This window comes from Mytilus galloprovincialis, chromosome 4, assembly GCF_965363235.1.
Source record: "Mytilus galloprovincialis chromosome 4, xbMytGall1.hap1.1, whole genome shotgun sequence".
Taxonomy (NCBI): domain Eukaryota; kingdom Metazoa; phylum Mollusca; class Bivalvia; order Mytilida; family Mytilidae; genus Mytilus; species Mytilus galloprovincialis.
In genome coordinates this window covers 37,669,422-37,957,779 of record NC_134841.1, presented here as the reverse complement: position 1 = coordinate 37,957,779, position 288,358 = coordinate 37,669,422, and the positions used below count along the sequence as shown (strand labels likewise).

The following is a 288,358-nucleotide window of genomic DNA, read 5'->3' as shown; positions in this document are numbered from 1 at the left end:
TGTATGTTACAATGTATTCCATTTGGTAGTAAAGTAAATTGTTATTTCTTTGAAAATGTTAATTCAACATATTGTTCTATAACTGTTCAAAACTAAAACTTTTTAACAACAAACGAGATAATGTAAGTATCAATATATGTTTATTTATGAATTATAGAAAACTTTCTTGTAACACTATTATTTACTATTTGAAATCAATGAAAAACTCTATTATAAGGCTGAACATACTAGTACTGTAAATTCAGAAATTATTGCGTGCATTTATTATTGGGAATTTGTCATTTAAGACTAAAATGCGATTTTAACTTTTAAAATTTTGAGAAAAAAATCCAGTTTAATTCATATAAAATATTTCAAAATTGGAGTTTAAATTATTGCGTTTACAACTGTGTCACAATTTTCGCAAAAATAAAAACCTTTCAATAATTTCTGAATTTACAGTAGCTATTTTAGTAAATCTATTTTCTTCACAATATCCCTCCACACAAAACATTAATAGTTTCTTATCATCCAGTATTGTGTGATCGAATATTCCACTTTTTGGTCATTCAGCACAAAACATTGACATTATTGTGGTTTCAATATCAGAACTTCAAATCATTTACTGAGTGATGAAAATAATAGCTGATCCAACTTTTGTCTTGAAATTTATTCTGGTCTTGTTTCTATGTTTTCTCCATTTATTCTAGGTAATGAATTTCATTCCTTCTGAAAAAGAACCAATAAATTCCGAAGTTATGTATTACACAAAATTGTTTGCATACATGTAGCAATAATATGATTTTCAATAAAAATAGCTATGCGGAATGGTTTTTATTGATAGTTAAAGGTTGTCCAGTGTCATCAGTTGCTAACCTCCTACATCCTTTGGTCTCTGATGGAGATTTGTCAAATTAGCAATATACCACATCTTCCTATTCTAATACTATATAACAATCAATTAAGTGGATATAAGCATTGTTATTGATGACCTGTAAGTAATGATAAACCCATATCCTATACATGATATAGTAATCTATAAAAGACAACACTAACAAAATTTGAAACGAAGCATCAATTCAAACTTAAAATATATCAGACTTATTTATAAAAACAAAAAATTATGAAAAACAAACGGACGAGTATGAACCAAAATCAACCACTGAACTATGTACAAGCTCCTGATACTGGACAGGCATAATATGGCTTGGTTGATATAAGAATAAGAAGCAGTCTGATACCCAATGACACTTTTCTCCAATAGAGATCAAATGACATTTAAGGAGGCTCGAGGGTATAAAAATTTCAGAAAAATATTAATTTTTTTATTCATAACTAATTTTATTTATAACTTTATTAGTTGTTACTTTATCATTTGGTACAGATATCATTCTAAACAATCAAATCGTTTTGGCCCCAGATGACTTTTAAAATGTATATATCATTGAAAAAGCTCCAAATTATCTCCCTTTGGTGCATTTTTTGACATTAGAAATGAAATATCTTTTTTAACTCATCGGTGACCTATATTTTTTATTATCATTTTCAACTAGCTGTACTTAAACTAAACTATTGTAAAATTGAAGCGATTTCTGTAATTTAGTTCTTTTTTAATTTCAATATTACCTCTATTTCTCCTATTAGTTCATGAAAAAGTACCTTTACTAAAATGTATATATGCTTCTTTCGAAGGCGGATTGTGAGTGTGAATTAACGGTGAACCCATTTTTTTATTTTTATTTTTCTATTATTACAAGATTGATCGTTTATATAAATATACAGTGTTAATTTCCATTATTTAACGCAAGCGTACATTTTAGATAAATAAATTGAATGAAAACTACGGTTCCTTATTTGTGCATTGTGATTAAAAATTCGTATGTATCATTACTTTCGTTTGTTTAAAACTCTGTGTTGTATTGGTCTGGTCGTACTATTGCAAATATTATCATGACTGTATCATGTGTGTCCATCAGTTTACCATAGAACTATCACATTGTTAGGTTTGAAATTAATGGTAAACCCTAGTTTTTAGTGCTTACCGTTTTAATTTATTGACATAACTGCACGACTCGATTCTCAATTGATAGTGGTAAGATAATCGTTACAAAGAATCCTGTTAAACTTTTGTGAAAGACGGTTTTAATTTTGCAGTGTTGCGAGAGTTTATGTTCTATTTTGAAGGCAATTGTAGTGACCTGCAATACAAGTACCGTTCCATTGAGTTTTGTTATATATCTTGTGTTTCTGCCTCTGACCTAGGTTTTCTGTATTTGGCAGATGCAGTGCATCATCACATAAGACATTGTTACGTGTACCATAATGAACTTTCGTGCATGACTGCTGTGTATATTTTTGACATGGAACTATTGACCAGAATATTACTTTATGACTCTTGACCTATGCACGTTGGGCGTGTCATCGGGATACAGTGTGTATATTACCTTGACCTCAAAATATAATTTTCAATTGACCTTGCTTCTGAATATGTGGCATGTAGATGTATTGTCATAAGTTGGTGAGTCTAGTGGCAATAGAAACTTCATGTGAGCTTGACCCTTGGCCTCAATGTACAACTTGGATATTTTTTTGAATTAAATGAGGAATGTAAGATTGGCAATCATACCACATCTTAGTATATCTATTTTAGATATAAAGATATATTTGTTAGTTTTGTGTAGCACGACTACCCTTTCCTCAAATCTGCTTTGTGTTTTTTTTTATAAGGAACTCTTGACCAGACTATGACTTTTTGACTCTTGATCTCTGCATATTGGGTGTGTTTCTTGGTATGATTGCTTGACGACAAGTCAGGAGTCTCTGGTTTTTTTGTTGATCTTGTATGTTTTTAATTGTAAGTTCAGTTTTATGTTTTGGAGTTTGAACTAGTACACATTTTGTTTAAGGGCCATCTGAAGCCCGCCTCCGGTCGAGGGATTTTCACGCTTTGTTGAAGACCCATTAGGGGCCTTCGACTGCTTTCTGCTCTGTTGTCATGTTACTGTCTCTTTTACACATTCCACATTTTCATTCTCAATTTTCAAGAATGTTAGGTTCAAATGAAAACTAAATCCTTTAATTTCCGTGAAAATTTCGATTGGGTCTCACTGGGGTCTAAGCGTGACGCGGGATTGCTGACATTTTGTAAGCGTTACACGTGAAAGTCAAATTGTTGTGCCGTGAAAACGGGAATTGAAGTCTAGCGGGACACGGGAATTTACACATAAAATGAAAATTGCTTACGTACATATATATATAGTGATACGGGAATCTGACAAAACAGAAAGCGGCATCCGGGATCAGAACCCCAACAAGACCCCCATAAGAGAGAACATTTACTGCTTTAGTACAGTTGTGATAGGTAATGCAAATTTTTTTAATCATTTTACCTTAGATTTCATTTCATTTCATGGACATGCAGATATGGATAGTCTGTTTGTTTTTACATCTTAAAAATTCACACAGAAGGTATACGCATATCAATAAACAGAACTCAATGCAAAGAACCTTTAAAGTACACTTAGACAGAGAGCACAATCTAGTGAAACAATTTGTTATGCTGGTCACATGTAACTTGAAATATCGTTGTATGTTACCGAACTGCACCGAGATCCTGAAAAAATTATACAAGTTAATTTTAGAAGTAGAATTCAATGGAAGTAAATAAGCTGTTTACTTAAATAAATGTAAAATATGTCAATGGGCCACAGATGCCCCTGCTTGTGAAAAAACATCAGTAAACTTCCACATATAGATACAGGATTCACGTTATTTTGACCGTTTTGTGACAATAAGTATTATGTATAAGTTTCAAAATATTTGGTTAAGGCAAACTGAAATTGAAGAACGGTAACAACATATTTAACATTTTCCTATCTTAAGGCTCCGTGTTGACAATTGCATCATTGGTACTCATACCACATCTTCTTACATATAATGACTCATGAACAGTAAAAGTGGCGCCACCCAATATCGAACTTTATAGATCTGTGTTATAGGGTAATAAGTATTGCGTGTAAGGTTAGTAACGTTTGATTGAGTAAAAATTATTTAAGAGAACGGAAACGAAAAGTTCAGCATTTTCTATGTTTTCATAGGGACACGAATTTTCATAAACGGTAAAAGTGACGCTACCGAATTTCAAATTTTATTTTATGTTGTGTGGTAATAAGCATTGTACCAGGTTAGGGGTATGGTGTGGATCCCGCCTTATTCGGGATGTATGTGCCTGTCGCATGTCAGGAACCTGTAATTCAGTGTTTGTCGTTTGTTTATGTGTTACATATTTGTTTTTCGTTCATTTTTTGTTCATAAATTTGTCCGTTTCTATTCTCGTTTGAATTGTTTTACATTGCACCTTTCGGTGCCTTTCATAGGTGACTATGAGGTTTGACCTTTGCTCATTGTTGAAGACCGTATTGTGACCTATAGTTGCTAATTCCTGTGTCATCTGATCTCTTGTGGAGAGTTCTCATTGGCACTCAAGCCATATTAGGTAACGGGTGGGGATCCCGTTAACAAATTTAACCCCGCCTTATTCTGTAGCGATGTGCCTGTCCAAAGTCAGGAGCCTGTAATTCAGTGATTGTCGTTTGTTTATGTGTTACATGTTTGTTTTTTGTACATAAATTAGGCCGTTAGTTCTCTCGTTTGAATTGTTTTACATTGTCATTTCGTAGCCTCTTATAACTGACTATTGTGTATGGACTTTGCTCATTGTTGTTCTGAGTCATTTAATCTCTTGTGGAGAGTTCTCATTGACACTCATGCCACATTTTCTTTTTTATATTGTGTATAAGTTTTGTAGTATTTCCCAATATTAGTTGAGGCAAACTAAAGTTAGGAGAACGGGAATCATTTTTTGGGATGTTCGGGAAGGACGGACTAGGGTAACACCTTATGCCTCTCCACTATGGCACCAACACAGAAGTTCTGACCATTGTGCTGGTAATACTCACCCCACTAGCACTGTCATTAACACACAGACACACACACACACATTTTATTATAAAAATATTTAATCTTAATTTTGATTTCTTTTTTTCGGGGGGCCGAATGATTATATTCATCCCCTTCACAAGGAGTCTCAAATTTGACAAATTTATTGTACATATACATTTTTGTAATATTTTATAGCTTATTTTTCAACTAATTATAAAGCTTACAAACTTAAATTGATCATCTCTTTCTTTGTATATATATGTCTTTTAACATTTTGTTTTGAACAAAACGATTTGTTACATATACTCATATACAACTCCTTGATATACTTCACATGTATTTCCATCAAATCTGGCATTATTACAAAGCCAATTAAATAAAATTCAATCGAACTTGAAAACAAATATACAATCATTCAAACATATATGCAAGTCGTTAACTGGTCAAGTGGCTAGATGCACATATCGTCGGCCAATTGAACGACATGTCGTTTTCAAACTTCTAGAAATATTAACGAAAATAAGGGATGAGTAAAGAAAAATAAATGAAAACAGAACGACTGAATCAAATAAAAGGATGTTCGATATACTGTATATTTTGGTTTATTTTTTAAATCTATACGATCTTTTAATTATTTTTATCTTGTTTCCTAATGAAAATAATTAAAAGAGAAGATAAATACCTTACAGCTTCCTTTACTGCCGGTGCTGAAATGTTTAATGTTATAAAACAATTTTAGCGTCTTTGACCTACTTTATCTTTTTATTCGGATGCTTGCGGTTATCTTCTCCAAGTTCAACGGGAACATTAGAATGATCTAGAATAGAACCCAGATGGAACCAAGAAGTTGGGTTGCTATAACCAAACAACCCGGATGTTGAACCAATTACCACAGTTTCGAACCAAAGAACCAAGGTTCAGAACCAAAAAACCCAGATGGAACCAAGGTTTAGAACCAGAGTGCCCGGATAGAACCTAATTGCATTCAGAATACTTTTGACTTTTTATACCTTCAATGTATTTTCCAAATCATTTATTCATTTAGTATATTTATATATAATATACAGTATAAGATAAAGTTCATTTATAGAAAAATATAGCGAAACCCTATCTTAAGAAAATAAATAGATTTAGACCCGTGAGCCCCCTTAATTTAACAAACTAGTTCACTGTACAGCCTTTGACAATGAGCAAACACTATTCACGACAGTGGTTTTAATAACAGCACAACATTTGAACAAATTGTAAACATTTGTTGCAATGGGCTTAACTCAAAAGACTGCAACAGGGAACCAAACAACAACCGGTAATATGTTAATCATAGACACAAAGCACTAAAATAAGAGTATAAAATAACAATGAATATTCAAATGCAAGATTATCAAAATGTTCATAAATATGATAAAATAGCCATTTTATTGCTGTACGTATATTTCTCTTCACTGATAATTTTTGAGTATGGTGTATTTGTAAGTCAGGCTTCTCGGTTTTCATGGTCATCATTCAACAGATCAATACTGAACAGAAAACTTCAAGTTGATATTTTTCTCCATAGTGCGACTCTTTTTATTAATTTGAAATGGCACATTTTTTTCCTAAATTTAATTATTAAATGTAGGAAAAAATATTCTCCATTTGAAATTAGTAATAGAAAGAGGAAATTTCAACATAATCACTATAAACAAGAAGGAGTCATATCATCACGATCATGGATGCTCAAGAACTTGATCATGTAAATTCAACAATGTAATTATCAGTTGAAAGAAGGAACGAATGAAAAAAATATTAGTATGTTGGTGTTCAAATAAACTTGCTTTGTCTTCTGATTTGAATCGCTCCATCCAATAAAGATGTACGGAGTAAGATCTTTGAAGAACAGATTGAAAAAAATGTTTTGTCTACGAATTGCGGGAATATTCCAGTGGGTGAAACTTCACTCTTATATAGTGGACTGAATAATTGTACATAGCAAGCATCGAAAAAGAAAACTAAAACTTTAACAGAAAAAGTGTTTATATTATAAATTTGCAAATATAAGCATAATATTATGTACACCACAAAGGTATACAAATCAAATTAGTTGCATATTCATGTATTGCAATGAACTATAACAAAGAAACCTTGCTTCATGAAAAGAGTAAACTATTCAGTCAGAATATGAAATATTTTTTTCAGGTCTATTTTTCATTATAAAATAAACAAGACAAAGATTTCAAAACAACATTTTTTATTTATTTAGACATGTCATCATTTTGTTTCAGTGAAAGAACTTTACTCTTTGACCTTAAATTTTATTATACATTAAAAAATCAGAATTATAATCTTTATTGTCATATTAAATAAACTCATCATAGATACCAGGACTAAATTTTGTATATACGCCAGACGCGCGTTTTGTCTACAAAAGACTCTTCAGTGACGCTCGAATCCAAAAAAGTTAAAAAGGCCAAATAAAGTACGAAGTTGAAGAGCATTGATGACCAAAATTCATAAAAGTTTTCCCAAATTCAGCTAAGGTAATCTATGCCTGAGGTAGAAAAGCCTTAGTACATCAAAAAATTCTAAATTTTGTAAACAGTTAATTTATAAATATGACCATATCAATGATAATTCATGTCAGCGCAAAAGGTGCTGACTATTGGGCTTGTGATACCCTCGGGGAAATAAATCTCCACCAGCAGTGGCATCGACCCATTAACAAATAAAAAACATGTTTATGACAAAATGATTTTTTTTTTAGATATATATATATATATATATATATGTATAAAAAATATAAAAAAACTCCTATACATTTACGATAATTATAATCCAATGAGACTTCAATTATCCCATGGGACCAAAAAAATCCCATGGGATAATGGTCAATCCCATGGGATTTTACCTGTTTCATGGGATATTGAAAATCCCATGTTTTTATAAATCAAATATCAAAATAAATATAAAAGTAACAGTAGAAAACTAATGAAATTATTGAATCCCATGTAATTCTGCACGTTTTGGTTATATACATGACACTGTAGCTCTTATTTGAGGCGGCGGCGGATTTGCAAATGAGTGTTTTGTAAATTAAAAGTGTCCAGTGTTTATAATCAAAATTATTTACAGAGAATTTATTTCCTAATCAAATAATAAACAAAGAGCTTAATTTTTTACCAAGCGTCATAATGATGAAATGATTTGAAAAACAAACGAATTAGTGTTTCATGGCAATGGTAAAGCCATGTTATGCTATGTAATGCATTAAATTACAATTACATGTAATGCAATAACTGCTGCAATACACATTACATGCAATTAATCAGCACTTCTGTGCTGACATGAATCATCATTGATAAATTTACTGTTTATAATACTTTTAAATTTTTGAAATACTATGGCTTTTCTACCTCAGGAATAATTTACTTTAGCTGTATTTGGCAAAACTTTTGGGAATTTTGTGTCCTCAATGCTCCTCAACTTTGTACTGCATTTGACCTTTTTAATGTTTTTAGGATTCGAGCATCACTGATGAGTCTTATGTAGACGAAATGCGCGTCTGGTGTTTATATTCATTCCTTGTATCTATGATGAGTTTATTTACAACAACTGGGTCTATGCCACTGCTGGTGGAGTTTTAATTCCCCGAGGGTATCACCAAACCGGTAATTTGCACTTCAGTGCTGACATTAAATATTATTGATATGGTCATAATTGTAAATTAACTGTTAGGGATTTTGGTCCTAAATGCTCTTCAAATTCGTACATTATTTGGCCTTTTATCTTTTTAGGATTCGAGCGTGACTGATGATTCTTATGGACAAAATTTAATCCTGGTATCTATGATGAGTTTATTTAAAAAAAACAATATACCGGTAATACATTACAATGCATAACAATTATAAATTTGCAGTACCCCATGCCTGGCTGAAATCATCTTTTTTTCTACCACATTTCATCAAGCAATGATCAAGGGTTAGTTTTATAATCCAGACCATATGCTTTTTCTATTGAAGGCATAAGCTCGAGTGCCCGTCGACGATCAACTGGCAATCCTGTCGGTCAATTTAGCTAGGAATCGAACGCATCTGCCTATTCTATCAATTATGTCAGTTTTTTTTTTGCTAACACATTGGAGTCGATAAAATGTGACTGTCATACACGTGCGATGTTAAACTAACTGTAAAATCAGGCTTAATCCACCATTTTCTACAAAAAGAAATGTCTGTATCAAGTGAGGAATATGACAGTTGTTTTCCATTCGTTAGATCTGTGTGTTCGGCCTTTTGACTTAGACACACAGAACTTCATGTGCTAGACAATTCTATATTTCATTCCTTAGAACTTTCATAAAACTAAAATTAATCACACTTGCATTGTGTTAGAGCTATTTGCATTGCTATCATTTAATTTTGAATATTATTGAATTGATTTAATCTTGAGTTTATTGGTGTTCATTGTCTTGACATGGTTAAAGAAAGTATACAAATTGTGTGAAGACTGGAAAAAGGAACGGAGGCCAGTTTACCACTGGGGACTTAAACGTTTGGCATGAGTTTTGCGAGTTTAATTTTTGTGTTTTGCTAGTTCATGTTAATAGGCGGCCCCAGTGGCATAGAAGCCTCCACAATTAATGTCGTTCGAACGATTTAAATACCTAACGGAAATTCCAAAATTCTACTTTCGCTTTCAGATATTTGAATATCATAAATTTATACCTGGTAATAATTGGAAAATAAATGATATCACAATTGAAATAGAATAAGAAATAAGACAAAGAAGTGTCGTGCAAAGCAATAAGCTAATTAGATTTAAACGTCTTGACCAAATAAAATGTAAAAACGTAAAAAATGTCATATTCAGTACATGCATGGGAAGTAATCATATAGCTCTTTTTTTTATACATTATACCGGCATGCATATGTAAGCATAATCCTTAAAAATGAAAAGTCTACATTTTTTATTATATAGTTAGGTCTAAGTATTTTGCAGAGTGAACTTTTTCCGGCGAGAGAGGGTTGATGTATTTTGTAAGCGAAGGCTAAATGATTTTTTTTTTGCATTACACTGAGAATATTGCATTTATCCTGGCAAAAATGCATGAGCCAATCCCGCACCAATCTACCAGCTGCCTCCAAGTCCGGCTGTAATTTATATATGCCATCTGATTTCTTAATTTCCCTATATAAATAATGTGTCACCTGCAATTGCATTTGCAAGATCTTGAATAAATGATGTCAATTGAATTTCACATGAACGGGATGATCGAAAACAATGTTGTAAATCATTTTAAAAAAAAAAATAATTTCGAGATGTTTCATGATGTTACTGGCTGCAACATGCTCTAATAGTTTGCAGCAGATTCATATAATTATATCATATAGGGTTGTAGTGAATCAGTATCATTTATGATCGTGTTTGTCGCTTTAATTTATTCCCGTTCAGGGGCGGATCGATGCAGCCATTTTAAAAAGGGGGTCCTAACCCAGGATAAAACGGGGGTGGGGGTCCAACCACATGTCCCCATTCAAATGCATTGATCGTACAATAAAAAGGGGGGTTCCAAGCCCCGGATCCGCCATTGCCTGTTGCTATAATTCAGATCGTAATGCTTTAGTTATTTGGATAATTGCATGAGTGTTGATCGATCTGATGGGTCTATATATTTCATTGTTTCTGTTTAATTTATTGCAATAAATTTTAGACTCATTTTTTATTAAATTAGTTTACTACACATCTCTTTTTGTATAAAATTTGTCAGTTTTTCCATGTCAGCTTCTAATGGTATGAATATTGTGGTTTAAGCGGGATCAACTAAGGGCGACATCAAAAGATCAATGTAGGATAAAAAAAAAAACTTAAATCAAATAGTTTGGGGGAGGGGGGTCATTATTGCTGCAAGTTTTGTTAATCTAAAATCGATTTTACATATATCCCTATTGGTCAATCGATTTTTCCCAAATTAAGTTAAAAGGGGGGTGTCGGGGTCAGTGAAAAAACTATGTGAATTAAGTTTTTTATCCTTCATTGAACTTTCGATGTCGTCCCTAACATATTAATAAGGAGTAATCTTGATTTACCAACATTCCGGAAATTCACATGTACCGTTGTCGATTTTTATATATTGTGGCCTTAAAAACGAAAGTAGAAATGAAAATGAATTTCTGGAAATGAAACCTTGAACATGGAGAAATCAAAAGGGGATTTGCAACTCAGAATCGCTTGCTTATTGCCAGACTTTCTAAAATTTCTAAAACCAACTGATGTTCTTTTTAAAATACAGGGCTTGTCAGGTGACAACATTTTATTTCTTCGAAATGAATTAGTTTGTTTTTTTTCTAAAAAAAAATTCTCACCCCAATTTAACAAAATAGTTAAGGTTTTATAAGGGTTAATTATTTAATCATTTTTTTGTTTTTTTTTTTGTTAATTTTATTATTTATTTATTTATTTTTCTCTGCAGTGCCACATCATAAATACAAATGTACTAATGAGTTTTATACAATATAGCCACATAAAATTACCAGGGTGTTTGAAATTACAGAGAGATTATAGTGTCAAGTTGACACTTCTAAAGACTAAAAGACTAAAGAAAAATTATTATTCTGGTCAAGCGTAGTACCTGTATTTTTTTTTTAAATATAGGATAGTCCTCTTTAGCATTATTACATATGACTTCACATCCTTATTCAATTTTCAACGTTTTATATATACTGATATTTTCATAGAAATGAAAAATACTAAGTGGTGTCATATGTTTTCATATGTCATATGTTTTCGTATCATCCATATTTCATTGGTTTCGATTTCACACGCGCGTAATTTGACGGGTTAACGGTTTCTATATTTGGAACAACAACAACACTACAACTTTGACAACTTTACAGCTTTTACATTAATGCTAGCAAGACAAATCTTTGTTTGGCTTGCTTGCTTTGTGTGTATCAATGTTTGCTCAAGCATGGCAATTAAGATAGGCGGGGCTTCAGCTTGTATACATCATACTTAAATTTTATTGGACGTTACGTTGGAGGTTTAGAACACTTAATTTTAAAACATCACATGACAAATATTCTCACATGTTTCCTCACCTGTAAAAATACAATAATTGGTCATTGAAAGAAAAATATAAACTTAATATTGTTTTTTTTTATAACATATCAATCTATTAGTTCACTTGTTTCCGTGTCTGCCCTTTCATTTATGTAACTCAAGAAAAAATTCCAATAAATGGGTAACAATTGTATCGAAAAGAGAAAATCGAGTGCACCTTTTTTTATGTTAGGGTGTGTTTGAGATGAATATTTTGTCTTGAAAACGTACAAAGGAAGAGTATTTGATACATCATCTCGCTTCAGATTCTATAATTTTTATATAGCAAAGCTACAGGTTGACTTTATAACATAAAAAAATCACAATACTAAAAGATGAAATGTAGGGGTCAAGTGAAATACCTATCCAATGAATCACAAAATCAGAGTAGGTGTGTTCGAATAGCTATTTTACTAAAAGTATTTGACGACAATCTTTAAGTTGGATGATGAAAATGCATATCTTCGAAAAAATTTTGGTTTCCATTTCTACGATTGTGAAAATGAACTGCCGTAATGGGGAGATAATTTTGACGAAGTAGAATCCTGACTGTATTGTATATTTACAGGTAAGGAAACATGTGAGAATTTTTATCATGTGATGTTTTAAAATTTAGTGTCCTTAACCTCAAACATAACGTCCAATAAAATTTAAGTATGATGTATACAAGCTGAAACCCCGCCTATCTTAATTGCCATGCTTGAGCAAACATTGATACAAACAAAGCAAGCAAGCCAAACAAAGATTTGTCTTGCTAGCATTAATGTAAAAGCTGTAACACATATTCAAAATTGCTTTAAAAGACACTAGAACAAATTTAATAAAACTGACCAGATTATAGTCCATTCAAGACGTCATAATTATTTGGACTAACCAGATTATAGCCTTTTTTTTATTTAATGCCAAAAAACATGCCTCACTAGAATGTGGGTCTCATTGGGGTCTAAGCGTGACGCGGGATTGCCGATATTTTGTAAGCTTGACACGTGAAAGTCAAATAATTGTGTCGTGAAAACGGGAAATGAGGTCTAGGGGTGCCCGGGAAATGACAAAAAAATGAGAATTGCTTACATACATAGTGTAAGCAGGATATGGGAATCTGATAAAACAGTAAGCGGGATCCGGGATCGAAACCCCCCAATGAGACCCCCTAGAATAGTTGTTGAGCAATATTCTTAGGGGTTACATGAAGTATATAGCTATATCGTCTGCCTGTCCGACATCGGATTTTCAATACATGTGACTGTCATGTGTTTTTTTTGTCATTTTTTATTAAAAACGAGCGCGTTAAAATTATCATGGTTCTTATATAAAATGGCTGTTCAAAATCCATTTATTCAATATTTTATTGACAATTCTTTTTACATCCTTGATACACGAAGATGAAAACAGTCTTTACTTTTTACATTTAACCCTAAATTTTAAAACACGTTACTGCATTTTGTTTTCAAAAAAATTATGTCCTTTGTTGAAACCCAGTGTCAATCAGAAATAAATAAAAGTGTAACAATTTCAGCACATGAAACACCAACCTAAAACTATTTACTATTGGTTTTTAGTACTGAAAATATTAAATATAAACCTTTATTATGATTCAAGCTATCACCAGAATCACGACTTAAGAAAATACTAATTTCTAGATTTTATAGTCATACTATAGTGTACTGATCTAATCTTTAATTCATACGAAAACATATGACGCTGTTTTTTTTTTACATTTGAAAATTGCAAAGTAATCAGAAAGGGTTAAAAATCAAAGTAAGCCTTGACAAAAAAACTACATACTGAAAAAATTTAGATAGGACATGTTTTTCAAATTTGAGTAAACACCTGAATAAAAACTCAACAGTGAAAACTGTAAGCAGTGAAAATTGTTATAAGTACGAAAACACATCACACGATGATAAATAGTAAATAATAGTTTAAAATTGAAACCTATTTTATCAATGTTTATTGTACAAATCAAATGGATTAGACACAAGTTTCTCAATTTAGTTACGTCTTCTCCATAATAGAAATTATACTCGCACACCACAAGCCCATCAAGTAAAATGGAGTAAAATATGCCACTTGATCCAAGAATTGGCACCTATTACGCTATTGACAGTCATACAAGATCAATCAAGGCTTGGAAATTCATCAAGGGCCAACAATATATCTTGAAAAAGACCCTTTCAGGGCCAACTATATTTCACCATGTTCACAGAATGAGTCTACCTTTGTTGAACATAAAATATAAATAGACATTTATAATAAAGTTTTCTTATGGAAGTGTTTTGACAATCTATTACAATATTTTACTTTTAATTGTTTGGTATATTAAAACAGATATGGCCAACTGAGTTGGTGAATGTATAAAATTGTCAACCAGAGTAAAGATTGACAATCTTGGATACACACCTCCCAAGCAGGCCATAATTGTGAAAATTGGTGTAAAAGTAGAGATAGGGTGTATTTTTAATTACCCCTGACTGAGGAATAACTCCATGTAATAAGATTTTAATTTTTTTTTGATTGAATGTTTATTCATATTGTTTTCACTATGAATATACTTTACATTTACTAACAGCCAGCTTTAAGGATGTATGCTGGTTCACAAATATGTAAATAAGTTTTAAAAACATACATCAAAATTTTTACAAAAAAAGGGGGGGGTTGTGTACTTGCACTCATGGGCACTAAAGGGTATACTTCTACAGGTACCTGGTTTGAGTCACATTTTGTGTTAGAAATAGTTAGTGATTTAAATTAAGTTTTGTAAATTTCAATTGTCCATATTTCCAGTTTTAGCTGATAGACTTTTTGACCGGCAAAATTTGTAGAATGATAAGGCAATGTAGTCATCAAATTGGGGGTCAAAAAGTGACATAAAACCCAATCTGGTTTCATAACAATAACTTCAGTATAAGTGTATGGATTTCAATAGAATTGTAGCACAATGTTCCATGTATTTACCACAATACATGCAATAGGAAGATTATGATTAATATTTTGGGTATTGTCCTGTCTGTTTAGGAAATTAGGGCCAAAGAGGTGCCAAAAAATAAGCATTTTTCTTGTTCCAAGACATTAATTTGTGCATAAGCATGATAAGTGTATGAATCTCTGATTGTTTTACCAAAAAAGTCCATACAGCAAAAGGAAGGTTGTGATTGATTTTGAGGGTCATGGCCCAAACTGTTAGAAATTTGGGCCGATACAGACATCATCATACTAACAAAATTAGAATTAAAACTGCTTCAATTAATAATTGCTTATATTTCTAACATTAGAAATACAATAGTTAATAGTTATCAAAAGTACCAGGATTATAATTTAGTATGCCAGACGTGCGTTTCGTCTACATAAGACTCATCAGTGACGCTCATTTCAAAATAGTTATAAAGCCAAACAAGGTTAAGACATAGATATTCAGTTGTCTTCTTGTCCCCCCAAAAAAAGAATTGAGTTTTCCCATTGCTAGGTAGGTAACGAATCTAAATTTAATTTCAGAGGGGCTCCAGGAAGAAATCCGGGAAAAGGAAAAAAATAGTCGAACAGCAGCTGTTGCAATGCTGATAAATGAAGTAACTGCCAGTGAAGACTTGACGGAAAAATTTGTATGGGCATTATCTGATGGAGGTAAGGTTGAAGATTGAGATATTCTTGGATTTGAGATAAAATATTTGACCTCAAAATACATATTGAAATAAGTTGTTTTACCTAATTCATGTTATATGTTGTTTCAACATTCAAAACAAAATAGTATTAAAAATATCAGCCAGCTGGACATTTTTTGTATCTTTTTTATTTTCTATTACTGGTACAAATAACTTAAAGGACAAGAAACTAAATATATTATGACTAACTGCCTCATTTTATGACTTGAAAACAGGGTAAAATTATCCCTTTTTATTATTTTGATTCAGGTTATCAACGATTTGTTGATCCAATCAATGAAGAATATCCAAACAGGGGAGACAAGTTTTGTCAGGAATACTTTGAATTTTTAATTTGTTATCTGAAGGGTGACCTCATTGAAAGGTTGGAACCAATGCATATCTGTGGGTTTTTATATCAGAATGGATGCATTGAAAAGAGTGATAGAGATAAAATTGCCTCTGAATATAATTCTAATGGAAGATCTCAAGCATGTCAAGAACTGTTTTTCTGTATGCAAAGAAAAAAGAAAAACTGGCCAGTTCTGTTCATGGAAGCTTTAAAAGATTCTGACAGAAGTGATATAAAATGTAAGATGGACCTAGCACCAACACCAGGTATTGTAAATACATTTATGTAGATTATTTGATCATTGAGTTCACTTTACTGTTCTTTATTTTAGTTTAAAATGGCTTTATAGATTTAAGTATATTTTTTATAATGTACTTTGGAATTTAACATTTTTAAGGTTTAAATGTAGATTCGAATATAAAAGCATTTCTCAATATGAATTGGGTGACTTTCAATGTTATCTTTACTATTGAAACTTTTAATTTATTTAAAATTGTTGATACTATATGAGTCTTCAAAATATTTATTAACTGTACATGAATTTCAGAAGAACTTGTGAGGGATGGTGTTGCATTTGGTTCAGACCATAATCAAGGTGTTCCTATTGCAGAAAGTAAGAATTTATTCAAAGCATCACTCCCATTTGTGACTATTTGAATGTTTTATGACACACAATGTCTAAAAAGGGAGAACCCAAACTGCACCATAGAGCAAAAGATCACATCAACCACCATTACACTAAACCATAAAAAAAAATAATATCTTTTTCATGTATATTTATTTCAGGAACTATTTTTTGTTGACAAATTTATTGGTGTATAATTTTAAAGTATATTGTTAAAAATATTTATCATTGGACATTAAGAAGGGTCATAATAAAGTTAAGATATATAATGTTCAACTCATATGAAGGTTATAACAAACAAACTTTCACTACAAAAAGTCACAGATAGCCTAAATACCCATCACAACTTTTCTTTTCTTTTTGAAAGTTGAAATTTTTATCTATGATCTATTTATTTTTCAGTTCAAAATTTCGATGAAGAAACAGTTGTTAAAAGGGTATGTTTGGAAGAAGATGTTAATTTTTAAATTCATAAGTTGTTTTGTTTGTCTTGTGTTTTTTTGTTTTTTGCCATGACCTTGTCAGTTTGTCTTTGACTTTTGAGTGTGAACATCCTGTTGGTATCTTTTGCCTCTCTTTTGAGTATTATAAGCAGTAAGATTGGTGATTACAGAGCCTTGTGTAGATTCTGAAGTAGTTAGTGTTTTTGCATTGTAATGGCAAATCAAATGATTACATGTAGCCATGCTAGTTAAGTTATTTAGTCAGTGTTCATCAGTCAGGGGACTTACTTAAATAAGTGATTTTCTAAATCACTGATTCAAGTAACATTATTTCCATAAAGGTTGGAAGTTAGAGTTGTCTTTCTTTAATAATCACCTATTTAAGTAGTACAAATTAATCACTAGAAGAAGTGATTTAATTTTATTATAGCTTTAAATATAGAATACTAATGATCCAGAAACTAATTATGTTTCTAAACTTATCAGAACCAACATCTGTGTTGTCTAGATGACCAAGTCATTTCAGGTGATGACCTTGTCCTGAATCTAGGATAATGACATAAAAATCACTTGTTTAAGTATCAGACCTCAATTTCCTTCCCAAAAATCACTTCTTTAAGTATCATTCTTTTAATAACCCCCACTAATTTCAACACCCCGAACAGTGAAATTTTTATCGCGAACAATAGAATTTTATTACATAATCTGAAAGATGAAACCTTGAACTTCACAGCAAAAATACTCCCACTGCTGGGAAAAATCTTTTAAGAAAGTATCAGTTCATTATGTAAAGCCATTTTTTATAGCATTTTTTTTTTAATTAAACAGAATTTTCAGCTAAATGATAGCATCAAAGGCATAAACCTTGCTACTTAAAAGAAGCAAAAAGTTCTTTTTTTTTAATTTTACTAATTAAAAGATATTATTTAAACCTATGTGTTTAAAATTTAAAAAAAACTACAAAATCCCAATTTGTGACAAAACCTCAAATTTGCTACTCAAATAAGTGATTTAAAAATCACTTATTTCAGTAAGTCCCCTGACTGTTCATAAGAAAAAGTTAATTAATCCTGCCTACAAATTTTGTGTTCAGTATAATATATTAGTTAATTGATTTTGTTTAATGTAAATAAAGCATGGAGAAATTCAAACAAGTTAAAAAAAAAAAAACCACTCCAATGCCACATATCTACCCAGAAAATCAGGTACACAAATAATGATGAAGTATTAATCAAAGTGCGGGAGTTTGAAATCTTGGCAATGAGGGTGTATACATATGCCAAACTGGACTACAGTACACCCTTATTGTTTTGATTTCAAACTCCTGTGATCAAAGGAGATCTGGGTTAAACATCTGAGAAAGCAACCAATTGGCACATAAATAAAACTAAATACATAAAAAAAATAAAAGAATGTTTGTTAAGGTGTAAATGATTTTGACACAATTCTTTTTATGAAAAATTTGTAAAACAGAAACATGGTTTGATTAAGGAAATTTTTTTTAAATTGAATCATGAAGCATGACATACACATAACTATTAGCTCCTTGAATAAATTAAAAGCTTTTATAATGATGATTACTGTACTTAGTCAATTGAATCAAGGCTAATAAATAAAAATGTATGAAGATAGAAAAAATTCCATGCTCATGTTTTTATCTGTACTTAAAGGTTGTAACACCAGTACAGGACAATAATGATGAAGAGGAGCTATCCGATAGTGTGAGTGCTTTAGGTCTGGTTGAAGATGGAGATAAAGCTGCAATGGATTCAGATTATGAAGAAGAAAAATATATGAAAGAAGGTAACATTCTATCATTGAGATCCAGAATTAATATTTCTAAAGTCCATGACTTTTTTTCAACAATGTACTCATTTTATGTACTGACTTTTCACATCAGAAAGGAGTAGGGGCATTAAGGCCCGGTTTTGGCCCAAGAAAATAAATTGTTGGACAACTATTTCAGATTTGCACATAATGTTTGGAAATGCATAGGGTCAAGAAATATCAATGAAAAAACAAACAAAAATTTATGTGATGATGTCATAATCACGTCACAGTATGTACCGTTTTCTCTAAATAAACTCATCATAGATACCAGGACTAAATTTTGTATATACGGCAATGGCATGTTTCTTCTACAAAAGACTCATCAGTGATGCTCGAATCCAAAAAAGTTAGAAAGGCCAAATAAAGTACGAAGTTGAAGAGCATTGAGGACCAAAAATGATGAAAAATACAGAATTTATGCTGTAAGTTTTTCATCCTTATGTGGAAACATCGTGCCCATCCAAGAAACAACAAAATAATTTGAGAGAAGTTTTATTATGACAATTCCAATAATCTCACCGAATATAAAGTTGTTTCTTGGCTGCACACATACTTTTCCAATCTAAATTATACTTTAAATTTGATGAAAACAAGGGAAATCCAGAAATTATTAAAAATGCATAAATTTTGCCATGGTTTGTTGCCATGGTAACTCAAACAATGTGAAATTTGTTTTTATTTTCTGAATACCTTGTACCTTGGTCTAGTTTTGACTAATTTAAGAATATGTATGATGACTTTTAAATTTCTGGTAATGTTTGGGCCAAATATTGGCCTTATTGCCCCGCCCCTACTCCTTTCTTGAAGTGATCTATTTTGTTTAACTTTAGAATATTACATCTAATTAGAAACAGTTAACTTGCATACTGTGAACTAGTTTTAATTTCTTTATTCCTATAGCTACATTTGTTTATATCTACATTTGTACCAATTTTAGTGGAATTGAGAAAAATTGTAATTTCACGGATAATTGATTTCACAGATAAGCCAAAGTCTGCATATAAGGGACGACATCAAAAGTTCAATGTAGGATAAAAAACTTAATTCACATAGTTTTTTCGCTGACCCCCCTACCCCCCTTCTTAACTTAATTTGGGAAAAATTGATTTACATATATGGATATATGTAAAATCGATTTTATATGAACAAAACTTTCAGCTATGTTGACCCCCCCACCCCCAAACTATTCGATTTAAGTTTTTTATCCTACATCGATCTTTTGATGTCGTCCCTAAGCATTTAGAAAATTTATGCTTCTTTGATAATTTAAATTCATGGTTCACATATATACTCACAAAATCTATAAAAATTAGAATCCAACAAATAAATAATCTTCAGTATTGTGAATAATACTTAGTTATAATGATTCAATAGTCAATAATTTAGGTAACTGGTACATCTTATATACATGGTATTTCAGGTTCTGAAAAGGAGTTTTCTAAGCCAAAGGAGATTAAGTTACGTGAATATCAACTTGAATTGGCAGAAAAAGCTTTGACCGGTAAAAATACTGTGATATGTGCTGACACTGGTTCTGGTAAAACATGGGTGGCTCTACATATAGTGCAGGAACATCTGAACAGTAAAGGTAGTGTAAAATTGGTAGTAAGATCAACTATAATGATTTTTTATCAAGCTGGCAACATTTCTTCACAAAAGCTTGAAATTACAATCCTACATCAGTTGTCATTGATAAGCATCGACATTTAGGTTCAGTCTGTGGCTCAAGATCAAAATTGGGAATATATTTTTTTCAATTTTCCATATTCTACTGTCAGATGAAAAGATAAACTTTTGTTTTGTGCTTAAATTTAGATACAGTTTGATGTTAACCTTTTTTATGCATCAATAGCTTTGTCAAAACTATAGTGAATTCTATGAATCTTTGCCTGAACCCAAATTAAAGAATATATATATGTTTTTTGGTTTTTTTTCATTTTCCCCTATTTTACTGCTAAATGGTGGTGGACTTAGGAGTTTTTGTTATACATTTAGTTACAGTCTGAGATTAAATGTTTTAAACCTCAATAACTTGGTAAAACCTTTATAGAATAAAATGAAACTTAGACAGAAGATTCATCAAGATCATGCATGATTAGTCCAAATAATTATGACGTCTTGGAAGGCTATTTTAAATTTTTGCTTTGACGCCTTCCTGCGATGTCATTATGCTGAAGCCACCATTTTCGGTTGGATTTTGAAAGCATATTATGCTCTCAACTTTGAGACCCAATTTAGCCATAAAATTTTCATTGAAGGCTACAATTTTTTGCATATATAAAAATTCTTACCTTTTATGTGTTTGTTTGTGCAAAATATTTCCAATTAATCCCTACAGTAATAATAAAATAAGTTTCAATTTGAGGGGGAACTGTTCGACTGCTTTTTTTTAAACGTTTATATGATTTCTTTTTAGGAGATTATAAAATAATTTTTGCACCAAACTCTGTAAAATTTGACAAACCCGAATTTCCAGAACCTGTGTTTTATATTATCCCGAAATTCAGGTCCGTCAAATATTACCGAGTTTGGTTCCAAAATATATTTTACACTCCGAAATTGAAGCATTTTGGGGATTAATTAGCTAAACGTTTTAATAAAGCAGTAAATTCCATCTCAAAATCCAACTGAAAATATGAGTTCGGCGTTATGACGTTCATGTAAAGTATCAAAGAAAGGCAAAGAAATGACATCTGAAGGCAAAAGTTCGATTAAAACAAATGTTCCCATAGTTTACTGAAGAATAGTCTTAGTTTTGGGCAATCAAAGTTTTAAAATCCACTCTGACAACAACAACAATAGCAGGCGAGACACAGGGTATTGAAGTACAGTTTTTCACTGTTTCCTCACTAGTTATAGGAGCTAGTTTAAAAGTGTAACACAAAATATAACTGGGTTGTGCAATTAAGGGTTCTCATTAGCTAATATCAGATAGGCACTTTTCACTATTGAGTCCAAATTTTTTGTTCGAAGGGCTATTGAATGTTAGATTTAAGGCTTCTGATTTATAAACTTCAAATATATGGTACTGATTTATATAATGTCTCTTACAGAATCACCAAAAGTTGCATTCATGGCCAGAACCAACCCATTAGTACAACAACAGTACACATTATTTAAAAATTTCCTTGGAGAGAAAAGGGCAAGTTGATAGTATTTTATGTGCAAAAATAAACACAAACATTTGGTAACATTAAACTGACAGTTTTATAGAACTGGTGGAGTTATAAAAAGAGAACATTTCAGGACAAAACATTTACCCATTTTTTTAAAAATGCTTCGAATTATGAAAAAAAACTTGTAATAAACAGAAGTTAAGATACTGTAAACCAACTAATTTTCGCAAGCGATTTATTTTCACGACTTTCGTGAGTAGAAAAATATCGCATAGTTAAATCGTCGTGAATATGTAAAACTTGGATCTTTCCGTATTTAACAACATCAAGTTAATTATAAAATCGCGAAATGGACTCGAAAGGGCTAAACGCGAAAAAAAGTATCCGCGAAAATAAATTGGTTTACAGTATCTGCTTTAAAGAGTGTTTTTAAATTTTTATAAAATTCCATCAAGTATCAAGTATTTAGAAGCATATGATATCTTTAACATCTTATGCTGATTTTAAGATGTACTTATGTATTGTGTATCTTTAAAAAAAAAACCGTTAATGTGAATTGGCCTTTTATTTAAGGAATGACTGTAATATTTTTTCTGTCTATGGAGAAATAACATAAAAAATTTGGTGCACACTGAATAACGCGCGTAGCGGGTTATTTAACAGTGTGCACCACATTTTTTTATGTTATTTCGAATAGACAGAAAAAAATATTACAGTCATTTCTTATAATTTAATTCTAAATTCCATTTTAAACCGTAGAAAACCATGAAAAAACGTTGATGACGTCACGGTCACATGACTAAATTATGTCTATGGGCTCATAACAAAATAACGTCAGCCAATCAGAAGACGTGTTACATCCAAAATTAAATTATGTAAGTTTAAAACTAAATTTTTGATAGTTTGAATCAGTTTCAAGTGCATAATAAAACACTTGATTTCTTTAATTATACAGGTATACATTATAAACAAAGATGAAAAATCAACAGTCCCTCTGAAGAAATTAATGGAACTTTATGATGTATTTTTCTTCACCCCACAAATTCTGATTAACAACATAGAAAAGGGAGACACGCGTATACCAGAGTTCACACTTTTGATCCTAGACGAGTGCCATCACACTGCTAAAGGGGAACCTTACAACAACTTAATGAGAAAATATATAAAAACCAAGCATAATAATCAGGAGATTCCTTTACCACAGGTTAGTATACTATTCTGTAGTCATACCATGTACACTTAATTGATTTTCTGTTTAGCTCATATAGCCTATGGTCGAAGTTAATTCATATTTTTCTACTTGTCAAAGACAAAATACAATTATTTGGCTTAGAATTGAAAATCATTTAGAGGACAAGATTTGTAATAGACCTTAACAGGAACTTGTATCCAGTAATTATCATGTCAAAATTGGCCCACCAGTTTACCTAGCTTTCATATTTGATGAATAAAAGGAGTTAATTAGAAACCAAGTCTATGATATACTGAAACTATCTTTTTTGAACCATATATATGTAAGAGGACTTATTCCAATCAGGCTTTTGGTATACCTCTTTGCCTCCAACCCTGCCTGTACAGGTGATTGTTACAGCCATTCTTTTATAGAACATATGACCCACCATACTTTTTTGGAACTTTGCCAGTTGAATCGTAAAGACAGCATGGTTTTTTCTTGCAAAAAATTTTCAAAGTTTTCTAGGGGTTAAAATAAAAAAAACTGTCAAAATTGGCCAAAACCAGGTTTTTTGGGAGTCATTTGATTTCCATCTATGGTAACTATATCAAATGTTGGTACTACCTTTTATCATAGAATGCATGCAAAGGTTGTTCAGGAACATATTGCCATCAATTATTTTCCAGCAAGACAATCAAGTCAACATAACTTCCAGTACAATGTGTTGGTTGCTGGAACATCAATGTAATTATTGTATGACATAGAAATAGTTTGGTCAATATTTACCTGTCAGTGTCATGTTAAAATTTAAGAATAAACTGATAATGATAATGATCACAGTACATAGTTTTATAGATCGGCATCAGTTGCAGTGTCAAGCATCAATTAATTTGCATATTTTTTTTAAATGCCTGATTTTCCAGAAATCCATGCGTCAAATCAGTTAAGGAATAATCAATAAAACTTATAGTTCTGAAGGTGACTGTTCCCTTTTAGTATGAGTTATTATCACAATCAATGGCACTGAGTTGCTTTAAGTTCTAAGATAATTACTTTACCAGTGTTATGTTGCCTACAAAACTTGAATCTCATTTGAAACTTTACAGATTTAATTCTAAAATCTTATCATTATATCTTATTAAGATTGTTGGACTAACAGCCTCTATAGGAGTTGGAGCAGCTACAGCAGAAGAAGGTGCTATACAACATATGATAAAGATTTTCAGTAACTTAGATGTGCATGAAATCTCCACTGTGGAGAGAAATAAAGAAGAGATGAAGAAATTTGTGGCAATACCTACAGAAGGTATACGTTTAAAAATAATTGATAAGGTACTGTGGATTTATTTATTTTCATGGGTTTCAGTTTTATAAATATTGCATTTTGGTGGATATTAAATTTCATGGTTTTGCCAAAGTCTGCATACAAGCCTATAGATAATTTGTATTTCGGCGAACATTGCAACACCTTAACCAACAAAATCCATGAAAATTGATTTCCCATGAATAATAATGAATCCACAGTATTTGATTTGATAGTCTGGTTGAATGAGTTTTTGTATATTCTAATATTATTACAGTCAAAAGTGACTTCAAATACCTCTTCTTCTATAGAACCAACTCTCTTTCAAACCTGCAATACTTTGCATAGATGTTTTAATGTTTTAGATAAGTTATTATGAGTGAATGGTTTAATATGACTAAAATTTACAGATTTATAATTATCAGTGCCATTTTTACCTCATTCATTGAACTTTTTTTTACAAAGTCAGGTCGAATACAGCAATCACTTTGTCAGTATGTCAGAAACAAATAGTTTCCATTTTTATGTCATCACAACTTGAGTTTCCCTTGCTTAATTTGAATGACAGTTAAATAGATGGAAGATAAAAGGAAAGGGAGGAAGAGGGTTCAAAATATCAAAGATCAAGGTCAATACTCAATGGATTTTTAAAATTCTTGAGTTTCCATTGCTTTTTTTGGATTTCATCTTTTACAAAAAAAATTTTTTGAAGAATGATTTTAGATAATAATTTCAGTTTCTCTCGCTTGATTTGAGTGAAATGTAAACAGATTGAAGATAAAGTGAAGCAATGTAGCCTTTTGATCTTCGGTTCAAAAGTTATAAGGTCAAGTTCACTGTTACTAGAAATAGGAAACAGAAAACAAAAGACTTAGATATATGAAAATAGGAAGATGTTGTATGTTTGCCAATGAGACAATTCTCCTCAAGAGACCAAATGACAGAGAAGTTAACAGCTATAGGTCACTTAACTTAATCACATATCACATAGTCAGCTATAAAAGTCCATGAAGATCAAATGTAAAGCAATTGAAACAAGAAAACTAAAAGAAGATGACTTTTATTTGTTAGATACAAAGGTAATGAATTAACAAAATAATATCATTCTAGTCTTCTTATGGTTTTGGTTTATTTAATATTCCTGGTAACCTCTTCATTGAAATACAAATATATCACTAATTTTAAAATATGTGTAATTTTTTTCAGAGCATGTGAAAATGGAAGTTAGCTATAAGGACCCTTGTAAAGAAACCATTGAGGAAGAAATGAAAAAAGTAGAGAATATATATGAAAATCTAATGAAAAGTAATATATTAAACTTTTAATGAATTGTTATCTTTCCATTGTCAGATAAATTAAAGTAGATAATTAGGTCAGATATTTTTGTCTGAATTTCACATAATAACACATCAGTCACAAGCCCTCATTGTATATGAGGATTAGTGAAAGACACTTTACCAATATCTCACAATTTTCCTAGTAAAGGGACACAGGGATGGGTGCGGGGTGGGGTTCATTTTGTAGGAGTACTTTGCTAATGAATATTCTGGCCTTATTTTAAAGTTGCACTTCTGTAAAAATGTAAATATAGACAATACAATACTGTGTGCCACTAAAACTGTACCACTTTTACTGTGAAGTTCCGTAAAAAAAATGATACGCTAGAATGGAAAGTTGATATGCACTACTTGTTATTTAAAGGTCAAAACAGCACTGTGCAGCATATTCTCAACATTTATATGCCCTGAATTTGTTCATATTGTCAGAGTTAAAACTAAAATTGTGTACCATCCCTACCTTTACCTTTTGGCTACTTCAGAATTTTGGTAACAGTCCCAAATAATGTTTCTATGAGATGAAACATAGAGATCATATCTGGGAACCAGTATGTCAACAAATCAAATTATCTATTAAGTATTAAATATCTCCCCAAAAGAGGCGTGGTTTGAGAAACAGCAATGTGCAATCTATATAGGACATTGGTTGATGTGTTTGATAATGATGAAATATTCATGACATTATAATTTAACATCTAATTTTAATCTTTTCCATTAATATGAAATACTGGTACACTTAATGAAGGTTTGAACCTAACAAGTAAATGGAAGAAGGGATCTGCTTAAATAAAATCTTTGATTGTTTTTTTTATCATAGAAAAAGGAAATTTAAACAGCCGTCAAAACTTGCCAGGGGGAGATCACCTTTCCAAGACTTATTTGGGATCAATCATTAAACTGAAGAATCAGATCATGTGTGATACTACGCTGCCAGAGGACAGTGGACGAGAAATGATATGTTGTCTATCTCACCTTGGTGTAAGTGTATTATTTTGTTTATTTCTCTAAATTCTTGACAAATTTATAGTATTCAATTATTTGGCAGGCCTTCTGTTTCTTTTAAAGGAGTAGGTAAGACCCCTTTTTGGCCCCAAAATATAGCAATTTTACAAAATTGTTAAAATGTAAACTTTTAGTTATTCATTGGAAAGTATAATGCTTCTGCTACATAAATATGGGCTGTTTTTGACAATACAATGCACACATATCGGGTACTAGCATCATTAAGTCATGCTAAATTACTGAAATCTTCATATTTTTAGTATTTGAGTTAAATATTAGAGGGTTTCCGTCTTAAATGAAAGTGGCCACATTTGTGTTCATTCTTTATATTTAAATGTAAGTTGTATTTGATGATAATACATAACATATATAAAGGTTGAGGATGTACAGGGATGTGGCCACATTCATTTTTGACAAAAACAATCTAAAAAGTGACATTTTTTGGCATATTTGATAGATTTTTAATATTTCAGCTTGAATTGGAGTGTTTTTAATGATTTAATCAGTAAACAAATTTCACATTAACTAATTGAATCAACTGAAATAGACACTTAAGTGTTTAAAAAGTGTCCAAAATCTTTCGTCAGATGAACCTGAAATTTGAGGCCCAAATTGGCCCTTAACAGACCTACTCCTTTTACAAATAGAAGTTTTAGTCTTAGACGGGCCAGAATACAAGAATATTAAAATCTTAAGACTTAATTTCTTTAAAATAATCAACTTTTTACTCTTTTTACTTGAAATTTGTACTTGTTTGGCTTTATAACTATTTCACTGAAGAGTCTGATGTAGACAAAACATGTGTCTGGCATACTAAATTATAATTCTGATACCTTTGATACTAATCTACTATAGATTGTATCAAAAATAAGAAATTTTGTGCTCTGGTATTCATGTTTTAATGTTTATATTCAGTTGCATTAATGTTCATAACATATCAGTAATGCTGATGTATATCTCATCTAATCTGGCAATTAATCTTTAAAGGTCTTCACCTATTTCAGCTGTTTGTAATTGGTTGTCTTTAAGATGCTTGTCAAGATTTGGGATTTTTGTCAGATTTACAGAATCCTCTTTATCAGGTTATATCCATTTGAATGCCTTAAAAAAAATTTCCCACTACCTCCAATTTTCTTTTTATAAATCTTTTACATGTATTATTATTAGCCATCTGTCAAAGTCAGGTAAAATTTTTGTTGTTTTTTTATAGTGTTTGAGAACTTTAACTAGTCAAAGAAAAAGCTATAAAAAATCAGGTCAGAACATTTTCCCGCCAAATTTCTATGGCTATCATCTTGAAAACAAGCACATTAACCTATATATTTTTTTCACTCTTTTGGTTGCTCTAATAATCCTCTATCAAATTATACTAGTGTTATGAAAAGCTTGTTATTTTGAAACTGAGTAGCGAACTTCCTTAAGGTGTGCAATTTGATGTTGTTTAGATTTAGAATATTCCACAAGACCTGGGGGAGTAGAAGATGTTTATGCTATGTCCTTTAATAGTTGATACAAAATCTACGATAAAACATTTTGAAAGTGAAAAATAAATCAAGTCCTTTTTTTCAGATACTCCATGAAGCCCTAGATATAAATTACCTGATGAATGTTGAACATGTGATCCAGTTTCTGAACAAAAAATATGTTGAGGAGAACCAACAGCCTGATAGATTGATAGCTATAGAGAGAAGGCTTCTCAATGTGGGAAATGGTACAAATACAAACTTTTACTCATCTTTCAAAAATATTTTCTTCATTTTTTAGGAGCGGGTTCATGCTAAAAATCTAAATAAATTTAACATTTTTGATGTTTTATGGTATACCAATGTTCATTCATCTGTCTGTCAATTCATCCATCTCCTTCCCTACATCCCTCCCTCTGTCAGTCGGTCAACACTTGTACAATACCAAAACTTTGCTTTAACCCATTCTTATGTAATTTAAACTCAATATTAGTTTTAAAGGTATAAAGATCCCTTTTCAATTTTGAACATTTTTATGCCCCACCTACGATAGTAGAGGGAGAGGGGCATTATGTTTTCTGGTCTGTGGCTCCGTTCGTCCGTCCGTCTGTGGTTCCGTTCGTCCGTCAAGGTTAAAGTTTTTGGTCAAGGTAGTTTTTATACGCCCGGGACGGGACGTATTATGGTATACCGTTGTCCGTCCGTCGTCCACACTTCGGACAATAACTCAAAAACACTTTCACCAATTTCCAAGAAACTTTGGTGAATTGTTTATATCTATTGACGTAAGCTCCCTTTCATTTTTTTTTAATTTCAGATTTTAAGTTTTGGATTTATGGGGCTTTATTCATAAAAAAGGGGGGATTTTCAACACTTCGGACAATAACTCAAAAAGGCTTTCACCAATGTCCATGAAACTTTGGTGAATTGTTTATATCTATTGATGTAAGCACCCTTTCAATTTTTATTAATTTCAGATTTTAAGTTTTGGATTTATGGGGCTTTATTCATAAAAAAAGGGGGATTTTTAACACTTCGGACAATAACTCATAAAGGCTTTCACCAATGTCCATGAAACTTTGGTGAATTGTTTATATCTATTGATATAAGCTCCCTTTCAATTTTTATTAATTTCAGATTTTAAGTTTTGGATTTATGGGGCTTTATTCATAAAAAAAGGGGGATTTTTAACACTTCGGACAATAACTCAAATAGGCTTTCACCAATGTCCATGAAACTTTGGTGAATTGTTTATATCTATTGATGTAAGCTCCCTTTCAATTTTTATTAATTTCAGATTTTAAGTTTTGGATTTATGGGGCTTTATTCATAAAAAAAGGGGGATTTTTAACACTTCGGACAATAACTCAAAAAGGCTTTCACCAATGTCCATGAAACTTTGGTGAATTGTTTATATCTATTGATGTAAGCTCCCTTTCAACTTTTATAAATTTCAGATTTTACATTTCCGTGTTATGAATTTTTATGCTTAAAAAAGGGGGGATTTTCCAATTTTGGGACAATACATTTAAAGCATAAAAGACAAGTTAAAAGAGCAACGGGCGTATCATGCGCTAAAGCGCAGCCCTTTATTGATGAAGCTGAAGTCCAATCCACTTGAAACTCAGTACACCTGTTGCTTATGAGATGATCTTTCTAATTTTTAAGCCAAATTAGACTTTTGACCCCAATTTCACGGTCCACTGAACATAGAAAATGAAAGTGGGAGTTTCAGGTTAAAGTTTTTGGTCAAGGTAGTTTTTGATGAAGCTGAAGTCCAGTCAACTTGAAACTTAGTACACTTGTTGCTTATGATATGATCTTTCTAATTTTAATGCCAAATTAGATAATTACCCAATTTCACGGTTCATGGAACATGGAAAAGGATAGTGCGAGTGGGGCATCCGTGTACTTTGGACACATTCTTGTTTGTTGTTATTTTAGAGTTACAGGACTTAAAACTATTTAAATGAAAGTGATTTTTCACATTATAGCAAATATCATTTTAATTTTATTAAACATTCTTTATTTTCAGACCTTATCCAAACATTAAAGAAACAAACAAATATTAGATCAAATCCAAACCTTAGTTTGATTGAGGAGAAACTTCAAGAACTCTATAGTGAATCTGGTAAAGATTCACTTGGTATGATATTTGTACAGACGAGGGCAACTGCAAAGTCCCTAGCAGAATACCTTAATGATAAACTACAGGGAATAGAGATACCTGTTAAGCCATTCATTGGCTCCAAATCTTCTGAAACAAGTGATGGTAAGTTTGGAAACAATCTTAAATTAGTTAACCATAAGATATCCATAAAATCTTTGTTGCAATACATTTTTTGCACTATGTAAGTTATGAAACTTATAACTCTTGTTAAATGCAAAAAAAAATGCTTATTATTGGAACTAGTGATATGCAATTTATAAATGCATGAATAGCTTATATAGCTCTGACAGGATGCAATGTTTCTTTCTTTGAATATTGATATTTACCAATAAAATTGGCATATAAGAAACTTTTCACTTTGTCCAAACTTTTAATTACATTTTGCACTTTCTGTGAATCTTGTCAGACAAACTGGAATGCATCATCACTCTAAAACTGAATTTATGCGACTTTATGTCTAAGAAAACTTAGAAATTGCTTTGACTGAAAATGCATGTTTCTCTAAAAACAAGGATGTTTAAATTGAGTATACCCCACACAGGCAACCTATCAATATACTGGTTAAAACAGATAAATTGTCATTTACTTATCCTCATTGAATCAAGCAATGTCAGGGGCGTAGCTACCGTTAGGCACTTTAGGCACGTGCCTACACATAATTTTTTTGCAAATATTTTTTTTATTAAATAAAACAATAAACAACGTTTTCTGTAGATGAACGCCAGTGAAGTTGTCAAAACTCTTTGATTATCGAATGTCATCTGTACACTAGTCTCTCGTTCTTAGTGAATGGAATATTGGATCATAGAATTGAATGTTTTTATGATTTTATCTTATAAATAAACTATAAACAAGAACTTTGGTTCAGATCATTTCACTTCTATCAACAAAAACTTGATTGAACCTCAACTTAGACACATGAGTTTTTAATTAGTTGTTGTTAGTTTTTAACTAGCTTCCCACTTTGTCTTCAATCGACTTGCCAATGTTGGTCGTCCATTTGGCTGTGCAGGATGTATAAATACGCAGTCACATCTGGTCAGAATGGGGACACTGATTCTGATGCCTAGTAGCAGAGAGAATACCACTCTTTGAGGAGTTCATAGTTGGTCTACTGAAAGACAAAATTTCTGCTCCTATCCAATAATACCTCATTTTCCAACGCACAGCGTTTTCAAATTTCCAGACCTTCGTCCTGCACGACACCAGTTACAGGACCTAGCTCCCTATTGTATTTTTTGTAAAAAAAATTTTGTTCTGATCTTGCATAAATATTTGACACTGGATGTTTAAAAATCAATCAACTAACTAGCTTCTAGTAATTTTGAGTACTTTCAGATCTGCGTGTAATGATCACAATTGTTCAAATTCTTAAGCAGGTAGGGATTTTACAGTAGAGGATATAAAGAAAAACAAATTTCTTGAATTTTGTTATGATAGCATGAACTGAAAAGAATTTTTGCATTAGGCATCAACTATGTGTGTATGTGTTTGCGTGGCTAGGGTGAAGGTTTAAGAATCAAAAGATTGATGGTTTTTGTCTAGCTAAAAGGATAGTTTTATGATATAGTAATATCAGTGTTTACGCGCCTAATCTTTTTTAATGAAGGATCGTCACAATGTAAGGTTAAACGTATACATTGTATATCAATCAGAACGGAATAGATATGAAAATACCAAACAGAGTGTACTGCTTAATTAAAGGGATACGCTGATCTACGCTGGGCAATGAATATTGAAATTTTTTTTTCATATTTCCGATTGTACTGCGTTTATATCTAATTCACCAGTCAGATGTTATGGTAAATTTTTATACGGCCGCAAAAATTGAAAATTTTTTGGTCGTATATTGGTATGATGTTGGCGTCACCGTCGGCGTCGTCATCGTCCGAATACTTTTAATTTTTCGCACTCTAACTTTAGTAAAAGTGAATAGAAATCTATGAGATTTTAACACAAGGTTTATGACCACAAAAGGAAGGTTGGGATTGATTTTGGGAGTTTTTGGTCCCAACATTTTAGGAATAAGGGGCCAAAAAGGGCCCAAATAAGCATTTTCTTGGTTTTCGCACTATAACTTTAGTTTAAGTAAATAGAAATCTATGAAATTTTGACACAAGGTTTATGACCACAAAAGGAAGGTTGGGATTGATTTTGGGAGTGTTGGTTTCAACAGTTTAGGAATTAGGGGCCAAAAAAGGGCCCAAATAAGCATTATTCTTGGTTTTTGCACAATAACTTTAGTATAAGTAAATAGAAACCAATGAAACTGAAACACAAGGTTTATGACCACAAAAGGAAGGTTGAGATTGATTTTAGGAGTTGAGGTCCCAACAGTTTAGGAATTAGGGGCCAAAAAGGGGCCCAAATAAGCATTATTCTTGGTTTTCGCACCATAACTTAAGTATAAGTAAATAGAAATCTATGAAATTTAAACACAAGGTTTATAACCATAAAAAGAAGGTTGGCTTTGATTTTGGGAGTTTTGGTCCCAACAGTTTAGGAATAAGGGGTCCAAAGGGTCCAAAATTGAACTTTGTTTGATTTCATCAAAAATTGAATAATTGGGGTTCTTTGATATGCCAAATCTAACTGTGTATGTAGATTCTTAATTTTTGGTCCCGTTTTCAAATTGGTCTACATTTAAGTCCAAAGGGTCCAATATTAAACTAAGTTTGATTTTAACAAAAATTGAATTCTTGGGCTTTTTTGATATGCTGAATCTAAACATGTTCTTAGATTTTTGATTATGGGCCCAGTTTTCAAGTTGGTTCAAATCAGGATCCAAAATTATTATATAAAGTATTGTGCAATAGCAAGAAATTTTCAATTGCACAGTATTCAGCAATAGCAAGAAATCTTCAATTGCACAGTATTGTGCAATAGCAAGAAATTTTCAATTGCCACTATTGTGCAATAGCAAGAAATCTTCAATTGCACAGTATTGTGCAATAGCAAATATTTTCAATTGCATAGTATTAATGCGCAATAGCATGAAATATCTAATTGCACAATATTGTGCAATAGCAAGAAATTTTCAATTGGAGTTATCTTTCTTTGTCCAGAATAGTAGTTGAATCAACTTAAATCATTGTTTTATACAATATACAATGTATATTCACTTTTACTACCAACTGATAAATTAAAACAATCTTTACCATTCAGTGATAACAAGCACTTTATTTTACATTTTAATATTTTATGATGTATTTAAATGAGTATTTATTGTTTCAAACTCCATTAGAAATTTGAATTGAGATCAGTTTTAGAAAAAGGGAAAGAGGGATGTGAAAAAAAATGGGGGGGGAGGGGGTTAAATTTTTCTTATTTCAGATTTCATAAATAAAAAGAAAATTTCTTCAAACATTTTTTCAACAGCATAGTGAATTGCTCAAAGGCAAAAAAAATATTTTAAGTTCATTAGACCACATTCATTCTGTGTCAGAAACCTATGCTGTGTCAACTATTTTATCACAATCCAAATTTAGATCTAAATCCAGCTTGAATGTTGTGTCCATACTTGCCCCAACCATTCAGGGTTCAACCTCTGCAGTCGTATAAAGCTGCGCCCTGTGGAGCATCTGGTTCATAATTCTTTGAACTTTTCATCATGTATGTTATAATTATCATGATTAAATAATCAGCAAATTTAATGTTTTTATTCATAAAATTTTGCAGCTAAAATGATGAAAACCGTTTCCCGTATTGGCTTCGCCCCCTGAACCCCCTACCAGGGCTCTACCCTGGACCTACTGGGGGCTTAAAGCGGCCCCAGACCCCATGCCAATTGGTGCCTACAGTTGACTGAATACCTAGCTGAATGTTGATGTTTACAAATAAACATATATATGTTTGAAGTTTACAGGATGTGTTTTTTTTTTTATATTATTATTGATGACTGTTAAATTTTAGGCCTGTCTGAAACTGAAAAGAAGGAGCTATTGGAAGACTTTAGAAGTCACAAGATAAAGCTATTGGTTGCCACTTCAGTTGGAAGTGAGGGTATTGATGTACCGGAGTGTAATATTGTTATGAAGTATAATTACTCAGGAAATGAAATCAACATTATTCAAATGAGAGGTCAGTCAATACATAGTTTTATTTAAAGTACAATATTGTTTAACTATACTATACAGAAATAGAAAAAAATAGTTTATAATTGTTTTTTGATGGTGTTGTCAGTTTTTTCCCTGACTTATCAGTTTAAATTGTCTCCATGGTTTCTTGGTATTATTTCGGATAGATTTTTGAAGCTTAATTTTTGTTAACGAAATTTATCTTATTATCTACTTTCAGAAATATCACTTGTACAATATTCTACAGTTAAAAAAGGGAAAAAAGTTATCTTATTGTCTGATATTATTATTATTTACTGATTATTCGTAGTGTACAATTTTATTTTGAAATTTACTGAATGAAATATTAAATAGATTCTTGATTTCATTTGTACAAGGACAGTTGTATACTTTATTGAAAGTAAACACTGTAACAGACATATTCGTAAAATGAACTTGATAGTAAAAACAGTCTTCTTTTGAATTACTTTAATTTGTATATGAAATGTTTATTGCAATAATAATATTGAATGTTTAAAATGAGGACACTTATATTATTTTAGGTCGTACGAGGAAAGCAGGAGGTCAGGCTATCTACATAAGTGATCAATCTGTTCTTAGACGGGATCTTGTCAGTATGGAAAAAGCTGCTGTAATGCATAGAGCACTTGATGAATTGAAACAGAAAGGAAAAGAAGAAATAAGGATATTGATAAAATTAGAACAACAGAATGACTTAAAACACCAAGAAGAGCAAGAAAAGAAACTGAGAGAATTACAAAATCAGAAAAAGAGAGGCTTCTTCAAGCTTGTGTGTGCAACATGCAAAGAGACTGAGATTAACGGAGACAACATAAAACTTTATAAACAAAATCACCATGTGGCCGCTGAGAGAGCATTTTTAGATAGAGTCAAAAAGGAGGATATTAAAGAAGAAAAAATAAATCAGATGATTAGAAAATCCATTATTTATTGTAAAAAATGCCCACAAAAGCTGGGGAAAATATTTTTAATACATGATTTAGAAGTGCCTCTTTTGAAAATTGATGCATTTTTATGTAAGGAAGGTGATAAACTAAGAAAATACAAAAACTGGAAATTTGTTCCATATATTATTGATGAGATCAATCACAAAGATTTGGAAATAATTTTCCCAAAGTTGACAACACCAGAAGTGTCATAGCTTTTCATCATTTAATTATTTGTGCATGTTTACATTGGTATGATGTTCCTAGCAAAAATATATCATCATGTAGCTATCAGCCCTCATGGTCTTGGTAGAAGCCACCCAGTATAGGTTTTAAAAAAATATAGAATCCAGCCCTGTTAGTGTTATTGATTGCTTTGAATAAAATAAAAGATTCAAAGGAAATAAAAAAATAGTGATAAAGTACAAATTAGATTTGATTTTTAGCACCCCTAATTCTTGAAATGAAGTTTTCATTTTTTTATCATAACATCATTTTTGTAAAAATAATCATTCCAAAGATTCCATTGTTACGTGCTCATTAGCCTTATTCTATGCATATTTTCATCTTTAGCAGCAATTAAGAATTATATCAATATCATGAATCATTAATTATAAGATTGATGTTGTAATGTAGAAGAATATTTTTGTTATGTCACAAAGTGATTTGTTAAGAAAAAGAAATAAATTATATAATAGTAAAATAGTTTTTACATTTTTTCTTACCACAATATAGCTTATTGCAATTCTGCCTATAAGGCTAAAGTTGTATGTATAAACCTTAAATAACAATACAGTATTATATGCCCTTAAAATAATAAAAGATAGTTTTTTAGGCAGTTAAGCTGCCTTATGCGAGCGCCCTGGATTTGTGTGCTACCCAATAAATGCTGAAATACGTGCCATTGTTATCATCTAGCTGGCTACTATATTATTTATAACTTATTGGACAGTTTTTTCATACTTTTCATTCTGGATTACAAAAAATATGACCAGAAAAACCTTAAATGATCGTCGATTTTCCCAAAAGTTTTGAAGTTGCACATAGGAAGTAGAGCACATTAGGAATCCTTATGTAGTTTATTATCCCCTGAGCTTTTGGCTAAGATGTCAAAGAACAAATGTATGAAATATTTAATCGCCGAAAATCTCTAAAGACAAGTAGTTAAGATTTCCCAAATTACAAAAGTCGTAGGAATATTGTTTGTCGTCAATACGTAGTCAACTACGTATATATACGTCAGTAGTCTATTAATATAAGTTCAACTGATCACCCTGTTGGCGGCAATTTTGAAATAGAAGACGAAATTTTCGTATCTTTTCAATTTCAATTTGGACGCAAGGGTTCAAATAAGCGGTGGTCCAAGGTCTGCGACCTTCCACTTTTGCAGTCGGACTTTCTACTTGGTTACTAGCTACGCCCGACGGACCTTGAAAGAAAATAAAAAAAAATAACTTTGCAAACATTTTTACCGAAGTTTCCTAATAAACGATCTCAAACTTATTTTCATCATTACCATTCATGACAGCGATGTTCAATTTGTTCAACCGCTAGCTTTATACAGAAAATCGCCGATAAATAATGTGTAAATCCGAGTAAAATCGTATCTCACTATCTGTCAAAAACAACATTGAAAACAAAATGGCTGCCGCGAGATTACAATATCGGATCCGATTCCGGAAGCGGATAAGGGTAATCCCGGGTTTTGGCTATCAACTACAAAAATCCAGACAGGTGACAAAATACATATATGCCTGGTAAATAAATATAAACACTAGAATTTAAAACCAAAAGATATATGATAACTTAAAAGTGATTACTTTAAATTAAAAAAAAGTCCCTGACTTATATATGTAAAAGAAAGAAAAAGCAGAAAATATTTTGTACACCAATTTTAATGTCAAAATCCAATACAATGTGACAGCTGGGAACATTTTATCTAACAATATATATGTTCCTGGTAACAGTATAATTTTTTTTTATCAGTTATAAATGTTGGTAATGAATGTTAAATGCTTTTCAAGTTAAACATATTACTGCAATTTCAAGGGGTTCTTCTCAATTTTGATAGGTCAGTTAAAATAGCTGGAAGTTTCTTATATAAAAAAAAAGATGTGGTATGATTGCCAATGAGACAACTATCCACAAGAGACCAACATGACCAAAACTTGGTAATGATCAAGATCCCCACCCCTAAACCATATATATTCATGTATGGGACAATATAACAAATCATATGAAATATAGGTGGAGTTCGTTGGGCCACTCTGACTACCCCTTTCTGTTTGAGAATTTATAACGGTCGAGATCCACAATCTTAAACAATATATATTTATGTATGGGACAATATTACAAATCAAATGAATTATAAGGGGGTCCCTATGGTCACTGTACACCCTCCTGTTTGAGAACTTGGAAAAATTCGAGAGCATCACCCCTTAACCATATAAATGATATATACTCGTGTATAAGACTATATAACAAATCAAATGAAATATAGGGGAAGTCCCTGTGGTCACCCTACCCTCATGTTTAAGAACTTTGAAACAGTTGGGATCCCCAACTCTAAATTAAATGAAATATAGGGGGAGTCCCTGCAGTCACCTGATTGAGAAATTGGAAACAGTCGAGATCCCCACCTTTAAATTAAACCATATATATTCATGTATGAGAACTGATCAAATGAAATATAGGGAGAGTCCTTAGGGTCACCCTACCCACTCCTGTTTGATAACTTAGAAACAGATGAGATCCCCACCCCTCAACCATACATATTCATGTATTGGACAATATAACAAATCAAATGAAATATAGGGGAAGTCACTGGGGTCCCCCACCCCCTCCTGTTTGAAAATTTGATAACGGTCGAGATCCCCACCCATAAACCATATATATTCATGTATGGGACAATATAAAAAATCAAATGAAAAATAGGGGTAGTCCCTAGGGTCACCCCACACCCTCTTGTGTGTGTTTTGAGAACTTGTAAAAGATTGAGATACCTAAACCATATTCATTCCTGTTTGTCATTTCAAAAAAGATTGAATGACATACAAGGTCAATCTCATAGGCGACACATATGCATATCACTTTCCTAGACCCTAACACATGTCATTTTATTCCAAACTGAGACATCATGGACTTGGGGTGAAGGTGGGAGTCATTTACATTTACTATGGACAGGTCAGTCAGACCTCACCATTGACCCCTGTAGTAGTAAACATTTGTCTGATTTGTGTCTCATAACTTTTGTACTGTACAACACAAACTCAGTTTTCTTTCCAGGGAAGCAAGTCCATTCATACTTTTACAAGCTCGTACTAAAGTCAACTTGAACGACTAACAATCAACTAATACGAACAATTACGATCAACTAGAAGAACTGCAATCATTGCAAATTTGTACCACTGCTGACTCATGAAAGACTCATAACCATTCGTGGTCATGTGCGTTGCTATTGAAAACCTTGATAAAATATGAATTATTTGCCTTAATGATTAATTCATTAAATGAACATAAATGTACAATTATATATGAATGTTTAATGTTTGATCTTTTAAATCTTTAAAAAAAAAATTGAATCAACATTGCCACAGTTTTCATAATTAACCGGATTTTTGTGACAAAAATGTCGGTTATTGATTTGGGGATGTACGGCGGGCGTTCGGGCGGCACCAAATGTTGTCCGTGCATTTTCTCATGAACCGTGCATCCAAAGCTTTTAAAATTTTAATATGTTGTTACTGATGACAAAATGGAGGTCAAGTTCAAGAAAGACGATTTTGACTTTTACCGTTAAGGAGTTATGGTTCTTGAAAGATTGAAAAATGGCGTTTCCAGTCGGGTCCGTGCATTTACGCATGAACTGTTTAACCAAAGCTTCCCAAATTTTAATATGTTGTTACTGATAAAAAAATGGAGGTCAAGTTCAAGAATGACGATTTTGACTTTTACCGTTCAGGAGTTATGGTTCTTGAAAGATTGAAAAATGGCGTTTCCAGTCGTGTCCGTGCATTTACGCATGAACTGTTCAATCAAAGCTTCTCAAATTTTAATATGTTGTTACTGATGACAAAATGGAGGTCAAGTTCAAGAATGACGATTTTGACTTTTACCGTTCAGGAGTTATGGTTCTTGAAAGATTGAAAAATGGCGTTTCCAGTCGTGTCCCTGCATTTACTCATGATATATTCGAACTGTTCAACCAAAGCTTTTCAAATTTTAATATGTTGTTACTGATGACAAAATGGAGGTCAAGTTCAATAATGTTGATTTTGACTTTTACCGTTCAGGAGTTATGGTTCTTGAAAGATAAAAAAAAATGGCATTTCTATTCATGTTGCCGGTTGCATTTACTCATGAATCATTCAACCTAAGCTCTTTCAAATTTTAATATGTTGATACTGATGATAAAATGCAGGTCAAATTTGATATTGATGATTTTCACTTTCACCGTTCATCAGTTATGGTTCTTGTGATATTGCCAGGAGACAAATAAATGCTAATAAATCCGGTTTGCTGTCGTTGTGACAGCCTCTTGTTATGTTTGCCTTGGTTTTTGGTTAACTGCCTACAGTGCTTACAGCGCTTTGATTTATTAATCTGATTTGATCTTCTTATGCTGATGGTTTTAGAACACTTGATTTCATTTAAGATTTGTGATTTGGGTTTTTGTTGATTTTTGTATCTAGTTTTACAGACGATGTTGTTATTTCTATGCTATTCTCCCTTTGATGAAATTCCAAAAGTGACGGCTAGGCGTTCTGATTCGAAAGTTGCAAGGTCAACAATGTACTGGTCTGTCATTAGGGCAGTATTAATTCTGGTTTATATTCTTACTTTATATAGAAATAAGAAGATATGCTATAAGTTCCAATGAGGCAACTCTCCATAAAAGTCAATATGTAAAAAGTAAATAATTATAGTAAAAGCACAGCCTTTAACACGGTGCCTTGGCTTACACCGAATAGCAAGCTATAACATGATTAATGTGTACCAGTTCAAACAGGAAAACTTGTGTTTACTTCACATCTTAACTATCATCTAGAACGTCACACAAAGGGTCATTTGGAGCAAATAAACTTTACAACAAAAGAGATGATTTTTGTTTCCACCTTTCCATTTCTATGTAGTGCATTCTCGCTGCACCTGCATAATGAGTATACATAACAGTTGATTCGATTTTCCAAAGCTTGCCCTTTCTATGAATTCTTTGTTGTTTACTAGATACCTATTATAACAAGAGTTCCAGGTTGTAAAGTTGATGTTATCCTTTTGAAATTTTAACCGATTCCATCTCAAGTTGGATAACCATTAGGAACATATTTGTTTCACAGATACACGGATATATTCCAATCGTCCCAACCACAATTATGTCTTTTTTGGCTCGAATTTGACACAATATTTGTGTCTTACATCAGCAACACGAGAAACAGTATCTACTCAACCTTCTTTAGCACCTGAGATCCCCACCTCTGTGACTTTGTCAGTTCGTCTTCGACTTATGGAAGCACTATTGGTAGCTTTAGTATATAGCATTTTAATGGAGATCATTTGTCCTGGTCCCCTCACAGTATGTTGACTATGAAACAGTTGGTTAGCCTGTTAAGGTTGATTCGGTCAGCTTATGCCAAGATGAAACTTTAATGGTAATTATAAGTCTATGATGTTTGGCATGCAGTTGTATTAACATTTGCAGATCTCATATCTTAGGAGGTTATTGGCCTTGTCCCCTTTTCTATGTTTTACAGTTCATGCGCTTATGTTTTAGGGCAGTTTTACATTTGCATTTTCCAATAATTGCATTATATCATCAAATTGTATACATGCAAGGACATATATCTATGGCAATAATTACCTCTTGTCATGTTTTTCGTCTTTACACCAAACCTGAGTCCTTTAATTTTATGTTGGTACATAGGATGTAAACTGATCAGCTCTTGACACTTAATTGTTCTCTTCATCAAACTCATGCATCATTATCGACTCCTAGGAGTCGATATTAAGAATTGAACGATGGACAGTCAGTGCGTGAATTTTTCTTGCTCCCTGATTGGAAGATATTGAGAAACGTGAATAATCAAAGATTATTGATTGTTTAGGACAATCCAAACCTAGCAAATGTCCTTCAATCCCGTAGAGTATCGGATTTGTCCTCTCTATTTTAGCAATTAGATTTTGCCTGGTCATTAATCATGCATATTCATGATATTGGTACACAGGTAACTTTTATTTATAAATAGTCGAATCTTCTGGAGTTTCGTAAACAACAACGTTAAACGACTTCATAACTTGTGACCTCACGTGTGTGGTAAAATTTGTTGATTGCACGTGGCTATTCTAGTAAATGAATAAATTTCATCAGCTAAGAGTCGACTAGCCCTTTTTGAAAGGCTAATGCTTGTATTATGATAACATTTACAATAATCATCCAGGCAAAAATGTTTTCTATATCTGTAGTTTTTTTATGTTTTTGGTATATAATTGTCTCGTTGGCATGGTCATATTTATAAATTAACTGTTTACAAAACTTTTGAATTTTTGAAATATTTAGACCTCAGGAATAGATTACCTTAGCTTTATTTGGCAATAACATTTAGGAATTTTGGTCCACAATGCTCTCCAACTTCCTACTTTATTTGGCTTTTAAAAAAAAAAAAAATCTTTTTGAGTCTTGTACACGAAACTCGTGTCGGGTGTAAATACAAAATTTAATCCTGTTATCTATGAAGAGTTTAGTGGCAATCATTATAAGTTAACACATCTCTTCTTTTTGAATCATTCTGTCATCTTATTTCTCCCATGCGACATATCAGAAAACGGGAGCGATGAGAGATTGGTTTTTAATTAGATTGCTAATGGTGCATTTGCCATCATAAATATAGCATTTGGACTAATAAGTATAGCATTTGCACTAATAGTTATAGCATTTTCACTATTTAATATACCATTTGCACTAATTCAGTTACCATTTGCATTTGTAAATTTGCAATTGTTCAAATTATTTAAATTGTCAAGATTTATGGAAACGCCTTGTTATTTATTTTTACTTGAGTCTCCACCCATTTCTAAAATTATCTCAAACTCTTTTAATTACATGCTAGACATGGCAGAATAAGAACTATTCTGATATTATTCCTGTAAACTTCTACAACATGCATGTGTAGCGTTTTTCTTTCTTTTTTTAAACTGTTTTCAATATAGCGTATACAAATAATTTGCACGGATTTCTGAGTGTATTTCAAAACATTGTAAATGACACATTACATGCTTTAAAAAAATGAAGATGCTTCCTTTGATTCTGTGGATGTTGCATTGAACCGGTGTCATATGGTATTTTGAACCCCCTAAAAAGTGAACCCGGGGTCAAAATACTATGGGGTTCAAAATACCATATGACATCGGCTGAACGCATTGTAATTAAAATTTTCAAAACATCTTTTCGAGCAAATAAACTACATGCAAACTACTCATTGGAGTATAATAACTATGAAAAGGAGTAATAACAACTAGAAAGTTTAACTTTAAAGGTCTATGGTAGGGGGTTTAATATACCATGGCAAAAGGGAGGGGGTCAAAATACCATGGCTACATAAAATTTTCAAAACATCTTTTCCAGCAAGTAAAATACATACAAACTACTTATTGGAGTATAATTCTATGTAAAGGAGTTTATAGCAGCTAGATTTTTTTTAATTTAAAGGTCTATAGTAGGGGTAAAGACTTCAGAGCATTTATACCAAGCAAATATATTTGTTTCAACCAATTATGAAAAATTGACGTCCTATCCTTGTATGAACGGTTTTTAATCTGTGATAAGCTTTAGAATAATGTATAATGTTCTTATATAATCATTTAGAATGGGAAAAAAACAGGGGGGTTCAATTTACATATGGGGGACCAATTTTCTATACAGGGGTGGGTGTCAATTTACAATAGCGGTATTTTGACACGGGGTTAATTTACCATGGGTTCAAAATACCATGTGACACCGGTAGTACATTACAAAGCATGTGCTATTTTTTGGTAGTTATTTTTTTTATCAGTTTTATTTAGATATATAAATGAAGAAGAAAAATACAGTATCTGAAGAAGATTTGATAAGTTCATTTAATTGATCTTTGTAATATGAAGATCCTATCAGTGAATCAAACAGGTCAATTTGGACATCAAATTAACTTTTCAGAATGTAATGCATGTGATTAAATTTGACGTAAGTAATATGCATAGGGAATCCAAACAATGACGTCATATTTAATAAATTGCGTCACGTCCGAATGACCGTTCATTTATGACCCATTTTGAGGAAAAAATTCTGAAGAAGTTTGCATAAATTAAAAAGGAGTTAATGTAAAAAAAACATTTTTTTTTTTTAAATAAGTGGGGGTGTGATAAAGGGTTTGATAAAGGATGCGCATCAAAGTTGCGCGATATGGATTAAACAGCAGGCTATTTATAATGGTATACAAAGCAGGCAGCATGCTCATTTTTAGATTTATAACTGAAATGGTTTTGTATAGCAAGGAGTTTATAGTAAAGGAGTAGGTCCGGTATGGGCGGATTATGGCCTCAAATTTCAAGTTCATCTGACGAAAGATTTTGGACACTTTTTAAACACTTTCGTCTATTCCAGTTGATTCAATTAGTTTATGTGAAAAAGATTTACTGATTTAGTCATTAAAAACGCTCTGATTCAAGCTTAAATATGAAAAATCCTTGCAGCTCACAAAAAAACATGTAATAATAATTTACAATAATCATATTAACAAAATTTAATTAAGTACTATCATAATGTTATTAATTTTGTACTGTTTTAGTATGAATTTTTTTAAAGTCTTTGCTTATATTTGTATAGTAATCTATTCATATAGAGGAATGGTAGAATTTAAAAATAGATTCATTTGATAAATAAAATGTCCGTCCGTAAGTACTTGACGTTTATGTTTATTTATACTACATGTATACATATTCAAAGTTTTTGGGGAAAAAATACTAACAGGAATGTATGTTTATTATAAAATTTCAATTCTGTTTTTGTTTGTTTGTTTTAATAGTTTAACCTTGCGACATCTACATATTTCTACTATGGTACGGTTTTGAAAATTGTATTCATTGTGTTGCCCAGCTATCCTACACGTCTTTATTCATTCACAATATAGATCACATTTCAAATGCACACTATCGGTTTGCGATCTAAAAATATCCCTATAATACAAATTTCACTCGTGAATGTGCATTTTTGTTTTTCTAATCGTGCTAAATTTGGACATGGCTGTAAGAGATTGCTATTTGACTTTCATGCACGGTCATCATTACTTACGGTATCCTGACCTCTAGCTGTTTCCCTTTTGTTTCTTATTTGAGTCGCTGTCCTATAATAAACTTTGACCTTTTCGAAAAGCTAAGGATTGTCTACATAAGGAATTATAGATTCCTTAACTTTAATTATAATTTATTTGGCCTTTTAACTTTTTTTCATTCAAGTGTCACTTATGGTTTTTTGTATATATTGACGTCTGGTGAACATTTAATTCTGGTATCTTTTTATATCTATATAACCTTTTCATATAAATTTGTTATTTTGAGGGTATATATATATACAGGTATAGTCATAAAATTTCTGAATTAAGATATTCTTCGGCAAAACCAAGTTTTCCTGTGAAATATTTGAATTGATTTTTAAAAGTAAAATCAGGAAATCCTTAAAATTTAAGACCGAAAAAAGTTTCTTTATAAGATGTCCCAATCAGTTGCAGAGGTCAAGTACATTGCACATGGAAAATTGACTTTATATTTATCTAAACATTTAAATCTACCATTAGTACAGACAGCTTCAATATCGAGTTGAAGGTCCATGCAGGAAACAAAATATAAAAATATTTTAGATTAAATAAATGCATGCAGAATTCCAGATTATAAAGCAAACTGAGTGCTTAAACTTATATTGCGATTGGTTTGTTCAGTTTGCATAAGTCATCCGGTAGGGAGAACTTGGAATTTGCAAAAGGGTTATCATTGGGAAAATTAATGTACATTCCAAAGTACCGTAAATAAAATAGTCTAGCTTTAAAATGTAAGAGTATTTAAAGAGTATATGTACATTTATTGTCGAAATCCGGATCTGGTGTACAAAAAAATATTAACACCTTATGTGTGTGGCATAACATCGTGGCCACAAGTTAATTGTTTTCTGTTTAGTGTTAAATTTATATTAAGATCCATTTTGTAGCATCTTGTGATCAATTTTATTTGGCAATCGCCAATGGCAGTCAGCAGGGTTAAAGAACATCAGTTGTTTGACCTGTTAGTCAAATGCGCTTTGTTTAAATATACTTCTTCACTTTTTTTGGTCTTTTGGAAAACGTTGTTTGTGCTGCATTTAGACCCTTCTACAACGAAATTTGTTTTATATGCACACGTATAAAAATTGCGGTTTTTATCCAACGCAATCATAGGTTTGAACGTAGTTTTTAATTTAGACTCGTTTATAATATATATATATATATATATACAGTTTCAACTGACTTCTTCTAAACACAGTCAATTATTTCAATTCAAAAGCAAACACAAATTCAGCAACAATCTTTTGGTGAACCAGCAGTCAGCAGTCTTAGGTTCATGTATTGCTTTTCTTTTATTTTCAGAAAGCAACTTGTTTCTAAAGAAGATTTTCAGATAACTTCACGACTGATTTATATGAAATAAATACCATAAGATGTATGTTTTAAGTTTAATTGACCTGACGAGTTAAAATGCAAACATAACGTACACATGTGACAAGAAACATAAAAACATGTACTTCTTAATTATATTATACTAGATTATGGATTGTGTGTCCGAGCGAGAACTTCTTTATTTTCATTACTTTAGGAACATTAATCAAAAAGTTGTATTTTAATATTTAGCCCCATTCATCTATTTAGTCAGACGTCAGTCGCTACCTTGATATACCATATCTTTTGTTAAATTTGTCGGGTAATTTATGACAAAAAGCGTTTGACGTCTTTAGCCGAACCGTTTTCTCATTTTTACATTATTCAATTTACTGTGTGCTGGTTCATATTCTGGACGCCAGTCTTTGCTCCTTTCTAATAAAATCATTTTGAAAATAGCCGACATTTTAAATTTCAAAGAAAGATAAAAATAAAATCTTGCTAAGTACACCAAATCATTCATATTATGTTGAATTTTGTACTTCAAGCATCAAAACCACTGTGTTTTGTGCAATACTGGAAAATATTTCAGAATGTATGGCGGCCATCTTGAAATAAGCCGCCATATTGAATTTTGAGGGTGGGTCCATTGCTAATATTGCTCAGTACAACAAAATGTACCATGATGCAAAATTTGGTGCTTTCCTCATGATTTGAGCAATTTTTTCACCGATCAGCCGGACTACAAAAAGAATATCCGTTTTGTCACAACGTTCGCAAAACGTAATTGATGTTTTCAATTTTATATGATAATTGTTTGTTTCCAGTTTAATTCGAATGAATTAGAAATATAAGTTTAAATTCAAATGTTGACTAAATGAGATTGATATAAAAAAAAATATCGGGATCTTAGTTATTTTAAGCATATTTGTTTTATTTAAGGCACGTTGTCTATATCTGCAAAGTTTAAATCATCAAAAGCAACGTGTATTTTTTTGGTTAATAAATAAAATAGAGAAAAAACATTGCTGGCAACTATAACAGACAAAGGATATGCATAATACCACAAAAATACGAAAATGAGAATTTTTACGACCACTTTGAGTTAAATATTATTTGTAAAACCATGTATTTTCAGACAAACCGAAATCGGTTACCAAATTCACAACAGTATAAATAGAACTCATCTATTAAAAGCATGAACGATGAACGTTTGAAACCTTTTTCGAAATTGTAGATATCGCCTTATTATGAGGAACATCGTGTAACGCTACAGTGGTACCAACATCGTGTGTAACGTCTTACCCGGGTGCGGGGGAGGGGTGGTTGCTTCCTATATTTTCAGTGGTATGCGTGTGCCGCAAAACAGGATCCCTTTTTCATGTCCTGCTGGTTTGAACAGGGTCTTTTTTCAAACAAAGTATCATTATCTAGTACAGGATTGCTTATTTAACTGTTTAAGATACAGTCTAGAACCCGGATCTAGAACAGTATACATTTTATACGTGGTCTAGTAGAACAAGGTATACGTTTTATGAGGGTGTCTAGAACAGGGTATGTTTTTCAATATTTCTGTTTAGAACAGCTAGGATATGTTTTTCAATGTTTTATGGTTAGAACAGGGTATGATTTGGCAAGTGCTGTCGGTACAGTAATACCCGAAAGGATAGTCAGTAACCCCCCGGGAGTCGGACGTCTAAGCAATCGATAGATGCGCGCGTTACTTACTGAATTTGAAGTACGTCAGAGGTTTACGCTTGGTCAAAGCTATAACTCCAGGAAATTGTTATGCAACATTAAAATTCTCACCTAGGTCTAGCGTTTGTTAGGCATATATCTGTTCACTACACGCACGTACTACATACGTTATAAGCGCGTAGGAAAACGGCCCAGATACGGTTTGAGACACTTTAAGGGCAAATTTTATACGCCTCAAGCCCGCCGGTTGGACTTTTTCTTGGACTTGTTCTTATAACGTATGCATATATAGCCGTGTTTTTAACATACGCCTGGCGTAGTTTCAGTGCTGTGTGAACGTATATATAAAACGCATCCGTGGTGTATCAAAAACATATTTTGACAAGAAACAACAAGAAGAAACAAATTAGTGGCAGGAATTTAGTCTTATTGAGTTAAACAGTTTAAATATCAATAAAATTGACAAAGGCTACCATAATATAAGGTCATTATAAAATTTGGGGTTTAGTTTGACGTCCATTATCATTTTCCATTCTTAAGTTTTGTTAAGTGATAATGCTTAACAAAAATGCGGCGGGGTGAAACATGTTTTTGACTCTCAATCCTCCCCCTGTATATACATCTATATCTAAATAAAAGTAGAAAAAACAAACACACAGCAATACGCACAGTAAGTCTGCCTTTATTGAAACATACATTAAATTGTCTTTTTTTAATATGCGAGAAACTGAGATGGATAAAATTGAAGAGAACAACCTTCTGTTTTTTTTTTCTATTCCTTTATAAAAAAAAAAATCCGTCAAAAGGTAGGGGAAGACTGGGTATATACGGGGTTTTTTTTAATAATAGGCCTAATTGCTTTTTTTTCTCCATTTTGTATGGATCCTTTAATAGCAAATAAACTTTCTTGTCGCTAATATTTTTTTTCTTGTGGTTTCTTGTCATTTTTTGTCGCTATGTAAAATTCATGCTTGTCTTGTCACTAAGGAAGCAGGACAAATCGCCCGACTGGCAAAACGCCCCACACCAAATCGCCCCACTGTTTCACCAACTCGTCCCACTATTAAAAAAAATTAAAAAATCGCCCCAACCTGGTTAACCAACTCGCCCCACTTTTAAAAAAATCGCCTCACTTGTGAAAAGGGTTAAATCCAGTTAATTTTCCCCTGTCAACTCGCCCCACTTATTGAAAAAAGGGAAAAATCTACTTCTATATATGTAATTTTCAGGTCTACCACTGAACTAGCCGCACTTAAATGAAAACTTATTTTGATTTTTGTAATCTACACAGAATACAAAAAAAAAACCGAAATTTATTAAACTTTTTTAACATTCTTAAAATATAATTGCAATTACATTTTTGTATCATTATTGGAGAATAACTTTATACTTGTAAGCTTAGTTATTTGTATAACAATTGAAAAGAAACCTGTTAAGGTGGTATGGGTGTCTTCCTCCATCTTGGATTGTAAAAAATAGAGAATCAAAGGTCCAGATTTTCCATCAAGTTAGCAAAATTTGATGCAGGAATGCAGATGTTTAATGTACATTTTCATTTAAAAGTACCAATTTATAAGAATATAACTTCTAAATATTGATATTTTTGCAAATGTTAATTATTTTTGGTTGTTTTTATTTTTTTTTTTAAATTGGCATTTTAAGGGGAGGTAACTCTAAAAAAGTGCATTTTCTGCAGGATTCTGTATGGAATTTTCCTATTTTGTATTTTAGCCGGAAAAAACGTACGGTGACCCTATCTTTTCTTTTGATATTCTCAAAGCAGTGTCTGAAAGCTATCTTTTCCTGAAGTTTTTAACAATTCTATCATTTTGTTTAGTTTCTAATCATATAATGGTGTTTTTTCCTGTATAATCCATACAAAATGTGTCATTTTGTCCCGTCCTGTAGCTTGAGAAAATGCACGGTGACCTATCATTTTTATTATATTTTTCAACATGTATCAATAGATACAACGTTTTGGCAAAGTATGAACAAATTCTATCATTTTTATTTTAGACTCCCATACCACCTTAATTGTATCATAATCATACTATTGATGCGTAATTAACATTTAAATATAACTTTATTGCAAAAACATAGTTTTTAACAGCGATTTGATTTTATAGCACTTCACTTTGGTGTTCAAAGGTACTGACGTGGGCAGGGACAAAGATATACAACGGGATTGCATCTTTTTTATAACTTGAGTGGTTTATCTATTTGTCATGAATGGGGCCAGTTGACAGACCGTATTTCAGTGGGATTTAAACCCTTTGCATAAGGGGAGCATGTTATCATAACTATTTGCAATGGGAGTTTACCCTTTTCATAAGTGGGGCGAGTTGGTAAACAAGTGTGGGACGGTTTTTTAGAAAGTGGGGCGAGCTTGTGAAAAAGTGGGGCGATTAGGTGTGGGGCGATTTGCCAGTGGGGCGTATTGTCATGGATTCTGTCAATAATAATTTGTGAGACCGTATTATTCAACCGGAAATGACGTATGTCACATGATTAATAAGTTGGAATAGAAAATGGCACTTCATCACAGACGAGGCGGCCGTGGTCACAACACTTTTCACCGCGGTGGAGGATATCATGGCCATCAACAGTATTAATTTTCTTAACACGCATATTTTCATTATTCTTCCAACATGCTTTAAGTTGTATCTATAAACAACATTTTCTGTCAGGAAGTGCAGTGAGAAACATTTTTTTTTGCAATGAAAAAAATGGCGTCTTTTTCTCTACAGGTGCCCGTGTCCAAACCCATGATATAGAGCTATACTTAACTATCCTTAACCTTTAACCTTATCGTTACCTAAACCTAAACCTTAATTCTAAAGTAGAGGGACATTGAAAACAAAAGTAGGTCAAAATATTGCAGAATTTGCTGGGGACGTCAGAGTCAAAAAGTTGATATTTGCCCACCCAAAATAGATGCGCTGCTTTGTTGCTTCTGGTGCCGATTGAGGGCCTTGGAATTATATTAATCAGGCATCAATCTGTTCATTATTCATTTATCTCTTCATTTATGTAATAAAATTAACAGTACCAATTTTCTTGGACCAGATGCGCATTTCGACAATACATCTCTCTTCAGTGATGCTCGTTGCCAAAATATTTGAAATCCAAAGCTCATATAAAAGATGAAGAGCTATAATCCAAAAGGTCCAAAAAGTACAGTCAAATCCGTGAAAGGAATCAGAGCTTTGCATGAGGGAGATACATTCCTTAATTTATAATAATTTCCATCGTTTTGTAACAGCAAATTTTAGTAACACAAAAATCTATTTTCATGCCAGTACCAAAGTACTGGCTACTGGGCTGGTGATACCCTCGGGGACTAATTATAGTCCACCTGCAGAGGCATCTACCAAGTGGTAGTAATAAAATTAACGGTACCAATTTTCTTGCACCAGATGTGCATTTCGACAATACATGTCTCTTCAGTGATGCTCGTTGCCAAAATATTTGAAATCCAAAGCTTATTTTAAAGATGAAGAGCTATAATCCAAAAGGTCCAAAAAGTATAGTCAAATCCGTGAAGTTTCACCTACCTGCCAATTTTTGTTTTTCCATATTTTAAGTTTTCACAGAGACCCATCGATTTCACAATTTGTGTATGTATTTTTTGGGCAATGATGCACAAATAATGCATTTTGCAAGTTTATTATTTATTGTACAAAGATAGTTTTGGAAACAAATTATAGGACAAATATATAATTGTTCTAAAACACAAGTAAAAGTATTACCATAATACAACAGGGTAAACGTAATACTTGCTGTTATACATGTCTGACTCTAAAGTGCAATTGTACTCTAAAAGTGTGATGGTCACGCTATTCATTACTTTTTAGTTAAATTATTCTTAAGATCTGTATACTTTTTTTTCGTGATGAAGTATAGAAAACATCTTCCATTTCTGCACGTCGGACCTATTAAAAATATGCCTTTTTCATTAAGAGAAAAAAGAAGACGATTTTTTTCAACTGCAGTTTAAGTCAATTTGAGCCGCATGACCCTATATATTTTTTTAGTTGTAATGCAACACTGGCATTTCTAGTAACAGGAACTGCTACCCGTTTTTCCCTAATCTGAGTAGTCTTCAAGAAAAAAAATACGGAACACTAGTGGTACCCTATGGAAAATGCATTGCGAATAATTGCGCTCTTGCATTGTAACCAACAGAATATAAAGTACTAAATGGTGGCCCCATTGCCGGCAATGCTATTTTTAGCAATTATCTCCTTAAAAGGCGTTTTTAATAAACTATTTATGAAAAAACTGCTGTTGTCTAATTGAAGCTCGGTATCTAATTGTGATTTTACCGCACTCAAATATATATGGTCCCATGGCTTTTCTTGGTGAATTTTGGAGGTTTTCACGATACCTTACGATTTCGCAGAAAATTTTCCCTCATTTTGATCAACATAAAAAAAATATTTCCGGCCCTTCATCATATACATTTAAGGACAAAGGAGTATGTTCAGTAAGACCCCTTTTTGGCCCCAAAAAATACCAGTTTTAGAAAATTGTGAAATTGTAATCTGTAAGCTATATTTTGAAAAGTAAAATGCTTCTGCTACATAAATATGAGCTGTTTTTAACAATACAATGCACACATATCGCATTCTAACATCATAAAGTCATGCTAAATTACTGAAATCTTCAAAATTTTAGCATTTCGGTTAATTTTTAGACGGTTTCCGTCTAAAATGAAGTTGGCCGCATTCGTGTTCATTCATAATATTGAAATGTAAGTTGTATTTGATGATAATACAAAACATATATAAAGGTTGAGGATGAACACGGATGCCACTTTCATTTTTGACAAAAACCATCTGAACAGTGACGTTTTTTGGCATATTTGATAGATTTTTCATATTTAAGCGTAAATCAGAGCGTTATTAATGACTAAATCAGTTAAAATCTTTCACATAAACTAATCGAATCAATTAAAATAGACACTTAAGTGTTTAAAAAGTGTCCAAAAACTTTCGTTAGATGAACCTGATATTTGAGGCCAAAATCGGCCCTTACCGGACCTACTCCTTTGTGCTTGCATGAAACTTCATTCATAATGCTTTCCAGAATAAAAATATATAAATGATATAACAACCAATCACACAGAGCCATCTATTTTTATCTCTATGTCATGTTCCCTTCATAAAATGGCTGCGCCCATGTAATTTCATTTGGTACATTGTAACCTATAGTTTCAACCTAAAAGGTACTTTTCGGAGAGGAGAAAGAAACCAAAACAATGATGGTACTTAATTCATTGGAAAAAAAATGTGTTACAAACACCATGATGATTCTCATGATTCTGATCAGAAAACTGGTCTCAAAAGTGCTTTCTAATATCAAAATAATAACATGAAAACCGTATTTACAAACATTACTACCAATGCCATCACTGTTTTTGGAAAATGTTAAACTTTTTGGGAAGAATTTTAAGACATTTTTTTTTGTAATTGGGAATTTTTTCTAGGGGAAAAGGCTGAATTTCGGCTGTAATTTGAGGCAAACAATATCACTGGTAATCAATATATTTAGGTGTGTTATTTGGTATTTCAATGTGTTTCATGGTGAATAGACCTACCATTACACATGTTTATGATTTCAGTGGTGGCAGATCGACTCGATGGAGTGACAAAGAAGATAGGAGCAGTCGATGGGCTGATAGAGATGACAGGAGTAGTCTGGAGGCAGCCGCTGATGCAGCTGCTAAAGTTAATGCTATGTTGATAGCTAAAGGTGCTCTCAAGCCTTCACAGTTGTCTCAGCAACAACCAAACAAACAAAAGGTAAGCATTGTTTTATTTAATTCCTTTCAGGATTTTGATTCAGTAGCCATTGTCTGATTTTTCCACCTCAGAATCCCTTATCAAACTTTGTTCTGTCACCATAAAAAGGTAAGAATTAAAATTTAATGACCTTCCAGAATCTGTGAAAAAAAATGTAAATTATAAAATACCTTATCTGAAACAATAGTTGAAGATCAATTTAAATGTTGTAAGTCCATAGACAGTCATATTGTTTTGTCTTTGACCTGTGACATTTTTCTTATTTAAAATGAAAACTGTATGAAGGATAAATCCTATTTGCCAGGAAATGCACCCTTGTGTGTAATGTGGTTGAAGGTGAGGGAGTTGGCAAAATATTTCCTCTAAAAGACTTTTATAGGAATTTATAAGTGATTCTAAGGCCACAAAATCATAAGATAGCTCTGTGGCAGAGCAAAATCATGTAGTCAAATTGAAGTGTACATGTTTTAAAAATGCTCATAAATTCCTTTGGATAAAACATCTCTACTGAAACACAAAAAAAGAGGGATTATACACACAAAACTTTTTATTCAACTTCCAAGGACAGTATGACTGAATTAAATTTGAGAAATTACCAGTATATCTGTACACCATAAAATTATTTTAAAAAATCCAAATCAAAGAAAACAGAGAAATGTGAATGTCGGCTGTATATTGTAATGTGTTATTTTTAGGCAACAAGTACTACAACAGGCAACATGGCAGTAGCAGAGGTAGAAATAAATGATGTACCTATTGGCTGTAGAAACATGTTGACAAGAGGATCGACACAAGAAGAGGTATTACATTTGAAATTGTTGAAACATAATCTGCATTTCAGCTTACACAATTAAGGAATCAGTGAACATGTGTATTTATTGCAAAAAATTGAGAACATTTTCATAAACTTTTATTTACATAAATTTAAGTTCTACACTGTAACTCTGTCACAATTTCCTTTCCTTAGATTTTCAGTACTTGATATGAATTGCTTTAGTGGCAAATTATTGGGAAAGAAAGAAAAAAAACAAGTCCAACTTCATTATACATTGTACTTTAGATTAAATGACTGTCCCATGTCAAGTATCATCAGCATATTCAAGAAAGAATCAGTTATGCAAGCAACGGTTTATCAAAAAATGTTTCAAAAATAAATAAACTGGAAAGTTACCTTTTAATATTCATGATATTAGTTTGAACTGTTTTTATCCCCAAAATGATATAGTGGATTTTAATTGTAGATATCTAAAGTCAGTGGCGCAGGAGTTTCCACCAGAGGTAGATATCTTAGTCCACATGAGAGAGGAGCTGGGTAAGTTTGATTTGTAAGTTAGTAAGACTTCCTATGCTATTTCTAAGAGGGGTAATCGGCTACTAAATACAAATTATGTAACAGCCTGGTTTATAGATAGCAAGAAATGTTAGAATTGAAAACCAGGTTACGTTTGTCTGCATGTAAAATAAAGGTTGAGAGAATTTTTAAAATTTGGTAAAATAGATCATGAAGATCTTCAGTAAACCTACATAATTATATAGTATGGATTTATTTTTATTTTCAGAGACAGACCCCTGTATTTGTGTGTACAAGGTCCAACGAAAGAATCTGTAGACAGTAAGTGTTATTTGTTTAACCTATTTTCTCTATCTGTAACTTGTTTGAATCATGACCATCAATCATGCATCAATAACAAAGAACCAGTTTCATTAACCTCATATAGACCCAAGTCAGAACATTCAATTATTGACAGTCACTTAGCTTGTTTTTAATGCTTATGATTTTATTGGACATGATGGAGCCACATAAACTTAAATTTAACCATCATAAACTTAGTTATATTATTACTAAGATACAACATGTATAAAAGAAAAGATAATGCAAAAATCAGAACTTTTTCTGTCTTAAATACAATTCTTGCCATTCAAATTCTTCAGAATTTTTCATATATATTTGAATGCATGATTAAAGCTATGGCAATAGTGATTTTTTTTTTTTCTTTTTTTTATAAGTTTAACATATTGCGAAAGTACATGAAAACTAAGCATCATTGTTTTATTTTTGTAGTTGCTGTTCACAGAATCAATGAAATAATCACAAACTATAAGAACAAAGGGACCAGATTTTCTCCTGCTAATGCTCCTCAGCAAAGACCCCAATTATTAGGGCCTAATCCAGTAGAACTTATGCCAAGGCTTGGCCCACCTCCAGGGTTTATTACACAGCCTCCAGTTTTACCTCAACAACAGACTGTAAGTTACTGTCAAGTCATGGTTATCAGTCAGTCATAAGAATAGCAGTTCAAGATAATACTTAAATTGGAGTTAAACAGATATATCTTCCACTTGACTTAATCAATTATAGACAAGGGATGATATCTCTTGATTTGAAATTTTAGTTTCAACAGCAAAATCAATATGATCTTGATCCTTCAATAGATATAAAAAGATGTGGTATGAATACCAATGAAACAAGTCTGCATCTAAGTCATAGTTTGTAAAAGTAAACCATTATAGGTCAAAGTAGGGTCTTCAACACGGAGCCTTGGCTCACACCGAACAGCAAGCTATAACGGGCCTGACTAAAAAATGACTATAGTGTTAAACCATTCAAACAGGAAAACCAATGGTCTTATCAATATAAAAAATGAGAAACATTTATGAACCACATCAACGAAATGCTCATAAACACTTTGATATATATCAGCTGTAGGATAAATAGGAATCAATGTTCTATGCCGTCTATGGATGAATGCTTGACTATATTGATGTTTTATAGAGACAAATCATAATCCACTGTTTGTTTTTAACCATGTCTTCTTTTATTAATTTATAGATTACAATACTTCAAGAAAAACTCTTTATTGGTTTAGAACATGCTCCACCTCATTTTGGAGTAAAAGAAAAGATACATGGACCTGAGGTGAGATATTGATTATTGTCATGATTATACATGTACAACTGTATTGATTTATACTGAAATCAATCTTGGTGCATTTTAACATCATTTATTTAATATTACATCATTAAATTTAGATATGTTTAATCGCACCTCAGATAAGAGTGATGTTGTGATAGGATTATCATTGCACATAGTGACCCCTACATGTATGTATCCATATGGTGATAGTAAAGTTCATATGGGGTTCTTGACGCCACATCTACTATTTATGGTGACGTCATCTATTGATGTGATTATATTTCATTGTTTATTTTTATACAAAACTTGGCAGAAAGAGTCCCATGTGCATTAAATTCGTTATACTGTTCACACATAACCCCAACATGTAGCACGGATCCGTAGAGGGTTAGTAAAATCCATAGGGGATGAGCCCAAACTTATAATAAGTATCTTCATTGAACAAATATTAACCTTTTAATTTTAGGGATCTTATCTTCAGCATGTAGAGGTAGAAACTGGTGCAAAAGTTACATTGAGAGGGAAAGGATCAGGATTTCTGGATATGAACTCTCCTGGCAGAGATTCCATTGAACCCATGCATGTTTTCTTAGAGTAAGTTAACTTGCACAGACATATATTAATGATATTATGAAGACAGAAATGAGTATATAGTTATATTTGTGTGTAATTTGATCTGATTAGATTTTTTTAAGATCATAAATAATTGATACAGATTCCATGGAAATTTCATATTTTTATACTTTTTTGCATGTTACATTTTTTACAGAGATAAAAAATAGGAATAAGGATGGCAGACCTCAAAGATGACTAATTTATTTTTATTTTAGGCATCCTAGCCCAATTGGACTCGGACAAGCCAAACAACTTGCTGAGAACCTTATACAAACAGTAAGTAAATCACTAAACTTTTAAATGTCTCAGAACTAATCTATGTAATTTAATTTTTGCCCACTTTCTGTTTTTCATTTCTTAGAGCAAGGTATATTTTCTATGGTATTCTGCCACTACAGACCATAGAATTTGATTTATTAGTTTTACAGGAAGGCCAGTGTGTTGACTGCTGTGGTGGTTGTTTTTTCTTGTCTCATCAGTTGATGAACTTGTATTCTTTTTTGACAAAATAACTCATTGTTCGTGACAGAAATATTTTCTACTAAATATTAGAGACTTCTGAAGCAGGTTTCTAGATGACTGATGTTTTAGAATAATTTCTTTCCAAGATAGTTGCAGATATTATGAGAAGATTAGTTTTCAGGATACAGTGTCGAAGACTGAGGCCAGCAAACATCACTCGACTATTATCAGAATTCGTGAAAACCGTCGGTCTTGTCGATTCTAACTGCCAAAATGAGGTTCCGACCAGTATTTTAAAGGCTGGTGGCAGTCAGAATGACCAATGTTAAAAGTGACATTGTGGTGTCTATGTCGGCACATTTTTTCATCGTTAATAAGATGTACTGCCAACTATTTCAACACGTTTTTTACACAACATTCATCAGATGTACCAATGGCTTATTTTCAGTGCTGGTTTCTGAAATTTATTATAAGCAAACTGAAGAGGTGAGCTTCACCTGGCCTGTAAAATATGTTCATTAAGCCATCCCTGGCAAACAATTAGCAGTTGAACCTTTTTATGAAACCAACAATTACTGTCACAACTGAAAAATAATTCAGATGATGAAATGGACAGTGAAGTTCACTTTGAATTAGAACAATCAGAAGACTAGAACTGGCCCGTAATTAATAATTTGGCAAAATAAAGTTATTTTCAATAAAATATGTTATTAGTTTTATTTCTGGATAAAATTGACACATTTTGTAGGACCAGCAACAGTTTTGTAGGACTGACATATAATCATGCTTTGTCAGTCCCATGACTAATGGGTCAATTTTTTTTTTCGCAAACTCTATTATTAAAGTGTACATACATGTAGTTATATTGTTTTGTAATCTTCAAGCAAAACATACACCCACTTACTACTTATGTATTAAAGGATTCAATTTTTTTATAAATGGTGGTTTAGATGAAATGTTCTTAAAATTACGCAATTTCAATTAACATAAGAAAAAGATCTCCTCTGAAATTACAATGGATTGAAACCAACGTTCTTTAGGATTTGTGATTCTTGTCTAGGTTGATCAACCAACATGGCCACTTTGACTAAAAATAGAACACAGGAATACTAGTTTTGGCTAATATCTCAAATAGGTCACATTACTGATAGCAAAATTGAGCATAATAGATTTAATGAATAGGGAATGGTTATCACAGGGAATTTGTCAAAGAGACAACCCGACCAACATCAGAAAACAGAAAAATATGCTTCCAAGTACATCTAGATAATTTGTGAGGACCTCTTTATAGATTTGCAGAAGTTGATGAGGTGAATTGATGCTTAAATATTCTTATTGGCAATTATATATATTCTCAGAAAAGTACAACGTGATAGTATGGATATGTCTAAATATGTAATGTTTGTTTTCATGATGTGGTGCCCAACTATGAAATTGTTGTGTAAAATATTTTGTTAAATTGATACAGATGATTTTGTACTCCTTATAGAATACATGCAATAAAAGATTTTTACATTTTCAAACATATAGCAGATGTTTAAAGCTTGGGCATGAAATTACTTTGAAAATTTATTTCAGTGATATATCATGTCAGAGAATTTTTCAGGATTGTTCCTTCAAGGTCCTATATATATAACACAGCTTTGTAGTCTTTTAGCATTTACAATTAGTTGCCTTGTGCTTTTTCTTGACAAATGCTTGATGGTTAGAATATGTGTTCTACCTTTGTATATGAACTACGGGGGGAAAGTTCAAATATTATACATGTAGCAGGGATATACAATAATGGCTATTATACAATAAAGGCTACTGGCTAGTAGTATAAATTTACTGAGTAAGCCGACAACGGATGACGGATAAATCTCGTCAACTAGAATACAATTCAGTATAGGTACCCTCTAAAGATGACCAAGTCCTTGAATAAGAACTGTTTTGGAAACAACGGATACAAGATGTTGGGAGAGGCCAACGGATACAAGATGTTGGGAGAGGCCAAAAACCAAAAACAAAGTTCCCATGAGACTTAGAACAAAATAAGGTTCAGTTTATCTGATACATGTATATCATGTTATGTAAATAATATTTAGAATGCAGGAATATGATAATGCAGCTGTTATTAGTACCATATGCTGAAAAATAATAACTTTGAATTAATCAACAATATTGAAATTGAGAATGGAAACAGGGAATGTGTCAAACAGACAAAAACCCTATCAAAGAGCAGAAAACAGCCCAGGCTGCCAATGGGTCTTCAATACAGTTAGAAAATCGGCTGGTCCCTGACCAAAATTGTGTACCAGTTTAATGAAAATGGACGCCACACTGAATTCTGAAATAACCTGTTTATAGCAGCTAATATTTGATACACAGATGGGATCTTCAAGAATGCCCAGAAGATTGATGATGCTTCAGCAATTCAGAGTCAATTTTCTTGGATTCAAGATGATAAAGAACACCTTTTCTGCATTTTCAGTCAGAGCTATAATTGTGCAAGAAGTTTATTAAAGAATGGTGATTTGAAAGACTGTTCTGTTAGTCTCAAATATTGTTGTTTGAATGCAATTCAGATTTCAGCAAGATTTCTGTTGTATTACAAACCTGTTTTATATCAGTATAACAAAATATGTATTAATCACTTCAATTTGTAAATAGATGCAATGGTTTATAATGAGATACAAAGAAAGATATACAAGAGAAAAGAAACCTTCACTTTAACATTTTTTTTCTGTCCTATTTATATTATCATTAGCACATATTTTCTGTCAAATTTGATATTAAGGTCACTTTCTGGTGTTTGTTAAATGTTGCTGCAAGGAACCCTGAAAATACACTACACAAATTTATTGAATGTAAACAATGTTTAACCATGAGAAAATTTGCTCTGATTGTAGGTTCAGCAAGATTATGCCCAATTTCAGCAAGCATTGGCAGCTATACCAGCTGGACACACAACAATTATAACTGGTCTGTCACAGCAGAGTAAGTCCTTATGTAAAACAGAAAAACAGAGGCGTTCCAAAGGGTTAAAACATTTCTTTTGGAGATATTTTATTTCAGGAAATGGTTTTAAAAGAAGACATTTAAAGATTTGTAACTATAAATGATACATTTTAATGCAAATTGAAAAATAAATATAATTCATGTAGTTTAAACAATTATTTACACAAACTTTTTAGTTTCACAGGGTAGGTAACCTGTTATTTGTCACACTGGAGTACCAAGAAGTGATAGCAGTTATGAATAGTTTTTTCAACGAACTTGTGAAAAAATTAGAGCTATTCAAGGAAAAGTTTAAGGAGGTTAAGAATGTCAAATTAGAACTTTCACTGAGAGAATTTCATTTAGTTCCCATTAATATTGTTGTTTGGGGGACAAGTCTAAAATGAAAACCTCCCATGTTTTTTTTCCTTGAAAAGCTTTAGTTAAGAAATGAAAGTTTCTATTATTTCAGATTTTTTTTGACTGATAAAGGACATAAAAGATGGATATAATATTAATTGCGAAATGTTTCAGGAAAAGATTTGTTATCAGTGTTATGTTAGGTTGATTAAATCTGATAAATAACTGCAGACTTTTGCATTACAGCTGTGTGTCGATAGAGAATTATGCTTATGAATAAAAAGATCAATCATTTACAAAGGCTTTAGCAGGGATTTCATATTCTCATATTTTGTAAATAAAACTTTCAGAGGAAGAAGTGTCTGACATCAAGTCAAATTTCATTAATATATTAGTCATTTTAGGTACATGTTATCACAAACGCACAAAACAAAGGAAACAAAAGATCTTTTTATTAATATCTCCCTTTTCTTAACTTTATTTCAATTGAAGATGGAAATTTTCACTAGATGAGCTGGAAATGTACATGTATTAGATGTATTATACATCTTACACTCAGACACATTTTTTAATTCCTACTTTATTTTTCAGTTCCTTAAAAATTCCACTTTTTTACAGCTGATTTTATATTGTTCAGCAGTAATTTCATGGTTAACATTTTATGCCTCTTAAATTTTGTTTATGCTAGGTAATCTATTTTGAAGCAGGCAATACAAAAAAAAGTGGCTGCTTCCTGGAAACCCAAGATGAATTGCTGTGAACATGCTGAATAGACATTGTTTAATCAAATTCATAACAAAAAAAATGTTTTAGGTATTTATTACATGTTCATTTAAGGAGAGGAAGAAAGTAATTTTACGTAAGACTGTAAATTTACCGATACAACTCTCCAAGAGTAAAACAGTTGTTAGAACAGTTTCTGTGGTTTTCAAGTTCACCAACGAAGCTACATAACTACTGACAAAAAAGAAAAAAACTTTTATTTGCTAAGCGTTTATTTGGTTTAAAAGTCATGTTTTAAACACTAAAATAATTATATGCTGGAAGCAAGCTTTAGTTTATACAATCTTACTCACAACATTTAATTTATATGTGACTAATACTGTGGATTAATTAATTTTTCTGGATACCAATTTTCAGTGTGAGAGTGAGGGGTAAAAAAAAATATGGATTTTTATTTCATGGTTTTGCCAAATTCTATATATACAATTCTTTATATTATTAGGAGATTTTTATTTTGTTGAATATTTAATTTTGTACCTATACCCCAAAAAAAAAAAAAAAATGGCATCCCAGGAATAATAATTAATCCACTGTATCCTCTAACTTTAAAGCTAGCTCTAATTTTGTATAATATTACCATACTTAAAATATTATTAGCACTTCAGTTTATTTAGAATAGTCTACATTCAATGTTTTATTATGATTTGATTATGAATTCTAACTTATTTATTGGTTGGAAAATATGTAATATATATATGTGTGATACAGGCAATCTGAAAAATAACTACAAGCTTTGCATTTCAGTTTTGTTGTTATTAAGAAGTTTTGCCAATGCATTTAGAGCATCAATCATTTACAGAGATTTTAGCAGGAATTTTTAGTTTCACATTTTATAAATCAGAAATGAAGACGACCCATACTAATGCTTTAATATGATATTTCTTCTATTTTACAGGAATACCAAGTCATTAATATATATTTTAAGTTTGAAACTTACATTTTTTTTTTATTACAGGATATTTTGATAGTATACTATAGCTATAATGTAGAAGTTTATGATTAAATAAAAAAAAATCTTTATGTTTAAATTTATCATGAAAGTGCCTCAAAAAATCATTTATTTTAGGCAACTTGAATTGTCAGTCTTAGATTGAAAGTTAAAAGTGATGAAATATAAGGTATTGCTGTCGTAATAAAATTTCTTAAAAGTTTAAAGAATAGATCAGCTAATTATCTACAAGTGTTGAAAAAATTTGGTTCAAAATTTGTTATTCTAAAAAAAAAAATAAAAAAAAAAATCTAGGTTTTCCAGTTGCTAGATTTATGTATTTTTTAGGCATTTCATGGTAAAAAGTTTGTCAGTTTACAAGAAAAAAATGAAAATATAACAGGCTATTATTTGAACTTGGAATTATTTTTAATTATGGAATTTGCATAATTTCAATAAATTCCATGTTTATTCTGTACTCAAATGTTTTGTGCTGCGCACAACACTTTATATTACAAAGAAGATAGAACCGTTTCAATAGAATGTACTGTGCCGTGCACAACACTATCTATACAAAATACATTGTTGGGAAAGTGTTATGAACTGCTCAAAATATTATAATACCAAATAAGCATGGAATTTATTAAAAATTTCAAGCACAAGAATTTATACAAATTCCATTATTAAAAATAATTCAAAGTTCAAATTATAGACTGTTATATGTAGAATTTTTTTTAATATAGTGGTATTCAAGAACACTTCAATTGCAACAATTTGTATTTTAAATTAACCAACACAAATTCTTATTTTATGAATTTTAAACATTTTTCTTTTTGATTTCCCCTCAGCAGCAAGCATACCTGGTACATTGATCAACACAATACCAACAATGGCTCCTCCTCCAATTCCACAGCAGTTACCTAGCCCAGGTAGTGTGTTTATGAGTGAAAGAAGAATTGGTAAGAAGAATATAATATCAAAACTTCCCATTTCCCACAACAAAATCTAATATTATCATTGACATGATTGAGCAAATAATTTCTTATCTTTGAAATATTTTTCAATCTCTAGTGTAATATGTATCCCAATGCATGGAAATGTTAGTATGCACCAATGAGACCATCTAAGTTAAAGGAATAACAAAAAGACATCTAAATATAAGTTAATAATTTGCAAAAATAGAAAGATCTAGATACTGTATAGCGGGTAATTTACGTGGGGGAAACTTTCTGCCAAAACGGCACATGCAAAAGGTATTGATAAAAGTTTTGAATCTGCCAAAATAATAACCGACAAAATATTTCGTATACCTTATACAATGAAAATCGCGAAAATTAAACAGCTATACGGTACAACATGTCAAGCTCCAAATTGTCACTAGTCGAAACAAGTAAAACATATATTAGCTAATTATTCAGTCTGCTTTCTTGATAAATGGATTATTTTTTTTTGGTCTTCATGCAATAAATAAAGAATTCCACTTGAAGTTTTTTTTTTTTTAATTTATAAGTTGTTGAAATAAAAAGTGAATCTGAATTCAGGTAATGAATATGATTTAATTTCTGATTTTTATGTCCCATTTATGGGCATTATGTATTCTTGTCTGTGAGTTTGTCCGTCCGTCTGTTCATTTGTCCGTCCGTCTGCCCCGCTTCAGTTTAAAGTTTTTGGTCGAGGTAGTTTTTGGAAAGATTAGAACTTGTTCTAAATCTTTACTAAGGCCAAAAAAAAATATATGTCTGTTTCCTGTTTCCCGACCGACCCTGACTCAAAGCCCCCGACCCTAGATCTTTTTATTCAATTCCGGAAAAAAATCGTGTCTGATCCAGATCCGTATTTTACTATACCCAAACAATCAAAATGGCTGCTCCCAGCAGAAATGTGCTACAATTAAGGTTTAAAAAATGTCGGCACTGGGAGGATTATTCAATTAAAGCTTCTTAAAGAGATTAAATGATTTTAGGGTACAGGACTCTAACCAAACATGACATTTAACCATCTGCAAATCTGACAGGGAGTGCAAAAATAATTTAAAAAAAAAAAAAAAAAAAATCCCGACCTACCGACCCTGATTTTTTTGCCTTGGCAGCAGGAAACAGACATATATTTTTTTTTGGCCTTAGGCACTGGCCTCCCTTACAACACGACAGGTTAGCTACTGTTACTAAATGTATTCACACTGAAATATATTTCCCTATAGTTCTCATATATGTGCACATAATACACATATGAACTGTAAAATAGGTAAATTGTTGGAGCAGTTCATCCAAGAATGTATCTAACTAAGGTTTGTTGATGTGCAGGCTTTTTTTATAACATTTTGATCAGGTAATTGGGTAGTGATACAATACTATAATGATTGACAACTGTCATTATCACCAAACAATCAGAGACAAGGTGGACCTTTAATTACAATGCCCAACCTCCTTAACTGTCAATCAAATTGACCACATTACTTATCAACCCCTGTCATACATAATTAGAACCTTCAATATACAAATATCTGACCTCATAATTGAATATACAAATGTACATATTAGATGTTTGATATATATGGATGATAGATTTATTTATTGCCTATTACTTTTCATCTACAATACATAAAGTGATTCTGTAAATTATGTCTGAATGATTAATGATCAATGGATTAAAAAGATCTTTTAAAAAAATGAAATATGAATATAAATATGAATATATAAAAGGTATTCAAGTAAGGCCTATAATTTTCTTCATAAATTTCCAATACTATCATCTGTAATTAATCAACAATTTAGAATAAAATAAGTTTTTTTTTTAATTTGTTTACGTTGAAAAGGTACATTTTAAATGCCCTGTTTTGAGAAATACTTTAAAAATTGATCAAAAGGCAGGCTACAACTTTTTAATCTTCAATGTCATATAACCTCTTTTTCAACTTACAAAATGCCCCAAAACAACATATTTAGATTATTTTTGTTGACACTTTAAAGTTATTAGCTGTTGGTCTAGATTTTATGTCTTACAATTATAGTTGGAAGCATTTACTAGAAGAATTTTTGATTGGCAATTGTTTTGGTTTTTTTAAACATGTTCAAAACAGGCAATATTATATTGATAAGATATTAACTGCAGTTTAAATAAAATTGCGCACATTAAGAGACCCATATTATTAAATTAAATGAGCTCATTTTAATCTCATACTGGAAAAGCACTTTTCCTTCTAAGGACCTGATGTTAATGCAATTTTCAGCAATAGTGCTTTATTAATGATCATTTCCCCCACCATACCTTAATATGAAAAATTTCAAACTACTCTTCTAATATTTCCATGAGTGATTTCCATCACTTTGATTGATGAAGTTGAAGTCCAATCAACTTGAAACTTAGTAAACTTGTTCCCTATGATATGATCTTTCTAATTTTGATGCCAAACTAGAGATTTTATCCCATTTTCACGATCCAATGAAAATAAAAAATGATAGTGCGGATGAGGCATCTGTGTACTTGGGACACATTCTTGTTCTAACTGTATTGTGTACCAATTAAACAGATGTTATATTACCTGGTATATTGAAATTTGTTATAAAAGCCATATACACATATACTTCATTGTGCTATCTTCTTCACATTTTAGGAACAACCAGATTTATGATACCAACATCAATTTCTTCAGCTGTTTACTCACTGCCAACATCAATGGGTATGACCCTTCCTTCAGGTAAGAACATGTGACAGATATAGATTGGATTATTATTCATGTATTGAATTTAACTGCAAGTTTATTTTTGTGAACACACAAATTAATCAGACTTGTATTTAACTTGAAGTTCTATGAGAAAATATGATTTGTGCACTATGTGGAAATGATTTTCATGCTCTTTTGTACTGTTTTAATTATATGGATATTAAGAGAACTCAAAATTCTCATCTATAGTGGTTAAAATATTAACAAAGAATTTGAATACATCAGTGGCATTTATCCTCTAATATTTGTGGTAGATTGCTGTGCAATCATCCAATGAAAGACAGGTTAACTTGGGAGAAAGATGGGATTATATGTTTATTATAAACTTGTACCTTTGAAACGAGCATGTTTAAAATCTTTGTGTATTTAGTACATTATACAAAAATTTCACAAAAAAATATAAAAAATAACGAACAATTTTTTTTAGTCTTGACAGCACAGCCTCCTCCTCTGCTGGTACAGACACAAAATGGTCCCCCACCACAGATGCTTGGACCTCCACATATGGCACCAGATGTCACACAGTTGGTTACTACAATGCCACCAGAAGTACAAGTTGTTACCCAGTCTACACTTATACCTACTGGTTCACCTTGGAATACTTCACCAAATATGCCTAGCAGTTTAGCAGGACAGGTATGGGCCGATTTTCTATTTCTGTAATTTGATACTGCATCCATATTGTAATTGCTCTCATTCTACCTGTTTCGAAGTCTTTTAAAAATAAATTTAACATATCAAGACAAATGTATAGATATTTTATTTGTATTATTGCTTTTGAGAAAGCTGTTTAATGAATTTTAGTATGTAGTCGTTAATTGGTAAAGATTCAGTAAGGGTTGTTTTCTGGTTGATCCATATTTAGAGAATTATGCCTCTTTTTCACATCTTTTTGTATATTGCCAGAGGCATTGGGAACATATCAGCATATCTTTGTTTCATCATCATATTTTAAAACTTATTTTAAATGTTACTCTTACTGCTCCTGTTTCTCAATAATAAAACTAATTTCATTTCCTTGTCAGATGCTGGGCAGTGGTGGGCCTCCACCAATATCAACACACACTCCATTGTCGTCTGCTCCAATTGTTACAACTACCTACACTTATCACACTTCATCCAGGGAGGAACCAAAACGTAGGTTCACTGAGGAAAAGTTGGAGGAAAAAGTTCCAGAAAATCTCTTAGGTTATGAGGTAGGAATTAATATAATATAACGATATTACTGTAATTCTGACTTTCATTTAAGATGTTTTGTGTTATATAAAGTTCTTTTGTATACAGATAAAATAAAATTTAGTCAAGTTGATAAAATCAATCAAATTATGCAAACAATAATGTTTCAATGAATAATGCTTGTAATTAAATCCCAAGAGGTAAATGTAGATTTTATATTCTTAATAAGTAATCATATTCAGCAAAATTACAATTAGTTGTTCAAGCTGAGGAGCTTTAAAATTAGGTTGAATAAGAATTTGATATTGCCACGGCTATTTACAGATCATTTTTAGTTTGAAAAGAATATATATGTTTAATACTTCAAATCAAATCATTTTAGCATTTATGATATAAATTTCAGCACGGTCCTCCACATTTAGCCAACTTGGTTGTACAGGGTCCACCTCAAGAGACACAGTCCCAGGTTTCTCAACATCCACCATACCAACCACAAGTTTCTGAGATGTACAGTGTATCACAATCTACACCACAGCTAGTGTATACAACATCAGCACCATTATCCTCACCTGATGACAGGTAACTGTTAAATTTATGTATTTGCCGGTTAGGGATAAATGAGTTGCCTGTATGTTTATAAAGTTCATTTCTTACAGGACCAGGGGGACAAAGTTTTTTGTAGTGTTCAATACATGTGCATCTATTAATTCCACCAAACATGCATTCATTGTTAAGCCATCTGACATTTAAGACAACTGAGAATAAATATCAACTATCAACTAGACTTTTACAGCACAGATTAAACCCCCTTGAAAGAAGTGGATAGGAACCTAATTTAGATACAACTTTCTCATTGTTCATCTAAATGGTCAGATTTAAATTAAAAAGAAATAAAATTTTAGAAATGTTTTCAATGATTTTGATTATAAACATAAAATGTATGGAGTTTTAAATTGTATTGTAGGAGTTCCCAATTCACCAATTTTACAATGACTCAGCCAGGAGGGTATCCTGGGGATAATGCAGACAAACAGCTGATGCCACCACCACCCATACCAGGTATATATATATATGTGTCCGATAAAGATGTTTGCAAAAATACTGTCTCTATTTAATAGCAATTTTAAAAATACTTTATAGAGATATATTGGCCAATAATTCTGAATTTTGCATGAATCTTTGATTATCTTTTAGAAAAAATAATAGCATATAATCTTTGTAATTTGTATGCTCACATTTAGATTTATTCTTGGCAGTCCATATGTCCTAAAATTGGCTTATGACCACTTACTCAGATCTAGGTCAAAATGGGAACACTCACTTTAATGGAGTTGTGTTCCTTAATGAATTTAAAAAAAATACTGAATTTGCTATACAAGTGGAGGCATTTTTGTACCATGGACATATTCTATTACACAATTATTTATTATTCCAAAAATGTTATAGGAATTTTTTTTGATTTACATTTAATCTTATTTTTTTATTCACGGTATCTAGTTTGTATCTTTTGTTGAAGTTTATATTTCCTTTGTTATCAAAATTTAAAGCTTGATTTTTCGTTCTTTTAGCATCATTGAAAAGAGCCTCACTTGAAAGACAAGGTGGAAGTGATAGAAAGAAGGACAGAATGTCTCCAACTGGTAGGTTTGACATAGATACATTAGGCCATGGTTTTTTAATTTGTTGGTTTACGGATTTTTCATCTGAAAAGGTCGGGTCGGTCGGTCGGAAAAAAAAAAAAAAAAAAGTCCCAAAAATTACTGATTTTTAAGGTAAATGACTAAATTGTTTATAGTACCCATTTGATATAATTATTAAATGATTTCTGTATACCACTATCATGGGATACCCCCAAAAAAAATCAAACAATGTTTCAAAACAATATTTTAATATTGTCAAATGTAAATGTCTTTTTAATGCAATGTCAACATCTTTATTAATGCAATGTCAATGTTTTTACACTTCTTGTGTATTTTAAAAGACTGTTTTTGAAATAAAATTGTTTGTTTATCTCTTTTTCTTGTTTGTGTTTAGTGCATTCCTCACTGCTGGTCTCTTTCCACCCTGGAAGCATGTGTCGCATATAGGTCGAACGATTCCATATTCTTGTTTAAGGTTCTGTATTTCTTGGTTTGTGATCACCTCAGTATCACCACAGAAGAAACAAACTGGTGTATTCAATCCACTTACATCTGAATAATAGGTAGTTTCCATTTCACTGTTACACGATTGACCTTCTCTGACATAAACAGTCTCTTTCATGACTCCATCTGGAAATAATGGGGCCCCACAAGTAAATATGAACTCTTCTTGTACCCGCTCTATTAATCTCATCTGGTCTATTGTTAGACGCTTGTCAGAGTACACTACTCTCCTCTTCCCACATTCTCTGCAAATAATAAATGATCTTGCTCTTGCTGCTACAAAACCTCCTTTGTGACCAAGATCTGCTGATGTAGGGACGTTTTTGCTGACTAAGCTGGGTCTTCCAGAATCATCTGTTTCTTCTCCATAGACATCATCAAAAGACTTGTATTCATCACTATCTTTCTGAACTGGGACAGGATCTGGCAGCCAGTGTAGATTATCAAACAACTCTTGGGATAGACGAGGGGGATTTATTGTGCAAAAGGCACAGTTTCCACACTTCTTTATTTGGTATGTGTATTGTCTTTCTCTGGTGTGCAAATCTATAAAATTCTTCAGACATCTAAACTTTTCTATATCCTTTTTCGTCTTCAGTTTTTCAATTGAGAGGCCTTCATCCAGGTGGTCAAGAATACTCAGCAAATGACCAATGTCTTCTATATCATCAATATTTGCACTTTCGTGCATGTTTACATTCCTGTCCTTCCACTTCAGTCTACTGAATCTATCATCAAGTTTTGATATAACATGTTTTGTTGACTGTAATAGTGCAGTTTTGAAATCTGGTTCTTTCTCGCCTATGTTCCTAACTTTGGTCATTGAGCCGTTTCTCTTCATCTTTCTTTCATAGTCTTCTATCATGTCTGGTCTCTCCAGGGCTACATTTTGCAAAGCGAGATTCAGCAAACTCATTATTCTCTCTGCTGGATTGGCATAGCTAGCCATTGGTGCTGTTCGTGCTGTGACCAGCATGTCCAAGTCTAAAGAAATAAATATCAATATACAGGCTAATTGCACTGACCAAAATGTAGACCTGTGATCTGGACCGCCATCTGTGTACATAAAGAGTAATGGTACATCAAGATTAAGGTCCCCTGTCAGAGTACGAAGTATGTCAACTGATTCAACAGCATGACGTATAGCTGTTGAAGGCTGAAAGATTTTATCTTTTAAAGTTACAAATACTTGCCCCTCGTAGAAACTGTCCCGTCTGTTATCAGGAATATCAACAGAAAAAAGCACAGATGGAACAATTCCACACACATGAAAATCATGATCGAGTGCAACTAATGATCCACCCCCAAGTGTCAAAGATCTGTTGTGAGGTCTCACTCCAGTAGATAATGGCTGAGAAGGTTCTCCAACTGGGACAATGGCCTTATCATCTAAGGAAATAAATCTTGCATGTGTTTTCCATCTAACAACCATTTCTTTAAATAAACTGTACTGATGTGCTGCAAAGCGTTTGTCTTCATGTTGGCCATGCAAAAGTCTTTGTTGTACTGCAAATTTGACTTTAAACCTCCCAGTATAATTTGCTGCATTGTTGTGAGTTGGACTTGGTGGCCAAAAATTGTACCTTATTGTAGACAAACTTGGAATGCGGGCTTCGTTTGTCAAGTGTGATGCTATCTGGTTACGTAAATCAGATAGTGATATAGCACAAGGCATGTACTCATGGTCAGCTCCGCGTCTTTCATGTACAACTGTCTTTTCATTCAGAAAGGATTCCAGCTCTTTCCAAAACGGCTCCAAATCTTCACATTTTGGATTACCATTATTTTTTCTTAGATCATATAGAAGGTCTGGATCGTCAGCATCCATTATACTTTCTATGACTCTGATGTCGACATTCTCTTGTAAGGAAGATTCTGGGGCTGTATCATCATTTGTCAAGAATCTGTACATCTCCCGTAAAACAGCTGGTTTAAGTCCTGTTCTGGTGTACCTGTCAATAAATGTTTTCCTTACCTGTCTTGAAGAATAAATAGGAATTTCTTTTCTGAGTTTTTCAACTGCAGATAACTGTTTCATATCATTTCTAATATTTTCATCTTCGGGTATCCGCCAAAGAAAATTCAGATTACCCATATAGTTTCCATGTTGATAGGTGTAAATTGAAACAGGAAAGGTCAACTTCATGTCTGTTAGCCACTTCCTTCTATCATACCTGTCTTCTGGCTCTAAATCAAACATACTAACTGGTTCATAGACTTCTATCTCTTTCAGTTTTTCTTCCACTTTCTTATACTGATCTTTTGACTGATAATTAGGACTGCTGTATATAGTACGGATGGCACTTTTATCTGTAAGGGATCTGACTGTGGTCTCTGATTGATGATGTGAAGCTGTTCTTTGCTTCTGATCCTCTAAAAATCTGTAGTACTTCATCAAAGATTCTATCATTTCTGTCCAGCTCTTTTTTAACTCAGACATCTGACTGTTTAGAAACCATGGATACATAAGAACATCTGACATTATATCAATGTGTTCTTTAAGACATGCGGACGTCATAACAGGTGTCTTCTTCTTCTGTGATCTCCAATCATAGTATCCTTTCAGATCACTGAATATTTTTGGGATGTGTATGCCTCTACCTAACAGTTTGTCATGGAAGGGATCAATATACCATAGGGTATCAGTGAGTGTAGAAACAACTCTTTTTCCAACTGTTTCTACTTGTACAGGTGTAAATCCATACTTCTTCTCAAACATCAACTTTAGAACATCATTGTAAAGTCTGTCCTTTGCATTGACTGGCTTCCTGTAAGAAGAAAATGTCGACCTACCTGTACTTTGTGTGTTTATTTAAAATAATATATAAATCCTTGATGCTCCACAGAGTCTGGAAGTTGTAACTGAAATAAATTTTATATACAGGAAGACATGCAGAATGGGGTGTTAATATCCAAAAATGAAACAAACAGATGACCTCTATAAATTAATAGCTTAATAAATCACTTAAATACAAGTGGACAATGGCAATATAAAAATTACAAAATGTGGGTGTAGCAATGGTACTATTGCTCAAAGAACAAAGGAATATATGTCACAGTACATTCTTCAACAATGGTTAAAATTTATAACACATTGAAAATATCGAGGCTAAAACAGATCAAATATAGCAACTTGTGAAACAATTTAAAGCTTATTTCCTAATGCATGTAGAATGAAACTTTGGTTAGCTTGCTTGCTTTATTTGTATATTGAAAATCATTGGGATAACACCCAATTAAATTCAAATATGATATATATACAGGTTTAACTATGCCTATATATATATTGTTTAAAGATGTGAATCTTATTTACAAAGCTTGTATAAACAATTATACAAACAGAGCAAGCAAGCCAACCAAAGTTTTGCTTTACATGCAGTAGGAAATTAGCTGTAAGAAAAACATATGTTTGACAGACAGAAACATTTAACAAACAAAAAAATCAAGTGAGTACGAAAATCAACCACTGAGCTTGGACCAGGCACTTACTTATTCCTTGATAAATTCTTAATTTTCATAGACTAGCTAAAAGATCTGAGCTTGATATAATAAAAATAATCAAACACTTGCTTTCATTAATTCATAATTGGCCAACTTTAAATTGTATAATTTTTGTTGTTGGGTTGCTGTTTATTGACGTATACCCCCATTTTCCATCATACATAATATTATAATTTGTTGATGGTTGGTTTATATGTCCAGCCTTCTAAATATCAATTATTCCTATAATCAGACTACATTTTATTTCATGCAGGTCTACATTTGAACATGTAAATCTTTTATCAATGACCGTAAAAAATAACACAGTTTCAATATTTATTTCCAAACATATAACATGTACATTTCATGTACGACCTTTTACCTTTCTTCTGGAAATTTGTCATATCTCCTGCGGGCAGTCATCATAATTTGAAAAGCATTTGTTTTTTCTGGACATGATGTTGACTTTTGGGTATTTGTGTCTTTCATCACATGCAAATAATTGCATTTAAATAAATCAACTATAACTGTCATTGGGGTATTGGAATCGGTAACATCGGTTCCATCTTTTTTGGCCGGTAGTCCTTCTTTCGATATCCAAATGGATGAGCATTTTTCATTTATCAAATTTGAAAGGAAGTCTCCGATAGTCTGGTCGTCTTCCGTTACCTTAACTAGTTGTTTTTCTCGTTTAGAAGGATCCGTTTCGTCTATGACGATGACATACATTGTAAACAACTGCGTAATGAAATGTGTAAAACTATATATCTTACGGAATGATGACAAAAAAATTAAAACGATCTTACTGTAACAGACAATTAACATAAGTTTCGTTTCGTAAAACTATTTTCGAAAAATACATCTCATCTCAACGGCGATTGGCTAGATTTAGATTGTATCTATTTAGAACAAAACAAAACGATCGGTGTTGAAAATAGCACAGTTCCAAGGTAAAATTTAATAAAGCCGATATTTTTTTTTATTTTTATTTCATGGCTACCGCATTTTATAGGGTCGGCGGAAATAAAAACACGAAACTGCGATTTTATTTTTTTTACCAAAATCGGAAAAATCGGGTCGGCGGATCCGTAAACCAACAAAATAAAAAATCCTGGCCTTAGCCAAAGGAAACACATACAAACTTCATTAAATAAGAATACAAATTAATAGATTCAACATCAGTTTCTAATTTTCAAATATTTTACATCTATATAAAAAAAAGAAAATGTGGTATGATGATATCAATTAAGACATTTCTCCACCAGAGACTAAATGACCTAAAGTTAACAACTTTCACTTCACCATACGACCTTCAACAATGAGAAAGCAAATATAAAACAATTTCAAAAGAGAAAACTAATGGCCTGATTTATGAACAAAACAATAAATGACCACCACTGAATTACAGGCACTTGATATGGAACAGGCCAATACAGAATGTCACTAGTTTAATCATGTTTGCTACCCTAAACCTTCCCCCGATTATAACAAGGGACCAGTGGTATAACAATTACAATAAATTATGTCCCTCCATAAATGATAAAATTCCTGAATTTTCTGGTTATTTAAAGCTAGTATAAAGCCTCATTTCAATTATTGATTTAGCCAGACTGAAACATTAATTATTACACCACCGAATGATCAAGTGGAAAAAACCTTAAGAAAAACATGTCCTATTGAAATGTTTTTCATAAGTATTGACAGGGTACAAGACCACAAGAGTTATCTGGATAACTATTGGTTAGGTAAAAAACCAAATTGGACAATATTCAAATGTCTTACTATATTTTGCATTGATGTCCTTTATTAATAACTTTGATTCAAATTGCAATAATTTTTTATTGAACAAATTTATAATTTATGATCTCTTTAAACAATATCAAGGTAAAAAAGGATGGAAAGACATCAGCTTCATTCTCTAACAATTCTATATATTCAGATATTTAAGTAAGAGGTTCACATTAAAATTATCTCATCCATTTTTTATAGGCCATTCTTGTTTTAAAGTTAAACCTATAAATTATGATTTTCTTCAGGATTTAGAGATGAAGAAGATAAACAAGCAGGAAGAGGGAAGTACCAGTACAACCAGTATTCTAATGCACCACAGTTATATACACAGGGAGAATCTGATGGTTTTACAGACCAGAGACCAGACAATGACCCAGGCTTCCAGTATCAACCCCCACAACAAATCACAGAACAGTTCCAGTATCAACCTAGCCAACCTCCAGGATCTGTCATGTTACAACCACCCCCTTCTCCAGGACCTCCAATGGTCCATGTATCTTCTCTCCCATCACATTACTACCAACAACAGCCGATGTACTCAGTTTCCCCTTCACAGAGTCCACCACACCCTGTATACACTCAGCATGATGTCTTGACCTCAACAGGACAACCGTTTGCCGTACCACACACAATCACAATTTCAGGTCCATTGCCTCCTCAAGCCCAAGAACAAATGTTGCAGCCACCCCCTGAAACAAGACTACAACCTGAAGAATTGCCACCACAGATGGAACAGTTACAACAGCCACCACCAAGTTATACAAATATGCCACCACCAATATCAAGTGGTCAGTACATGACTACACAATCTATGCCACTTATGGCACCACCAACACAGCCACCAGTGTCATATGCTCCACAACAGGTACAGCCACCTATTCCTATGTCTGCACCACAGCAACACAGCTATCCTCCTCCTCCTGGAATGCCTTATTATATCACCAGCTGAGTAATGAGACCCAATGCTATTTTAGTTTTTTTAAAAGCTGAAATATCCAAGTAAAATCCGGAGATTTTAAGAATTCTAAAGGATCAGGCACAAACCAAATGTGTGTAACTTTATAACTTCATCCTGAATTAGTATTGGATTGTATATGCACTTCTTATGTGTGATAAAATCCAGTGAAACTGTAATGTAAATAAGTTGAGGACAACTTTCAAAATAATGTAAATAAAGTGATGAATAATGGTACATGACTGCTATATGAATGTTTTATGCAGTTTTAAGTGCTCTGTGGGATATTATTTTGAACAAGTATGATCATGATTATAAATGCAGTACATATTTGTTTGTTAATTATAAATGTATGTGTGCTTACAGAATAGGACAATGCATCTACAAGGCTGTAAATAACTGTTTGTTTAAACATGTCTGTTTACAGAATATTATTTATACATTGTTATTGAATTGTTAAGGTCTAAATGTAGTAGTATAAATGTATTTGTGAAAATTTGCTGTTAGTTTTTATGAAATGTGCTTTAGATGTTATGAAAATAAAATAAAATTTCAATGCATTGTTTTTTAGAGTAATTTTCAATTCCATTGTATTTATTTGTATTAATAAAAAATTGAAGATGTGGTATGCTTGCAAATGAGACAACTCCCCATCAGAGACCAAATAATTATAGGTTAACAACTATTGGCCCAGTAAAGACTTCAAGAATGATCAAGCTATTAAAGGACATGAAATGATAAATGTGAAACAATTCAAACAATAAAACAAACGTCCTGATTTATGAACAAAAAAAATAAACAAAAAACTGATATTATATACAGCAGCAAACTACAACCATTAAATTACAGGCTTTGACTTGGACAAACACATACAGAATGTGGCGAGGGGTTGACTCGACAGATCAATAGAAAGAGAGAAACAAAAACATTACAAATACACAGTACTCCCAGTTACTGACTTGGGACAAACGCATATAGGATGTGGTGAGGGGTTGACTACAGATCAATACAAAGAGAGAAACAAAAACATTACAAATACACAGTACTCCCAGTTACTGACTTGGGACAAACGCATATAGGATGTGGTGAGGGGTTGACTACAGATCAATACAAAGAGAGAAACAAAAACATTACAAATACACAGTACTCCCAGTTACTGACTTGGGACAAACACATACAGAATGTGGCGAGGGATTGACTCGACAGATCAATAGAAAGAGAGAAACTTAAACATTACAAATACACAGTACTCCCAGTTACTGACTTGGGACAAACACGTACAGAATGTGGCGAGGGGTTGACTACAGATCAATACAAAGAGAGAAACAAAAACATTACAAATACACAGTACTCCCAGTTACTGACTTGGGACAAACACATACAGAATGTGGCGAGGGGTTGACTCGACAGATCAATACAAAGAGAGAAACAAAAACATTACAAATACACAGTACTCCCAGTTACTGACTTGGGACAAACGCATATAGGATGTGGTGAGGGGTTGACTACAGATCAATACAAAGAGAGAAACAAAAACATTACAAATACACACTACTCCCAGTTACTGACTTGGGACAAACGCATATAGGATGTGGTGAGGGGTTGACTCTACTGATCAATAGAAAGAGAGAAACTTAAACATTACAAATACACAGTACTCCCAGTTACTGACTTAAGACAAACACGTACAGAATGTGGCGAGGGGTTGACTACAGATCAATACAAAGAGAGAAACTTAAACATTACAAATACACAGTACTCCCAGTTACTGACTTAAGACAAACACATACAGAAAGTGGCGAGGGGTTGACTCGACAGATCAATAGAAAGAGGGAAACTTAAACATTACAAATACACAGTACTCCCAGTTACTGACTTGGGACAAACACATACAGAAAGTGGCGAGGGGTTGACTACAGATCAATAGAAAAAGAGAAACATAAACATTACAAATACACAGTACTCCCAGTTACTGACTTGGGACAAACACATACAGAATGTGGCGAGGGGTTGACTCGACAGATCAATAGAAAGAGAGAAACGTAAACATTACAAATACACAGTACTCCCAGTTACTGACTTGGGACAAACACATACAGAATGTGCCGAGGGGTTGACTCGACAGATCAATAGAAAGAGAGAAACTTAAACATTACAAATACACAGTACTCCCAGTTACTGACTTGGGACAAACGCATATAGGATGTGGCGAGGGGTTGACTCGACAGATCAATAGAAAGAGAGAAACTTAAACATTACAAATACACAGTACTCCCAGTTACTGACTTGGAACAAACGCATATAGGATGTGGCGAGGGGTTGACTCGACAGATCAATAGAAAGAGAGAAACTTAAACATTACAAATACACAGTACTCCCAGTTACTGACTTGGGACAAACACATACAGAATGTGGCGAGGGGTTGACTCGACAGATCAATAGAAAGAGAGAAACTTAAACATTACAAATACACAGTACTCCCAGTTACTGACTTGGGACAAACGCATATAGGATGTGGCGAGGTGTTGACTCGACAGATCAATAGAAAGAGAGAAACTTAAACATTACAAATACACAGTACTCCCAGTTGCTGACTTGGGACAAACACATACAGAATGTGGCGAGGGGTTGACTCGACAGATCAATAGAAAGAGGGAAACTTAAACATTACAAATACACAGTACTCCCAGTTACTGACTTGGGACAAACACATACAGAATGTGGCGAGGGGTTGACTCGACAGATCGATAGAAAGAGAGAAACTTAAACATTACAAATACACAGTACTCCCAGTTACTGACTTGGGACAAACACGTACAGAATGTGGCGAGGGGTTGACTACAGATCAATACAAAGAGAGAAACAAAAACATTACAAATACACAGTACTCCCAGTTACTGACTTGGGACAAACACATACAGAATGTGGCGAGGGGTTGACTCGACAGATCAATACAAAGAGAGAAACAAAAACATTACAAATACACACTACTCCCAGTTACTGACTTGGGACAAACGCATATAGGATGTGGTGAGGGGTTGACTACAGATCAATACAAAGAGAGAAACAAAAACATTACAAATACACACTACTCCCAGTTACTGACTTGGGACAAACGCATATAGGATGTGGTGAGGGGTTGACTCTACTGATCAATAGAAAGAGAGAAACGTAAACATTAAAAATACACAGTACTCCCAGTTACTGACTTAAGACAAACACGTACAGAAAGTGGCGAGGGGTTGACTCGACAGATCAATACAAAGAGAGAAACAAACATTACAAATACACACTACTCCCAGTTACTGACTTGGGACAAACACATACAGAATGTGGCGAGGGGTTGACTCGACAGATCAATAGAAAGAGAGAAACTTAAACATTACAAATACACAGTACTCCCAGTTACTGACTTGGGACAAACACATACAGAATGTGGCGAGGGGTTGACTCGACAGATCAATAGAAAGAGAGAAACTTAAACATTACAAATACACAGTACTCCCAGTTACTGACTTGGGACAAACACGTACAGAATGTGGCGAGGGGTTGACTACAGATCAATACAAAGAGAGAAACAAAAACATTACAAATACACAGTACTCCCAGTTACTGACTTGGGACAAACACATACAGAATGTGGCGAGGGGTTGACTCGACAGATCATTACAAAGAGAGAAACAAAAACATTACAAATACACACTACTCCCAGTTACTGACTTGGGACAAACGCATATAGGATGTGGTGAGGGGTTGACTACAGATCAATACAAAGAGAGAAACCAAAACATTACAAATACACACTACTCCCAGTTACTGACTTGGGACAAACGCATATAGGATGTGGTGAGGGGTTGACTGTACTGATCAATAGAAAGAGAGAAACGTAAACATTACAAATACACAGTACTCCCAGTTACTGACTTAAGACAAACACATACAGAAAGTGGCGAGGGGTTGACTCGACAGATCAATACAAAGAGAGAAACAAACATTACAAATACACACTACTCCCAGTTACTGACTTGGGACAAACACATACAGAAAGTGGCGAGGGGTTGACTACAGATCAATAGAAAAAGAGAAACTTAAACATTACAAATACACAGTACTCCCAGTTACTGACTTGGGACAAACACATACAGAATGTGGCGAGGGGTTGACTACAGATCAATAGAAAGAGAGAAACGTAAACATTACAAATACACAGTACTCCCAGTTACTGAGAGAGAGGCAAACAATACTATACTGAGAGAGAGGCAAACAATACTAACGGGACATTTAAACTCGCAAAGTCTAAAATAAACTGACAACACCTTGGCTAAAAAAGAAGACCAAAAACAGACAAACAATAGTACATTAAACACAACATAGAAAAATAAAGACTTAGCAACACAAACCCCTCCAATAACTTGAGTGATCTCATGTGCTCTAGAAGGGCAAAAAGATTCTGCTCTACGTGTGGCAAACAGCCTGTTGTTCATATTTAATAGTGGGAACACGGAAATTAGTCTATTTGGGTTTGTCATATTCGGGGGAAATGGAATGGATTGTATTTACGACAAACACGAAAGCTACTTCATGGCCACTAACAGAATAAAAAACTTGTGTATCTAAGACTTAAATCTTGTGCATTACCAAAACAGGTTTCAACATGTTGTAGTACCATGAATAACAATGGACATGTGTACAAATAATATTTAATGGAGTTTTAATTTAATATTTGTAACAAAATCAATATTTATATCTGAAAAGACAAAACATCTTCTTTAGTCAGAATGTAGTATTTCTCATTAGTTCATTTCTAGATGAGAACTTTGACACACTAACTAGATTGTTTATGAATTTGAAAAGTAGGGATGTACATGTGTATAATGTGTTAAAACAGCCGATACGGTCTTCAAAATAACAACTTTTTTTTGCTCATCTTAATAAGTTATACAATATCTCTAATCATGAAAATGAGACATCATACTCTCCTGCAAGATCAGGTTACCTGATCTACTGAAATATAACAAGCATACAGAAGTAACTCAGTCTTAGCGACATGTATTTTGAGATGAACGTGAATTGGTTATTTGATTTGAAGCAAGACTAAAATGATCTTAAATAATCCATATATTTTAATGAATTGGAAGCTCTGCACAAGTGGGCATTTCACAAAATACTTTTTACTTTGAACAATACTGCATTTACTTACACCGGGTTGGGTACTACTGGTAGTGGACTGTTGGTCCTTTAAAGTATCGTCAGTTCAAAAGTCAGTGCCTCGGTACAAACATGATTAACATTTATTTATTTTAAATTTAAGGTTCTAATTCCTTCAGTCAAAGTTGAACTTTGACGATATTTGGCTATTCTTTTCCTGTTTTCTTTGATCATGTATTTGTCGTATTTTTACAACCTTGGTTTAATACAATGTTTAGTATTGTTTTTTTTAAGAAGATTAACCCGCAAGTAAGCCTGTTTTTGAGATAGGTTAAGGATTTGCTTTTGAAATTCCAACTGATTTGATACTAGCTCCACTGATGAGTCTCTGGTGTAATAATTGTAAAGCTTTTGTTTTCACAATATAGTCGTTTAACTACAACAGAAGAACAAGATGCTTATGTAAATAAAATATAGTGTCATCATAAAGCTCCCAAGACCTTGACTAAATGTCCTATTTATGATTAACTGTTAGTTTCAAGGTTGACGACCTGGATACTTCTACTTAAACGATGAAACTTATAATCCTGGTACCTTTGATAACTATTAGAAACATAAACTCAATAATAAAAATATGAAAAAAACCTGTTCATGATCGATCACTACCAAACTTCTTTTTAATTAGATATATTTGTGATTGTCTTTAATAATCATTATTGCTACTGAATGACACTATTTAATTTGGCTTACATTGTTCAATTTAAACAAATATAATATTACAGACTTGATTAACAAATGAATGTCCTGTTAAGTGTCAATTGCCTCAGTTGCCATCAAATTTTGGCTTCATTATCAACTTACTAATTATACCCTTCAAATGTTCATAAGACATTTATATTTTTAATTTGGTCATGCCTATCAAATAAGGACTACACTTTTCCTGCATTTATTTCAAAGTAGCCATAACTATCAAAAAGTCAGTTTTTTTTTGATCTTTTAGAGTTTAGGTTTTTAACTTTTTAGTGCATTGAACTTCGTATTTCATTTACCATTCCAACTGATTTGATACTAGCTACAATAATGAGTCCTGCGTAGACGAAACGAGCGTCTGGTGTATTACGTTATAAGGTTTTATTTTCACAATATAGTCATTAAACTGCAAAAGAAATACAATATGCTTAAATAATATATAACGTCATCGAAAAGCTCCAAGACCTTGACCAAACTACCATTTATGATGTACTGTTAGCATCAAGTTTGATGAATCGGATACTGCTATTAAAAACGGTGAAAATTAGAAACTAAAATCAATAGCAGTATGAAAAAAAACTGTGAACGGTCGATCACTACCGAACTTTGGTTTAATTATGATTGCCTTTAATAATAATTGTTGATGGCTTACACTGTTCAATGGGAAAATAAAATCAAACCTTAGTTAACTAGCTTTGATTGCACAGAAACACACACTTTTTTTTACAATGACTTGTTATAAAAAGTAGTATCTGTAATATATTTATAAGTATATGGAAAAATTCTTATTGAAAGGAAGCTATAGATATGTGTCTCTTGGTATTTTTTTTTTCAATATAGAAAATACCTTCAAAACACTATTGTATTACTAACAATTAGTCAAATCATATCAGCACAAAGCATACTAAACCAGACTTATTGTTTAGTACGTAAAAATTGCCAGCTATGGCGCTTAATTAAAACTTAAACAGTCAAAAGGCCCAATTAAAAAAAAAGATGTGAAGAGCATTATAAACCAAAAAGTTTTAAAGATTGCACACGCAATCTATGCCCGTGGTTAGAAATACCTAAGTGTCTCGAAAACAGTTGACTGACAATTGTTATCCATTCAATAAATGTGTTTGAGCTTTTGGTTTTGCCATTTGACTAGGGACTTTCCGGTTTGAGATCAGTATTTTTGTGATTTGTATGTGAGTATAGTGGAATGCACTGAATTAAATGTTCCATGGGCCCTAGCTATCATAAGACTTTGTGAAAAAAAAGTATCCCTTCAACAGATAAGAGAATGTATGTTTTTAGTTTTTTCGTCCTAACATTCCTAATATGTTATGTGAACGATATGGCAAAGAGCAATGTAAACTAAGCCAACAGTAGTTTCCCGATATCATAATCTCATAGATTCACGAAGACGACACACCAAGGTAACGAAAAAAAACTGAGAGGACGTTACATTGAAAATATTTTCAGTGTTCTTAAATATAGATTCTGACATTGATATCAGTGGATTATCGGTTTTATCCAATCGAGATAAATAAATTATCCATTTTGAAGTTCGAGCCTCGCCGCAGACTTTACAAATTGATAATTTAATTATCAAGATTGGATAAATCCGATAATCCACAAGTAACTATGTAAGAATCTTTTCATTTTATGTTATACGAAAATCCCCATTGAGTGCCTATTACATTCCCCAATTTCGTTAACTTCTGTAAACACATTTAGATTCGTCCAGTGAGCTGACAAAGGTTATGACCTTAAAATCATCCATTCATCTGCTGAAATTACCAGCAACCACACGTTGATTAAATTTGTTGATACAATGGGTTCAGCAAGTGTTAAATTACCAGAGGATTAGAGAAAGGTTTTTAACCAAGATAGCAGTATGGAGTTTTTTGTTTATTCATCCGTCCGACCCTCCCATGAAACTTTGATCGCATTTTTCTATGGAACTACACATCAGATCTTTATCAAAATTAATATCATGCTACATGATAGTACCGAAAGATGTGTTTTTACTAGTGTTGTCAACGGTTAACCGGTTAACCGGTTAATCGGTCGAACTACCGAATACCGAATACCAAAAATGCTAACCGGTTAACCGGACTTTTTTCAATTTCGATAGATTTGATATAAATTTGTGTTGAAAATCAAATCATTAAATAGTTATGTTTTATTTAAAAATTGTCGTCGTGGTAATTAGTTTGACAGATCAATTGTCCAGTATATTGATTGCTGTTGTTAATCCCCTAGAGTTCGGGGCAGGATCTTTAAGAAACATAATTAGTAAACATGTTTTTTTAACAGTAACTTTAAATCAGTAAGGAGATTTAATTTTACTAATTACTTCATTTTTTCGTTTTCGATCTAATATTGTGTAAACCTACATTTAAATGTGCAACCTCCGTAGTGCAAGAGTTAGTCTTACTTTAAATTCAAAAATTGTGAAATGCAAACAAATGTGAATGTACTCAATGTATACGTGAAAGTACGAATAACATGCTTAAAGAAAAAAGGAAACACAGTGAGGAAACAGGTCGTACAGCATATACAATGACCTATTGTTGTTAATTTCTGTGTCATTTTGGTCTCTTGTGTGAAGAATTGTCTCATTGGTAATCATACCACATCTTCTTTTTTATAATTAATCATTTCAAATTGAAACTAACCCCATTATTTTCGGAGACAACAAGAGAAAAGGAAAGAATAATCGGTTTCAGACATATGACAAATTCAATTTCAATTCTAGAAGATTAATATTTTTTTTTAATTTTTTTAATCTGAAGTTGGTACACATGCTATAGTTGATACGGTGTATTTGATTATTAAAAGTCAAACTTCGCCAGGAATCCTCACAGACAAAGCCTTATAATGCTTTAAGAAAAACTTCAATTCTAAAAGCGTATTTATGACTTTGATGAAAGGTTGTCAAATTGACACTCATACGACATCTTATATCTATGTGCAGGGTTCTATTGATAAGGCTTTCAAACACCAAACACCAAACACCAACTTAAATTACCGGTTAACCGGTAAATCGGTCGAACGATTATCCGAGTAACCGGTTAGGCAAAAGTGTACGATTTGACAACACTAGTTTTTACATAAATCACTCATCAAACGCCATGCTTAGTGAAAACTTATAAATGTATTCTTGACCATGTATGAAATTTTCTTCACATAGTTCTCAAGAACTAAGAATCAAGCTTCCGGATATCTGGTATCCATTATCATAGGATAATGCTTTAGGTAGAACCACTTATTCGGGCCCGGTCGGAAAGAACATACGAAAGTAGTACATATTTTAAACAAAATAGTTCCTTCGCATAGCTGTATCTTTGTCAATAGCGGGTATATTTGGGTAATTTGGTATCAAATGAAAGCTTTGGGACTTTGGATCACTGTAGAACCCTTGTGGAAAAATTTAATAGAATAATAAATAAGTATATGAAACTTTGATAAACATTTGGCCTGTTGTTCAGATGAGAAGGTCCTGTTTTTTGGGAACCAGTACGCTCTAATATGCAATTAAAGGTATGTTGAATTTTTTCAGCACAAGTCAGGATAAGGTAGTTTTAACACGAAGTTACTGCCACTTATTTGACATGTTTGAACTTAAGACAAAGTAGCCATTAATGCTTGAAATTGCAGAATTTAACATAGAAAGCAAAGGGGCTATGAATTAGTGGTTTTATACCATTACTGTGTGATACGGTCACACATTACTTCGCCCATCAATCCTGTCTACATGATACTTATGAGATGTACATTTGTATTTGTGAGCAACAGTTTACTGTACATGCTGTATATCTTGATACATCAGTATCTTTTTCGTCCCCATTCTTTTGATAATCATTTAAAGACTTACACAAAAGAGTTATTATTAAATATAATTTATTGCGCAAGTCGAGCGTTTCGTCTTCATAAGAATAAGAAAAGTCCAAATGTATGGTAAATACGACTTCCACTATCTCAGACTATGGAAACAAAACCTTAGTGTTGCGATTTATTCATCAAGACTATTAAACAACATATTGACATCAATGCTATTTCATGTGTAAACAGAGTGCTTACTATTTGTGCTGGTGACAACCGCTGTGACGATACACCCACAATTAAACAGTGCATCGACCTTGTGGTTATAAAATTCTACAATTAAGGATACCATGCTTAGGATTCGTTATGCCGGAAATGCAAATGATTCGATTTTTTTATTTTAATCAAAGCGATGAATTTACCCGGAGGCCAGTTTAGCATCGTTATATACAATTTTGAATAACTAACGGTCAGCGTAAATATTTACCAATGTTTCCATTTTGTTGCTCCTCTTTCTGTCTACTTACAAAAATGCCTGCTTTCATTTGGAAAGAAGTACACAATTTCTTGACATATCCAATAAAGGCATTACTTTATAAATTATCCCCCTCACAAAAATTGCCACTCGGATCATCTTTTCCCATCTAATTTCATTTTGTATTTTTGTGGTGTCTAGGGAACATAGTATATTGTTCATCACTATCAAGTTTGAAAAGAAAATCGTTCAATGATAGCTCTTTCGCATCTTCTCAAAGTTTAATTTGCTATCATTCATAATTTCTCATTTATATTGTGTGCAATACAATATACCCGATATAAAAGATTTTAAAATACGTCTGAATATCCTTCAATCCATGTGTCTGTCCGTCCAATACACTTTTCCCTAAATTTAGTATTGAGCTTCGTGTAAGCATTGCATACTGTGTGATTAATTTTTAATCAATATTCTGTTTACCAATTACTTATAGTGGATTTTGTTCACTATTGATCACTATTTAACTTTTGAAGTCTTAAATATAGCTAAACAATTTTCAAAAAATTACAAATCCACAAGAAATATTTATGTTTGTATTATTTAACAAACATGAATAAAACCACGAGACAAAAACCAATCTTGCATTATTTTGGTACATGAAACAACTTTCGCTTTATACGCCGGGATGCAGGATGCAGAGAGTCACAAAATAAAAAACAGAAGAAAAAAAACTACATACTGAAAATTATTCTATTAAATTACTGCTAATATCAATATTTTTCTTTCCCATTTTGCAACTTGAAATGACAAATGTTGCTGTTGAAAGTGCTGACTCAATTAAGCAGCGTGATATAGACGATAAATGCATATTACGAAAAAACGTTACGATACAAGTAGAGGTATTTCTTCAGAAGAATACATAACATAATGGAAACAACAATGACCATGATTTCTTTAAAGCTATCAAGCTTTTGATTTCATATTGATTCAAATTAATTCTTATATTTTGATATCTTATATATGACTCACATATATGGAATCGTTTTGTGAAACTAATTAGTCTGAAACCCTTCAACATAGAAAATTAGTCATTTTTAATTAAAACTCCAATTGAACTAGAAATACAAGTCCAAGTGATCTATGGGTCATGGTGTTTTATCGATTGGCCTAGAATCTATTGTAAAATGAATATGCACATTTCATATTGCATGAATTTGTGGCAAGAAAATGGAAATAGAAATCTCTTTATTTTTGCCTTAAATCATGTATAAATAAATGAAACAAAGTTATGCAAATAGCTCTTCATCAATATCAACAGTATCGATGGAGGTAACTATTGACGAGACACCGAACATTCACAAGCCTGTTGTTACTAGTTTATTTTTCTACTGATGATTGCATGATAACGGACTCTTTTAATAAAGCTTAAAATCAGAAAAAAAACCAAATGCATTGCGCAAAATCCCCTCTAAAAGTATTTATAGTTTTTTTTAGAGAGACAAAGTATTTGTTTCTAAATTGATGGACTTTTGTGCATTGTATTTAAAATTTGGCGGGAGACGTTCAGATCAATAAAATAATGTTCCATCAAACAAATCAAAAAGAATTGACACAAAATATGATAATTGGTACCAAAACACGAATTTATTCTCAATTTTAATTTTAAAAAAATGAACAGATCGGGTACATCCATCAAATACGTTGATGTACTGGTGACCAAGTGAAATGTCCGACCCTCCAACCCATTTTTAAAAGGGGAACACATTATCATGATAATTATTCATAGAATTCAAATACAATGTATTGCCAAGAAAATATTTAAAACCAGTAATTGTCATAAATGAAAAAAAATGAACCACTTTTGTTTAATTTTGCTTAAGATATCTACAAATAAAGGAGATTACAGTTGTTCAATTTTCATAATTCGATTAAGCAAAATCAAATCCGGTTAACAAACTGAAACCGAATGAAACACATCAACTGTGAGAGGAAAACACCCGAACAAAGGGAACACCGAACTACAGCAAAGGCAAACGCCAACATACATAAAAATGGAATGTAAATAACAACTGTCATATTCCTAACTTGGTACACGACATTTTAAGGAAAAAAAACGTATGGGTTGTAACCGGTTTTATGGCACCAAACCTCTCACTTATATGACAATATAAATAAAAAATACAACTAAATGACAACACTACGTGATATGAATACAGTACAAACAAACACAAGAACACCCAGCACAGAAGAATACATATATTTATGATATGATAATAGCTATTTAGTTTTACCTCTTCCCAGTGGTATCAGAAAATAAGAAATAGAACTTTATATGTATGCAAATTTGAAAATTAATCGTAAAAATGCAACATCTAAAAAATATCAGATTTTATTGTAACAGTACTTTAAAGTGAGAAGCACTTTCCTTTAATTGCTGCGTAATGACCTACTATGTAAAAATACTTGACCTTTCTAGAAGTGAAAATATCTGTTTCAATATATAATCAAGCCGTTTTTGTACGTCATTTGCGACATGAAGAGATGCAATTATAATCTAACTTGAGAAAAATATATTTTGCAGGCGTTACCGGAGCTAACAAGACTTTAACTTGTCATTCAATATATTTTTATGGATTGGTAGATTTGTTTACGAAGGTTTAAATTATTGTTCATTCATTGCGTCTAGAATCTTTTTTATTAGATTATAGATAAAAAATAAATCTTCCTTATTCTTACAAAATGATCAAAAAATAAAATAAAATAAATGAGTACGTTAAACAACTGCTTTAATTTCATATTTCCCCCGATTAATCCTTACTGCGTTTCTAAACAATAGAAGTAGGTCAAATTGCATGGTCCCTTTTCAGTTGCTCCTAACTGCATTTCTAAACAATGAAAGTAAACCAAAATAGTCCTTTTTTGGTTAATCCTCACTGTATTCCTTAACTATGATAGTAGGTCAAATTGATTGTATATTATTTGTGTGGTGCACTCATTTAACTGATTAAATAAATTTCTTTGAATTCATTCAATATCTATATTTCGTCGATGAAATAAAACAGTGTAATTTGTAGAGACTTCATTGTAACACTAACTGGCAATAATCTTGACTTTAAACTCCTCGTAAAATCTCGTTCAAAAGTATTGAATATGAATAAGAATAACCAACCGTTTAATGACGACAATCCGGGAGATGATTTCGATGGTGTCTTAAAATGTTTATTTCAAAATTATTTTTGACATTCGAAAAGCTGATATGAGCATCTGGTGTTTTAAATTAGGACTGTAATTTCTGTTATTATTGCAGATAAAAAAAAATGATTGGACAAAAATGAATAAGTTCTGTCTTTACTTAAACAAGAATACAACAAAACATTTGATTAATTATGCACGGTTAAGCACATTTAGCAATAACAATAATTTGCATGAGCATAATTGGTAAATGTTAAAAGTTGAAAATTGCGGTCTGTAATAATTACCAAATAAAAAAAAGTTTGAAAGTAAAGAAACTTCATTTGCGTCAATATCAGAAAATAGAGTAGGCTCTTGGTTTGTGTACAAGTAATATACCAGGAAACAGTGTAAAAAGTAAAATAACAAAAATACCGAATTACAAGGAAAATTCAAACCAAAAAGTCCCTTTTAAGTGTAAATAGACTCATCATAGATACCACACTAAATTTTGTATTTACGCCAGACGCGCGTTTCGTCTACAAAAGACTCATCAGTGACGCTTGAATCCAAAAATGTTAAAAAGGCCAAATAAAGTACGAATTGGAAGAGCATTGAGGACCAAAATTCCTAAAAGTTTTGCCAAATCCAGCTTAGGTAATATATGCCTGAGGTAGAAAAGTCTTAGTATTTCAAAAGTTCTAAATTTTGTAAACAGTTAATTTATAAATATAACCATATCAATGATAATTCATGTCAGCACAAAAAGTTCTGACTACTGGGCTAATTGATCAATATCTAAATTTTTGATGATTCTAAAATGGTTTCTTATAAGTTTTGCTTTAAATCTAGTGTAATGGAAATACGTGCAGTGCATTAAACGCATAATATACTGAATGTAACATATACTGTAACCCTATTTGACAATTTTACCTATTATGTCTGTTTTTTTTTGGTGTAAATATAATTGAATTTGATACGACTGTCATACAAGTGAGAGGTTTTCCTTTTAGTTTAGCATTTTACTTTATAATATGATTACTAGATTAGCGTTAAGCATAGTACATTTTTATTTATTTATTACAGTTAAATATGATTAATAAATTATTTCATTCCTTATTTACAAAGACTGGATTTATATCATGAAAGGAACCATTATTCTGTTCACCAAAAGATGACTGTCTGAACATGTACAACATATTTAAATCCAATTCACATCTGCATGGTCAGAGGTTCATAAGGAATCAAGTTCAGGGCTTAATAAATGTGTTTTCATAAAACAAAAGAAAGAAAAAGAAAAAGACAATTCATCAAAGGTACCAAGCCTATAATTTAGCTTTAAAAAAATCAGATGCCAGCTGTGTCTGTAAAACTGCTCGAAGTTTAAATTAATTGCGAAATTAGAGCATCGAAAACTTAAAAATATCAGAAAGTTCCAGATACGAGTCCAATTTATCCAAAATATAATGTATTTGATTCCAAAATGGCGTTCTATTTGAATTTTATCTTTTTTTATTTATTTGATTTTGGCTTTACAATGGAAAAAAAGATCCTTTAGCATATGATTTAGTTTAATTTAGAAGAAACATCGTCATAGCTAAATAATACAATTAAATATCTAATTACTACCACAATTTTATATTAATAAGTATTGTAATTTCATAGTTATTAATAAAAGAGGGACGAAAGATACCAAAGGCACAGTCAAACGCATAATTCTAAAACAAACTAATAAATGTTATATCAGTATTACAAACATAATCTTGAATTATCCTAATATCCTAATTCTATCCTATTTTTTATAAATTCAAATCTGAAGTTACCTTGTGCGTTGATTTCTTTGGCTAACTCGGCTGTAACTTTTTATATGCTGGTTTAAATTGTATTATGTATTCGTTTTTATTCTGTAGTTAGTCACCACTTCGGTGTTATCATATATATCTATTATATAGTCATTTTATAAATTTACTGTTTGTATGAATTATTCTAAATAATAAGGATGTTCTTATTCCAGGCAGAAAACCATAGCCGTATAAGGCACAACTTTTTGGAACTTTTGGTCCTTAATGCTCTTCAACTTTGTTCTTGTTTTGGCTTCAGGGATGGGGTAATCGTAATCTGTAATCGTAATCGATTGTAATTGATTACAATTTTTCAAGTAATCGACAGTAATCTGTAATCGAAGACATTTTCGATTACATGTAATCGTAATTTAATTGATTACAGTAAATATTTGGATGTAATCATCGATTACTTTTCGATTACATTTCGATTACTTTAGTAAAATAGTTTGATGAAAAATAATCTATTTCAGAGAAAAATATGTATGTTATCACTTTGTAGTACAGATAAAATATTATGCATCAACAATACTTGAGAGTTAAGCAACTGCCTTATTTCTATCTATTGTCTGAAGCTGCATTATGAGCAACCAGATCCCTACCTAAATTTACTTTATATCTAGCTTTTGAAACAAATGGATGTATGTGCTTGTCAATAATTCAAGAACTTTAATATTAAAACAAGAAAATAGATTTGAAATAATAAAATAGATCTTAAATAAGAAATGTGTCTGGCTTTCTTTAAGTTCTGTACTACATTTTTTAAAAGTAGTAAGCTTATTTGTATTAAATTTCCTGAAAACATCATTTTTAATCAGAGTTGAAATTAAAGCTTAGAATAGATAAACAGTTGATTTCTTAAATGTTATGATATATATGTATTTATACAATCATACTTTTCTAGTATCAGTGACTTGAAAAACGACTAACCAAAGACAAATTACGACAACCCAAATGTTAAATCTATATGACTGTATATAAGCACACATGTTCTCTAAATGACAATCAGTAAAAGCTATTGTCTATAGTTATTCCGATCCCTTCTTAACCTCGCATTATATCTAAAGACGACAAAACAACAAACATCATAATATAGCATAGTGGTATATATATTTATTATCTAGACTAATAAAAACAAGCTATACTACTTCCATTATATAATTGCTAAAACTACATGACAACATGTAAAAAATGTAACAATATAATCAATAAATGTATCTATGTTTTGGCTTTCTCGGGGGCTACTCACTTTATAAAAAATCTACTTAATCTAAACAATAATTTGAAACATTATTCTAAAAATAAACTATTAACTATAGGATGCGGTGGATACCTGCAACATTGTTTCGGCTGCGGTGGATACCAGCAGCGGGTTTTTCGGCTGCGGTGGATACCAGCAGCGGGGTTTCGGCTGCGGTGGATACCAGCAGCGGGGTATCGGCTGCGGTGGATACCAGCAGCACGATATGCAAAATAATCCCATGCTTACTTATACAATAATAATTGGAACTGATAATTAAGAATATATACTATACTGATGTATAATTGACTTGGGGGTAAAAAATAATTTCCCCGAAATTAACATGGCCAATAGTAAGTAGCCCCAATATATAATTAATACATATATATGTGAATACACTTTTAAAGAGGTAAAGGTGAGGGCGGGTGGGAAACAAAATTAAAATATGCTACGATGAACTGGCAGCTTAAAACGAGCTTATTAATACTTTACTTATATCTCCTATCTGATTGGCTAACCAATCTTCTAAAATTATCTCAGTTCTCTCAGTAATTTCTAAAAATATCTCGGTTCTCTCATTAATTTCTAAAAATATCTCTCTCTGGTTTCTCAATTTGTATTCTATTAATATCCCACCTGACATAGGCAGGAATTATTTATCGTATAAACTACAATTTAAATCTTTAAATTACCATTTATACAATCATACTTTTCTAGTATCAGTGACTTGAAAAACGACTAACCAAAGACAAATTACGACAACCCAAATGTTAAATCTATATGACTGTATATAAGCACACATGTTCTCTAAATGACAATCAGTAAAAGCTATTGTCTATAGTTATTCCGATCCCTTCTTAACCTCGCATTATATCTAAAGACGACAAAACAACAAACATCATAATATAGCATAGTGGTATATATATTTATTATCTAGACTAATAAAAACAAGCTATACTACTTCCATTATATAATTGCTAAAACTACATGACAACATGTAAAAAATGTAACAATATAATCAATAAATGTATCTATGTTTTGGCTTTCTCGGGGGCTACTCACTTTATAAAAAATCTACTTAATCTAAACAATAATTTGAAACATTATTCTAAAAATAAACTATTAACTATAGGATGCGGTGGATACCTGCAACATTGTTTCGGCTGCGGTGGATACCAGCAGCGGGTTTTTCGGCTGCGGTGGATACCAGCAGCGGGGTTTCGGCTGCGGTGGATACCAGCAGCGGGGTATCGGCTGCGGTGGATACCAGCAGCACGATATGCAAAATAATCCCATGCTTACTTATACAATAATAATTGGAACTGATAATTAAGAATATATACTATACTGATGTATAATTGACTTGGGGGTAAAAAATAATTTCCCCGAAATTAACATGGCCAAATTAAGCGAATTTAATACCATTAAATGAGTGAAAGCCCCCAAGATAGATACATCATTTATTGCGATTTAATATTATTTTTTTTAATTTTTTTTATTTAGTTATGTAATCTAACCTAAATTTATTAAAATATGGAATTAAAATGGTCTCCATGTTTTTGGTTTTTTTTTTTTTTTTTTTTTTTTTTTGGTTTTTTTTTTTTTACCACTCAAATGTCACATAATGTTACAAAAAACAAAAACAAAAATTACATGTGTGTAAAACTACAAAAAAAGAAACAATAATAATCTCTCTGAAGCTTTAAACTACAACAAATGAACTAGTTATGAAAACACATATCATGCTGAGCTCTTTTCAATACTTTGGCATCAGTTCGTATGTATCGTATGTAACAGTCTGATGACCACCTGCCTAATGTTTGAATTATATGATCCTCGACACCACATGCTGCTGCGGATGTAGCTGCTCCTATACGAAAGGAGTGACCACAAAACTTAACAGTATTATAGCCAAGTATGTCTAATAGTTGTCTCAATGAAGAAATAAATGTTTCCCTGCTTAACGGCGATGATTGAAATTCATCCTCGACAAAAAGTGGAGATTTTGGTAAAGCGCCATTGTTATATCTTATAGACAGATACTTATTCATTGTATCCACTGGTTTAAATGTGTCATTTTCATAAATAGTAATATTCACGCCTTGACGAAAGGGATCACGCTTAGATGATCGCAGGCGAAAAATGAAAAACTGTTTCGTCGGATCCACAGTGATATCTTGCAAAAGTACTGTACATGAATTATCATTATAAGACCGACAGGTAAATTCTCCACACCTAAGAAAACCGAAAAATGCCATTTTAAAAGCACACTGAAACATGAGGTCTAGCACTGGTGAAAATATTCCTTTCGATAATAAAGCACAAAGCTTATTCAAAATTGATGATGTAATTGGCAATCTTTCTTGAACAACATTGTTCTGAGATTTTTTAATACCCCGAAGAATAACTGGTAATCTGATAGCATTCGCCATAGGATCATATCCTAAAAATCTTATATAATAATGACGTACTCCGGCAAGATAGAGTTTCATAGTCTGGTGTTTCAGATTAAGTGCTTTTTGACAATAAGTTACGAAATAGACTAGAAGATCTTCTTTTACATAAGGAAGATTAACTTCGGAGCACGGTTGACCATTCATGACCAGGAAAGTTCTGAAACATTTAAAAGCGGATTTATATGTCAATCTAGTGCTTTCGCTCAAAGACGCATCCCATAATTCGTCTATCTTTAAATTCAAACCATCATCAGCTCTGAGGGATGCAGACAAGGAGTTGGTATCGCGTTTGCATGTGGTGCCAAGGCTCTGAACTTCATCATCTGGTAACGAGAAAGAGAATCAGCTATACAGTTTTTTATACCAGGAATGTGTTTGGCATGCACTACAAAATTATTAATTGCTGAATGATAAGTGAGCTTTCTCATTAACTTCATCAAGCTTTGAATCTTAGATCTACCCTTTTTAATAATATCAACAGTAGCTAAATTGTCACAATTGAATAATATACGTTTCCTTTTCCATCTATCTCCCCACAGTACGCATGCCATTACAATGGGATACAATTCAAAAAACGCCATAGATGTTTGCTCACAAGACAATAGTTCATAAGGAAAGTCACCTTGAAACCATTCATTTTGATAAAAACCTCCAAATGAGGAAGGTGTAGCATCAGTAAACAAGTGAATGTCCGCAGCATTCGTTATATTATCATTTAAAAAGAAGGAAACACCATTCCAATCTTTTAAAAATTTTGACCACATAACAAGATCAGGTTTACAACTTTTTAAGTGCACATGGTGATGCAACTTTTTAACAGTAGTAGACAGTTTAATTAAGTGTGAAACAAATGATCTACCTGGCACTATAACTCTGCACGCAAAATTTAAATGCCCTAGTAAACTTAATAACTCTCTTTTAGTGCACGAATTGCGCTTACTGAAATATTCTATAATTTCTTGAATTCGTAAAACCTTTTCTAAAGGGAGATAAGCCTCCATATTAATAGTATCTAAAAATATCCCTAAATATTCTAACTTATGACATGGTCCTTCAGTTTTCTTAAATGAAAGTGGCACACCTAATGACTTAAAAATATCTAAAAAAGTATTCATAGTTTGTTGAGCATTGTCTTGTTCTGGTACAATAACTAGAAAATCATCTAACAAGTGTAAAATGTGCTCTATATTGTAATTGTTCTGAGCAATCCAACAAATTGCTTGTGAAAGAGTGTCAAAGATTTTTGGGCTAGACCTGCACCCAAACACCAATTTATTAAAAAAGTAATATCTGTCATCCCATTTGATTCCATGAAACGGCCATAACATTGGCGACAGGGGCATAACCTTGAAGGCGTCGGCTATATCGGTTTTTAAAAGCCAAGATTTAAAACCTAGGCTTTTGATAGTTCTGATAGCATCATCAATTGAAACATATTGCAAAGAAAATTCATCTTTATCGATAAGTTCGTTTAAACTAGGATTTTTTGGATCCTCATGAGGCGCTGACAAGTCTACGATCAAACGCTTCTTTTTATTGTATTTACCTTCTGCCACACCGATAGGGTTAATGCGGTAATGTGTAAATGGAATGAAATCAAATGGTCCTTCTAAATAGCCCTTTTCTACCTCCGTTTCTATTAATTTTAAAACGTGTGTTGGTTGAGATAACGCTGATCTTAAGTTTTTGCACTCAATAGACTTAGATGGTAATGTTGTAATACCTGTGGAAAAACCTTGACTTAACCCAGAAACTAGGTAATTCTTAAATTCCTTATTTGGATGATTTTCTAATTCATGAACTAAATTACTAATCACAATGGGTGTTGATACTCCTAAACTTAGGGAAACTTGATCGTTTACATTCTTCTCTGCATATTGGACCCGATTTTGTTGGGTCCTAGTGCCTCGTTTTTTGAACTCGTACAGACTGTTTTAGGGTGCTCTCCATTACAACTTAGACAAATATGTAAATTTCTACAATGAGGTCTAAAACAACCTGTTTTCCCGTTGAAATTATTACAGATTTCCTTTCCTCTATGGTAAGAACGCTCCCTGCCGTGTATGTCTTGATCTGACCTGTATGACCCTGTCGTATTCCTGTTGCTATTGTTTGACTGATTACAATAACTACTTGAGTGAAAAGTGCTACCGCAAATGCTACATGTGTTAGGTTTAATGTTCGCAAAAATATTGCAAAATAAAGTGTTATTTCTTATAGACCAGTCAACAGGAATATTGTTATGTCTTAAATGAGCTGCCGCATCAGCAGAAAACCGTTTATGGTACTCGTAAAATCCCTTACCCGGATACCTGGTGGCCATATCAACCAAATCACGTTCATAAAGATCCAGCTCACTCCTACGATGAGGAAATGTTGTACACATAATGTTCTTATAAATACCAAAAGCCTGAATAAATTCGCCCAGAGACAATGATCTTGAACTCCTAGGGTCAGATTTATTGTTTTTGTCTTCACTCAAGCTTAACTCGTGTGTTCCTGAACCAGAATAGTATGGAATCAGTAAAGATGTTAGATTAATGTCCATACCTGATATAATATTCTTTCGTAACTGGGGTGAAATTGTTTCCACAAACGGTAGAGTTTCTGCAGAATAGCCGTGTGCTGTTCTCACCATGTTGCCTGAATTTCCCATATTTAAAAGCTGTTCCTCGCTTCCTGCGGCTGCGTTCGGTGCAGTTGGTGTATTTTGTAATGCATTGTATGCGGACTGTAAATTGAAATTTGACCAAGATTGACCTGAATTTGTAGAAGTATGATTGATGATATTGGATGCACTATCCACCGGAGCGGAGACATTTGCATTTGGTGTTTCTGCGATTCTACTAATACTGGTAGTTTCATTTCTGGCTTGAAGTAATAAATTAACTTTTCCTGTTAAGCCGGAAACATTCTGTTGTAGGGATTGTACAGTCGATGATAATTTTGATACAATTCCAATCAAAACACGATTGTCGTTACTGGGCGTGTTTTCATTATTGTTAGTGTTTGGTGCATCCTGGGATCGCGGATCCCCATCTACACGTGCGTTTTGTTGTGGCAATGCATGATGGTATACCGCACTACCATTTAAGGGTTCCTCACCACGTGTGTGACTGTCTTCGCCTCGTGCTTCCTCTCCACGTGCGTTTGTTGTGTTTGATGTGATACTATCGGAATTTTCGTATCGTTTCAAAATTCGTACCAATGTCAAACGTTTTGCATTTATAGGAAAAGCGATATTCTTTCTTTCTAACTCTGCTTTTAGTCTAGCAATTGTCCAATTTTCAAGTAATGTAGGATTATAGACTGCGTTATTGTTTTTCTTTTTCCTAATCGGACCCATTGCGTCCGTGCATGTGTATATATAAATGTAATGTCAAATGCAATATAGGTGAATAAATAAATAAACAGACCTCAGATCTATGAATAATAAAACTCCAAAACAAATATAAAATAGAGCATATATCGTATGAATGAAGACTTCTCGCCGTACAAACACGTGGATTGTTCAAAGTTTATTCCATGCTCCTTTTCCTGATATATTTTATCACACGGGATAACTTATTTGAGTTCATATAAAGTCTGAATAATCCAACACTTAAAGTTTATGCACAGCAGTTTAAATACTGAAACAACTATTTTGTAATAATAACTTTTTGTAAAAACATGAGGAACAAACAAAATTAAAATATGCTACGATGAACTGGCAGCTTAAAACGAGCTTATTAATACTTTACTTATATCTCCTATCTGATTGGCTAACCAATCTTCTAAAATTATCTCAGTTCTCTCAGTAATTTCTAAAAATATCTCGGTTCTCTCATTAATTTCTAAAAATATCTCTCTCTGGTTTCTCAATTTGTATTCTATTAATATCCCACCTGACATAGGCAGGAATTATTTATCGTATAAACTACAATTTAAATCTTTAAATTACCATATAAATTAAATTAAAAAAAAGCACAAAATCCTTTTAACAATGAACCAATGGCAATGCATAGCAATTCCTTTTAGAAATAGATGTATCCCTTTGACACTATAAATATATTTTGTATATAATTTGATTGAAGAAGTTAACAAATCTTAACAACATTCTTGCCTTTACTAATGAGATGATCAAAGTCTTCTAGTCAATAACAATCATACTTTGTTTTTATTTCAATTATCTTAGTATGTCTAATTAAGAAGGAAATTTACAATATTTAGCCCCAGGTTATAAATTGTACTCCAGTGGCAGTTAAATAATCTGTAATTAGGGTGGTTATCCAAACAAAAGGTTTAAATCATGCATGTCATTATAAAACTAAATTTTGATCTTAAAAATTAGCTGAACTAATTGATTATTCTACTTTTTTTATATATTTCCTTAAACATTATTATTAACTATGCTAAAATATTTTATTTTAAAGGGTAAAAACAAAAAAGCTAACCTAAGTCAGTAAGAAAGCTAAAATTTTGAAAAATAATTAGTTATGAATAAGTGAGTATTGCAATGCATCTTTCATTTATGTTGAAAATCAAAATTTCAAGATTTTTTTAAATATTTCTAATCTTCATCAAGAGATTTGATCTAAAAAAACAACAGCTATTAACTTATAATTTAGAAACAATGCTTTGAATGATGCATTTGGTAAAGATCTTAATTTCCACTATACAAATGTTGAGCAATATAATTGTGTTTAACTCCTGTTATTTTTGTTGAAATGTTGAAGTATGTAATTGACAGTAATCGAAAAGTAATGTAATTACTTTTGATAAAGTAATCGATTGTAATCGATTGTAATCGATTACATACTAAAATTTGTGTAATCGATTATTCGATTGCACAAAAATCCTTCATGTAATCGATTATTAATCGATTACATTTGTCAGTAATCGTGCCCATCCTTGTTTGGCTTTCGAACTTTTTTTTATCAGAGTGTCTCTGGTTAGTTCTGTGTGGACAAAACGGAGTTTTTTTTTTCTCTCAATCGATTTATGAATTTCAAACAGCGGTATACTACTGTTGTCTTATATAATCAGCTGGTTATTATATATGTACAACTTTATTCAATTATAACACATTAATCTGTGATTTAACACTCATTTCAGAAAAATCTATTAGCTTAAACTCGATTTAACCTTTGATTTGGTATCCGTTTTTTTCTTTGTGTTCCTTGGCGTGATTACGGTTATGAATATATAATTGAATAATATCAATATACAATTAAATCTTATATCTTTTATTACGGAAGTCACGTTTGTTCGCAATCTACAAGTCTAATAGATGTTAGAAATTAACGTTGTATCCATCGATTTCATCAAATGAAATAAAACACAACTGTTATACGTCATGAAATGTAATACAGCTCAAACATCGAATTATAGAAATCCGAAGTGTTGACCAGGTATACGAAGATAGTCATTAAGTAAAAAATATAAGCCGAGAAGACGTTTTGTTTTGAAGTGAAGGGTATACATATATAAATGCGCAACAGCGTCTCGTCGCATTTGGAACTATAAAACAAATCCTCATGTGAGATATCGTGAAAGCTACTCTCACTGTATGGTCCATTTAATAGAATCAATCTATTAAATCATTACTATAGTTTTAAAGCTTTGATATTTTTTATTCAGGATTTGACAGTTCCAATACGTGAACCTCCAGAATCACTGAAGTGACTGATTGTCGAAATGTGCAAATGATGCTATATAATTTGGTACTGTCAATGTTATTTAAGCAACAACAACAAAAAAAAAAACAACCAATATGTTATAACAAATCTTGAATCCTCAAAACCCATCAACCGCCCTCCCTTTAAAAAAAAGACTTATTCATGGAAAGGAGTAGGTCCGGTAAAGCCTGGTTTCGGCCTAAATTTTCAAGTTCATCTAACGAAAAATTTTAGACGCTTTTTAAACACTTAAGTGTCTATTTCAATTGATTCAATCAGTTTATGGGAAAGATTTTAACTGATTACGTCATTAAAAACGCTCCGATTAAAGCTTAACTATGAAAAATCTATCAAATATGCCAAAAATCGTCACTTTTCAGATGGTTTTTGTCAAAAATGAAAGTGGCCGCATCCGTGTTCATCCTCAACCTTTATATATATTATGTATTATCATAAAATACAACTTACATTTCAATATTATGGATGAACACGAATGCGGCCACTTTCATTTCAGACGGAAACCGTCTAAAATTTAACTAAAATGATCAAATTGTGCAGATTTCAGTAACTTAGCACGACTTAATGATTCTAGTACTCGATATATGTGCATTGTATTGTCAAAGACAGACCATACTATGTAGCAGAAGCATTCTACTTTTCAATAAATATCTTAACGATTACATATTCACAATTTTCTAAAACTGCTATATTTTGGGGCCAAAAATGGGTCTTACTGAACCTTCTCCTTTTTCAATTCCCTTATGGCTTTTCCCCCCGTAAATTTTGAAATGAAAGGATTGATAGAAATTACAATAAATAAGACTGCGACATCAAATCAATCAAGTATAATTGATTGGTTATAAACGCCACTGTTTTCAGCACTATTGTGCTATTTCGTGGCGGTCAATTTTTTATTGGTAGAGGCAGCCGAGGAAACCGGAATGCCGGAAGTAAACCACCGACCTTCGGTAGTCAAATGAGATTGATGTCGATTGCACCTGTCATGTGCTGGTCATATAGGATAAAGTCTATCAATGATAACATGAAATATTGGTGAGTTCTTATCATAAGAGTACGGAATAAATACTACCAAAGAGAGCACGAAACAACTCTAAGAATTTGAAAGAAATGTGAAATCAGTCATATAAAAGAGAATTTAAAATAAAATATACCACCAACAGTACGGAATCAAGCCTGTAAGTAAAAAAAAATGATAAATCATTTTGATAAGCGTGTGAAATAAATCCTGTAAATGAGGGTATGTTGGAAAAACTCACCAAAGATACCAGGATAAAAAATGTGTATGATAGACGGGCGTTTCATCTACAAAAGATTCACCAGTGATGCTCGAATAAAAAAAGTTACAAAAGCCAAACAAAGTATGAAGTTGAAGAGCATTGACGACCCAAACTTCCGAAAGGTTTTGTCAGAATACAGCTACTGTAATCGGGCTGTAATCTATATGTACTGTATTAATAAGGACATTTTCTATCAATAACAGAAAAGAATACACCGTCTATAAAAATAAGAATAACAACATGAAATAAATCTTATCTGCATTTTATTGTAGTAAACATTGAATGTAAGAAAAAAAAACACTTGGTCATAATTTTTAGGACTATAGATAAACTTGCGATTTCAAAAATTTAGCAAAAATGTGTAGTAAAGCTACCTCGATAAACTGAAAATCGATTTCGAACCCTTGATTCGAGCGTCACTGATGAGTATTTTGTAGACAAAACGCGCGTCTGGCGCAAATATACAATTGCAATCTTGATATCCATGATGTGTTCATTTATACTGTTAATGACATTGACTACCCATGTTACCTGGGATAGCACAAATTAAGCAAAACATCAGATAAGGGGAATATGAACAGTTGGTTGACTTTGATTGAGGGTAGTTAGTTCGGACTGGCAATTTGAATCAAATTGACAAATTGTTTATTCCTTAAACTCAAACTCAGAAATAAATTATCAATTATACTCTCTACTCTTAAATATGTCACAAGACTGACAATAATTAAGCAAACATAAAATAGTTCGAGACTATCATTATTAAGACAGCCGACTGGAAAACTTGTCTTTAAAAACACACTTAAATTTTTATAAGATCTCGTTAAAGGCTCTTCATGGCAATTACTTAGTTTGCGTAAGGCATTGCTTCTGGACAACTTGAAGCTGCTGAGGATTAATTTCTCCCTCCAGTAACCATACTATCCAGACGAATATCGTAGTAGAAGGATGTCTTGAGAAGCTACCACGAATAGATGTCTGTCTGGCTTGTCGTTACAACTTGACATAAAGTGGCGTTTCTTCTTGACGAATTCTAATCAAAAACGAAAATGAAGTGATTTGAAATAAACGAAATTGTTTAAATCTTTCAAAAGATTTTATGAATAGGGGTAGAAAAACTAGTATTTTAAATAATTTAGCATTTTAAGTATTAAGTTTCAAAAATAATAACCCTATCCAATGCGTTTCATGTCAACACACAAGTGCTGACTGCTGGAATTTGGAAGATTTTGCATATACGAAGTTGACCAACTTTGTAAAACCAGAAATTCCCAAAAAACAACCTTTGTCTTTGGGTGAAGAATAATACTTATTCGTTCATAGTGTGTTAATTTACGTTTTTTGATTGAGTTAAGCGTTCCAATTGTATCGTGTGTTTTTCTATGTTGTGATGTTATACTATTGTTTCAGAAAAAGGGAGAAGGTTTGGTACCATTAAAACGTTTAATCCCGCTGCAAATGTTTGCACCTGTCCTAAGTCAGGAATCTGATGTACAGTAGTTGTCGTTTGTTTATGTTATTTATACGTGTTTCTCGTTTCTCGTTTTTATATATAGATTAGACCGTTGGTTTTCCCGTTTGAATTGTTTTACACTAGTAATTTTGGGACCCTTTATAGCTTATTGTTCGGTGTGAGCCAAGGCTCTGTGTTGAAGGCCGTCCATTGACCTATAATGTAAAAAAGAAGATGTGGTATGATTGCCAATGAGACAACTATCCACAAAAGACCAAAATGACACAGACATTAACAACTATAGGTCACCATACGGCCTTCAACAATGAGCAAAGCCCATACTGCATAGTGAGCTATAAAAGACCCCGATAAGACAATGTAAAATAATTCAAACGAGAAAACTAACGGTCTTATTTATGTAAAAAAAATGAACGAAAAACTAATATGTAACACATAAACAAACGACAACCACTGAATTAAATGGTTTACTTTTATAAATTGTTTTTTTTTGGATAGAGAGTTGTCTCATTGGCACTCACACCACATCTTCCTATATCTATGTAAGACTCAGATCGAGTTCCGTTCTCTAATCGACTTCCGTTCCCCAAATCGATGTTCAAATTTGTCAGAAATATAAAGATTTGTTACAAAACCAAATATTTTAAGCTTTTATTTCAAAGCCGATATAGGTAATATACGGTTAGGGTAGGAAAAGGTTAAATGATTGCATAATTAAACATTTGTCCGTAACAAATTTACTTTTTCAATTTATACGATATTCAATGTGAACACAAGCGTGATGTAAAACAATTAACAAGGTTCACATGATGGGTATTAAAAGTGAGATTATCAGCAATTACAAAGATCATAGGAAAATGTTCAGTAAACTTAACAGGAGCTTTCAAACATCGAGGCTTAAACCAACTTGACAACATATTAGGATATATAAGAAAAAATAACCACAGACCAGGTCTTGAATTTGGAAGCAAGGACACATGAGCTGCTACAGTGTGTTCTTTTGGTATTGTTAAACGCCTTTTTGATATCGTTCAGTTGTGTAAAAGATGCACATAAGAGAATGTACAATACAAATCAGTTAATCGTTTATGCTGACCTCTCTGACAACTGTATAATAGACTTCAAAACCACAAATAGAAGAATGACCATGATAAACAATACCGTATAAAAGTACTGGCATGTACATTCTGCACGCTATAACTTACGAGCAATCAACAGGGATGCAGAAGATACTAATAGGACAATGAAACTCATAAGTCAATGACGACAACCGACAAAAAGACTAACAACAGTATTAAAACTCAATATGGTTAACTGAAAAATGAGAAACACGTACGTTCACGTTTATAAACCCAAGCTGCTTTGTTCAGTTTCTTTTCTGTTGTCAAACGCTGTCAATAAATTTAATCCTCCCTATGTAAACTATGAGGTTAACATCATTCAGTGGTTTTCGTTTGTTGCTGTGTTAGATTTTGTTTTGTTTTGTTTATTTTTTTCGGTACATTTATTAGACCTTTAGTTGTCCCGTTCTAACTGTTTTACATTTGTCATGTCCGGGCCTTTTATAGCTGACTATGTGGTATGGGCTTTGTTCATTGTTGAAGCCGTACGGTGACCTATAGACGTTTATTTCTGCGTGATTTGGGTCTCTTGTGAAGAGCTGTTTCATGGTGAATCATACCACACCATTTTTTATATCTAGTACTTAGTTTTACGACACATAATTGACGGATTTTCGAATGTGTAAGACGAATATGTTCATTACAAGATGACAATTTTCAATTTCATTAACACTAATAATTTCGAATTGCAGACGCTGAATTCGTCAACAAAAAGAATTGAAAGATACAAGTGAGATTCAAACTTATAGTACATTATAACACACTGTTGACTACTGTATTTTTCTGTTTGTTTGTTTTGTTCACGCATCGTTGTCATTATATTAGGCATGTTAGATAAATAACTATTTTTGACAATTGAGAGTCGAGAGTCTATAGTTGAGACATTTAAATTAGGGACCATCTCAAAAAAATAAAATAATTATTATTGATTTACACGTTACTATAACAATTATATGTTGACAAGGTTCTTTAACGTGATGCTGACTTTGGAACTTCTTAAAATAAGACCCCCTCCCGATCATCTTATTGATTTAAGACAACAGAAGAAGACGTCTGAAATGGCAGATATTTTGCGCTTTTTTCTTCACATCGATACGATTTCTACCGAGTCACTGGTGAAACACATGAAACAATGATTCAGATGCTGAATTTACTTTGAAATAGAATACTGAATGTTGGGACTCAAAGAGTCTGGACGTCCACATAAATTGTCTCTCAAAATCGACTTTTGATGGTTATCTTGTGGCTAAGAACATATCCGTGTTATTCGATTTTGTCTTTGTTATTTGATATTTCTTCATTTACTGTGTCACTTACAATTGCTGGTATAGTACCGTTGTTATGGGAGATATTTTCTCCATTGGATTGCAAGGCGGATGGCCAGGACTGCCATGGTACATCTCATGCAATTTATCGCCCTCAAACCGAGCCACAGGAACAGTTTTATTCCGGACACAAACGTATGCACTGTATACACACCAAGGTTGTGATTGAAAACCAAAATCACATACGACTAGTACGCAGCGGTTTCTTTGGCCACCAAAATTATGCACAACAATTCAAAATAAAATATATGCTAACCTCTATCCATTAATGACGCCTTACACAATATACCAATTGCGACATTAAACAAGAAGAGACTGTGCTAAATGCAAGAAACTAAATCGTCGCATCGGAGAATGCAGAGTTAATGTCGAACATGCCATTCGCAGACTCAAATGTTAAAGTACTTGGTACAATGTGGCGTCATCCGCGCTGGAGAATAACTCAGATTGTTGAACTTTGCGCTGGTTTGGTAGAAAGAGGGCACAATTTAATTGACTGAAAATAATAAAATCCTTACTTTAAAATGTTTCTTTTTCGGTTAACGTAATGAATTATAATAAATTATGTTATCAATAGAAAAAAATCATTTCTTCTTTTGAGACGACCCCTTTAAAATGTTTATTGTCTCTCGAGTCTCGTTTGTTGTTTGTCAAAAGTATTCATTTATCTAACACGTCTAATATAATTTGATGCGACTGTCATACAAGTGAGCAATTTAGCTAGCTATAAAACCGGGTTCAATCCACCATTTTCTACATTAGAAAATGTCTGTACCAAGTCAGGAATATGACAGTTGTTATCCATTCGTGTAATGTGTTTGAGCTTTTGTTTTGAATTTTTCCTCGGAGTTCAGTATTTTTGTTTTTGTGATTTTACTTTATATAAAAGCTTATTTGTGATGCTAGAATCAAACGAGTTAAATGCCTACGTAAAGTACGAAGTTGAAACCATGCAGAACCTAAATTTCAGAACAGTTTTGTCGAAAACACCTAAGGTAATATACTCTTGGGGAAAATTTCTCCTTAATATTTCGACAATAGAAAGATTCAGCGTGCAGTATATGTGTCGAAAATATTTTTAAGTATATGATTTTGAATCTTAAATACCCAAGTTCGAGCAATGTTTTACTCCGATTTTAACCTTGTGACTTCAACACTTCAGGGAAATTATTTCATGTATAAAAAAATATCTGTTAACAAATTCAGATTAGATAAATTCTTAACTACAGTAATCAAAATTTCGCTAAGTAGGGATTTGTCATTTTGTTTTTTCTGACCAAATCTTAGCAAAATGTAACCTTTGCACAAAAAAAGCTAATAACACTTCCTTCTGCTCATTACACATACGGTTTTTTTTTTTTTAATTCAACAAAGAAATCTACTGAAAAACAGATAGAAACTTAAATTCTTAATCAAATGTATAAGTAAGGCGCTTTGTATTGAATCAATAAATGAAAAGAGCTTAAGCTTTCTTATTTACTTTTTACTACTGAAAATAAAATCAAGACATTTAAAGATAATACATATTGATTGTCGAAATCACCATTATACAAAATACATAGTAAACAAATAATAAATATGATACCAAAAAAAAAGGATTTATTGTGGAATAATTGACAATTTAAAAAAAAAAACAGATATCGGTTAAAATCACTCAAAAGACATATTATTCCTGAGAAATATACAAAAGTCTTTCCTCTTTGATGCCCTTATGCACATGGTATACTATGCATCTTAAATTAGTTCTAAGTATTAATTTATTATATTTAGGTTTATCTTTTTTTCTATACTAAACTGTAATCAATTCTATGTAAATTATAATTTTGATATAAAAATAAAAAAATCCTTATTGGATCTGTGTGAAATTGAAGAATTATATTAGCCTTAATATATGAATGGTTCAATTACATTTTTTTTTATCTACAGATAAAGTATTTGAAATACAATCAGTTGAAGGAACTGATGCAAGTATTTTCACCTACGGCATGTTTTTTTTTGTAACGTATTGGTAATGTGTAGAAAGAAATACAGAGCTTGAGTCAAACAATACGTGGTTAATTACTGATATTTTTTGTCCAAATGCCAAAGTTTCAAAAAAATCGCCCTATCAAAAAAACTTTTCTTCATATGGTATGTCTTTATACCAAATATTTATCAAATAAGTGAAAGAAGAGAATGATGTACGGATAGATGGAGGGAAAACCTATAAGCCCCTTCGACTTTAACAGTGAAGGTCTAACAAACATTTGTGTATCAATATCTGTCATGATATTCAATTTTCATAAGTGGAAAATGAACTGATTGTGTTATACGGTTAAATACAACTAAAATGAAATAAGCAGCATATAAGCACTTGTTAGTTTGTTTCCCAATAATAATTATTTTTATCATTTAAAACGATCAAAAGATTAAACAATAATTTCAAAAATATACTTTACATACAAATATTTCTTCTCAAAATAAACATGAAATTTAAAAGACTGCTTGATAGGGATTAATGCCACTGTTCGTAAAGATTCATTGTGAATCAGATTTAAAGGGGGGAATGATAAAAAATACAATACGGTGTTTCAAAAATGCAAAAGTTATAACTATTAATGCCCAGAGTATAAATGAAATCCCATGATACAAAATATAATACGGTGTTCCATTAAGGTAAATGCAATAACTACTAATGCCCTGTACTGTAAACAAAAGGTAAAGTATTGATCGTTATAACAAAAAATAAAATAGATGGATTTCATGTTTCTGACTGGTGAATTATATCAAAGCATACTGATGTTTTGTTTGTAATATATATACATAAATAAAGATTAACAAGAACTAGCAGACACATGACGATTGTCAGTATTTTTATAAGAAAAGAAACAGTACAAGTAAAGAAGAAAAACGTTTAAAATAATAAACCGATATAATGAAGGAACGGTGCGTTTGTTGCTGTTTTTTGTCATAAAATCTTTGCTTTTTTTAAAAATTATTTATCTTTTTCTAACTATTATTTATTTAGTGTAAATTGTATAAACTGGTTTGTCATTAGGTAGCATCAGTATGTTTTCGTCAAGAAAAAAATATATAAAAATATTGATTACATCTATTATATCTATCACATGATTTATAATCACAGATTATCTACATTGTTGTTGGCATGTTTAACTTGGAAATAGTTTAATAATAACGATTTCTTAGAAGAAAACATGAAATCAGAAAGTAACATCGCAAATCATGTTGCTCATATAATCAGCAACCTTAGAAAACTAATTAAATATATGTTTGCTACAGTCAACGAATATCGTTGATACATTTATACAGCTGCCATTGTATAAAAACCATAATCATGTAAAACATTGATGTCATAGTATACCTCTTTCCACGTCAATGTATGTTCTTGGAATAAACGTGACAGTAATACAAATATCAAATAAGATTGTATATAATTAAGATTTCATTTCAAACGTTAGCAAGAGCCTGTTCCATCAAGTATCATTTAAACGATTTTGTGTGATTAGTTATTCCCATTTTAAAGCTGTTTATGTCATAGCTCTGAAATGAGGTATATGAAAGTTGGATAGAATATATGCTATGCATTTGCCCCAATGCTAATCTTGTGCTTACATATAAATTTCAATGATAAAAGCTCAAACTATTACATATTTTCAAAGACACACTAAACTTCATATAAAGTAATAAGTCCTATATCTTATGCATTTGGTCCAAATAATGCCCTTCTCAAGGAGACAAAGGAATTGAAAACAATCATTACTCGAAAATAAGCTGTATTAACTCAGACTAACATTGCTGTATTTAAAGCCATTCAAATGAAATAAGGTATACTGGTTTGTGCATGTGTTGTTGCTCTAGATAAGATTAAACGTCATTTACATAAAAATATTATACAGAATGATTAATAATCATAAATCAAATCAAATCCAATTGTACTAAACAGACATTTTTTTTATCTTATCAGAGTCCACATTCTAGATTTAACTGAAATGTTGAATATAAATGAACTTAACTAAACACATTTTTATTTCAGGAGGAACATAATGTTATAATTAGGGCAGGCTTAGTTGACACATATTTGAAAAGAAATTTGGTTTCGTCCCTCCCCAACAATTGTTTCTACGACAAACAACTGTTTTTTAGTGTTTTTAATTTGAACTTTTGTAGATCAACTTCTGTCTAATGAATAAGAAAATAAAGACAAAAACTATATGCTGTTAAAAATATCGCTATTTTCGTATTTCAATGTTATTGGACGTCTATATTTATTTCCTTTAAAAGCTTCGTGATGATTTAAGCTTACTCATTAAATAGTGAAATAATTAAGTTTGAGAGATATGAATGCCTCTTTTTCGTGAAGTAAACTCTTTTTAAAATTTGTTATTTTTTTCATCTGTGACTAATAGATTCAAATCGAAACAGTGCGGATTTTGTTGGATGTTAAACGCTCTCATTGCTAAGACTTTTCGATTCGTGAGTGAAATCCGGATCTTCGATATTTTCATTTGACTCAGAAGCATTTGCTGGAAGAAATTCACGATTAATATCAACCATTTGTTCACTAATTGCCTTTGACATCTCTGAGCTGGTTTCCGGTGGAATAAAACTAAAATAAGTTTCCATCATTTCTTTCATGTCAGAATGACTGCGTGGTAGACTATATGAGTCAACTAAAGGAAAAGCTTCTTCATTACTTTCTCTGCTAGTTCCATTATTGTCAGTCTCGTTTGGTAAAGCATGATCAGTCTCAGATACTTCATCAATACTAACACGTTCATTGTTTAAATTAGTTTGAGGATGGCTCGTTTCTGAAGATATACATTGTGATACGTCTAAAATATAAAAAATGGAATCATTGTTAATGAATGAACCGTTGGTTTTTAAAACAGATCATTATTTAGAAACAGTGCAGTGTTGATTTTTAACAATACTTTTATAAATTGAATAGAGATTGATAGTGAAATCAGGAACAGTTTAGATCTATTTTTTGAATATCAACTTGCCGTACTTTGACTTATGATGGTTTACTTTTACAAATTAATTGGGACTTGGATGGAGAGTTGTCTCAAAGGCACTCATACCACATCTTATTATATATATTTCACTCACTATGTACAATTATTTCATTTTCTTTTGAAATTTTCTGAATTTCCTGCCTTTATGGATGTGGTATTTTTGAATTTATTACTAATCTTATACCCCGTTCACACTATGTCTTTTTAAACCGGGTTCGACCCAAATTAGTGAATCCGGGTTACACTTAGGTAGTGTGAACGCCTTATCCCGGGGCGAACCCAGATTAAAATTACCCCTCATTTGTGGTGGAGTTAATGTAGGGCGAACTCGGATTAACTACCTCACTTCTAAGTGTGAACGCAGAGTGAAGCTAATGTGAGGTTGTTGCTATAGTGACATATATGACGTTTGCTTAAAAAGTCATCAATGTGATTAACTATTACGTGACGTCATACATTGAATGACGTCATATTTTGACAGTCGTCTAGTTACCGTATAGACTGGGTCATGAATTATATAATCATAAAAGAATAACGACAAAAAGAGGGATAAAGTTTTATGTTGAAAACCTGGATAATGACAAACGATGAAACCTATGTCGCTTTTTGGGTCGAAAAATGGGTGCAATTTGGATAAAGTTGCGTTATTTGGAGGGAAAAACATCGGATTTGCGGTTGATTGTGATTGAACACCTCAAAAGCGACCATGTGGGTAAAATATTTAAGACTTTAAAATAGAGCATCTGTGATAAAAAAAAAAATATTTACAGTGGACATGCGAAAGAGGGTTACAATTTTGGCGCCCTACGTTTTTATTTTTGTTGAGAGGGAAAATCCCAAACCGGGTTGATTTTTATCAAGTGTGAACTGGGGTAATTAATTCGTGTTAGTTAACCCGGGTTCGCCCCCGGTGCAGATTTAATATTGTGAACACGGTATTAAATGGTTAAATATGCAAAAATGTGATGTACCCCGAAACAAGAAAACATGTCACATATACTGAGAAAAACATGAAGTAAACTTGTTAAAGAATTTGGGCAGTTTTAAACAAAAAATTAGGTAGCGCCTATTTAAATACATTGTAAAATCAATACATTGTATTAATACTTCATTAATGCAGTAAAACAATATAATGACAATTATTTAATATAGTTTACCTGAACACGAGCCATATTGCTTTCTGAAAACTATGAAGGCACAAACAGAAGCAAGCATTAATAAACCCCCAACACATAACCAAGCAATAAGATCTGTCTTTCCGTTTGTCAACGAATTCCAATCTTTCGTCGAATCATTGTGATGTAGAGCTTCAATTATCTCTGTTAAAAAATTAAAAAATCTGTCAATAAGATACCAAACAAGTTGAGAAAGATACATATTTAGATATAATAGTAACTGTTTTACATTCGACTTCATGACAGTTGATGTCTTATATATATTTTGAACAAATCATATTCACATATACTAGTACGTAGTATCTCCTTATTGTGACCGTTTCAGTTTTATGTTGCTTAATTTCGGTAGTCCTAATCTGCATATGCAGTTTTTATCGTACTCCGTGTCACTTAGTAACGATTTGATTAGTGCTGGTCTGGATTCGTTAGAGGTCAAAACATTTCCTAGAGGACATCATGGCGTCACGTTTTCTGTATTGATTACCGGGTTTCATTTTTGTTTCACTTGGCAGGAAAAAATTCCCCTGTGCGAATAATTCTTTATATCGCTCTCCACGGACACCCTACGGATCCATAGAGGGTCAATTCTTGTTATTTGATTTTGCCATGTGATTATGGACTTTCCGAATTGATTTTCCTCTGAGTTCAGTATTTTTGTGATTTTACTTTTTTCTAACCATTTTACTTTCATTACGTCTAGTTGAGACATTTACTCATACTCTTCCTATATATCCTGACTTCAAATGTGTTTCACCCATCTCTCTTGACTTCGTATTTGCCTTATGACTGTATGCAGTTTATCCACGAATTTAGTTGACATTTGATAGGTCTGACTTAAATTTTATTTTAGTTCCCATTTGGTCAAATAGTTCGTCAAGTATTTAAACATCCAGGTTTGTTTTAGTTTTTTTTTTAAATTGTAGTGTTCACGATGAAGATAAATTTAGAAAACCGATTCGGAAGCACAAAACTTCTTTACATTAATTTAGATTTTTATGAACGAGCATGATGAAGTGTCAATTGGGAAGGAGGAACTTCTTTATCTGAGCACAACACCTTTAGTTTTTAGTGTATCGTTTCGTGTTATTATTGCAATCAGTTACTATCTTGCCATTTACGGTTCTTGAAAAAAGACATGTTCTCATGTCAATCATATATTTGATTATGCATTAATAGTTTGAGAATTTATATTTACCTAATGTTTATAAATTGGTAAGTCTTTGGGCAGAACTTAGGAATTGAATGATGCAAGTACATATTTTTAGTACAGAAATAGTACCTATGCAAAAGTAGCTGTGTAGTCAGCCTTTCCTGAGGCCAAATACTAAAATTAACATGCATTACCTTTACCGACTGAGCATTTCGTGGTTGCTGTTCTACACGGCACACAATGTCGGTCTCTGAGATGACATAAACATTTGGACGGAGAATAACTAAAAATGTCAACTGGTGTTACCTGAAATAAAAAAAAGACAAATAAAATTTTTTAAATGATATTGGCTACGTATTAATGCGCACTAAAAATATAAATTGTATGTGGTCCTACAATTTAGAAACTTTAAGTGTTTAATTGTTAGTTCCGAATATTACAATTAAAGCAATTATGACTATTTATAAATTTGTCAGAAATTAAGTTGCATCTATCTTATACTACGGTACTGGCATGAAAATACGGATTTTTTGTGTTATTAAAAATAGTTGTTTCAAAATGATAGAAATTATTATAAATTAAGGAATGAATCTCCCTCATGCAAAGCTCTGATTCCTTTCACGGTTTGGCTATACTTTTTGGACCTTTTGGATTATAGCACTTCATCTTTTATATAAGCTTTGGATTTCAAATATTTTGGCCACGAGCATCACTGAAGAGACATTTATTGTCGAAATGCGCATCTGGTGCATGAAAATTGGTACCGTTTATTTTATTATAATTTATTGCAAAATAATTTTTTTATCAAGTTTCCAAAAACAAATCAAAATGAACTTTAAAAGCAAAGAATTTACCGTTCATAAACTATTTTCTTCTCGTATGGATTTTAGTGGAAAGGATAAGACAGTGGATTTCCGTGCGTAAAACACGAGCTTTTAGAATAAAGTTCAAATAATTGGAAAACCACTATATCAAAAACGTGCCAAACATGTAATTTCGGACAGAGTGGTTTAAATTGTAATAAGACAATCATTATAGAAATGATTTGAATTGGTATTATAAAAACACACTAATAATGACATCAATTTATCTAAATTGTTTAATGAAACTTTAGCTTTGCTGATTGACTTTATGTGAGGACAGCATTTTTGGAATTATACTTACTTACATCTTCTCCTTTTGGAACAAAATTACACCAGAATAAAGGTTAAAAATTCCAACAATAATCTTGCAAGAAATCATATACCAAAAAAAATATATACAAGAACAGGACAAAAGCACGACGACACCGTGCAAATCCAATTGAGGTCAATGTGAATTATTTCACCAATTTTTATTGTTATGCAGCAGAAAAGTGTCGGTATAGATCTTTGATGAAATGTGAAAATTCATTTGAATTATTTTCACCTTAAGCCCAAGTCCCACTAGACCACGATCGCACCACGCACACCGCGATCTATAATAAATTCAGATCGTGGTGAGGTCGCAGTATAAGCTGCATGAAAATGTAAATTTTCGTTGCTTTCTCGATGCTACTACGATATCATTACGTTTCTACAACCACCCCGCTACGTTTATACGTTTTTACCGGGGTAACACGAATGACCGAATAGCACTGTTATTATCCGAATAACACTTGTAATGACTGAATAACACTTGAAATTTTAATATTAGCACATTTTGGTGACTTTTAAAAATTGATTATTGAAAAATAATAAATTATCGATGTATTTAATAACTTAAAAATGATTTACAGAAAGCAGATAAGTTCATAAAGATCATTTTAAATTTAGTGTGTACATCGAACTTGGCGGCCATTGTGATTTCCGTGGTCACCATATTGGATCTACATACTAAATTTTTAAAGTTTTTTATGAACTTATCTGCTTTCTCTAAATCATTTTAAGTTACAAAATACACCGATAATATACTAATAATTAATAATCAATGTTTTAAAGTCACCAAATTGTGCTAATATTAAAATTTCAAGTGTTATTCGGTCATTACAAGTGTTATTCGGATAATAACAGTGTTATTCGGTCATTCGAGGTACCGTTTTTACCGCGATTATTCTGCGAACTCACTACGCTTATCAAGATCTTTTTACACTCATTACGTTCTCACTACGACAATACCACGAGTTATCCGATCGCAACACGATCTTACCACTTTCTACTGCGATTATGGCACGTTCTTAACACGATTACACAACGTTCATATCGCGACCTCACTACGTTCTTAGCCATTACGTCAACATCGTGTTCCATACCAATATAGTTTCATTCCTTGTATTTCTGATTAATACGTAGATTTCTCGAAAACAATACAGTCTTGCCACCAAAATCTTCTAGAACACGTGGTTGTGGTTATCGGGGTTGATGTAGAGGCAGAGGGAGCTCTGATAATAACGAATCCTTATCAAGTAGAGATGTTGAACCGACCAATCCAATCCAACCTAGGGTAGCACTCCACAGTTAGGTGTGTAGTTTCGCATTTTGGCCCCTGTGGATTTTTCAAAGATGAGAGCTAGTGTTGAATAAAATTCATTTTTGGATAGCTGAGGATTAAAATAGCCATCCTATTGGGTTCATATGACTATTTAGATTATTGAATGTATGATCTATATAGGCTGTTTTCTGTATGACAGTCCGTATTTGCTTATCCATACCATATATTGGTCCGGCAATTATTGTAATGTTTTTTCCAACTTTTTGTCGCACGAACTTTGTGATTAAATTTTACGAAAAAATGAGGCGAAAGACACCCATTTTTTTTATCATTAGGAAGATTAATGTCAACAGATACTAAAAAGGTATCACACAATGGGCATTGAAAATCTAGTTTGATCCAAATTGTGGGAAGATATGTGACAGTTTCACCCCCCCTTTTTTGCAATATTTTATGGTAAATAAATGCAGATTGTTGCCATGGATACACATTAAAGGAATTATATTTCACCCTTTTAACTTTTGAAAATTAAATCTATGGAAGAAACTGATTACATTCATATGCACATGTACATCACAAACAGTTAGGTTAATGTATTAGAAATCCAGGAATAGGAGATGATAAAACATTTTGTGGTTCATTTTTAATATTATTTTCTAACTATGGAGTGCTACCTAAATTACAACCTATTGCTGTTCCATAAAGCTCAAATGACGATATTTTAGTGAACGATAGCAGAGATGACACAGATGTGTCATAGATATAGGAAGATGTGATATGTGTTCTAATGAGACAACTCTCAATCCCAGTAACAATTTATTAAAGTAAACTATAATAGGCCAAGGTACGGCCTTCAACACGGAACCTTGGCTCACACCGATTAAAGGGCCCAAAAATTATAAGTGTAAAACCATTCAAACGGGAAAACCAACGGTCTAATCTTTATAAAAACGAGAAGCATGTTTGAGCCATTAGAGAAAATGGAAGAAGTCCCAATTACATACAAACAAACAAAACCTGGAGAGATTTAATATATTCTATGTGAAAATGACAATGAGAATGATGGTCGTAGTATGAACGTAGTCAGGTCGTAAGAAGAGCGTGATGAGGATGGCAAGGTCGTGCTATAATCGTACTATGGTCGTGAACAGCGTGGCATATACGTAGTGGAAGCGTAGTTGGGTCGGTGAGAACGTGATGGTCGTCGTCAGGTCGTAATAACGTCGCTGTGAGATCGTAGCGCAGTCTCTCCAAATAGAATCACGCTTTCGCTACGCTCTTGCTACGATGGTACAGCGACCATTGCGATCTTACTACGATCTTAGTGCGCTCTCATTACGCTTCTACTACGACCTGATTTCGCCACGACCGCACCACGATTGATTTGAACATGTTCAAAGTTGGCCACGCTCATCACGATCTTGAAGACCTCACCATGACCATGATACGACCTTACTGCGATATACACGATCCTACTAAGATCATAAAAATTTGCATTTTTTCGTAGTGCGATCTGTGAAAAAAAAAATGAAAATTTTGAAGATCGTAGTGCGATCGTGCAGATCGCAGTAAGGTCGCAGTAAGGTCGTAGTACGGTCCATCGTAGCGAGAGCGTGATTCTATTTGGAGAGAATGCGCTACAATTTCACAGCGACGTTAATACGACCTTACAACGACCATCACGTTCTCACCGCGATCCAACTACGCTTCAATTACGACTATACCACGTTTACACCACGCTGTTCAAAACCATAGTACGATTCTAGCACGACCATGCCGCCCTCATCACGCGCTTCCTACCACCTGACTACGTTCATACTACGACTTTCATTCTTATTGTCATTTTTACATAAAATATATTAAATATTTCCAGGTTTTGATTGTCTGTATGTAATAAGGACTTCTTGTCCATTTCCATTAACTGCTCAACCATGCCACATTATGATCCATTATGTATGCAAGTGCCTATCCCAAGTCAGGAGCCTGTAAATCAGTGATTGTCGTTTGTTAATGTGTTACATATATGTTTTTCATTCTTTTTTTTTGACATAAATAAGACCGTTAGTTTTTTTGAATTGTTTTACACTGTCATTTCGAGGCCTATGCGGAATGGGCTTCGCTCATTGTTAAAGGCCGTACGGTGACCTATAGTTGTTAATGTCTGTGTCATTCTGGTCTCTTGTGGAGAGTTGTCGTATTGTAAATCATACCACATCTTATATTTTTTTTTATATATTCACACATCTGTGTCATCTCTACTATCGTTCACTAAAATTTCGTCATTTGAGCTTTATGGACCGTGAATAGGTAGTAATTCAGGTTGTATTGGTCGTTCTGACATCTTTGCTGGATCAGGATTCGTAACTATCAGATCTCTCTCTGCCTCTGAATCAACACCTACCACCACGCCCAAGTGTTCTACTAGATTTTGGTGGCATGACTGTAATGTTTCCGAGAAATCTACGTATTATTCGAATTTAGAAGGAATGGAACTGTATTGATATGGAACACGATTTTGTTACTATTGCTGAGAACGTGATAAGATCGGTATGAACGTAGTATAATCGCAGTCGAAGCGTGATGCGATCGTGTTGCAATCGGATAACTCGTGGTATGGTCTTAGTGAAAACGTAATGAGCGTAGAAAGATCTTGATAAGCGTAGTGAGGTCGCAGAATAAGCGCGGTGAGAACGTGGTATAATCGTAGCGGGATCGTTGTAGAAGCGTAATGAGGACGTAGTATCATCGTGAAAGCAACGAAAATTTACATTTTCATGCCGCTCATACCACGACCTCACCACGATCTGATTTTATTTTAGATCGCGGTGAGCGTGGTGCGATCGTGGTCTGGTGGGACGGTGGGACTAGGGCTTAATGAAGTACAATTATGTGTATAATCTTATGTTTGCCAAAACCTTTTTTTTAAATCAGAAAATGTAATTTGTATTTGGAATGTGAAGTAAATTTACTTAGTTTGATAATACGCAAGGAAATGAGCCCTGTGTCCCTAATTTTTCTTCTTTTCTGTTGTTTTCAAAATAGCTTCAAGGTTGGGAAAAAAACCAGGTATATTGCCATTTTCAGAAGTTGTTTCTTAGTTTAAGATATCAAATGAAATCGTAATTGCGTTTTTTTTAATCATTAAACTGATACATTATCACTGCGTTTGTATGACAATAAGAATCGCTATTTTCGTTTTTTTTAATCATTAAACTGATACATTATCACTGCGTTTGTATGACAATAAGAATCGCTATTTTCGTTTTTTTTAATCATTAAACTGATACATTATCACTGCGTTTGTATGACAATAAGAATCGCTATTTTCCTAGTTTAATGGTCAAAACCGGCACTTTTTGCTGATAAATGATAATACTATGCAAATAAGGAAGTATTGTATTAATACTGATTCTACAGGGCACGTTGTGGGAGACAATCACTCTATTTCTGTACCTGACCTCTATCTGACTTATGGTAGATGTAATACGTGCATGAAGACTTAGATCTGTTTAACTGAGTTAATATCTTGAATTATATGAAAAATGATTTGTCGCAATCATTAAAAACTGTTTAAATCCTTAATGAAATTCGATGACAATGTACGTTAATATTTAGATAATCTGAATATATTTAATCTATAAACCAAATGGGTGTTCAAGTCCGAGATATAAAAACCGTATAACATAAATATTTAATATGGCTTAAATATATCATTGAAGACATTGACCAAAAGACGATCATAAAGTGTTTTGCCTGGCATCAATGCTATCCAGTAATGAACTAGCCTATCATATATATACAAAACATAGAAAAACATTATAAGTTTAGTTAATTCCATTTATTCGTTTAAATAACAGTGTGTTCCGTTGTTTTCCTCTCATAGTTTATGTATTACCCTCGGTTTAAGATTGTCATTCGGATTTGTTTTGGCTTAATCGAGTTATGACTATTGAACAGCGGTTTACTACGGTTGCCTCGACTTATTTAACAATTTCACTTACTATTGGTGCCACTGATATTGTTGTATAATTTCATCTCTACTATAAATAATGTAATCACTTACCCATACTTCGATAAATTCTACTGATTTTGTAATACTGAAATTCTGTAATGTAAAATAGCAATCCAGATAGGTTAAATTCGAAGTGTACGGCTAGAAATTGATGTAAATCTTTTGTTTTGTTGAAAACATGGTACCATACGATATGTATATATATATATATAAATGTGTATGTGGTTTCAAAATATTTGCTTGAAAAATTGTCAGTCGATAAATGTTGAAAATTTAATTAAAACTAATGTTTAGGCACAATTGACCCAACTGTGGACATTGTTGCTTGTACATTATTGTCTCTTTTGAAGTTTTGGTATTTTTTTAATATCTAGGGGGGGGGGGGGGGGGTTATGCCATAAATTCATTTGTATATCTCTGACCACAAGATGAAATCTCAACATGGAAATAGTCCTTGTTTACAGGTGATTAAATATATATTTTTGGCCTCGAAAAGATTTTTCTGTATTTCACCACTTTACGAACTTACCGTAGAAATGTAACCGTTGGTGAAAAGATGAAGTTGATCCTGATGAACACTGTACATGCTTGAATTAATGTTAATGTTGGCTATATCTAATTGAAAATCATCAAATATGCTAACATCAAATAACGTCATCTTAAAATCATTTGGAGGTATTTCAATGAGAATCTGTATTGCATTAGTCTCTTTGATAAATAAACATTCAACATACTGGTCCCAGTTTCCAGAAAACAGTCGAAAATGATCTAAAATAAAGATATGCCAAATGGTAATAACAAAATTGACTATCATTAAAAGAAGGAGAAAACATAGCATTGTATTCAATCACTGTGCAAATATCATTAAGATAACAAAAATAATCTTTAGTTCTAAATCATAGTGCGAATTATGAAGATATTCTAGATTTCTGTGACCATAAAATGAAAACGTATACGTGGTTTCGCTTGGGAAGTGTCTTTTCAATTTTAAATCATCTAGTGATGAACCCACCCTTTTAAAAAAATCAATCAAATTAAAACACAGATTAACTTAAGGTACAATTAAAAGAACGACTGCTGTAAGTATCTAATTTTGGGAAATATGCTGCGATGAAGGTCAATATACGATCAATCACCTAGAGACAAACCTTTGTATCTATTAAAATAATTAATAAAGGTTTTCAGTACTAGCAACTTTCAGCTAAGGTCAACTTATTCAACATAATTCAAACATTACGGAAAATTATATATGAGCTGCAGAAATGGTGTTGCCTCCTGTAATAAGATTTTCTGACGAACCATTTAATTCGATAAGAAAAAAAAAAAATCCGTTTTGTTAGAAAGTCTTGTTATGTAGTATAGAAAATCGAATATATATAACTGACAATCGAATAAAAAGCTCTGGATTTTTCTCAAACATCCATAAAGGTTTTACACTGAAATAGTTATTCAAGATCTGTTTACTTATTGACAAATCTAATAATATGTTCTATCTAAGCAGTCAGGGAAATGGTTGAAAGGACAGAAAGCAAAAAATGTGTAACACTTCTAGAAGCCAGTATATAACAATATTTGACGGGCTTTGTTTGATCATGCCTTGATATATTTTCAGTTGACAATAAACTGGTAGGCTTACGAACAAAAACTTATAAACAATTTAAAATTGGTCGTGTTAATAGGAATAAGAAGATGTGGTATGAGGTCAAAGTACAGCCTTCAACACGGAGTGTTTGCTTGCTTACAATGTACAACAAGCTATATAGGACCATAAACTGACTAGTGATAAAAACAATTTAAACAGTGAAACGGTCTACTCAGTATATCTATAATACTAAAATTACGAGGTCCAATTTGTCAGCCGTCATCACGTAAAAACGACGAATCAAAGAATTCAACTTTATATACAACTAATATAGTACAAAGGTGTAGATTAAAAATTACACCACTCCAGGCCCTTTTGTTTTCCACGTAATTAATATTGCCAATAATTGGGAAGTTCCGGGTCGAGTCCGATACCGATACCAATAGTATAATCACCTGTTACCTATTACCTTATCTGTACGTTCCGCATCTGACAGGTGCACCACCAAACAGTGTATTCAGGATTAATATGCTATATACACGGGTCATAATCACAGGGTTGACACTACTAAATTGTCAAGTTGTTACCTATTGTAGTATTTTAATCCGTAAGACTTTCTAAGATAACTATACGAATACTAAAAATCTGGACTAAAAACAAGTTTCAATTTGTTAGCGGGAATGACGTAAAACAGCGAATCAAAGAATGCAACTTTATTTATAACTAATATAGGACAATGCTGTTGATTAAAAAATACTAAATTCCAGGACCTTTTGTTTTCCAAATAATTAATATTACCAATAATTGAAACTTTATTTATAACTAATATAGGACAATGCTGTTGATTAAAAAATACTCCATTCCAGGACCTTTTGTTTTCCAAATAATTAATATTACCAATAATTGATAAGTTCCAGTTCGACGGGTTCAAACTGATTTGAAAGCATTTGAAAGCAGAGAAAATTGTGTATCTTATAATCGGCATGACTTTATCAGATGACAGTACTAATACTAAGATAAGGCTTGCGCATAGTTATATACTTTAATTCAGTCACGGACCCGAGATATCACGGGTGTGTTCTAGTGGTAAAGTATTTTTCAGAACAACAAATTACGGAGAGAGTCTCTGAGTTAAAATCCTAATTTAAGCACTACCCAATTGTCAGCGTTGCATCCTACGACCTTATTGAACTACAAGGAATTGTAATGATACCAATTGTGGTTATTGGTTTACAAAATAAAGAGCACCAAGATAAATAGCAAAAAAAAAGGCGAATCAATAATAATTAAAAACCCTCACTCTGTCTAAATGATGCGTCCACGGCATGGATCCTTTTACATGTCCACTAATTGATAAAAAATCAATACACGAGGACACTGTTTCCTTTGGTGTGTTGTTACAATGCTAAGTTAATATGGAAATGATAATTGATGACTAAAAGACAATGTTGATGCATTGTAAAGAACAAATATCAAGAAATCTTAAATGATTAGATCAATTATTGCCAGTTGAACATAAGAACATGAGAATAACCAAATGTGATTTGCTATTTTTTATGGCTATATAAATGATAGAATGATGATAAGGCAATGTTTTCGGTAAAATGAAATCCGTGTTTTATTAACTGAAGGTACTTAGTTTCAATATGTGCTTGTACAAATTAAGGACATATTAAAGTATCTTTTACCTTACTGCATACTACCTACTCAAAACCCATAATTCAACCATATTTTGTCTTGCTCCAATTCATGGGAACCACTTATACTGTAAATTTTGAAAGTATTATAAACGATTGTCGAACAATACCAAACAGACATTCGAAGGTAAATAACAAAAACACTATGCTAAGGTAAATGGCCAAATAAAGTACAAAGTTGAACAGCATTAAGGACCAAATTCCTAAAAGTTTTGCCATATACAGCTAAGGTAATCTATTCCTGCGGTAGAAAAGCCTTAGTATTTCAAAAATTAACAGTTAACACATAAAACAATAAAAATAACAACTGGACATTATATTCCTGACTTGTACAGGCATTATCAGATGTAGAAAATGGTGGATTGAATCTGATTTAATATCTAGCTAAAACTTTCACCTGTATGACACTGATAAACTCATAAGTCGAGAATAAACTGGCATATGTCTATATATCAATTTTCAAGAAATGTTTTAAATCAGGCAGTGGTACGTGACGATTAGTAGCCACTTACTACCAAATATTAGTCTGGTTTTCTGATTTTTTTATTATTCGTACTATATAGGATTCTTGACAGAAACTCGTAATGAAAATTCGTGAACAAGTAAATTTTGATTTAAAATGGTTTAATATATTTCTCATTTAGCAAATATTAAATAGTTAAATGTATTTAATAGTTTAATTTCTTTTTAAAAACCTGTAACAAAATGTGTTATCACAGGGCTATCTCTACAATTTTCTAAATATTTATTATTTGTACTATTTCTGTGAAACGTCTATGGTTCCAAATAATGATATTGTCTGGAAACGTGCTATGGAGGGACATTTGTCTAATCATCAGGTTCATTTTATAAAGAAAAAAATGTATTGATTTTTCCTGCAATCATGCCAATTGACTTCTAATTTGCCAAAAAAGAACATTTTAATACTGCTTTGTAGCTTTGATGAGATCTTTTTTAACCTTCGAACAATTTAACGAGGGATAAATGCTTTTGTCCTTCAGGTATTCAACAGTGATTATTTCCTGTGACTGAATTAGTTTTGATAAATCGGTAAGAAACTCTTTCCGTGTAATGTTACATTAGAAATAACGTTTTTTGTAGTTTTTTTTTATAGCTAATTTTGTTCGTATAACTACAGCAAAAACGCAGATAAAAAGGCAGATGATACCGAAGGGACATTTAAACATCATAAGTCGATGAAAAAACAAAAATACCACGGCAAAATAAACCACAAAAACAACATAAAGTCTTTAGTTTTTCTTTGTTCTATTAGTTTTCTTTAGTGATATGACATCATGTTTATTACAGAAAGTAAAGTAAAGGGTACTGTATTTTTCTGAATTATTCTTCGCAAAGAGCTCTTGGTTAAAGCCTGTCTGATACAATTAAAAGAACAGGTTTGCGAGGAGAGAAATGCGGTTTGTTTGTTGAAATATATGTAAACGTAAATTATATGTTGTCAATAAAAACATTAAGCATCTTGATGATATCAGTTTCAAATAATTTTTGCTTGAATCATCACTTCAATAAATATATATTTGTAACTTTTTGTTATTCCTTTGGTGGCACAGCTAGTGTAAAGTGACAGAGAAGTCAAATTTGTGTTATACCATTGGCGAGACTATTGAACGAGGATAGAGACTAAGATTGTATACACCACAAGCGTTTTGATTGTTTGAATGGGATGTCGCAAATATTGAAATAGTTACATTGTAACAATATTTAACTACTTAATTAAGTTTAATATTTGTAAACATACATTAATTAAAGGGGGAACATGATGTATTTTTCTCATACTTTAAGGTTTTAGGACGAAAGGCCAGTAGGGTAATTAAACTGTATTATATACCCACTTTAAGCATATACAGCACTGTAATGCATGTGTATTGAAATATAACAGTTAATTATCTGAAAACAAAAAGATCCCTTTGCGAATACTTATAACATACTAATTTTAAAATGCTTTGTGTTTGGTTAGGAAGCAGGTGGCTTAGCTATTAGACAGTAAAATCGCGTTTAATTTCTATTTTTCTTTATAATAATGAAATAGTGTTCTGTATTGCTAAACGTCAGTTCCTTGTAATTTAGAGACAGCAGTTGTTTACCAAAGTTCCAACTTCTGTTTAGAAGATACAACTCAAGATAAGAAACATTTTTTTAGATCCCTTAAACTCTTACAGGAACCAGACCGGGTGCGTTGACAGAGTCAAAATCCTGTTATGCTTGTATCACACACCGTGCAAATAATCACTACTAGGAATTATTTCGTTTTAACGATCAGAATTGTCTTTTATCTAACTATCTATTAAAGACAGCAACATACATGTCGATAGTGAGATGAGAAACAGACACATCGAGGCAGTCAACCAGTCAATTTCTGATTGTAAACCTTAATATGTTGTATCTATTTCAGACGTTCTTTCATATAAATTAAGTTTAAATACTTTTCCAAGCACGTATTAGGTGTAAAATATAATTGTATTCATATTTAAGCTTAAACTATAGATGAATTAAGATTAATTATATCTCTTAAATTTAAGCGGGGTTTAATTATACATTTCCCATTGTATTATTTAAGGAATGACTGTAATATTTTTTCTGTCTATGAAGAAATAACATAAAAAATTTGGTACACACTGAATAACGCGCGTAGAGGGTTATTAACAGTGTGCACCACATTTTTTATGTTATTTCGAATAGACAGAAAAAATATTACAGTCATTTCTTATAATTTAATTCTAAATTCCATTTTAAACAGTAGAAAACGATGAAAAAACGTTGATGACGTCACGGTCACATGACTAAATTATGTCTATGGGCTCATAACAAAATAACGTCAGCCAATCAGAAGACGCGTTACATCCAAAACTAAATTATTAAGCTATGGTACATTTTTGAATTATTATCTTTCATTTTTCTAATATGTTTTGCCTTTATGCATCTTTGTGCTTCTTAGTTTCTTCTTTGTTTGGTTTTTTAGTGGTTAAGATTAGAACATAATGTTGACTGCAATACCACTATTGTTGACATTTTTACCTATAATGTATGTTTGTTTTGTTCACACATCGTTGTCAATATAATAGAATTTGATGCGACTGTCATACAAGTGAGAGATTCAGTTAACTTTAAAACCAGATTTAATCCATCGTTCTCTACATAAGAAAATGCCTATACCAAGTTGTTGTCCATTCGTTTGGTCTGTTTGAGCTCTTGATTTTGCTATTTGATCAGAGACTTTTTCTCGGAGTTCACTATTTTTTGTGATTTTAATTTTTACCTGTTCTTTAATGAGAAACTAGTACTAGCAAATAAAACAAGATATATCATCTATATTTCCTTTCATATTATATAATTATGATTACCCCAGACTTTTTCATGATCTGTTTATATCTGTATGTGTTTCTGTGTATATTTCTTTATTCTAGGATTAAAACAGGTATTGTGGTAAAATATCAGTTTAACACCTAATCATATTTATTTGATGGTCTCATGTTAAAGACAGTGGTTTTCTTTAGTTACATCTTAATGTTTGTGTCCTGTTGATTATTAATTGTTTTCTCTTTTTCTAATCCGATTCGATTTTTATCTAGTCATATTGTAAAGGCAATTGGATTGTCTACAGTTTAAGCATGTAGTTTAACTTTACATATATTTTCTGTTTGTCATTATACTGATTGATTTTTAATGATGGTACCAAACCACTACCAATTGGAAAAATAATGCTTGAGGGGACATTCCAAATTCCAAATATAACTTTACAGACCTAACGGTAGTAATTTAAAACGTATGACCTTATGTTCATGTAAGCAATGATTGAATTTAACGATTTTTATACATTTTGAATGGGTAAAAATCCACGCATTCCCGTTCCTTAGCTAAGGGACAGAGTTATTTAGAATTCTGTAATTAAGGTAAGTGAATTATTAACAAAATGTCTCAATTTCACTGCAATTCTTCATTTGTCAATTATATTTCCTTCTACTGATTTGACATGGTTTAATTGTTCAGTTTGCTTGGGGAACTTTCCCGTTTATATATTAGGCAAGTTGCTCTAGAATATATCTTGATAATCAATATATATCTAGCATCTAACTTGGGAACTTTATAGTGAACGGTGCAGAATTTGATATACTATTATTGAAATTAAACTGTCGATGATTGAAGTTCGGCTGAATATTGTTACTTTATTAAAGAGGAGAAAAATGCCATTTAAAAGCTGACTCATGATTATATTGACTCGATCCTTTTCGAGTTTAAAAGTTTGACCAAAGCCTGAATCATATCACCAGTCAAGAATAACTGAAATCGAATCAAAGGTACCAGAAAAGAGAGAAAACATAATAAAATACGTCTGCCAAAAATTATAAACTATGCCTTGTTTTCTTACTGAAGCAAAACCACAAAAACGAAACCTGAAGTAAATGTATCTTACTAAGAGACACTCTTTAGTTTTTTGGATAGATCAAACTTGTCAATTAGTGTTTTTTTGTAAATCTCATGTTCAGTAATACAGACTGATAAAATAATCAAACATAGATGATGATGCCGACCATGCGCATGTATCAAGATGTTGTAAGATTAGCTTTTTTCTAAGAGTTCATCAAGAAATTTCAGAGAGGACTTTTAAAAGTTAACAGATGATTTACGACAGACGACAATTGGTGGTCTGATTGGTTGGTCTTAATCGCCACTTTAAACATTACTGCACCATTTCGTGGCGGTCAGTTTTTATAGGTAAAAGAAGCCGGAATGCCTGAAGAGAACCACCTACCTTCGGTTGGAAAAACTGCCAATCTAGTCAATAAAGAATGGAATACAGTGTAACTGCCCTGTGCTGAATTCAAACTCAGTGAGTTCGACTTCTTAGACCACTCGACTACCGAGTCCCTTTGATAGACGACGAATGGTACACATATAGTGATTAGAATACATCGCACCTACCCTTATGGCCTAGTAAGCTAAATCATTAGGCTTTATATTTTCCCCATGTTTTTCATGACAACGTACACTATAATTGAACCGTTATTCTGCCATGCCCAGTATAAACTTTTTTATATTGAATATTATACAAACCGGAATATCCAGTTGTGTCAACATCTGTTTCCAATCTGTGTGTGTGTTGTTGAAACGGGTTGAAGCGAGGTAAGTTGTATAGTAGGAAGCCATAGGTAGACATTGGCTGAACACCATCTATCATGAGGTAAAATGTTTCCTATAAGTAAAAAGTTCACCTAGACTAAATTTGTAGTATGAAAATTGCTAATAATAAAGAAATTAGTACAATAGTATTAAACAGAGTTTTAATAAAAGTAATGATTACTACTATTTGATAACATACAATACAAAAAATGTAGTCCGTATTTAAAAAAAAAGATAGCCAGGGATCACAAATGAACAAAAACGGTCATTATATATTAATGAAAAGTATGCTAAGAATAAAAAATTTCGTTAGGAGCATTAAGGCCTGATTTTGGCCCAAGGAAATGAATTTTTGATAACTATTTCAAACTGGCACATAATGTTTAGAAATGCATAGGGCCAAAAAAATATTAATGAAAAAACATAAAGATTTTTATCTGATGACGTCACAATTACGTCATAATATGTACTGTTTTCACAAAAACGAAGAAAAATACAGAATTTATGCAGTTTTCTATCTGTATTTCCATTGAGGAAACATCGTGCACAGCAAAGAAACAACAACATATTTTAACAGAAGTTTTATTATAGCTATTGACATAAGCTTACCAAACATAAAGTTGTTTCTTGGGTGCGCACATAATTTTTCAATCTAAAATATGCTAAAAATTTTACAAAAAAAAAGGAAAATCATGAAAGTCTACAAAATATGCAAATTAAGTCATGTTTTGCTGCCATGGTAACTTGTTCCATGTCAAATTTATTTAAGTTTTTCTGAATACCTTGTACCTTATTCAAGTTTTCAGTTATTTAAGAACATGATAACTTTTAAATTTGCAGTATTTTTTTGGCCAAAGAAGGGCTTTATTGCCACTACTCCTTTGTAAAAAAGGTAAAAAAAGATATTTAGTGTAAGTTGTATAGTCCCAAACAATAAAAATACAGCCCAGTCAAAAAATTCATGAAATGTGTACACATACTTGGTAATAAATATACAATATATGTATATTTTCCAACAATGTATATATATATATATTGTGTTTATCCTAAAATTACTCAAAACTCTTGAAAATTTAGTTAATAAAATCAAATTCATTGTCTTTAATTTCTCAAAGAAATCGACATAGTTGAAACGTGGACCGCGAAGAGGACCCCAAAATGAACTGGTTAAGAAACAGAAATATTCATTTACCGCTTGCTCAACATGGAAGTGGGGTAACAGGAGACTTTATTTTTACAAGAACAAATAAAGCAAAAATTATTATATACCTGTTATTTGAACAGTAGTTGTCAAATTGCATGATCAATTAAATTATCAACTATTCATTTTTTGATTATATCTTTGAATTAAACTCAATATACTTCAATGTTCAATTGCTCAAAAAATTCGAAACATGAAAATCCAACGAATTGACGATGTGTTTAAAAAGAAACGAAAAGCTAAATACATTTTTAATTATATCTTTGAATTAAACTCAAGATACTTCAATGTTCATTTGCCCCAAAAATTCGAAATATAAAAATCCAACGCAAATCTTAATCGTTGATATAATTACTATTCCCCCAAAAAATATACAAGTTTAAATCGACATCGCATCACTTTATTGTTTCAATATTTGTGGCGCCTGTATAGCAACATTTAACATAAAATTTCATAAAAAAAAACGTTCTGTATGAATTTTCTAAGATCTTAAAAACTATAATTATATCTAGTCTACTCTGAAAACCAGTCCAAACAAACATGACAAGATTGAGTTATCTTTTTCCAGTCGTTATAATATTTTCTAAGTTCGAAAGGTATGACTTACAAATGAATCCAGAACTATATTTGTTTTGTTTTGAAGCTGTAATATTAAACATCTACCACTTCCAAAATCGATGCCATCTTTTCCTTCCATGACGATTTGATATCCCTGGATTACTGGGTTATAACCTGCAACCAACGACAGTATATTGGTAAGTGACAAACATTTTAATATTCATAGCACATACATATTTTAACAATCTTTTTTAGACAACCGGATAAGTGTTATAGAGAGGCAAAATATATCGAAGAGATATACTAACTCATAATTCGAAATTAAACTGACAAGGCCATGGCAAAAAAAAAAAAACTGATCATAAACACACAAAAAAACAGTACACAACCCACATCATAGAAAAAAAAACGTGGATGATCTAAGGTACTCGGGGAGGGTAGTCAGATCCTGCTACACATATAGCACCTGTAACACTAAATTTTATGAACATCAGAAAACAATATTGAAACTTCCTTTACGAATGCATAAACAAATGATCAGAGTAACAATTAAATGAAAATAACAACTGCACCGAACTCATAACGGAACGTTCCTAATCATATCGCACAATCAAAAGATCAAACACATCAAAGGAATTGATAACGTCTGTCATAGTTCTGACCTGGTACAGTCATTTTCTTATGATGAAGAAGAGGCAATTGTAATTTCGTAACCATTTGCAATAAATGCAGAAATTTGAAAGCCTCACACCAGAATGTGACAAAGTAATGAAGTCATGTCTTAATATTTGGAAAAGTAATATTAACAGATCATTTGATTAAAATGATGTGCTTAGTATCCAATAACTGCAACCGTCTGATGAGAAAATTCTAAAAAGCAACTTTTACAAAAGGGTGCAATAAGGCTTTTATGTTGCCCAAATATTAGTGCAAGTTAAAAAGTTTTCCATACAAAAATTGTCCTAACTATACGAAGGTACAAGGCGTTCAAAAAATAAAAACTTAGTTTCACATTTAACAAGTTTCCCTTATAACAAAGCATAACAGAATGTGTATATAACGTTATTTTTTGGAGTTTTTCCTAGTTTAACACTTTAAATGATCGGGAAAGTATGTACGCACCCAAGAAACAACTTTATACTTGCAAATAGTTATAACTAAGCTTCTCTTAACTTATCTTCTTGTTTCGCGACTGTGTATGATGTTTCCACAACGAGAAAAAAATGCAGTGTTCTTCGATCATTGTTATGAAAATAGTGCACATCATGACGAGAAACGTATACGAGCAAAATGCCGAACTCTTAGGAAAATTCAAAACGGAAAGTCCTTTATCAAAGGGCAAAATCAAATGCTCAAACAAATCAAACGAATGAAAAACAATCGTCATATTCATGATTTGGTACAGGCATTTCCTCGAGTAGAAAATGGTGGATATAATGTAATTGTGACGCCATTACATCACAAATCTTAATCAATTCATTTATATTTCTTGATTTTATGCATTTCAAAAGATTATGTACATATTCAAAAAGTTCTCAAATCTTTATTTTGTAGGGCCAAGACTAGTCATTAATGCCTCGTAATTTGTATCATATTACTATCTAAATATATCCGTTTAAACTGTAAATTCAATGACGCACTTGCACCGGTCTTTATCATATAAACTGCAATTTAAATAGATAAAGGAAGATGTGGTATGAGTGCCAATGAGACAACTCTCCATCCAAGTAACAATGTATAAAAGTAAATCATTAGGTCAAGGTACGGCCTTCAACACGGAGCTTTGTCTCACACCAAACAGCAACCTATAAAACGGGAAAACCACCGGTTTAATCTATATAAAAACGAGAGACACTTATGAACCACATAAACAGACGACAACCACTGAACATCAGATTCTAGACTTAGGACAGTTGCAAACAATTGCATCGGGATTAAACGTTTTAATGGTACCAAACTTCTCCCTTTTCTGAAACAATAGTATATAACATCACAACATAGAAAGACACACTTTAAAAAATCAATTTGAATGACTTAACTCAATCAAAAAACGTAGTAACACAAATTTACACACAATGAACAAATAAATATGATATGTGATACAATGTAAGTTCATAGTAAAAATAATGAACGATTAAATTAAAAGTATAAACAATTTTAGAAACTATGAAAAGAAAATACGTCATATTATAAACAGGTAAATAAAAAGAAGTATATGTCTATATAATCTTCCGTTTAATAAAGTGTGTTTTGTCTTTCTGGTACCTTTACTTCGCGAAGGTGAATAAATCAAAGTTTCAATCGTAGATCCAAATACTTAAACGTTAATTAGTTTCCGGTGATATCTCTACTATTCAAAACTACCACTTGCAGTTATCGAGCTTATAAATCACCCTTCCTTTAAATCGAAGTACTATTGACTGAGTCGCCAAATAAAAGGAGGGTCAAGATTATAAGGATTATTTCAGACCGCAAAGTGACCAAATTAAAGAAAGGAGAAACGCCATGTCTGAATTGTTTAAGGTAATCTTAATAAAAATTAGTTCGTAACAATATTATCGTTCACAAAACAAATATCTTTTATAAACTTAGTTCTTAAGAAAATTGAACAAATGTTAACAAGAATAAAACTACAAATAAGACGATTATTTAAATATATGAGAAAATAAATAGTCCAAATGAAAACAATAATTATTCATTTCACTTGATTATCAGACTGATACGATTTGTCATGACAAAAAGTTGACATACTAAATTTAAAAGCGCAATTTATATCGAGCTTTTTTAACCGCTGCCTTTTTAAGAAAAGCCTTGTTATATCAAAACGTTAATAATTATACAAAACAGGATTTTCTACTCCCGTACATAGACTTGGCTAAAATGTTTTAAACATTTTGGTTTCCAATATTCCAATGTTCCCAAAAAATGTTTTCATTTACGGATTTTTTTCTGCTTTGTAATTTAATTATCTGAAATGTTAGAAATCTCCATCTTATCGTATTTGGTCGTTGTTGCTGTGATTAACTTGATTCTTAAATGTATCTATACTGACCCCTCAAGTTCAAGAGTCTCAAAAAGAGTCATACGCATGAAAATTCTTATAAAACTGTTTGTAAGTAGTGGTTTCTTTACCGGAGATTATTTATCAGACACCAAAGGTTTCACCAGGTGTTGACAACGGTAAATGTCCAGTTCATAAATGATATGATTCTTATGTTGTACTGTTAAACCACTGTCCCAGGTTAGGGGAGGGTTGGGATCCAGCTTACATGTTTAACCCCGCCACATTATGGTTGTATGTGCCTGTCCCAAGTCAGGAGCCTGTAATTCAGTGTTTGTTGTTTGTTTATGTGTTACATATTTGTTTTTCGTTCATTTTTTGTACATAAATAAGGCCGTTAGTTTTCTCGTTTCAATTGTTTTACATTGTCGTTTCGGGGCCTTTTATAGCTGACTATGCGATATGGGCTTTGCTCATTGTTGAAGGCCGTATGATGACCTATAGTTGTTAATTTCTGTGTCATTTTGGTCTCTTGTGGAGAGTTGTCTCATGGGCAATCCTACCACATCTCCATTTTTATAATAAAACTAAGGTCGTTTATTCATCAGGCAAGTTGACTTTTTGATTATTCTGGTAGCTCTGTTTTCTATCTTTTACTGTGATTTGTTTCAATTTATAGGTGAAATTTGAAAATCGGTTTACTACTGTGGTCGAAAAGACCCTTTTCACTTCTTGTCCTCAAATGTTGTTTTTATTGTTGTCGAACCTTTAAATGTCAAGCAAACAAGACTAGCGTTGTGAAAACGAAAATCATTATCTAACCTTTTTATCAACCGATTAAATATGATGTGCTTTGTTTTACATGGTTTTTTTTTGTTTTTTTTTATCTGAAGTTAAAATGGACCAGAAATTGATGAACTAGTCGGTCTGCGCTACATGTGTTTTAATTTTAAGTTTAATGTGCTTAATTGTATGTTGAAAACATAATCCAAATTATGCGCAAATCTCCATTTAAAAACTATATATCTCTTAGGTTACGCTGTTCAAAGAAAGTACTCTCCATTCTAATTTTTCAAAATTCAAAAAGATTACAAAATTGCTCAACACATTTATTCATCATTCTTCAATATTAACAAATTCTGTAAAAATGAAACGTCCTTAATTAGAAAATCCCTGTGAAATTAGTTACATATGCCTTTGTATAAAAAGTTATTATGAAAAATATACAACTACTAAGCTTTATCCGCGTGATATAGGATGAGAGAAGAGGGAAACCAATGTTTCAAGTTACTTCACATTCTACAGATGTCGGAGAGACCGGGGCTGTTGGATAATTCGAGATGTCGGACATTTCACTCGGCGAATATGCAATCTAATTTTAAAGCCAGTTAATCAAATTATATTAAAGATACCATTTTTATAAATATGTCTAATAATACCAAGTATATATAAGAAACAAATTAAATATCAGAGTTGACAGGATGTTTATAAATTTTTCTGATAACAGCTTCACGTTTAAAATAATTCGGTTTACAACAGTCAGTGGCAATATCCGTTAAATACATTTAATTGTCTTTAAGCAACATAATATAGTATGCCATTTGTATATTACCAGCATTAAAGTGGATAGAGTAAATAAATAACGATTTAAAACAATCCATAAACAAACACAACAAAAACTTGTTACAAGATTCTATGTTTCAACGTGTCGCATTTAATCACGCAGGCTTTCATAGACTTATGAGGTTACGCTTATACCAACATTTTTTGTTAACTAAATCTTGTGACGTCTTTGATGTACAACAGTCACGGTCAACTATCGATGAGATGAATAAATGACGAAATTGCGTATAGAAAGGCTCTTTGAACGCACCAACTTTACAAAGTGCGTCAGTCTCATCTCTGTAAAGTTTACAGTAAACAATTACATATAGTGTGTGTAATAACGATATAAATAGAGAGCCATTCAATACAGAATTTTAAGACTATATAATCACATCTTTACAAGACATCGTTTGTTACAAAACTTAAATAATCATTATTTACGGTAAAATAAATCTGCGCCTACTGAAAATTAAAGTTCAGGATTTATCATATAGTAAATGAAATAGCATGTCATTAGTTTCGTGCTTTTTTCTGGATTTTCCATCATCAGGAACTCTCAAACCCAAACATTCTTAGGTCAATTATGTATAAGAACAAAACACGCGAAGAGCAAAATGAACAAAAGGAACCAAACAAGAGACAAGTCATCAACAACGCCAAATCTGTGAGTTGTAGCATATTTACTATTCAATCTTATCGATCTGAAATACGAAACATATTCAAATATATCAATCTTTAGATTACCTTAGCCGTTTTTGGCACATATATTGGAATTTTAGATCCTAGATGCTCTTCAACTTTGTACTTGTTTGGCTTTATAAATATTTTGATATGAGCGTCACTGATGAGTCTTATGTAGACGAAACGCGCGTCTGGCGTACTAAATTATAATCCTGGTACCTTTGATAATTATTTGAACGAACCAAAAAAGCTTAAAAATAAAGGCAACAGTAGTATACCGGTGTGTAAATGTCGTAAATCGATTGCGATGAAAAAAAAAAAACAAAAAAAAACAACATTCGGGTTACAAACCAAAACCGAGGGAAACACATCAATGAAAGAGGAACAACAAAGAAACAACAAGTACACCAAAGTGAAACAAAGTGAAACAAAAAACAAACGCCAACACACATAGAATCTGTTTGATAAAAACTGCCCATATTACTCACTTAGTACATGACATTTTAAGAAAAACTGGTTGGTTGAACCTGGTTTAATGGCTAGCCAAACCTACCGCTTTATGACAATATTAAAAAATATCGCTTAAACACTCTATGGCAGAAATACAGCACAATCACACACAAGCACATTCATAACAGAAAAATGCACAAGAAATATATATATATAACAGTCAAGACAATATGCAAACCGCAGAAAAAACACTGAAAATATTCCATCAATAACAGACACAATTTAATGTGGCAGCTCATATTCTTGGATGGCATTTTTCATCTTTTCTCCATAAAGTATTTCTGCAAGCTCTAGATACCACAGAGCAGTCCAAAATATTAAACACCCCTATACTACAAAAAAAGTGTAATCATTTCTGGGATAAGATCGATTAAGAAATTAATATACCATACAGAGGAGCATAGAACCACAAAACTCTTTGAAGGATGTTACAGCACCATGGTACTTTTACATATCTTCCGATTCAATGCCTTATGTACTGGTATGTATAGAACTACAAATTGTGTGTTGTATCAGTACATAAAATGAAACAACACTAAATATATGTCATGCGTCCACAGCACTATTCTGAATTTGCAATCTTCAGGAACTTTCAATGCCGAATATTTAAAAGAAAATGATGTTATACAACCAAAACAGTTGAATAGCTATATGACAAAAATTACCTTAAAATAGTAGCCAAATACATTTAATGTCACTTTGTCATAAAAGTTAAAATTTTGTTCGTTAATATATTCTATATCAATTTTTTAAAATTTCCATAGGTCTGTATGTTACTTTGATGAGTCTGTTGCCACATGTGGAGCAGGATCTGCATACCCTTCCAGAGCACCTGAGATTACCCCCAATTTTTGGTGGGGATTGTGTTGCTTAGTCTTTAGTTTTCTATGTCGTGTCATCTGCACTATTATTTGTCTGTTTGTCTTTTTATTTTTTGCCATGGTGTCGTCAGTTTATTTTCTATCTATGAGTTTGACTCAACTCTGGTATCTTTCGACCCTCTTTTGCAGATGAAACTCGTCTGACTTTTAAGTCTGGTATCTAGGATGAGTTTATTTAGTGTACTTGTGTGATTTAGTGTTGCTTTTCCATTTGTACTGGTATTATTGTGGCTTGATGATATAATCGGGAAGTATAATTTCAATCTCTTCATGTTGTAGTAAACTTGATAGTTATCTTTCATCAATAAAGCTTTATCTATTTCTATTCACACAATCAAACTACTTCCAACTGACCAATATCATAGAATCCGGATTCTCACGGAAATTGCTTACGTATTTTCCTATAATTATCCAGTCTGTCATTCAAATTAAGAACAACACATTAGGGATAGTAACTCATTTGAATTCAGAAAAAAAGATATATTCGACTGGGTTTCTTCCCTTTATTCTCACAATCAAGATATTCTCAATTGACCAATATCACAGTTTTCGGATTCTCACGAAAATTGCTAAGGTAGTTTTCTATAATTCAAATTGGTTAATCAGATGATGCACAACAAATTATAGATAGTAACCTATTTGCATTCGATATTTCAGGTGGGGAAAAGGGGGTCTAATACATTAGACTGGGTTTCTTCCATCTATCCAGATATTGTCAATTGACCTAGATTAAACATTCCCTATTACCAAGGAACTAACTTTTTCTGTAAATACCAAGCCGCACAATCAAATGACACACAAAACATTAGTGAAAGTAAAATTTTTGCATTTAACAATTCAGAAGAACCTTTCCTGAAGAGTCGATCTTTTCAAGTATAAACGGTAATGGTTGATTTACTCTCTCTTTTTGACAAAAAAGAGTTTTCAAAAGGTTGAACTATTAAACAGGGATAAAAAGACTAAATTGAATTACACTTAAAATTGCGAAAAACTTGATACAAATATGAAAATGACCAATTTCTGTAAATAATGGAAAAGTTTTACAAATTACACCCCTCAAATTATAAAATAATTTTTAAATAAAGACTTTTGTTTACTTTAAATTCCAAAAATCATGCATTTTATTTTCAATAAATAATATCAAAATTTTGATTTGTTTTTTATTTTATATTATCATGTTAGAAAATTTATATTGTGAATCTGTTTCTTTTGAAATAAATTGATATTTATATTTAATCATGGCAACCAAGCAATATATATTTCAATTCAAACAATTAAAATATTCCTAATTGACCAATATTAAACATTCCATATTCACAAGGAACTTGCTTCCTTATTTTCCTATTATAATCAAGCCGGCCAATCAAATAACGCATCTGCATTCAATAACTCAGAGAAAAAGATTGAATTATAATTCATTCGACCCAGTTTCTTTCATCTTAATGTAAAACATGTCCTACGTGGGGTGGCGAAAATGAAAACAAAACTTTAAAAAAATGCATGCCTTCGAAGCATTTTCTTGATTTACATTTATTACTATGAGGAATACCCAGAGCAAAATATTTGAAAGCTAAGAATGTTTCAAAAACCATAACAGCGGGAAAGCTGTTTAACTATGTTAGTTGGTTGCACTCACTTTTTGACAATGTTTCTGTTGAAAGGATGTTGTAAATTGTCATACATTAGAGAACAAACGGGTGTAATCGACAATTCAACAGAAATAATCTGATATATGGACAATTAAATATCCTCTCCTATATCTAATCAGTGAAACAGTTTCTTTATCAAATATCACAGTACAAATTGTACATGCTTATTCAAGATCATATCACTTTAAATAAAATCAAATGGTAAAAAATAAGAAGGTACCGAGGGAGAACTTTAAATGCAATTACTAGTCAAAGTTGGACAGACAATACAACATGAACGACATTATGATATCCACTAATCGTTAATAGTTAATCGTTATCAGTTGTGATGAAATAGGGGAAAATAACTACTCAGAATTGTTATATTCCCCTGGTAGTCACGTTTTTGTTCTAGTGAAACGAAACACGCATAAATATTAGTTCTTAAATCGGATTTTAAAATTGAATACTTCCGAGAAATGTATCTATTTTCCAACTTCAATTACAGAATTGTATACACTTTTGAGACTTCATGTAATTGCAAAGGAAACATTATAAATTATAAATAATAAGGTCACTTGTTTGTGCAACAAACTATAAAATCAAATCCGTTCAGATGTTTATAAGACATAAGTCGGTCAGATATGACTCTTGGTGTTGTTTACTGTTGTTTTATTAATTTTCTTTAGGGCTTCATGCTTCTTGCAATTAAAGATCTTCAGGAACATTCCAACTTCAAAATCCGGTCTTTAAATATTTAGTTATGACTCGTACCCTTACAAAAAGATATTTTGTCAAAACATATTATATATAAATAGGATACAATATATCTTTGGAAAATGACTTTTAAAATGTTGCAATAAGCTATATGATTAGATCAACTTCAAAATTTTCATAGTTACAATACACACGCCAAATTGACTAATTTATAAAATTCTATTAAAATTAACAAATCTGAATATGGATTGAAGAATGTTATCATTTTGCAATATTTGGTTTTCTTTTTCAGCGATATTTTAGCTCCTGTTATTGAAACAGCACCAGTAAAAACATTGTGTCTAGCGTTCTAAAACCCTGACAATAAAGAGGTTACAGATGGTATGCTTGTTCAGTCCACCTTTTGGTATTTCAATATATATTCTTAGGAGCGATCCGCAAAAAAGTAAAACATAAATAATATCGAACTGCAAGAAAATGCCTCTCATTAAATGGCAAAATCAAAAGCTCAAACACATCAAACGAACGAAAAACAACTGGCATATTCCTGACTTGGTAGCTTTCCTCAAATATAATCGGTCTTCAAATTATTACCAATCGGGTTCAAATTCCTATTGCATGAGGTGAACGTCAATAACAGAAACCAAACTAGACAAAATCGAAAAACACATAAAAATTCAAAATCTCTAAATCACTTCGATCCTAGAAAAGCTCTGAATAAAGTTAAAACTATCAAAAATCTTTCATAAGCTTAACATACAAGTACAACAATTAATCTGACAAAAAAACAGCCACTGAAACGGTTTCTGCAATTATATGTGACTGGCTTAAATATTTCTTTTCAAATCTCGACCCTTCACTCTTTCATCGCGATCAGTGAAATAACCAAATGCAGACACAAAAAAACATATTGTTATACTCGTCATGTCCCTAAAACACAAATTGGTTCATTTCCTCTTCAATGAGTACCACCAATACTACGATTGATGATGAGACAACAAACAAGGCAAACACTGATATACAATAATGATGTAAACAGTCGCAGTCTGACAGCTACGATACTATGTTATTTGTAAAATTATTAAAATTGTGGTCAAGTTCGTTTTTCTAAAGGCTATGTTTTATTTGCCATTAAGTAGTTTCCACTAATGATGCATTGCTGTATGTATATGTTTTTACGTTTATTGATTAACCATTAATTGTATTAACATTTTTTAGACGCGATTCGAGATGAGATTCCAATAGATGACTGATACATATTGCTATGAAACATCTTCGACTGGGAATATCTGTCCTTGATCATCACAAGCCATTATATTGATTGATTGGTTCTTAGTGTTTTACTGCATTAATAGCAAAAAATGGTTATATTAGAAGTGATGAATATGAATTAGAAAAGAGAATTTAATGGGATTCAATAGCGGAACTAATCTTGAATATCAAAAGAAATGTATCGAGAGCTGGGAAGGGCCGGATCAACAACGGTCCTATTAAAGTCAGATTACTTGTGAGAAATATTTTGGAGGGGTCTTTATTTCCAGTTAAGGTGTGTGGAATTCTTCTTACACCAGTCAACCATGTCCTTATCAAATGACAAGATATGAACCATCTCCCCTAGTGGAGTTACTATAAGCATTCGTGTATCCAAATAAAAGTCCAAATTTACATTTTTTGGATTTTACTTATTTCACAACGGTGTTTCTCTTATAAAATGGCAAAATCAAAAGCACAAACACATCAAACGGATTAAACAAATTGTTTACAAACCCGTTCAAATTCCGATTGTATGAGGTGAGCGTCAATTACACAGCATTTAAAATACACAAAAATTGAAAAACACATACACATTCATAAGCTCTAAATCGCGCCAATCATAAAAAAGCTCTGAATAAAATTAAATATAGACTATCAAAGATCTGTCATAAGATTAACATACAAGTACAACAATCAATCTGACAAAAACAGCCACTGAAACGGTTTCTGCAATCATATGTGACTGGGTTAATTTTTTCGTTGCAAATCTCGACCCTTCACTCTTTCATCGCGATCAGTTAAATAACAAAATGCAGACAAAAAAAAAACATATTGTTATACTCGTCATGTCCCTACAACACTAATTGGTTTATTTTTTTGTTCAATGAGTACCACCAATACTACGAATGATGATGAGACAGCAAACAAGGCAAACGCTGATATACAACAGTGAGGTAAACAATCGCAGTCTGACAGCTCTCTGTTATTTGTACATGTAAAATCATTAAAATTCTGGTCAAGTTCGTTTTTCTAAAGGCTATATCTTATTTGTCATTAAGACGTTTCCACTAATGATGCACTGCTTTATATGTTTTTACGTTTATTAATCAGCCATTAATTGTATTAACGTCTTTAAGGCGAAATATGAGATTTGAATAGATGACAAGGTGTAACGACACATATTGCTATGAAACATCTTCGACGGTCAATAGAATTATATATTTTCCGCTAGGAATATTTGTCCTTGATCATCACAAGCCATTAGTTTGATTGATATATTATTAGTGTTTTACCGCATTAATAGCAAAAAGTGTTACATTGGGGTGATAAAAATGAACTGGAAAAGGAAGTTTGATGTGATTCAATAGAGGAACCAAATTTGAACATCAAAAGAAATGTATGGAAAGCTGAGAGGGGATGGATAAACAACGGCCCTAAATCAGCTTACTCGTGAGAAATGTTGTTGGAGGGGTCTTTATTTCCAGTTATGGAGTGTGGAACTCTACTTACACCAGTCAATTATTTTCCTTATCAAATTACAAGTTGTTCATGCTATTTCGTCTCGGGGACCTGTAGAGTGTGTTTTACTCACTGAAGGGGCCATGATTTGACCTGTAGTGACTTGCATACACGTCAGTTAAACTATATTTGAATATCTTCTTATTTGTATAGTGTATAGAAGAACTGGCTGTAGTCACATTTTCTGAAACCATGCAAATTCAAAGCGCGTAAGCCAAAGAACGGACATTTGAGTCTTGGAAATCTAAGATTTACATCGGCAATTAACTTAATATATTGCAATTATTCCTAATCTTTCACAATGCGTAAATCGATATTAAATAAGAAGATGTGGTGTGATTGCAAATAAACAACCATCCAACAGAGTTCAAATGAAGTGGATTTAAGTAACTGTAGGTCATAAGCATTTGAAAGAATATTTCGATAAACAAAATCGTGCAGACTATTTCATCTCAAGTAATTTGAAATTACTGGTCGTATATATACTTTATCTAAATAATGACACTAAAATATCACCATTGAACTAAAAAAAAAAAAAAGAAAAAGAGCAGTAGCTTTAATCATTTCTTTGTATAAATTATTGTATTTCTAAATGTTTACGACTAAAATCGAAGTTGTAACGAATACAGCAGGTATATAGTTACAAGCACATTCATCAAATGGGGTAAATGCAGCAAGCTAATGTGTCTACAGTTTATTTTTTAGAAAAATTCAATACATGCAATTAATAATTGAAGAGATTTACACAAAATAACTTCCATGTGGGCATGATATCTTTAAAATGATATAGTGTTACTTACTTCTGAAATACTGCTGCCATATGAGCATGATACCGACTGTACCATCTTTGGAAATAACCTTTGACCTAAAGTTCAAAGGAAAATCAGCTGGTGCTTCTGAATTTGCTCCTCCAAATAATAATGGATATTCTGAAGACATATACTGTGGATCACACTCTACAAAATATGAATAATCCATAATTATAGTATTAATGAATGGGTGTTTTTTTATAATGGCCCTGTTATATGTCCAAGGTCTGTAATAATGGTCGAGGAAGTCTGTAATGGCCCGAGGAAACGCTGAGGGCCATTACAGAAATACGAGGCCATTATTACTGACCGAGGACCAGGGCTGTTTTAATCGTTATATTTTTATGAAATAATCAAGACTATAAAATATGAATAATCCATAACCAAGTCTGTCATAACTAAGTCTAAAATAAATGAATAATCCATAACTAAGTCTATAAAATATCATGATGAATGATTCATAAGTAAGTCTACAAAATATGAATAATTCATAACTAAGACTATAAAATATCATGATGAATGACTCATAAGTAAGTCTACAAAATATGAATAATTCATAACTAAGACTATAAAATATCATGATGAATGACTCATAAGTAAGTCTACAAAATACGAATAATTCATAACTAAGTCTGTAAAATAATAATAATTCATAACCAAATACATTAATCATTTTCAAGGCTCATTTATCCGAAATTGTGTCTATGATCATCCATTGAATATAAAAAATGGGTTTTGAATCATTTTAAGCTCTTCAATTAAGCTTCTGAATAATATTATCGTTAAAGAAATATTTAAACATATCATTATACTTCCAAATATAGCTATATAGAATACAAATCTTATGAAATAACATTTAAATAATTTGATGTCCGGTTCATTGAGCTTTTGACATCCCCATTTCTATGTAAATCATGCATATCGTTATGATATTTTAAATGGTATTACCCAAACATTTCAATACTTTAAAATATATATATATATAATATAATAATTACCCAAACATATCATGAATCATATTGTAATTTTTGGTCTATTTTTTATAGACTTAAGGACGACATACCCACGCAGAAGCAAAAAAACAAACACCTTAGCATTGGTATAAATATTTTTGTATTACAATAGGAAGATGTGGCATGAGTGCCAATGAGACAACTCTTCATCCAAGTCACAATTTGTAAAACATAAACTGATATGCGTCAAAGTACGATCTTCAACATATGGAGCCTTGGCTCACACCGCACAGCAAGCTTTGAAGGGCCCCAAAAATGACTAGTGTAAAACCATTCAAACGGGAAAACCAACAGTGATATATATATATATATATATAATAAACGAGAAACGAGAAACACTTATGAACCACATCAACAACTGACAACTACTGAACATCAGGTTCAAGTGCAAGCATGTTCTCACTGGTGCCTACACTCAGTCTTCACGTAAGTATACACAGAGTTCATTGCCCTAGTAACGGACTACTTGTATATAATTTACTACATGATAACATGTGTTAAGCTTGCCTATGTAACAGCTATACACCAAAAGAAAAAAAATACAAGTGCAAAGTTATCAACATGCAACTAAATGTCACTCACTGTACGGCTTTTTAAAATGAGTAAGATGAAATAATACTCTTTTGTATTGATGTTAATCTCAAAATAGAGATACAAGGGGCGTAAGTGGGTTGCGTGAATCACTACACAATCGAGCATCCACAGAAAACATCACTTCACAACTTCACGGACTAAAAGAACGCAAATTGACCGTTATGGAATGTATGTGTCTCTGATGAAAATGGTTGTAATGCAGTTGTTGTAGTCACGATCCCATCCTCGGTAGAAATGTACTACACGACGTTTGCAAATAGTGGACAAGGACCTGCTTACCCTTCTGAAGCACCTGCGAACACCCTGGTTAATGAATTTCGTATTTTTATTATAAAGTTTTGTAAACTTGTTTGTCGTTTTTTATTTTTTCTATCGTGTTTTTCTTTGAAATTGTTTTAAATGTACCTTTGGCATCGTTTGTCTCATTTTCGAAGTAAAGGAAAAGGATACACAACTGATAAATGAAGATGGCATATCTTTGGAAATAAAACTATACGATACGAACCACTGTGTGTGTGAACAAATCTGAAATACTATCTTACCTGGTTCATACGTATGTAATGAGCACGATAATCGATTCTGAAAGTAAAGAAAATAATCATTTAAAACATGTATATGTTTTGCTGATAATAAATCATCAAATCTTTGAAAACGTGCAGTGAAAACCTTTAAGTTCATTTTCTCGAGTCTTTTTGTAATTTCGTTTTTTTTTCGTATAAAACAATACTGTCGATTCCAGGAAAGTCTGTTCATATAAACAGTAAATTCCCATTCAGTAAAATAGCGAGGTTTACATGTGGTAAGTTCCAACCTTAAAGATTGTTTGATTGATTGTTTAACGCCACTTTCAGCACTATTGGATAATTGTAGCGGCCAGATGTTACTGGTGATGGAAATCAGACTAACATTAATGTTCAACTAACTTATACACAAGATATAGACACTGACCTAGTTTATATTGCCTTGATTGTACTTAGTATCTGCTATATATATGCAAAACAAATCTATTCCTATATCATTATGAACTATTGATTGTTAAGAGTGTGTTCCTCATGTTGTAATGCTCACCACTGTCCCAGGGTAGGTGATGGTTTGGTGCCAGCGAACTTGTTTAACCCCGGTAAATTCTGAATGTGTCTATCCAAAGTCAAGGGTCTTTGATTCAGTGGATGTCGTTTGTTGCTGTATATTTTCGTTTTTGGTTTTGTACATACATCAGACCGTTACTTTTCTCGTTAGAATTGTTTTACATTCGTCATTGCAGGGCCTTTTATAGCTGACTATGTGGAATGGGTTTTGCTCACTGTTGATTGTCGTATGGGCATCTACAATTATTAGCGTCTATGTCATTTGGTCTCTGGCGGAGAATTGCAGTGGCGGATGCAGGAATTTTCGAAAGGGGGGGTGCTAGCCCAGGGCAAAGGGGGGGTGCAGGGGGGGGTGCAAACATATGTCCCGATTCAAATGCATTGATCGGCCAAAATAAAGGGGGGGTGCGGACCCCCGGAACCCCCCCTCTGGATCCGCCACTGAATTGTCTCATTAACAATCACATAACATCTTCTGAGTAATTTATTTCTACTCAGTGATGTCGTCTCTCATTCCAACAAACAATTTCAAAATGATTTACGCCGTAAACTACTCTTGTTTTTTGGATCGAACGAGGACTTGATTATTCAATATATATCTGATAAGGCTTATAATATGTAAATATTTAATGTTGTTAAACGAACGAACCGCATCTTTTCAAAGCTTCATACCTATTGAAATATGTCAAATATGATCAAGTTATATGATAAATACAAAAAATATCTGATCTTGTGAGACTGATATGGCAAATACATATATCATACTATTATATAAACATCTTTTTTTTAAATTAAAAACATATTATAAGGTGTGGGCACCTGGTACAACTACTCATCCATGCTATTAATAGATCCGAGCTACCCCTTTTTCATTCCTTTTGGACTCCTTTAGAGTTAGATTGGGACATCACGTTGTTCGTAGCAAATAGCAAGAAAAAGCGAACAAAATGAGTTGGTGTAGTCTAGGCAATACTTATTAAGTACAAACAGAAAATGACACAATTGAAAAGAGTCGTGATTTTAGTTAAAAATCAACAATTCTAGAGGAAACAGTATAGATATAGAAACACTTGAAAGTAAAAAATGAAAAATATTTGTAAACTTAAGGAAACATGTGTTGTTTGTGCGGATGTCATATAGTATGTTTTTAAAATTATCAGTTGTTGTTTTTTTTTAACCAAACGAACTGGAAACCAACACTTAAAATATGCAAGTATAAAAACCAGTTTTGTAAAATTTGTTTTTTACTTCATCAAGATAACGACTCTGTTATAAACGTTAAATATAGATATTCAATTTGGTATGCTTTTTCAATTTAAAGTTTAGTAATAAAGAAATGATGAAGTAGTATATATATATATGGTTTATCAATTCAGGACACAAAATATAGGTACTTGAACAAATAAAAAGCACATAACTTCAATTTAAAGACACACTCCAGTAAGACTTGAGTAAAATGCTTTGTCGATCATGCTACATGTTACCTTTGAAGAACACTTTTGCGAGGTATAACAACTGAATAAGAACACAATTTCGAAGTAACATTAACAGATTTGCACCAAATAACATAATTGAGAGGTAAAATCAACAAATTTGCATTGAAGAACAGAATTATGCGGAAATATCAACAAATTAACATTGAAGAACATAATTGCGAGGTAATATCAACAAAGCATTGAGATTACACACTTCAATTAACATCTATATTCTTTTCAATATATGACTTGGGGGAATTTTTAGTTTAGAAACACACATTATTTCAACCATAAACTGTTGTCGAGTTATTAGGTATAGTTTACGATATATTATTTTTTATATCATAAATTAAAATATGTTAAATAAATTACTTTTTTATTTGATCTATTCTATAAAAAATGTCAAATATTTCCAACTATGATGTATTTATAATAATGACATTGTATATATCTTACATGTATTATATTATATGTACATACATGTCATGTATATGTTTTAATTGTTGGAAAAATATAAAATAAAAATAAAAAAAAAAATGTTTTGAAAACATTATGACACTGTAAATAGCATTTATATTCTACCAAAATAAGGTGTGTGGAGAAAGACTTGTGGTATAAAAGGCCACTAAAATGACATGTGTAAAACCATTCAAACAGGAAAACCATTGGTCTAATCTATAAAAAAAACAAAAAAAAACAAAAAAAAACCGACAAACGAGGAACACTTATGAACCAATGCAACAAATGACAACCACTGGACTTGTATATCTGTCGTTGCATAACTCGATTCTTTCGGTTTGTTTTGTTGAGTAAATACATCACACAAGAATAAGAATAAACAAAAAAGATTTATTTTATTCACACACGTTTGAGTTAGTGGCGATGAAAAAAGCCTACGTATCAGGGAATGTTAATGAAACGTAAAGATTGCATTTAATTAATTAAATTGTTTGAGCTATAAATATATTTAACGCCAAAAAGTGTACAAAACAACACCAATATCAAGATGTCCAACTAGGAAAGATTAAATGTAACAATCTATAAATATTTCGGATAACAGATATCATTCGATCATCAGTATAATTATGGTGTAAAATGAATCATTCCAATATCTTCTTATTTAACTATATTTATACAATTAAAAACTTAGACAAAACCGTTTTTACAATTTTACCATTTCAAAAATGACGTAGGTTAAGAAATTTAACGTTGCTGCGTAATTAAACATCCCAAATGAATAAAACCACGCGATTTAAACTGATGTTATTCAATATTGGCAAATGTAAGGGAATAGCAACAGAGATTGTGTTGTAATAATGTTTGAGTGCTAGCCATACTAAATCAAATGGTTTTCACTTTCACTAATACTCAATTTACAACAAACAAATCAATACAAAATGTTTCCATTTTTCAAACAAAAAGTTTAATATTGTATTCTTCAACAGTTGTTGACTGAATCCAATATTCGAGTTTATTTGGTTTATTTGTAATGATTCGTTATTTCGTGTTTTCTTAAAATGTAAAAAGACGGATGACCATGCAACGAAATTGCGAATGGAAACAGGAAATGTGTGAAAGAGACAAAAACCCGATCAATGGGCAGAAATCAGCCGAAGGCCACCAAGTTTGACATATAAAAAACGGTATGACTTTGACTTGAATCTAACCTTCATGTAAATCTATAAAAACTGTTATGGCTTATACACATATCCGACCATACCATAAAAAGACAATAGTTCCTGGAATCATATATATACAGAATTGGACACAAGAGATGACATAGCTCCTTAGTCTTGTCAAGTTGATTAGGTTTATCATTTTTGTATAAACTCCTGGGGCGTAGCTGGGTCCCTGTGAAGTGCACGCCAACCAGGAGGGCTTTGGGGGGATTCCCCCCCCCCCCGATTTGTTTTTTGGCTAGACGCAAAATGGTGCGTTCTGAGGGCCTAAAATTGGTTTGATTAGCAAATTATTAAGACTGTATTTGATCATTTTTTTTTATTGAGAAACATCCTGAATATTTTTTCCAAAAATCTGCCCTTCGTATTTTTAGCTGCAACAAAAACGTCCATGGCCTTGTCTAAATTGACCTCAAAATCACGGTGGAACCCAAAGCCGATAATCTGTCATTTCTCATTGTGGAACGGATGTATACATGTACGTTTTCAAACGTTTCAGTACGCTAAACGACCTTTCAGCTGTAGCACTAAACAAAGGGCACACAGTATTGGTCAATTGGTCATTAGTTATTTGTTCGACCACGGAAGAAGACATTGTGCATGAAAACGGTTTTCTGAATTCAGAAGTCGAGAATCAAGTTCCGTGATCATATGACCCAGAAACGGATACATTTTCAGTAGAGAGAAATTCGCCAGTAATCCTTAGGGGTTTCGGCTGGATGGTTAGCACTCGAGGTTTGTCTTCCACACCACCTAGGAACATTTTCATCTATACCAAAAAGCTCTGCTATATCTAGAGTGGTTTGGTATAGCTCGTTCCAAACATTATCATTTTGCTCGGAACGCAACATTTCAGTTACGGACTAGTACTGCAGAACTTGATGAAGTCTTGAAAGGCTATTTTATTTTATTTTTAATGCATTGACGCCTTAATATTTCGACAGGAAGGTGTCAAAACAGAACAATATGAAGTAGCCTTTCAAAACAATAATTTAAAGAGGGAATTCAGATTTGTATTTACCGTTATCGTAATTTACATATAAAAGAGGGGCGAAAGATACCAAAGGGACAGTCAAACTCATTGAAAATGTTTACTGTAATTCATTAAATTGTTCAGTGTCGGATCCAAAGTTAAGAGATAAAAATGGAACAAAAGTCAATTGGTCATTTTTTTGTCAAAATAATGTACGAAATTTACAACCCTTATCTAAACAAAAACGTGGGTACAACCCCTGCAGCCCTGTTAGTTCAACGACGCGCATTATATATTTTTTTAATTGAAATGGAGTTAATATACCTTGTCGGAAATTTGAAGGTGTGGACATCTTTCCATTTGTCGGTCAAAAGTTGTAACTTTATATCTTTTCCTAAGGATTTCGAATCTTTCAACAAAGAAATATCTGGATAAGATGGTCCCAGATTTTTTTGTACTGGCTTTGACATGACACTGATGTAGCAGCTAAGTTCAATCAATCATCGTCAATTTTTGACGTTTCAGGGGTCTAAATTGTCCTGATTTGTTGCTGGTTGTGTTTCTGTATGACTATCACTGTTGGTAGGCGTTTTTGTGAGAAAAAAAAATGTCTAACGTTTGCCCTTTAGGGTTGTCACGCTTTGAACTGTTCATGTTTTATATGCTACTGTTTACGTCGAGTACCAGAAGAAAATTATAGCAAATAAATTAAAAACGATTTCGGTCAGGGTTGATTTTACAGACGGAAATATTATTGTGACGTTATTAAAATAGTTATACTGTATCGTTTTCTACTTTGATTGGTTAAGTTAAATTTAATATTTTTTAGTCGTTTGTATTTTTATTTTATTTTTCGGCGTAAATTATTTTTTTAGACCCCGCGATGTGCACGCCATGGCGTGACAGCGTATATGGAGCTACGCCCCAGAACTCGGATCGATCAATCAAAATGAAACTAACTTTCCCTCGGATTAGCCCTTATCGTTTCAACTGTTTCTCTCACGTAATTCGTGGCGACAATCCAACTGCTGTGTTTTATATAAAAAAAATCAGGTCAACGGATGTGATGATACAGTCATATGTATGCTTAAATATAAGCAATGTGTCATATAGATGAAGAGCCGTTGACTTTTGATATAGAATATTGATATTATGTTTCGATGAACCTGAAGGCCTATGATAATCTATATAGTATTTTTTTTATTTTTTTTTATAAAATACTCAGTTTAATCGCCGCGCAGAATAATAAATCGACATTTTTAGCAGCATTTATCATTTGTTTTTAAATGTTGATATGTATCTCAATTCTTCAGAGATTTTTTCTTTTAAAACAGGTATTATTGATCTGCCAAGGATTTGTATAGTCTTACTTTACAGATACTTGCTTCTGCCAATGCCAGAATTACATGAAACGATTATCCTATAGCACCGGTGCCGATATGTCTGGAGTAAAACAATGACTTTTTCTCAGAACCATTAAGCCTAATTTACGCTTGAAAGGATATCTTGTAACGATTGCTATCAAACCTTTGAAAATGATTTAAGTTAAAAAAAATCCATTATAATACAGTACAACCATCGAAAATTTTGAACGCAAGCAAGGTAAATATTTACTTTTAATGTCAGCATGATGTTGCTGTTTTTATGCTTATTGTTTATTCGAGATGCCATGGACCTTACATACAACCAACATTCATTAATCAATAATTTAATTTTGGATGTAACGCGTTTTCTGATTGGCTGACGTTATTTTGTTATCAGCCCATAAACATAATTAAGTCATGTGACCGTGACGTCATCAACGTTTTTTCATGTTTTTTTACGGTTTAAAATGGAATTTAGAATTAAATTATAAGAAATGACTGTAATATTTTTTCTGTCTATTCGAAATAACATAAAAAATGTGGTGCACACTGTTAAATAACAAAAAATTTTTAATGTTATTTCTTCATAGACAGAAAAAATATAACAGTTATTCCTTAAATAGATAAAAACAAACTGATATTTAAACTGCAATAAAAGCGCTGTTCCTTTGCTGTGTTTGTACTTGTTTTTTTTTTGTGTGGCATGAATGGATAGCCGATATCCTTTATTTTTCTAACAGTTAAGAAATTCCTTTTATAATTCATTCATTTCTTTGTGCCAATTTCTAACGGTGATCTATAGCTGTTAACTTCTGTGTCATTTGTAACCATACCACATATTCTTATTTTTGCATATAAAAGCTAATTTTTAGCATGCACTGCATTTTTTTTTTTATTGTTGTGTTCAAAAGAATTTGTGTGCGTCAAAATCTTGTATTGGTGATAAATTTCTCTTTAATAACCAAGTTTCTGGATACCCATAATATTTTGAAAGATAAAAATAAGATAAAGATTAAAAATAATAAAAAAAAAAAAAAGTAGGTAAACGTTGTGATCGATAATTTCATTCAGATTAACCTATTTAAAAATTTTGTATCAGATTTGCTATTCAAGCTTCAGGCTACTATTTCAGTATTAAAAAGTGTTCAGGATATTTGGTAAAGACGTCAAAAATAATCGTATAAGGACATTGACGCCTATAATGAGTCCATTGGCGATTGCAGTCACTTTCATCTTATCTGAAAATCTAACAGATAACATCCTTTACAACTTACTGTTTACAACTTTTCTCTAGCTGTAATTGCTATTGCGACTGTATAAAAAAAATCAAGAGCAGTAACTCCTATCTCAGAAGACACAGATAACATAGGGTATGTGCGCATATATCCGCGATCGGATCATGCACTGTGTAACATACAGACTGGATACAGAGAGAAGGATATAATATCTTATTTGTAGATCCTGACTGGCTGACATTACTATTCAGAGCATCGCTCTATTTGTTAGCTGAAACGTAAAGTCATTATTAGGTTAGGTAAACTACCCCCTTTAAGAGTAGACTAGTCCGACAGATAACCAATCTATCTGTCTGTAAGATTAGACTTCTTCTTACCTTACCTAATAATGACTTCAATGTTCAGCTAAAAAGAAAGCTAACCAAGGATTCTACCTCTCCCTACACACTCAATGCAATCGGCTGTAATATCGATTTATGAATAGTAAATTTCAAAGACTACATTACATCCGATTTGTGTTTTACAGTTAACATATATTTGTCGATCGTTTATATAAAATATTAATTCAATGTTTATAATAAATTAGTCGCATCACATTTCTTTTACGACTGAACGCAATTACAACAACTGAGTTTTCTAAATAAATAATAAATATACTGAAAGCTTTAATCAAACCATTAGTTTTCTATTTAAATTGTTTTACATTATTTTCCCAACTTCTATACAGTATGGGTTTTTGGTATTTTGTTTGTTAATGACGTATGCTGACTTTATTATTACACCATTTTTCTTTAGTTTTTGGTTGATAGTTGTCTCGAAAGCACATATCTCCTTATTTTGATGTTATAGCAAATAGCACTCTTGTCGAAAATACCAAGCATCGAAGAGTTTCACTTGCACGGGCGACGAATTTTTGTCACCAGTTTCATAACAGTTACTATAATCTTCGAAAATGTCAGTCAGCAGATCAGTAATTCAAGAGTACATACAGACGGAAAAATTTAGGTCTTGATAACAATTCTAGATTACATAGTTTCGTCATATTCCTTCAATATAAAAGCAAGGATTTGTTTACTATACAAATCCTTGATAATAAGACATCTCATCTAGCATACTTATATACAAAAGAAATTCAAAATTTCACACCAAAAAATAATATAACTCAAAGCGGATTTTTTACATAATTAAATTCTATCCTTGTGAATATATATCTAGGGGTAATTTTATTAAAAAAAAAAAAAACACAGATGCTTTCAATCATTAACTTTACATGAGTTTTTAGACATAAAAAATAGTTTTGTTGTATCAAATGGGGACAAAAATCGTTTCAGTAATGATTTTTTTTTTAGAAATTCTGTTTTATTTTTGAGACTTCCGTCAATGTGAAAAATAAAAATTTGAGCCCATTACAGCCGATTTCAATGAATGTGTAGGCAATGGTAATATCTTTTGGTTAGCTTGCTTGCTAGCTGAACCGTGAAGTCATTGTTAGGTCAGGAAAACTACCCTCCTTTACAGGGGCGGATGCAGGAATTTTCGAAAGGGGGGGTGCTAACCCAGGGCAAAGGGGGGGGGGGTGCAGGGGGGGGGGTGCAAAACATATGTCCCGATACAAATGCATTGATCGGCAAAAATAAAGGGGGGGTGCGCACCCCCGGAACCCCCCCCCCCCTGGATCCGCCACTGCTTTAAGAGTAGACTAGTCCAACAGATATCTAATTTATATGTCTGTAGGACTAGGCTACTTCGACAAGAGGTTAGTATACCTTACCTAACAATGACTTAACGGTTCAGCTCATTGAAATCGCTGTACATAATGTTCTACAAAAATAAAGTGTTTGATGAAATCGGCTCTACCTGGTTAAGATAATTGTAGCAAAGAAAATGCCCTCTAAAAAGTGGTAACTATCTAACTTAAACATGTTTCATATTTTTGCGTTTAAGTTGATAACTAAACTACACACTAAAACTGATCATTGAGCTTGGATTTCCGTTTCTCATTTTAATTATGGAATTGTTAGAGCCATATATATTATATAGATATAGGAAAATGTGGTATGCGTGTCAATGAGACAACTCTCCATCCAAATAACAATATATAAAAGTAAACCATTATAGGTCAAGGTACGGCCTTCAACACGGAGCCTTGGCTCAAATCGAACAGCAAGCTATAAAGGGCCCCAAAAATTACTAATGTAAAACCATTCGAACGGGAAAACAAACGGTCTAATCTATATAAAAACGAGAAACGAGAAACAGGTATGAACTATATAAACAGACTACAACAACTGTATATTTATATTAATACAAGTATATTTTGAAAATGAAGTGAACTAATAATGAGTAGGTGCATGTGAAAGCTTCGTTTAAGTCTTACAGTAAAAAAAGGAAAGAAAGATGCCATGCACAAAGTGAGCTGTTGTGCTGTTTTGTTATGAACAAACCAAGTAATAAAGCAAAACTTTTTGATTTATATTATTATTATATCCCGATATAGTTGTATCTATTAAAAAGCGATTTTTCAGTTTCTTGGATTTTATGCAATAACCTCCTTCAGTGTTGTTTAATCATACAAGTACCAATTTTACTTGAAGTAGCTTTTTTTTTAAGCAAGTAATAGTTGAAACATGATTCTGTTACCAAGTCTTCAAAACAAAATGTCTTTACACCACCAAAATCACATCATTTGAAATCAATTTGTTTCACATAAAAGCTTTGGTTAAAATGTGGCCCCGATTTATTTTTGTTGTGTACCTTGCTTCAAAATACGTAGGTCTGAGAGTCTTTCAGGAAACTTTCAAAATGGGAATCACATCCTTTTGAAATTCGTGTTTCAGGTCAATGTTTAGGTCATAACTAATTCCAAATTAAGATATTGATGGGGGCTGTTTTAAATCTAAATTGTTCTGAGAGAATTGAGGATTTAATCATTTGGAATCACATCCTTTCGAATTGCATTACTCCTTTTCAAATCTTGTAACAATAAAAAAAAATATCGTTGCTAGATGCTTTTCTTTAACATAACTGTGCATGCAGAGAGATTATCAGGAAACTTGAATTTTTAAATTAAAAAAGAAAAAAATATAATCTTTTATGTAAGCCGAGCTCTCCAATACATCCTCCCCCATACCCCCAACAAAATATAACACCATTACCAAAATTTACACAAATAAATAATAATATAAGGAACCAAATTGAATATTTGCTGAATAAATAAATGAAAATGCAAAATCATTAACATGCTTTATAGCATAATAAATATAATATCAAGACACTTTTAATATACAACAGAGAACAATTTGAAACCACGTGTCCGTAATATTTCTTTGTGCTAGACAAACAAAATCAACTGAAAATCACATAGACTAATTTTACAACACATACGAATTCCCGCCTCAATTTTATGATTACGACTTTTAAATGGGACACTAGGGCTGAATTTAATAACAAAGATCAATACAAAATGTTTTCATTGTACTACAAACAAAAAGTTTGATATCATGTTCCTCACTTCGTTCCTGTATTGATGCTATTTGCGAGTTTTTAAAGAATTCAATGTTTTTTTGCAACTTTTAATAATTTATGTTTTCTTCATTCTTGACATGTACAAATTTAGACGATCATCTTTGGACAATTTTTCCTCATAATTGCAAATTTGAAGAGAGAAAAAAAAGGGTTTAATATGGTCCAAGACATACCAGACAACAAGACAATATCATAAAAAGACAACTGTTATTAATGAATCCTGGGACGGATGATTTGTGAATAAGCTCCCTGTCCAAGAAAATTCATACTTGAGCCACTATCATTCTAGATGATCGTTTCTGAATTAAATGGTTTCTATTCTGTTTATTTACTTTAGGTTAGGGGGAAAAGGGGGGTAAAGAGGTAATAAACCTTCCATCGTTGAGGTGTTAATAATTTTCAAATTATATACAAAAAATATAAAAATATGGTATTTACTATTATACAGTATTATATAAGTTAATGTAGATGTTAAGTTACTGAGAATATATATATGCAAAGACCACTTGATGCTATATTATTTTGGTCATATATATACGAAAGCCCTATTTTCTACTGATCAAATACAATTTAAAATACCATCACTTTTTGGTTAATATAAACATTTTATTTGATAATGATCTACTAACCAAATACATTAACAAAATAAAGTAGCAATAGTTGATGGATAGAAATCGAACAGTAAATGTTAAAATAAGTAAGTTGTCAAAACAAACAATAAGTTTACTGAATAACAAGTATATCTTACTTATAACTAAATAATTTATAATAACAAGTAAAGTACTAAGAGTTCAGTTGACAAATCAATACAAAATGTATACAAAATACCGGCCAAGATAATTTGATGCACATTAAGTGCATTTTGTAATTTATGAGTTAATATTTATTTACGCAAACATGACTATCTAAATCGGTCAAAAAAGGAATGGGATATTTCCTCCACCTTGACTTATTTAAACTTTAAAAATTTAAACTTCAATGTCACGGATATCAGTTATTTACAATAGAAGATAAAATAAGGTTATGTAGTTAAATATGGTAGTCTATGACGAGGAATGCCGTTCTCTTTCATGCCCCCTCCCCCCCAAAACAAATCCCTCCTAAAAAGTATCTTGTAAAAAAAAAAATCACAAATTATTGTTAAAACGTACAGTACTTTTGAAGATAAAAAGAAAATAAACATATTATATACATCTATATGAAAGTTATTAAAAAAGACGAATATTCACGGAGTCCTTTAAAAAAAAAACAATAACAAACGTACCTTAGAACTGCATGTTACCATATTATTTTTTTCTCCTGCGAGACTTGAGAAAAATATAATCCAAAGAAAATATCTCGGAAAGCACATATTTCATATTGTCCTCTTTTTGTGACTTCCAGTAAAGAATTAAAATTGCAACACTAAAATCAGAAAGTCTTTCCCGTAAATTGATTTTGAGATAATTTGTAAATCATTATCAACAGCGACATCTCAGCAATAACTGTGTATTGATGTGACAAATAACTAGGTGTTATCTTAACAAGGTCATAATCCAGTACGCAACAGAAATCAAGTCACAGGTGTTTAGATAGTTATTACTGAAAGGTATAAGACGATATTGTCGTATCTGATCAAATCAATATTTACCATATTTGTTTTCAATAGTAAAAGTTTATAATAAACGATGTTGATATGTTTCCTGTTCAACAAAATGACACACGTGTTGTTATAAAACCTATGTTACTAATTTTTTTTAAATTTTAGTCGGAGACGGATGTGTTCATTTGATATGATTGAGGCACTACGTGTCAGGGCTGCGTGTATTAATACAGGAGAAGGAAACATTGATCTAGGTGGAGCACTGACCAGTGGTGGATCCTGAAATTTTCATAAAAAGGGGTTGGGGGAAGGGGACGGTGGCAAAGTCATGCCTTTTGTTAAAGCTTTGTATTCTTGATTTAACTGTTCCCGCGTCTCAACTTTTATTGTAACAGAAAAGTCACTGTGGTAGCTGGCTATACCATGATTGTTTTTGAAAACAACATGCCTGCTTATTCTGTTACTACTGAAATCCCTTTAATTTTGACCTATCATGTATTATTGTTATATATACATATTCACATTCATGGCTCTACAATATGATCCAATATATCGATACCTGTATCTGGGCTTGGCGTTGCACAAGGTCATGTTTTTTTCTGGGAGTGTTTATGGCGTCTTTACACTAAATCCATTGGATGTTGGATGTGTACTGATTGATAATTTATCTTAAATTATGATTTTTTTTTATTAGTTGTTATTTAAAACACTACTTTAAACTAGATATCAGTAACTTTGAGTACTATCATATATGTGTACTTAGTGTCTTTTTGTTGTGGTGATATACACGTAGCCTACCTAGCCACGTCCACTCTGTGTTTTTGTTATATCATGCATTCTGCTTTGTATCCATCTGATGGGTTATACATTGTAAGCCCTTTTTAATCTTTTTTCGAAGTTTAATGTTTTTATTGTACTGTTACACTACTATCCTAGGTTAGTGGAAGGTTTGCGCGCCTTCATACTAGTTTAACCCCTCGACATTCTGTGCGTGCCTTTCCTAAGTCAGGGACATGTAATTAAGTGGATGTCGTTTCTTACTGTACCGTTATATGAGGGTGGTAAAGGGGGGTGCTTGCACGAAAAAAACGTGAAATAAGACATAATTTCACATTGAACGTGAAATAATTTCTGTAATGAACGTTGCACGAAAAATAAATACTTTAATTTGAACCTTTTGTGACTGAGTCACTGCCATCTTGTATATATTAACTATTTGTTTTACTTGATATTCCCAATTTAGTATACACATTTATGATATAATTGGTTTACGGCTTTTAAAAAAGTATTTCTTGACGATCCCTGCCTACTAGTGTTTGAATTTTATTTGAAAAATACCGAGCACGCAAAATAAGACTTTGAAAATCACGATGCACGTAAAATTAAATAAGCAGAACACGTTGAACGAGGCACCCGTCTTGCACGACTGAACGTCAAATAAAAAAGTAAAAACACGTTGAACGTGAAATAAAAAACGGCGATCACGTTGCACGAAAATAACCCTTTACCACCCTCTTATATCATATATGTTTTTCGTTCTTTATTTTGTACATAAATCTGACCGTTAGTTTTCTCGTTTGATTTTTTTTTAAATTTTGCATTTAGGGTAATTTTATAGCTGACTATGCGATATGGGTTTTACTCATTGTGGAAGTCCGTACGGTGACCTATATTTGATAATTTCTGTGTCAATTGTCTCTTGTCAAGAATTGGCTCATTGCGTCAGTCAAAATCCTGTATAATTAGGCATTATGAAATAGAAGATTTGTTATTATTTCTTGTCTAGCTGTAGCTAAGGCACTACTAAATGCATAAACAACAAATAAAGTAAACGGTAATGCACATATGAAAATAGAGCAAAACAACATGATCGCCTTTTAAGGGCGTTTTTCAATAAAAGCATAACTTTCAGACCTACAAATATGGAAAATCTACTTGTCTAAAATTTAATTTCAAGAGTTGTTTTGAATACCTCTATTATAGACCTGTTTGTAAACAAAATGTGCAATCTTAAATACTCTTTAAAGTGATATTATTTTCATAATTTGTGTACTGTTTCGTAAAAGTCCCCTACGAAACTGCTTCTATACACACTTATTTTTTTGCAATTTTAAATGATTCCTATAGACATTCCAGTTTGTTTACTAAATATACTAGAAAAATCTCATTTTTTTCTGAATTGGAGAACCATTTTTATCGATAAAGATTAGACAGTACTTCACGCATGAAGGTACAACTCATGTTACGTAGTGGACATTTTGATGCGTTTCGTAGTTGACAAAACCGTTTCGTAGTGGACAAAAAGTTTCGTAGTTGACATCAACCCTATTCTATGTTAATAAAAACAAAATAAAAATTACATGAAACTAACCCTTGTTATTTGTTTTGCACGAATATAATTGAAAAAAAGAGTAAAAAAGACTATAAAATTGAGAATGGAAATGGGGAATGTGCCAAAGAGACAACAACCCGACCATAGAAAAAAACAACAGCAGAAGGTCACCAACAGGTCTTCAATGTAGCGAGAAATTCCCGCACCCGGAGGCGTCCTTCAACTGGCCCCTAAACAAATATATACTAGTTCAGTGATAATGAACGCCATACTAATTTCCAAATTGTACACAAGAAACTAAAATTAAAATAATACAAGACTAACAAAGGCATGTTTTATTTTTTTTCCCACAATCCCTATATTGCAATAGTAACAAGACTGATTGTATTCATCAAAGCATGTAATAAGCTGTACACTGATATTTTTTTTTCATAATTTTAAAACCAATACTGACAATGACTGAAGGAGATTTGATCCGTGTCGTAGTGGACGTTAACAAAAAATACGGTATCACTTGGTCCATTTGATGTGCTCAATTTTTCTTACCAACAATTTAATTGCCGTTATAAAAAACATCACTTATTTTGTAAGACCTTTTAATATTTATATCTCTTGCAAACAAAATTTACATTGATTTTATAAAACTGTTTATTAACAAATTTTAATGACTTCGTTTCGTAGTGGACATTTTGCCAGAGACACACCTTTTGAAATTAAAAATCCTATGTTAAAATCTGTTTATTAAAATATGTTGGCTCTAAACATACTTTTGAATTATTAATTAACTTATATTAAGTAAAAAAAACATTTATTTCTACATTTTTTTACGATATTTTAGAGTATGAATGTTGAATCAATATCTTATCAATCCCTCTAAAAAATAAACCGTGTCATGGTTAAAAAAGTTAAATCTAATTCAATGTACTGACTGCACAAAAAAATTACTTGCAAAGATCAAGCACATTTTTTAAAAAGTGGCTGGGACAAGAAAGTACACGTGTTTTTATTGAAAAACGCCCTTTGAACAAATATAGTCCGGATTAACTCTGTTGTAAAGGTTAAGGATGCACTTGGGTGAGGTTTTGGAAATTGGTGTCAAATGTTCGGATTCCTTGTTTTTTCCTACGGCACAGGGTAAAATATTTTGCCCCATAATACCCATGTTTCTTTTCATAAAAGACTTATTTTCCAAAATTGAAGCAGATTCTTGATTTTTGGTCTTTCGATTTAAGACCCAAATAATACCAATGCAAATGTAAGGTAAAAGTCCGAGTCAGCCTTTTCCCGCCATTTTTTAAAATTCAAATATCTCGAAAAGGAGCTGCATGACCTATCAATATTTTTAGCTTATTTTTTCTTCATAACTGGTGCTCTTTCGACTTGTAGTATCAATTTTAATTTCTTGATTTTTTTTTATTAAATTTCACCTAAGTACATCCTTAAGATGACTTCGGCTCAAAAAGACATGATCTTTGAAAGAAAGAAAAAACAGAGCTCGATCAGTCTAGATCCGTAGTAAAATATACACATTACCATCTTACTCAAGCAAATAATGTGTTTTAATATCTTATCATAATTTAATTTTTGATGTAAAGCATCTTCTGATTGGCTGACGTTATTTTGTTATCAGACAATAGACATAATTTAGTCATGTGACCGTGACGTCATCAACGTTTTTTCAAGGTTTTCTACGGTTTAAAATTGAATTTAGAATTAAATTATAAGAAATGACTGTAATATTTTTTTCTGTCTATTCGAAATAACATAAAAAATGTGGTGCACACTGTTAAATAACCCGCTACGCGCGTTATTCAGTGTGCACCACATTTTTTATGTTATTTCTTCATAGACAGAAAAAATATTACAGTCATTCCTTAAATAACAACTGATATTAGAAATACAGAACATGTATTTATTTGCTAGATAAGGGAGGTAATTCAAATAACTTTCCTTTTTATATACAGGTATTAGCCCAACTTGAATATGAATCAAATATCTCCATGGATTTGTTTGTGCTAATGCAACAGCATACCAAATATATATGACCTACATAAGTAATCCCAAACAAAAGTAATCCCAAACAAAAGTAATCCCTACAAAAGTAATCCCAAACTAATGAACTGTTGACCGCGCTGCCGCTGGAAACCCGACTTAGCTTACGTTTTGAATAAGCTGGGTTTTTTTTTTCATGCATTAGATAACATTAATTTTAAACGTTGGATACATTTTTATCATTCATGTTTATATTGGTTACTTCAAATGAGAAACATGAAATACTGATAAACATGATACACGCGTTCAGGATTTTTAGTGTTGTAGGTTACACTATTGTTTCCCCATTTTTATTCTTAAATTGTCTTACTGACTATTCAAAGAAAAGCTTATCATAAATATCTCCATCTGTTCTATTGTTAATAGGCGATTCTCGTAATAAATTCAGACTATTAACGATGAAGCTGTAGTTTAAAGAACTGTTGTGATTAACCAATAAATCACGACAAAACAGACAATTCCGAGCTCTTCCTGGTATTGAAAAATACGTGACAGGAAAATTTTATTTAGGGTTTCACTGATTCAATAAAACACAATTTGTAAAAAAAATCCAATGCTGGCGCCTTTTGATCGACAAAATTTCTTTGATATTTAAAGGCCGACAATTGTTTGAATTGATATTTCTTCATCAGGCAGACAGAATTCGAAAAAGCTTTGATGATATATGCACTCCTGCATGCAAGCCGACTTTTTCATTACTCGTGGAAGCGTATTAGCCTATGTGTGTGCGCGAGTGTATTTCCCTGGCGTTGTCTATACTTTTGTATTTCCTTTAATATTTTCATTCTTTAAAGATCACTTTGGACTGCCTGAAGGCGTACGTGAACTATTGTCGTCACTTGGTGTCCGTCAATGTTAGTCGTCATGGCCGTTTAAAAGAAAAGTAGGAAATTATTTGATGTGCTTGCTGAATTATATCTTATTACTACAGATAAAGAAAACCGGTCACCTCAAAACGATTAGAACGTCATGATTTGCTTATATTTCAACTTCAAAATGGTCAAGTTGAATTGACTCTCAGTGTCCTTGAAAAAAACATGACAATGAAAACCCATGCAATATTTGCAATGCGTATATTTCTAGAAGGCAAGAATAAAGAAATTTGTAGCAAAAGTAAGAAAGTGATAATATTTTTTTCTCAATGAATATCAATATATCACTCACATACTTGTATAAATGAACTTGATTTTAGTGAGGGGCGTAAAGTGGGTATCTGCACGGAAGAACGCGAAATAAAATTGCCATTTCACGATCAACGAACAACTAAAAATAGCTTGCACGTTGATCTTTTTACCGATTTCACGAACCACGGTGAATAACGAAAATAACTATTTACCACCCTCGTTAGTGATACAAAAAGAAAGCATGTTTTCCTTACACCTAGAACTGTTTCTAGAAATAAACTACTAAGCTGATGGACAACTCAAAACTTGTTTCTATGATAAACTTAATTAGTACAGATTAGATATTAATACCAGTTTGCCATCACTATTTTTGAAAAAAAATAATCTCACTATATTGATTTCAAGGAGATTCAATATGAAAGAGCATCATGTTCATTTGTAATATAGCAAATTCAGTAATAGAGGTATGATCTTTACTTACTATACATTATATATTTATATATATAAAAAAAGAGAATCACTTGTCTTCCAAGTAATAATTGATCCGGCCTTACGGTGTCGCAGTTTCTCGGCTCTGGTATATATATATACATATAGCACACGGATCTACTTCTATTTTCAGCAATATGATACATTGTACATGTATACCACGACGATTTATTTTTTCACGATACATGTGTGCAAAATTATCAGATCATTTTATGTATGAGTTATACATGGAAAACCAATTTTGTACAAATAATAAGAGAGTTTGTTTTTAAATACGATAGGAAAGCTTTAATAGTTTGTTTTCATGAAATATCAGAAAAAAAGTATGGTCATCGAACATGTCATTTTTTTACTATACAAAACAAAATCATGTATTATTTTCGGGATGTTATTCCTTTATCTGAGCTAGCTCCCCTTATACATGTTACATGTGTGACAAACCATGGCAAAAGCAAAAACAAAAAAAAACGGAAAAAATCAAAAAAAGAATCAGCAGTATACAAATCACAACATAGAAACAAAAGACTGACCAACACGAACACCATCAAAAACTTAGGGATGGGGTCTCGGTGCTCTGTAAGAGTAAACAATACAAATTATGCTCCACGTGTGGTACCAGTCGTGTTGCTGATGTAAGTACAGCCCTAGTGATAAGTCTAATTAGGCGGAAAAAGGAGACTGGATTGTGTTACATCTCCGGCGTCCATATTAGCAACTGTGAAAAATATATATATATACTCGTGATGTCGACCGTAAATTTTTTATACAGGATGCTTTCAACTTCGTCACTTGGAACTCTTGGTCCAGTGGCTTCTTTGTAACCAGTGACAATCTTGAAGCTAGGAAATGATGAAAGGATTGCAGGCTCTGGAAATTCTTATCAATGGAGAGGTATATTAACTCCATATCCTGGTACTTGTTGAATGTTACTACATAGAAAAGAATTATGAGTTCACAATGGGAAGCTGCATGATGCAGTCATCGCTATTGTCGTAAAGTTTCGTTCTTAACCGATCAAGTATTAGATAATGATGAGTTTTTATTGACAGATACTGGTATCTCTTTGGCAATAACCGGAGTGAACATCCGAGGTGGGAGGCCGGGGAGGGGGGAGGGTCTTCTTCCACTGATAGTATATCTATGTAAATCCTAAAACTGCTATTACAGTTTAAACCCCCCCCCCCCCCAAAAAAAAAAAAAAAAAAAAACATCCTGAAATAAAAGAAAATAAAATAAGAAATAGAAAAAATAAAGGATATTTTAAAATTTTTATTTTTCTTGATGTTATAAAAACAATCATAAAACATTGTGAAAAATCATATCATAAGATCAAATAAAAATAACAATGAAATGTTCAATGTCACCTAATGAATGAAACAAAAATAATAATAGAAAATATTGGGAACTAGTTGGTAGAAGTACGAGTTGGTAAAAATATGGTACGAGTTGGCGAAGGTAATTTTACATGTATCGGGACCGCACATACATAATTTATCAACATATTTAGTTTGACTGGTTTTCTGTTTTCTGATTGTCATTCCTATCGTTTGAACTAAGAACTAGTACCAGTTTACTCAAAGCGGGATTTGTAAACATAAAAATGTCAAACGAGTCTGGATTGTCAGATTCTTTTTCTTCCTCACAAGATGATTCCGATGGAAAACATTTGGAAATTTTAAGATATGCACTATCAGTTGCAGTAAAGAAGATAGGAATTGGATCTGATTCAATGTAATTACAACCAATCAGTCATTTAATGATTTATCATTTAATTTTCTGAAGTTTAGCTACGACTACTGATCACTACTGTTAGTGGTAGTAGTAGTGTCTTTGTTTATTCCACAGGCGTTTGTTTCTGTCAATTGGGGTTTACTATCTACACTCGTAAGATTTTTCCTACGAGTATGGATAGTAAACCCAGGGATTGTTTGTAAATACCCCCTGAGGGCCTCTTCTCCTCTGAACTCTGAAACTACTGCCTCGTACTGGTACAAATTTAACCATACTTGTCCCTATTCATCATTGAGGTATCTAGTTTAATAAATGTGTGCGGTGACCCTGCCAACCAACCAAGATGGCCACCATGGCTAAAAATAGAACATAGGGGTAAAATGTAGATTTTGGCTTATAACTCTGAAACCAAAGCATTAAGAGACATTCAGACATGGGGTTTAAATTGTTTTGCAAGTCCTGAAATTTTCAGATTTAATCCGACAACTGGATATTCGGTTGCTGCCCCTGAATTGGAAATTTTTAAGGAAATTTTGCTGTTTTAGGTTACTATTTTAAATATTATTATAGATAGAGATAAACTGTAAACAGCAATAATGTTCAGCAAAGTAAGATTCACAAATAAGTCAACATGACCAAAAAGGTCAGTTGACTCCTTAAGGAGTTATTGCCCGTTTATAGTCAATTTTTAATAATTTTGTAAATTTTGTAAATTTTTGTAAATTTTAACAAAATATTTTCCTCTGTAACTAATGGGCCAAGTTCATTATAAATTAAGATAATTGTAAGAGGCAAGAATTTTCAGTAAAGTAAGATCTACAAGGCCTAAATTAAAATATTGTTTGTTTGCCCTTACCGACCGACCCTATAAATTCGTTCCGACTGAAAATCTTTTATTTGTATTTCCCAGCAATAATTTATTTTATTTTTTTTCTTCGTTCCTACCGAAAATCTTATATTTGTATTTACCGCTCAAAACTTTTTTTAGCGGAATCCTTATCCTTTGTCTTCCCCGTACAGTGTTTAGTCTGTTTGGTATCACTAGAGCGTTTGACACGAACGCGTGCATTTAGAGATTCAAAGCATAGGTTTGAAATCGATGTCGAAAGTTTTGAAATCATGACTGACGAACATTGCCCTGTGTGTCTTTATACTTGAAGAGCAGGGTTCATTAAAAATAAGTTTGTCCAAAACAAAATTGTCAACGTGTGTACAAAATATTTTGTAAATGGACGTTGTATCTTTATATGTAGGGAGGACTTTGCTGATCAGGAGATCAGGATGATAATGATGCCTTTGACCAGCTTTGACATATTATTTACATCTGACATGAACCAAAAGGCCTGTAAAGGGGAGAATAATTGGCAGTAAAATCGCCAAGTTTTTCCTTATAGACCATTTATAAAGGCAATGTAAAATACGTGACAAGTGAGTTTCAAGTCTTGAAGCATTTTTATAGGAAACACCGGCCCACAGGAAAATTTAAACACTCGAGGGTTGAAAGTAAAATAAGACAAATGCTTAGTTTTAGCTCTTCTAACTGGTTGCAAAACGATGATGGCGAGAAATGGACTACCGGGCAGTGGCTTTATATTCTAATCAAATTTTCTTTTTATTTCACAGATATGGCTCTGGTATTCTAAGTCAGGGACTTTCCATAAGTACAGCGGTGAATCGAAGTTGAAAAGATTGCTCTTGGAATCAAGTGTAACTTTTTTTGTAATTAAATATTTAGTAGTTAGAAATAACATGGATCGATTAGAAATTCATTTACAATTCAAATGATGTGATTCCTACAGTAAAATTCAATCCAGGGCATTTGTAACATCATTTTTTGTCCCCCTAGAGCCCCCTCATATTTTCACTTGACTGCAGACATTTTTATGTAAACAATATATTTTGGGTAAACTTGCTTGTCCCTTCATGTATATTCCGGTTTGGGTGTTTCATATGTCACTGATGAGCCGTGGTACTGCAGTGTTTGTGTACAGTCTGAGGAATGATGAACTATGAACATTTTTTACGGAAAAACATAGTTTTCCAAACAATACACATTTTGATAAATTTTAGAATCTCTAAAATTTCTGTGAAATATTACCATTTCAGTAAAATTTATATGCCAAATTATCAGTAAAATGTTCATTTTATCAAATAGTCATCATAGTTCTTATTTTTTAGCTCACCTGGCCCACAGGGCCAAGTGAGCTTTTCTCATCACTTGGCGTCCGGCGTCCGTCGTCGTCCTGCGTTAACTTTTACAAAAATCTTCTCCTCTGAAACTACTGGGCCAAATTTAACCAAACTTGGCCACAATCATCATTGGGGTATGTAGTTTAAAAAATGTGTCCGGTGACCCGGCCAACCAACCAAGATGGCCGCCATGGCTAAAAATAGAACATAGGGGTAAAATGCAGTTTTTGGCTTATAACTCAAAAACCAAAGCATTTAGAGCAAATCTGACATGGGGTAATATTGTTCAACAGGTCAAGATCTATCTGCTCTGAAATTTTCAGTTGAATCGGACATTTCGTTGTTGGGTTGCTGCCCCTGAAATGGTAATTTTAAGGAAATTTTGCTGTTTTTGGTTATTATCTTGAATATTATTATAGATAGAGATAAACTGTAAACAGCAATAATGTTCAGCAAAGTAAGATCTACAAATAAGTCAACATGACCAAAATGGTCAGTTGACCACTTTAGGAGTTATTGCCCTTTATAGTCAATTTTTAACCATTTTTCGTAAATCTTAGTAATCTTTTAGAAAAATCTTCTCCTCTGAAACTACTGGGCTAAATTTAACCAAACTTGGCCATAATCATCATTGGGGTATCTAGTTTAAAAAATGTGTCCGGTGTCCCGCTCAACCAACCAAGATGGCCGCCATGGCTAAAAATAGAACATAGGGGTAAAATGCAGTTTTTGGCTTATAACTCAAAAACCAAAGCATTTAGAGCAAATCTGACACGAGGTAAAATTGTTCATCAGGTCAAGATCTAGCTGCCCTGAAATTTTCAGATGAATCGGACATTCTGTTGTTGGGTTGCTGCCCCTGAAATGGTAATTTTAAGGAAATTTTGCTGTTTCTGGTTATTATCTTGAATATTATTATAGATAGAGATAAACTGTACACAGCAATAATGTTCAGCAAAGTAAGATCTACAAATAAGTTAACATGACCAAAATGGTCAGTTGACCACTTTAGGAGTTATTGCCCTTTATAGTCAATTTTTAACCATTTTTCGTAAATCTTAGTAATCTTTTAGAAAAATCTTCTCCTCTGAAACTACAGGGCCAAATTTAACCAAACTTGGCCATAGTCATCATTGGGGTATCTAGTTTAAAAAATGTGTCCGGTGACCCGGCCAACCAACCAAGATGGCCGCCATGGCTAAAAATAGAACATAGGGGTAAAATGCAGTTTTTGGCTTATAACTCAAAAACCAAAGCATTTAGAGCAAATCTGACAGGGGTAAAATTGTTCATCAGGTCAAGATCTATCTGCCCTGAAATTTTCAGATGAATCAGACATTCCGTTGTTGGGTTGCTGCCCCTGAAATGGTAATTTTAAGGAAATTTTGCTGTTTTTGGTTATTATCTTGAATATTATTATAGATAGAGATAAACTGTAAACAGCAATAATGTTCAGCAAAGTAAGATCTACAAATAAGTCATCATGACCAAAATGGTCAGTTGACCCCTTTAGGAGTTATTGCCCTTTATAGTCAATTTTTAACCATTTTTCGTAAATCTTAGTAATCTTTTAGAAAAATCTTCTCCTCTGAAACTACTGGGCCAAATTTAACCAAACTTAGCTATAATCATCATTGGGGTATCTAGTTAAAAAAATGTGTCCGGTAACTCGGCCAACAAACCAAGATGGCCGCCATGGCTAAAAATAGAACATGGGGTTAAAATGCAGTTTTTGGCTTATAACTCAAAAACCAAAGCATTAAGAGCAAATCTGACAGGAAGTAAAATTGTTGATCAGGTCACGATCTATCTGCCCTGGAATTTTCAGATGAATCAGATAATCGCTTGTTAGGTTGCTGCCCCTGAATTGGTAATTTTGAGGAAATTTTGCTGTTTTTTTGTTATCTTGAATATTATTATAGATAGAGATAAACTGTAAACAGCAATAATGTACAGCAAAGTAAGAACTAAAAATAATTCACTATGACCAAAATAGTCAATTAACCCCCTAAGGAGTTATTGCCCTTCATAGTCAATTTTTAACAATTTTCTTAAAATTTGAAGATTTTCAATAACATTTTCCACAGAAAGTACTGTTATAGATAGAGATAATTGTAAGCAGCAAGAATGTTTAGTAAAGTAAGATCTACAAACACATCACCATCACCAAAACACAATTTTGTCATGAATCCATCTGTGTCCATTGTTTAATATTCACATAGACCAAGGTGAGCGACACAGGCTCTTTAGAGCCTCTAGTTTTTATTCTGAGGTTTTTATAACATTATTGAGAACTGGTCAAATTGTAATCAAATTTGGCATATTTTTAGCATGTGAATCATGCATGCCCTGCACCCAAGGTGATGTCATAAAAGGAAGTATACCACCAATCAGGTCCTTTTATTTCAAATACATGTAAGGTCAACTTTGATCAAACAAAAGGTCATGAATTACTTTGCACGATTATGTTGGTAAACAGTCAAAAACAGTGTGAAATTATCAAGCACTGGTCAGGAGAGTCTAACCAATTGTCAAATATTAGAGTACAACAAACATGACCATGATGACAAAACATGAAAAACTCTGGATTTTTTTATAATTTCCATATACATGTACTTGCATGACTTAGACAGGAACATATATATTGGTGGGACTTGACACTGCCTAATTTGTAGCCGATTTTATCGTCCAGACATAGTTTATTCAATTCAATTCAATTCAATATTTTATTTGAAAGAGTATGTGCAATAGAGGCGTGATCCAAATACAGACAATAAATATTTAAACAATATATAAATAAAATATACATTGTAGATGCATGTAACAACAAGTCATAAGTAAATTCTATGGATACCATAACATTCTAAGTATATTCTATAATTACCATTACAATCTAAACTCATATTGATACCATACACATACATGACATATACAGCACAATTAGTTTATAAAGATACAATACGGAAACAGTCATGTGTTAAAAACGTACTTGCTTTTATTCTTATAATTTCTGATTATATCTATAAAATGTCATTCAGACTAGTTGTATAGTGATGCCAGTGTACCAACTTGTATTCAGTCACTTTAAACTTGTTAAAATCACATTCATTTCATCACAGAATGGTACAGAAATCAAACAGTGTAATAAAGAATGGTGCTGATTGCATTCTCAAATTTACAAACCATTATAAAACACTTCACATCAAATAAATCCAACTTATTTTATATGGCAAAATACATGTATATCTACTTTATGATAAAACTTGTACATTTTGTATTTATTTACAATAAGAACTATGCAGTAAATTTATTGAGCAATTCCAATACATTTTTGTCAGTCAGACGCCAAAATCCATAAATCTCGCAAAGTCTCAGGGAGTCTGAGATTTTATCAATTTTATACTGAAAAGCCTATCTGACAGATTTCATGTGATATCCAAGGATTTACATTAAGGTTTATTATTCAAACATTGCTCAAAACTGTACAAATCCTCAACTTGATTTTTTTCTATCTTGAAGACATAAAATTAACTTGAGGACTTGATTTTTTTCTATCTTGAAGACATAAAATTAACTTGAGGACAGTATATTTTAATTGTTTTAATAAGGAGTACTGTTTTATAAAATTTTATTCTTAGTTGAAATTGAAAACCGTCTGTCATGTCTGTTTGGTCATTTATTGACACTTTTGTTGTTTAAAAATGAAGACTACTGTACATGTTAATATACAAATGTACATGTATTCTGATTTATATACACATATGTACATGCATGTTGACAGTTCAAAATCCAGGGGAAGATTTCCTATACATGTGATGTTTTGTACTTTTTAGGTATGCTAGATTTCAGCACCATTTCCATCCAATTTATAAGAAGAATCCTGATGCATTCAGAACTATGTACTTAGAGTTGACACGACAAGTTGAATCAAATTTTAATGTGAGTTGATAATTTATGTTAAATGATGAAATTTGTTGACTGAACAGATCATGTTAACTATTAAGTTTGACTTATTTTTAGGCAGTTAACTGCCTTATGCGAGCACCCTAGATTTGTGTTCTACCCAATAAATGCAGAAATATGTGCCATTGTTATTATCTAGCTGGATGTTATGTTATTTATAACTAATTGGACAGTTTTTTCATACTTTTAATTCTTGATTACAAAAAGTATGACCAGAAAAACCTTAAATGATCGTCGATTTATCCAAAAGTTTTGAAGTTGCACATAGGAAGTAGGGCACATTAGGAATCTTTATGTAGTTTATTATCCCCTGAGATTTTGGTTAAACTGTCAAAGAACAAATGTATGAAATGTTTAATCGCCGAAAATCTCGAAAGACAAGTAGTTTAGATTTCCCAAATGGCAAAAGTCGAAGAATATTGTTTGTCGTCAATACGTAGTCAACTACGTCAGTAGTCTTAAAATAAGTTCCACTGTTCATGCTGTTGGCGGCAATTTTAAATTATAAGACGAAATTTTTGTATCTTTTCAATTTGGAGGCAGGGGTTCAAATTAAAGGTTGTCCGAGGTTTGCGACCTTCCACTTTTGCAGTCAGACTTTTGACTTGGTTACTAGATACGCTCGACATGCCCGACTTGAGAGGCCTGAAATAAAAAAATAACTTTCCGAATCTTTTTACCAAAGTCTCCTAATAAACAATCTCAAAACTTGTTTTTAGCATTATTATTCATGACAGTGATGTTCATTTTGTTCAACCGCTAGCTTTATACAGAAAATTGCCGACAAATAATGTGTTAATTCGAGTAAAATCGTAACTGACAAAAACAACATTGAAAACAAAATGGCTGACATGAGAAGAAAATTACAATATCGGATCCGATTCCAGAAGCGGATATGGGTAACTCCGGGTTTTGGCGATCAACTTTTAAAAAAATCAGACAGATGACAAAATACATCTTTGCATGGTAAATAAATATAAACACTAGAATTGAAAACTAAAAGATATATGTAAAAGAATGAAAAAACAGAAAATATTTTGTACTTTTTGACAAATTCTAATGTCAAAATCCAATACATTGTGAGTCTTTTTGACAGCTGGGAACAGTATATCTAACAATATATATGGTCCTGGTGACAGTATAAATTTTCTTAATCAGTAATAAATATTGGTAAAGCAAGTTAGATGCTTTTAAAGTGTAAACATTTTACTGCAATTTCAATGGGTATATTTTTTTCTCAATTTTGATGGGTCAGTTAAAATAGCTGGAAGTTTCTTATTTTACACATATAGTGCAACTAGATTATATGATACCTGAATGTAAGCAAATCATATGATATGTATTTGGAGTCCTTTGGGACACTCTACCCCCTCCTGTTTGATAACTTTGAAACGGATGAGATCCCCACTTCTCAACCATATATACATTCATGTATGGGACTATATAACTAATCAAATGAAATATAGGTGAAGTCCCTAGGGTCACCTACCACCTCCTGCTTTAGAACTTGGAAACAGTCGAGATCCCCACCCCTCAACCATATTTATTCACGTATGGGACAATATAACCAATCAAATGAAATACAGGAGGAGTCCCTGTGGTCACCCCACCCCTCCTGTTTGGGAACTTTGAAACAGTCCAGATACCCACCCCTAAACCATATATATTAATGTATGGGACAATATAATAAATCGAATAAAATATAGGGGGAGTCCCTGTGGGTCATCCCTACCCTCCTGTTTGAGAACTTGGAAACGGTCGAGATCCCCACCCCTAAACCATATATATTCATGTATGGGTCAATATAACAAATCAAATGAATCATAGGGGGAGTCCTTAGGGTCACTGCACCCTCCTGTTTGAGAACTTGGAAACAGTCGAGATCCTCACCCCTTCACCATATACACTCATGTATGGGACTAAATAACAAATCAAATAAATTATAGGGGGAGTCCCTGCGGTCACCCCACCCCTCCTGTTGTTTGAGAACTTGGAAACAGTCGAGATCCCCACCTTTAAATTAAACCGAATATTTTCATGTACGGGACAAAAGAACTAATCAAATGAAATATAGGGAGAGTCCTAAGGGTCACCCTACCCAATCCTGTTTGATAACTTGGAAACAAATGAGATCCCCACCCCTCAACCATATATATTCATGTATTGGACAATATAACAAATAATGAATTATAGGGGAAGTCACTGGGGTCCCCCACCTCCTCCTGTTTGAAAACTTGATAATGGCCGAGATCCCCACCCCTAAACCATATACATGTATATTCATGTATGGGACAATATAAAAAATCAATTGAAAAATAGGAGTAGTCCCTAGGGTCACCCCACACCCTCTTGTGTGTGTTTTGAGAACTTGTAAAAGATTGAGATACTAACTCCTAAACCATATTCATTCCTGTTTGTCAATTCAAAAAGATTGAATGACATACAAGGTCAATCTCATATGTGTCACATATGCATATCACTTTGCTAGACCTAAACCCTGTCATTTTATTCCAAACTTAGACATCATGGACTTGGGGTGAAGGTGGGAGTCATTTACATTTACTATTAATATGGACAGGTCAGTCAGACCTCACCATTGATTCCTGTAGTAGTAAACATTTGTCTGATTTGTGTCTCATAACTTTTGTACTGTAGAACACAAGCTCAGTTTTCTTTCCAGGGGAGCAAGTCCATTCATACTTTTACAAGCTCGTACTAAAGTCAACTTGAACTACTAACAGTCAACTAATACGAACAATTACGATCAACTAGAAGAACTGCAATCATTGCGAATTTGTACCACTGCTGACTCAAGACTCATGACCACGAAAAAAAATATACTTGATATATACATGATATACGTTGCTATTGAAGACCTTGATAAATTATGAATTATTTGCCTTTATGATTAATTCATTAAATGAACATAAATGTACAATTATATATGGGCTATTTCAAAAAAAATGATGCCAAAGTGTGACAAACATGGTAAAAAATTAAGTCATTGCTAATCTTTTTTCTATCATTTTTCTTTAATCCAGAGACATTCAAGTTTACAAAACTACCAAGGGTAAATGCAAAATAATAAAAACAAAAATTTTAACAACATTTTACTCATAAGAATTCATCCACTTTTCAAAGGAAACAACATAATAATAATATCAACTGACAAACATAAATAAGAATATAAATATCAATGTAATTTTTTTGTTTGTTGCAATAAGGTACTAAATGATTTTCCTGCAATTTTTTTTTAATTATAAACAGTTTTTTTTTTTAAATATGTAAATTTCACCAATTTTTAGTGTATTCTTTAATATCTTATTTCAAAAGTTTTTATATCTCTTTGCAAAAGCTTTAATTTTATATAAAAAGTATAAGGAAGCAAACATATATGATCTAATTACATCCTCTGAAAATTTCACAACAATTGCTTCAGTCAATTCTAAGTTTTCTTCATTTAAAAAATACAAACATGTGTTTTTTATCCTTTTGTTACACTCCTGACATATTTTTTCAGTAACTGTAAGACTGTTTTTTAATGGAATGTTTAGAAAATCAGTAATGATATCTATTTTAAATTTACAATCTCACAAATAAATAAATTTATTAGATATTTGATTACATATTTTTTTAATTTCTGAGCAAAGAGCAAACTTTTAATATGTTTAATGAGAATTACACTTTAATTTTTAAGAATCTTTGGTGAATAGTGTGCAGAAAAATCACTTTTACAAGACAGATCAGCTTTCTCATAACATTGTAAAGATGTTACAATTATTTTAATAAAGAATCATGTTGAATTTTGTTATAGATAAGCTACATCAGAAACTTGTCAGGAGTGTAACAAATGTTACACTCCTGACCATAATTTATTGCTACCATATTTTAACCTGAAACAGACCTGAAATCATGTAGAGTCTTTATATTTCACATATTATTTTAGTGCAAATTAAGAACAGGTTAAAAAAAATTATATACTTCTTACATATTTACAAATTTTGCTAATTGTCTATTTAAAAAAAAAGATGGCTTTCCTTTAAACCTTGTTCAGTCTCTTGTTTGATACTATATATATGCTGTTTTTATGTCAGATAATGTATTATGATAAGTTTGTTCGTTCTACCAAAGATGGTAGCAGTATGTGCTCTGTATATTAAAAATTGTCCAAAAATGTACCCAAAAATGTCAGGAGTGTAACGCTTTAAAATGTTTAAGTGTAACATTCATGTTATTTTTTATAGAAACAATGTTGTTATTATTGGTTTTCCTTTCTGGAATTTGAGTGTGAACACCATCTGTTGCATATTTTCAGTAACAAACATGCCATTATTATGGCCTTTATTGCTTGTTTATGCTCAATACTTGTATGTCAGGACTGTAACACATTTAAACAAGCTAGTTCAATTGCAATTTTAGTTCAAAAATTTCAAAAGTAATGATGTAGACTTGTATTCTGTGTTAAGCTGAGGTGTAGTAATGTCATTTTATAATAATTGTCAGCTTGTTTTTCTTCCAATAACTTACCTTTGCTAATAAGATTGAAATAAGGCATTTTTTTGTGTTACACTCCTGACATTGAAGTATTGAGCATACAAAAGCAATGAAGGCCATAATAATGGCATGTTTGTTACTGATAAACTGTAACAGGTAATGTTCACTGAAATTCAAGAAAAAACAACAACTATAACAACATTGTTTCTAAAAAAAATACATCTTAACCCAGTTGTTACACTCCTGACAGACCTGGGTAGTCCTCTTATTGTAACCATAATATTCCAGTAGTAGAACTTCAGGGTCAACTGGATGCACCTGTGCCAAGCTATGATACTTACCTAAAAGAATAAACCGTGCAAGATGTACAGAAACATGTTATTTCACCTACAAAGACATTTTCTGGCAGCATATTGACTTTTACTAACATTTTTTTTTTAACACAAACTTATTTGACTTACCTTATGAGGCTCATAAAAATGTAGATATATGGAAGAATTAAACAAGAAATCATAGTCAAGATATAATAGTTGGATGAAAGATATTGTTTGGTATTGTATCTGCCCTTATTTATTCTATATCATCAATGAATGCACATGCTTTCTTCTAAATGTCACACTAAAAGCGTTACACTCCTGACATTTTGAGGTACAATTTTGGACAATATTTTTTAAACAGAGCACATACTGCTATTATCTTTGGTAGTTAGGACCAACTAATCATAATACATTATCTGACCTAAAAACATTACAGATATAGTATCATACAAGAGACTGACAAAGGTTTAAAGGAAAGGCATCATTTTTTTTGAAATAGCCCATATGAATGTGTAATGATTGTTCTTTTAAATCTTTAAACAAAAATTGAAGCAACATTGCCACAGCTTTCATAATTATGTTTGCCTTGGTTTTTGGTTAACTGCCTACAGTGCTTACAGCACTTTGATTTTAGAATTACAGTTTTTATTGTTGATAGAACATGCCATACATTGTACTTAAAATGAATCCATCTTGGGTTAAGCAAAGCTGGTCCAAAAAAGTTTCTGCATTGTTGTGCATCATACATCTTTTGATTCCCCTTTCAATGTACTGCAGGAATCTCTTGACTTTATTCACAAACATACCTCTGTTGTCCTTTTACTCTTGGCCTACATTCAAGTCCAAGTACATGTGAACCAAAGTATAAGCAAATGAAAACATGAAAGATTCAATATTAAAATCCTAGGGTAATAGTATGTAATATTAGATTAAGAACACTCTAAGTATGAGCAAATGAAAACATGAAAGATTCAATATTAAAATCCTAGGGTAATAGTATGTAATATTAGATTAAGAACACTCTAAGTATGAGCAAATGAAAACATGAAAGATTCAATATTAAAAACCTAGGACAATAGTATGTAATATTAGATTACGAACACTCCAACGAAGTATGAGCAAATGGAATCATGAAAGATTCAATATTAAAAACCTAGGGTAATAGTATATAATATACAGTCAGAGCTCAGTCATAAACAAGTCGATTTCTGTTTTTGACTTAAAGAAGTCAAAACATGTATTTATTGTAAAAATGTGTTTTCAATTTTAGACTTATCTAAGGCCAAAAAAAAATATATGTCTGTTTCCTGCTTCCAAGGCAAATAAATCAGGGTCGGTAGGTCGGGATTTTTTTTTTTTTTTTTTTTTTTTTTTTTTATTTTTGCACTCCCTGTCAGATTTGCAGTCGGTTACATGTCATGTTTGGTTAGGGTCCTGCACCCCAAAATGATTTAATCCCTTTAAAGAAGCTTTAATTGAATAATCCTCCCAGTGCTGACATTTTTTAAACCTTAATTGTAGCACATTTGTGCTGGGAGCAGCCATTTTGATTGTTTGGGCATAGTAAAATACGGATCTGGATCGGGCCGGAAATGAATTTTTCCGGACCTGAAAAGATTTTTTTCCGGATTTGAATAAAAAGATCTAGGGTCGGGGGGTTTGAGTCAGGGTCGGTCGGGAAACAGGAAACAGACATATATTTTTTTTTGGCCTAAGTCACAAAATGACAGACTTGTTTAGGTCTATTTATGTTGATGAAAAAACTGAACTTGACTTGGTGGCCAAAGTACACCACCTATGACAGCAAAAACCTGTCTGACTGTTCACAAGGACTTGAGCTATCTATATTTAATTATCTAATTGAACTTCCTTACTAAACACAGATGTTTTACCTCATTAAGTGTCAATCCAGGTGGTTGCATTGTAAGGTTAATTAACATGATTCCTCCATTTTTTAGCCTCTCATTCATATTTTTCTTTAGAAGACAAAGCATTGGCTTTCAATGTTGTCATTATTGATTTAGATGCATGACCTTTTTCTAAATATGCATGGGTCTTGAAGTTAACCACTTATCGACTTGTAGGAGTCAATATTTGCAACTTTTTGATTCTGGTCAATTATTTCTTGCTTAACAATATTTGACTTATTAAAGTCATATTTTGTCTTGCATTAAAGGGAGACAAATCCTAAAACTTACAAATTTAGACCTCTATGAGTCAAAAGCAGATTCAGACTTATTAATGTCTGAGCTCTGACTATATAATATTAGATTAAGAACACTCTAAGTATGAGCAAATGAAAAGATGAAAGATTCAATATTAAAAACCTAGGACAATAGTATGTAATATTAGATTAAGAACACTCTAAGTATGAGCAAATGAAAACATGAAAGATTCAATATGAAAAAAACCAGGGCAATATTATGTAATATAGAAATAAAAAAACATCTTCAGCTTTATTGAGCAGCTATAAATATATACAGTGTTATATAATCATGCTATTTAATTACAATGTACGAGGAATGAACTAGTCTTATAACATTTAAACAGACCATATTAACAATTTTCTTTGTATTGCCAGTGGCTGCACCAAGTGCACTGAGATAATGAATGTAATTGTATACCTATCAATAGGTTTATTTGCCTCAGTAGCTATCAAGTGCTATATTCATTTAGAAACGTTAAAATTTACCAGAACATTTTGAAAACAGCCCTTTCACGCTACTAAGTTTTAGTACTTTTATGTTAAAGGTAAAAGGTCATATGTTTAATTATTTGATTACAGATGTTTTCTTCTCTGTTTCAGTTCTAAATAAGAAGCTATCTAAAGACCAATTATAAATTTATTACATATATAATAGGGATGTCAAAAGATCTGAAATTTAATACTCGGATACTCGGTCATGATACTCGAGTACTCGTGAGTACTCGGATGAATCTTAAACGTCTATTGAAAAGTTGAGATTTAAAGTGGGATGCAGTGTTTTTGTTATATATAAAACTAACGTACTACAAACATTGCTCCTCTGTTTTTGTTTTAATTAAGCAATGAATTACCGACTGCCGTTTTCTACAAATAACCTATCATAATAGCAATTATTGTTTGTGTACGTGTTCATGAACCAAATTACAATAAAAAAAACCAAAAATATTTGCATATAAAGTCCGACAAAGTAGCCAATATATGTATCATCTGTTCATGAGGAGTTGGTATCTTTTATGATAGGATTTGTCCATTAATTTGGCAACAATAATATTGGACTTCAAATTACTTTTTTGTGTTGCTCAGTCTTCCCTTGCACCATCTTTGTCTGATTTTCTTTTTTTTAAAGCCATGACGTTGTCAGTTTATTTTCGACTTTTGTTTTTTTTTTAAATTAAACAATTATAGTTAAGTTTAAAATACAGAGTGATTAAATTAATTTAAATGTACATCTCATACCAATCACGTTTACATAGAAGTCTTGATTAACAAACAAAGGTGAGTTTTATGGCTTGTGATGAGTTAATTATTAATCCATGAAAGTGTTGATCCGTATACAAACACCATTAAAAATGTCCCTCATCTGTTGCGGTTCACCGCCGGTCACTTTGATTTTGTTCTTATTTAGAAATATGATCTTGTCAACAATTTCAGACGAAAGACTGTTTGACTTTCTATTTTTTGTTACAAGTAGTGCACATGAAAACATTCCCTCGGAAGGAAAGGACGTTGCTGATACTACTTTAACAAATAGTAGCCTCAGGATAAACATATTTATAATCTTAATTGATTTTATTTAATATTACAAAAGGGGATATTTCAACGGAACTAAAGTGAGTGGAAATGTGAAGAGAAAATATCTCAAAATGTATAACAGGCAAACGAGTATCTGAGTACTAAAACTGTACTCGAGTACTCTGCCTTCTGAGCGAGTACCCGAGTACTCAAGTACTCGTTGCCATCCCTAATATATAATAAACATGATATATATTATATATACATGTTTAATGGAACTAAAAAACAGAACAAAATCCAAGGTCCATGCATGTGTACATGTTTTTGAGATAAGAGCAATTGAAAAAAAATCTTTATTTTTCATCAGTTGGCACCTATTTTCATTCAAAATCCCTGAAAAAATAATAAGGATTTTCAAAATAGCTGTTCAATATATATGTAATAAAATTATGAAAAGAAAAAGGAAAGGTTTAGCCAGCATATTTTTATAATTACACCACATGGTCAAAACCAGATGTTCCAAATATCTGACAAAAATATCATTTTAGTGGATTGAGGATACATTTAATTTTTAGGGAAACTTGATTTCATGGTTTTGCCAAATTTTGTGTACACACCTATAGGAAATTTGCATTTTATTGAATATAACAATTTTGTGGTTCAACTATCACTATAAAGAACATAAAAAAAAATGGTACTCCACAAATAATAATGATCGATCCAATATATGTGATATTTATAGAATGAGGGTAATGGTTTAGTAGGAAATGAGGTATAAAAGTACTAAATATGAATTTATTCTATTGTCACAGGAGGAAGTCAAGCAGATTTTTGATGAAGAAAAAATCCCAGTATTAATGAATGAGTTAGATAAATTGATTGATAAAGCTTGTGATGACATCAATTCTTCAGCATGGTAAGAAACTGCAAAAGAACTTTTCAATATATCAAGTGCTAAAGATTTGTGTTGTTATGCACATTGCTTTGGTCATGTACATGTTGAGTGTATACAATATCATGCATTTGTAATTTGATATAGGTTAACAATATTAGGCTTGTGTAAATATTTTTTAATGTCAATCTGATACTGTCACAATTTTAGACCTTTCTTTCATTTTTAGCTCGTCTGGGCCTGAGCTTATGCCATCACTTGGCGTCCGTCGTCGTCTTCGTCTGTAAACTATTTCAAGAGTCTTCTCCTCTGAAACTACTTGGCCAAATACCTTCAAACTTAAACTTAATGTTCCTTAGGGTATCTAGTTTATAAATTTTATCCAAAGTTTTGCTCCATCGACAAACATGGCCACCATGGCTAAAATAGAACATAGAGGTCAAATGCAGTTTTTGTCTTATATCTCAAAAACTAAAGCTTTTAGAACAAATCTAAAATGGGTCACATTGTTCAATTGGTCAAAATATATATCAGCCCTGAAATTTTCAGACGAATCGAACAACCCATTGTTGGGTTGCTGCCACTAAATTGGTAGTTTTAATAAGGAAATTTTGCAGTTTTTTGTTATTATCTTGAATATTATTATAGATAGATGTAAACTGTAAACAGCAATAATGTTCAGCAAAGTAAGATCTACAAAAAAAGTTATATGACCAAAATTGTCAATTGAACCCTTAAGGAGTTATTGCCCTTTAAAGACAATTTGTTCATCAAGTTTGTGAACATTTAAAAATCTTCTCCTCTGAAATGCAGGTGAGCAATTTAGGCTCCTGAGAGCCTCTTGTTTATGATCCATTGTGAGGTTAAGTTTTCATGACATAGGTTGATCATTGTAAATGTAGAATTTGGAATACCATACCATGATTACTACTACTAGTTATTTAATTTTCGTCTGAATCAGATCCATATTTTTGGTATTACTTACCACCATTTGGTATGTGGAATATTTGTAAGATGTATATGTCCATTAGACTATTTAATTTGTTCTATATTCTTCTTCTCCTTCTTTTTCTTCTTCTTTATCTTACCTTGTCATGCTTGTATTAAACGTCAGGTTTTTGGAATTTTTATGACCCCCCAACGAAGTTGTCTGTGCCATATAGTTTTACCCTTGTCCGTCTTTCCGTCATTCCGCAACAAACCATTATACAGAGGTTTTTTTCTAGATAAAGATATTGGGCTGATTTTTGATATATGTGAGTAAACCATGATGAGTTATAGATCAAGATTAACTTTCAATCCGCTCCGCTAATTTATTACCAAAACTACGGGCTTCAGACTTTGATAAATTGTTGAAAAGCAGTTATACAGACTTTTTTCATAAACACTTTCAGATATTGGGATGGTTTTTGGCATGTGAGTTAACCAAGATGAGTTACAGATTTAAGTTTTGTTCTGCTCGGCTAATTTTTGCTGAAATTACGGGCTATGGACTTTGATAAATTGTTGAAAATCACAGTTATATGGACTTTTTTTTCTAAACTCTTTCAGATATTGGGCTGATTTTTGGTTTGTGAGTTACCCATGATGAGTTACTGGCCAAGTTTAGCTTGGCTAATTTTTGCTGTAATTTTGGGCTTTGGACTTTGATAAATTTTAGAAAATTTTCAGTTATTCAGACTTTTTTTCTAAATGCTTTGGGATATTGGACTGATTTTTGGTATGTGAGCTAACCATGATGAGTTATAGATCAAGTTTAAGTTTTGTTTAGCTCCAATAATTTTTGCTAAAATTGAAAAATGAAAGTTGTTGAAAATTATTATTACATAGCTTTTATATAGCGCCTACCAGTATCTAATAAACATAATACTCTAAGCGCTTAACATATAAAATTGAAGGAAAATATATATCACAATGCATACAATAATAGCAATTATATATATATATATATGAACATAAGAATGAAACAGAAATTAAATAGAATAATGATGTAAATTAAAAGCTTTGAAAGGGGAAATATATATCACAATGAATACCATAAAAACATATTAGAATATAACAGTCAACCAAAAATTAAATAAAATAATGATGAAAATTATAAGTATTTACATTCCCTGCGGTATATACACAAGTGAAATCTATAAAAATTTGCATTAAAGGATTTATTCACTTAACTATGAGAAAATATAAGTTAGAAATTTAACCAGTAAAACACAGAGAAAAAATAAATAAAACTGTCTCTTAAATAAAATCTTTAAAACTAAAAATTTAAATAAAATAAAAATAAAAGGCCCTATCACTTAAACTTTTAGAATAATAAATAAATATCACAGGTCTTACAGGGCGTATTGCATTTCCGATAATTTTTCAAAGTCCCAATACTACGTTTCCGCAAATTCAAAGTATACGTTTCCGCAATTTGTATATATTACTTTTCCGGAAAATTACCTGGTAAATTATAAATATTTGAATATATATTAGATAAATTAGGCATCACCTCTTGACCCCAAGAAAAGAGAACAACGAATAGTGCCTAGTCTTTCATGCCCACCTAAACGAGCGAGCAGTTTTACGCTAGCCATCCTAATATTTTTGTCTTTGTTGATGTGTTATTGAAATTGCAAACAACATCTTACATAAAGTTGAGTATTCTAACCGTTAAAGCAACCCTTCGGAAATATGGAAAGAAGAAGATGGACTAAGTCTTCCCTTTTAAACAAAATACAAAACTTGTAAACGGTGAATGTACTACTGTGGACTTTGTACGACGTATTGGCTACACATATTCTGCCAGAACTGGCTTATGAACTCATATATATCAAGATATATCTGATTAGTGCTAACTTTTGAATATACGTTTTGATACGTTTTATGACGAGTTTTGCTTGCATGTAATGATGACCTTTAACTTAATAAATATTTATTTTGTGATTATAACTTCACTTTCGATCGACAGGTATTCCTTAATTATTAGCGGAAAAGTAACAATTTGTTTTTTCCAGAATAGTTACTTTTTTTCCAGAAAAGTAAGATATTTATTTGCTGAAACGTAAACTTTTTTTGGTGGAAACGTCATATTTTTTTTCGGGAAAAGTAATGCCAATTTGCGGAAACGTAAAACGCCGGTCTTACACATCACAGTACGCCAGTCTAAAAATTTGTGTCTTTAAACCTTTTAAAAAAAAATCACAGTAATACAGACTTTATTTCTATATGCCTCCAGATTTTAAGCTGATTTTTGATACATGTGAGACTTATTAATACCATCATGTTTGTGTCCACACGTGTAATTGAAATTGCAGATTTTTCAACTTCTTGAGACAGGGCCATTTGTGTTGCTTTGACACATCTAGTTTATATGATATTTAAAGAGGATAATAAACTTTAAGTCATTTTTGTTCATAACATCTGTGGCAGATTTCTAATATCAGAAATAATTCTGTGAAAAATGTTAACAAGAAAAAGCACATCTGACATAAGCATATTTTTAGTTTTAAGGAATAGCTTTGAAATATTAAACTATAAATGAATATGATATGGGTAATTGTTTTATTGGTTATTTTTTTCTTTGTTGTAGTAATAAAACTTGTTATGCACAATTTAAACATTGCCGCTATTTTAAAAATTGTATTTCAATTTATTTTTACATATCATTTTCAATATGATTTGGAAAGAATTTCCTTTCTTTAATAGTAGAATTAGATATTTACAACACAGTTTAGTAGAATATAAGAAGACTTACTATTTCAGTATCTGCATCACTCAGCATCAGTACTATCATGACTGTTTACCTATATTTAGAAAATTGTTACAATTGTGATTTTATTTTTGAATACAAAAGATATAAAAACTCATGTCTTACCAATTGTATTTACTTTATGGCACAATAAATGCAATTATCCCTATTTTGTGCATTTTTCCTTTCATATTTTTTCGTGATAATTTTTCATATGATGCGACTCGTTTGAGATGGAAAATTATAGCTTGAAACTAAGGAGGCACGTGGTGTTGCTAATGAAATTGACAACGTCTTTATAGGTAAAATAGCGGTAAACAGATTATCATTGGTCATCTCAACTGGATCTCTAGTCTTAGAATTTTGTTTACTAGCATTTTCATGCATTTAGATTGGTTGCAGGGAAGGATCTAGCTATTTTTAAAATGGGGTTCTAAATAAGTTCTTTTTGAAAACCATTTGATCCTCCATAAAAAGGGGGGTTCCAACAACCCCCCTCCTCATGGATTTGCCACTGAGTTGAAACTATGAGTTGATGCAAACGCCAATGTTTTTAGCTCTAAAGGCTGTTCTTCAAACAGAACCCTACAACGATTGTCCAAACACAATATTAGTGTTGTTTAATTAGTAATCAATATATACATGATACATGTTTTGTAGGCGACCTTCGGGTGATCCAGTGAAGGATAGTGTTGCCCATACTATGCCTATTAAACTTAAACATAAAATGAAACTTGAGAAGATGGTCACAGAACTTGAATCTGTTAACAAAATGTTAAAAGATGCACACGAGAAGAAACAGAAAAAGTTGATAAAAACAAAACAGAAAATAGATAAAATATCAGATAAATGGTCAAAGGTTGGTACAAATAACAGTATAAAACAAGAAAGACAAAGCATAAAAAATATTTAGAAAAATTATTGGTCCATTCCAAAAGTACCTGTTGTATAGATACAAAAGTTTGAATGCATAATTTTCAAGTTATCTGAAGATCACGAAGGAAAACTTTAGGTGTTTTTATTAAATTGGATTTTATTATTGTCTACTAGTGACACTGTATAAATATTCATCTTATGTGTGTCAAATGTAAGAAAAATACAAATTATGAAAGTGATACTAACATGACTGAAGCATGTGAAGCAATAACAAGTTGCCAATGAAAACAACTGGTCCCATACCTGGTTGAAAAAGAGAACTAAAGCCATTTAAAAAAAATATGGATTTATTAGGGCAATCTGAATGCTTTATGAAATTATGTTTTAGTGCAAATGATTCTAGGTTTTCATAAAAACTAGTGGCACAAATGAGTTGTAGTGCAAAAGGACACATTTTTGGCACAAACAGATTTTCCCTTCCTAGTCTACTTTGAAATTCTGTTTCTGAATTGTATAAACACTAAGGTAGCAATACACAGTTAGGAAAAAAACTTAAAGTTGACACTCAAAATTTTTAAACACCCTCTTTCCCTTCCTTTCTAACAAATAAGGCTTAATATTTGAGTTATGCATGTGTATATCTATAGAAAGAGAATCTTCCATAGATTTGAATTCTAATGGTTATAATAATGAAATGTTATCTCTTTTTGATGTAACCATGGCAACAATCTGCATTTATTTGATACAAAATATTGCAAAAAGGGGGGTGAACATGTCACAAAAGTATAAAAAATTTGGTCAAAAGGAAAATTTCAATCAATTACAGTGATACCTTTGATACAGTGATACTGAAATCTTTGTTGATAAACACTATAATAATTCATGGACCTATGGGCGGTAGGGATAGGAAAATATGTACTGTAAAACATTTAAAAGGCCTATAAAAAAACATGCTAAAAACAATATTAATGTTCAAATAAACCCACTAAGAAGACTATATTATTTTTCAATTATCTAAAAATCAATTTTATTGTACAAAAACTTTCATATTTAAAAAAATCACCATGGCCTTAATGCAAAACTAAACTTCTAACTGTGTATTGCTACCTAAAACAACTTTAGAGGCCAAAGTAATAGATACCCAAATCTCAAAGAATCCAAGAATCCTGAAATAAATGGTTTAGATATAGGATTACAATTTATATATATCATGTAAATCATTCATTGTGCTATGATAATAGGGATAACCATTCTCTGTAAACAGTTGTTTTATTTATACAAATATACATATTGTATTATAATTCATGTAATTATTGGGAAATCCATTGACAGTCAACAATTATTTGATTTATACAAATAGATATTTTCATTGTCTCATGTTTCTCTCTTTCAGTTAAGTTTTAAAATCTATCAAAAATCTTATTATTTATGTTTATTTATGGTTTTACTAATTGCAAACTTTCATCTCTTTTGTTAGCAATTTTTATATCAATAAGTTGGTGTTTCTGGTCTGTTTTATGATTTGTTTCTTTCACAATTGAAATACAAATAGTGACCTGTCATCTCCTTTAAAAAATTGTTTATAACGATTATTGTCTGACAAGTCATTGTAAACATCTTTTGAACTAATTATGTGTTGATGCATTTATTGTTTAAAAGTCATTATAAAGAACATCAACCTCCATCATCACTAATGGAAATCACAGAAAAAAAGACATAGTGATAGTACAGAACAGGTTGATCATAATTATACTGGAAGGAATAAACCCTTACTTGAAAGACTGCTTCTCTTTTCCCAAAAATATGTCACAAGAAAAATACTCATAAATTTTAAATATTTCAGTAATGATTATTATTTTGTAAGATTTTTTGTCAAAAGATTGTACCGGGTAAATCCTAACTACACCTCTATTTCTATAGAAGAGAAAATGAACAGTGTAATGAAATTCAAATTAAAATTATGACAAATTCAGGAAAATAGTAGGCAAGACTCCTTTTGAAATTGAATGTAGACTAGAGTAAACTACAAAAAAAAACATGAATAAAAGTGTTCCACCTAAGCAATACTCCATGAGACGAAGAGCTACTTAGTTAATCATTTATCTATATATGTTACTGGTGTATTTTTAACATGCTGCTATTAAATTTTATGCAAAACTATTAAGAATACAAAATGTCTTAGATTTAGACAGGCAGAAAAACTGACTATACATGTATATCTATTTACAGGCTGTTGAAGATATTCAGAATGCAGATATGAAAGACATTGATTTGTATTTAGACAACCACCAAGATGATTTATGAATGTTTACCATTGATTATCAACCATCTAAACCTGAACAAGCTTGTGCTATCCATGTCTTTATGTTAACGTTAAAATATAACTATATAAATGTTGACATTTAAATTGACATGAATTATATATTGATAGAAGTAGCAGGCACTATAAAAGTAACATTAAATTGACATGAGATGATATTGGCAAAAACTTTATGAAGAATTATAGTGTTCATTGGACATTAAATGTATTTGTGTTAAACAATAATGTGCTGTAACTATGGAAAAAAATATATTATACAATAAATGTATATAGTATGAAATGTCAATAACAATTGTTAAATAATTGAAAACAACAACATGAAAAAAAATCATCTCGGTTCAATTAAGCCAAGGACTCTGAAATTATTTATACTAAATTTAGCGGGGAGGGGAGTTGAAGGCACTTTTCTTTAATGGACATCACCAATACAATTTCATTTTACTTTATGTACAAAACCTCACAAATTGAACTTTGTTACTCCACTCATACTAAAATAATTTCAGTACCTTTCAACCACCTTTTCTATTTTTTCTGAAATAGCCCTCGATTATATTAAATATAGAGATTAAATATGTTGGAGTAAAGAGTGTTAATTTTTTTTTTGTGTTAGAAAACTGCAGAAGACGAGCCTTTTTCTGATGTACATTTGTTTTCAGAAACTGGAATATTATGTAAATAAATATATTTAATAAGATTATATTTTTCCTTGAATCACCCTTTTACTGAATATGATAGCGATTTTGATTTTGCCATAAAGTCGGTCAGCGGGCGAGATTTAGTGATTTTCAAAATTTCTTAAAAATGTGTACTACTTCAGTCAAAATGGAAGTCATACTAAACTCCAATGCATTGCATATGATATTAAAGAAGGTATGGTATGATTGTCAATGAGACAACTCTCTACAAGAGACCAAATGACACAGAAATTAACAGCTATAATTCAATGTATTGACTTCAACAATGTGCAATGCCCATACTACATATTCAGCTATAAAATGCCCCAAAATCACAAATGTAAAACAATTCAAACGAGAAACCAACTTCCTAATTAATGTAAAAAAAAAAAAACGTTTTTGATAATAGGTTAAACTACAAATGTTCAACCATGAACAAAGGGAGATAACTCCTCTACAATCATAAACAAGGTTGATAACTCATGTACAATCATAAGCAAGGAAGATATCTCTAATTCAAATTTATTATTTTCTTGGCTTATTATAATTCTGTGTTTGTTTTAAATTAAGAAAATTGAAAAAAATGAAAGCAATCTTTTCCCCCTCAGTGCTCACAAGAACTTTAATTAGCTTTTGGCTATTATTCAGAAAATTATGATAGATTTTAGATGCAAAAATGTAACAAGCAATATGATCAGAAAGATGTGATTTATTTTAAGCTTATATATTTATATCAAGAATTTCTCAAGATTTTGGTATACAGGCTCCTGGCAAGGTCTTGTCTGTCAAACTGTTTTCACCTGACCTTGACCTTTTTCATGGTTCCTTTGTCAACATTTGTGACTCTGGTTAGTACATTCAGTTACTATAAGCAAAAGGAGCACCAAAGTTGCATATGGAAGAATTTAATGGAGTATATACCGGTCATGTTGGGTTTTTCTGGCCTTGACCTTTCCCTCTTTTTCATGGCATTGGTCAGTGTCAAGACTCGCTAGGCAATATAAAAAAGAAGATGTGGTATGATTGCCAATGAGACAACTATCCACAAAAGACCAAAATGACACAGACATTAACAACTATTATTCATATACTATATGCAATAGATGAATTATATTTGATGTATTGAATTATTGAAAGGTGTACATATAAAAATAAAAAGATGTGGTATGATTACCAATAAGACAATTCTCCATTGGAGACCAAATGACATTGAAGTTATCAAATACATACCGTACAGCCCTCAACAATGAGCAAAATGCATACCCCATAGTAAGCTATAAGTGACCCCAAAATGAAAATATAAAATAATTTAATTTAAACTAGAAAACTAATCATCTGTTTTATGTATAAAACCAATAATCTAAAAAACAAAGATGTCACTTAAGATTGTTCATTGGTGAAAACTTTTGTGGTTAGGTCTGTTTCTCAGATTTATGTAGTATAAACAAAAGGTCAACCATTATTGGTGTATTCAAAGTTTACATGTCTGGAAGGGTTTGTCTGACCTTGATGTCATTTACGTTAATAATCAATAAAGAAATCATTAATAGACTGTTGGATCTGTTGAAATAGTTTTCTTCTTGGATATTTCTTTGAAAATTAATATAAAACAGAAATTTAGATGAGATCCATAAGTATTCAACTTGACTGAAATGTCTTTGTACTTTTTTCACCTTCATGAATTGCCATTTTTATCTATGTTTAGCTAACAAGGCCATATGTTATCAATTGGAGTGATGTAGTTGCCCTTTGTAAACTTTGGGGGGAAAAAATCTGTAAATCAAGAAACTGTTGACACAGATATGTGTCTTGTTTATATGCACGTTTGATATAATACAAAAGTTTCAAAATCAATTGACCATGCCTGATGAGGCTGGGCCTAAATATCTCCATAGAAATAAGCCAACGCTATAACTACTGCACACAAAATATCATGGGCATCTCCAAAACTCATCTTCCCTAGCCAAGGCTACAATCCAGTCCCCTCTTTGCCACTCTTTGTAGATTAATGTAGAATTATCTACGAGATAATAATTTTCTTTGGTGACAGTTGTAACTGGCTGCATCCAACAAAAAGAACCTTTAAGATGATGTATATCTGTAGAACATGTTATTAACATGATTAAACGATTGCCATGTGTTGATAGTGCAACCATTTTTTACCTCCAAAACCCAAGAAGGTATTTAGTGACAATTTTATTATTCAATATCAACTAATTGAAGTTACTGGGTATGTTTCTCAAGCAAAAGTCAGAATGACAACATGTATTTTCAGTTCCTGCTTTACAAAATTTGTAAACACTAGACACAACCATTTTACATCTAATAAAGAGAGTTCAAGTGGTGCTATTGGTCAAGACTGATGTAGTTGGAATGGGTGTGACTTTTTGACCTACTGATGCTGCAGCATTATAAACTGCCAAGCCTGGAGAATATGGTACTGGAGTGTTACCCTTGTTCTTTTATAAGTGTGTTCTTAACTGTTTGATAATATAAAAAAAATAATTTCATGTGCTAGTCCCAAGTAACGAACATCATCTTCAGTTATTTTTCTGTCATATCTCATTGTTTATTGTTATTTTGAGAATTGGTGTTAAAGGCAGATCTTTCTGTTCAATTTATTCATAACTTGTGTGGACTCATGATGGTTCAGAGTTTGATGTTGTTTGGACACTGGCATAGGCGGATCCAGTGGGGGGCCCGACCCCCCTTTCGTGGAAAAAATTTGGTTGATTATATAGGGATATACTGAAGGATGACTGGAGCGGGCCCCCTTAGGTCAGTCAGCGCCCCCCCCCCCTTTTTAGGAAAAGTTCTGGATCCGCCACTGACTGGTCAGTTATTAAAGACTGTATGTTGCCCTCTTGATGTATTTTCAGCTTATTTTATTTGTTGGATTGCTGTCTCATTGATGTCTACCCTAAACTCCTTTTATTCCAATTCAAAAGTAAACAAACAATCACGAAATATCTCATTTTATTTGATTCCTAAATATCACATTTATATAATGGCCATCACAAAATGTTATCTTGTTCATTATGTAAAATGAAATTAATTTTATGTCGTAATGTATGAATGATCTGTGTAAAGTTTAATTTATAAAACTGCAAAAATACAGGAATGTACTCTTACTACTATATATACCATGTAACTACTAAGATTGACTAATAATCAACGAAAAGAAATATTTGCTTCTTGTAAAATACTTTTTTGGTTTAATTGCTTGTTTATAATTTTAAATCTATAAAATTACAAGTATCTTTGTCTCATTATTGAAAGAAACATTGATTTAAGATCTATGACAAACTTTTTTATAATAAGCAAAAAGGTTTCAAAAATAACATGTATTTCATTATTTCCATTAAATCAGTACAGTAATAGTTCGAAATGTACAAAGACTTGCATGTTAAAAATTTGTAATACACACAATTTGAAAAATATTGAATGAAAACTTATGTGTCAAAACGACTCGCAAGCCAAATATGTTGGTTCACCAATATGATAATCAGAAAAATAAAAATAATTCAGCATGAGAATTTAAATTCTTTAAAAAAATCACAGCACCATGATTAATATGAAAAACAATTTCAATTATGACATTTGATTTTGGCAAAACATTTCTGCAGTGAGCTCTATATATTAGTCAATCCAAATATGGATATCTTGGTCAAACAATAAATAAACAAAACTTATATAAAATAACCAGGAATGAAACTGAAACATTATCATCAGATTTATTCAACTCAAATGTAATTCACTCTGTTCAGATCGCTTTCAAAAATTATTAAACCAGATCAGTACCTTTTTTTAATTTCAATCCCCAGTATTAAGTCTAAACTTTTCAGAAGCAGTTTGATAAAGATATACATGAGTTAAATCTAATCAAAATCAATTCTTGCAAAAGCATGTAGCTAAAGCTAGATAGCATAGAGATTGAGCCAAAATTATTAGGAACAGAAAGTTGGTTGCAGTTCTCTGAAGGACCATGTTGAAGATAGAAAAGATAAGTGGTCACACTATATTTTCCATGGGCATATGCACTTGGGCATCATGATGACCTTTACAGATAATCTTTATTTTTAATTGTGAAATTAGCAATTCATGTTTTTTCTTAAGAATTCACTGCAATAAAGTTTTGCAAAGAGTTACCTCCCCTCTTGTATTTGATGAATGCTGTTTTAAGGTCATTCAGATCACTCGTGCATCTATTCTTTCATGGATGTCTTTGAGTTATCTTTTATATTGTCAATAACTTTGAGTAATCTTATATTGTCAATAACTTTGAATTCTATATATATAATTTTACACTTTGCATACTTCCCTTCTACATATAAATTTGATTAATCTTTCCCCCCCACAAAAAGTTATATAAACAAGGGAAATCATTGATGTTTATTGTTGACAGTACTTCACATGTGATTATTTTTGTCATGAGTTTGTTTGTGAGAAGTCCTTCAAGCATATTTATAACCTAAAGAATTAGGCTATAATTTTAAAACATCATTTACTAAAATAAATTATGGTAAATATATCAGACAATATTCTAATATAAAAATCTCATACAAATAAAGACACATGAATGACAAATACATAAATTGCATTGAATTGTATTAAAGAAAGGACTAGCTTAAGGGGGTTCACAGGTCTAAATCATTTATATAGGATTTCTCTATATTTTTTCTATAAATGAACTTTATTTTATAGTAAATAGAAAAATAAAATTAAAAAAAATGGGGTCACCGCTCATTTGCGCTCACAATCTGCCTTCGAAAGAAGCATACATGTTTGTAAAGGTGTTTTTTTTTCTGTTGAACTAATAGAAGAAATAAAGGTAATATCGAAATAAAAAAAAGAAATTTATTACAGAAATCGCTCAAATTTTACAATAATTTAGTTTAAGTACAGCATATATGGAAATTATATTAAAAAATATAGGTCACCGATGAGTTAAAAAAGATATTTCAATTTTAAAGCCAAAAAATGGCATTTTTCTACCAAAGGGAGATAATTTGGAACTTTTTCAATGATGTATACATTTTGAAAGTCATCTGGGGCCAACGCGAATTAATTGTTTTGAATAATTTTTGTACCATATGATAAAGAAACAACTACAAAAGGTAATAAATAAAATTTGTAATGAAAAACAAATGTTTAATTTTTTTCTGAAATTTTTATACCCTCGAGCCTCCTTAAGGTGGTACCTAACACTACAGGGAGATAACTCTGTAAAATCAGCTAAACGTTTTAATAACGTTGTGTTGGTAAGGGAATATTAAGCTTCTCAATGATCAAAATAAGTGTTTGTCAAATTGCTATGTAACCAGTGTAATTTTTCTGATAAATTGGTTGGTTCAAATTTATTGAAATTTTTATTTTTTTGTCAAAGGGTCAAAGTAAATACTACGTCAAAATTTTATGAAAATTAAATGAGCCAAATTAGTTTTAGTGAAAGTGTTCGGTACCACCTTAAATTGGGAATGTGTCAAAGAGACAACAACCAGAAGATCAGAAGAGCAGAAAACAGCCTCATGTGTTTTTGTTTTTTTTTTTATTGTTTAAGTTACCTGTTGTAGCCAGAAGTTATTTTTCAAAGTTGATAATGCTGATATATTGATAGATATTGGCACAATACATAACACAAACTATACTGAACATACATAGTGAAATTTCAATAAGAAAAAAATGGCATATTTATAACAGAAGTTCATGCATGACATAATGATAAACTGCTTCTAAAAAAAACACTTTGTACTTTAAAATGAAAAAAAAAACCCTCTTGTTCTTTATATGAAAAAAAATATTTAAGAGATTCAAATGAAATACAAAGTTATAATATCTGTGATTTATATACCAAGGAAAAACAAAGGGACTGACTATGTAATGCAACTTTAGCATGAATGAAAAAATGAATATAAAACTTTAGGTCTAAGTAAGAAATATATCAATTTTTTTACTTTAAATAGTTTGAGGCTTGTCAAGGTTTACTGAGCCTTTCAACTGTTGTATGACAAATACAATAAAGTTGATATTCTTCAGACATTGAACTATTATAATGTTTAAATACTGCAGCATAAAATAGCTACAATTATTGTGATGAAAATGTTAATATAAAAATAAATTAGATTTTTTTTCCTTAAAGGAACCCAAAATTACTTCATACTCATAGCAAAACACTATATTATGCCTTGTTCACACGTATATTAAATTCAAATGGGAATCGAATTGGCTATTCGCGTTCACACACTCTTCTTTTTTAAACGAACAAAAAAATGTTTCGAATGCGAATTAAATTAATTCGAATTACGTGTGAACTCAACATTAAACAGATCTTCTACTTCTACATTTGATTTTTCAACTTCTTTTTTGACAAACATGGACAGTAACATTTATATTGACTAAACAATAACAAATAAAAAATTAGCTAAGGCAAGTATATAGCTTCAATATGAGCAATTGCATAGCTCCATTTGAGCATTATGGAAATATAGGCTTGAAAGACAAATTAGAAAAAATATAATATAATACTGAAGTCTATTTATCCCTGTTATGAACAAGTGCTTCCCTTTTATCCATAGTGGTCAAATATCTATGAATAAACACCCTGAATCTGTACAGAAAAAATACAAAGCTGTGTATTAAAGGACAAACTATAAAACATATTGCCATTACATATATAAATGCTTTTTTCGGTGACTGACCATAATTAAGAACAGTGTAAATATATGGTTGTCCAAACTGGTTCAATCCTCCAAAGGACCAGTAAATTATGGTAAAAATAACGTAAGTGAAGCCTAACAATGAACTCTGGTAAACATGGAGTAGTCTCACAGGCATTCTGGTTATAAATGTATCTAACAGGATAAATGCAGCATTGATGCCATGTGTGTTTACGTTGATGAAATTATATCCTGTTCCTGAAAGAACAGAAAATTATCATGAAATTTGAAGTTCATTACTCATACAATCATGGCAATGATTACTACTTTTGTTTTTAGGAACTTAATTTGGTTGATTTTGTAGGGGTATTTTTGAGGATGTCCATGTACTTTTTGTAAGTTTAATATTTAAATAAACAAAGATTTAAACTACATTTGACAAAGTATTTCTTTTTATGCCCCATTTATGGACATTATATTTTTCAGTCTGTGTTTGTTCGTTCACTGTCGGTGCGTCTGTCCCACTTCAGGTTAAAGTTTTTGCTCAAGGTAGTTTTTGATGAAGCTGAAGTGCAATCAACTTGAAACTTGGTACACACGTTCGATTAAAACGGTCTTTCTAATTTTAATACCAAATTAAGAGTTTTGACCATAATTTTACGGTCCACTGAACATAGAAAACGATAGTGCGAGTGGAGCGGAGCACACTATGGACACATTCTTGTTTTATAATTTATTAACTGTAGAAACATTATTTTTCGTCACGTGTGGTTAAAATTTCGTGGTTTTGTCACTTTATAAGATTTCTTTGGGATTTAATTTCGTGGTTTTCATTAAATGGAAGTGATATTATATGAAGGGTAAATTTTTGTGGGGTTTTAATTACGTGGATATATTCTTTCCATAAAATTTAATCCTCCACGAAAGTTTCTGCTTTTACAGTATCTTTATAATCGCCAACAACCTTTAAACAATTCTTCCATAGGCTACTATTTTGTGCAAGGATTAGCAAAGAACAAATAAAAAAAAAAATCTGAGCTAAATGACATCAATGCAGCTGCATATTTAGCCTAAGTATGTTTTTTTTTTACAAAAAATCATTTTGTAATTATCAATTATCACAAATACTTTAAATCATACTTTTTTTTTAATCAATGAAAAGGCCTTAAGTATTCAACTCACCATCATAAGCTATAACCCAGTATAATATAGCTACTATTGGTGCAGAACCTACTGAGATGTTATACAAAGTCCACTGCCATTTCAATCTTTTAATCATCTGTAAATCTGTAAATAAACATGAAAATATTAATAAATTATACATCAATCATTGTCAATGAGACAACAATCTAGCAGGATAAGAGCCATCTTTTTTTTTTTTTTTATTATTTTGTAATGTATTTCTTCATATTTTTCAGTTTATTTTAAGAACTGACCTTGACCTTAACCAGAGTGACCTCAAAATCAACATTTAATGTGAATATTGTTTGAAGTTACAATCACACATATAACAATTGATTTAGATGTTAGACACCACTTTCCTGCACAAAATTCTTTTGGTTTATTTATGTAACTATGACCTTTACTCCAGCTCTTGTGACCTCAAAACCAAAGTCAAAACAATGAAGCATCTTCCTTTTCTTATATTAGCCCATACATCAATGTAAGGTTGGAATCTGATAAAGTATTTGATATTCTCCGGAAAACAAGATGACAGTTAGATGGGTCGAAAGCATTATACCCTAGCTAGTGTTGGGTATAGATGAAAGAAAATAATGATGAAATATATGAAATGTACCAGCAATGCAAAATTAAAAAAAAAAATGATAACAGAATGGGATTAATGTGTAATCCCAATAAACAATGACACTAGAATGCATTAGAATAAATACATTTGCACCTAAATTTAGGCATAAAATTATTTTTCAAACAGTTCAGGTTATTAATTTGTATACAAAATCACACAAAGAAATATCCCCCTGAAGAACATAATGTGTGATGTTGAATTGAGTGACATTATGCATCAAATTTAAATTATCAAGACTTTCAGACTATCAAATTGCAATTACTAAGTAAACATGGTAAACATTCTATTTAATTTCTTTTTCTAACCTTGAAATTTGAAATTTGGTGATTTCATTTCTTGAACAAATTGGTACCACAAATCAAATTGAAGTCAGGATTTTATTTACCTTGATATACAATAATACATGTAATTAAGGATTATTTTGGGAGTGTGAAAATGTGTCCGTTCGAGCAGAATGTAATACTCAGGTGTTAGATAAGGCAAGTTACACTGTACTTTGATCATGTAGATATAAAGAACAATTTTAAAGCTCTTCTCAACCTTAGACTTCCTTTAATTACAATGTAAATTTCTTTGTAATATTTAGTCTACAGTGAGTGAGTTCAGTTATATTTATTATTCATGTGATACCAGCTTTCCTGAATTATATGGTTAAAGGTGTCAGAACCATAAATTTAAATGTATTTTCATGAATATTTGATTTCTTGATTTTCTCAAGGCCTGCATATAAGTAAATTTTTTCTATAGGCTTGTATGCAGGATGTGCCAAAATCATGAAATCAAATATTCATGAAAATACTTCAAGATAATTGATATCCATAAAATTAATGAATACATAGTTTTATATTAGTAGCCATATCAATACCTTTTTTCTGCCTTTTTAAAGAGATGTAATGCCACACATTATATGCCCTCAGGACCTGACATGCTGTTAAGGTATATAGAGACCAGTAGGTTAACATTATAAACATTTTCATCTTCAGCGTTCCTACAATTGCTGAGTACATCACGACAAACAGGAAGTACAAGGCCACTAAGGTTCTGTAGATTGCATAGTTGACGGAGTCATTTTGATTTTTGCACCACTATAAATAAAACAAAATCTTTAAAAAAATATTCTCAAAATGTTTCAGGCTCAATTTAAAATATTTAATCATTGTGTTGAATCATTTTTTCCCCTGGAATTTGTGGGTTTAAGTAAATCCTAGATTTAAATGTTCAACAAGGTACACATTTTCTATCAATATGAATCTTTAATGGATACTTTGGTAAAACCAAGAAATAAAGTTTAAAAGAATATGCAATAGTTCCTCAATCCACCAAAATTGATATCCACCAAAGAAATTGGTGCTTGAATCTTGTCTTTTTTTGTGTTACGGTCTCATTATTTACTTCAAATTTTCTTTATATTTACATAATACAATGTAATAAGCAAATTGAATACAGTTTATTGGTGTTAATTAACAATGCATGTGTATGGCACCAAAACTGTCAGGTGAAGCCAATCAATTAATGGGTTACTTAATTTTCAGTTTAACAGATATTTCTTTTAGTCAGAAAAATGCCGAGATTTTTGCGATAAAAAAAGTGATACTTATTAGGTGTTTTTTTTTAAGTAAACTGATGCAACATCAAATCATTTGCTTATCTACTTAAAGATATATGACAATTTTGACAGCACTGGCTGTATATCTGCAGACCACAGCTAAATTTGATGGTGGTTAATTATTTAATACACTGAAAATACAACAAGTTCCTGTCTATTTTACCTGGGATTTAACAAAGTCTTCTGGTCTGTCATATTCCAAACTGTACCTAGGCTGGTATGGTTTCTTTGACATAGACCCATCTTGTGTTCCTTTCCGATCATTCAATGAATAGTATGCATATCTTGTGTAGGTCTGCATTCCTCTCTGTAGGGTCCGCACACCCCCATGGGTTGCCTGAACAAACTTTGCTGTTATCTTGAACATATTGTTATTTCACCTAAAATGAAGGAGTAAGAAATCATAACAATATGTATGTACTATTGAACTTCCTTCTTTCCTAACAAATAGCTTGTCCTGGGTCTAAATTTACACTCAAAGACACCCTGTACTAACACAGAAAACTTAGCTAAGTATTCAATAATAGTTACAAAATGTAGGTCACTGTATATATATCATGTATAGAAACATATATATATATGTGTCTTCAAGCCACAAGATTTAGTTCAAACACAATTATGTAACTTATTTTGATGAAACATGTTTTGATCCAATAGCTAGGTATAATTTGCTACTATAAGAATCTTAAACATTTTTGGATAATTTGAAGAAAAAAAACCTGAAAATGTAGTTATTTGGATATTTAATTCTACCTTTCCCTCCATTTCAGTATTTTTAGTCAAAAAAATATACCCACCTACAAGCTTAAAGCAAATTTCAAATTAAGGTTCAAATTAGTTTAATTATTTCATAAGTTCAGATATTTATTGACTGAGTCATAATTACAAATATAAATTAAACCAATCAAAACGAAACTTCACATCAATTCTCTGAAAGTTATCTTCTATCTTTAAAATCGTACTAAAATCTTCCTTAATGTGTAGGCCAACATTTAAAATATAAGCTGCACAATATCAGTCTAAAAAATGTTGATCTTGATAATATATATTGTTTCCTTCAAGCTTCCTAATCATGTTTGTGTAATTTCAATTTGAATTCATTATTCCCTTTATAGCTTGCTTAAACCTATAATGGTTTGCTTTTATAAATTGTTACTTGGATGGAGAGTTGTCGCATTGGCACTCATACCACATCTTCCTATAATATATATGTTTATCTTAAAATTAATATAACAAGTTTCAAAGGTTAAATCTGCAATAAAGTGTTTTTAATCATTTTAGGCTCAGGATTTAAACATGAAATTGGTAGAGCAATGTATATATCATAAGTGATATTTAATTGATGGTTAATAAATTTATAACTACTAGAACACACCCGTGATATCGCGGGTCCGTGACTGAATTAAAGTATATAACTATGCGCAAGCCTTATCTTAGTATTAGTACTGTCATCTGATAAAGTCATGCCGATTATAAGATACACAATTTTCTCTGCTTTCAAATCTTTCTGTTTGAACCCATCGAACTGGAACTTATCAATTATTGGTAATATTAAATATTTGGAAAACAAAAGGTCCTGGAATGGAGTATTTTTTAATCAACAGCATTGTCCTATATTAGTTATAAATAAAGTTGAATTCTTTGATTCGCTGTTTTACGTCATGCCCTCTAACAAATTGAAACTTATTTTTAGTCCAGATTTTTAGTATTCGTATTGTTATCTTAGAAAGTCTTACGGATTAAAATACTACAATAGGTAACAATTTGACAATTTAGTAGTGTCAACCCAGTGATTATGACCCGTTTATATAGAATATTAATCCTGAATACACCGTTTGGTGGTGCGCCTGTCAGATGCGGAACGTACAGATAAGGTAATAGGGAACAGGTGATTATACTATTGGTATCGGTATCGGACTCGACCCGGAACTTCCTAATTATTGGCGATATTAATTACGTGGAAAACAAAAGGGCCTGGAGTGGTGTAATTTTTAATCTACACCTTTGTACTATATTAGTTGTATATAAAGTTGAATTCTTTGATTCGTCGTTTTTACGTGATGACGGCTGACAAATTGGACCTCGTAATTTTAGTATTATAGATATATGATAATGTAAGTTATAACTTACCATGCTTACAGTTAAGATGATTGACAAAATCATAAAGTTAGAAGACTTTTAAGACAGCTATTTGCTTTTTATTGAAACATTACTTTTATATCATGTATATCTAATTAAGATTGCTTGATGGATGATTACTTTCACCAGGCAACATATTCAAGTTGAGCAACAAAACTTTAAACATCTACATCATACTAAAACATGTTCAAAATGTATATTAAATCTTGAATAACTAAATGTTATGTCCCTTAGAACATGCAGAAGCACAACATATTTTTTTGTTTATACTGCATATAAACATTCAGTTAAATTATAGTATACACATTTTCATATTATACACATACCTTTATACTTTCAAATCTTTCTTCAAATATTATAGATATATGGTATCGATCTACTAATATATTGAATCAAGATAAATCTAGTTCCTCTTTAATTCATTTAATCAGACACAAGTACGTGTATTTTTCACATTTTCACATTACACGTAATTCCAGATCTGACTACATTTATGTGGCAATACCATTAATACAACATTGTGCCAACTAAACAACTTTTAAATAACCTTATTACTTATATACAACAATGACTAGGATAGGTAAATATTTTGAAGTTAATGTACTGAAGCATATAACCTAATTTCAAATAACAGTCTAACTGTAGGTAATTACTATTTCATATGGTATGAAATGCTAGCAGTTTAAGGAAAGATAAATTTAAAAATAATATTGATATAATTTAATAGGTAATTTAAATACAAATGCAAACTTATAAGATATTAAATTTAATCATCTAATTATCATTTTATTTAACTAATATTTATTAAATATTAGAGAATTATGAGGTTGTTATTGAAATATATATTTAAAGGTTTTTCATGTTTATGAATTTTTGCAAATACATTTACAACCAGGTGCTCTGCAGGGCGCAGCTTTATACGACCCCAGTGGTTGAACCCTGAACAGTTGGGGCAAATTTGGTCACAATATTCAAGCTTGATTCTGTCTGAATTTGGATTGTGATCAAATTTTTGACATAATATAGGTTTTTGTCACAAAATTAATGTGGTCAAAGATCTAACAAAACTATTGCACAATACTTGCAATACTGTGCAATTGGAGATTTCTTGAATCTTTTCAAAATTCGAAATCGGAAAAATTTTGAAAAAAAAGGAATTAAGCCCTTCAAAAAATGGTAAACAAAAAATCCCCCCACCCAACTTTTTAAAACCCCCTTGGAGCAATAACCCTTAAACTCAATCCCATGCTTTCCTTTGTAGTATGGAACCTTGTTGTACAATTTCAGAGAGATCCATACACTTAAACACAAGTTATTGTCATGATTGTTTGGAAACTAGAAACATGCTTCTTTTTGGCCCTTTTTTAGCCTGTAATTCCTACATATTTTGGGCAATTAACCCAAAACTTAATCCCAGCCTCCCCTTTGTTATAATGGTAAATTGTGATACAATTTCAGAGAGATCCATACAATTACACACAAGTTATTGTTTTGAAACTAGAAAAATGCTTGTTTTGAATAACCCCTTGTTGGCCCTATAATTCCTAAACTATGGTCCCATAACCCCTAAAATGAATCTAAACCTTCTGCTTAAGGAATAACAGTACTGTAGTTGAAGAGTTGCCACCGTCAATTGTAGATTTGATGGTCGCAAATGCAGTTTTACTGGCGACGCGTAGCGGAGAAAGTAAAACGGAGATTTGCGACCGTCAAATCAAAATTGATGGTGGCAACTCTTCTACTACAGTACTGTTATTCCGATTCTAATGCATTACAAAAAGAAATTATACGATAAAACTTGGAAAAATGTCTAAATTTGACAAATAAAAAAAAAATCTGCGAAACTTCATGAAAGATTTTGGCGCAAAGACGTCATAGGTAAACGTGACTTCATACAAAGGAAAACTTACAAACTGGGGGTTATTACGTAAAATGGACGCTTCAAATTCGGATAAATTTACATTAAAACGGCAAATTCGAGGTAGGTGTTGTTTTATTTTCGATTAATGTAGTAGTAATCAAACATTTATTGATTCAATCATTTCAAAATGGTTGTCCCTCCTTAGTTTCGCCTAGTCAACTGTGGATTAAACGGCAACTTTTAGCCAATGAAAAAAATTGTTACATACAAATTTCATTAGAATTGTGGTTTTAAACATTGCGGTTTAATTTCAGAGCAATTGAAATACTTCTACACAAGTTATTATCCTGAAACTAGAAAAATGCTTGTTTTGGGCCCCTTTTGGGCCCCTAATTCCTAATCCGTTGAGACTTTCGTCCCCAAAATCAATCCAAACCTTCCTTTTGTGGTATTGAACCTTCTGTAAAAATTTCATGAAGATCTATTCACTTAAACTAAAGTTATTATCCGGAAACCAATGTGTCTTCGGACGAGGACGACGCAATCATACCAATATACGATTCCAAAATTTTTTTGGGGTCGTATAAAAATGTAACTAAAAGTTTAAGGTAATAGTACATGTTGATATACAATGTTATAAGCATTATGATAGATGATGATGAGTGATCGGAGTTCATATTTGGACAGATCACAAGTTTACTTATGATCATCCATACATCATGTACATTATATATATATACTTAATAACAAGTCATTACAAAATAGTATAATGTTTATATCACAACAAACAGGTGCTCAACATAGCAGAAAATATATATCTTTACATCTAGTGCTTTAGGGTCAATGAAAATTATTTTGATTTTGATTGGAATGTAAAATAATATAACTGTATATATATGGTAATAAATGTACATTTTGTTTAATTTTGTTTGATTTAAAGGGTAGTAATTTAAAAGGGTTAATCAACTATAGATAACACGTTTGTCTTTTCTGCTAGAAATCACAATATATTATAAATTCAATCTGGACAGATGAATATCAGTATGACATGTACCATATTTTTTCAACATTTAAAATAGAATAGACTGGATTCATTATCATTCCTTGGATACCATTTTCAAGGGTAATGGTGATCCATAAATTCAGATGTTGAAAGAAGTACAATTTGAGTTAACTATCATGACTATAGGCTTGTTTGTAGACCATGGTAAAACCAGATGCTCCACCATGTCCACAGGGCGCAGCTTTATACGACCACAGAGGTCGAACCCTGAACAGTTGGGGCAAGTATGGACATAACATTCAAGCTGTCAAGCTCTGAATTTGGATTGTGATTAACTTATAGTTGACTCAGCATAGGTTTCTGACACAGAATGAATGTGGTCTAATGAACTTTAAATTTACTTTTTTTGCTTTTGAGCAATATACTATGCTGTTGAATATTAATCCCCTCAAAAAAAATATTTGAAGAAATTTCTGAAATCTGAAATGAGAAAAATTATACTCCCCTAATTACGAGAGAAGCATCATTTCTTAAAACAAAATTTCAAGCAGTGTAAAAGAGGTAATCAAACAAATATATAACAGTATTCTTTAAATGGAATTGGATTACCTCCCTTACACTGCTTTTAAATTGTCTAAATTGTCCTTTAACAAGAAAAAAACATTGTTTTCCCCCTTTTTTGCCCCAAATTGCTAAATGATTTGAGCCATAACCCCCCCATAACCATCCTTTTGTAGAATGGAAATTTGTAGTTTAATTTCAGAGAGATTTATACATTTAACACAAGTTATTGACTGAAAACTACAAAAATGCTTATTTGGGCCCCTAATTCCTAAACCTTTGGGAGCATAATCCCAAAAAACAATCCCAACCCTATTCCTTCAGTGGTATTGAACCTTCTGGTAAAAATTTACAGAGATCCATTCACTAAAACTAAAGTTATTGTCTGGACTAAATGTGTCTTCGGACGACGACGCAAACGACATGATATCATTATACGACACAATTTTTTTTTTACGGTTGTATAACAACAAAATCAAATATCAATGAAAATGAATGAATCCATAATATAGAGTCACTTCATAATGAGATAGATAGATGGAACAATGTATACTCTATAAAACCATTATTTGATGTAGTTTTTTTTTAATGAATTTAAACCAAAATTTGTTTTTCTCTCATCTGCCAGTGATTTATACAAAATTACAAAATATATCTCAAATGAATAACATTGGTGGATCCAGGAAGAAGGTCCCAGGGGTTGGAACCCCCCCCCCTTTTTTGGACGATCAATGTATTTGAATGGGGACATAAAGTTGGAACCCCCCTTTTTCAAATGGCTGGATCCGCCCCTGAATAAGATATATTTATTTATCTATATCTAAAACTAAAAGTGAGGCACAGAAACAAGTAACTAATACAGATGCAACCTAAATATTATTTTCATAGATAATTTTTTAATGATCTGCATGTTCTTTACAAATTATAAACATAATAAAGATTTGGTAAAATTTGACCACAAAATATTTTGAACATTTCATCATGTTCATAGCGGGTAACCTATAAATGAAGTAAATAATTCAGGAGTTAGTTTCACAAAATAAACAAACTTACAACTAAGATTAGTCGTAAGTAATGAACAATTCAGTGTACTTACAATCAATCTTGATCTTTATCCTTGCAATTTAGCATACGCAGTATGCAATACTGGTTATTGGTAAACAGGATAGAAAATACAAGTTACAGGATAGAACATTTTAGAGTGGTAAATTACATCATTAACATACTTTCCTGTTACCAACAACATATTGACAAAAGAAAAGCAATACATTGTATGTGAGGGAAGTATTTGATGTAGAATTCATTTGAAAGAGTAAAAAATACTGTATATATATTAATACAAAAATTTTGGTGTTTTGGACTTACCATGTTGGTGGTAATTCTTACAAAATTTTCGTGAAAAGTTTAAGAGGTTTTTTTTCAATATACCATTAGCACAGGCACTTGTCTCAGAATTTTTTTGTTCATATATACCTTGTTATATTAAGGTATATATACGAAAAAAAATTCTGAGACAAGTGCCTGTGACCATTAGCATGATTAGAAAAAATTGATGTATCATGTACATGCATTGAATTTATTTCTCTCTTGAAAGCCACTTTATTTTTCATGAAAAAACAAGCTTAAAATTTTATTTATGCATTAAACAAATAAAGTGAAAAAAAATCCTCTCTGACACAGGTAAATCATGTATATGGTACATGATAGGTATATCAGTTACATATATTCAAACATGTGAATGATACATACATTACATTATAGGCAAATACATGTATAAATGCATCACCTATCAAACAAATTTTCAATTTTGTGTTTGAGAACATGTCATAAACATAATTTAGATTGAATTTTTTTATATGCTGTTCAAAATAATTGCAGTTGTTGATAAATATTGGGGCTGAAAAAGGGGGGGGGGGGGGTTCTGGCCTGGGGGTTCATTGGGTTGGAACCCCATTTAATAAAACACCAATGCTTTAAAACTGAAACATATGCACTCATACCACATCTTCTTATATCTATATATGATGGTTGGGAGTCCACCCCTTTTTTTTTTTTAAATATCTGGATTTAATAGGCCTTGTTTTGTAGGTTTTGATCTGCTCATGAATAATGCTGTCCAAATAATTATGACATCTAGTCATAATTATTCGATGTACACAAATATAAAATGAATATAGAATGTAGATATTAAGATATTAAGAGTTCTATTTTAGGAGAAAGTCCATGTGTGTAATGGTTTATTTCTTCCTCTGTGATATTTTATCCTGGGGATAATTTGTCACAGTAATTTTTTCCAGACATGGTATTTCACAGGTAGTTTTTTTCCAGAGGAGTGAAAATCTATCTGTGTTATGCGGATAGTATGTACCGGATAGTATGTACCAGTATATATTTGCTGTACCATATTTGTCCCATTAACTACTATGTAAGTTACTTCCAATCAATAAATACCTGACTTAATTATAAAATGTTTCACAAAGGTAGAACAAATTTGCATAATTTATCAAAGGGCGGTAATTGTAAGCAATTTATATTTTAAAGAATTTATAATATAATATACATGTATTTATATACTGAATCTATTTAATAGTGAAATTTTTTCTTGAATCTTATTTTTTATATATTCATTTATATAAAAAGATGACTAAAAATACAAGATGTTTTAAGAAGACAGATTATAACATTTCACAGATAAATACTATCCAGCTGTTAAAATTGCTTTTATTTCAATATATTGTTATATTATGATTTATCTGATTTCCATATAATCAACAACTACATCTTTGTCCCCAGACAAAACGATTTATATAGTTAACAAGAGTGCACATGCTGAAATGTCTCGCCTTCTATACTAATCATTGATATTATGTTGATAGTCCTAAGTATAAAGCTAAGCTTTATAACAACTGTACCATAAACTTAACATTAACCAAGATAACTAAACAAAGACCAATGAACCTTGAAAATGAGGTCAAGGTCAGATGAACCATGCCAGGCAGACATGTACAGCTAACAATGCTTCTATACAACATATATAGTTGACCTATTACTTATTGTTTAAGAAAAATAGACCAAAACACAAAAACTTAACACTGTGCAATGAACCGTGAAAATGAGGTCACGGTCAAATAAAACCTGTGCGACTGACATAAAGATCATAAAATATTTCCATACACCAAATATAGTTGACCTATGGCATATAGTATTAGATAAAAAGACCAAAACTCAAAAACTTAACTTTGACCACTGAACCATGAAAATGAGGTCAAGGTCACATGACATCTGCCCGCTAGACATGTACACGTTACAGTCCTTCCATACACCGAATATATTAGCCCTATTGCTTATAGTATCTGAGATATGGACTTGACCACCAAAACTTAACCTTGTTCACTGATCCATGAAATGAGGTCGAGGTCAAGTGAAAACTGTCTGACAGACATGAGGACCTTGCAAGGTACACACATATCAAATATAGTTATCCTATTACTTATAATAAGAGAGAATTCAACATTACAAAAAATTTGAACTTTTTTTTTTCAAGTGGTCACTGAACCATGAAAATGAGGTCAAGGACATTGGACATGTGACTGACGGAAACTTCGTAACATGAGGCATCTATATACAAAGTATGAAGCATCCAGTTCTTCCACCTTCTAAAATATAAAGCTTTTAAGAAGTTAGCTAACACCGCCGCCGTAGCCGCCGTAGCCGCCGCCGCCGCCGGATCACTATCCCTATGTCGAGCTTTCTGCAACAAAAGTTGCAGGCTCGACAAAAATATCATCATAATCAAATTCTTCCATTACTGTTAACAGTAGTATTGCAACTATATTTCTACCTTTACTTTTTAATTTATATTTGTACTGAGATACTTTTACATGTATTTCACTTACCTTATTAATCATGATATTATTTCACAATTACGATCTTTGAAATTACATCTGGTTTTTCTTTGAAATCCTTATGTTTCATGATAAAGATAATTTTCTTTTTAAAAGAATATTTACTTGAATATTTCAGGAAATTTTTTCAATGATAATTTGTGAAATTTAATATATCCCATTAAAATACATCTTTTTTTTTTTTAACAATTTAGCCTTAAATCAAATACACTATTATGATTTCGTAGTATTTGTAAAGGATAAGTTTTTTCTAATAAGTATTCAATAGTTAAACTACCCAGATAGAATTTCACGGCAAAGGAAAAAATATCCCAGGGAAATATTTTCCTCCAGATAAAAAAATAACAACAACTACTGTGACATTTTTTCCTCCGGATCAAAGGAGAAGGTTCAGTAAAACCCTTTTTTGGCCCCAAAATATAGCAGTTTTACAAAATTGTGAAAATGTAATCTTTAAATTATTTATTGGAAAGTAGAATGTTTCTGCTACACAAATATGGGCTGTTTTTGACCATGCAATGCACATATTTCGGGTACTTACATCATTTAGTCATGCTAAATTACTGAAATCTTCACAATTTTAGCATTTTAGTAAAATTTTTGACGGTTTCCGTCTTAAATGAAAGTGGGGCGGGCCGCATTCGTGTTCATTCATAACATTGAAATGTAAGTTGTATTTGATGATAAACATAACATATATAAAGGTTGAGGATGAACACGGATGCGGCCACTTCCATTTTTGACAAAAACTATCTGAAAAGTGACGATTTTTTGCATATTTGATAGATTTTTCATATTTAAAAAGCTTGAATCGGAACGTTTTTAATGACTTAATCAGTTCAAATCTTTCACATAAACTGATTGAAGGAATTGAAATAGACACTTAAGTGTTTAAAAAGTGTCCAAAATATTTCGTTAATAGATGAACCTGAATTGTGAGGCCAATATCGGCCCTTAGGGAGCTACCATTTGATTTTTATGGGGGGGCTAGGATGAAATTTGAAAAAAATAGGCAAGACAGGAATTTTGAGTTAAAAAAAAAAGGCAGGATGAGACACTTGCAAAAATAAAGTCAGGATGACAATTAAGGTATAAGGCAGCAACCATTTGATTTTCTGGGGGGGGCTATGGTTTTTTTTGGAAAAAAAAGTTTGTTTCCAGTTTTTGGAGAAAAAAATAATTTGTTTTTGATTCTGAGAAAAAAAAATTGTTTGTTTCACCCTCAGCTGCCACTATGTGTAATGCTAATATTGAAATAAAAAAATTGTTTTCGACTTGTCACGAAAAAAATAGATTGTTTTTCGCCGCAGGCGAAAAAAAAAGTTTGCACAGAAAAAAAAACCATAGCCCCCCCCAGAAAATCAAATGGTTGCTGCCTAAGAAAAAAGTCAGGATAAACTCCAAAAAAAAATGCAGGACCGAATAGAGTGAAAAATAAAAAGGCAGGACAGAGATTACAACTAAAAAAAAAATGCAGGACAAAATTTTTCATCCTAGCCCCCCCATAAAAATCAAATGGTAGCTCCCTTACCGGACCAGTACTCCTTTCACTCCGGATATAATTTTGCTTTACATGTGCACTTGTTTAAAAGTAAAACTTCAGCATTCAAGTACATCAAACATATCTAACTCTTTTTTTTTAATTTGATTGACAGTGTTCCACATACTTTAATATAAAAATACTGAAACTTTTTGGGTTTTATTCGTTTTTCAAATTTCCCGCCATAAAATACTATCACGAGACGTCACATGATAGAAAATGGTGGCGACAATGTCAATTCATATGTTTTTAAAGTGTATTATGAATCTATTTGGAGCGATGCTGATTATTTCTATCGTAACAAAACCTACGAACTGTGACACTTGTCCAAATGATACGTTTTCCAATTTTAAAGTTGGGAATCTATCAAAATGGTAGGCGAACAATCACAGCAAATCTAAAGTTTTATATGGTTTCGATTTCCTTGTTAACATTTTTTATAAACGTACCTGAATATGAAGCATATTACCTTTTTTCTTGAGCAAAGTATACGACTTCACGTGTCTACACTCCCGTTCCTCTGTTCCTCTGTTTACAAATACGATGTCTCCATTATCATGATTATGACCTCATTTGGAAATCACATGACTACACATTGAGGATAACGTTATCTCCCTTTGATGTAACAGTTTTAAAAAAGGGGGAGGGTATTTTTTTTTATTTAGGAATTGTTCTCCTATGTACACTTATCCTTTTCACTACTCTGTTTTTAAACAGTGACTTTGTACAGGGACTTTCTATACTAAAGCAGAGACATATAATACATGTATTATATGTCTCTGACTAAAGTTAGTATTATATAAGAAAGTCCCTGTTTGAAGCTAGATATTCAAGGAAATTTTTTCTTTAGCAAAACATGAAATGAATATAAACCTGAGCTTATAAATCAATTAAAAAAAATTAAAAAGAAAGTTATATTTTTTAGCTAGGAAAAGGATACCTATAAATTATTATGAGGTCTAGAAATTCCAATTTATTTTCTTGTTTTGACGCCTTGATCGAATCAACCAGTGACTTGTATATATGAGGGTAGTAATGCCCTTAAACGTCAGACAACAAACAGTCATTTTTGGTTAAGGTTAGCATCAAATTGGTTAAAATTCTACTGTGGTTTCTCAAAATATCCTTATTGTGATTCGTCAAAATATCCTTATCGTGATTTGTCAGAGGTGTCAAATAATTATCGTTACCATCATTTTTGGGGAAAAAAATAACGTGATCTGTCAAAATCAGTCCATATGTTTTTATAGTCTAAGAAAGTGTACATTTTATTGTCATACAGCAAGAATAACTTAACGTCATTTGGCAAGAATTTTTAACGTTATTTGTCATAAAGGTACCCCCATTATGCCCCTCATATATATGCCCCCGTAAGGCATCAAAGCAAAAATATAAAATAGCTTTTAATAATTAGACTTCATTATTATTTGGACTAGTTATATTATGATTCATTTTATCTTTTACAAAGTTGATGAAAGATATCGATCAGTCAGTCCAAAAAGATGATATCTTGAATGGCTTTTAAAAATATTTGGCTGTACATGCATCCATAAAAGAGGGGTGAAAGAATACCAGAGGAATAGTCAAACTCATAATACAAAATAAACTGAAAACACCATGACTATAAAAATGAAAAAGATAAACAGACAAATAAGGGACAACATCAAAAGTTCAATGTAGGATAAAAAACTTAATTCACATAGTTTTTTCACTGAACCCCCAAACCCCCCCCTCTTAACTTAATTTGGGAAAAATTGATTTACCAATAGGGATATATGTAAAAATCGATTTTAGATATACAAAACTTGCAGAATTTCATCCCCCCCACCCCCAAACTATTTGATTTAAGTTTTTTTTATCCTACATCGATCTTTTGATGTCGTCCCTAATAGTACACAAGAAACAACATAGAAAACTAAAGACTGATCCCTCTGGTCCCCATTCTAAATCCACCTCTGATTATATAATAAATTAACTGACTAAATTATCTAATACTGTTTTTATACATGAGTAATTTTTGAAGGCCTTGCTGCAAATACTTACATCTTTGTGCAATCAGTTTCTTTTTTGAATTATAAATGAGATGAAACATTGAACTATTATAAAAAAAAATCTGAGCTAACCTGGGAAAAATCATTAAAGGCATATGTTTTTACATGTCAAAACTTGAGAATTTTTGTGGAATTGTAAAAAAGAAATCCCTTATACAAGTGAATTTGTGAGAAAATTGAGGGGAGATTATTCAAACATTATAATTAACTCGTTTAAGTATATTTATTTTTACTTCTTCAAGTAAATAAAGATTACTTGTACATTCAAGTAGTACCCCTGACTGCATGTTTTTATTTGATTTTAAACTGTAGTATTAGTTCATGTACATGTACATTTGTACAAGTACATATTGTACTCTTTATTACATGCACTAGTTACTGGATAATTCTATCGTCTGTGGTAAATTCAAACTAGACAAATACAGTTATCACTTTTCAGTAAACCTCAAAGTCTGCATGCTACAGTTCTGAAATTTGTGTATATGTTTTAGTTACTGGTTATTTACATCACAGAAAGAAGGAATTGGTTGGAATCGATATAGAAACTCTACTGTAATAATGGGATTCTGTCATGGACTGCAAACAAGTATGGGATGTGGAAGTACTTCTAGTATATGTGTGCAGACTTACAATGGAACTGGAGCAAATGAAACGAAAAATTACAGTGTAGGAAAATTAATACCCAACAAAAATCCATATTCAGCAATAAAAGGCAATACAGGTAACTTATTGTATAAATTGGTGACATATTTATTTATTGTTAAAAATAATTAAAGCGATATCATCTGTACTCTTTTAAAAATAAAGTAGGAAAAAAAAAGAATATAAATTAGATATATGCATTCACTGCCTATATTCCAAGATAATAACTCAGCTATTAGTATTATCTATAACTCTCGGTTTTCCAGTGACAATCCAAAATAAATACTTTATTATACATGTATTTCTATTTATAGTCTTAGCTTGTCAGAAAACAGATTGATTGATTGATTTTTGTTGTTTTAAAGCCACTTTTGGGTTATTTCGTGTGGCCAGTTTTTAATGGCAGAGGAAACCAGAGTGCCCAGAGAAAACCACCAACCTTCAAATGGTAAACTGACAATCAATAGAAATTGATACACAATTATAATTTTACTGCTTCTATTCAGCAGAATGTATTGATTCTTGATATTTTAGCTGTTTTTAGAGTATAACAAACAACTATAAAGGTGTTTTCATATCTTTTATCAAGCTACAACCTAGATTTCGTAAATGATTAGTTGACCATTTGTTAAATTTTTCAACATGGGAAGGAAAAGAATCTTAAACTTAATAAAGATAATTAAGCATAAAAATCCTTCTTTTTGTGGTTTAAAGTTTCTTTAAACAAGGTAGATGCTGAACAAATATGATTTAAAAACAAAATTTCACATTATTTTTTCAATATGGTCACAAAACCATAAACTTGCAATTTCTTTAATGAAAAATGTGTGATTTAAAAAAAACCAAAAGCATAACACCTGGATTTTGTACATTTCATGAGCAGGAGATGGTATGATATAGTCAAATACAAATGTACAACCTCACCAAAGTATCATGCTTTACATAATTTTAAGAAAATCAACCAAAAACTGACAAAAAAGACTCAAATTTGCAGAGTTATCATCCCTTTCCATTGTTTATTTCCATATATGATTATGAAATTGAAATGCTAATTTTGAGTTTTCCTCACATTAAATTTTATGGGGACTTTTTTCTGTGTATATCTTGGGCTTAATCCTATAGATTAGAACTAAAACATGTTCTGACGCAATAAGTTTGAGGTTAAACCTTATTTGACTGAACTATAATGACAATTTTCAATTAACAGTAAATTTCAATGTCATTTGTCATGTTTGTTTTGAATTTGATTGATTTTTAGGTACTGATTTTAAAGCAAATTTCAACAGTGGGGCAAAGTACACCAAGAAAGATAAGACTGTGTGTGTGCTAAAGTCAGAGGTATATTTCCAATGCAACAGAAATATGAAATGGAAACCAGTAGATGCTGGTAAAACAGCATTCCTGCCTGCTAACTATATAACTAATGTTACTTTTGATGAAAGTAATTGCAAGGTATGCTATTGAGTATAAAATTAATATATGATATACATGTAGTACAAACACTTAACATTCAAACATATACAGCTACAGTACATATAAATTTCAAGTAAGAAGATGTTGTATGTTTGCCAACTAGACAACTCTCGCGACCAAATGACACAGAAACTAACTATAAGTATCTTCACAGACTTCAACAATGAGAAAAATCCAATCTGGAATGTTAGCCATAAAAGGACCCAAAATGACAAATGTGAAACGATTTAAACAAAATTTGTTTACCTTTTACTGCATGATATTTTCAATCTTGTATTCAAAGACCAAGTATAGAGAGATGGACTGAAAATCAATATTTTTAGCTCACCTGGCCCGAAGGGCCAAGTGAGCTTTTCCCATCACTTTGCGTCCGGCGTCGTCCGTCGTCCGTCGTCCGTCGTCCGTCGTCGTTAACTTTTACAAAAATCTTCTCCTCTGAAACTACTGGGCCAAATTGAACCAAACTTGGCCACAATCATCATTGGGGTATCTAGTTTAAAAAATGTGTGGCGTGACCCGGTCAACCAACCAAGATGGCCGCCACGGCTAAAAATAGAACATAGGGGTAAAATGCAGTTTTTGGCTTATAACTCAAAAACCAAAGCATTTAGAGGAAATCTGACATGGGGTAAATATGTTTATCAGGTCAAGATCTATCTGCCCTGAAATTTTCAGATGAATCGGTCAACCCGTTGTTGGGTTGCTGCCCCTGAATTGGTCATTTTGAGGAAATTTTGCTGTTTTTGGTTATTATCTTGAATATTATTATAGATAGAGATAAACTGTAAACAGCAATAATGTTCGGCAAAGTTAGATTTACAAATAAGTCAACATGACCGAAATGGTCAGTTGACCCCTTTAGGAGTTATTGCCCTTTATAGTCAATTTTTAACCATTTTTCATAAATATAAGTAATCTTTTACAAAAATCTTCTCCTCTGAAACTACTGGGCCAAATTAATCCAAACTTGGCCACAATTATCTTTGGGGTATCTAGTTTAAAAAATGTGTGGCGTGACCCGGTCAACCAATCAAGATGGCCGCCACGGCTAAAAATAGAACATAGGGGTAAAATGCAGTTTTTGGCTTATAACTCAAAAACCAAAGCATTTAGAGGAAATCTGATGTGGGGTAAAAATGTTTATCAGGTCAAGATCTATCTGCCCTGAAATTTTCAGATGAATCGGTCAACCTGTTGTTGGGTTGCTGCCCCTGAATTGGTAATTTTGAGGAAATTTTTGCCGTTTTTGGTTATTATCTTGAATATTATTATAGATAGAGATAAACTGTAAACAGGAATAATGTTCAGCAAAGTTAGATTTACAAATAAGTCAACATGACCAAAATGGTCAGTTGACCCCTTAAGGAGTTATTGCCCTTTATAGTCAATTTTTAACCATTTTTCATAAATCTAAGTAATCTTTTACAAAAATCTTCTCCTCTGAAACTAATGGGCCAAATTAATCCAAAGTTGGCCACAATTATCTTTGGGGTATCTAGTTTAAAAAATGTGTGGCGTGACCTGGTCAACCAACCAAGATGGCCGCCACGGCTAAAAATAGAACATAGGGGTAAAATGCAGTTTATGGCTTATAACTCAAAAACCAAAACATTTAGAGGAACTCTGACATGGAGTAAAAATGTTTGTCAGGTCAAGATCTATCTGCCCTGAAATTTTCAGATGAATCGGTCAACCTGTTGTTGGGTTGCTGCCCCTGAATTGGTAATTTTGAGGAAATTTTGCTGTTTTTGGTTATTATCTTGAATATTATTATAGATAGAGATCAACTGTAAACAGCAATAATGTTCATCAAAGTAAGATTTACAAATAAGTCAACATGACCGAAATGGTCAGTTGACCCCTTTAGGAGTTATTGCCCTTTATAGTCAATTTTTAACCATTTTTCGTAAATCTTAGTTATCTTTTACAAAAATCTTCTCCTCTGAAACTACTGGGCCAAATTAATTCAAACCTGGCCACAGTCATCTTTGAGGTACCTTGTTTGAAAAATGTGTCCGATGACCTGGCCATCCAACCAAGATGGCCACCACGGCTAAAAATAGAACAGGGGTAAAATGTAGTTTTTTGCCTATAACTCTGAAACCCAAATCATTTAGAGGAAAACTGACAAGGAGTTAAATTGTTAATCAAGTCAATATATATCTGCCCTGAAATATTCAAATGAATAGGACAACCGGTTATTGGGTTGCTGCCCTCCAATTGGTAATTTTTAAAGAAATTTTGCTGTTTTTGGTTATTATCTTGAATACTATTATAGATAGCGATAAACTGTAAACAGCGATAATGTTCATCAAAGTAGGATCTACAAATAAGTCCACATGACCTAAATGGTCAATTGACCCCTTAAGGAGTTATTGCCCTTTATAGTCAATTTTTAACAATTTTCATTAATTTGGTAAATTTATGTAAATTTTTTCCAAATATTTTTCTCTGTTACTAATGGGCAAAGTTCATTATAGATATAATTGTAAGAAGCAAGAATGTTCAGTAAAGTAAGAACTTCAAACACATCACCATCACCAAAATACAATTTTGTCATGAATCCATTTGTGTTCTTTGTTTAATATGCACATAGACCAAGGTGAGCGACACAGGCTCTTTAGAGCCTCTAGTTACTTCTAGCGTTTGGCTTTAGATTTTAGCTGATACTACTATAACACATAGTCTCAGATTTTAGTGAGGTCGGAAGGGTTAATCTTATGAAATGATATTGATTATCTGATATCATTTGGATAATGGAAGGAGCTATACTATAAAAACACAAAAAATTATTACCAATACACTCGATATCAAATTTTGTTAATTTTGCTGATTCACTTAAATTTTTTTCACTTATTTTTTTCTCTTTTGATTTGAGCGTGCTTGTTTTTATATGACAGTTTTTTTCAGTTCTCTTATCTCATTAGACGAAGGCAAACTTGCACAGAATATTCTGCATTTGTGTAGTCCGAAGTTTATTAATAGAGGTTCTTATTCCACATGTAAAATAAATGAACTATTATAAAAAAAATAAAACACGGCTTTAGTTTTGAAATATAGCACTGTTTTCTGAAGTCATATATATGGGGGTATAAACGGGACGAACTGATTAAAAAATAACAGGACCAAAAATTGTATATAAAACGGAAAAATAGGTGCTGAAATATAAATAAAAGTAAAATTGAAATAAGATAACATGGGAATTTGGTCTATACATACCTATTCTTATAATCACTTTTAAATTTTGTTAAATTCTGTACACAGGCACGGACAGTTTTAAATTGGTATGGTATAATTGATCAATTTTACCTGTGCACACCTGGTTCACTCGCGATCACGCACGTGATTCATTGACCTTGTTCATTGTGTATTAAATTAAACAAGCCTGCCAGGAAGTCGACCGTTAGAATACCCGAATATGTCACTTTTACAATACCCCGGTTATTACCGGTATTAAGCCATATTCTGATTACAAGAAGACAAGTTTTTGAACGTTGGTCAAGTTAGGTAAAAACCCAAAATAAACTAAAAATATGCGTTTGAAAAAAGCATTTAAAAAAACTTTTTCAAAAGAGATAAATCTCAGTTTATAATTCCTCCACAATAAGTATCTCCAAACTTTTTTAATTTTATTGAGACTACTATAACATTATTATAGCATAATTCCAATACAATACTAGCTTGATACTGTATCTCGGTGCCAAAAATGTAAATTTAATGACGAGCTAAAACCAATGTACGGTCTTATGTCATGTATAGCTTTTTAATCTGTCTTCAGCATTGTACACTGAATATTTAATCCTCTAAAAAATTTAAGATGTCTTGTAAAGTATTTTTTGAAATATCAAGGCCGTCGGAAGGGGAGGTGTGTCGGGTGCAATCGCACCCCCTCTTTCACAAAAAAAAATATAATAAGAATTATCAGGCACGGAGGAGCACTTGTCCTCCACGCTGACGGGTTACCGTGATCTTTCTGTAATAAATAATAATAAATAAGCTTTATTTAGAGTCGGCAAGGTATACAAACAGAGACAAACATAAGCTCTAATGAGTTTTTAACCGTCACAGAATAGAACACCTATGATGCAGTTTGAGAGATCATCTTAAGTATGACGTCCATTATCACTGAACTAGCATATATATTTGTCATGGGGCCGGTTGAAGGACACTTCCGGATGCAGGAATTTCTCACTGCATTGCAGACCTTCTGCTGTTTTCTGTTATATGGTCGGGTTGTTGTCTCTTGGACACATTCCCCATTTCCATTCTCAATTTAATATTTCAGCTATTTGAGGAAAAAAAAGATGTTTTAAAAAATTGACAGGAAATTTAAGGATCTTCTTGGAATGGAATCGAAAAAGTACGAATATATATTCTTACAAGCGTGAAAAACGTCAACCAAATTAATTCATAATCGGGAACGTCCTTATTAAAATAGTCTTTGTCTCACAACGTATAATACTTTAACTAATTGACCAATGATGTTTAAAAAAAAAAAGACAACGAATTTAATGTCATATTCTCCTTTTTTGAATGTAATTATAAGTCTGGCAAGAATGCCCGTAAAGCGAACAAGCAGTTTATTCTTTAAATTGCCGTCATTGAATATCAAGAAAGAAAATAAATCCCGAAATTGATTTGTAACTTTAATATTCAATAGTTTTCCTAGAAAATATTCACATCCCTTGGGGATTATTAGTGTACGTCCAGTTGCATATATATTACATGAATGTCGGAACAATTGTGATGATGACGAATTTCTTCCTTTATTCGAGAACAATCAAATGTCGATGAACCAAAGGAAGTTATATATCGACCTGTATTTAAATCAAATTGGTTCTCTTCTTCTTTTGGTATATGATAGTCTATCGAGTTCGATGACTACATACTGTTGGCATACGTGGACTAGTCTATTTACAAAACTTTTACCCCAATTTACACAAAATGTATGTTTCTTTCTTATGTTCAATGTATACATGTATATATTTTAAATTGCGCTATAGTTCCGTAACTTTCTATCCAGGCGTATAAACGAATCGTCGACAAGTACGTACATTTTTATGCCCCACCTACGATAGTAGAGGGGCATTATGTTTTCTGGTCTGTGGCTCCGTTCGTTCGTACGTGCGTCCGTCTGTGCGTGCGTCCGTCCGTTCAGGTTAAAGTTTTTGGTCAAGGTAGTTTTTGATGAAGCTGAAGTCCAATCAACTTGAAACTTAGTACACTTGTTGCTTATGATATGATCTTTCTAATTTTAAAGCCAAATAAGACTTTTGACTCCAATTTCACGGTCCACTGAACATAGAAAATGAAAGTTGGAATTTCAGGTTAAAGTTTTTGGTCAAGGTAGTTTTTGATAAAATTGAAGTCCAATCAACTTGAAACTTAGTACATATGTTCCCTATAGTATAATCTTTCTTATTTTAATGCCAAATTAGATTATTACCCAATTTCACGGTCCATGGAACATGGAAAAGGATAGTGCGAGTGGGGCATCCGTGTACTTTTGGACACATTCTTGTTTTAAATCCATATTTCTGATATGTTCCAATTTGCCCTTTACTATTGACAACGAGTATATATTACATTTTCCCAAATTAACCCTAGGAAAAAATATATGTAAATAGATTTTTATTTCATCAAATCTTTTTTTTGGGGGTATTATTTATACAAATGTATAATATTTTTTACACCAGAAATGTTATTTATAAACAAGCGTATGAGTTTAGTAATGACTAGTATATTATTTCACTTTCGGACACGCAAGATAGAGATGTATATTATACACCTGATACTTCAAAATGGAAAGTTATTAGTTATCGGTCGTGTACACTGATCAATACCTACAGAAGTGAAACGATGCATGAACTTGCAAGCCCGACAGGAAATCGCTTGAATACCTGGACGTGTCATCTCACACCCCTCACAATACCTTTGGGAGTAATACCTTTAGCCATGCTGGTGATCAGATGAGGGAAGGTCCGAATTTATTTGAATAACGTTTATTACTTTAAAGAATTATGAACGAATTAGATTTTCGAAAACAATTTTCACGGAACACTTATTTATGAATTGAACTTTGACTTTTTAACTAATTCCAATATTAACAGTTTAAAAATAACAGACTATAGTTATTTAAAAAAAATAAGAACATTTTCCGTATGAAGTTAGTTAGTCAGATAAAACAACCGTACGATTGACAAGATATCTATCGACACGCAATTACGACTACATCGGTTACTGTAGTTTTGGTCCTTTGTGGTTTATAGACATATCGTGATTTTTAATCGGAGGAGATGACAAAATGGCGGAACGGAGAGAATGGATACTCTAAATTTAAAATCGATGGTGATCTCTTATCTGGCGGAATAAAACTTTAATATCTATAAATTTGAGCATTTTTATACAGAATGGACATAATATCAATTTTTGATTTTTTTGCGAAGTTTCCCTTTAATGAAATTAATGTTTCAATTATTAAAATTTAATCTCTAGATTTAAAGAAAAAAATCAAATAATTTAACATGTAAAATGAACACATGTCCAACACACTGGTCAGAAACCCAAAGATTTTAGTTGTAAGTCTTCACTGTTAACATTTAAAAATTAAAAAAAATTCTAAAAAACTTTTTTTAAGAAAATATGCATTTTACCATGTTTGAAAATGTATTTTATAATTATTATGGGAAATAAAAAAAATGAATAAAGAGCAGAATAAGTATCTACAGGACACCATCCTTGCTTACATGTTTAAATTTTATGTTTAGTGAACCTTGATAAAAATGGGTAAATGTTTGCTAGTTAGAAATAGTCTCACATATTTAGATACAATTAAAGCTAAAAAGAGTAGAAAAAACCTGATAAATGGTTCACACAATAGGTAATAACTCCTTAGCCTTAAGATTTAAAGCGATTCCCTAAAATCTAGAAATACCTGTATTTTAATTTGAAATTAAAAAGGGGAGATAATTTATAATATATTTCAGCAATATTCCTTACTTTTTTAGTTTCAGTTTATGATGTGTATCATCTTTGATCTCAGAGACTCCAATATGATCTACTGCCATCCCATTAGGTAGGAATGATAGGAGGTACTCAGCTAAGTCTGGCTGGTCAGTCAACAATAGCTCTATATATCTTGTAGTCTGTAAATAAAATCTTGTTAGTTTTTTTTCCTTTTTATATATTGTTTTGAGAAAAAGTTACCAACAAGACCAGATCTACAAGTTAAACATGGGAAAAAACTGCAGGTGTCTTGAAATAGCAGTTATTGTTTTGAAATGATGATTCTTTGGAAGGTTTATAATACTTTTTGATTTTGGTATTATAATTGTCCTGTCCATAAGTACTTATGAAAATTATGTGTAATCTTAAAACAGTCCTAAACAGAAGTCTTGTCTTTGACTTAAAAGTCTGCCTGTTGACGGAAATAATATATGGACAACTGTACTTTTGTTTTCCTTCCAAAATAACCCAAACTGAATGATCATACACAAGGATGACAAATGCATACTACCTATAGAACAAAGGCATGATGATTAATTCAGTGTGGAAGTAAGAGAAGCTATACAGAAATTGATGTCTTCTCAATTAATGGTATAGATGTATATTATTATTATTATTCTTTAGTAATCTAATATACACCTATCTTTAATTATTTTTAACATATTGACAATAATGGTATATATTTTCATTAAATCCATTAGTAGAACTATATATCTCTAGTAGAGGTTGAATAATTCAATACATAAATTGAATAGTGTGTCCTGCACTACTGCAGCTTTTGAAAAAGGTAATATAGCTTTTTTACTCTGAGGGTTCTCTTTCATGAATTCAGTTCTGACCCTTTTAATTAAGGGCACCATTAATATGGGCATTGAAAATAATATTTGGTTTATTTTCATTTATAGTTAAATACATGTATGTAGTTTTAACATTTGAAATTATCAGTTGGTATTATTAGAATCTTTGTGTTTTACCCTCTTTTTGTTTTCTTCATCAATAGGGTCATAATCTCCAAGAATTCCTAGTATTCCCTGGTAAACTTCTTTCTTTTCCAGGTAGTTAAACTTGATCATGTTCATCAAGGCTGTAAAAGGTACCAACTCATGTCTGCTTATAGTTTCCATTCTGTGTAAAATCCCTGAAATAAAAAAATAAAAATATTAATTCAAATAAAGGCTGTCTGTCAGAAATTTGCAAAAAAAAAGATTTTGAAAGGAACAGGTAAACCCATTGTTTTTTTTCTTCATTTATACAACATGTATTAACAACAGTTTCTCACACAAAGATATATAGAAAAAAAGATGCGATATGATTGCAAATGAAACAATATCCATTTTAAGACCAAAGAATCATGCCTATCAACAAAACATACAATATAAAACAAACTATTAAAATCAGTTTGGGATTGCTTGCAATTGATTTCTAAGCACACAAAAAAAAAAAAAAAAGGAGATATGGTATGATTGCAAATGTAAGAACTATACGTTGTGTAAGACCCCATACCAAAAGATAGGGTGGGTCCAGGATTCGTATGATCCCCCCTTGAAAACAAATTAGCACTGTTAATAAAGTCAACATTCTGTTTGAATTGAGACTGTTAAAGTTGTGTTCGCAAGTCCAAATACCCCCCTCCCCCCTTTAAAATTTCTTGCTATGGGCCTGGACAAGAGTGGCACATCTCTCTCAGGAGCACAGAACCAATAGCTATAAACTATTAACTGTAAAAAAGCATACACCACAAGCACAGGGGACACTTTTTACTGCATACACTGTAACGCATCTTAACTTTGAGAGACGATCCTGCAATTATTTATCAAAATAAGGAGATGTGGTCTAATGTACATTTAGACTTAGTCTACTATTATATTAAATGAATAGATCATGTTTTTTGAAGACCAAAATATTTTCAGTACACTTCGAAAGGATAAGGCCAAAAAAATACATGAGTATCTATCAATCATATATGTTCCTACATGAACAAAGGATTTATACTGTTTATACAGTAACACACATGTAGAGAAATCCTTGAAGAATCTTGAAGAAACTTATTTTTTAGCTCACCTGGCCCATAGGGCCAAGTGAGCTTTTCTCATCACTTGGCGTCGTCGTCGTCGTCCGTCGTTAACTTTTACAAAAATCTTCTCCTCTGAAACTACTGGGCCAAATTTAACCAAACTTGGCCACAATCATCATTGGGGTATCTAGTTTAAAAAATGTGTCCGGTGACCCCGTTTACCAACCAAGATGACCACCATGGCTAAAAATAGAACATAGGGGTAAAATGCAGTTTTTGGCTTATAACTCAAAAACCAAAGCATTTAGAGCAAATCTGACATGGGGTAAAATTGTGTATCAGGTCAAGATCTATCTGCCCTGAAATTTTCAGATGAATCGGACAACCCATTGTTGGGTTGCTGCCCCTAAATTGGTAATTTTAAGGAAATTTTACTGTTTTTGGTTATTATCTTGAATATTATTATAGAGATAAACTGTAAACAGCAATAATGTACAGCAAAGTAAGACCTAAAAATAAGTCAACATGACTAAAATGGTCAATTGACCCCCTAAGGAGTTATTTTCCTTTATAGTCAATTTTTAACAATTTTCATAAAATTTGTTAATTTTAACTAACATTTTCCACTGAAACTACTGGGCCAAGTTCATTATAGATAGAAATAATTGTAAGCAGCAAGAATGTTCAGTAAAGTAAGATGTACAAACACATCACCATCACCAAAACACAATTTTGTTATGAATCCATCTGTGTCCTTTGTTTCATATTTACATAGACCAAGGTGAGCGTCACAGGCTCTTTAGAGCCTCTAGTTTTTTTAAATGTTGTATTGAACATACTTCATGCATTTATAATGTCTGTCAAAACTGTATGGAAAGAGTTTCCATTACTAATGTAAGAAATTATTAGTTGAATGTAGATTTATACTTATACATACCTTCAAAGATTTTTTACTTTTGAAATTAGGAAAAATTGTCAGAACTATTTTATTTTTGGAGAGGATATTTTCAATATTACTGTTAAAGTACTTTAATTCTTGGGTATCAATTTTCGTGTTTTGAGCAACATTTACATGTGCCATTTGTGGGTTTTTAAATTCCTGGATTTTAGTTTAAAAAAAAAAAAATTTGAAAAAATGAAGCCATTAGAAACAAAGGTTACAATGAATTTGTCTGTATTGAAGGAAATTACAAAGTAAACATGACCAGTGTAAATTGTATTGACCACACTAATTAACCCGAAATAAAGTGATCAACAGATTAAAGACCATCACAGGTGTTGATTAGGCTATAAACATGTCACCTAAAGAAAACAGTAACATACACAAATGCTATAAACGTATCTTGAATTGTAAAATAATTCTTATCAAAATCAAGCCCAGCATGAAATTATTAGTTCCCATGTGCATGAGAACTATGAGGATATAGAACGAACACTTTATCATACTAGCATTTCAATACTGGAAATCTGACTTTCATCGATCAAAAATATTTTTCATGAGAATTAAAAGATCAAAAGTTGTACAGTTTAGGTTATGAAAGATTAAATGAGTTTAATCGTGCATGCAGTTATAGTTCATAGTGCGTTGGCACTGTCACTACTATTATAGTATTCTCAGATTTGGCGATATTCAATTTATTCTCTAGATCATGTCAGAAGTCAAACCTACAGTGGGGATCTTTCCGTGTTTTGATTTGGACAATGGTTGTTTTATTTCGTTGGAAACTTAAATTTGTGGATAAAATCATCCAAGAAAACCATGAAAATTGGTACCCCACAATTAATAGTACTTTCACAGTATATGATTTTACGAAATATGTATACAAGGTATAGCACCTTTATTTCTTATCAGAAAACTTTAAACTTTAAGTGAATATTTTTCTTATGAAAGCCTTGTATTTCAATCACACTAATATTAGACAAAATTGGATAGATGATTGTAGATTTTATCTTGTGAATGAACAACCAAAGAAACAAAAAACCATTTGCAATACACTTCTATTTCAGTTTACTGTATACGTTCAATATGAAGGAGCCTGTACAGCCATAGCACCACCACAACCAATACCAGAAGATAACAGTCTAAGTCTAGGGTCTATCTTAATAATCATGTAAGTCTAGGGTCCATCTTAATAATCATGTAAGTCTACTGTACAGCCATAGCACCACCACAACCAATACCAGAAGATAACAGTCTTAAGTCTAGGGTATATCTTAATAATCATGTAAGTCTACTGTACAGCCATAGCACCACCACAACCAATACCAGAAGATAACAATCTTAAGTCTAGGGTCTATCTTAATAATCATGTAAGTCTACTGTACAGCCATAGCACCACCACAACCAATACCAGAAGATAACAGTCTAAGTCTAGGGTCTATCTTAATAATCATGTAAGTCTACTGTACAGCCATAGCACCACCACAACCAATACCAGAAGATAACAGTCTACCGGTAAGTCTAGGGTCTATCTTAATAATCATGTAAGTCTACTGTACAACCATAGCACCACCACAACCAATACCAGAAGATAACAGTCTAAGTCTAGGCTCTATCTTAATAATCATGTAAGTCTACTGTACAGCCATAGCACCACCACAACCAATACCAGAAGATAACAGTCTTAAGTCTAGGGTCTATCTTAATAATCATGCAAGTCTACTGTACAGACATAGCACCACCACAACCAATACCAGAAGATAACAGTCTAAGTCTAGGGTCTATCTTAATAATCATGTAAGTCTTCTGTACAGCCATAGCACCACCACAACCAATACCAGAAGATAACAGTCTTAAGTCTAGGGTCTATCTTAATAATCATGTAAGTCTACTGTACAGCCATAGCACCACCACAACCAATACCAGAAGATAACAGTCTAAGTCTAGGGTCTATCTTAATAATCATGTAAGTCTTCTGTACAGCCATAGCACCACCACAACCAATACCAGAAGATAACAGTCTAAGTCTAGGGTCTATCTTAATAATCATGTAAGTCTACAGTACAGCCATAGCACCACCACAACCAATACCAGAAGATAACAGTCTAAGTCTAGGGTCTATCTTAATAATCATGTAAGTCTACTGTACAGCCATAGCACCACCACAACCAATACCAGAAGATAACAGTCTTAAGACTAGGGTCTATCTTAATAATCATGTAAGTCTACTGTACAGCCATAGCACCACCACAACCAATACCAGAAGATAACAGTCTAAGTCTAGGGTCTATCTTAATAATCATGTAAGTCTACTGTACAGCCATAGCACCATGACAACCAATACCAGAAGATAACAGTCTAAGTCTAGGGTCTATCTTAATAATCATGTAAGTCTACTGTACAGCCATAGCACCACCAAAACCAATACCAGAAGATAACAGTCTTAAGACTAGGGTCTATCTTAATAATCATGTAAGTCTACTGTACAGCCATAGCACCACCACAACCAATACCAGAAGATAACAGTCTTAAGTCTAGGGTCTATCTTAATAATCATGTAAGTCTACTGTACAGCCATAGCACCACCACAACCAATACCAGAAGATAACAGTCTAAGTCTAGGGTCTATCTTAATAATCATGTAAGTCTTCTGTACAGCCATAGCACCACCACAACCAATACCAGAAGATAACAGTCTAAGTCTAGGGTCTATCTTAATAATCATGTAAGTCTACAGTACAGCCATAGCACCACCACAACCAATACCAGAAGATAACAGTCTAAGTCTAGGGTCTATCTTAATAATCATGTAAGTCTACTGTACAGCCATAGCACCACCACAACCAATACCAGAAGATAACAGTCTTAAGACTAGGGTCTATCTTAATAATCATGTAAGTCTACTGTACAGCCATAGCACCACCACAACCAATACCAGAAGATAACAGTCTAAGTCTAGGGTCTATCTTAATAATCATGTAAGTCTACTGTACAGCCATAGCACCATGACAACCAATACCAGAAGATAACAGTCTAAGTCTAGGGTCTATCTTAATAATCATGTAAGTCTACTGTACAGCCATAGCACCACCAAAACCAATACCAGAAGATAACAGTCTTAAGACTAGGGTCTATCTTAATAATCATGTAAGTCTACTGTACAGCCATAGCACCACCACAACCAATACCAGAAGATAACAGTCTTAAGACTAGGGTCTATCTTAATAATCATGTAAGTCTACTGTACAGCCATAGCACCACCACAACCAATACCAGAAGATAACAGTCTTAAGTCTAGGGTCTATCTTAATAATCATGTAAGTCTACTGTACAGCCATAGCACCACCACAACCAATACCAGAAGATAACAGTCTAAGTCTAGGGTCTATCTTAATAATCATGTAAGTCTACTGTACAGCCATAGCACCACCACAACCAATACCAGAAGATAACAGTCTAAGTCTAGGGTCTATCTTAATAATCATGTAAGTCTACTGTACAGCCATAGCACCACCACAACCAATACCAGAAGATAACAGTCTAAGTCTAGGGTCTATCTTAATAATCATGTAAGTCTACTGTACAGCCATAGCACCACCACAACCAATACCAGAAGATAACAGTCTAAGTCTAGGGTCTATCTTAATTATCATGTAAGTCTACTGTACAACCATAGCACCACCACAACCAATACCAGAAGATAACAGTCTAAGTCTAGGGTCTATCTTAATAATCATGTAAGTCTACTGTACAACCATAGCACCACCACAACCAATACCAGAAGATAACAGTCTTAAGACTAGGGTCTATCTTAATAATCATGTAAGTCTACTGTACAGCCATAGCACCACCACAACCAATACCAGAAGATAACAGTCTAAGTCTAGGGTCTATCTTAATAATCATGTAAGTCTACTGTACAGCCATAGCACCATGACAACCAATACCAGAAGATAACAGTCTAAGTCTAGGGTCTATCTTAATAATCATGTAAGTCTACTGTACAGCCATAGCACCACCAAAACCAATACCAGAAGATAACAGTCTTAAGACTAGGGTCTATCTTAATAATCATGTAAGTCTACTGTACAGCCATAGCACCACCACAACCAATACCAGAAGATAACAGTCTTAAGACTAGGGTCTATCTTAATAATCATGTAAGTCTACTGTACAGCCATAGCACCACCACAACCAATACCAGAAGATAACAGTCTTAAGTCTAGGGTCTATCTTAATAATCATGTAAGTCTACTGTACAGCCATAGCACCACCACAACCAATACCAGAAGATAACAGTCTAAGTCTAGGGTCTATCTTAATAATCATGTAAGTCTACTGTACAGCCATAGCACCACCACAACCAATACCAGAAGATAACAGTCTAAGTCTAGGGTCTATCTTAATAATCATGTAAGTCTACTGTACAGCCATAGCACCACCACAACCAATACCAGAAGATAACAGTCTAAGTCTAGGGTCTATCTTAATTATCATGTAAGTCTACTGTACAACCATAGCACCACCACAACCAATACCAGAAGATAACAGTCTAAGTCTAGGGTCTATCTTAATAATCATGTAAGTCTACTGTACAGCCATAGCACCACCACAACCAATACCAGAAGATAACAGTCTAAGTCTAGGGTCTATCTTAATAATCATGTAAGTCTACTGTACAACCATAGCACCACCCCAACCAATACCAGAAGATAACAATCTAAGTCTAGGGTCTATCTTAATAATCATGTAAGTCTACTGTACAGCCATAGCACCACCACAACCAATACCAGAAGATAACAGTCTAAGTCTAGGGTCTATCTTAATTATAATGTAAGTCTACTGTACAACCATAGCACCACCCCAACCAATACAAGAAGATAACAGTCTAAGTCTAGGGTCTATCTTAATTATAATGTAAGTCTACTGTACAACCATAGCACCACCACAACCAATACCAGAAGATAACAGTCTAAGTCTAGGGTCTATCTTAATTATAATGTAAGTCTACTGTACAACCATAGCACCACCCCAACCAATACCAGAAGATAACAGTCTAAGTCTAGGGTCTATCTTAATTATAATGTAAGTCTACTGTACAACCATAGCACCACCACAACCAATACCAGAAGATAACAGTCTTAAGTCTAAGCTGATGCAACACATAGAGATGACCTGTGATATAACACCTGTTATATTTATTGTGTAGCCTGCCACCAAAGCTGTGATGTTGCATTTGCCACTTTTTGATATATTTTGTAATCGACAATGTCAAATTTGTTAAAAAATGCAAAAACTAATTTTTAGAATTCACATCAAAAAAAGCAGTTTGTTCTATCATGGTCAGGACATTGAGTTTTGACCCTGATGTTAACTTTGACGAAAGTGGCTTTAGGAGTTTCGCTTACAAAAACATGGACTGAGCAGGATTCCACTTAATTTTTTTAACAATTTTCTACTTCCAAAAATTTGGTTGGGAGACCATGATGATTTCCTGAAATTCATATTTGTATGAGATTTCAACATTGATGATATATTATAATAATCTCGGTTTTATTTTATTGTGTCTCACAGTCTTAAATAAAGCATTAAAAAAGTTTGGTCTCATCTGATTGGTCGATTTAAATGTGCATTAAGAAAGTTCTTAATCATACTCTTAATTAGCAAACATTATTGAATTGGCAATTTTTAGAAAAGGAAAATCCTGGGTCTACAAAAAAAAGGTGAAAAAAATGACATTATCAATTCTCAGTGAAATAAACAATGATTTAATGATAAAAAAATAATAACTTAAGGCTAGATTTGATTTTTGTTATGTTTTTGACCTATATTTTTTTATTTTTTGCCTTCACTTGTCACATCCAATACGATAGTACAATTAATATTTGTTTCTTTTTTTTTCAGATTTGTAGTTGTTGTGTCAACATACTTTTTATTTGGTTGTACATTTAAATTTTGTTACGGATTCAGAGGGCCAGAAGTACTGCCACATTCAGAATTTTGGATAGATTTACCAGTTTTGATAACAGTTAGTATTTTATATTTCTTTGCATGCAAAGAAAAATTCTATGTTTTTTCTATTTCGTCAACATTTAGTCCAAATAAAATAGTATGTGCGTTTCTTAGGGAATGTAGTTGAGGATTTTTTTTTATTTTACAATTTTTTTTACATTGAATCTATGGAAGAGGAATTCTGAATAAACCTTGCTTATTGAAAAATGACCAAAAAAAAACTTTAAGGTACCGGTAGGCTATTTCTAAGCTTAAAATATAGGGTAGGTAGGGAAATAGAAAACACAAATTTTTATTTATTTGGTCTTAGGTTCAGTCTTTGGTTTTTGGTCAGTTGCAACGAAATTTGCTGAAACAAGACATCCTACTTGCTGTCATCTTTAACAGCATCAACATTTAGGTTCATTCTGTGGTTAAAAATTTAAAGACATCATTAAATTTGTCAACCCTTAATGGAATTGTTTGAAAATCTTGGACAGATGTTCCTTAATAATCAAAAGACAGGTGGTTAGTCATACTCTACAAAATCATCAATGCATAACGACGTGGCCAAATTATAATTTGAACAAAACAAGAAATGAATACATCTTAATTATTTTGAAATGATAACATCTGTGTAAATTTTCATATGTTTTTTATAGGACGGTATTGCCTTTACCCTTAAATGTGGAAAGACTGATATGGCCAGGAATTACGATGGTATATGATAAATGACAGACTAGTGGATTTAGAAATTCAATGATACAATACCTAGATATATATACAGATCATTTGATTTGAATGAATAGAAAAAAGACCATCAACAAACCATCTTCTGTTTAAAACTATAACCAGAGGCAAATTTTGTGGGCTAACCCCATTAAATTCATGTGGCTTATTTTATGATGCATTCCTTAATTCTATTCAAATAATCTTTTAAAATATTTTTCCTCAAACAAGTTACAAACGGGAGATAATATTGTGGACATATGAAAGAAAATTTCGTCCAGGTGGACCAGTTACTTGAGAGTGGATACTGACTTTTGGAAACTTGTTTTGAATTTTAAATAAGATAAATTCCCCAACAACTAATGACAAAAGTACATGAACTAGCCTTAGTTTTGTGATTTGTTCTTGGTAATATGTGTTATCTCCCTTATAATTGAGAAAAAATGTTTTAGAAGAAAGTAAAATCACAAAAATACTGAACTTCAAGGAAAATTCAAAATGGAAAGTCCCAAATCAAATGGCAAAATCAAAAGTTCAAACACATTAAGCGAATGGATAACAACTGTCATATTCCTGACTTGGTACAGGCATTTTCTTATGTAAAAAATGGTGGATTGAACCTGGTTTTATAGCTAGCTAAACCTAGAAAGGACAATATATATGTATATCTATTTTGTTATTGCTGCAAGATGTTGGTATATTTATCTATAAGATTTTCTATAGTGATGCCCTTATGTTAACTTCAAAGTGATTATTATGTTCTCTGCTGTTTTATAAAACTATATATTATTATATTATTATAAATCTAAAGATGCTTACTAATGATAATGTTGTAATTCTAATATGCTATAGTCATAACTGTGGTTTATCTTATCTTGTCATTTAGTGGTCATTTTATTGCCATTTCATGTATGTAATATTTATGAATTCCTTTTGTTTTTAAGAGATCTTGATAAAGATCTTAAACCAAATTGAAATAACACCGTTGTCTGCAATTTTTTTATTATTTTATTTGAAATCAAAAAAACACATAAGGGCTATTCCAGAAAAAAATGTATGGGGGGTTGGAAGGCAGTTTTTGTCAGCACCCGACACCCAGACAATTGTAATTGAGAATTAAAGTGCATATAGTGTGAAAAGTTGCTCTGATACCCATCACCCATGTATTATTAATATAATGTGCCTTCCAAACCCCCCATACATTTTTTTCTGGAATAACCCTAACTGAAAGTTATAAGTATGAATCTAACAATCTATTAGTATTTCATTTATTTGTAAAAAGAAGATTATAGCAACAATCATATTATAACAAAAAAACAGTAAACCAATTGCAATTGCGTAATATTTATACATTTAAGCTTATTTTATTTTCAATTTATAAAAAAAAGGATTTTTGTACCACAATCAATGATATGCATTGCAGGAAAAATTGCAAGCTCATTCCAATTTAAAAAAAAACAGTTGGCTGATGATAAATATTCTTTTATGATTTATTGACTTAGAAAAGTACAGTACCACATCTTCTTATTGCTTTTTAAAATGGTACTGGCATCAATAAATTGGTAAATAGATTTTGAGAAAGCAAAGAATGAATCTCTTGCTATGGAAATATTTTACTTTGAATTCTGATTATTAAACATTCCAATTTCATAAAATCAAATAAGCAAATGTAATTGATTTTTTTTTCATTTGCTAATATCTCATTTCTACATTTTTTTTTGTAAAGTGTTTATTTTACTCACACATTTATATATATATATGTTGCTAGTTGCTATAAGCAGAGACATACATGTATATACACATATGTGTATATACATCTATGTCTCTGCTATAAGTATTTGATAGTAAAAAAATAAGAATTATTCAAAACTGTTTGCCATGGGTAAAAAACAACTAACACACTAACCATTATTGGTTAAATTCGCTTTCATAATTTTGAAAAAAATTGCTAAATAACAGTTGTCACTGTAAAGCATTAAACGATGATGGTGGGAGCTTTTAACGACCTTGACTGCATGGTATGATATAGCAGCCCTCACATGGTCTGATACAATGAAAACACCAATTGTGTGGTACATTGTTAGCCAATCACAGACTTTATGTACAATCTTGAAATTTTTACCCTGAAAAAGTGAAGATCACGAAACAGCGAACTGCTACTTATGAAATGTCACTGTCTTGTTTGCTGTTATACTGATAATATATTTTTATTTGTTATGATAGGGCTGTTATAGATCTTGAAATATGCAAGGATTGAGTTGAGACTGTTCTCTATTGTTTTGTTATTATTAATTTTTTCCCATATAAATGTGTTGTATTTTAGTCTTATCTATTAAGCAAATAAATGAAAAAGGTACCTTGATATTTTTGTTAAGAAATTTGAAATGGATTGAGGACACAGGCATTTAATTTTGAAATTTAAAATTTTTGTAATTTTTTCTGATTTAATAAAATTTGGGTTCATATTTGAAGCCTTTATGAAAAGATACTCAAGGTTAAAAATAATACATTGTGAGATATAAGATACAACAAGTCAATACTAATCAGTATTTTATTTTATTGTATATATGTCTATCTATAAGTAGAATTAAAATCAAAAGTAAACTTATCAGAAACAGTTTCAGCTCTCCTAAAGTGCATAGCAATGTATATTGATATATATGTTTTTTTTCTGTTTTTATTTATACACTATATATACAAACAAAATTTTATTTTGAATATAAAATAAATTAATGCTAATAGTTACTTGAGTTTCAGTTGATTTCTTATTCCAGGTTCATAAGTAAATGAAGTATACATTATATTTATAAAAAAAAATCATGAAACAAATATAAATAACTGTAAAAAGATGGAGCATCTAATGGTTTTATACCACCAAATAGTAGAATTTCACATCTGGTTGCATACGAAAAAGTGTTGAAAAAAAATATTCACTTGAATTTGATAGTTGTTGGAAATTAAACCCTACATTTTATTGAAGATAAAAACTTCTGTGCATAAGCATATTTCTTGGGTGTTTCATAAAACCATTCTGTTTTTATTTGGTGCTTCTAAGAAATATTTTGGAAACTTGAGGTTACATGGTTACTATTGCTTGTACACATCGAAAAATGGGTGAACTTGAACTTCAAGTTATGGTTATTTTCTTTTATGCAATGATATGTTATGTGAAATTTTCTCTGCAGTATTGGACAGGGTCAAACTTTACTTGTGCCAAGTATTTCTTTATTTGAAACAAATATAAATTCTTTAAGAAATGCTTTTCCTAGCAGCAATCCATGAGTTTCAAACACACACATGCATTGCAAGTGGTCACTGGAAATCTCTATTTACTTCAAGACATTACTCCATGCGCACACTGCAACAAAACAGAAGTATCCTTGGAAAAACAGCAATACACATTTCGAAAACTTCTATAGATCCATTCTGTGTCTCTAATTTTTTATTTAGAAGAAATACTTGTCAGAAATCATCAAATTAGATAGCAGTTATTGGCTATAGAAGTCAGAGAGAAACAATAATTTACAAATAAGGCAAAACTGCAAAATTGTCAATGCTATGATGATAGATTGCTGTAAAAAAGAGATTTTTTTTCGTCATTTATAATTTATAATTTTTTTTTTATCTCAAAACTGTAATAGATAGTGGGGAATGTTATAAACTCTAAACAGTAAAAATGATCGTCATTAGAAGACATACTAATTGCAACTTTACAAGATCTACATATAAGCAGACATAACTGATTGGAAGACAGAAAATAAAATTAATAATATGAAAATGTCATTTTTTACAAGGTATACTGGAAAGTCATGACCGGCTCTTGTTTAAATATGTTTTAGACTTAGGAAAATGGTTTATTAAGTTTATTATTCAGAGATTTCACCACTGGATGCATAACCTGTTCTATACCCAACATTATACCCTTAAAAAAATCTGTGGTTAATTTTTTTCTTATTTTTTGCACGTTGATAAACTAAGTCTAGCTGAACATCTTAATAAAATTACAAAAGATTTGGACCATAGGTTTAAAAAAATTGGCAACTCAAATATGGCATCATTTACATTCAAAAATCGGTCAAACTTCAAAATTTCAGAAAATATGGGTATAAGGGTATATATATATATATATATATGATAATATTTTAAAAAATTTATCCTAAATTGACAATAGCATAGTATATAGTGATAACTGAGACGAATTTTAGATCACAGATATTCTTCACTTGTCAGGTTTTTATTCTGGATTTAAATTTGAGTCCAAACTAAAAAAGGGGGTCTCAAGTTCAGCCTCCAAAAGTGAATATGATGGGTCTAGTACTTGAAGAAGAATGTGTTGTCATTCATATAAAAAAAAAACCAATATATTTGAAAAGCTATATCAGTCTGTTTTTCTGGCAAAATTTTTTAAAAATTTGACCACCAGTTTTTTCCCATAAAAATTTAAAATATGCCCCACTCTCAACAAATGATAGCAAGAGCCATTCTTATAGATAGTACATAATGGCCGTAACTTTTTATGCCCCATCTAAGATAGTAGAGGGGCATTATGTTTTCTGGTCTGTGCGTTGGTCAGTTCTTTCGCCTGTTTGTTCGTCCCTGCGTTTCTCCGATCGTCCCGCTTCAGGTTAAAGTTTTTGGACAAGGGTAGTTTTTGATGAAGTTGAAGTCAAATCAACTTGAAAGTAAGTACAATTTTTCCCTATGAGATGATCTTTCTAAATTAAATGCTAAACTAGAGTTTTGACCCCAATTTCACAGTCCATTGAACACAGAAATCGATAGTGCAAGTTTCAGGTTAAAGTTTTTGGTGAAGGTAGTTTTTGATGAAGTTGAAGTCTAATCAACTTGAAACTTAGTATACATGTTCCCTATGATATGATCTTTCTAATTTCAATGCCAAATTAGAGTTTTTATCCCAAATTCACGGTCCACTAAACATAGAAAACGATAGTGCGAGGGGGGTATCCGTGTACTATGGACACATTCTTGTTATTCTTTTGATCTAGGACTTAGATATGTATCATGTTGATGTATCATCATGAGGTCAAGTGTCTTGTTTCATGATGACCTTCATGAGACCTTCAAATTTAACCTCAAGGTCAACTTATTTTTTATCTCCAAATAAACACGACCTGGCCATGACTTCTTTGTCTTCTGACCTAGGTCTAAAATCTTTGGTATGTGGATATATTAACTATCATGTAATGGTGTATCCCTGTACAATTATGACCTTCATGGGACCTTGAACCTTGACCTCTAGGATGATAACTGTATTTTTGGCATGATTTACCCTTGAGCAGGCCATGACTTGTTGTCTTTTGACTTTTAAGGGCCTGAGATATTGGCTTGTTAAAAATTCAATTGAATTCAAAGTCAACAAGTAAACAAATTTGGATGGAGAGTTGTCTCATTCACTCCGAGCATTCACACCACATCTTCCTATATCTAAATACATATTACACAAGTATTAATCAGCTATTCTAATCGACTATTCACCAATATAGACACATTATGACATCAACAAATTACATGCATACGAAATACATAAAGTATCTGTTACTCAGACAAAAAATACATGTACAGGTATAACATAAAAATTTTAAAATTTTAAAAAATCTCCACAAAAATATTTTTTCAATTTTACAAAAGGATTTTGCTTTTAAAACTTTAGTGCACAAGATATTAAAATAAAAAAGGGAGAAAGCCTTTTTGTTTTTGTGTCAAGATGAACTTGAAATTAACAGCATGAGATGCCAAAAATACAGAGGATACATAGGGAAAATTTAAAATCAATAGATACTTTTTAATTATCAATTAAGATTTCCTATTATGTTGGTTGATCTTGGTTCACAGATTAAAAAAATATATACTATTAAAAAATGAACGCGGTATCTCCATTAGTGCAAAGAACCTCAGCTCTTGAAAAAAATGATAGATTCTGTGTTTCATTATACTAATTAAATATTTTGTTGTTTTTTTGTTTGTTGTTGTTGTTGTTGTTGTAATTTTAAATATTTTATTGTTGTTGTTATTGTTGTTGATTTTTTTTGGTTTTTTTTTCAATATGTTGAATTTTTAAAAAGAAGGTTTTGTTTGTTTTTTGTTTTTTTGCTAAAATTGTTTTTGTTTTCCGCAAATCTGTCAAAATTAAATTCCGTCACAGGTTCAAAATTTAGAACCTCCTAACCGGAAGTTTACTTTCAACATGGCGACTTTTGGTCGAATTTCCAGCACGTGTGTTACGAAACAGGCAAAACTGCGACTTTGCATGACAATATCTAGACATTTGAGTGCTGGAGTTCATAGAGCAGTTATTCTACAACCTGTAGTATCGTCATGCTTATGTAAAAACTCAATTCATACAAAACCTGATTGCATAAACGAGGTCAAAGGACAGTTGCATCATACTTGTCTGCCTTTGCCAAACTCACAAGTTGCAATTAACAGAAACTACGCTTCCTTTTATTCTCTTGGCAATAGATTTAATAGAAGTGCCTTTACTAGAAATGAACCTTTCTCAACATTTAATATTTCTAAAAGATTTTGTAGCAGTAACAGCAGCAGTAGTGATGGTGATGATGGAGTCAGTAGCAGTGGAGGGGAGCAAGAGGATGTATCAGCTGAGACTGCAACGGAAGAGAAAACAACATCTGCAACTAATTCATTATTGGCTCCTATTACAGTCCCAGATTATTTTCCAAACCTTCCTGTCTTGACGATTAACCGTAACATTGTTTTCCCTGGATTTAGAAAATTGATAACTGTTAGTATTCACATGCATTTGATATTATATCATGCAATTCATTTACACTTATTTTATTACCCATCTACCATGTTTTATTTGTCCTTGAGAGAGCGATTATTTAGCTGTACACCCTACCTCTAAATAAGTACAGTCAGAGCTCAGACATAAATAAGTCTGAATCTGCTTTTGGCCACCATGTACATACTCCTTATCGCTAATTCCTGCTGACCCGGCCGCTTGAACTTTTGACGCATACAACAATCACTTTTCCATTGTGGCGTCAGATATTTTGTTTTATGACGGCAAAATTTTACGGGAACCTGTGTGATATCCAGTAATGGCGGACAAATAGCGATAAGGTGTATTGTAACATGTGTAAAATTAAATTTTTTCATCAACATAAATAGACTTAAACAAGTCTGTCATTTTCTGACTTAGATAAGTCTAAAATCGAAAACACATTTTTATAATAAATACATGCTTTGACTTTTTAAGTCAAAAACAAAAATCAACTTGTTTATGTCTGAGCTCTGATTGAAATAAGGAAAGATATTTATATTATCATGCATTTTATTGAAACCTAGCACAAGTACAAATGTATCAATTAAGGATTAAAAAATGAACTACATGTATAGATCTGAATATATTTGTTGTCATTCTGTACACATTAATGTACATGTGTAGAAGACAGAATTTTTTTGAAAGGACTTCCATGACTGAAATATCGTCTGGATTCAAGTTTTAAATGATCTTCTAAAAATAGATTTATGGAGGCCATCATAAATTGGTAGACTGATTCGATCTGTCAGTGTTATGATACTTAAGTAAAAAAATGACAACAACACTATAAACATGATAAATTTCATTCATTCAACATGTCAAAGCACTTATCTGGATTTAACTTCATCAGTGACGCACAAAGCTGAATATTTGCAAGAAAAAATTGTAGGCCAAGACATCACCTTAATCATGTTAATTTCTAAAATATTTTTTCCTTTAGGTGACCGATAAAGACCTGATAAGTCTTTTGGTGAGGAAGATGGAGTTGCGACAGCCATATGCTGGTGTGTTTTTAAAAAAAGATGAAAGGTATAGTGATGAAATATTTACCAAAGGTGTCAATCAATATTTTATTGTGAAACCACATAACAAATATTCAAAATCTAGTGTTAACAGTAAAGGTTCATTGGGCCAAATAAAGAATTATGTGTGTTTTCTATTACCCTACCATCCCTATATTTTAAGCTAAAAAATTGCCATTTTTTTTGTTGTCCTTTCAATAATTAAGCACTGTAAAAAGTCAAAATGTACCTCCAATTTAAATGTTAAAAAAAAAAGGTAATATAAAACAAAAATCCTACTTTTAAGCTACCTTATTTTTTTCAAAGATTTAATAGGAAACACACTTATTATTATTATATTTTTTTTGCCTTTTGTTCTGGCTTGCATATACTACATTTGTACTATACAAGGAAATTTAGCCTCTTATTAATTTTATTACTTTACTCCTCATGTACATGCATGTGGTTACCAACTGCATTTAAAGATGACTTTGATAAAAAAAAAAAAAAAAAGATCCGGAGAACAAACGTAAAATGGAAGAAAAACAAAGTAGTACTCTAACCATTCTAATATATTCTCTTTTAAAATAAACTTATATGCTGGCTTTGTAGTTGTTTAATATCATTGCTCTATCTCAGAATTAAATATGTTATACATTGTATAAAGAAGATAAAACTAAATTTTTGACAAATGGTTAATATGAAGTTCCCTATCAGAAATTGGGATCATGTAAACATAGAATAAAATTACCACAACTATTTGTTCCACTTGCATCATCAGTTTAAAGGTATATTAAAACCTTCTCTTTGAAATCTTCTTACTGATCAAAGCAAAACTTGTCTGATATTTACACCTTTCATGGTTTTAATTTTACTATTAAAAAGATCAAGTTAACTTTGGGATAACATTCCACGAATATTTCATTCTATCATGTTTAAGAAAGACTAGTAAATTAGTTGTATGATTTTATTGTTATTGATTATTTTACAGTAATAATGCAGAGGTTGTGGAAAGTTTGAGTGATGTTTACAATGTTGGAGTGTTTGTGAAGATTCTTTCTATGCAAGTACTGGAAGCTGCAGATAAAAAAATGATCATGGAGGTACAGGCTTACAGGAGGTAAGAAAGATGTTCAACAAACTGCAAATTTTCTATAATGGTTGTATGCAAATTTTGTCAAAACCACAAAATAAAATCTCAATGAAAATGTAGGTTTCCATCTATCCATAAAAACTGATTCCCACGAAAATAAATAAATCCTCAGGTACATTAGATATTTAGAAAAGTTATTGAAAATACCATATTTTTATTTTTACTTGGTTATTGGCATTTAGGAAAAACAAAATTTTTGCTTACTTTTATTAAGTATACAATGTTATCTAGAATAGTACAACATGTACAATAAAAATGATATGCTGCATATTTCAAAAATTAATGTGTTGCAAATTACTGATAACTGATAAAAATGTAAAGTTTTTAAAATATGATTGTGAGTTTTTATTATTGTGATCCGATACTGCCTCATCTTTTGCATTATTAAAGACATCTCAATAATTTCTGAATCTGCATATAAATAAAAATATTCCTAAGCAAGCTGACAGCTAATTGGTTGATTTATGATTTAGTACAAATGTATTTCAAACACAATTTTTTCAATACACACTATGTGTAATTTGTAAATTAAAAGATTTAATTTTACACAGTTGAGCCTATTTTCCTGTTTTACAGAATTATGATTAAGTCTGTGTTGACTGAAGATCAGAAACCAGGTAACTATGATAATATTTAACAAATACAAAGAAAAAAGGAAATGAAAAGATAGCTGTTTAGCAGTGTCAGTTTCAAGATATATAAACATATACATTTTGTAAAAGAAGAAGTTGTTGTGTGATTGCCTAAGAGACATCTGTCCACTAGAGAGCAAATGAAGTTAAAGATTACCATTTTTTAAAATGTGATTTATTTTTTTTTATTATTCCCTACTTTTGCGCAAAGCTTAATATGGTAAAATAAAACATTTAAAAGTATATATGATACATTAAAATTTAGTTTTAAACTAATATGAAATATTTTAACTAATCTATGTTAATCAACTTTTGAAGATGAGGAAGCAAAGAAGAAAGGAAAAAGAAAGAATAGAAGGAGGAACAATGTACTTGATACATTTCTTGAGAATCCCAAGGAAGATTCAGCTCCTATACTGCCAATTGAAGCATCTGAATTAGATGAGAATGGTAATCCTGAGTTGATCACGCCCGATCCTGAATTGATCACGCCCGATCCTGAACTGATCACGCCCGATCCTGAACTGATCACACCAACTCCCCCTCCATTGTCCAATGATATATTGGAAGGTTTAGTGGTTACACCTCCTGAGATGCCAAAAGTTCTGATGGTTGAAACAGAAAATATAAAAGATTTACCATTAACTAGCGATACTAAAATAAAGGTGTGTGTTTATTAATGTTAAAAGAAGGTAGTTTGTTGGATTTTTTTCTTTTTCTGAAGAATTCTGTTATTTTTCTTGCTGTAAATGTACAAAAATCGGTACAAAAAATTTATATTAAGGGGAGATAATTTGCCATCTTATGAAATATTTACAAAGTGCAAGTTCAACATTACAATAGAAATGTCTTGCTATGTTACTGAAATGAACATGACATTCACTATTCATTAAGTTTTTCCTTCACTGGCCCTTTTACTTTAAAATTTGTCGGTTTTAACTTCTCAAAATACACTTAGAAAAACTTGAACTATCGTTCAAGATAAAAATAATTTTCGAGATGTAATGGACTGAATTTCGTTTGTGTGAATCAAGGTTGTCATATATTTATGTTATTTTTTGTCATTATTGCAGGCCCTTACAGCAGAAATTGTTAAAACTATTCAAGAAATACTTATGATGAATCATTTATACAGGTATGTACTATTTTACTTTGTGTTTATGGCCCATCTAGGGACATTATGCTTTCTGTTCATATTTTCCTATAATTTTTAGATCATGATACTTGAAAATAAATCCTGAAACATACATGTACATAATTATTATTTATTTAGACAAAAAAAATTGGAAGAACAAACTATGACGTAATATGAAAATCAATAAAACCTATCAAAGTTGACAGTCTCATAAAACTTTGATGAACATTTGATTGCAAAAAGTCAAAGATAAACGTGGTGTCAAAATGAGAAGAAACTATGTTATGAAGTGTGTGATTTCACTGAATTTAATCGTATATTGAAATGAAAGCAGTGTCAGTTTTTGGAAAGATTAGAACTTGTTCTAAATCTTTACTAAGGCACCGGCGTCCCCTAACAACACGTTAAGGTGTGTTGATGTGCTGGTTTTTTTAAAAAACATTTTGATTAGGTAATTGGGTATCGATACAATACTAGTATGATTGATATCTGTCATCACTAAACAATCAGAGACAAGTTGGACCTTTAATTACAATACCCCACCTCCTACACTGTCAATCAAATTGACCACATTACTTATCAACCTCAGTCTTACATGATTATAGAGACCGTGCAATATACATCTAGATCTTAATATACAAAAATTTGACCTCATAATTAAATACACAAATGTATATATTAGATGTTTGATATCTATAAGGATGATATATTTATTTATTGCCTATTACTTTTGATCTACATTACATAAAGTGATTCTGTAAATTATATCTGAAAGATAAATGATTAATGGATTAACAAGATCTTTGAAAAAAAAGAAATATGAATATAATATGAATATATAAAAGGTATTCAAGTAAGGCCTGTAATTTACTTGATAAATTTCCAATAATCATCTGTAATTTGTCAACAATTTAGATTAGTTGACTTGGCTTGAAACAGTTTTTAAATTTAAAACTTTTAATTATAACAAACCATTTTTTATTAGTTAATTCCCCATCAATCATTATGTCTTTTTTAGTCATTTGAATTGTTATTAGAATTGAATATATATTTTTGCAATCAAGAAAGAATCCACATTTCAATAAAATATGTTTTTTAATTTGTTTAAGTTGAAAAAATACATTTTCAATACCAGTGTTGAAAAATACTTTAAAAAATTGAGGCACTCTGCAACTTTTAATCTTTAATGTCATATAACCTCTTTTTCAACTTACGAAATGCCCCAAAACAACATTTTTTGAATATTTTTGTTGACACTTTTAAAGTTTTTAGCTGTTGGTCTAAATTTTATGTCTTACAAGGATAGTGGTTAACATTTACCAGAAGATTTTTTTATTTGCAATTTTTTGTTTTTATTAAATTATAAGTTCAGAACAGGCAACATTTAATATTTGGATAAGATATAAACTGCAGTTTAAATAAAATTGTGCAAATTAAGAGACCTTTATTATTTAATTTGAGCTCATTTTATTCTCATACTGGAAAAGCATGCTTCCCTGCTGTTAATGCAATTTTCAGCAATAGTGCTTTGTTACTGTTCATTTCCCCCCACCATACCATAATATGAAATTATTCCAACTACTCTTCTAATCTTTCCATGAGTGATTTCCATCACTTTGATTGACTATATTCATTACTTTTCTTCCCTGTTTGACAGCTTTACATTCTTCTTTTTCAGAGATCAGTTACTGTCAATCTTAGATAAAGGATCAGTTGCAGGTGATCCAGTTTTTATGTGTGATCTAGGTAAGATAGCATGTATCCATCTGTTTTAGATTGTAAGATAGCAAGTATCCATCTGTTTTAGATCGTAAGATAGCAAGTATCCATCTGTTTAAGATCGTAAGCTAGCAAGTATCCATCTGTTTTAGATCAAGAATTGTTTACTAGTCATCTAATGTGTTCTATGCACATTATTGATTCAGTAGTAATCAATTTTAGAAAGAATTCAGCTTCAAATGAATCTTGTTTTTTTGTGTGATCGGAAGGAGAAAAATTACCAAAGATACATGCAAACATAAATTGGCTAGATTGAAAAATGAGAATTTATAGAATACAATTTGAACATTTATGTTGCTTCTACATCTGTTTCTTTTTTTATATGCCCCACTTAGGGGTATTATGTTTTTGGTTTATGGGTCTGTTCATTGTCTCACTATCTATCCTGCTTTTTCAGGTTAAAGTTTTTGGTCAATCAATTTGAAACTTAGTACATATGATACCTATCATAAGATCTTTCCTATTTTAATGACAAATTAGAGGTTTTACCCCAATTTCATGGTCCATTGAACATAGAATATGATTGTGCAAGTGGGCATCCACGTACTTTCAACAAATTCATATTTTAATATCAAAATTCGATTTCTTATACATGTTAACTTTCAAATTTTTATTCCTAATACTGCATGAAACTGAATCCCATAACACAATCAGCATCTGCCTGAGTAGAGTTAATACAATGTATCAAGTGGCAAAATACATATTTTATGGTTTTTTTTTCGGTCTGTGTGTCAGTCCATTGGTCCATCTGTCCTACTTTTGGTTAAAGATTTTGATCAAAGTAGTATTTGATGAAGTTTAAGTCCAATCAACTTAAAACTTAGTAGTACACATGTTCCCTATGGTATAATCTTTCTAGTTTTAATGCCAAATTTGAGTTTGATCTAATTTTTGACGGTCCACTGAACATATAAAATGATAGTTCAAGGGGGGCATCCATGTACTATGGACACATTCTTGTTTTTAAAATCTTTAAATAAACTTAATTACTTTGTTATTTCATTTATACATGTTATTATAAGACTTAAAAGGATTGTGCATATTAACCTTTTTATATTTTAGCTGCTCAGCTACTAAATTCAGTTGAAGCAAAAGATCAACAAAAGGTTCTTGAAGAAACTGATGTAAGTTAATTTCTATTCTCCACAAGTCCATTTTTACCTCAGCTTCAACTTCTTTTCCCTGTCAACCTCTTCTTTGTCTTTTCTTAGTTCAGAACTCATATGAAATAAAATGACTGTAAACATGTATGATTTAAAGAAGATTTTTTTATATAAAAAATAAGATGTGGTATGATTGCAATTGAGACAACTCTCCACAAGAGACCAAAATGACACAGAAATTAACAACTATAGGTCACCATCAAAAAGATATTTTTGTATATCTTTATGAAGCAGCAATCAAACAACTTCGCAGAAGAGGTTAATAAGATATTAAAAATTATTACAGGATTTCATATGTTTCAGCTGATATGCTACACAATAAAATGCAGTAGATTTTCATTGTATGTTGATTAATTCTATATCAGAATTTCAGAGTTGAATGAAAAATTTATGTTCTTGATTTTACTAGAAATATTATATTGGTGTTCTGTTATTCTTTGCAGATATCAAAAAGACTATATCTAACATATGAACTACTAAAAATTGAATATGATGTGTGTAAACTACAGAGAAAAATAGTTAAAGAGGTAAGATGATTGAAAAAAATGGGTGGAAACTTAAAAATCTTAAGGAGTGAAAAGGAACACAAGTTTATGGATAAGTCTAAAATTTTGCACAAGTTTTTGCTCTTTCAAAGCCTACACTTTGCTAATAGAGTCATATTTGACAGGATACATTTTTTTCAAAAAAAAAATAAAAAAATGATAGTATAAATACTGTTGCATATTTGTTCATTTATAACAAGGACTTCTAATAATGATAATTATTTTGGACCTTCTTAAATTATATTTTGATAGTTATTGTTTGATTGATGTATTTCAAGATCTAACTTTTAACCTTTTATAAATTGTACTAAAATAATTGATCTTTTTCCTCATTCCATCATGTAGGTTGAGGAAAAAGTCCAGAAACAACATAGAGAATACATTTTACGAGAGCAGTTAAAGGTCATAAAAAGAGACTTGGGTATTGAAAAAGATGATAAAGATGCTCTTGAAGACAAGTTTAAAGAAAGAATAAAGGTATTTAACTTTTTATTTTCATTATATATCAAACATATCAATTTGGTCTTTTTTTTTTTTTTTTTTTTTTTTTTTTTTTAGAAAAGTTTAAATTGAAAAAATGACATCAGCATAATCATATGTTTCCAAAACACAAAAGAAAGTAATTGACTTATATTTTGACAGTTTTGCATCTACTGAATTGTGTACACAATTTCTAGACTTGAATGTAGACATGCCGCAATTTTGCGCCTGTCCCAAGTCAGGAGCCTCTGGCCTTTGTTAGTCTTGTATGATTTTAAATTTTGGTTTCTTGTGTATAATTCGGAGTTTAGTATGACGTCCATTATCACCGTACTATTATGCATATTTTAGGGGCCAGCTGAAGGACACCTACGGGTGCGGGAATTCTCGCTACATTGAAGACCCATTGGTTGCCTTCGGCTGTTGTTTGCTCTATGGTCGGGTGGTTGTCGCTTTGACATATTCACCATTTCCTTTCTCAATTTTAATGTAATTTCATTTGTTGTAAAGGATTTTTTTGCAGTAAAGTTGGACCCGATAGATGAAGACTTGATTTTGAGTAATGTTGACTGAATAATAGGCATACTATAATTTCTGCATTTTCTCAGTGGAGGAGTATAGTCATGTTTTTTTATGTTGTAGGACTTAGTGGTTCCCAAACATGTAATGGAAGTCATTGATGAAGAAACAAATAAACTTAGTTTCCTTGATCAACATTCATCTGAATTCAAGTAAGATGTTCATAAGACATTAGTCTGACTGATTCATATTTTGGAATTAATCTCTTTTGTTTTGGCTTTAGACCTTAAAACAATCCACAAAGAAATGCCTGAAAAGTCATATTTTTAGATCTTGGTATTTATATCTAGATATAAGCAACGTCCTATTAAAGTGAAAAAGATATTTTGTGACCAGTAAAAATATGGTACATTAATTCCCTTTCGCTTATACACTGCTTACCTTTTTTTTTATCAGATGCATTAAATTTGGATTAAGATTTATATTCTTCAAAACATCAGATGCATTTATAAATAGAAAAAATTGAGATTTGGGACAATTTTAGGGAGGGGTTGTTACACTTACCCATATTAGTTCTTGTTTTAGGTAAAGCCCCTTCTTTTTTTTTATCAGATCTGTGTTTTATCTTTCTGAAGGTTTAAACCTGCGAGGTCTGTATAGCATGTATACTGACTTTATTCAAGAGTTGGCTTTTAAGATATATCACTTTTAATTCTTATAATTTGAAAGGACCTGCAGATCTTAAAACAATGTCAGCAGGTTACTCTACTTAGCTCTTCCTCTTTATACAGCGTGATTATGCGAACTTGCTCACTTCAGGTTTTGTCCTACCTTCTTTAAAATAAACTTTTGTCAGTAGTTTTTAAAAAATGTTAAATTGTTGTTTCAGCGTAACAAGAAATTATCTTGATTGGTTAACCAATTTACCCTGGGGTAAATATAGTGAAGAAAATTTGGAAATAGAACAAGCAAAAGAGGTGTTGGAGGAAGACCATTATGGAATGGAAGATGTTAAAAATAGAATTCTTGTGAGTAGAAAAATTACTTAGTTTGATTAATAGTATAAAATGAAGTTATACTGTGAATTCATCTATTCCTGTGGGTACCGATTTTAGTGGTTTGAGAAAAACTTACATATTTGTGAATATTTAATTTCATGGTTTTAGAAAAGTCTTCATACATTCTTTCGTAAAATTAACAATTTGTTGAACATTTCAATTTGTGGTTATCCTATATCCACGAAATCAACGCAAATTTGTATCCAACGAATATTAATGAATCTACAGTATTTAGAAATAAAAACTACTATTTTGACTATTTTTTGTAAGAATATATTTTGGGGTTGTTGTTGACACATTTTCTTTGCTTTAAAAATAGTAATCTGGATAAATACTGGAAAATGTCTAGTTTAAAATACCATGATATTATGATCAGTTTCAAATACAATTTTCATAGTTGAGAACATTTTATCATTAATTTTTTAGTAGATTATACTTCTTCAATAATCAGTGGTCTTCTGTGGCTTAATTGTATATATCATCTACAGTAATCACTATCCTGCAAACACTAGAGGTTGTTAGTTGAACAATCTTTGTAGAAAATAGCATTGAACTCAGAACTTAATTGAGTAGGATGGCCTGTTTTTTTGCTAAAGGTTTCTTCTGGGTACCCAAGCTTCCTTTAACATTAAAACTGGTTGTCATGATATAGCTAAAACTGCTGAAAGTAGTGTTAAATATCCACGATCAATTAATGATTATTATGAGGGTTTTTAGTACTAATCCAATGCAGGAAATCTGACCATCAATTATCTGGTCTTTTATTGTCCGTCAATCTCAATGATAATCAGTTTTTCATATTGCTTGATAGTAATAGTAATATTGATAATGATATATTTTCTATTTTAAAGGAATTTATAGCAGTAAGCCAGTTAAAGAAATCAACACAAGGAAAAATATTATGTTTTTATGGTCCACCAGGTGTGGGTAAAACAAGTATAGCCAGATCTATTGCTAAAGCCTTAAATAGAGAGGTGAGTATTCTGGTTCTCCAACTTTATATAAAACAAGTATAGCCAGATTTATTGCTAAAGCCTTATAAAGAGAGGTGAATATTCTGGTTTTCTAACTATGTATAAAACAAGTTTAGGGGTCATCCATAATTGTCAACCATTTTCCAAAGTGTACAAAACGTACACTTGGGGGGAGGGGGTTAAAAAATCAACATTTTTACCGTACGCTTTTTTTTTATTTCCGGAATGCATATCGTTTCCGTGACGAAAAATCGAGAATAGGCTTGGGTGTGTTTCTCTTCTTATTTTTTCTTTATTATTTTCACTTGATGATATTGATTTCGATATCATAATTCTAATCAATCGGGATTGAACGATTAAAAGATCATATCATATGAAAACTAAATCTTTCAAAAATGTGAACTTGTAAAATTATTTAAACAAAAAGTTTGCAAGCATTTCTCAGTACCCCGATTGTCAATTTCACCTGCTTTATTATTGATCGATATCGTTTTACTCTGTTTAATAAACAAAATTGATGGAAACACTAAATTCTTTGAATGTTTTGATTTTGACAAGACGCCATTTTGTGAAAAGATTTTAAACTGGTCCTTCGATTAATTTCTTTGTAATCCATTCCAAAATAGTAAACCAGTAAACCGGAAGTAAACTTATTTTTCTTAGTATAAGCCTCTTTTAATTAGGAGCACCTCCATATGAAGTTTAACCTTAACTTTTAAAATATCCAATATATGTACACGTTACAGTATATATACATCAACGATAATAGTGCCATGAATGGCATATTTACAGGTACAATGTACCTTTTAAATAGAAATACAGGCGGGAAATTTAAAAACTCACAATGTTTTTAAAACATTACAGTGTTATTGATTGCTGTCTTGAGCTCTGATTCCATCAACAACTGTCACTCCATACTTTACCAATGCAATATAACCATGTATTTCCCTTTCTTTGATTCTAAGCATAATTTATGTGCCCTTTTGTTAATCTTTTGCATGCTCTAGGTGCCCTTTTTTATTGGAGTTACCTTTCCCAATGTGATACGGGAAACACTAATCTTTGTGCTCTTTATTCTGACAAAACACAAGCATCACAGATAGATGTCATCAAATAAAACAGTCAGATACGTTTTAGTTTTTTTTCAATGCAAATTTCTATATTAAACTAAAATATAAATTATAGACAGGATCTTCTTTTTATTAAGAATGACTGATTCTTCTCTTGAAATCTGAAAATGGTTGATGTACACTTTTTGAGGGAGGGTGGGGGGTCTGAAAAAGTGTACGTTTTGTACACTTTGGAAAATGGTTGACAATTATGGATGACCCCTTAGCCAGATCTATTGCTAAAACCCTAAATAGAGAGGTGAGTATTCTGGTTCTCCAACTTTATATAAAACAAGTATATTTAGATATATTGCTAAAGCCTTATAAAGAGAGGTGAGTATTCTGGTTCTCCGACTTTATATAAAACAAGTATAGCCAGATCTATTGCTTAAGCCTTATAAAGAGGGGTGAGTATTCTGGTTCTCCAACTTTATATAAAACAAGTATAGCCAGATCTGTTGCTAAAGCTTTATAAAGAGATGTGAGTATTCTGGTTCTCTAACTATGTAGAAAACAAGTTTAGCCAGATCTATTGCTAAAGCCTTAAATAGAGAGGTGAGTATTCTGGTTCTCCAACTTTATAAAACAAAGTATAGCCAGATCTATTGCTAAAACCTTAAATAGAGAGGTGAGTATTCTGGTTCTCCCACTTTATAAAACAAGTATAGCCAAATCTATTGCTAAAGCCTTTAATATAGAGGTGAGTATTCTGGTTCTCCCACTTTATAAAACAAGTATAGCCAAATCTATTGCTAAAGCCTTTTAAAATAGAGAGGTGAGTATTCTGGTTCTAACACTTTATAAAACAAGTATAGCCAAATCTATTGCTTAAGCCTTTAATAGAGAGGTGAGTATTCTGGTTCTCCCACTTTATAAAACAAGTATAGCCAAATCTATTGCTTAAGGATGTACTTAGGTGAGGTTAGGTGAAAATTAATAAATTAAGAAGTTAGAATTGATACTATAAGCTGATAGAGCATCAATTAAGGATAAAAATAAGCTAAAAATATTGATAGGTCATGGACCTCCTTTTCGAGATAATTGAGATTTAAAATATGGTGAGAAAAGGCTGACTCGGACTTTTACCTTATATTTGCATTGGTATTATTAGGTCTCAAAACAAAAGAAAGAAAATTAAGAATCTTTTAAAATTTTGGTAAATGACCTTTCATGAGCTATTAAGTCTTATATGAAAAAATAAATGGGTGTTATGGGGCAAAATATTTTACATTGTATTGTATGGAAAAACACCAAGGAGTCTAAACATTTGACACAAAATCCAAAACCTCACCTAAGTACATCCTTAAGCCTTTAATAGAGAGGTGAGTATTCTGGTTCTCCCACTTTATAAAACAAGTATAGCCAAATCTATTGCTAAAGCCTTAAATAGAGAGGTGAGTATTCTGGTTCTTCAACTTTGTATATTCAGCCTTTTAAAGAGAGGTTATTAAATTGAAAACATTTATAGCCATATCAAATATTATAGGATTATGAATTGGTGTAAAAGTCTGCATATTAAGTTCAACGAATAAGCTGATACAGGATAGAAATACAGTTGAAATTTAAGCAAGCTTTTACAAACTATAAAATGAAGAGTGTATGTATATACATTTAAAATCAAATTTCTCTCAAACTAAGTGACTGTTTATTCTAAAGCATATACAATTCACAATCTTAAATTGTTAACCCATAGCTAACTCATGCATAGCAAGTCATAAATGTTTTATATTTTGTATGGTTTCAGTATTACAGATTCAGTGTTGGAGGTATGACTGACGTTGCTGAAATCAAAGGACATAGGTAATATTTACTAGTAGAGTCCTAAAATCAGAAAAAGGCAATAGCATTAAACTTACATGCATTTAAGTGTAATTTGTGAAAATCAAATTTTTATGCCGCACTTAAAGGCATAATGTTTTTCGTTCTATGTATCTATCAGTCTGTCCTGATCCAGGTTAAAATTTTGGGTTAAAGATTTCGGTCAAGGTAGTTTTTGATGAAGTTGAAGTCCAATCAACTTGAAATTTAGTATACATGTTTCCTATGATACGATCTTTAAGTTTTATGCCAAATTAGAATTTTGTCCCCAATTTCCAAAATGCATTCATGTAGCTATGTAAATTGATGTGTTACAAGTGGATGAAAACACTTATTAGAATAGACCAAAACAGCTTTTATTTTTATGCCCCACCTACGATAGTAGAGGGGCGTTATGTTTTCTGGTCTGTGGGTCTGTTCATTTGTTCCGCTTTAGGTTTAAGTTTTTGGTCAAGGTAGTTTTTGATGAAGTTGAAGTCCAATCAACTTGAAACTTAGTAAACATGTTCCCTATGATATGATCATTCTAATTTTTATGATAAATTAGAGTTTTGACCCCAATTTCACGGTTCAGTGAACATAGAAAATCATAGTGCAAATTTCAGGTTAAAAGTTTTTGGTCAAGGTAGTTTTTGATGAAGTTGAAGTCCAATCAACTTGAAACTTAGTATACATGTTCCCTATGATATGATCTTTATAAAAATGCCAAATTAGAGTTTTACCCTGATTTCACAGTCCACTAAACATAGAAAATGATAGTGTGAGTGGGGCATCTGTGTACTATGGACACATTCTTGTTAAAATTTCTGTTGAAAACAAACCATAATCTGTTTTAAGTAATGAAAAAAAATCAGACAGAACTAAGAGCATTAACCCCAAAAAATGAGTTTGTTGTAAGATGTAATTTTTATTTAAATATAAAATGTTTTAATGTTGATTGGGGCCTTTGTGGCCAAGTGGTCTAATTATTAAATTTTCTGTATCACTAGACAGACTGTCAACACTGTGGTTGTGAGTTTAATGTAGGCATGTAGCAGGTGTGCTTGACTCTAATCTTTTAAAATTGACTAGATTTGTCAGTTGGTCGATGGTGGTTCCTCCATTAATAAAAACTGACCGCCACAAATTAACAACATTTTGGAAAATGGTGTTAAACAAGTGTTGATTTACAATGATTGTCTCAATTCTTTATAATGTAAACATTGAAACACAAATAAAGGAGTTAATTTTAAACCTGTTTACAGGAGGACGTATGTGGGAGCCATGCCAGGTAAAATGATACAGTGTCTAAAGAAAACGAAGACGGAAAATCCACTTGTACTTATTGATGAGGTCAGTACTATTATGGGATGTATGTCTTCTAAAGCACTGTGCTTAAACGGCTGTGGGTAACTTAAGTTACCCACAGCCCAAGATGGCGGACTCTAAACTCGTTGATATTTAATTCATACAAAATGTACCTTTTGAGACGTTTTTCATGCAGAATGTAAATATTTATATGATTATTGAATAAAGAAATGACTAACAATTACCGTAAATTTGTTAATATAGAGTTCACTAAAGCGCAAGGCTAACTTTAAAAAATGCATAAGATGTCCGTAACTTTTTGATCGAAACTAAGCAGACTGTCCGTAACTTTATTTTTAGATGTGGGTAACTTTTGATTTGAAATTTTAAGAATTATAATTTCAACAATTAGAAGACAATTAACATCATATTTGTAACCTTCGCGGCGTTTATACTACTCATTCACCACCAAATGTGATTTTATTAACGCATCATACTTACACCACAGAAGTTTTATGTGGGGTTTGTGGTACTCCATCCTGGTTATGGTTTGAACTTTTATTTACTGATGTGCGTCTTATCGACGTTTTTCGCTTCAGACCAAGGCTTTTCCATACTATTTAATGTTTTGAGTTTAATTATATGTTTGCGGTTTACCTTCACCTCTGTTTCTTTCTATGTGTAGTTTGATGAATACCCTTCGACGCGGCTCGGTATTTATACATCCCACCAGTTAGTTATAGTGTTATGATTTTTTGAATATGTTTCCTAGTATGTTTTTCCTCTCTTTGTATGTTATCAGGGGTTGTTAGACTATTAAATTACCCTGTTGTCCTACGTAGTTATTTATATTTTTATATACTATGTCGAATTGTTACACTATGTTGACTGCTCTATTCCTTTTATTGTCACTGACTTTTACCTATTGTGTCTTTTAGTTTTATTCAGTTTAATGAGATTTAATGCAACTTGCGTACAAATGAAATATGCAGCTAGCTGTAAAACTAGGTTTATTCATTTATACAAAATGTCCTTTTTTTAAGTTTTCCCATTTGCTGCAAATTTTGCCAGGGTGCCGCAATATCACCGTGCGCAACGTTCCAGTGTGTCCAGATTGACACCCCTTTTATTTTACTGTCAATGCTGATGGGATTTGTTTTTGTGGGGATGAGAGAAAAGTGTTTTTGGCTTTTTCAAAAAGACGGAAAGAAGTTTGTGCACTTAAGTCTCATTAGTCTATCCACTGCATGCCTGGGCAATTTGGGTTCCCCTCCAAAATCCCGGATTCACGCTACCCTTGTCGTTGCTGGCAGAAAATCAGTAAGTGTATACATGCTACATGTATGTGTAAAAAATACTTGTGTAGTCTACTTGTTCAAACATAAAAACGAACAATGATGTTTCAACAGTTTATCTGCTATGATCGGAAACAACCATCCGAACTAGCCGATATGGGTACTCAACGTTATACAAAATGAGACCCGAGTTTTGCGGATTTATCGTGCTTTTTTCAAATTTTTCCCAATTTTGTCTTCCATCGATACAATGAATTATATCATACTAGACATCTACTTCGTTTTGTGAATATGTATTCGATGCAATCTCTATCATCAGTTTAAACATTACATCCGCGTATGTCGATTCTTTGAAAGTTACGGACATCTCTATTGGTATGATGAAAAAAGTTACGGACAAGTTGTTTTGAAGTTACGGACAGCCTAAGTGTTTTTTAAAATCGTGCTGTGATCGTTTATTTTGTAGAATTTAATCACCTTTCCAGTTTAGAGGTTTCCCTAAACGATTAATACAACTTTTAAATTCAGTTGTTTAATTGATGCATTAATGGTATTGTTATTCTATAGAAGAAAAGTATCTAACCGACGCAAGGCGGCTCCATCTTGGGCTGTGGGTAACTTAAGTTACCCACAGCCGTTTAAGCACAGTGTAAAGAACAAGTCCCTATATACATCATGCAAAGTGAGATTCATTGTTTTAGAAACTTACAAATGAAATATGTTGCTTGCTACTTTATATCGGATATAAATGATACAATTAGTATATGCTTTTTAGTTAAAACATATTTATTTATAGTTGATTGGGAAACAAGTTTTGCAACTTATATTAATCCCTTGCCACTTTGCGGGTGCGAGTGCTGTCTTGTAGCGGCATTAGCCTAATCTTTTTGAAATCTACAAGGGTGTCTTTAACGTGCAAGAGATATGGCTCTCTCTTAACACGGGTCAGCCATTTATCGTCCCCTTCCGACGGACTATCATCGTTTCCCCAAGACCATACTCGCAGATGGTGTCAAGGGAGAGCTGAAAATTGAGTTCCTGAAATTTTCATCCCAAACGGGAATCGAACCAGGAACATTTGTGTTATTAGTCCGATGCACTAACCACTACACCACGGCTCTCACCATATGCTTTTTATATGGACATTTACCAGGGGAAATATAATTTTAACAGAATTTGCAAAATAACTCCTGTTGAGGGAGATTACTCCAATAGTCTCCTATTGAATCTATTAAAATATGTATTGAATTATATGATTAAGATAGTTGTATGTGTATCAAGTTTTGTGTATATTTACAGGTAGATAAGATAGGTAAAGGTTACCAAGGTGATCCAGCTTCAGCATTACTTGAGTTACTAGATCCTGAACAAAATGCTAACTTCCTTGACCATTATCTTGATGTGACTGTTGATTGTTCTAAAGTAAGTTATTATTTTAACTAGTAAAAATTAAAAAAATTGTGAAGTTGTGGTTTTTCCTACACCATCCATGAAAGTTACGAACTATATTGTGTTTGACACATTTTTCAGAGTTAGATTTGTAGTCTTAAACAATATTTACCGATAAGTTTTGATGTACGTTTTTGCTCTTCAACTTCATACTTTATTTGGCCTTTTTAAATTTTTTGGATTCGAGCGTCACTGATGAGTCTTTTGTAGACGAAACTCGCATCTGGCGTATATACAAAATTTAGTCCTGGTATCTATGATAAGTTTATTTATGGTTTCTTCATAAAACATTATTTATTGCTCAACTAGTTTATTCAATTCACTTTGATATTTATTGATATGAAATTTTAATTTCTATTTAGTATTTTGAAACAATTTATGATTTTAGGTATTATTTATTTGCACTGCCAATGTGACAGATACTATCCCAGAACCCCTTAAAGACAGAATGGAAATGATTGATGTTTCTGGTTATGTAGCTGAAGAAAAATTAGCTATTGCTCAGGTATGTAGAACTAAGTCAAATAAACTGCTACGGTCACATTGTGAACAGTATATCTAATGGGAAATGAACCTGATAGACTTTTCAGTAATGAATTGATAAAATCCTGAACTTTCTGAGACTTTGCGAGATTAAAGCATTTTGAAAATGTCTTGACTGCAAAACCATTGAGGTAACTAAATAAAATAACCACATTGTCACAAACAAACAAAAATGTTTTATCTTAAAGTAGATATATTTTTATACCCCACCTACGATTGTAGAGGGGCATTATGTTTTCTGGTCTGTGCCTCCGTTCGTCCGTCCGTCTGTGCCTCTGTTCGTCCGTCCGGTTAAAGTTTATGGTCGAGGTAGTTTTTGATGAAGCTGAAGTCCAATCAACTTGAAACTTAATACACATGTTCCCCATGATATGATCTTTCTAATTTTAATGCCAAATTATAGTTTTTACCCCAATTTCATGGTCCACTGAACATAGAAAATGATAGTGCAAAGTTCAGGTTAAAGTTTTTGGTCAAGGTAGTTTTTGATGAAGTTAAAGTTACATCAACTTGAAACTTAGTACACATGTTCCCTATGATATGATCTTTCTAATTTTAATTCCAAATTAAAGTTTTGACCCCAATTTCATGGTCCACTGAACATAGAAAATGATAGTGGGAGTGGGGCATCCTGTACTATGGACACATTCTTGTTTCATATTAAATTACCAGTATAAGTATGAATAATTTGATGTAAATTGCTTTATATTGGTTGGTGAATTCAAGGTTACTGAGAGTGCCATCTGCGCCATTGTTGTTAGTAACCAGTTTGTATTCTGTACCCTTCTGTGATGAAATAATGTGATTAGGCTAAATTTAAAGTGACAAATTACAAGTTCTATACACCGGCCTCACTCATTATGTTGTTTGAATGATATTTATTGATACTATTAGAAATTATTAAGAAAATAATATTTTGCACATATCCATTTCCATATAATTTAATTTTGGATGTAACACATCTTCTGATTGGCTGACGTTATTTTGTTATCAGCCATGTGACCGTGACGTCATGAATGTTTTTTCATGGTTTTCTTCGGTTTCAAATGAAATTTAGAATTAAATTATAAGAAATGACTGTAATATTTTTTCTGTCTATTCGAAATAACATTAAAAATGTCTTGCACACTGTTAAATAACCTGCTTCGCCCGTTATTCAGTGTGCACCAAATTTTTTATGTTATTTTTTCATAGACAGAAAAAATATTACAGTCATTCCTTAAATAGTGTAATTTATTTACTATGACCCAACAACAAAATCCTGTATTATGATGTATTGTCAAGTCCCATCAATATATATGTTCCTGGGTCCTGTTTTTTATGTAGTGTCTTATAGACTGTTGTTTTACTGTTCATCATTTTTATTATTTCCCATGCTGTTGTCAGTGTATCTGACTAATGAAATAAATGACTTATGTACTCTTGGTATATTTTGTTTTTGTTTATTTTCACTTAACTCAAAGATCACAGGATTCTCATACCAAAATTAGATTTTCTGTATTGATAACAAGATCTAACAAATCTGATGGATTCAACCATTTTAACCAATTCAATGAAATATATTTTGAATATTTTTTCTTTCAGTCAAAACTGAACTATTTCATAAATGGAGTGTGTAACTTATATTTGTTTATATTTCAGAAATATTTGGTGCCACAAGCCCAGGAACATACTGGTATAACCAAAGAAGGTGTTTCTATATCAGATGATGCTATGAACACTTTAATCAAACATTATTGTAGGGAGAGCGGAGTTAGAAATCTACAGAAACAGGTGGAAAAGGTATGGTTCAGTCTTATAGACAAGAGAAATCTTTGCTCTACATAGGAAACTGTATGTAGACAAAATACATTGATAAGCCCTTAATATATAGGAATCCAGGTTTTCTGCATAAAGGATTAAATAAAGCAGTTGACATTTTATAATATCCTTTAAATAAAACTAACGATTTTTCGAGATTAATACTTTATTCATAAACATTCCAGTAAAACTATAGTTGATAGCCGTGAGATACATTGCGAAAACAACTGCAGAAAGTGTGATATTAGCACAAACATTTATGCTGTCAAAAAGGTAAAATTTTTGTCATTTCTAAGGTGAAACGGAATGGATATCTGATAATTAGTTTAACATATTATGGTTTTCATTCCTCAGTCCATCTGTAAATATGATGTTCTATCTATCCATAAATTTTGATTTTCTTCTGTGCCTATCTGTAAAGTTTGATATGAATAAAAGGATATGTTAGTTATAAGCCAATGTGACTGTAACCCCAAAACCCAATTAACAAAAATTCATTTAAGGTCAGCATACAATCTTTTTTCAAAAGACATACATTAACATTTTATAATTTGATGTACTGCAAGTTCTCTGTTCTGATCATGAATGTTCTTTATTTGACAGTTGACAGTTGATAGAAATTCATTTATATTCTTGGGAGAGAAAAAAGTTCTGCCTAGTTTATAAAATTATATGTTTTGTTTTCAGATATATAGGAAAGCAGCACTTAAGATGGTGAAAGAAAACACAGAAAATATAGAGATATCTACAGATAATTTATCAGACTATGTAGGGAAGCCATTGTTTACATCAGACAGGATGTACGATATAACTCCACCAGGGGTCGTCACAGGTTTAGCATGGACTGCTATGGGTAAGTCTAATGAGATCGAGAGACTTCAGATTTAAAGGGAATCAATCTTTCCCACTTAAGCTATCAGACTCTTTTTTGTTTATTTTTAGATGCAGTTTTACTTTGAAAATTTTAGAAAAATGAATAAATGAATCTTTATTACAAGGTCATAGACATGCTATTTCAAAATTAACAACATATATTAAATAGATATAAAACACAGATAGACATCAGAGAACAATAGTATAATACTATCACATGTAAAATTATGTGACTAAATGAGATGGAATTTCATGTGACTGTCATACAAGTGAGAGGTTTAGCTAGCTATAAAACCAGGTTCAATCCACCGTTTTCTACATAAGAAAATGCCTGTATCAAGTCAGGAATATGACAGTTGCTATCCATTCATTTGATGAGTTTGAGATTTTTATTTTGCCATTTTTGAATTTTCCTCATACATTCTTTAAAAACAAGTGTTTAAGAACAAGTAAGTTGTGTTCAAAAGTTTGATAATTATTAACACTTATTTTATGAATGTTAAAGTTATAATTTATTTTGTGAACATTCTCCCGTACTGAGTACCCAATATCATTCTAGGTGGTGCTACATTATATATAGAAACAGTATTGAAAAGAGCTTTAGAAATTGGTTCTGACAAAGACGGTGCTATGGAAGTTACTGGCAATCTTGGCAAAGTCATGCAAGAAAGTATACAGCTAGCTTATACCTATGCTAAATCATACATGACACAGACAGAACCTGATAATAACTTCCTACAGAAAGCACAGCTACATTTACATGTACCTGAGGTTAGATCAGTCAGGCTCTCATTTCTCCTTCAACTCTTTGACTTTATTGACAATAACTTTGAAGATACATATAAGGTCTTGTCTATCTTTTTAACAAGTAAAGATTATTTTATGATTGGATAAGATCTTGTAAGCAGTTTACTTTTTACTTTCCTTTAACAAAGTCATTACATCTTTTGTATAAGCTGTTTAAAGTAAACATTGGTTTTTCTTTTACTGGCTTGCTTACATACCTTTAAATTTTGGCAAATAATGGATTACACTTAGTTATGAGAAGATTTTGTAATAACTTAATATGACTTCAGTTGAAATTCAAAATTTAGACAATGCTGCAATTACTCAACAAGAATAGAACACAGTTATTATCACTTTAATAATCTTTGCTTATGCTATCAAATGTGTGATTGTAGGGAGCTACACCAAAAGATGGACCTAGTGCTGGATGTACAATAGTAACAGCTCTGTTGTCCCTGACATTAGGGAGACCATGTCGACAGAACCTAGCAATGACTGGAGAGGTGTCATTAACAGGAAAGGTACTCCCAGTGGGAGGTATCAAAGAGAAAACTATTGCTGTAAGTGAAAAGTTTCAGATTGATTACATGCCCTTACTATATTATAGAAAAGAAAGATAACATGTTATGATTGCCAATGGGAAAACCATCTACCACAGACCAATTAAGAAGATTTAAACATGTATAATTAACTCTTGGGCTTCAGCTTAAAAAGATGTTCGTACATAGAGTATGTTCGGTTTAATAATTTATCCATTTTATCAAATGTATGAGAAAACAACAATTATTTTTAAAATTGCAGGTATAAAAATCAATGGTGTACAGTTTTATATTGTGGATTCCAATTCTTTTTATTAGAAAAACTTGTTGTTACGATGATAATTGATGTAGTTGCCAGATCATTCTTCCCACCTACTGAAATAATTGTGTGGACCACTTCCTTCTTTACATAAGCACTTGAATGCCATTACATTTGTATTGTTTGAAAATTAATTGAGAGTTTATTTATTTTGCAGGCCAAGCGATCAGGAATAACATGCATTATCTTGCCAGAAGAGAACAGAAAAGATTATTCTGATTTACCAGACTTTATCAAAGATGGAGTTGAAATACACTTTGTAGAGAATTATCAACAAGTATATGACATTGCATTTCCTGTAGATTCATGACAGGATGTGACTGTAAAATAGCGAGTTCTGTCCAAGATTATTGCAAAGTCAATTAGATATTTGTGTATTTTATCTCAGTGTTATATAAAAAGACACAGTCAATTTATGAGTGTTATGAGTGTTTTTAGAAAGTTAAACTGGGAATTCACCTACCAAGTTAACCACCCAGTTGATTTGTTAAGACATATATCACATATTTATAATGACAATTTCTTCATGTTGAATGATTTTTTTCAACAACAAGAAAGGAACATAAAAATATGATGTTGGACTGATTAGACAATACTCACCTTAAACTGTTAATCAAACATAAGAATTGATTTTTTAATTCCAAATATCTCTAAACTGTTGATAAGACTGTAAAAATGATTTCTTGATAGATTGATAGAAATAAGTTATTTCTATGGGTAGGGATTTTTGTTACTATAGTTATATGTTTTGTAATTATTAATCAGGTATATGTTTATTTAGAAATACAGTACCACTAATCATACTAAATTAATGTGCCCTTTTTACATGAATTAGGCTTCATAGATGAGAAGTATCTAACATAAGAAATGATTTTTTAATTCCAAATATCTCTTAACTGTTGATAAGACTGTAAAAATGATTTCTTAATAGATTGATAGAAATAAGTTATTTCTATAGGTAGGCATTTTTGTTACTTGAGTTTTATGTTTTGTAATTATTATTCAGGTATATGTTTATTTAGAAAAACAGTGCTACTACTCATACTGAATTAATGTGCCCCTTTATTTATGAAGTCAGGCCTCAAAAGAATGAGTGTATTTCTCTTAATTTATTCATTATAGCTAGACCTAATTGTGGTGATTATGATATTTGTTTTTTTGTTTTATGTATATGATTTATATTTGTATCTTATAATGATATTTATTACACAACAATATTTAATGTCAAAAAAGGAATACATAATTGTTGCATGCAATCTTAAGTAACAACAATCAACTTACTTCCATTGTTTACTGCAATAAGTATTCTACTTTAAGTTCAATATTTTCCAATAAAAGCGGAAGACAATTTTCCGTTGAAAATATTTCTCACTAGGACATTTTCTTCATTTGTGACCTGAGGTTCTAATTCATTTATTTTATAGTAAAGCAAACTATGAATTGGGGATAGCTATAAATTTATCAAAAAGAAAATTCTCCTGAGTGATTTGGCAATACAATGTATCATAAAAATCACCATCTCCCCCCTCCCCGACCGACCAAAATACAAAAAATAAAGAAATGTCTATTATTTGAGACCAAATTTGAAATGTTGAAAGAATCTAGGAAAAAAACTATTGTCCATATTATTGACTATTGTTGAAACAGGCTATTATTTGAAGTGATCTGTTATAGATATGGAATGCACTGTATACATGCATACTAATTCTTTGTAATTTGTATTTTGTTAAAGCAGTTTGGTACAATTGTACAAGATTTTACCAATGGGCAGAGATAAATATCTATCAAAGTTTTACACTTTTGTTCATTTTTTTTTATTTTCAGTTTAGCAAAGATCAAATGAGTATAATCTTTCATAGAAACACACTTTTTGCTCAATATTTGAACAAATTGTAGAATGTTGTAGTTATCCTTACATTTTGTGATATGTAAAAACAAGTATACCAAAAAAATAATGTAAATAGAATAAATGTTTAAATATTACACATGTTGCCAATTTGTCTTTTCCTGCCATTCGGTTCAAAAGTATACTTCAGAAATCTTCTTTGATATATAATTTAAATAAGAATCTGTAACCTGCTTGAATAGTACAAAACAAGATGAATATATTATAATGCACTTCCAAAATCTATAAAATTGAGAATGGAAATGGGGACTGTGTCGAAGAGACAACAACTGGACCATAGAGTAGACAACAGCAGAAGGCCACCAATGTATCTTCAATGCAGCAAGAAACTTCAGCACCTGGAGTCCCCTTAAAAAATATTTATACTAGTTCAGTGATAATGGATGTCATACTAAATCCGAATTATACACTAGAAACTAAAATTAAAAACCATACAAGACTTAACAAAGGCCAGAGGCTCCTGACTTGGGACAGGCACACAAATGTGACAGGGTTAACCATTTTTTTTAGATCTCAACCCTCCCTCTATACCTCTAGCCAATGTAGAAAACAAAAACACACAATATACATAGTGAAACTCAGTTTAAGAGAAGTCTGATTCCGATGTCAGAATAGGTAAGAAAAGAGACAATAATACATAAATAACAAAAGACTACTAGCAGTTAACTGACATGCCAGCTCCAGACCTCAATTAAACTCATTGAAAGGTTATGCGCTCATCATATGACTATCAAGCACAATCCCTCCCTTTAGGGGATTAGTATTATACCATCATCATGAATTTTCATCTATTCACAAGATTTTTTTTTAATCGGGTAAATTAATCAATGATTGAAAGATTACCTTATAGAAAACTGTATTTAAATTTGGGCAGCAATTTGTGATACAATTAAGATATTTATATTAATAGTGCTAACATGATCTTGAATAGTAAATCAAAATCCACAAAATTAATACAAATTAATATACTAGGAAAATATGAATAACATATGAGGGGTATACACCAATGAGACAACATCACAATAAAGATATCTAGGAAGCCAATATAAAGGGATTCAACAATAGGCAAGAGTCCGAGGTCCAACTACTTTTCTTAGATTATTCTTACATAAATGATGAAAAATGTTTACATTTTTGTATACTTTTGCAAGTGAATATATTGATCACTGTTCAAGCCAATGAGTTTCTTTTATTTTGCACATAAAAGGACAACAGTCTTAAAAACATTTAAAAGAAAAGAGGAGCAAATGATACAAGAGAAACAGACAAACTCACCAATCGAAAACAAAGCGACAACGCCATGGCTAAAAATGAAAAAGACAAACAGACAAATAATAATACACAAGAAACAACATAGAAAACTAAAGACTGAGTAACATGAACCCATTCAAAAACTGGGGGTGATCTCGGGTGGTCCGGAAGGGTAAGCAGATCCTGCTCCACAGGTTTCAACCGTCGTGTTACTCATGTTATTACAAATCCGGTAAATAGTCTTATTCGATAGGTCACATTCATGAAAGGGGAAAGGGATTGTAGTTACAACGTAAGAAACATATCCGATATCATCTGTGTAACGTTTATTCCATACAGGTCAACTTACTCGTGATGGCGTCCGTAAAATTCACAAAGGGATGATTTTAACTTCCCCATTTTGAACTCTGGGTTTAATAGGTTCCATGTGAGCAGCAGCCCTCTATCAATGAAATCATAATAGGGAATATCGTATCAATTGGGAGATATATACTATGTATGCAGGTACTGCTGGAATGCTGCTACATAGAAATGGAAAGTTCACAATTTGGAAACTGAAATCATCTCGTTTGTCGTAATTGTTTTTAAACGACCCTCATTGTCAATTTTTAGATGTAAATAGATACGAGGCAAACTTAACTGTATCTGTTGTATACTGTATCTCTAGTTAATGTGATAGATGTGTTCAACATAGTCACCAAATTTTAAATTATTTAAGTGAGAGAACAGGAGAAGTCTGCCTAAATTAATTGATGCGAATGTCAACCTCTACAATAAAGCAGCAAAATTATCAATAACAAAAGATTTTGCCAAAACATATGAACTTATAACGCTAAAAAAAAGAAACAAATTAGTAGCAAATTTTGAAATAATTGAGAAGCTCCTTTTTTGAAAACAAGAATTGCTATTTAAAGTCAATAATTTATATCTCGTTAACAGGAAAATATTGAGCTAGATTTAAAAATATTCTTCAATTAATTTGATGAAAACTTTTACTGCAAACACCGCTAATTAAAGTTGTACGGTTAGAATTAATTAGGTCTTTCCACTTTTCGTATTTTGTCTTACAACATATCGAATGGATTTTTTGGCCAATGATGTTGTACAGTAATGGGGGTTTCAAAACTCACCCTGTGTGACCGAACACTTAGTCTTATAGGAGTTATCTCCCCACGTCCCATTTTTCTTGTAATCGCTATATCTCTATAACCGTAAAAGATTTTAGCAAACTGTTTTCACCACATTGTTTGTCTACTCTTGAGAATGATTTGGTTTATTTTGACTTGAGTGATCTGAAGACATCCTATGGGAGTTATTTCCCTTTGAAAATTTAAGATAGGCGATTTGTTGGATAAATTCATACGTTACAAGTCGTAGAGGCCTACAGTCTTTTGATATGAAGTCCTTGGTCCATTTGAAGAAAATTGAGGTCAAGGTCAAAGGTCAAAGTCATGTTCTAAATTTTGAATTTTGCTTGTTATCGTTATTCCACAGAAACTGTGAAAGTAAATGATATGATGTGTTTGCCAAATAACTGTTTACAATAAGGCGCAACTTCAACCTATTTCAGTCAAAGTGTTTTGGTTAACCCTTATAATAGTTTTCTCCCCTTATGTATTTCAAATCAGTATTTCTCTACAACCATACAAGTGATTGACCCCCGGTCTTCCGTTTTGAATTCACTGACCTATGACCTTGACATTGAGATTAAGGTCGAAGGTCAAGGTCATGTTATAAATTTTGAATTTCTCTTGTTATCGTTATTCAAAAGAAACTGTTACAATTAATGATATGATTTGTTTGCCAAATTACAAAAAGGCGCAACTTCAACCTATTTCAGTTGAAGTGTTTTGGTTAACCCTTATAGGAGTTTTCTCCCCTTATGTATTTAAAATCAGTATTTCTCCACAACCATACAAATGATTGACCTGGAGTCTTTTGATTTGAGATCACTGACCTATGACCTTGAAATTGAGGTCAAGGTCAAAGGTCAATTTGACGTTCTAGATTTTGACCTTTGGGGCTAAAAATTCTTTTCCGTTCATAACAAAAAAATTAAGTCTTCTGCATATACATATTAATCTAATGTTTATATCAATTTGAAGAACCAAATAACATCAACAAGGAGTGACATTTTCTAACATCGTTTTTTAGATTTCATTCTTATTATCGAGGTGGAAAGACCTTCAATTGTTCTCTGAACAATTGGTTTTTAATTCTACTAGCTATCATTCTCGGGGGGAGATGAGAGATGTATCTTATTCTGCAAACGGGTTATTTACACACAAAATATTGTTATCAAAATTAAAAAGACAACATCAAAATACCCAGTATCCAAACATAAGAGATCTGTGTTGATAGAGAAATAAATATTTAGGATTAATCTGACACATATCACTTTTTGTGTTGTAGAATTTTAAAAACTCAAGCTCAATATATCCCATAGCATCATGTGTACTTTTTTGCGTTTGTCTTCCGCTCGCCTCTGTAACAATATCAGATCTGCAATTCAATCTTTGATTCAGATTTACCATTTTTGTTTTAAATATTTGAACTAAAAGGGATTTCAAACATTTTGGCATTGATGTAAATAAAACACTAGCATCTTTTATCTTGTCTTTGTGATCTCACTTTACAAAAGTATTTTGTCAAGATGCAGGAGTCTATGCGAACTTATATCAGCTTTTGGGTTTACCCATTAGATCTTCAGAAGGATAGATCATGTATATAGGTCGTCTTAAAATTACTTATTAGCTTTAAATCTAATCGAGTGTCATCTTGCTGCCGCTAACGATATTTATCATTATTATATGACAAAGAATACGTCATCAGATGTAACGTTCACCCTTTCTCATAAAGGGTTCTATCTCAGGAATAGATTACTTAAACCTTGTTTTTGATTTGAGTGTCAATGATGAGTCTTTGTCAACGAAACGCAATTCTGGCGTACAAGATTGTATTAGCCTGGTATCTATGATGAGTTTACTTTATGGGCATTATTTTGAAAGGTTTATCCGATAACTAGCACTGACCACATCACATTGGAAACTATGTCATAACAAGGGTTCATTGATTCCAGTAGGAGAAAAAAACTACTATCTACGTACTGATACACTACATCATAAAACTAGAATTACGTAATGTTTGTTAAATAAAATTTTACTTCAGTTTTATTTTAATTTAATGACTAAATGAAACATAACACACCAGTTTTGCATAAAATTTTCGTATTATGTGACTGCTTTTCTTCCTTTCCCTTGCAATTAGATTCTTTGTACATTATTTCCTTGTGCAACGCTACAAGAAAATGTCATTATAACAAAGAAATACACGCTGATGCACAAATAATTTGATTTGTGTTGAATTTTTCAGGTCATAACAAAGACATTAGCTCGCACTGTTTTATATCAAAAGGAAATTTAGTGATCTAACAAGCAATTGTTTGGATCACAAAAGTCCTATCGAAACCTGAATGTACTATTTACTTTTCATGATGTATAACGAACAAACACAATAAAATTGAGAAAGGAAATGGGGAATGTGTCAAAGCGAAAACAACCCGACCACAGAGTATTTATTTACTAAACAAACCTTGAAATCAAGTTTCACGTAGTTTTATTTGTGTCCTAACAAATTTGTACACATTTTGATATCAAATCTGAGTACAAATGTACTAAACAAAACCTGTTTGCCTTTGCAAATCAATTTTTCAGAACAAAAGCAGCACAAAAGTTTATTGCATGGTCGGGATTTTGTTAAACAATTAACATGATATAGGTTATTTCCTTGTGATGAATAGGACATCACTACTTTCCTGTAGTGAATAGGACAATACGTTCTTTTTCTTCCATTTGTTAACGAAACGACATAATCTAGTAATTCGTGGTCTTTAATGAAACCGAACAATTTCCAATATATTTGATATTTTCTGGTAGAAAGTAATATAATTATAGCACACACATGTTCCCTAACTAATAACAAGTGTATAAAACATATGTCAGACAAGTCGTATACCTAAATTAGGTAAATATTGCAACTTGTCGGAAAGTACATAAAACTAATGGCTTGAAATTTAATGTGATGTAACGTGAATACCATCAATACAAATATCCACAAAAGTCTTAAAAGACAAGAATTTCTACATGTATGTAAGTCGCTATATATCCATCTACAATGACAAACATCAATGACGTGCAAAGATTTACAAATGTTCCAGATGGATATCCTCTTACTAGCTTACATTAATGACATCCGACAATATAAATGTTTTGCTATCAAACTTTAATCTCAACATCGATCTAAAAGCCTTTCATCCATAAATATTTCAATAGTCGTTAGGTATTGGATCAATAATAATATAGTGAAGACGTTTGGTAGACACGAGTGACTCTACATGAACTGTTTCTGTGTACAACACAGTATTATATTAAAACTTTTAACCTTCAGCAGGTAAGCTTAGGACCGAACGTTCTTCAAGCGATTATTCGCAAAATGTTTGAAACCTTGAGATGTATGTCTATAACTTGTTGGAACAACAGGGTAGTAATAAGGTATGGTTTGGTGTGTATTTTTGATATCCCAACAATCTGTTTCAATTGATCAAACTGGGAAAGGTCTGACTGGATGTCATCCATTTCTTGTTCATGCGTTTTGTACAATCATTGGGTTTCCATTCTTACGTGTACCGATTAACTATTTTATCTCTTAAATCACTTATCGTGTAAACATTAATTTGACCTACACTTACTGAATTGATTGCGGTTGAAACTGTTTGATCCATTTTATTACTTTCTTTTCTTTGCTAGATATAATGTTGAAAATGTAGAAAGGTAGAAAATGTTTATGTCAAAAAAATATTAATGAAATAACACATTTGAAGTAATGTTTCGTCTGATCTTATCTGTAGTTTTGACGAATGTAAAACTATATTATAGAATGTTTTTAAAAACTGAACTTACTGTCGACGATTCACACAGATTTCGTATTATCACACGGTAAGAGTTTTATTTCTAGCAAGGGAAGGGGTGTTCTATGAGAAATACATGCGTTTGATATGATTTCAAATATTAATTAAGAACTCTTCAGAGAATTTGAAAACGAAAAAAAAAGAGGAAAAATGAAAACATCATGTCCCCAATAATTCCCCATATTAGTTATGCATAATATTGCCACCAAACACTCAATACAAGACGTGTCAGCAAAACTTTCGAAATCTTTTCCCCCTTTTGTAAGTGGAAATTAGATCTGAACGGAAGATGAAGTTAAAACTCTTCAAATCTAAGCTGCAACTTGTTTTTTTCTCCAACAATATAGTATTAAGTCATTTGCTTGGATGAATATATTTTCAAAAGTAAAGACACACACATGTTATTTTATATTTTTCAAATGTCATACAATATTTAGTCAGGCTTTATCAGTTGAATAAAAAATTTTCCTTCTTATAAATATTATTTTTTCATTCATTGATTGTAAAACCAGTTCATTGTTTACACATATTTGCTTTAATCATCTAAGTGTACACAATTCTACCACCAACCTAATTAGTTTGGCTGTGGTCTTATGATGGTTTGTATAGGGTTCAAGACGACCTTGCTACAATTTAACAAACCGAAATCGACCACTGAATATTTATGTTGAATGCAATTCAATGTTGATTACTTTACGCAAACAACTCAAGGAATTCAATAAGTGTCATTGGAGCATAAACGTGTTTTTTTTCTAAAATCGACAGAGCAATCCTGCATCAATAGCTATGTCTACAATTGATTTTTAAAAATTTTGAAGGTTCAAAATATTTAAATATAATCCCTTTGATAACCTCTCTTACTTGATTTCAATATATAATATTGCCAAAACACGTCTATTGAAAATTATTCAAATGGATACTTCAATTATATACCTTTAGTTTAACTGCAGTATTATCGAAAACAATCTATGATATATATGCCTTTCCTAATTTACAGTATTAAATCGGTCTTTTTGTTTTAACATATGATTAGGATTTTGCACCTTTCAGTTGAAACACCTTTTGCTTTTTGTCTTCTTATTGTTTTATCTAGCCAAAACCCTTTTCCATATTGAATTTGCATCCCGATATAAACGTTTTTCTCTCCGGGTATATTTCCGCCAAATTTTCGTTATCTCCCCAAAAGAACATGTTTAATTTGCACCGGAGTGGTCCAGTTTCATGTCATAAAGTAATTTTCCTCTTTTGTTTGACATATTGGTATATTTAAGGGACATGCAAAACACAAATCAAGAAAACATAAAGACTTTTTATATGAAGTCCTGTGAATAAGTAAAATTTTAACAGTAATTATCTCCACTTAAATATTCAGAATAAACTGTTTGACAATATATATTCTTAATCATATCCAATAAGTACCGAATAAACATTTTGAGATTGAGATCATTGTCAAAGTTTTATTCAACGTTCTATATCCTGTCCTTTGCTATACCAAATGATTAAATCTTTTTCCTTAGACTACAAAATATGACCTTGAAAATGTTCAACCGGACATGACCTTGTGTAAAGAAGAAGTTAATTGTTTGCACTTATTTTTACAAATAAATCATATCTATTTTCAAAATCACTATCAGTGTAAATCAACACTACGAATTTTAAAGTCGGAGTTAGCAAATATCTCCATTTAATCAATCAAAAGTATAAAGAAACTATATATTTTTAGAATTAGTCCATTTAAATCTATCAAATTTGTCTATATTGTTTACATACATGTATGTTTTTAAGTTACTGAAAAACTTACATATCTGTGTTCTAAATCATTTAGTTTTTCTTATGAATATGCGAGTTGGAAGGACCTTCAAACGTTCTCTACAATTGCGTTTTATCAAGTGTATCAAGTCGTAAGTTATATATCTAAACTTACTGTAACAATTAATTTCATTACACTAAATAAATAATTAATATTTATTTCAAGAGGATGATGTCATTAGTTAAAACTAATCTTCCTGAGATAACAGTACTACAACACCAATTCAATCTAGCAATTGATAAGGGTCAGACACATATTTAAAGTCGCCGTGGCCCCAGTATGAAAAATGTTAACAAGGGTCAAATAGTGATATACAATTGACTTATAATAAATATTTATGAATAACAGTAATGGTGTACGATAAAAAAAAATTAGCGCTATCAAGAGTAGGTTGCCTGTTATGGAAGATCAGTTTAACAGATGATAGTGAATATCTCCCATATGTAGTACCTACAATCCCATCCCCTTTTCCTAAATGTAACCTACCAAATCAGACTTATAACCGGAGCCCTGAAGATCATCCAAAGTTTTTTTTTGTAATTCATATTGCTTAGTCTTCAGTTTTCTATGTTGTGTTTTGTGTACCATTGGTTGTTTGTTGTTTTCCTTTTTAGCCATGGTGTTGTCATATTTTTTTGACTGATGAGTTTGAATGTCACTTTCATATCTTTTGTCTCTCTTTCACACAATATCAGTGACGAATAAAAATTAATTTAGTAAACGTATTTCTTGTTCTTCAAAGTATTTTGGTTTCAAGCATAGTTTTGAATATTCCCCTTGACTGAGGTAAATTAAGTAATTATTCAATTCCTGACCATAATACTTATTCTTCTGATTATCCACAAAAGAGGATTCTTTGTCATGGAGTCAGATTGCAGAGTTGATATCAAGTTTGGTATTTTGGAGTATAAACTGAACGGGTATGAGACCGTCACTTGATAAATTGTAAAAAGTTCACTTGCACATAGTGAAAATTTATCATGTCTATGAAAATTGACAAATAGTTTGGAACTGAACTTTGTCAAAAGAGTCGGGTCTATGGTAGGTTATAAAAGATACCACACATATTTAAAAATGTCTGACTATTGTGTCATACTACTTGAAATAGGTTCTATAATATAAAAAAAGATGTGATGTTATACCAATGAGACAACTCTCCAAAAGAGACAAAATGACACAGAAATTAATAAGTTCTTTATTCGTTAGATATTTTGTAGATATTAGAAACTTAACATACCCAGTTTTATTAGGTGAAGGTTTGTTATTGTTTTTGGTCTTTACCTGTTTATCTCGTTTACATGATAAGCCATTATGTTGTCGATTACCCCCTTTGATATCTTCTTTGTCCATTGACATAATACATTAAGTTTAAACTGTTCTGTGTGAACGATTTTCAATAACTAATAAGAAACATATACACAGTTCTTTTGTTAAATTTTAGGTTAACATACTGTGCATAAAATAAGCCAAATTATTATATATATTATTTCAGAACTCGTAAAACATAACATGGCAGCGGAGATGATACATAAAAGAGATGATAATGAAGAAAATAGATGGAAGACTGGTATATATTTGTATTTACTTAATGACAAAATTTCTTATATTGTAACAACATTCAGCTAAATTAAAGTTTCTTGTTTTAATATTTACGAATTAATCTTAGAGGCTATTTTCTTTGTTAACAGAGCACCAACTTCATTCAGCACGAACACACTTTATAAATGACAGTGTGAGTTGACTTTGAACTTAATTTTTCAACCAGAGTTAAGTAAGCTAATATTTGACACAAGAAGGGATCATTAATGACCGATCATACCTGGTTTTTAGCTCACCTGGCCCGAAGGGACAAGTGAGCTTTTCTCATCACTTGGCGCCCGTCGTCAGTCGTCCGTCTTCGTCGTCGTCGTCGTTAACTTTTAACATCTTGCACTTCTTCTAGAGAACCACCGAATGGAATGAAACCAAACATAGCATGAATGTTCCTTATGAGGTGTTGACCAAGTGTTGTTACTTTGTAGCCCATCCATCATCCAAGATGGACGCCAGCGGGGGACTGAGTTTAATATAGGACCCTATGGGAAATGCATACAAATGACTTCTTGTAGAAAACCACTGAATGGAATGAAACCAAACATGGCATGAATGTTCTTTATGAGGTGCTGAACAAGTGTTGTTACTTTGTAGCCGATCCATCGTCCAAGATGGCCACCAGCGGGGGACTTAGTTTAACATAGGAGCCTATGGGAAATATATACAAATGTCTTCATTTAGAGAAACACTGAATGGAATGAAACTAAACATGGCATGAATGTTCCTTATAAGGCGCTGACCAAATGTTGTTACTTTGTAGCCGATCTAACATCCAAGATGGCCGACAGCAGGGGGACTTAGTTTAACATAGGAACCTACGGGAAATACATACAAATGTCTTCTTTTAGTGAACCACTGAATGGAATGAAACCAAACATAGCATTAATGTTCCTAATGAGACACTGACCAAGTGTTGTTACTTTGTCGCCATTCCAACATCCAAGATGGCCGCCAGTGGGGCACTTAGTTTAACATTGGACCCAATAGGAAATACATACAAGTTCCTTCTTATAGAGAACTACTGAATGGAATGAAACCAAACATAGCATAAATGTTCCTTATGAGATGCTGACCAAGTGTTGTTACTTTGTAGCCGATTCATTATCCAAGATGGCCGCCAGTGGGGGACTTAGTTTAACATAGGACCCTTTGGGAAATACATACAAATGTCTTCTTTCAGTGAACCACTGAATGGAATAAACCCAACATAGCATGAATGTTCCTAATGAGATGCTGACCAAGTGCTGTTACTTTGCTGTCATTGCAACATCCAAGTTAGCCGCCAGTGCGGGGGGGGGGGGGGGGGGTTAGTTTAACATGGGACCTTATGGGAAATGCATACAAAAGTCTTCTTCTAAAGAACCACTGAATTGAATGAAATCAAACATAGCATGAATGTTCCTTTCCTTATGAGGTGCTGGCCAAGTGTTGTTACTTTCAGCCAAATTTTGTATTTTTTTTTATGATTTTAAAAACACAAGTAGAATCAGGTGGGCCATACAGGCTCTTGAGAGCCTCTAGTTTATCAAAATTTCTCATCTCAAGGACAATCACTTCTATTTTTTTTTTTTTTTTTTTTGCCAGATATTCCGAATCCTCTTGTTTTATCAATGTAGTGCCATAAAGAAAAATGTCCGCTAACCCTCCGCTTTTCTTTTCTTAGTGTTGTTACGTATAGTTTAATAAGCCGTATTTGAAAATTCCATAAAATCCTTGTTATGTTTTCAACAAGAATGATGACATAGCAACGCATTTCAATCTGACAAAAATTAAGCTAGATTTGACTCTCTGTAATAAACATACATAAGTTGAATACTAATCTAAGACAAGAGAAACAATTGTTTGCCAAAAAAAAATATTGAAAAAAAACTAGTGTAGCGTATTTTGAACCTAACATTGAGATTCAAAAACTTTCAATACGTTATGATATTTATTCGTCCATGCTCACTATTTGGAAAATGTTTTGCTGATATCATGTTATATTGAAATGGGGTAATAGTGTGATATCCCATCATATGCCATAGCAGACAGATTAAAAGAAATTGAATGACCTTATAATGCTATCATTTTGATTAAAATTTGAAATGTTGAATTTTTAATTAATCTTTCCCCTTTTACTTATACAAGCAAATTCATCAATCATTTTCTTTTCAATAAAGGCAACAGTAGTATACCGCTGTTCAAAACTCATAAATCGATAGAAAATAACAAATCCAGGTTACAAACTAAAACTGAGGGAAATTCATCAAATATAAGAGGAGAACGTCGACACAACAGAAACGCAACATTAAAATGTAACACACACAGAAACGAACTAAATGAGGCCGTTTGGTTTCTCGTTTGAATTGTTTTTCATTGTCATATCGGGGCCTTTTATAGCTGACTATGCGGTATGGGCCTTGCTCATTGTTGAAGGCTGTACGGTGACCTATAGTAGTTAATGTTTGTGTCATTTTGGTCTCTTGTGGACAGTTGTATCATTGGAAATCATACCACATCTTCTTTATTATAAGCATTAGACAAAATCCGATGAGAATAACAAATATAACATCAAAACTAAATACATGAATTTGGGATAGAAAAGTACTGTGACACGTCTTATAGCAATGGGAATTCACACTCAAATATAAACGGAGACAAATGACACAACAGAAACACAACATTAAAATGTATCACACACTGAAATGAACTATTATATAACAATGACCATTTTCCTGACTTGGTACAGGACATTTTTTATAGAAAAAAATGTCGGGTTGAACCTGTTTTTGTGGCATGCCAAACTTTCCGCTTTAATGGTTATGTCAAATATAACATTATAATGACAACATTACATGACAGGACTACAATACAAATAAATCGGAGAACATATAGGACAGAGAAACACACTAATAATAGCTAACAAAAGGTACTAGGGTTAAGATTTAATACACCAGACGTGCGTTTCGTCCACAAAAGACTAACCAGTGACGCTCAGATGAAAGTTCGAAAGCCGAAACAAGCACAAAGCTGAAGAGCACTGAGGACCAAAAGTTCAAAAAAGTTGTGCCCAATACCGCTAGGGTTTTCTGCCAGGGATAAGAATATCCTTATTATTTAGAATAATTTATACTCTTGCAAGCAGTAAATTTTATAAAATTACTATATAATAGATATACATGATAAAACCGAAGTGTTAACTAACTACATATTAAAAACGGATACATTACATAAAAAAACATAATCCAGCACATAAAAATACACACCGAGTTAGCCAAAGCCTCAACGCACAAAGTGATGTCACATTTAAAATTCTAAAAAAAGCCACAAAGTGACGTCACATTTGAAATTTTAAAAAAGCACACAAAGTGACGTCATTTTTGAATGATTAAAAATATTAAAAAAAAAAAGGTTGATTTAAGATTAGATTTGTAATTCTGATATTAAAATTGAGAAAGGAAATGGTGAATATGTCAAAGCGACAACCACCCGACCATAGAGCAAACAACAGCCGAAGGCAACCAATGGGTCTTCAATGTAGCGAGAATTCCCGCACCCGTAGGTGTCCTTCAGCTGGCCCCTAAAATATGCATAATAGTACAGTGATAATGGACGTCATACTAAACTCCGAATTATACACAAGAAACTAAAATTTAAAATCATACAAGACTAACAAAGGCCAGAGGCTCCTGACTTGGGACAGGCGCAAAATTGCGGCGGGGTTAAACATGTTTATGAGATCTCAACCCTCCTTAATAACAATGAAAATTACAATACTTATCAATATCAAATTGTGGTAGTAATTAGATATATAATTATATTATATTATATAGCTATGTCGGTGTATCTTCTGAATCAAACTGTAAAACAAATATATCGTATTAATTTCGTTGAACCAAACTAAAATCTAATAAATGAAGGGGGAGACTAATTTTCTTTAATATGACACATGAATATAACAGAAAAGACGTTAAGACATTTGTCAAAATCCGATGAGAATTACAAATATAACATCAGAACTAAATACATGAATTTGGGATAGAAAAGTACCGTGACACGTCTTATAGCAATGCGAATTCACACTCAGCAAAACAGTCACAATCGAGAATAAGTCACGTTAGGTAATTAAGAGATAAGACGACGTAATGACAAACCACTTTCTAACACGTAGTAAAAATGTCCTTAGTTAGTTTGAACAAAAACCACATCGTATGGTGAGGGTAAATTCTACTGATTGAGAAGGGACCAGTGCAGTCGTGGCAATATAATTTGTTTTATCATAATTCTACACCCTTTTCTTAAAATAAAATACAAAGTGACACGATTAATGTCTAACTGAATGTCTGCCCTTATTATGAAAGGGTCTTTTATTTATTACAACGATTCCATGTAACAGTCACAAGAAAATGGTTTAAAACAAATGCCTTCAAATGCATTATTTTGAGTTATTTCAACTTACTAAACAAAACAACATACATTACCTTTCATAATTTGAAAACAGCTTTGTAAATGCATGTTGACTTATGAAGAAAAAAAATAATAAATCAAATAAAATCTCTTGTTACAGATCTTCAGACCATAATAAAAAACGAATTAAGAGTTTTAATAATCGGCAAGAGCGGTCATGGAAAAAGTGAAACTGGAAACACACTTCTAGGAAAACAAGTATTTGATTCAGGTCTTTCGCCTAATCCTGAGACCACAAGATTTCGCTTTGGTACAAAAGTAATCAATAATCGGAATATTGTTATTGTTGATGGACCAGGATTATTTTTTGATAGTGGTTTCACTGAAGTAAACATGAAGAAAGAGCTGGCAAAGGCAACTGCGTTACTTGCGCCTGGTCCGAATGTATTTATACTAATTGTTGGTTTAAATAAATTTGACGAGTCGGAAATAAGAGCAATAGATATGTACAAAAACGCTTTTGGTGAAGAACTGATGAAATATCTCATAGTAGTTTTTACAAGAGGAGACGAATTGATAAGAAATGGTTTATTAATTAAGGATTATGTAAACAAGTTTGAAGAAGGTCCGGTGAAGACATTTCTTGCTGATTGCGAAAATCGTTATACTTCCATTAATAACATTGCAACAGCTGATATTAAAGACAAAGAAGCAAATCGCATTCTTGAAATGATTTTCGCATTGGAAATACAAAACGGGGGAAAGATTTACCAAAATGCGGAGTTTATCAAAGCAGAGAAAGAGGTCGACAACAGAATTAAAGAAATGGTCAATAAATCCACTGAATCGTTAACTCATGATGCCATACTAGCTTTGAGAGCATCTGTGCGTAGCGAAATTGTAGAAGAAGCGAGTTGGTTTAAGACGATGATGGGTACTTTAATTGTAGGTTTTGGGACAGCAATCGCATTTTATTTAAGTGGACCTGGGGCTGTGGTAGGTGGCATGGCTTTGGTAACCAGAATAGCAAAATCATTTCCGAAACGCTTGTAAATAATCCAATTACAATTAGGGAATATACGAATAAACAACATATTGTGTAATTTAGTATCGATCCACGTAATTGAATTATTGTGTCCAGTACTTAGAAACATGCATACAGTTGTGATATTATCAGTAAGACAGATACATTTTTTTGTCTCAAGACAAAATGGATCATTATTCTTTAATGCATTTATCATACTTTTTGCTACATGATTTTACAGCGTGGTGTATTAAAGAAAGGCAACAGTAGTATACCGTTGTTCAAACTCATAAATCCATGGACAAAAGACAAAATCGGGGTAACAAACTAAAACTGAAGGAAACGCATAAATATAAGAGGAGAACAACGACACAACACTACAATGTAACACACACAGAAACGGACCAAGCATCAGACAAAATCCCACGAGAATAACAAATATAACATCAAAACCAAATACATGAATTTGGGATAGACAAGTACCGTGACACGTCTTATCGCAATGTCAATTTACACTAAAAAATAAGAAAAAAACAAACGACGCAACGTTAAATTGTAACACACATAGAAACGAACTATAATATAACAATGGCCATATTCCTGACTTGGTACAGGACATTTTTAAAGGAAAAATGGTGGGTTGAACCTGGTTTTTTGGCATGCCAAACCTCGCACTTTAATGGCAATGTTAAACAGTAGATGTTACTGTTTTCAGGTCAAACTCTACCGATAAATCCAATAAGGGCGAAATCAAAACTCTCAAATGATCATCAATATTTGATAATACTGGACAAAAAGAAAAGGAAAATTGTTAATCTGCATTACTTTTGAAATGCTTTGCTTTAGTTAGAAAAATCCTCTCCAAATATCCACTACTGTCCTACCTCTTATTGTGTTTGCACTGTATAATCCTGACCTTCACATTTTCAAAATGTTTTACATTGTAAAAACGCCATCTTGGTTTCTATGAGGATTTTTTATTGACATAATATTGCTACTCACCGGAAATATCATTGTCATTGATGATACAATTATCCGCGCTTTTTGCATAAAGATGATGGAAAGCTCCGAGAGACACGAGAAAATAGACAGCACGTGGAACTCTAAGGCAACACTTCCGGTAATAACAATGTCTGATTCCAACAAACAAAATAATCTTGGATTATGTGAAGGTCAGGATTATACAGTGCAAACACAATAAAAGGTAAGACAGTAGTGGATATTTGGACAGGATTTTTCTTCCGCTAATTCAAAAACATCATCGAGTAAATGCAGCCGATATCAAAGTCCAGTCACCAAAACTGTCTCTGGTGTATCCAGGCGTCAGACAAAACACTGAAACACAGCATTTCAAGAAAAAAGTGACCACCATTTAATTTTTGGGCAAGGCGAAGGATTTTGAAAAAGACACATGCGTAGCAACAGATGAAAATGAATAGTCAACCTGCACAATAAAAATGCCAGTCTCCTTATCTGTAGAATATCAAAAAAAAGTAGTCCTCTAGTTATTTGGACTAGTTATATAGTACATCATTAAAAAGGCATGCATTTTTAGTTCTGTCTAGGTGGCCAAATTGTCTAGTCATATAGTAAATGATGAATAAGGCATGAATTTAATAATCAGTCTAAGTGGCCAAATGGTCTAGTCATCATTTAGCACATTATATGGGGCCAAATGGTCTAGTCATCATTTAGCACATTTTATGTGACCAAATGGTCTACAATTCTATACACAGAGCAGGCGGTGTGTTGTCACGACATTTAGATACCACGAGTTCGAATCATAACAAGAGAAATTTAAAGATTTCACATTGTTTTGATGAACGTTGACGTTTTTCACAAGTTTGCCGGACTATACCCTTAACATAAGTGATATGATCATAACTGTGGCATAATGAACTTGTTTTACAATTGCATACCGATGATAACACTATCAATACAAGTTGTCATTAAACAGTTATAAAATGATTCAAAATTGATTTATCAAAATGCAGGATTTTTGGTCCTCAATGATTTCAACTTTGTACTTTATTTGGCTTTTTATTAGAGCGTTTCGCGTACTGAATCATACGCATAGTATATTTGGTGACCTATTTAGGCATTGCAAATGATTATTTTTCCAATATCGAATATATTCATGAAATGATTAAATTTTGGTAACTGCTTGGTACAGTTTACTACTAATTCATAACGAATTTTTTACATGTTAATCAGTATTCTTCTTTAAAAGGACCATTGAAATTCTACATGTTTAATGTCCTAGGTCCGAGACCACAATTAATTCGTAGTGCATTTCTTTTAGAACATAAATGAAAATTAATAAAATACCACCTGCGCTTTCTCAATGAAATTTTTACAGTGTGTTGTACTACCTTTGGGACAAATTACATCAAAATTATAGAAAACTTCATCGGCTCTAACTCAAAATATGGACAATTTTATGTTTAGGGCGTCTTGAAATTTTTTAACAGCTTCCGAAGTGCTAATTTTTAACCTTTTTCAGCTGGACCAAATCACTACTTTCCTTTACAAATCTGAACCCAACTTTTTTTACAGTGTAATTCCCCCTCCCCCCCTTCTTACAATTTGAGGCATAAAACATGGAGAAATAAATTTGGAAGGAGTAAAAAAAATATTGGCAAGTAACCCACTGTCAACATTAGGGACTATATGTGTGGACAACGAAAATCAAGGGACGACAATTGTGGTCTCGGGCCATTATGGTACTTGCTCAAACTGTATGTTTCAACTGGATGTGTTTCATATACAAATTGTGTACATCGTTAAATATTACCGAAGGTGCACACACTGATCAGTATAAGCTATAATTAGAAAATGATATTTTTTTTTATAATAGTCGTCCTAAATTAGATCGATGTTATTATGTAAAAAAACAGACACAAATTACCAATCTCAAAGGAATAACACAATTAATAATACGTAAAATCAGTTTGAGCAGAAACATATTTTTATATCAGTCAGTACACGAAAATGTAATAAGCAATCATAAATCCGATGACTTGTGGAGAGTGTGAGAAAAAATACTCGATATACGAATAAATGGCCAAGAAGAACAAAATTGTACACATGAACCAAAAAAACAAAAAAGGATAGAGATCGAAGTAAGCGTGAGACATTCAAATATATATTATTTATTAACGTGACAATAATTGGGATCCAGCAGTCCAACTTTACTAAACATACATGTACATCATGAATATACAACAGAACTTACCTAGCAGGTATAACAAACTTAAAACAAATCTAACAAAGAAGCCAGCAACACACATTCCTTATAGTTGATAATACAGTATACATATAGTAGGCATAATGACATAAACACCCTTTACTATAAAGTACATACGAGGTAAAATTTCAAAAGAATGATATACAAAATAGAATATAAAAAAATTAAAACTTCGAAACGAACCTCTCGAGCTTCCCAAATTTGGAACTGTTATGCCAACCTGAATATATAACACTAAGTTTGTCATGATAGTAGTTCTGGAACAAATATTAGCTATGGACTCACCTTTCAATTTCAATATGGCGGCTTCGTCAAAATGACCGCTCAAATATATCAAAATCAATATGCATCACTTGTATATAAGGATAAATTCAAGGTCAAATTAAGCAGCACATTTATGGGAGGTGTTTTTGGAAAAAAAGTTATAGACCCATCTTGAAATATCACAAAGTTGCATTTTCAAAGATGACCGTCCAGAATATCAATAATAAAACACATATCGCTTATTCATGATCAAGTTTGGTAGTGAGTAGTGTTCGATGCTTCGAACAATATAACCTACGGGCCAATGTTGAATTTTCAAAATGGCAGCGTTTTCCAAGATGGTCGCGATTAGATATAAAAATTAAAAACTTACCTCATATAGGGTTACAATGAGGTTTGTTTTGACACACCATCAGTAAAACTAAGTGCCCTTTGATACCAAATGTATACCACCATTTTAAACTTAAGTCAAACATAAAAAAAAAATGTAAAAATAGTATGGAAAATCACAACTACGGTACCATTCTTGCAGAAATGTAGTCTACTACGTGGAATTACGTAATAATACTGGAGTTATTCCAATATTTTAGCTAGACTTAACTATAAAAAATTATTGACTCGAACAATTTGTTTTTGTGATAAGTTGGAAGAGGACATACTACTAATCTAAACAAACTTGCAATAATTTGAGGCTTGCCCATTAACAAGGCAGTTGCTTACTTCTTCATTTAATGATTATATTGGTGTTGCAGTTACACAGGCAACTACAACAATATGCTTGTATGACAATGATATATGTATAGGCTGCACATTCAGGTAGCAGATATGTTTAAGGATACTTATTGATCACAATATAAAAAAGAAGATGTGGTATGATTGCCAATGAGACAACTCTCCACAAAAGGCCAAAATGACACAGAAATTTACAATTACAGGTAATCGTATGGCCTTCAACAATGAGCAAAGCACATACCGCATAGTCAGCTATAAAAAGTCCCTAAATGACAAATGTAAAACAATTGAAACGAGAAAACTAACGACCTAATTAATATAAAAAAAATTAACGAAAAAAACCTGTTTTTTCAGTTAAAAAAGATTAAAAAGGGTAAAATTATCTGTTTATCTATCTATTCTGTAGAAAAGGGCCAGTGACACACTATTTCTGAAATGTTATATAACGATATTACTGCTGGTTGACTGTTAATCCCGAGGATATCATCACATCAGCTCAGTAGTCAAGTATTCAGTACTGACTTATTAATGATATAGATTATTTATCCAAAATGTCCCGTAGGTAGATTCAAGGAACTACGTAAGGACTAAGGTTCAAACTTCATCATGCAAAACTGACATCAGATAAATTTGACTTTCTTTTTATGACCTATGTTGGTGTTAGAGGGTTATTTTCATTAAGATAAATACATATGTTAACAAACATACATACAAAGTCCATCATAGCACTATGCACGAACATATCTCTTTAGTTTCATTTAATATCAATAAATAATTAAATCTTGTAGATATTCATTTGTATATGTAACTTGTCGGTCATTCACTGTAAATGAATATCGATAAAAAATGTTAAACTGTTGTTACATTTAAGACAATGTTGGTAGGTATAATTTTATTGAAATAACGCATGCAAAATACATAACACAATGCAATCCTGTTCATACAAGTTAACTATGATACATATTTGTAATTAGAACATACTCCCCCCTTCTCGTTCAATGAAAAGTCAGTTTTTTGCCCTCTAATTTTCATAGTACATGGTTTTCCATGCACTATGAAATGCTTTACATGAATGACTTTTCATTGTCAGTTAATTATGAAAGTGACCTCTTAATAGCTGCACCAACGAAGTGTACAATCCTTTAAGGCATTTTTCTTGGGAAAATAGCCTACTGATTAAAGATGAAACAGTAAAGATTAAAATAAAAACATTTTGAATTTTGCAAAATTTCATGCATTTTTAATGGTACACATATATAGAATACACAAACAAAAAATTGGTAAGGATACAATGACATTTATTTAATTCATATACCTTACATTTGAGGGAATTATTTTCACTTTCTTTCAAAAAAACACAATGCCAGACTGCTGATATATAAAGCAAAAGACTGTTTTCGGAGAAACACAATACATTTAAATTTATCAATAAAAAGTAAGCATTTAATGTTGAATGGTCTGAATTCAAATATTCATATAGAGAGTTTTATATTTATAAAAAAATCAAATTTCAAAAAGGGGATTTATATAACATTGATTGTGTTGCTTTTCAGAATTAAAAAATCTAAAGATATATAAGTATTAAATTTTACCTGAAGCAGAAGAAAAACAATTTATCCTTCACAAACAATGTCAGTGCTGTTTCATTTCATCCATTGAAAAGATCATTACCTATGTTTTATATTTAGTTCATTATAAAAAGTGAACTCTTGTTTAGGTTTGAATATTACAATGGGAAAGGATAGTTTTGTTAGGTCACTCGAAAGTGTGAATATGCCTTGCGCTTAAATCTTCATAAAACATGACCAAGTATTGTCTAACCTATAAATAAAGCCCGTAATAGCACTCATTATGACGTGAATTATTCAGAGTTCGAATAAAGTATTTTAAATTATTTCACCCCTGACAACAGCTACAGGGAAATCTATGGAAACCGGTTAGTGTCAGAGTATAGTTTTATTTTTAAGTCGTTATACCGACTTATCTAACTTGTTTAAACGACTTAGCTAAGTTGTTATAATGACTTAGCATATTTATCTTGTTATAAAAACTAAGCTAACTTGTTTTAACGACTGGGCTTACTTGTTTAAACAAGTTCTTAAGGATCAATATTCAAATGAAGAACAGTTAGCCAAACTTGACTGACCCTAAATAAACTTTTTTAAACACGCATTTAAGGACCAAACATTTAGCAAGATATTATTCACAAAAACTTTCAATAGCAAACCAAATAGTTTATGAACAGAAACGTTCGCGATAATTGATTCAATATTACTATACATTGTTCTGATATTTTACACTTTTTAAATATATTCACTCTTTTCAATACAATTCGCCAATACACAGCTATTTGAAACGCTTGTTACGAACAATAGAAGATAGAAAACATAATTTTGTTTTCAGAAAATATCATGACTTGAATGTAAAGTTGTTTCGATAAAGGAAAGACAGCAAATGATTTTTAGCAAGAATCATTTTACTATTAAATCCATAAATTTTTATGATATATAAATATTAAAACACTTCCTCTGGTAGATCCACATCCATCTGTGTTTTTGGATAAACTTTCATTAAATAATATTCAAAAATTATTGCAGGATATAGGATGTGTTTCAAATTGATAATTAATCTTATTCTAGTGCCCTTTAAAAATGGGTAACAAGAGAGCCAATGTCGTACATGATTTCTATCATTTGTAATAGTGGGCTTTTTTGCTGTGAGGTCATGAATTTACCTTGAGCAAATAGCTGATTTTCAGAATTACAAAAAAAAAAAAAGCAAAAACATAAGAACTAGACAAAAGGCCCATCACATTTGTTAAAAATATGTTTAAAACCATATTTATATTCATTTTAAAAATATAATATAAATAGTTTTCATTTAATATCGATAAACTATCATTTTTAAAATGACAAAGATAAAAAAATCTAACATTAGGAAAACGGTTAACACACGAAAAGTCTTATATAGACACACAACAGTTCGTAAGTTCGTATCAATATATTAATGCCTAGATCATAACATGTGTTAGTTCATATCAAGAAATAAACGCCTAGATCATAAAATGAAGCTAGTATCTTTATCATTGCAGGTTTAGAATTCATTCAAGGAGTTTGAAGTCAAAACGGAAATGTATCAGACAAAATGTCAAGACATTAAAATACTTCAATCTGACAGACAAGTGTCTTTTGAATATTGTATTAATTTTTGATACGTTTAAGGATTCGATTTTAGATTATAAAAGGTCATTATCCACGTCCACTTGTATTTTTATCTATCTGATGAGTTAAGCTTTTTTCAACTGATTTGTATAATACGTTCTTATGTTGAACTGTTATACCACTGTCCCAGATTAGAGGAGGGTTGGGATCCCGCTAACATGTTTCACCCCGCCACATTCTCTATGTATGTGCCTATCCCAAGTAAGGAGCCTGTAATTCAGTGGTTGTCGTTTGTTTATGTGTTTTTCGTTCATTTTTTTTATACATAAATTAGGTCGTTAGTTTTCTCATTTGAATTGATTTACATTGCGATTTTAAGGCCTTTTATAGCTTACTTTGCGGTATGGGCTCTGCTCATTGTTGAAAGCCATACGGTGACATGTAGTTGTTAATTTCTGTGTCACGTTGGTATCTTGTGGAGAGTGGTCGAATTGGCAATCATACCACACCTTCTTTTATAATTATTATCATACCCTCTTCTTTATTGTTTTATGGAATTGTTTGTTGTGAAAACGACAGTATATTACGGATTGTGTAATCCTTACAAAAAATATTCATTTCTTTGATTAAAACCGTAGCATCGCGAGCACGACGTTGATAGGTTTTGCTTTAAGAACACTGATTTGCAATAATGAAATCAGATCGCTATAAAACGAAAAAAAAAGAATAAACTTTAAATACAATAATGTTGTTTAGAATTCCGATTGAAGCTGTGAAGAAAAAGTAGAAGTAAAAAATTGGTGTCAACACTTTGAAAAGTCAAGGATAAGGATGCACAAGAAGCGAAACAGTTGAGGAGGTTTATATCTTTTGTGGATAGTTGTCTCATTGGCAATCATACCATATCTTCTTTTTTATATGAAAATTGCCAAAATCCATGTAAGGTAAACTTTGTCTGAGGGAGTGGAAACCTTAGTTTAGATATATATTAAAAGTTTATCAACGGACGATTTCTAAATCATGTCATGCTCAATACCTTAATCTGAGTGAATACTGAGCTGATGTTGATACCGCTGTAGAAGAAATATCCTTGCACCACGAACGCATCATCTTCAGATATGATGAAATATACTTTCTAAATTGAGAGCAATAACATTTGTCAGTAAAAGAAGGCTTTGAAGGGAAAATTTATCGTTTTCTATATGCCGTTGTCAAACGATCAGAAAAGTATGTGAAGGACAATTTTGGGATGGTTGCTGTATGTTTGTATTCATTAAAAAGGTATTTGCAATAGGTTATTTTAAACATAATTTGTACAAGACAGTTTTAAAGGGGATGGTGAATATTGTTTTTGTGAGTATTTCACGTATATCTAATGTATCGTATGGTATGGAACGTCATTTATAAAAACATAACAATAGGCTTGGAATGTTCAATTACGATGTCTTTGCAGAGTTGAAAGAGTGATTACACATTTAGATTTAATTTCGATGCCATGTTATATGGGTCTGAGCGTTCCTGATAACACAAAACCAGAAAAGCGCCAATGCAAACATTAACTGAATGAAATTGGATATAATTTTAGGCCATTTTTGATCATATAGCTCCTAATTCTACAAACCATTTATAAATCCATGTTTTTCAAATGTTTCGGTTTGAACATTCCTCATAAAGCTTCCAAGAAAAGGGCATGGGACACACGATTTATGAAATGTCATTTGTATTTCTATCACTGCGCTAATACCACTGCTGGTTGACTGTTAATCTATAAGGATTACACCACATCAGTTTTGTAGTCAATGCTTCAGTACTGTCTTATTTGTGATTTTAATCATTTCTAAAATTAGGAGATAACTGTATTGTATTTTAAGCTCCGTCTGCATCAATTGGGGATTTGATGGTCGCAAATTAAGTTTACTGGCGACGCGTTAGCGGAGACAGTAAACGGGTATTTGCGACCATCAAATCCCAAATTGATGCCGTCGGAGCTTAAAATGCAATATTGTTATCTCCATTCTAATGAAACTGACAGAAAACAACGTTAAAACATGTATTTAAAAATCTGTCATATGCCGTTTGCGCTTGCGCGTACGTCCCATAGCATCAATTGTCAATTGATGCCATGTAAGAAAGTGACGTTATCCAATCAAAATGAACGTTACAAACGTTGTTGCATTAGAATTACCAATTGATGGATTCAATTAATTAAAACTAAGCTTCAAATTAAATCACGTGAAATTCACTTTAGACAAACTTGGCTTTCTTTTTTATCTTGTTTTTTTTTAGTTCCTAACTTTTCATGAATGGGAGTGTGAACAGCATTTAATCCGGTACAGGACTCATTTTCCTTTGAAATTGCATATATTTGTGACAAATCAAGAGCATAGAAGGCCTTTAGAAACATATTTCCTTTTGTAATCATAAGTATGGTTTAGGTGCATTTTCGAAATATTTTCGTTATATTTTATTTACACTACCTGTGCAGATGCCACTGCTCTGTAAATGTAAATCGATATGATTTAACTAGCCGCGCAGTCAGTCCTACGATGACATGCTATTATTTTATTATGATTTCTACGGTTTGAAAAAATACAATATGCTAATTTCTAAGTTATTTGATCAAATAGCCAATTATTCTTTATAATCGTTTGAACTTATGAATAGTTTTCATATAAGTAATGTTTTTTTTTTAAATTTCAATATCAAGTTATGATTTATACTATTGACTGAGAAAAGACATCAACACAAAACACTAAAGCCAAAGCCAACAAAAATTATAAGCAAGTATTTTTACGACGACTTCCAGTTCCCGTTGTCAACTGTAAGTATCAAATGTATAGTTGAGCAAAAGATGAATCATTTCGCAGGAGACAACAAATTGTCTGCTGTCTTAATATCCTAAGATTTATTTGCCCTCTGTGGTTAATACTTTTGTAAACGTATATATATTACATGATCATAAGGCAAACTTCAACACTTTTCCTCTGTAATAGTTGGTTCTATACAAAATTTAAGTAATGAATTCAAATTAGTTGAACAAATGATTTTGCAATGAGTTACTATACTGTTACCTTTAAAACTAAATGTTTTCAATATGAATGCACTTTTACAACTGAAGAAAACATTTAAATGTATTCTTTCAATATTGTAAACTTTATCACAAGAATAAAAATGTATTAATCAAACACTTTTTCTACAGTAATAGATCAAATTTGTTTATTTTGACGTTACACGCGGAAAACTAATTTGTTTAATTAATTAAACGTTTATTGGTGGATGATTATTGGATCAGATTGTTATTATTATACTTCTTTTGGTTTACATCGAATTATTATAAACCATACTTTGATTTCATGAAACAATATAGGAACGGTTGAGGGAATCATGCTGCGTAGTGTGCTAACCACTATAGTTACATTGAAGAAGAAAAATAACTATAATACTCTATAGGCCATATGCAAGGATAAAATGCATACGTAATAATAACAATAAAATGTCATTTTAGCATGTTCTTTCACTCAATACAAGTCTTAAAACAGTTAAGTACAGACTCTTGAGGATGCCGATACAATGTTATGATGTCTTCAAATCACATTACACCACAATATATTTATAGAACCCTACTTTGTGAAAAACCAAGTAATTCGGCTCACAATATATGCTTTGAAGAATGGTCCTATGTAAACTTTCATCAGAAAATTGAAAAGTTGGAATTGTTACTTTCGTCTGGTCACTTGTTTTCAAAATAAAGTGTGTAACTATTTTCGACCACTACAATTTTATTTGCAGTTTTAAAATGTATTATTATAAATCTCATTCCTAAACGTTCGATACAAAATTTAACAATGCAATGGAAAAACATGTAAGTGCATATCAGAACTTGCTAATGACAATTTTGTTTGGTCTAATTGGATACAGATCTATTTGCCCAACGTAATAAAAACATGACTTATCGCAAACCCTAGCTCAATCTATGACGTATGTATATTACAGCTGTTGTAGCAATATGAACTGTGGACACACATTAGGCAAATAAACCAACTACTTTCATTTAAAACCTTCTGTACCTTATATAAATGTATACTAAATTATTCTCATTGTAGCCTCGTTAGATGACAAATCACGTTTTTACAACGATACTGCTGTTATTAATGTTCTAGATTCGTGATACCCACGCATTCAATAAGACTATTAAACGCCAACAGTATGTTCTTAGACATTTAAATGGGAATAATCAAAACTTAATCTGAAGTATATAGTTCATTCAAATAAACGAACACTAAGCGATACGTATTGTTTGTAGACATTTCATGGTTATGTGATATCAATATTTAAAATTAAATGATAATTATAAAACTGCACTTTACGTTTACAGTGTTTGTATGGTCAAATATCATGGTAAAATCCAAACATATGTATTTTAATTGGCACCCCTTCGAATATCTGTGAGAAGTTTTAAGGGATCTTGAACATTCAAGAAAACTGTGTACTCAACATATATATTAAACATTCCAAGTCATGTTCATCTTAAAGTCTATTATTTTACATCTTCTAATATTACTGATAAATTAATGCTAGTAAGCAACATATACACAGATACATAACACAAAATCAAAACGAATACAAATAACAATAAGAAGTACCAGAATAAATACCACAAAACAGCTGAATTCATAACAATTTCTAAAGAACATATATCAATACATTATAAGTGTCTCTTTTAACAGAGTCAAAAAGCGAGACAAAGGTATGCTGTTTTCGGCGTTGGCGACGATATTTGGTATGCAGTTGTAAAGCGTGTCCGTAATCATGGTCTATTGACCTTGGAAATTTTGCTTAATTAACATGTATTAATTTGTAATTAGGTCAGTTCAAGGGGAATCATTAGTGTTAGGCCAAACTTAATTGGTATTCAGCTATTTGAGCTGGAGATTGAGCAGCCATGTTACATGTACCTCAGTTATGGTTCATTTACTATGAATATTTGCCTTATAACTTGAGTAACATGTTAAAGTATTGGTATTTTAATTTAATCATTTGCATAATCAAAATTACAAAAAAGCTAGATATATCTCTGTGATAACAGTTTATTATTATAAGGCTTATTTGTATATCATATATAGATTCGGAATGAAATCACAAAACATTTTTATTGGAAGATTGAAATAAAATAATTTTTAATTTCAAGCTGTTATCGATATTAAGTCTTGTCAATTTTAATTCCAACAATTTCTTTCACTGGGATGTTGATTAAGGAAAGATTTTCGTTCGAGAAAAGTGTTTCACATACCATTTATTGTCAATTCGCTAATAGCAGACAT

The 288,358-nt window shown here is 31.9% G+C and overlaps 8 protein-coding genes across 13 annotated transcripts; 6 read left to right on the top strand and 2 right to left on the bottom strand.

Annotated features, from left to right (window-relative positions):
• Window positions 1-11,017: 11,017 nt before the first annotated feature.
• On the top strand, window positions 11,018-36,170 carry LOC143072065 (ATP-dependent RNA helicase DHX58-like). Its single transcript, XM_076246849.1, has 16 exons — window positions 11,018-11,192; window positions 15,484-15,612; window positions 15,900-16,247; window positions 16,529-16,594; window positions 17,009-17,043; window positions 18,720-18,852; window positions 20,300-20,467; window positions 21,933-22,021; window positions 22,951-23,199; window positions 24,313-24,475; window positions 25,679-25,777; window positions 26,627-26,787; window positions 28,381-28,522; window positions 30,310-30,546; window positions 34,357-34,524; window positions 35,063-36,170. The coding sequence occupies exons 1-16, from the start codon at window positions 11,084-11,086 to the stop codon at window positions 35,680-35,682; spliced, it is 2,916 nt and encodes a 971-aa protein (XP_076102964.1). The 5' UTR covers window positions 11,018-11,083; the 3' UTR covers window positions 35,683-36,170.
• Window positions 36,171-50,302: 14,132 nt separating this feature from the next.
• LOC143072064 (uncharacterized) lies at window positions 50,303-76,492 on the top strand. Of its 2 annotated transcripts, none has more exons than XM_076246848.1 (18): window positions 50,303-50,422; window positions 53,441-53,621; window positions 54,317-54,421; window positions 54,863-54,933; window positions 55,181-55,233; window positions 55,684-55,868; window positions 56,452-56,538; window positions 57,002-57,129; window positions 57,366-57,426; window positions 60,504-60,591; window positions 63,514-63,621; window positions 66,276-66,359; window positions 66,814-67,022; window positions 67,412-67,582; window positions 67,966-68,141; window positions 68,527-68,621; window positions 69,131-69,202; window positions 75,223-76,492. In XM_076246848.1, the coding sequence occupies exons 1-18, from the start codon at window positions 50,346-50,348 to the stop codon at window positions 75,924-75,926; spliced, it is 2,655 nt and encodes an 884-aa protein (XP_076102963.1). In that variant the 5' UTR covers window positions 50,303-50,345; the 3' UTR covers window positions 75,927-76,492. The 2 variants fall into 2 exon arrangements, with proteins under 2 accessions (XP_076102963.1, XP_076102962.1); XM_076246847.1 differs by having other exon boundaries at window positions 63,511-63,621.
• A 33,606-nt stretch (window positions 76,493-110,098) lies between these two features.
• Window positions 110,099-156,890, bottom strand: LOC143072063 (uncharacterized). The gene is made up of 10 exons (XM_076246846.1): window positions 156,487-156,890; window positions 144,426-144,462; window positions 142,268-142,423; window positions 129,722-129,846; window positions 127,848-127,986; window positions 120,025-120,263; window positions 119,547-119,588; window positions 113,230-113,341; window positions 111,868-112,029; window positions 110,099-110,527 (listed from the first exon to the last, which is right to left on the bottom strand). Exons 1-10 carry the CDS (start codon window positions 156,571-156,573, stop codon window positions 110,136-110,138), a joined length of 1,491 nt encoding a protein of 496 aa, XP_076102961.1. The 5' UTR covers window positions 156,574-156,890; the 3' UTR covers window positions 110,099-110,135.
• A 7,468-nt stretch (window positions 156,891-164,358) lies between these two features.
• On the top strand, window positions 164,359-187,318 carry LOC143072062 (polyamine-modulated factor 1-like). The gene is made up of 5 exons (XM_076246845.1): window positions 164,359-164,532; window positions 170,556-170,661; window positions 180,027-180,130; window positions 184,503-184,701; window positions 186,948-187,318. Exons 1-5 carry the CDS (start codon window positions 164,402-164,404, stop codon window positions 187,020-187,022), a joined length of 615 nt encoding a protein of 204 aa, XP_076102960.1. The 5' UTR covers window positions 164,359-164,401; the 3' UTR covers window positions 187,023-187,318.
• Window positions 187,319-190,671: 3,353 nt separating this feature from the next.
• LOC143072060 (protein rolling stone-like) lies at window positions 190,672-209,393 on the bottom strand. Of its 4 annotated transcripts, none has more exons than XM_076246840.1 (5): window positions 209,260-209,393; window positions 197,945-198,161; window positions 197,041-197,260; window positions 195,551-195,655; window positions 190,672-194,626 (listed from the first exon to the last, which is right to left on the bottom strand). In XM_076246840.1, exons 2-5 carry the CDS (start codon window positions 198,146-198,148, stop codon window positions 194,244-194,246), a joined length of 912 nt encoding a protein of 303 aa, XP_076102955.1. In that variant the 5' UTR covers window positions 198,149-198,161; window positions 209,260-209,393; the 3' UTR covers window positions 190,672-194,243. The 4 variants fall into 4 exon arrangements, with proteins under 4 accessions (XP_076102955.1, XP_076102956.1, XP_076102958.1 ...); XM_076246841.1 differs by having other exon boundaries at window positions 209,240-209,361; XM_076246843.1 differs by lacking the exon at window positions 209,260-209,393 and adding an exon at window positions 204,442-204,508.
• On the top strand, window positions 208,990-232,380 carry LOC143072061 (uncharacterized). Its single transcript, XM_076246844.1, has 6 exons — window positions 208,990-209,164; window positions 211,333-211,562; window positions 212,742-212,935; window positions 223,983-224,086; window positions 228,820-228,943; window positions 229,569-232,380. Exons 1-6 carry the CDS (start codon window positions 209,010-209,012, stop codon window positions 229,632-229,634), a joined length of 873 nt encoding a protein of 290 aa, XP_076102959.1. The 5' UTR covers window positions 208,990-209,009; the 3' UTR covers window positions 229,635-232,380.
• A 3,441-nt stretch (window positions 232,381-235,821) lies between these two features.
• On the top strand, window positions 235,822-260,680 carry LOC143072059 (lon protease homolog, mitochondrial-like). The gene is made up of 22 exons (XM_076246839.1): window positions 235,822-236,398; window positions 237,381-237,469; window positions 238,433-238,561; window positions 239,171-239,211; window positions 239,545-239,891; window positions 240,300-240,361; window positions 242,040-242,107; window positions 243,203-243,264; window positions 243,747-243,830; window positions 244,194-244,325; window positions 244,971-245,059; window positions 245,737-245,875; window positions 246,757-246,879; window positions 249,733-249,788; window positions 251,051-251,138; window positions 253,688-253,810; window positions 254,226-254,342; window positions 256,022-256,162; window positions 256,868-257,033; window positions 257,613-257,824; window positions 258,235-258,399; window positions 258,855-260,680. The coding sequence occupies exons 1-22, from the start codon at window positions 235,841-235,843 to the stop codon at window positions 259,005-259,007; spliced, it is 3,144 nt and encodes a 1,047-aa protein (XP_076102954.1). The 5' UTR covers window positions 235,822-235,840; the 3' UTR covers window positions 259,008-260,680.
• Window positions 260,681-266,748: 6,068 nt separating this feature from the next.
• On the top strand, window positions 266,749-275,913 carry LOC143070579 (GTPase IMAP family member 9-like). Of its 2 annotated transcripts, none has more exons than XM_076244824.1 (3): window positions 266,749-266,848; window positions 270,123-270,197; window positions 274,770-275,913. In XM_076244824.1, exons 2-3 carry the CDS (start codon window positions 270,140-270,142, stop codon window positions 275,660-275,662), a joined length of 951 nt encoding a protein of 316 aa, XP_076100939.1. In that variant the 5' UTR covers window positions 266,749-266,848; window positions 270,123-270,139; the 3' UTR covers window positions 275,663-275,913. The 2 variants fall into 2 exon arrangements, with proteins under 2 accessions (XP_076100939.1, XP_076100938.1); XM_076244823.1 differs by lacking the exon at window positions 266,749-266,848 and adding an exon at window positions 268,635-268,721.
• Window positions 275,914-288,358: the final 12,445 nt, after the last annotated feature.

Bases quoted from the DNA above. Each gene is read 5' to 3' on its own strand.
- LOC143072060 (XM_076246840.1), bottom strand. From the start codon at position 198,148: ATGTTCAAGATAACAGCAAAGTTTGTTCAGGCAACCCATGGGGGTGTG. The intron at 197,261-197,944 runs GTAAAATAGACA...TTTTATTTATAG, and splicing joins AAGACTTTGTTAAATCCCAG to TGGTGCAAAAATCAAAATGA. The intron at 194,627-195,550 runs GTGAGTTGAATA...CTGTTCTTTCAG, and splicing joins CTGGGTTATAGCTTATGATG to GAACAGGATATAATTTCATC.
- LOC143072059 (XM_076246839.1), top strand. From the start codon at position 235,841: ATGGCGACTTTTGGTCGAATTTCCAGCACGTGTGTTACGAAACAGGCA. The intron at 245,876-246,756 runs GTGAGTAGAAAA...TCTATTTTAAAG, and splicing joins ATGTTAAAAATAGAATTCTT to GAATTTATAGCAGTAAGCCA. The intron at 251,139-253,687 runs GTCAGTACTATT...GTATATTTACAG, and splicing joins CACTTGTACTTATTGATGAG to GTAGATAAGATAGGTAAAGG.
- LOC143072062 (XM_076246845.1), top strand. From the start codon at position 164,402: ATGTCAAACGAGTCTGGATTGTCAGATTCTTTTTCTTCCTCACAAGAT. The intron at 170,662-180,026 runs GTGAGTTGATAA...CTATTGTCACAG, and splicing joins AAGTTGAATCAAATTTTAAT to GAGGAAGTCAAGCAGATTTT. The intron at 180,131-184,502 runs GTAAGAAACTGC...CATGTTTTGTAG, and splicing joins GACATCAATTCTTCAGCATG to GCGACCTTCGGGTGATCCAG.
- LOC143070579 (XM_076244824.1), top strand. From the start codon at position 270,140: ATGGCAGCGGAGATGATACATAAAAGAGATGATAATGAAGAAAATAGA. The intron at 270,198-274,769 runs GTATATATTTGT...CTCTTGTTACAG, and splicing joins AGAAAATAGATGGAAGACTG to ATCTTCAGACCATAATAAAA.
- LOC143072065 (XM_076246849.1), top strand. From the start codon at position 11,084: ATGGAGAAATCAAAAGGGGATTTGCAACTCAGAATCGCTTGCTTATTG. The intron at 11,193-15,483 runs GTGACAACATTT...ATTTAATTTCAG, and splicing joins TAAAATACAGGGCTTGTCAG to AGGGGCTCCAGGAAGAAATC. The intron at 22,022-22,950 runs GCAAGTTGATAG...TTAATTATACAG, and splicing joins ATTTCCTTGGAGAGAAAAGG to GTATACATTATAAACAAAGA.
- LOC143072063 (XM_076246846.1), bottom strand. From the start codon at position 156,573: ATGTGCTTTCCGAGATATTTTCTTTGGATTATATTTTTCTCAAGTCTC. The intron at 142,424-144,425 runs GTAAGATAGTAT...CATATTTTGTAG, and splicing joins ATTACATACGTATGAACCAG to AGTGTGATCCACAGTATATG. The intron at 120,264-127,847 runs GTTTGTATAATA...TCTTTATTTTAG, and splicing joins TGACACAACTGGATATTCCG to ATCATTTTCGACTGTTTTCT.
- LOC143072064 (XM_076246847.1), top strand. From the start codon at position 50,346: ATGGCACTTCATCACAGACGAGGCGGCCGTGGTCACAACACTTTTCAC. The intron at 55,234-55,683 runs GTAAGTGTTATT...TTATTTTTGTAG, and splicing joins AACGAAAGAATCTGTAGACA to TTGCTGTTCACAGAATCAAT. The intron at 63,622-66,275 runs GTAAGAAGAATA...TTCACATTTTAG, and splicing joins TATGAGTGAAAGAAGAATTG to GAACAACCAGATTTATGATA.
- LOC143072061 (XM_076246844.1), top strand. From the start codon at position 209,010: ATGGTGGCGACAATGTCAATTCATATGTTTTTAAAGTGTATTATGAAT. The intron at 212,936-223,982 runs GTATGCTATTGA...CTTCTATTTCAG, and splicing joins TTGATGAAAGTAATTGCAAG to TTTACTGTATACGTTCAATA. The intron at 224,087-228,819 runs GTAAGTCTAGGG...TTTTTTTTTCAG, and splicing joins GGGTCTATCTTAATAATCAT to ATTTGTAGTTGTTGTGTCAA.